The sequence below is a fragment of the Poecilia reticulata genome, chromosome 23 (genome assembly GCF_904066995.2).
Source record: "Poecilia reticulata chromosome 23, P_reticulata-male-v2, whole genome shotgun sequence".
NCBI classification, from domain to species: domain Eukaryota; kingdom Metazoa; phylum Chordata; class Actinopteri; order Cyprinodontiformes; family Poeciliidae; genus Poecilia; species Poecilia reticulata.
The window spans coordinates 8,200,040-8,432,961 of record NC_088852.1 but is presented as its reverse complement, the minus strand read 5'-3'; the positions used below and the strand labels follow the sequence as shown (position 1 = coordinate 8,432,961).

Below are 232,922 nucleotides of genomic sequence, written 5' to 3'. Positions count from 1 at the left end.
AGTTTTACCAAACCTGTGATAACTCTTTTCATTTATTGGGTGCTTAAATTATTGTATGTAGAGTGTCTTAATATTGGGATCTAGCCTATTTAAAGGAAGTTGAGTACATATAAGTCCTCTGGTTCGAAGAAAAATGTGTTAATTGTGGATTTGGGGGCAAGCAAAAAAAATAAATAAAAAAAATCCAAGCAATGTACCTAACATTACTTTTGTGTACTTATTTGCTTACAAAAAGTAAACAAATACATGAAAAATATGTACAAAATATACTTTTATACACCTATTGTCACCACCACAGGATTGAAATCTTCTTCAGTTGATTAATCTGCAAAAGTTGCTTTGGTCTTTAACCAACCATTGATTTAAACATAGGTCAGGTCTATGTTTATTTATTACTGTCTGGTCTTTGTGTCCAATTCGGAGGGCATCTCCTGGTGTCATCTGAAGGACAAAACGTGTAGATGAACTGGCGAACCTATTGGGTTCATTAACTTACTCAATAAATGGCACAGAGCTAAGTCAACAGTCTGTGGTTGTCAATTATCAGATAAGTTTCAAAGCAAAGCAAATCAATGGCCCTGCAATCTACAGCGACAATAGTCATTTCATAAAAGGTCAGACATGTGGGACCTAAATCATCTTGCTCATGTTTAGATCAAACATCCTTGGATTAAATTAAAATAGGAATTAGTTTTCATTATGAGAACAGGATCATATCTGTGCTCTGCATGATCATAGATTAATCATATGGAAGGACAGGAGTCCTTTAAAAAAAAAAAACCTAAACAAGATTTTTTTTTAAACCTAATTCATTTACTCATTCATCAACCATTAAAACCCAATGCTATATATATATATATATATATATATATATATATATATATATATATATGGCTGTACTTCTTGGGTACTGATCTTTTCATTGCACCCCTTTGGAGCTCTGACAGTTGACTCACTTCCCTCCTTGTTATCTTGATCTTAGCCTCTAACCGTCTTTTCCATGGTGGGTATTGGGTCTCATGGTTGCTCTTATAACCAAGCATCTCAAGGATCACTGATGCTGAGTTGTATATCAGCTCATTGGTTTCTGTTATGGTGTTGGTAGGGATCGTTCTCAATGCCGAATTCACATCTTCAATGAGACTTTCTGATGGTACTTCACTCAGCCGTTGTAATTGGCGTCGGGGTCGTCTGGTGTTCATTCGGGCCATGATTCTCTCTCTCAGGTCAGTTGCTGCCTCGTTCAGCTCAGATGGTTGGTTCATTACTGGGGCTACATACCCAGTCTCTGGGCGGGGAGTTGTAGTTGACTCCCTTCTGACCTGGCATCCTGGCTCCTTCCCGTAGCACTTGTGTCGTACCTCGTCAATCTCCAGTTGTGACAGCAGTTGCCGTTTGCGGATGTTGGAACACTGAGCTACTAGTTGTTTGGCAGTTAGTGTTGACTGGGGATGTCGAGCTAACCATTCCTCCCACAGTCTTTGCATGTAGCCCCTCTGACTAGGATTACTTGAGTAGTAGCATTCCAACAGATCCATGTTTTCATCTCTCGCCCATTTCCGTCTTGTTCCAGTAGCCCACTTTTCATCAGGGTGCTCTGGTTCCCCAGCACCTGACGCAGACCTTGTTTGACCGGGCGACGTCTGAGCCGGCATGTCATGCTTATTTGTGTCTCTCATGGTATGAGGTAGGCTATATAGCTCCAAGGGTCTTGCCTAAGGACCCACACTGACAGCTCAATGTCACCGTTGTAACTTTTTTTTTGCCCCAGCCCCCAGCCTGGCCTCGAACCCGGGTGGAAGACTGGTGACTTACCTATTGAGCTATACAGTCAGCAAGCTCCAAGCGGCTGGCCAAGCTCCAAGCCTTGGCCAGCCGCCTAAAGAGATACACGAGAGAGAATGAAGCCAGGAGGATTAACCGGCTCTTCGCCACCCAACCAGCTAAAGTGTACTCTCAATGGCAGGGTAATAACAACAGAGCAGACCCACCCAGGCTGGAGACTGAACAATACTGGAAAGGCATATGGGAAAGGGAGGCGTCCCACAACAGCAATGCACAGTGGCTAACCTCTCTACGAGAGGACCACAGCAACCTCCCTGAACAAGCCCCGGTAACCATCACTGTGGCAGATGTCCAAGACAGAGTCTCGGGTATGAAAAACTGGACAGCACCAGGACCTGACATGATCCATGCCTACTGGCTTAAGAAACTCACTGCCCTCCATGAGCGACTGGCAGCTCAACTGAACCAGCTGCTACAAAATGGGACTCACCCTGAATGGTTAACTGAAGGGCGCACAATCCTGATACAGAAGGAACCCTCGAAGGGTTCAGTCCCATCCAACTATCGGCCAATAACCTGTCTCTCTACAACATGGAAGCTCATGTCAGGCATCATAGCGGCTAAGATAAGCGGACACATGGATACATACATGAGCAAGGCACAGAAGGGCATAGGCATAAATAGCAGAGGAGCCAAACACCAACTCCTTGTAGACCACACAGTCGCCCGAGACTGCAAAACCCGACACACCAACCTGTGTACCGCTTGGATTGATTACAAGAAAGCCTATGACTCAATGCCACACACTTGGATCATTGAATGCTTAGAGATGTACAACATCAATAGGACTCTAAGAGCCTTCATTGCAAACTCGATGGGGCTGTGGAAAACCACCCTTGAAGCCAACTGCAAACCACTTGCACAAGTGTCCATCAAATGTGGCATATACCAAGGAGATGCTCTGTCCCCACTGCTGTTCTGCATAGGCCTGAACCCTCTCAGCCAAATCATCAACAAGACTGGCTACGGATACCGACTCAAGAATGGGGCCACGATCAGTCACCTCCTCTACATGGATGACATCAAGCTGTACGCCAAGAGCGAGCGAGACATCGACTCACTGATCCACACCACCAGGATCTACAGCACTGACATTGGGATGTCATTCGGACTAGAGAAGTGTGGTCGGATGGTTACAAAGAGAGGGAAGGTCGCCCACACAGAAGGGGTCTCACTCCCAGAAGGAACAATAGCAGACATAGAGCACAGCTACAAGTACCTGGGAATACCACAAGCAAATGGCAACCTCGATGAGGTCACAAGGAAAGGAGCCACAGCCAAATACCTCCAACGAATAAGGCAAGTCCTGAGAAGCCAGCTCAATGGCAAGAACAAGATCCGTGCAATAAACAGCTATGCCTTACCAGTAATCAGATACCCTGCCGGAATAATTAGCTGGCCAATGGAAGAGATGAAGGCCACGGATGTTAAGACTAGGAAGCTACTAACCATGCATGGAGGGTTCCACCCCAAATCCAGCACCCTGAGACTGTACACGAGCCGTAAGGAAGGAGGCAGAGGACTAGTGAGTGTGAGAGCCACTGTCCAGGATGAAACATCCAAGATCCATAAATACATCAAGGACAAAGCCTCAACGGATGATGTGCTCAGCGAATGTCTCAGGCAATGGGGAACAGAAGACAAGGTGCTGGAAGTACCATCATGGGAGGACAAGCCCCTACATGGGATGTACCACCGACAAATAACTGAGGTGGCTGATGTCAGGAAAACCTACCAATGGCTGGAGAAAGCTGGACTCAAGGACAGCACAGAGGCTCTCATCCTGGCCGCCCAGGAACAGGCCCTAAACACCAGAGCAATAGAGGCTCAGATCTACCACACCAGAGAAGACCCAAGGTGTAGGTTGTGCAAGGAGGCCCCTGAGACAGTCCAGCACATAATAGCAGGGTGCAAGATGCTGGCAGGGAAAGCATACATGGAACGACATAACCAAGTGGCGGGCATAGTGTACAGGAACATCTGTGCAGAATATGGACTGGAAGCCCCGAGATCAAAGTGGGGAACACCCCCAAAAGTGGTGGAGAATGACCGAGCTAAGATCCTGTGGGACTTCCAGATCCAGACAGACAAGATGGTAATGGCGAACCAACCGGACATTGTGGTGGTGGATAAAGAACAGAGGAAAGCCGTTGTGGTGGATGTAGCAATACCAAGTGACTACAACATCAGGAAAAAGGAGCATGAGAAATTGGAGAAGTACCAGGGCCTCAGGGAGGAACTGGAAAAGACCTGGAAGGTGAAGACCACAGTGGTGCCTGTGGTCATCGGGGCCCTCGGGGCAGTCACCCCCAAACTGGAGCAGTGGCTCAAACAGATCCCAGGAACAACATCAGACATCTCAGTCCAGAAATGTGCAGTTCTAGGCACAGCCAAGATACTGCGCAGAACCCTCAAGCTCCCAGGCCTCTGGTAGAGGACCCGAGCTCAGAGGATGAAACAGACCACCCGCGGAGGGTGAGAAGGGAATTTTTATATGAATCCTAATCTTTCCTCCTCACGCTAGACAAAGGGAAACTAACCCAAAGGCTAAAGGTGAATGTTTTTTACCCTTCTAGGTGCTGCTTGGGTCACCCAGAGGAGAACTCCGCCCACAGGAGAACTTTCTTTAAGACCTACATCAGCTGTGGTACTTTTTGTAAAGTTTTCATGCTTATTTAACCTTTTTTTTCCTTTTTCTTTATAAATTAAAATTAAAAAATTGTTGCATGTGTCTGGTCAACCCACTTTACTTTGGTAAACGATTGATTGATTGATTGATTGGTTCAACAGCCTTATGAGCCACACAGACATTAAAAAAAAACAAAGATACATGATACACAACAACAAATAAAAAAATTATAAAAGACTTGCATAGCAGAGGCAACTGGTAGCGTAGTACACTGGCAGAACAATGTGACAACATTACATAATTACACGGTGTTTCCAGAAAAACAGCAACCCTAAAAATATGTATTGCACGGCACTGTATTATTGTCTCACTATTTATTTAATTGTTAAACAACGATTACGCATGCAAATAAAAGACGTTAACAGTTCTGTAGTGGCTTAGCGTTTTTGATCCAAGTTAACCGATCTCCCAAATCCTGCTTACGACTCTCCTCTCATGCAACCTCGTACTGGCTCTGTGTAGGGTCGGAAGCTGTGCCAGCTCGCCGTTTAAAGCAGGATGCTATCTCGGTGCTTTGCTATTGTAAAAATCCGCTGACCAATCTGACTTCCCTATTTGTCTTGCAAATGAGATGATGACTTATGAATGGCTCTGATGAAGCCTTTTTAATGCAGTCAAGTGGGCTGCAGGGAAGTGCGGGTGTCTGTCTCCTGATGCCAGCTGGCACAGTGTCACTTCAGTGGCTCTCCTTGTCTTCCTGAAACTGTGTTTGCGTGGATGCGTGTGTGTGTGTGCCCACACATAACCCAGCGTCGCGTCCCTGTGTTTAGAATTAACTCAGTGAACCCCTATAAACACAGCTGTACGTGGTTTATCTGCAGCCTGTGGGGATGCAGGGATCACCCCACAGTTGTGTACTGTTCCTGTGGGTCCTCCTTCTTGCACACATTGACTGTCGCACACAAAACAGGCATTCATCTCTTTCAGCGTATCCCTCCGTACATACACGTTGCCCCGTGCTGTAATTTACAAGTCGCTGCAATCCGAGGGATTATGATATTTATGAGCTGTCGGTGGTAATGCCACATTTACTGTGTCCATCTTCATAAGAGTGTCTTCCCCTCCTTGCTTTTCTTTTGTTGAAGCTTTCGCTCCCCTTGGTTAAAAAAAAAAAAAAATGAAACACTGAAAAACCAAAGGAGCTCGTTTTACACAAATCCACTTGATTTTGTAGAAAATCCATTAGTCTGTCTCTAAACTAATACAGTATGCACTGACTGGACACGATGACTGACAGCGATATCTCATTGGTTTAGACCGTAAATAGGTTTTTCAGCTCTCAATCTATGTTGCGAGTTGCTGGATAGTGAATTGTATTGAAGCTGACAATTCTAGATATCTAGGATTTGTGTCATGAGTCGGTGCATGACAACGGATGAACTGGCGTGTTGATTGTGTCACCCAGTCATATAATTAGTTAGTTTACATATTGATGGGTGCACTTGCGTGTTGCAGGCTTATTCCATAATGTCGCCTGGATGTTTATTCATCCATGTATCATCAGCCTCCCCATCAAGCTAGCAGCTGCCTGTCTGTCTGTCCATAAAGCTGTGTCCATATGTGAGTGTGCGTAGACTGTCCAGGCCATGGCCAGGTGATTCGGTGTTTTGCCAGCTATTTCTCCAGAGAGCCAATCTCACGTCCATGGAGATCCAGACAAAGCCACCCTGACCATGCCTCGGCTTCTCCCTGCAGAATTAACCTCCTCCATTGGGATAAATTCTGCAGATGGCTGGGGGAGGCAGAGCTGTGGGGGGGGGCAAAGAACAGCAGCAACCAAAAGGATAAAATGATAATAGAATGGTTAACAAGAGTCTCAAGCTTCTTCTACCAAGCATAAAAGTTGGGCGGCATAAAGAAACTTAGGGAAATGACGTAATAGGTGGTGGCTGAAGTTGTGGGTGCTTTCAACTGTTATAGTTTAGCTGATAGAATGAATAATAGTCATTAACAGTATAAAATGAACACTCAAAAGACATTAAAGCAATCCTAATATTCAATGTTTAAATGAATTCCGAATGCAACGGTAATTTATAAGATCTTCTGAACTGTCCTTTACTCTGTTGGGGTTTTATTTTGTTCTTTTTCTTCTGGGAGTTGTCTGCTGTCAGGGTCTATGGATTTTTATGTCATGGTTTATGGATTTCATATCTTTATTTTAGTGCGACAGTGTTCTATACTTTAAAAAAAAAAGTTTGTTTTTGTTAGGTTTCAGGATGTTTTGGTTGCTGTTTTACTTTCTGTCAAGAGATGAGGTTTTTTTTTCACATTTTCAACATGAAAACCACAAACTTAATGTACATTGTTTGGATTTTATGCGATAGGCCTATTCATACTTGTCCTCTTTTGTGAAGTAGAAGGTTTTCCATGACATGCCTCCAATTAGCCCTCAACTAATTACCTGCAGGAGTTTTCTAATTAGTTAATAAGAGTCCAGTTGGGATTCTTTTCTTTGGCAGAGCAGGGAAGTTGGTCAGAGTTGATGAGAAGATGGGGGGGGGCGCTACATAAGAGGAATTCCTGGAAGAATACCTGTTCAAGAGACATAGATTCACCTTCCAACAGGACAATGGTCCTGTCAAAGTCCAGACCTGAATCCAATTGAGAATCTGTGGCAAGATTTAAAATATCACGTGACAGACAAACTCATTAAACTCTTCCTGACTTTGAACTGCTTCACCAAAAAAAAGAAAAACATTTAAAAATTGGTAAAATGTTCCTATGTGTCTGCAAACCACATAAAAACACCTCTAAAGACTTGAAGCTGTAACTGCAGTGAGACGTCGCTCAACAACATAATGATTCCAGAAGAATGAAAAATAAATGCTCTCTGCACTTTTCAGATTGATTCGGATTCCCTTCAATTCCCAGCTACGTTTTTCTTTGTTCTAATTTTATACATACAATACATACATCAAAAAAGCTCTCTTTCAAAATACCGTGAGTTTTGTAAAAGCAAAACTATTGTAGAAGAGTTAAAGGGGAATTAATATTTCTGCCCAACTCTCCTCTGATGAAATTGGCTCGTGCCGTTTCTGCTTCACCACCATTTTGTCTTTATTTGTTCCTGTGAGGTTCGTTTCATCATGTTCCCCTTTCCACGCCACCGCTTTTAGTCTGCAGATGCCTGGACCAACTTCTATAGTTTGTGTTGTCCGCTGGTAAATCAACTATTGCATTTATTTCATCCATCTGCTTCCTGTCTTGGAGTCTGCACTTGGCTCTTTCAACCTTAGCAAATTTGCATGGCAAAACAAATCCTAAATGTGTGAAATCCAAGACAGCTGGGCCAAAACTAGCCGAGACAGTGGCAGCGAGGCAGCTTCAGAAACTAAAAGCGACAGATTACTCTTTGCTTGATTTGTCCAGCAAAACTCTTTCCTGTTGCCAACAAGATGAAAAGAACAGTTTCGTCTTGTTTTTTTTTTTAAGAAAGCACGGGAGACGGAGAAAGACCAGCTCGGAAAGTCAAGTGGAAGAATGTGCTTCTATTTTTTTTTCGTCTATCTTTTCTGTTTTCGCCACACAAGGAAACCACACACACAAAAGGCAGTCAGCACTTCTGGGAATCCACTATTGTGGTTAGTAGCTATACTCATCTATCAGCAGTATTTTACACCAGTTTGACCAGAAGCTTTCAGCATCGCATCGGCTGCATATTACACCTCACCGCAGCTCCTTTCTCTTTCCCTTCGGAGTGCACTCACTGGTGAATTATTTTTTGATTAATTGTCTTTATGTCCTTCGTTCATGGTCATTTTCTTTTTAGGTCCAGGTTTTGTCCACATCTTAAGGCTCACATTAAGTCACATTTTATCTGAAGAGTCTCCCAACGCACTTTTCAGAGACAAACACGAGAAATTATACAATTGGAACTGTGGTTTATTGTGAATAAATCTGTTTGATTTGGGAATTGGATCAGTTCAAAGTTGTTTTTATTGTTGCGCTTTTATTTGCTGTAAGCAGAACATCATTACTATTAAAAGAAACAAAAAGCTTGGAAAATCAGTCCGTTTGTAATTAATCTCTATAACGCGTTTCGCTAAGCGAATTAGACTACCGAAATAAATCACTTTTCGATGGTGTTCTAAGTTACTGAATGTGAACGCGAATAAGAAAGAGCAGATGAGAACAAATTTCCGGCTGTTAGCTCGTAAACTCTGTGAGTAACTTCACTGTGGGATTCACTCCTAACATTCCACTAGGGGGCTCTATAGTTGCTTTGTATTGGTACGTGAATTAATGTGTAGAAGAAGAAAACGAACGATGGACCAGTAGTGTGCTTCATAGGCATAAGGATAATATAAGGATAGACGCCTCATGGAGCGCTCTCGCCTATCGTAGCTGACGAGATTTAGGGCGGCCATCTTGGAGCGGTACACCACTCCACTCAGCTTATGTGTTTAGCAGGCACAATGACATAGCGCATTTAATCGATCATAACACGCTTTTTTGTTACTGAAAACCATATTCAAACATCTATCAAAGCTACATTTATAAACAATGGTATTATTTAAGTATGTTTTTAATACATAGTATTGACGTTTTGTTTGTCTTTTTTTTTTTTACTTTATTTTTTTACTTAATTTTACTTCATTTACAGTACAGCATGTCCGTGTAAAGCCACTCGGCAATACAATTAACAACTACAACAACAACGGCTACCTTATGTTCTTTGTAACATTCACGCTACAACCTTCAAAGCAAAAACAGCAAAGAGCGTCGTAGTATTGGGGGGGAGGGGAGGGTGAAAGACTGAAAGGTGTTACTAAACAGAAAAGCTAAACCTAGCCTTCAAGATAATCAACAAACTTTTATTCATCTGAGAAACTTGCAGAAAACAAAGCAACTCTAAAGCAAACTTGCAAGGCTATTTAAATATTTTAGGCAGGTAGTTTTTCCCATACACCGATGTTCTCCTCTATTAATAGCTTCTGTCTTTCCACATAATACCAGACTGACTTGCTAATGTTCCCATCAGGCTACGTGGGAGGGCACCTGTCACAAGTTTTAGTTCTTAAATCTTCTGTATGACACATACTGTATAGTTTGGGATTCATGCTGCAAAGTGAGCTTGGATGTGTTTCTGCAACCAGCCACGCGTCGAGCGTGCTTACACCGAACTGTCGAAAACGCATTTCATTACGGCTCTATACATCCTTGACATTAAGTCTTCATTCAGTCCTTAATAGATAATGCGCTGTGAGTGCCATTAACAAGAACAGACAAGAGAAATAGGGAGGCAAAAACAACGCGCCGCATCCGAATGTTGTTTTCAGCGTTAATTGATTGAACATGGAGGGAAGTGCATTTACATTTCAAATTGAACATTGTCTTCCAAATCAGTCAGAAGAGCATTAAATGGTGTAATTATGCATGTGCGAATCCGTGTCATAAACACTCAGGGCCATTCCACTCTGCAAGAAAGTGGGGTACGCGTTACCACAGCAGTGAGTGACAGACTGAAACATGCACATTTTTCATGGAGGTGTATAGAGCAGGGACTGCTGTACTTTAACACACATTGGGTCTGACGGCTCTGGCATGGGAACAAAACGCTACACTTGGTGCATTTGACTATTTATTTTCCACCAAAGCTACACAAGTATGGCAGAAATGTATATTTCTCGATCCCCTAAGCTCAAGATAAGACATCACACGTTCTTGATTTAAAAAAAAAAAAAAAAGACTACGTAGAAAATGCACCCAAAAAAAAAAAATAAAAAGTACACATACATGTCTTGCCTTTATTTAAAACATTTCTTGCACAAGGTTGTTGTTTACATTTGCGGTCACGGTTACTGAAGAAATCCTCTTTAATGCTTTTGTCCAGGCTCCTCCTTGCCTTTGATAATCCTTCACACTGTAGATAAAGTAATACTTTCTAATCCCAGTCTGAGATATTTGTCGAATAAGATATAAAGGCAGGAGGAAAAAGCATTTTTTTTCTATCTATTTTAAAGTCTGAGTCGTTTCAGTCGATCCAAAGTGACAGACAGCAGTTGTTGAACAGAAATCTACCGTAAAACCAATTACTTTTAGCAATTAGCTTGCAGTAAGAGATGAGCAACTGTAGGAAATGGCGGAATAACTTCTTAATTTAGAACTGTGTCACAGACACACAAGAAAAGGTGAGAAAACAGCTCCATTAGCAATAATTCACCGCAGAGGGAATTATGTAAACTTTATGGAGAAACCCATAACTATGAAAAGCGACACCAGCAGGTCGGTTGGGAACATCTGATTACACTGCTGCTGCATTCTGCAGACAACATGCACGTATGAACACCTACACACATTCATTCGAGCAGATGCACGAGCGTAGAAATTGTTGAGTGTTTATTGTTACGATTGGGGATCAATTCCACATAAAGTACTGCAACAGAAAGCCCTAAAGGAGAGCAGGGGACAAAAGATGGCCACAAATAAAGCTATAAAATATCGAAACATAGACTTTATGGAAACCATCACGTCTGTTTACGAACTCAAACTTTGTCGCCTCAGTGTCTGTTGCAAATTCGAGGAGTATTCACTCTATCCCGCACCATAAGGTGCCGTCGAACGGCAGACGTCAGCTCACTTCCTACCACGTCATCCGCCCACCTGTGCTTGTAACATCTGGCGCAGCCTGTTGGTGCCGGAGAGCTTTCTGAAATGATGAGCAGTGTTTAGTTTTGTTTTTTCCATGCAAGGATGACAAGCAAAAAAAAAAAGAAGCTCCAACTCTGAATTGAACTCAAATGAGTCAGCACTAAGTTGATTTTTTTTTTCAACGTGCAGTGAAGGAAACCAAGCCATGCAGTAAACTAAGAAATATTTGTTTAATCGACTTCTGTGTTTAAACCCCTCCCAAAAAAAAAAAAAAACTTTTTCATGTGTTTTGTTGTAAATTAAACCTTAGAATCGTTGATCAAGCAATCAATAGTTTGATCAAGCGTACCAGGTTGGGTCACAAACTCAAAATTGGTTTAAAGTGATTTATCGTCCAACGGTGTGAGACTTCCTCTTAAGCCACATTTTGCGATTTAAAAGTAAAATGATTGGTTGTAGCCTGACTGAAAATAAAGACTCAAACCTGAATAATGATTTTACTCATCTTTTAATCTGGACAGCAAAATTCATCTGTGCAGTTAAAGCGGTGCAGAGAAATTAGCTGGTGATCGAAAAAGACCAACTTCAGCCGTATCTGCTTAATGCAGACGTCATACGTCATTTGTGATTCGTATCCAATATGGAATCTGAGACAATAGTTTATCACACCTAAACATTAGAGCATCAAGATTCAGCTCGGCTGTTGGGGAAACGACTGTTGAGGAAGACTGTTGTTCTTTCTCAATAGTCCATCTCTACACAAAGCACACATTATGCCATATCTTGCGGACCGCATTCAGATTTGCCTCCTGCATAAACGCCACGTTCACCCGCAAACGGGCCGGAGACGAGGCGGATGAAGGGGGAGGCTTCAGCGAGCTGACAGGCAGAAGATTAATCCATCTTTCCCAGCCAGTCACTCCCATTCCCCTGCCCTCCTCCCGTTTCTTCTTCCAGCCTCATTGTTTTCAATAAAGTGTCAAGACTGGCCATTTTATAATCACATTTGCGACTTGGGATCTGGGATTCAGATGCAATCAATGTCTATTAGAATCACTGCGTTATTGATTGAAAGTGGAGAAATGGTGTGAGCGATCGCTCCCATATTCATCCTCACGCCGTCTTCCTCATTTATGTGGGACACGTATTTACCGGGGCGCAAAGCTGGGCACATTCCTTTAAAGCTACGACAGAAGTATAAATGAGAGGGTAAAGGCAGAAATGTGGTTCATTTTACAGTATATACTGTGAAACAATGAAGAAGCACACAGGAAGTAAAAGGAATGCCTCTCACACGTGTGATAACAGTTTCATTTGCAAATGCCACACGTCAATAAACGTGATTTTTGTAAGACAAAAAAGTCGCCCAATGCCCAACATCTTCACCGATGCCCTCTTTGAAGATCACGTCCACTTTCAGTTGAAAGTACACCGTTTTTATTGGAACAAAAGCAGCCTCTCACACTGCACATTTCCACGAAAATCTTGGTACTTTTCCGACGATACGGTGATGTTGGAGCCAGTCAGATCAAAGGAAGCGTCTCCAAAAGGTGGCGACTGCAGATCCACTTCACATCTCCCACATATTGGTTCTTTGTCTTTCACCTGTTCTCTGTTTGCTGGTATAATCTCCCAACATTTTAAGGTGTTTGTGGATTACTATGAGGAATGAAGAGAGAGGGGAAAAAAAAGAAAGCACAAAACACAGAGCTTTGTCATCATCACTCACCTTCAGGCACCTTTCAGGAATAGACTTCAATTTTCCGGAGAGCCAGTTTTTGGGGACACAGTGAAAAAGAAAACAAGGCTCAGGGTCTGCAGCCATCTGCCCCGGACCGGTCGGGGTGAGAAGAGACGGGAAGCAGCAGATGTTCGATCCGTTTGGTTTCACTTTGAGGGAAGTGTGTGCTTCAGCAGATGTGGTCGTTAGAAAGAAAGAAAGAAAGTCGCCACTTAACAATCGCAAGCACTTACCTAAAAGGCTTAGAGGATTGTTTGAAAGGAGTAAAATGAGCAATAAAAAGTTTCCTTTGTTTCAACTTTTAAAAGTCAATAAGAAGGAACATGTCTTAAATTTATGAGGACGTTTCTTCTTGCAAATAGCATCGATTAAGAGGCCGCACTGAGGATTGTGCTCTATTAAAATAACAAATTTAATGAAGACATTCCAAAACAAATAAAAATGTGGCTCTTTGGGTTTGTACTTTATGTATTTGAACTGCTATTTTATTTTCCTTTTAAGTGATTTTACATAAAAATAAAGAATTAGCTGATTATAGAGCAATTACAGTCTTTATGATAGGCATCAGCAAGCTACTGGAATAATGCTGGCTAAATATTGACTACTCTTCTCGTTAGAATTGGTAGAGTTCTGCCACATTGCTTGGTTTTCCGACACAGAACCAGTTTTAAGTGTAGTTTGTAAAATAGGATTGAGTTTTGGGCCGTTCCAGCGTTTGAATGTCAACCTGCTGCCGTCTTAATATTGATGCATGTTTGGGATCCTTCTTCTGCTGGTGCACTCATCTCAGCCTCATTTAACACCTAGAAAATCACACTCATCAGTCAAAGTAAACTTCTGACTGCACCGTACTGAAAAACTGAAACACTGCAGCAACTATATATAATTATATTACAATGCAGACTGTAGGTATTAAGTGTCCAGACATCCACAGTTTCGTTTCTTAAAGTTTCCGCCGTAAATCTGTTAGAGGACACAGCGACTCAGACGGTGCTCTTGGATGTAGAGGCAGAAAAATGCATGCGTTTTCCTTTTTCTCTGTGTGTAAGTGTTCAGAAGTCCCAGGACAACTCATTAACTTTGCAGTCTTCCAATAGGAGAACCCGGAGAGCTGGGCAGTGCACTGCAGTCTGCACTCAGCATGCCAGTCACACACACAGGGGTGTGTGTCTGAATGAGTAGGGAAAATGTGCAAAAACAAAATACTCACAAAAAAAAAAAAAAAGAGTTTTTTTTGGTTGTTTTGTTTTGCCTTTTGTTGATGTCCTCACATCCTCCAAACTCCACAAACGCACAAGTTGTAGTGACCATCACAAAAGGACCCCACACACAAAACCTACAACGGCCGACACGGATTTATGTTCTCCACATTCAGAAGATGACAAAACCCGAGGGAAAAGAAAGACGCAAATTCAGCCAAAGAAAACAAACAGGCCACTGTTCAGAGACAAACATGCACACACTCCTCCTCCCTACACAGGAAACGGCTTATTGACTGCGGACCTGTACGCGGTTTAGGTTTTTTTTGCACTCTCTGGTGCGTCGTCTGCTAAATAAAATAATTGAGTCCCGATCTCTACCGAAGCATGTCAAGAACCGGCACTCACGGTAACAGGTGCTGATGGACAGAGAAAAAATAAAAAATAAAAAAATCTGTGGAATAGATTTGTTGTGATCACTCATAAGATTTGTGTTGTGCGAATGGAAATGAAGCATAAGATTACGTTTGATTTCTGTCTTGGGGTGAAATGTGTTTCCGTGAAATGAATTTGTGGAAATGATTTGTGAAAAGACTGGGGAAGGTGAGGTTTTAATGAGCGCTTGTTTGATTTGGGAATAGGAAACTGCTGGATCGCTGCCGCACGCCGATTCGTTCTACATCAATAAAGTGCACGCCTGCAAATGTGTGTGTGCGTGTGTGTTTTCTCCTTCTCTCCACTCTTCCTTAGTCATTTCATCCTTGCTCCTGTCTCGTGTTGCTTTGTTTGCTCCTACGTTCTTTCTTAATTAATCCTGGCTAAACATGAGGGAGAAAATGAAATCTAAACAAACTTGTGACACTGGCAAAGGGCAAATGAAGGGGAGATGGTGTGAAGCCTTTGTGTAGCCTTCCTTCGCCAACCGCCTCCTTCCAGGTCGATGAGCCGGAGAGGAGGGTGGGGAAGAAAAACACTAAAAAGGAAAGTAGGTTTTGTTCCTCCATCTTTCCCAACTTCGCAATGATCGATAATCAATCCCTAATCTCTTTCATCTGTCTCACCTTTTCACTCTCCCCTTTGATTTTATCCTCTTTTCTTTCCAGTCCTTTGTGTCAAGCAGCAAAGATACTGCATCTGCAGAAAGGCGAGCGCACGGTTAAATGAAAATAGATTTTATGTAGACATAGCTTATAACACTTTAAAAGCCACATAAACACAACTTATAAATATTCTATGTTTTTGTTATTTTTAAATACACTTTACGAGCCATCCTGGATAAGTAAGCTTTTAATCTCCCTCTTGCTGAAGCACACATCTTTTCCCAAACATTTTACACGCAGGAGAGTGGGATGACTTCTTTGCGATAATTTGTCTGGGAACTTGTAAACATATTTAGAATAAAATTAATTTGAAGTCAACACTGAAAATAAGCATCGAGACAACTTTATTCTGCAACAAGAGCTATGCAAAAAGCAATTCGTTCTTTTTATTATTATTATTATGGAAGCATCTTTTATCTGCAACAAATCTCTACTCAACAGATTAGCCAACACCCTGTTGCTCACATTTCAGACTTCTTGGATCAGAAAACCTAAAATAATACATTTCTGGTATTTCCATGTGGACTGAACAGAAACCTCCCCATCACATGCATGTCAAGTTTTTGGTTTAATGCAGGCCCGGTGGCATGGGTGGGCATTGGGGGGCATGGCCCACCCACGGAGTCACCCATGGCCCCCCACCCCCCTGGACTGGAAGCTGTTTGTTGTTTTTACCTCAGAGTGGCCAACTCTCTGTTATTCCTATATCAATTTGATCACTTGAAAAACCACAATACTTGACAGTAGCTTTAGATTTAAGCAGGACGACACTGCCATCAGTTAGCATCAGCGTGGAAATACCTTCAGCAGAGAGCAGCAGTTTTTTGTTTTGTTTTTCTTAAACCTACCCAAATCTGCTGCCTTTAAAATAGATTTGAATATAGAAAAGTGTGACACACGCTGTCAAAATGTACTTTTCTCGTGGTCTGAAATGTCAGCGTAATGCTGGATCTTGCGAGAGTTTGTAAGTGAAGCAGAAGACGCTTTCTTCAGTGCCTCCCTCTCTCCGTTGGAAACTGCAGCCACATATAAACCTTTTATGGGAGCTTCAAGGTCTGCCACTCAAATCTAGACGCAATAAATCTACTTTTTCTTTTACCTTCATGTACTTTCACAAGTGGCTGCTTTAGGAAATGTTAATTTTTCCCTTGCTGACATGATAAAAGACAGAAGAAAATGTTAGGGATCAGCGGTTTAAAAAAAAAAAAAAACTGGTAAAGAATATAACAAGATGAGAGAAAAGAGAATTGAAAGTGAGGATAGCAGAGATCAAATGATGTTTATTCTGCCTGCTTTTTGGAGTCACGAGGACCAAAGCTCGCCTGTGATCAGCTCACCTTCGTGTTATAGGTTTTATTGCCTCGTTTTAGTGTGAAAAAAAATAGTGTTTACGCCACATGATGAAATTCTTACTTTTCATTCTCTGCATAGGATTAGAGGTGAAAAAAAAACCCCCATCAAAATTGTAAAAGACATAGGAATAATATTAAACTTCAGCAAATCTATGCACACAGATGTTTTAGTTTTCTCCGAGTTCATGCAGTTACAAACACTGGGAAGAAAAGAGGAATTACTCAAAAAAATTTTTTTTAGCTTTTATTATTATTATCATCATCATCATTGGAAATTAACAACAGTCAGTGTGCTGATTAAATAAGGAGATACCACTGTGTGAGTGTACGGTAATTTGATGAAGCACGGTAACAGGTGATACCATCTTCCCTGTTAGCAAAATGATTAAACACATCTGTCTTAATTGGCCACCCGCGTTTCTGCTAGCTGGTTGGTTGGTGGTAAAGTGGGAGGGTGGGCTCAGCGGGTAAAAAAAAAGTAATTATCTCCTTACAGATTCCTTCTGTTTTTTGCATCTTTGCCTCACCTAAACGTTTCAGAAGGAAACTGCTGACTATATTTGCTTTTATGTACAGTGTAGAAGATCCATAACAGTTTTTTTTTTGTTGTCGTTACTGGTTTAAAACGGATGGAGCAATAGTCTGGTCTGATCACAGTCTTCATGCGATTAGGACGTGATGGATGGACGAAATGTCGATTTTAGTTGAGGAAACCACTCCTCGCACACCTCTGAAGAAGAAAGAGCAGCTTTTTTTTTTTTTATTCTTCTGAAGCGATGAATAAAACCTCAAAATGGAAAGTTGAGAGCGACAATATGTTTGCACCTGCTCCTCTCGGTCTCACTCCCGAAGATAGACACACATCAATAAACTGAGCAGGTTTTCATTCCACCTCCACAAGTGATATAAAGTGAGATGAAAGGCAAAGAGACCCAGCTTTTTTTTTTTTTTTTTTTTCCCTCTCCCCACTTTTGGCTTTGTTCTGCAGGCTAACATCATTACTTTTAAAAAGAAAAATAAATAAAAAAATTCCAAATCTATACACTTGAAATTCAAATCTTTTATTCATCGGCCTGATTGAGACGCGTAGGAGGTTTGAAGTGGCTATGGTCACTTCTTCCCAAACAGAATTTGATTATTTCCAAGCTGCGAGGCCGCTTTGAGTCTGAAAGCATGGCTAATCGATATATTCCTCCTCTTAAGAAATACCCTAACAAGGATACATTTTCTGTTTATTCAGAGGGATGACTTTATTCGCTCTCATCTGAAATATTTCCCCCCTTACTTCCTCTGTTGTAAACAAATTCAGCAGATGCCGATAGAAATATGCTCTTTGTGGCATGAAATTGCTTTAAAAGGATGCATTTGGTGCTTCAGAGGGGTTGTTACTACCAGTACTTAATTCAAACAGCGCATTCACAGGCATTGGGATTATGGAATCCATCCTTTTTTCTTTTTCTTGTTATGTGCCACACGTTAAGGTATAAACATTGTGCAAAAATGTACAGCAATGACAGAGGGACGTGTTGTCATGGTGATTACGTAAAGAAACTCTTCAGGTTTTCTCCGTTCTCGCGTATTACAGACGTCTTTAAAGGATCCTTATGAATCCTGGGTCAAAACCTGGCTGGGAAAATGAAACTTTTGGAGTTTTCATGGAGCCACTCGTATGTTTTCTTGTTGTGCTTTAGCCACTCTCCATATTTAGACAACATCTTCAAAAGCCTTTCACCAAATTTCACTTCTTTTTTTTTTAAAGGATTTCCACAGCTCTTTGTTTAGCAGTTGCCAGACAGGAAAGTAGGATATGAGAGAAGGGGGAAAGTCGTCGGGCCAGGACTTGAACCCACGACAGTCGGGTCAAGGACTAAGTCCTCCATAGATGGGTCGCCACTGCGCCACTCCGCCAAATTCAATTTCTAACCCTTACCCCTTAACCCTGCCCTTTTATTCCTAGGCTTTATGGTAGGTGACAGTAGCATCCCAATGTTTCTTGTAAATCCTGGATATGGTACGGAGTGGGGTGTAGAGAGGCACAGTGTGGGTGAAAGTTTGGATTGGGAAAAAAATTAGGAGCAATTTAAATGGAATACTGAAAGTTTGTGTAAGCCTCAGTCAGTTGAAAGAACAACAATGAATGATTAATGGATTTCATTAAAACGCCAGAGCACAATCATTTCCCCGGGAGTCGAAGATGTCTGGTGCCCCAAAGCACATGCCATTAGTGAAACTTTGTGGTATCTCACATGGCTTCTTTTCATCTGAAGTTGCCAGAAAAAAGTAAAAAAGTAAAAAAAATAAAAATAAAAAAAAAAGAGCTCAGAGTGTGCTGGAACTGATGCTGCTGGTATTGTTACGCCTTTGGATAGAAGTACAAGCAGTTATCCTCTAGATCCTCTACAATTATCCCCAAAAATACTGCCTGGTCTTGTATGTATCTAAGAATAATACGAGAACCGTTTTGCCCCCAGTGTGATGGTTGGCTCCTTTTTCCGATCAGAAATAATTTTATTTAAGTCGCGACATTCAATCTGAGCCGACACAAACTGAGAAAAAAAAAACAAACCTTTATTGGTCTGATTCCATTACCGCCACTTCAACGCAGCCGGCTCTTCTCATTGATAGAACATTTCCCATCATGCCCCTGGGCTTCTCCAATACATGGAGGCCCACTTCTGGGGTCAAACCCAGCCTGATAATCCAATGTCATTCAAACAGCGCATTAACGCAGAACAATATCTGCTCAATCAAAATCAATATCAGCCTCGGGGGGGGGGGGTGGTCGGGGGCGAGGCGGCGCGGCCACGTTCAGGCAGAAATGCAGCGACATCAGCGTTGAGCGTTGACGGTAGCCACGGCGATGAGCTTCACGGAAAAGGTCAAGGCTAAACTAAAGAATTCCTCCCAATAAATATTTAAGAGTGATTAACATTAGCAGCTCTAATGAAGCCATCGGTCTCTGTCTATGAAGGGGATTTGATTAGTCGACACTCAGGATGCATCACTCCAGTAAAGAGGAACCCAGATTGGAAAAACGATGAGGAAGTCGTATTGGGTGGCTGAAAAAATTAAAAATAAAATAAAATAAATGCTTATTTTGAAGCCTTGGAGCCTTTAACGGGACATGGGTAAAAATAAAAAACGTGTTTTCTCACACACAAGAGATCCTTTCTTGTGTTCTTCCCTACATTCACCTGGTAGCCAACCAGGAAATGGCTGTAAACTACTCAGATTACTGTAAAGAAAGGCTGCAGAAGGATATATATATCTAGCAAAATATATCTGCTGTAATCCAACAAACTAAAGAAAAAGTTAATTATATCTTTTCTAATTTCAATAAGGTTTGATGTGAGAAAAAAAAAACATTTTTGTGTCAGTATTTCTACCTTTCTCTTTAAAAACTGCACAGCTCAAAGGGGATATCTTCTTTATTGATTCTTTTCACATTTTTGGAAAAAGACTTGGAAAAACTATCCATCTTACATCAGTTTTTTTGTTTGTTTTCTTTTTACCGTCTCCTCTTCTTCCTTTCCAGACTAATCTTGCTTAAAATGTATATAAAAAAAGAATAGCTTATTCCCAGCCTTTTGCCTTTTTGTGTCCCCTGGGTTGTACAGACGGGTGTGTTTGTTTGGGATGACGCCACCATCCCGATTTAACCCAGTCGCAGACACCAAAATGGAGTTTAATCATATCAGACTGTGTCTGTGTTTTTTAGAGCCTCCAGCCACGTTACATAAATAGGACAATGAGGTGTAAAGCACAACGCTTGCTTTAGCTCGTGTGTCTGTGTTTTAATGTGGGGCGTTCGCATTTGCCCCCCAGGCCACCGTTTACAACGCGAGAGCTCACATTTTTTGCAGCGGCTTCAGCCATATTGTAAATAATAAATCATTTTTGCGGGTCTCTACGGTGAGCTCGCGCCGGCAGGTGCGCACGTTTAACCTCCGCTGACTTGAGAGATTTCCATCGTTACAGAAAAAAAACAAACAAACAAACAAAAAAAATAATAACAAGCAAGTACAGTGAGCATTAATGGAACCCAGTCACCCAAAGTGAACCGAGCTTGTGGACAAATTAAACGGTCCAGGCACCTGCTTCCACACCACATCGCAGGCGAGTTGGTTGCGAGCGTAAAGTAATTTAAATCCCCTTCAGACTGTTAAGAAAACAATTTTTATACAGTTGTGGGGATTAGTCTAAACTGGCTTCTCGCGGTTCACGGGTGGATGGGCTTATGCAGGCCCGTGTAACAGGTTTAGTAACCACTTGCTAATGTCGCTCGCTGACACGAAGGGAGCATCTAAACCTCTACATACAAATGTTGCTTCTGGAAGGCCTCGCATAATGTACAGATTTAATTAATTTAAACAGGTACGACGAGAAACGGCCAAATTATAAAGAGAAAATGACTTTTAAATGTATAGAAATAAATGATCTATCCAGTGCTTTGGATTCTTTACTATGGTTTCTTTTGAATGCCAACGCCTGCGAGAGTAGCCGCTGACCACGTCCATCCTCTACGACCCCACTGTGCTCATATTCTCCTCTCTTCTTCCAGTGGGATAATGCACCATGTTCCAAAGCTAAAATCATCTCAAACTGTGTTTTTTTTTTCCCCCCCCAAGATGACAATGGGTTTCCTGCACTCCAGTCGCCTTCACAGTCCCCAGATCTCGATCCAGCTGAGCGCTTTTATTGGGGCGACTTGGATCTTAAGGTAAGCAGCAGAAGAACATGCAGAAAGTGTGTGATGTTTTCAAAGAAAGGCTTCCCTCACTTTGTTGATTCTGTGCCTTGAATAATTAGAGAAAGTCAACATGATGCTGTCAAAGTGAACTCAATAAAGTATCTAGTGACAACGTATTAACATTTTTATGTACTCTTGTGTCACATGAAGACTAAATTAAGCAGCTTTACTGACACCACACGTGGTTAACCCCTTCTCTGAATAACATATTAACCGTTAGGCACATAAAAATATGGATCTCTTGTCAAGAGTCTGGGTTTTTCTGTCTCGGAACCAAACTGCAGCCTTCGCACCAGACAAGTTTGTTTTTGTTTTTTCATGTACAGCCTGGAAAAGTGCAAGTAAAGAAAGCTGTTCCAGTATGGTGGAGCATTGTTACTTTGACACACTTTAAGCATTCAATCTGTTGCCTCCATCTCAGTACAACAAGTAGCACAGATCTGTTTTGTTCATTTCCGTTTTGTTTCATTTCTCCTCAATTCAGACCAGCGATCTGAAGGCAGAATAGAGCCTTTAAAAAGGAAATGGTACGAAACCTTAAGCTTTCCGACGTGAACATCTATAATAGCAAGTTGCTTGATTGCCGCAAGTCTGAGAGTGTGCATGAGCAGCTGTTGATACGGACGTCAAGGTCATTCCCATCCCCTGGCGGTGCCGCCGTCTCTTCAACGCAGCAGCTCAGGGTCTCATTACCGTTTCCTTTATCTCCGGAGGGAAACTGAGAGTCGACGCTCTCGCTCGCCGCGGCTCACCCTCGCTTTTCTCTCTCCTCATAAACACAGACGGAAGCCGCGCAATGCTGCCGCACCGCCGCCGCCGCCATCACTTATTCAACAGATAGTTCTTTATCTTCTCCTCACCACGACACCAAGCTTGTGATTTATGCCCGATTAAAGTTTCTTTTGTGAAGTTGTAGTTTTTTAGTTTTTTTTTTTTTTTTTTTTAAATCAGTTAAACTTTAAACTCTGTCCTCAGCATCAGATCCTGAATTAATATATATATATATATTTTTTTTAATAGTGCATGATTTATAGGTCAGAGCAATCTCAATCTGCTTCAACCAATCTTCATCTCATATTAGGTCCCCCAGCAGTCATTACTTGTATTCTTGGTTTTCATTAAATCTGTCAGTTTTCCCCTTTAATTGGTGGCGCTCTAAAGATACCAGACAGGAAATACATTTTCACATCAGACATGAGCTTTTGCAAACATGCTCTTAGTGCACAACTGCGGCAGAGAGAGGTGCCAAAACTATATGTCCAGTGCTATTTGAACAATCCTGTGACAGAGTGCATCCTTATGCCGTAATTTGTAGAGAAACCGCCTTCATAACGGTCATTTCCTGGCCATTTTCTCCCCAAAACTAAACAAAAGATTGCACATTTAAAATCTAAATGAGTTTGAAAGAAGTTAAATTTGAAAGAAGTTAAATATTTTAGTAAACGTTCCACACCCAGATAGATGTTTTCAATGCAATAAAGTAATATAAAGATCTTTGCCTGCTTCCAGATACCATGTGCGTGACCCGAACCTTAATCAATGCAGGAATCAAGCAGCACTTTCTGAAAACGGTGCCCAACAATTCCCTCCTACCCCCCAAAAGCCCCCGAGCAGCAACAGTTGTGGCTGCAGCCAAACAACCTCTTATGGTGTCGGCCCCACAAACACCAGGGCGCTCTCGGGGGGAAAGCAGAGGAGGTGCAGGCTGAAACAAAAGGAAGAAATAAATAAGAGGGGAAAAAAGGAAAAAGCAGAAGGAAGTGAAAGAGAAAAGGAGCCCATAAATTGTGAGCCCAGTGCAGGGCTGCAGGGAGGACGCAGCAGCCTGATGAATAGAGCCATCAGCTTAAGCAGAGGCTACAGAGCAGCCTGCCATCTGCCTGCCCATTACAAGAATGAAGTGTATGACAATCTGCTCTCATCTGCGGGGCCCACCGGCATCTCCGACAACCGGGAACTTTTCCCGTTTGTGTGCATCTGTGGGCTCGCGCTCCTCCCACGCCCGAACTTAAAAACACATCGCCGATCTGAGTTTCTCCACGATGGGTTTTTAATTGGTGTAGATAAAAGTTCAGTCACATTTAAAGCGCACTGCGTAAAAGCTAAGTGCGCGGATGAAACGCAAGGCAAGGGGGCTGCCCTCGGAGAAGAGCTAAAGCGGCGTGACAGACGCTTCACACCTCATTGGCGAGCGAGGAGAGCCAATCAGCTCCGGCAGATCCGCCCCCCCTCAGGCTGCCCGCTCGATTCTTCGGTATCGGCGGCGAGATACAGGGTGAAGGATGGAAAGACTTGGAAAAAGTTTGAGAACAAAGAAGGGGATGCAATAAAAAATTGAAATAAGGGGAGCGAATGCTTAAAAAAAAAAAAAAAAAAAGTAGAGGACCGTGTGGGGAGACAAGAGCCGAGGAGCGAGCGCTGGGGAGACTTTAAAGCAAAAAGCAATTCCTTCCTCGGAGAAGGTCATTACATCGAATGTGGTTAGTCATCATGGTGGAGGATGTTGTCTTTTGTGCTGCAGAGTTAAGTGCTTTATGATATATATATATATATATATATATATATATAATTTTTTTTCATTTCAGCTTCTTTAAAGAGTCGATGCAGTGTGGGACGGAAATATCATAAAAGCGCCGAAATGAAATTCTAGCTTTATCTTTATGACGAGAGCAGCCCAGTACGGGAACTGGTGTTGGTGGGAGTTACAAAAGGCAGGAAACGGTGAAGGCTGCGGGGATATATAAGCTCGTGAAAGCAGAAGATAAAATGATCAGGGTGATGCCAGGAGAAATGAAAAATAAGTATTTCACAGATTTCACAGATCGTAAAAAAAAAAAAAGAAAAAAAGAATGATGGAGAGAGTCAGAAAAAAAATTATTCTCATAAAACCCCTTTATATATATATATATATATATATATATATATATATATAATGGAATCTGAATAAACAGGGCCTTGGAGCTTGTTTCCAATGCCGTGCCACATATTACAATGTATAATATAAGGATTTTATCTGACTGCATGTCAGGAGTCACAAATGTTTTCTTTACAGATTAACCCCAAAGCATGATGCTGCCATCACCGAGTGACATGATGTCATGAAATGTTGGGTTTCTGTCGCTCAAAGTGGAAATGGAACGTGGCGTTTGTAAAATAATGCCCTCCTTGCCTGGTGCGGCAAGGTCAAAGGGTAAAGATATGTTTTCGAGGTACTGTCTGACTGAAAGACTGTGTATTTTTTCACTAAATATCTGTGAGAAATTTTTTTTTTTTTTTTTTTTTTAATCCCCAGCGATGTGATCAACTCCACAAATACTGCGACAGTGTGGTTGACCTCTGTGGGTCTTTTTGTCTCTTTAAAAGAAGAATTATCAAAAATTAAAGCTGCCTGAAGGACAACAGTCGTGACTCAAGAGAGGTAGAAAAACATGAAGTTTTTTCAGGGAGAGAAGTCCACATGTCACACAAATGAAGAAAAAATCTATTTGAATCATGAAGCATTTAACACACTGGCACTATAGAGCATATATCAAAAACTAAAGGAATATGGGTTTTGTCTCTTTAACGTCATTATGTTCATATTTTGACATATCCGACATGTAATCTAATTACGGCCTGAATGAAGTCTTAAATGGATTATTATTGGTGCATTGTTAGATGGTAAAGAAATGCATTTGGTGATGACTAAAAAAAAAACAAATGCCCGGTTTGTTCCTTGGAGAAACACCTGCCACGAACCTCAAAATCTATAATCCCAAACCTTTAGAAAACTCCTCACACACACGCATACACACACGCATACACACACGCAGCAAAAGAAGCAAAGCCGTAACCCCTCTGAGACTCCGAAAGTCAAAAAGCAGAAGGACAGCTGACTGACATTCAGAGGCGGATTAGTCACAACAAATCACACGCTTGCGTGGAGGCACACACACACACACACACACACACACACACACACACACACACACACACACACACACACACACACAGTCCCTGTCCATCACAGAGCTGCTCCTTCTGATGCCGAATTAAGATAAGTTCTCCTCTGTGATGACCTGCGATCACATCAGACTCGGGCCGTGTCACTTTTAACAACGCGTCCGCACCATTAGCGCAGCTCTAGAGAGAGGAAAAAAAAAAGAGTCGATGATTTACCGCTGCTTAAACCCACACTGGAAAAACTCAAGCGACACGCAGCGTTTGTTGGTTTAGTTCAATCCAAGCGGGAGTTTGGCAGAATGCAAAACTAGTAGAAAGAAAATGCTGACAGACGAGAATAGAGCTGTAGTGTGGTGGGAGGAGCAGGCATAGAGAGAGGGAACACAACTAAGAAAATGGAAAAAAAAATTAAAAATTCAAACTTTTTTTTCTAGAAACATGATTAAAAAAGGGTTCCAAGCAGAACTACATGGAGAACTTTAGTCTCTGAAATCTGAAGTCTCACCCACAGTTTAATGGTGCAATTTCTGATCTTATTGCATAATTATCAGGTAAACTATGCCCAGCTTTTCTATTTCATTTTTTTTTTTTTTTTAAAAGAATAAATTTTTTGCAGACATGCAGTATTTCACTGCATGTTTGTTTAATTTTTTAATTCAATAAGTAAAACGTTTTGGCAGTTTCTTTAAATTCATCCAATGTCTTCTGCTCAAAGTCCACAATTTATTTAGATTTTTTTATGATGGACAAAAAAAAACAAAAAAACAACCACAGGCATTCTGGAATATATCTCAGATATTTTAATTGCCCTTAAAAAAAATCTTTGTATTTTGGCCATTTAGCTAACACATAATTTTAGTATTTTTAATGGACCTAAAATAAGAAGTACTCATCAATTCGTCATCTATACCCACCTATCCTTGCAGGGTCGTCTTCTGCAGGAATTGGGTGTTTGTGAAAGCTCAACACAGATACTAACACGAATATCACCACAAAGGTCAAACAAACAAATGCAGAGTAGCAGCAGACGCTTGCATGTTTATTTGTGTACATTATTGTGCATGAGGAGCAGGAAAAACAATAAATTACGGAGAACAAAGTAGGACTGACGTTTACTAGCATGATTACTCGCTTTTCTAACTGTCCAGGTGAGACCGTGATCGGGATTGGCTGGCTTTCTGGAGGTGGCGAACGGTTTACGGTAAAAAACAGACGGGCCCGGCTCGTGTCGCATTGCGCCGTGTTGTTCTCCCGCCCGCGCTGCGTTTCCCAAACATCCACACAGCATCACCGCCGTACTCACAGGAGAGATCGACAAAGGGAAAAAAGAGGAAAGGGAAGGAGGTAGAAACTACTGTCTGGATCTCTCTTCCTCTCTCGGGGTGTTGTGTTCGGTGACTCTAGTTTGGTTCGGTGCCCCGCTGGGTTCTGAAGGTGCGCGTGTCTTGGTGCTGACTCATACCTCTTCTTCTCCACTCTAGTTTGTCAGTCCATCCGTTTATAATCCCCCTCCAATATACTCAGAATTGCTCCTCCTTCATCCTTATCCCCCAGTCCTCAACTTGTTCTGTAGACAAATCAGAGAGGAGAGAGTGCATCAGAGAAACGCACGCACGAAAAAAAGAGAGAGACGTAAATCACAACAGACAAACAGAGGAGGAAGATATTATTTCACACACGAGAGAAGACACAAAGAGAGAGAAAGCCTGAGAGTACAATAAAAGAGAAGAGGATGAAGTGAGTTCAGGAAGCAGAGAAGGGACCCAAGGGCACTGGATTCCATATTAGTGATAAGTGCGAGCACAAATCCCCAGCTCTCCCTGTCAATAACCATTTGAACCAGCCTTCTGCAGCAGATGTGACAAGAAAACACACCTAAGAGAAGAAAAGGGAGAGGGAAGAAAAAGGGAAGCAGGAGATATAAACAATGGGTATAACGTAGATAAAAAGGAAGAAGCAAAACTACCCAGTTCCTCGGTGACCGCCTTAATAACAGCACTGTAAGATCTCTCTGAAGGAATCCGAGTTTATTTCCCACACTATTGAACCAGCCTTAAAATAAATATTGGATAAAACACAGTTGCTGCTGGAATACCAACTTGAGAGAAACACCGGCAGGACAGTTTCAGTTACAATTTATAGAAAAGATCTTGAGAATAAGATACCTTCTGTAAAAAAAATTTTTTAAATCCATTACAACTCTAAAACGAGGATGGAGAGTCTTCTTTTTAACCTTTTTTCCACCAAATTACGCTTAGATACCCAGCACTTGCAAAATTTCCTGGAAATATGTTTATTTCTAAATTGCAGGGACCTAAATTCACAGAGAAAATTGGAAATGTAGTTTGCATACATTTATTTATTATTTTTTCTGTCAGTGTTGCAGTCCAGCTTTTGCGCTGCTGTTACTCTGACTCAGTTGGAAACTGAGCTTTTTGTCAAGGACGGAATCATAAACATTTCCAAGCATCAGCCAGACCCAAAACCTGAAGGTGTCCACCCACTGCATAAATGTGCTCATATTAAAAGCTGCATTTTTCTTCATGTTTCAACAGACTTAACAAAAGACTACTTTATTTTTGAGTTTTAAACATTTTTGTAAAAAGTTAAGTTTCTTAAACAAATAATTGGCTCAGCAAATGCGATTAAAAAAAAACAAAAAAACCCTCCAACACCGGTTTAAAAAACACCAAGAAAACAAAAAACATGAAGTAGGAGAAGTTGTAAGGTTTGAAATTCTGTCTGGCGAAATATAAACCAGAAGCTACAATAAATTAAAAACACAAACACTCTTGAGATTTAGCAAACTGTGAAACGCAACAATGCAATAGTTAAAGACAAGATATGGATTTTAATGACTGCGCTTTGGGCCAGTTTCTCATTCCAGTGTCTGCAAACACAACACGGCCCGACAACACAGACGGGCATCTTGCTCAGGCTTTTGAGACTGACAGAGGAGGCAGACGGGTCAGCCTAAAAAATAAAGTGGCGAAGGAAGAGATGGGGAGCAAAAAGGCAGTCATGCAGCAAGAATATGGAATGAGGCGGTAAGCAGTGGATGGAGAGATCAGCCTCTGCGATAAACTCCTATTCATTTACAGAGAGAGAGAAAGAGAGAGAGGAAGAAGATACTTTATCTGTACCTCCACCACCTCTTTCTCACTGCTTGCTATCAAGCCTGCTAAGAGCTGAATGCATTAGAAGTATGACTTGGGATGAAGGGATTGGGGGATGAAGGGAAGAAAGGAATGAAGAGGTGGCGAGGGTTGAAGGGCACAAAAGGAGAGCAAAAGTGGGTCTAAATGTTATCACTGACTGCTGCGATAAAAAGGCTAATTATCAGTAACAAAGGCCAAGCGGCTGATGGCGCTACGGTCTCCGGTCGACGGGCCAGCATTGTCGAAGTCGGATTTTTGGGGGATTGGGCCGCCGTCCTTGGCGATATGCAGATTGGACATCGCTGTCGGTGCCTGTGGCGCCGGCTGAGTGTTCTGGTCAACTTCTGAATTTGAAGGGGGAACCGATTTTGTCACGAGAAAAAGACTCTCTGGGCCGCGCTACCAGGCGTTACCGACTTATGAGAAGCAACTGTTTAGAGGTCACTTTAGGATCTACTGACCTGCAGAACTAAGAAAAAAAAAAAAAAGGGAGCATCCCTTTGTTCTTGCGGCAGCTTCCTGCTAGGCTCTGATAAAGCTGCATAAACATCCTAATCAGGAGGCTACATCAGCTCATATCAAACCGTACTTCATTCCTTCCCATTTTACTCTGTCGGCTGTGTAATTCTGCATATTATTCCTTTAAAGCCTTATCACGGAACCGTCTCCTTTACACCTAATGACTTTAAAAGCAAGTCTTAAGACAGATAAGCCCAGATGAACAGGAGTGCGCCGTGATTGCTGCCGGGTGATAAACACAAGCGGATTACCGTGCCGTCTCCGGCTTGCTTCCAAACAATTTACAAGATTATAACACGGCAGCCAGAATGCGAGCGTACCCCTTGCCGCATTCTGACGAGCGTTACAGGTAGCAGCGTCGGGGCGTGCGTGCCAACGCACGCACGCGCGCGCGCACGGCACGAGATGAATAAAACATCGGGGCAATTTACATGATGTATAGCTTAAAAATGTGCCTGCATCTGACTTTTAGATCTAATACTAATACCCACGAGTGACCGAGAGAGAGGCAAAACTCGGTTTTCCTCATTTCCGGGAAAACAATGCAATTGCAGGAGAAAAAAAAAAAAGAGGAAGAAAAAATCTAATAGAAAAGCTCTATGAATGCAAATTGAGTCTTTTTGGGGGCAACGCGAGACAGAAGGGGAATCAGGTTAATATCAGCCTGAGTGACATCACTATAGATCCATCCTGGTTTGGCTGTGGGAGGTAGATGGTGGGGGGAACAAAAAAACAAAACATTTGCACTTGTATTGAGCGGAGAGCGGTGGTTGTCCGAGTGGCGTCTGCTGCTCACTTGGACTTACCACATTAAATATAAACAGAGAAGGCGAAGGGAACGCCCGTGTCAGCAGGTATTACAGAAACACAACGCAAGGTTCAAACAGGCTATTTAGCGATATCTGCTCAGACGCCGGTAACCTCATGGAAGCTGTGCTCTCCTGTTTAAAAGGGTTCAGTCGGCTTGTGCTCAGGAAGCAAGTTTTGATAGAGGGTGAAAACTAAAATTACAGCGCCTGGGAAAAGTATTAGAGTTGAGTACCGTTCCCTAAACGTCTCCGCATTTTGGTCACGACGCATCCACAAAGTTCAATGCTTCTTCTGGGATTTACGGCGAAAGACCAACACCGAGCGGCTCATGACGCTGAAGTGGAACTAGAGTATTTTTCTCGGGGTTTAAAACATCTGAAACGCTGGAATTGTTTTCATCGGCTTTACTCTTACAGCCACTTTACCAGTCTGACCTCTCTAGAACGGTGGTAACCTGAAAGTTTCTGGTGAAAGAAAAGTCAAAAGAAATCACATTTGCTATTTGCTACCAGTAATAGAGGGGGGGGAGGGGATATGCTGCAAAACTGTGAAAGAAGGCATTCTGGACAAAAATTCCCCTTTGGACTAAATGCAAAACAAATAACATATCCAAATTGTAAAACATGTCAGTGGCAGCATTATGGTGTGGTGATCATTTTATTGAGCAGGGACAAAAAAAAAGCTGACTTAATTCATGGGGAATTGAATTATATAAAGTGGAGGTTCAACCTAAACATACAGCCAGAGATGCAATTAAACAACATCAGTGCGTTAGAATGATATTGACTCAGAGAGGCTGGAAACTATTTAAAATCTACAAAATATTTCACTTCTGAATTATTCACTACTTTTTGTCTGTCACATAAAATTCCAATAAAACATTTTGAAATATGTGGTTGCAATGTGGAAAAAAATGTAACGACATTGTAGAGATATGGATGGTTTTAAGACACTGTATGCAAATTAATTTCGATTTTTTTTTTTTAAGACAAGGAATACTGTGCTGTACCTAAATAAGGCCCAACATACAATGCGGCTAACAGACATTTGGCACTACTTTGTAATTCACACAGACTCCACCAAACAGAAATCTGCTCTATCGGAATGAAAGATGCCAAAAACTTACATGTTACTGTTCCGTGAAGACGCAACGTTTGTCACTCTTTTGAAAGGGGAAAGATGGTTGTTATAAAGAGACTAATGAAGTCAAACTGACTGCGTTAGTCTCACGTTAAATTCCGTAGCTGGATTTTCAAACAGCTACGGAACAAGCTAATTTATAGTACGCTACACATTAACTGACAACATCAACATGCACAAAAAAAACTTGATTTATATCAACTGTTATGTAGTAATGTAGGATTGGTTAATAAGAGGATATAAGACAGAACAGCATAAAAGAGAGAGTATACTCATAAAAATACACTTATTGCTCAAAGTTTTTGTGATACATGAAGGCATCAAGTGTGTAAAACACAGTTGCATGCCCTAACTGACAAAAATAACCGTATTTTAGGCATAACTAGGGTTATGGAACTGAATAAATGAAGTTCAGATGAGACAAAAGAAACGTTCTAAAAGAAACGGCTTACTTCAGGAGACACACACCTGTTTGGCATCGTTAACACACTGCAGGTAAAGAGCTGCTATGTTGGAGCAATTCAGAGTTTTTCCCGCGTTGTCTTTGTAGCAGCTCAGAATCTGGCCCTGGAGGTCTCCACACACTGGATGCACTTCGTACCTCCTGCAGGGATGAAAAGAGGAAACAAAAGAAAGTGAGAGAGGGAAAGCATTTTAACAGGTTGGTTGTATGAGGATAAAATGGGGAGGAGGGGGAAGATCTGATGAATGAATCCAAGAACGGGCTAAATAATATAAAATGCAAATGGACTTTAAAGGGAAAAAAAAATCAAAACAAACGGTATGTAAAGGGGGGTCAGTTAAAGATGGCTCGTAAATACGGAAGACGTGGACATTAAATCTTTGATTTTACCACAAGAGCTCAGTGAGCTACATTGCAGATTACAGTGTGTGTGTGTGTGTGTGTGTGTGTGTGTGTGTGTGTGTGTGTGTGTGTGTGTGTGTGTGTGTGTGTGTGTGTGTGTGCGTGCGTGCGTGCGCACCCTCCCCTGCCTTTTTTTTATTACTATCATTTCAGCTTGAAAGACCTGAGGCAAGAACTTGCAACACTATTTGCAGCAAGTAAGGTCAAAGGTCCACAGACTGCTGTTTGCACCACTACATATTGCCAGAGAGACCAAGGGGGTTCTAAAAAAAAAAAAAAAAAAAAAAAACTGCTTCATCCCACAAAAATTGAAATACACCAGAGCACAGAGTAGGAGTTCTGACACTAAATATGTAATTCAGAGCAGATATTTTGAATACTGCAAAGTAAGGATGGTGATAATGAGGCTAATTATTACCCAAAAAGCACACCCTTCTGGTAAAGTAGTCTCTCCTCCTGCCCATAATATGCTTAAAAATTCTCATGACAAATAACCGATCGCTCGTTTGAACAAATCCAACAATTCTGAACATCTATCTGAAGCCACGCAGCTTGACTGTTTTACATACAAATCGCCCATCTCTCGGTATTCATATAAAAGCTGTTTTATGGTAATATGCCTGTTGATACTGCAGGCAACACATCACTTCATGTTAGCATGTGTGAGTCTTTCCTCAAGGTATCATCTGCTGCTAATTAAGATGATGGAATATAATGAATGGCATTATTATTATTGATACGGCGCCTTGCAAAAATGATTCGTATCTCCACGTTTCGTCAAGTTGCAAAACACAAACTTTGGTGAATTTTGTTTGGTTTTCGAGGTGTGCAATTATTTACAGCCGATTTAATCAACACTTATGAAAGACAACCTTCTGTTGCTATTGAAGTTTCAAATTTTGGGGGTATGTCTCTACTAGGTTTGCAACTTTAGCAGAATTTTCCAACTTGCCGGATTCAGGTGGATTTCGGTCTGCGTTTTTACTGCCTCATGTTCAGATGATGACGTAAACCTCTCTCTTACGTCATCATCTGATATGTCTGCTGTGTTCCATCGTCTTTAATGGTGTTTATTAACTATAGTTCCCTAACAAACCTCTGAGGCCTTCACAGCTGGATTTACTAGTTAAATGACTTCTGAATGTTGTTGCTTGTGCTTTATCTTGTTTTGGCTTTTCAGACCGAAGGGGACGAAACAGGAGAACATTCTTTTGCAACTTTGAATTACTTGACAATAAGTCATATTTGTCGTAGTCGTAAATGTATTTAAATGTGACTTTTGGCTTACATGTGTCTCGGAGTGGGATGTTTTAACCTATTCCAGCAGCTGGATATTCCACTGACACTGGTGTCTTGTGCGGCGTAACTGCTTTTGTCTCTCTGTTCACACACCCCATAAAAATCCATAATGACTACGCATGCAGATGCCTCTTGGCCTATTATGCTAATAGCGGTGTCATCGTTTTGCTCACATGAGTGCTCAGGACACAGCATCTGCCTCACTAGGCGCGCCTCGCATGGGTGTGAAAGGCAAAGGGATTTTGCCTGCCAGCAACTCCGGACATCTCAAAGGAATATTGGGCGATGAAGCCAAGCCCCCGTAGTCAGAATCAGATGTTTGATTTGCATCCTGGAGAGAGGAATTACCCCCCTGGTGGATACAAAGTGTGGGATTGGTTGCATGGGTCATTACCCAGGGTGCAATGCAGCAGGAAGCTGTTGCAATGAAGATGTGTACATATGCGCCATCGCCACATGGTCTTAATTGCTTGGAGTGTTCAAAAAAGGGGAAAAAAAATCTATATGCGGTCTTTTTCCTAGAGTCTTGTACTGGGGCTCGTCTCCAAATCTTTAACAATTAGATGCATCAGCAATTTGCTATTTTTAGTTTTTGGCCTTTACAGTCAATTTAAGATGGCTTTCTTGTTTCTTTCTTTGTAGAGCAGCTTTAAACGCAGTCTGAGTGATTGCAGCCATTCAAATTTGAGCTTTTTCACTTTTCCACTCTTATTGCTAAGGCAGACAAATGTGCTCCTAGCTACTTTCCTTTACTGTTAGCTAATAGATGTAAGTGTGGTCTCTACTTCTTCAACTTTCTGCAGAAAAGAAAAAGGAATTAAGTATTCATTCCAAAGCATTGAACTCTTTCTTTGAGTTCAGTCCCGGAGCACCTCTATGACTTAAATAACACCCAACATTTGCCTCTCGCGGTGCAGCCTGGAACATTACGCTGCTGGGAGTGGAAAAGGTTTTTTGCATTTGCGGATCTATCAAAGCGAGATTCAGTCGTTTGCCAGAACGCATGACAAGACCATCGCTCTGCGTCGGTGGGGGGTGGGGGGGAGAGAGCTGAACGATGACAACGGCGCTGGCAGAAATCGCTGCCATCCTATTCCTATGGATCCCAGCGCTCATTTATTACACCGCCTATGGGCATCTACAGGGAGGAGAGGAGCCACATAAGCACACTAATTACTTTCTTAAGCATTCCCGTTAATGCCAGGTGCATCCTGCTGATACAAACCGCCATGTTTATCACCAGTAATGGCCCCAGAGAGGGAGAGAGAGAAATGGAGAGAGGGGTAGGCAGCGAGAGGAAAAGAGGGTGGACTGAAATGAAGAGCATTTCTTGATGAAAAACTAAACAGGTACTTCTATTTATGCTTAATCTCTGGTTCTCTCTCAGGGGAAAGGGCTGCGAATGTGGCTGAGTTAATCACAGAGACAATAACACTGTCACACACACTGCAGCGCGATGTTGCATCCTCCATCATCTGTCATTAAGATTAACATTAAGTTCCTGCCGCCAACCGCACACAGCCGGTGCAAAGTGACTACAACCTTCCCTCCCCTCCTTCGGTTTTTACATTAAATGCTCTCGTGTCATTTTCTATGTGACTGCTGTGGAGCAGAATGAGCCAAGCACGGAAACAGACATGCTAAATTCTGCAAATTATGATGAAACATGCCCCTTACTTTTCAACATTTCTTGAAATATTCCAAATATTACAAAAGCTACTTTTAATTATTTAAAAATATATGATAAAACTAATAACTATCCTTGGATGTTGCTTTAATTTGTAAGGTTATCGTATGCTTAAACTCGAGGTTTTTGTAGCAACAGTAGCACAGCTGAATGCTGATGCATGGCAGTTTCTGCCACTGTAGGAATTTTAAAGTTTCCTTACAAATATGACAAAACAATTATGAATCAACCAGTTCCCATGCAACCAAAGCTGCCCAGCATTCTTAAACAAGGACACCATATCAGGTAAAAAATAAATAAATAAAAAATCTCGATGTAATTATGTTTACATAGTTTAACAGAAATAAAAGGAAGAGTGAGCGCCAGAGGCATGATCGACATTTTCCTCCTCTGGTTCGTCCTCGCTCTATAATTTTAGATTTTGTTGCGGGTTAATTAATGTGTTCATCTAGCAAATGGGCGAACATATTTAAGACCACTGAGCTTAAGTATCTCCTGAATTTTAAAAGCACTAATCTAGACTTCAACAAATTGTAATGGTCACATAAAATCCAGGTTTTCTGCCAAAATTACACTTTATGCTTATTGAAATAGGTCTGTTGAGTGAAAGCCAAGTTCTCTATAGGTGAGAGGAAGACTACAGTGACAGAACCTTGAAGCAGAAGCTGTGGATTGGTTCTGAGAAAAAGCCCATTGGACCCAAGTCAGGCACTTATCTCAAGTCTGTCTGCAGCTGCTTTGGTCCTGAATGCTCAATCTGATTCCAAACCTTGTTTTACTTAACATCTCTTCATGTAAAATAAGTAATTTAAAAAAATCTAAGTTTTATTTTGATTGAGGAAGTATACATGAATCATGTCTATGTGAATATTAATGAAGAGGAGAGAAAAATGTGTCCTTCAGATGGATTTTTCATATATTCAGAGTGATTTATGGATCTACAGCAGTACGCTAATGTTTCTCAACAGTCCCAATGAGTCATTATAGCGGGCTGATTGATTTTCTAATTTGACCGAGATAACATTTCTACGCAAAAAGACAAAAGGAAACGGGAAATTCACTAAAAAACATTCACAAATGTATTTCAACGGCAAATCAATTAATTTGCTTGTAATTTATTCATGCATTATTCACGCTATCTCCTTTATTGTTTTACTTTCAAATTAATTAGCTGAATTTTTAATCCAACATCATGTTCCCAGTCATTGAAAGAAATCACCGGCACATCAATATTGCAACGTCGAGGCCAACGTACAGTACCCAGTTTCAATCACCTGATTCAGTCTCATCACTATTTACAAGTTCTTTACTCCTCGTCTCAAACCAAAGAGAGATTCATGGCTTGCTTAATAAAACCGCACGTGGCGCTAAAATAAATATAGTCATCCTGTCATATACAGTGTATTATTTGCACTGTGCGAGTTTAAGAGTGTGCTCTACCTCCCTCCGTCCCCCCGAGACAGTAAATCTAAACAGTCATATAGGGGTTTCGACTTATTGCCATCAGTAGCAGTAAAGGTATCCATAACAACTCCTCTCCTCATATGACCCAACCCCCAATACACACACGCAAAGACACAAAATTCCCGTATCCCTGATTTATTGATAGAAGGACAAATAAAAGGTCAGCTCAGGTGTCTGTATTAGTGTTTTTATGCTGCACGTCAAAAACCACAAAGAAAATAGGAAGAAAAAAAAGAGTTAACTGTGACAGTGGGTCGTGAAAAACTAAAAGAAAATCTTGACAAGAAAATGGACAATGTGTTTGCTCATTTAGAAATAAGAATATTACTGAAATATAGGAGACGAAATGTCATTTCTATATCCAAGTGCTTTTTATAAGGTTTCTTGAGCAGAGAACAGAAAAAAAATCAGGAACCATCCAAAAGCCTGAAGGGGTTTTTGTACGGTTTTATGCAATAAAGAATAATAGATCACCTGCTCATTCTTCCTTAACACATTCCTCTATCCTAAAGGTGTCCCTGTATCACTTTTAGAGCCTCCTGCTGTACAAGTCAGCATATTTCCTCAGAGGAAGCATATTCTAGTAGGATTTTGTCTAAGTCTACAGTCTTTAGAGAACATATCAAGCACATGCCATGGCACGCCCTAAGATTCATGTCTGGATTTCCTTTTCGATCTGGACACCAACAGACTCTACGAGGAACAGCGCGTTCCATTTTTCAAACCAACATATATATCGACCATGACTCCCATCTGCTCTGACATCGGATTCTAAAATGACATTCATAGATCTCTGTTAATGATAGAGCAGACTTCCATAGTGCTCGGCCATTTGTCATAATCTCTGGTACATCACAGCTCTAAACATAAAGTGAGCCAAAGGGCTGCAACTCTTGAGACAGGGACAAAAAAAAAGAAAAGATGTCATCCACTCCAGCAGTGGATGGCATTAAAGGGTCTCCTGGAAGAAAAGTAATAAGAGGGGTGAAATAATGAACGATTGAACGATTTCTGACAAAAGACCAGGCACCAATGGAGAAGTCTGAATGGTGCATCTGTAGGTTATTTTGTCACTCTGATTGCTTGAGGTTTAAAGGGCAGACAAATGGAGGACATGTTTTTCTCGTCATTAAATGTTTCTGTTGTGAACGATAAATATCCATTTAACAACATAGTGGAAAAGCCTTTTGACATTCAAACATTCTTTCTCTCCAATACGTCAACTCTCACTCCATCCTCTCCTCCACTACAGTCCTATCTAAGCTAACAGAGTATTTAAATCCTGATTGACATAAATAATCTTTCGTGATCAATATTAGGCTGAACCCCACCGACATTGTCCTCTAGTGTGGATCATCGCATCCATCTATGGATAATTCTATGTAGGCAACGTCAAGGAAACTTCACCTGCCAATTAAGTAACATTCTTGTGTGAATGCACTTTTAGTCTAAGTTGGTACATAAAGTGGAGGATGGACCCACGTTCTTTTGAATCCTGGACTAAGCGATCTTTTTTTTAATCGAAAAGAAACAATCCATTGGGAGTGGCTGGAGATAAAATGATTTATTAATCTGGGTCATAGTGGATGCCGCCTTGTCAAGTTGTCTTCCAGCATCTGCCCAGAAAGTATTAAACTGAGATTGAACAAATTAGACGAACACCGACAATTGTAAGATCTTGGAAAACTGTGCAGGCAACCTATTTTTATCCCGCTTGAGGGAGCGTTTGTTGATGAAGGTCTGAGGTGACATGTTCCAAGAGAGCTTGTTTGTCAATGAAAAAGGTTATGTGTGGAAAATATTCAATGGCTTTGAAGACAAAACAGAAAAAAAACTCTTTTTTTTAGGTTTTTCAGCCTAATTTTCTCTAAAGTATTACCTGCCATGTCTTTGATAAGAGCAAAAAAATTCTTATGAAATGGTATTTGGGCTGATTTTAATGAGCTTAGAGTAGTTTAGAAATAAAGTTCAAGCGACTTTTTGAAAGATTTCTATGTTTATGGGTTTTCCTATTGCGTCAGAAGTTTATTGTTCAGTACAACAAATGGTGAAAAATAAGGGTATGAGAAAACAACGTTATGGTTCAATCTGCTCGCATCTCACATAATAACTCACGTGTAACTCCTTCCATCACTCATACGCCAATCAGAGAAATGCGGCTCCATTGATAGTATGGATCATGCTCAGCCTGCACTGATTGCGTTGCCAGTCACCACGTTGTCTATTTATCATCATTTAGGGCCTTTCTGGGGTTAACAGGGTTAAGGGGAGGGTGCCGGTTCCCCCTTAAAAGGCATTTTTGTTCTCTCTAGTTAAGGCAGGCGTCAATAACAAGACAAGTAAATAAATACAAATGATCCAGTTAAGGAGAAAAATGAAGCAAGTTTAATCCATGCTGCTTTTAAAAAGCAGACCTAAGTGACCCCCTGCAGAGAAATACATCAGCATGGATAAGAGATTGAGGAAAAGAAAAAGGACATGAAGAGAGAGAAGAAAAGAGAGAGAAAAAAAGCATGAGGGCTGACTGGCAAAGACTGAAGAGGGAGGGTGAGGATGGGCGGCAAGAGTGGACAATAATGAACAAGAAGAGAGTGAAAGAGACTTGAATTAAGACAGAAAACACCGTTTTTATACTGAGTGAACTCTAAGGGAGACCAAGAAGGATGAGTGGAATATACGAAGGAGTTCGGTGTGTTTGCGTTTACCTTCCTTATGCATACACTGACAAGGACACTGGCCTCTCGCCTCAGGCAAAAAAAGACAGTTTGAGATTTTGCCCAACATGAAATAAAATTCAGCTTATTAAAGCCTCCAAGGTAACGGAAATGGAGATTGCTGAGGATGTTTATGGTATATTTTGGGTTTGTTTGGAAAGAATCCAAACTCAAAAGTAGTTCACGCTTTTCTGTCAGCAGCGTAAGAACTCTGTTTACTACGCTGCCATCAAAGTCTTCTTTTAATTAACTATATTGTGTAAGTGCTAGCTGTATGTTTCCATCTCAAGGTCCATCGTTGAACAAGCCCAGATCTGCCTCACTTTGGCACTGCTCTGGTTTCCAAGGACTTTCTTTGCTGTGGTGACAAAGAGTGACTTTAAAATTGATCGTAGAATATGAATAATTTAGAAAATCACATTTTTCACTAAACCTAGAAAAAAAATGTAAAATTCCACAGGCGCAGACTCACAATAAATCCATTCTGTTTACTTTAAACTATGTCTGTAAATTCAGTTAGTAAGGGGTGAGGACCAGTTGGGATAACAAGGTATACTGGGTTTTCAAAAGTTATGGTTTCCAAAACACTAAATCTTGCGTTTTGGAAACACAAGATTTTCCAAAACACCTAAAAAAAACGGGAAAAAAACGAGCTGGAGAAACTCTGAGTTTTCTCTGGCTGTTTATAACATACTTTAACATAGTACTCCCCTTCCCCCACCCGTTGCTGGATGCAGCTTGAATTATGTGCCTTTCCCAGTCGGAAAGACGAAGCTCTTAAGACCAAAAGAGGAGCTTTTAAAGCAGTTATTGACTTCTGTCTCTTCAGCTGACCACCATCCTGTCCTTGTGACCAGGTTGCCTAGCGACAGAATTGTGGCTACTCTCAACTGACAGAAAGGTCAAAATGCTACTCAGTCTTTCCTGCCTTCCTATTGCTTACTAAACTAAAGAAACACGCTTCTATTACTACAACAAGCAAAACATCTGTAAAATAACTGCATCTAATAAATCACTAAATGTTAGTTATGTCAACATGTTTATACCCTTAAATATTTATATGTAAAGTTGTTTAATTTTTATAGCTTACTTGTAAGTGCGTAACAGCTACTGTAGACAAAGAAATTAGGGATGAATGTCCATATGAAGAATTAAGAGTATTTATGATACTTTAAAATCATTTTTGAAGAAAAAAAAAGTGCAGTTCTGTATCCAAAGATATTTAGACACTTTCAAGTATTAATCACTTTATTTACCCGTCATTTTGTGCAACATTTGATCTCTAGAAAATAAGGGGTTGGTATATAAGTCATTACACAAATGAATGGTAAGAGGGATCTGATGCAACATAAAAAAGAAAGACAGGTTTGGTGTCTAGAAAAGACAGTGCAGAAAAACAACGAGCCATTAACATTCAACAAGTTTTGCTCCACTCCTCCTCGTTCCACCTTTGCTTGTGTGTGTGCTGAGAGGCAAAGCGGGGACCGAGACGGCTGTTATTGTCAACTGGATTAAATTTAAAAAACAGATTTATTCAAAAGAGCTAAAAAAAACAAACAACAGACAGAGGGAGTGAGCATGTTGCCGTAGGGGAAAGAGGAGTGACAGTGGAGTGACTGAATAAAATGAGATTTTATCCTTCCTGGCAGCACGTACACGGGAAACTGAAAATCTGCAGTCTTGGTCATAAACAAAGTGTGAAACGCATTACATTTTAAGATCTTAAATCAAATTTTGAGAATTCAAAGGGGGGATAGAGATGTTCAAATTAGGAGTTCACATCCTTCGCATTGCACAGCCTTGTCAGTTTCACCTACTACATGATGGTCATGTCCCAGGTTAATTCAAAAAGAACCCTGGACACCTTCAACAAAGATGTCAAAGGTTCCCACTGACAGGAAGCTGAGGATGACCCAGGCTTTACTTCATTCCACCTTTTCTCATAATCACATAATAAAAATGTGCCTCCACGCTTGTCAGCCTATCTTTTAAACAATACACCTGTCGAGCTACAATTCTACTTAATATCACCAATAGTGCTGTCATAGGTGTCATAGGTGTCTGTTCATCCCTGCGCAGCTCACACATATCTTACATACATGTAGAAGAGCAAAAGGTCAAGCATTCATGGCTGGACACTGTCACATCTGTGGCTGTTACTTTGATAAATAACCACAAGTGAATGAGGCAGCTTATAAATCAGAAGAGAACGAAGGAGATAGTCGCATTTTTACAGGCAACTGGGAACTCTTATCTGCAGTCAGTGTCATGGGGAAAATAAAAGTGTTGCAACTCTCCATGTATGTTTCTAGAAAACCTTATCTGGTACGTTTTGAGTGTATTTAAGGGAATGTATGGTTGAATGTAAGCCATCAGACTTTTATGTGTGTTTCTTTTAAAGAATGAAAATATGAGTTGATTCTGACTCAGCTCAGTTTTTGGAACATTCTAGTGTTAACAATGCCAAAAAATCATAGTTAGGAAAGAATCTGAGCAATGGTAGATCTGCATCATTCCATACATATACGTGTACATTGTGTGAGTGTGTCGTATGAGAATGCGTTTAATAAGGTCAGGTAATGTAATATTGTGAATTTTAGAATATAAAGACGCTCTGTTTTTAGCTAATCTCTTGATCACCAGTTGCATTTAAATCAAACAAATCGTTTTTAATGCTGAAGAGCATCAACCCAAAGAACCTGCATAAGAACAGGTGCTGCACAGAGCTTAGGTGGTAATATACCTCTGAGCTCCCACCTACTCCTGATATCTTGTCTGAAAAAGTAATAAACCATGACAGACATCCACATCTGGCCCTACACAGCTTCTCCACTATAATAAACTGTAGCTTAATATCAGCGCTTATAGACCCTTCAGTAGCACAGAGATGAGCTAAAGTGAAATAAAGATATTCCCCAAACTATGGCTCACATGTTACATCCACATATTACCATACCAAATGTTAATTCGATCAAACATGGATAAGGTGTCAAGTCGTTTTATTATGATTTCAACAGGACATTTTTATTACTGTGAAAATCAAAAGTCGCTGAGAGACAAAAGAAATATTTATTAATGTGCTACAGAGGCCAAAGATTGCATCTTATCTCTGTAAGGTCTGTCACAGGAGCTTGGAGCAAAGACGCAAAAGCCGCTCATTACGAGAGCAAACAAACACGCCATTATGCATGAACTTCTTCACATAAACAATAATGGGTCAAACAGAACTCGTTAAATCCAATTAACCCCTTTCGTCTGATCCCCTCAATGCATCTCTGCTCCCGTCTTGTAACACCAGACCTTCCTGCTATTTCATTAGCTCGGATACACAATAAAATCCTCCCCCTTTTCCACCATTCGAGCCCAGTCACAGCCCTGCTAATGCACCTCCTATAATCAAATCCTCCAATCACAGTATTCCGTGCAAAGACCCGTGTCACATGACTAACTGCACATTAGGTCGACGCTTGGTTGGAGTTAGAGCTGTCATTTTGCGCTAATGTGATTCCAGTGCATCTTTTTTTTTCTTTAATTTGATTTGGGAAGTCTAAGCTCTGGCTTCTACGAGTCTAGCGCTAAAGCCCTGGTGGGCTAGGCTAATCAGTTTCCAACATTTCTGAGGGAGACAATGATCCCAGTGTTAGCGCTGGCTAATGACAAGCTAACACAATCAACACAGCCTCCCCAGAGCTGCACTCCGAGTCAAGGCCCAAACTTGCCCCGCCTCCTGCAGGCTCCTCATCCACTTTGCCTACATTACTATGGAGTCTAATGGCCTCTTATTAAGAAGACAGATGGTTGAGGGAAGGGGAGGGTTCCTGTGTCTTCTTCAGTTACATTTACGAGTTGGATCTCAACTACCTCAGTGACAGCTTAAATGTTTAAAATTGCCGTCCGACTGAGTTTTTCTTTTATCATTGCAAGGTGTGGCACAAGTTTGCATCTATTGGTAACTTCACACACAAAATATTAAGTCATTCAATAAAGTATCTAGTTTGTTTATTCTATTTTCCATATCTATTCTTGAAGAGTTAACTCATTTTTTCCAAGTTGAAATTTCATTCTTTTCAGCTTTCGAGTCAGGATTATTTGTATTGCAGATTTCAGCAACAAGAAGTGTTTAATATGTTTAAAAACATAACGCAATAAACTCACAAAAAACATTACTCTGCAGTGGGAAGATAAAGACAAGTACTCAAAAGTTTCAATTTAGATTCCAGTTATTATTCAAAGGTATTATAAGTGTTTCATCAGTTTTGCATTTTTGTTAACCAGAAAGATACACAATAAATGATACCCCTTTGTCAGTGAAAAAAAAAAAACAAGCATGAGTTTCAGTATTATCATTGGTCTACGTCTCTTCAGAATCATCAGTGAACCACATCATTAACATCAGCATACAGACGACACTAACGTGGTTCGGGGTCCAATGTGCTGCGGTTGGAATGAGGCTGGCATGAATTAATTCAATCTATTCATCTGCCCATAAAGACAGACGACAGTCAGTGAACGCATCGTTTTGGAGAACAGACATGTGATCGCAACATGAATGCAACGCCTGCAAGACGGAAAAGAGATTTTTCAGTTGAAAGATCTTGAATGCAGAAGTTTGAAATCTAATCAGGAAGACGAAGAAGACATTTCAACGATTTAAAAATTAAAATACTCATATTGATCAGTGTCCCTCTTACTTTGGAGTAATACCTAAAGAAGTTGCAGGAGCTCAATTTGAATGGCATGTGAGGTGAGTAATAGTGCTAATATTTCCAAATCGACTCGGAGAGAAAAATAAGAAAAAGTTTTCTTCATCATTAGGATCTTGTTTTGACTTCTTTGACACTTGTTAATTACTTTTCAGTGAGCGGAAATCAGAAGCGGGGAGCCTGATATCGTTTTTAAAGCTTTCTACTGCTTTGTAGTTATCAGTGTCATTTTCAGGTCTTCACACAGCTTAGAGAAAAGCTGTGTTGAAAAGTTAATACAAAAAAAGCTTTAGATAGAAGGGTGGTCACATTTTTTTTTTTTTTTAATTCGTGTTATTTTTCGTGACAGCGTTTACGTCATTCGTTTTGGAAGCATTAACAATGAGTACACTTACTTGAATTTGGCGTTTACTTGGTCGACAGCTTTGTCATAGTTCTCGGTGGTGACCTTGTAGAACTGCGCGCTCTGTAGACAGAGAAGGAAGAAACTCATGAATGCTTGATAATAGCAGCGTGACTACATAACGCCAAAACCGGCAACAATCCTTCACATGAAACATGTGCTTCATGTATGACACAGTGCTCTGCTTCTGCTTAGCTCTGAAACCTCATTCAAATGTAACGTTTGCAAAGTTTTCACAACAGACGTCTCGTAGGTATGAAGCTCGCAAAGGCAAAATCCTTCAGACCTCTTCTACTGCGATGAGAAAGTGTGAAACACAGGCACTTGTGCTTATCTTCTCACAAAAGACTGCTGTAATAACAGAGAGCAGTCCTGCAAGGCCAAAAGGTCGCTAGTCAACAAGGTACAGACGAGTGGTCAGAATCCCCTGGTGACCCGTAGAAAATGAGCCCACTCAACCTAAATTACCTCCGCAAACACAGCCATAGACCCTCTCTTCTGGAGCATTTATATAACCCCAGGAAGATTCTTTTTGTCACTCTCCAGAGGCTGTTATGCACATTTATAATCACGTCGTGAGAGGTTGTAAAGGTATGACAGATAGCTTGATTTAGAGTGGTTTGACTTTTCAAAGGTGTCGGGGAATGCCTAGCATTACAAATATTCCTTTGTTGGAAAAGGGCACGATACATTCATGAAATGGCGAGACCTCAAAAGTAAAGCATTTGCTTCTTTCGTTTAGTTTGCTGTTGGTGAGTAGGTTAATATCCAGTCTACCATGGAACATTTTGAACAAGACTATTGACTGTAAAAACAAATGACTTGTCTAATCCATTACTCATTGATAAGTGAGAAAAATGTACACAGGAATCCCAGCAAGTCACAATAAATAGATAAGTGTCAAAATCTCATGTTAATGCCGGTATTTAAATATTATTTAAAAGCATTGAAATCCTCCACAACAAAGCATAAACGATCACTGCTAAAGAAGCCAGCTGTCCACTGAGTGACACATCAAGCACACTAATAGAAAGTTCAGTGAAAGGAAAATGTTTCAAAGAAGAAAAGAAGAGCAACAATAAGACTACAGTCTTTAAAGCACTGTGACACAAAGCCTGATTACAAGTTTATGATTTATATAACATAACATCTCTGTATCTTTTTTTGTTTTTTGGTCTTTGTACCGTCCTAATTTTCTGTGAAACTCGGCTTGGAGTTTTTAATTATCTGCAAACTAATGGCATTTATCACACTATTTAATTTGTTTCACTGTTTGGATTGAATAACTGAAATAAATGAACTTTTTGTTGATATATGAAATCATTATGAAGTATCTGCAATAATGAAAACGACTGCCGCAAAAAGATTGATTGAGAAAGCTTCATCTGTAATTTAACAGTGCTTGATAGGTGAAATATTTATGGATTTCAAAGTACTTGTTATGAAACGGTTACAAATTATACAGGAATGTGTAAGAATGCAGTTAGTAAAAAAAAGGAAGCGTAAAAAACAATAACTATTTTTTCAAGATGCAATTATTAGCACTAATCAGAAATGTCAGCAATCTTCTGACATGTTTACTTCACATCTTAAAGAGTATCCAACATCGAAACGCTTCTGCATACTTTGCAAACTTGCAATGTGTCGCATTTTCACATTCAGGCTTCTTGGTTTCATCTGCGTTAACTTCACCTTCAAGCAGGAGAGACATTCATCATAGTTCAGTGAGGATCAATAAGAATGAAGTGCACTGCTGAAAAGATCAATAGTCATGTGCTGTAGAGGTAAAAGAGGATGGGACATGACACTGACAAAAGGTCTGATACCAATTGGAGTCCTCTTTTTTTGAATGGACGCCATTATAAATGAACCGCAGTTTACTGAATGTACTTTACCGGGGCATGACGTGCGGAGTTTCAAAACTACTTTAGAGGTCAGTTTTGACCTCTAAAGTGTACGATAGAACAAATTTGAACATGCATACAAAGTGTAATCATCATAAATATGAATATTTCAGAGGAAATATGCTACAAAACAATGACAATGTGTTTTTGAGGCACACACAAAAAAACATGCTAATATTTAAATGGTGTGCTGCTGAGGAAATTGCCAGAAAATATGCTGTTCACAAAAACTATGCAATACTTCCAGAAACATTTTTTTTAAACAAGATTGCTTAAAAAGGAAGAGACTAAACAGGGATTTTTTTTTTTTTTAGGGATGCTAAAGAGGCCAGAATAAGTCCTCTCCTGTGTGCTGAGATTAAACCACTGGAAGGAAAAGGAGAGAAAGCCTGAGCTGAGTTTGGGTCTGTGTCTGGAATACCAAGTATAACGTAATAACACCTGCCTAAATGGCAGAGCTGGCACTAATCAGCGCACTAATCCACCTGAGAGGACAAAAGGTTGTGTGTGACTGTGATTGCAAGGCTTTTTTTTATGCAGTTGCAAACACACACACAAACATGCACTTGTTTTCTTGAACAAAACATAAAAATAATAAAAAAAATAAAGACAAAACAGAAACAGGTGTAGACACAAACTAAAAGGTGTACCTGCACCCTGGTGGCTAGATATAAACAGTAACTCACTCAACAGTAGAGAAGAGTATAATTTGTCTGATTACTGAGTGGCCTAAAATTGTGACATCCTGCTGTTATTCCCAACTGATTTCAAGAAAAACCCCTGACCTTTTATTAGTTCAGACAAGACACACACTGAAGCGTCTGGTTAAAAACGTGCAGACCTTTCTTAATCGGGGTTTTCGCAGCTGCTAACACAAACTCACTAAACGTGTTCTGGTCGGTGCTGTCCAGCTACGCCGTGCCATTGGATTAACAATTTTAAATAGCAATAGGAATGAGTTTATTGCATGATGTAAAAGGTTTCCATCCATTTTCACTTCTCTGTTTGCTTTCTGGAAGTTTTTTTTTTAGCTCATTCCAAAGCAAAGCAGAATACTAGTGAGACAGGTGTCAAACACACATTAAGTCATTACTGCTAATGCACTGCAATGATATGGAAAAGATACAAGCAGCACTTAAACACAGACTCAGTTTAAAGAAAATCATTTCCGACCTTTAACGAATAAAGCGCATAATTGCATGAGCTGATTGGTTCTCCCTCTTAACTGCTGCTAAGTAGGACGGCCTTGCATAGGATGAAGCCCCACAATGATCAACATTAAGTTTAAAAAAAAAAAAAAAACAGCAGCAGCTTCTGCTGTGTAAATTACTGCATCTTGCTTAAATAGAAAACAAAAAGGTTGGTCTACATATTTTAACCCTTTTCATTGCACACTTTCTTTTACGAAACACTTCAAATGACGCCCCAGATTAAACTCACATCATTCAGTCTAGGGCAAGATTTGATCAGCAATGTCTCTGAAGTCACATTAAGTTTTTATAGTCGCTCTTCGTGAACTGAAGATCAACCATGTGTCATCAGTTTAATTAGTGAAACAGTTCTTTTCGTTGAACTCCAGACATCTGGAGTTCAGACTCCAGATGTCTGAACTACATCTGGAGTCGGGTTCTACAGAAAGCTACCAATAAATAAATAAATCTCGAAAAGATCAGAAAAAAAGGTCTCGAAGACTGATGTTTGAGACCCCTGGCACTGACTATGCAGATGTTATGAAGCCTAGCATTTATTTCCTACAAGCCAAATAGTGAATAGTGACCCATTTGCATTTGTTTTCCCGAGATTTTTCAAAAAGTCACTTCAAGTTAGATTGTCCCAGAGCTCTTAAGAATGAAAACCATAGACTGTAGCAGTTGAAGGACGATAACTGCCTCTGCAGTCAAGTCCACGTAAATACCAATATACAACTAAACCAGCAAACAGCAGGAAAAAAATAACTGAATACCATTAAAAAAAAAAAGTCACTTCAAATATCTCTGGCTCTAGTTTTGAGGCTGAGGCGTATTATTTACATGGGGTAGTTTCATAGTGAGCGAAAAAAATTGCTTTGAAATCAAAGCATCCCTGTCTCAAATATGCCTATTGGAGAAAAAGCAGATATTTTAAGTAAATGTTTTAGGAAAAACAAACAGAGCAAAAGAGAAGTGAAAAAAAGGGAAAGGAATGAGGACAGGCAGAGTAAGAGATGGCTATACCATGAGAGATAGAGACAGATGCCATCACTGCTTTTTAATGCACTCTCTCCAGTATTTCTTACTTTCATAGAGCTGTGGAGCTTTGCTATGAGACGGCAATTGCTGCTGTGATTGTCCTCCATAGGACAGGAGCAAAAAAAAAAAAATCCAATTTCATCGATATACAAGGAAAAAAGAAAGACAGGAGGAGAAGAAAATTATTTTCTGAAAGAAAGAAAAAAGATAAAATTGAGGCATTCAGGAGGAAAAAAAAACCCAAACACTAAAGCACAAAAAGAAAAAAAGCTAAAAGAAAAGGGTGTGATAGAGAGATGGATATGGAGGGAGGGCTTTAAACAATCTGGTTGGGGAAAGGGAAGAAAAAAAAAACATTGGCAAGTTGATTGTTAAATATGAGATTGTTTTACAGCGAGGCAGGTATTGAGTGAAAATTTAATAAATATATAGATATTGTTTTCAGGGGCTATTTGGTAGCCGTGGCCCCAATGAACAGTCGCGGTGGCGGCAGCGGGCTGAGCTGTCTGGGAGCCTGGTGATGGCCTGTCACTGGAAGCCCCTCTGATGAATGGCCATGTTGGATTGGAAGAGACATGTAATATATATCAGACTTACATTCTATCTCGCTCCTTCTTGCTCTCTTTTGGTCACTTTGGCTCTTTTGCACGATGCTGGGGGGGGAATCCTGAGGTATTTGGGAGCAGCCGAGAACAGACGGAGGGCACAAACAGTGATGGGAGATGATATTCGGCCAGCAGTGCACTGTGAGGAAAATTAAATTTGTCCAATCTAAGTGGAAAAGGGACAGCTTTGGAAGTGAGAAGTATTATGTTTTGATAACTACAGGGCCGTTGATTGGCTAGGAAAACTACAGCTGTGTTTGCAGTTCACCAGCTTCAACTTGGCAGTTTTTTTTTCTCCTTTTTGTTTTTATAAATCTTTCCTTATTAGACTTGAATAAACATCCCAATCTATTACTGGAATTATATTTTGGTAAATGTCACGCAATGCAATGCTAGATTTTATATTACTATCCTAAAAATGATAAAATATAAACAAGAACAATTTTGACATTTTGTGACAATTTATGATGCGTTTGAAATGAAACATATGTCTTCGTGAGCATAAATACAAACACATTGGGTCTGAGAAGATGAAATGGATTTTGAGGCAATTTTTTTTTTAATTTTATCTTGGTACAAATGGAACAAAAAAAACATTTTTAAACTATATTTAAAGTTTATTTCACTTGTCTGGAGTGTCCAATTTATTGATTAAGGGATCAATCAACACTCAAACCTCGTTCATATAATCTACCAGGAAACTCACATTTAAAAAACTAAACAAAAACAAATAACTAGCCACCTGAAATAATCCAAAGATCAGGATTTTCATTTTGATTGTTTGAATCCTCCAAAATAAAACAATCACCTTCTCTCTCTCTCTCGTCAGGATTCTACTAATCAAATCAAGATGCTATACAAGTGATTCTCTCTGCAAGTAGTTTATTTATTTATCTATTTGGAGCCGATATTCCCACAATAAGCACATCCCTTTATTCCTCTAAATGTCCAGTCATTTATGAGCAGAAACTAAAAGGTGTGCGAGTGAGCCGTCAGCTGATTCAGTGTGCCGCTACTTTATGGCTCTCTGTGTGAACATGTGGAGAAATTGTGAAATCCCACCATCATTTATTTTCATTTCGTCTCTTAAATCGCCTCTGCTGAGGCACAAATTTAGAAGCCGAAAATAGTTATTTTAGGCTTAGTCAAGTTTTAACGCAGCTGCATTGAAACGTGACTCAGAAGAATTTCAGATGCGCCTTGATAAGTACAAACTTAGATCAGCTGAATGTGTCTGTGATGTTAAAGGAAGGTCAGCTGACCTGTTGGTGTATTGTTGACTGACAGCCCACTCTTACACTTTTGCATGTAAAGCAGGTTACTGATCTGATTACTCTAAACGGATTGTAATGTCTGGTTAAACGGTCATTGTTTGGCCGCATGTTTGGGTTAGGGCTGGTTAGGCAATCTGTCTCCACTAGCCTGCATCAAAACTATTGATCAGCCATCGGCATCAAAGGATCTTAGCTATAAGCATGATAGCATGTCCAGTTTGATTCAGAAATGTTGCATTTGAGATGGTTAAAAAAAATAAACTACAACAGCACTTGTTGCTACACTGTGTAGCACAATAAATTATGTAATAACTGTCATGGGGTGTGGTTGGTGGTGGTGAGAATGAATGCTGAGACCCAGGTTGATGATGAAGATGATGATGAATTTAATGAAGACAGCTCAACAGTCCAGAACAGGCAGCACGGCAGAGAGTTAGCACACAGCTAATACCGGTAGCAACTGATAACTGAAGACTGAAACAAGAGCTATGCAAACCAGGACTTCACAGTACAACTGGAGAGCTTCAACGTTAGACGATAGAAGTGTGACGAGGATCTGACAAGAGACAGAGACAACAGGTGGACTTAAATACACACGGGGGTAGTCAAGGGGACGAGACACACCTGGGAACAATCAAGGGCTGACAGGACAACACTGACTCAGGGAAACAGGACTAAACACAGAAAATCCCAAGATGACTATACAGAAAACACAGATCGTAACAAATTATATCCAGCATAATCCAGACTTCACATGTCACATTTCTAGAAATCTCTTGCATTCTCTGTAAGAGCGCTCTCTGCAAACTAACCATCATTTACGCTTTATGCAAAACGATTACATGCTACATATGAACTGTGAAGGAGTCAGTGATTTTATTGCTGTGATGAATCAGTGCACATTACAAACAAACAGTCTGACCTGGATAAGTACGCCGTACACTCTGCTTCGCGCTGCAGCTACTTCAATCCCTGCATGCCGGTTCAGAAATAATATGCACGAGATTGTGTCTTTTCTGAGTTGATGCCCATCTTTACAGATGTTCTCTCACATGTTCATGCATATCATCACTTAGAGGGATTACAGATTTCTGGAATTATACAGGGGATGATCTAATCCTAACCTGATGACTAGGGTTCACCTTATGAACTGACAACTATATCTTATTGTTTTCAGTGCAGGTTTGTATGGCTAACTTGGGTTTTTGAAATAAATGAATGCCTTTTTTTCCCATCATAAATAAATTAATGACATGAGATTTCTCGCAGGTCCTTTATGTGCTTCCCTCTTCTCGTTTCAGATCTAACCTTATTTTCAACACAGCAACAGAAGGCAGTTCAACCTTTTCTCTGAGCTGTCTTGTTCTCTATTATTTGTGACATTTAATCTTTTCAAAGCTCCTCCGTCTTTTTTTTCATCCCATAGTTTCTCACAAAATGCCACTTTATCATAATGTTTAGGTGTGCGTTTTCAGGAAGAATGTTTTCGGCTCCAGTTACTTTTTCCGTCACGTCATTGCCTGAGTTAAAACCCACCGTTTCTCTGTTTTCCTTGAAGCCTGCCCATTTTGTCTATCCATTCCTCTCTGTCTGCTTCTCTCTCGCCACCTCTCTCTCTCTTTCAATCTCGTGTTTCTCTTTGAGGTGTGAAGGTGTTTTGTTGACACTTTGATCTAAGGGATATTGACCAGAGCCCAACATGGCTGATGGATGGCCGGCGCTTAAAAGTCGATAATGTCCACGCTCGTTGGGGCTCATCACTTTTACTATCCGCACCAAATGAGCTCCTGTATGCGAAACACTACGCCAAGTGATGTAATAACCCAATAAGTGTTGGGGAAAAGAGTCAAGCTAGGATTTATGGATGAACCACTGACAAGTCAAAATGAAACTGGCTTGAATCAAATTTTCGTCAGACTTTTGAACTGAGTGATAACCTGACGTAATCTAAAGAGATGAAAAGAGAATTTATATGATCACAGATAGCAGAATACCCTGCAAGTAGTGAGAAGCAACCCATCCCTACTATAAGAAATTAAGCTTAATTGATGCATTCGATTGCATAGGAAAAAGCCTTATTATCTTTAGAGTCTTACTTTAACATGTCTGCACTAAAATTCATAATATATTCCTATAATAGAGTGTGAATGATTCTCCTCCACAATGACTTTGCAACAGCATATAATTTCCATCTGGCTCCCACTATAGGGAGCGTTTGACTTTTTGCACCCTCCAAAGGGGAGAAAACCCGTTCCCAGCAGGAGTGTATAATTTTAAGCACATTAACAAGGGCATTATAGTCTTACTTAGACACTTGTGATTTGAGAGCTGCATGAAGGCATCCTTTCTAACCACTCTTCAATAGGGCATTTGACCCTGGTCCCCTGCCTTGCAGGCATCTCTCACAGGGACCAGTATGGTGCTGTCATTTGAAGTGTGGAAAGCATTGCAGCTGACCCTTGTTCTAGTCCATGGGACACCAGTATGTCAGAGAAACTCAGGGTAGGATCCATTTCAGAGACAGGAAGATACAGACAGAGATTAAGGCGCAACCTCGTCCTTCAAGCAAAAAAAAAAAAAAAACAGCAGTGAAAAAGTTGATGCAAAGAACAGAAATACACAACACACTGGGAAAAACATGCAGATGCTGAGCGGAAGGATGATATTAAACCAGGAGGACATCAAGGTGAATAAATAATTTGTCATTGAATGCACAAGGTTGTTAGTAATCAACTTTAACACCCCATTGAAAAGATGACCTAATTTACAAACTTAAATAGAGTGTTGCACAAACTATTTAAAGGACATTAATCAGTAGGAAGGAAGTTTTTTTTCCCCCCTTACCCTTTCTCCTAGTCGGGCCACCTGCTCTCTGTAAAAAGCATCCTGCTTCTTCAGATCTGCTTCCTTGGCCTCCAGCTGCTTGGCCTAAAAAACACAGACAGGAGAAAACATTTTTTCTATGGAAATTATGGGAATAATAGAAACATTTTATATATGTACATATAAATAAAAACACTTCCCAAATCAAACCCTTTTGTATCATAACATACTTGACTGTCCAAGAATATCTCAATGACTTGGAACACCACTAAAAAGTTTATATATTGCAATAGATAAATTCAAAAAGAAACCCAAAGTGTTATGGTCACACAACACAATCATAGGGAAGACCCAACTTTACAGTTTAGTCAGTCATGTACAATCTCCATCAGTCACAAAAGGTCACTTGAAAAAACAAGCTGACAGCTCAGATGATGCAGGATCCAAGCATATTTATGAGAATGTGAGTGGGGGGAAAAAAGCGCAGAGGCAACAAGAGTAATTTTTGTCTTGAGAGGTTTGTGAAGCAAAGACTATTCAAGAGTTCGGGGAAGATTCACAAGCCACGGACCCTGGATGGGTTCAGAACTTCAATAACCAACATAACGCATGCATAACCAGGACGCAGGCTCCAGCTCTCACATTCTTGTAGTCTTTTGATGAATTTTGCATTGAATTTGGAAATCAAGATGTCAGGGTCTGATGGAAGAGTGGAGAGGCACTTCATTCATTCTGCTTAAGGTCCAGAGTCAAACTTAGACTCTCGGTATCAGTGGTGATTTGGGGAGGCATCTGAAATGCTGGTGGAGGTCCACTGTGGTTTGAAGAGTTCAAAGTTTTATGTACTAGGCGTCATCTACCTGCAGAACTTTGAACTTCACCCTTCGATTTACTAACAAGAAATTTAAAAAATGATTCTTAAAAGAGCCTTGCCTATGTGCATAGCGTAAAACTGCAGCAAAAGGACAGTCATATTCAGTAAATTAGAACATTATTTCAGGAATTCAGTTGTCTAAGAGAAACATGCATAGATAAATTACACACAGAGTTATTTTCTTAATGTTATATTTCTGTTAAATATGAGCATTTTCCATTTAAAGTTAATGGAAATATGACATTTAAGATAAGAAGAAAAAACATCTACTTTCTAATCCAGAAATGTATTTTTAAAAAAAAGATGAAATGCACAAATTGAACTCAGAAATGAATTGTTAAAATAAATTAACTCTTCTATAATATTAAAATGTTTTAAGACGTAGCGGTACCTGCACCTAGGGACATGTAGGTAGACATAAATGCATACACAAGCATCAAAGCGCGAGAGCCTGCCTGTGCCTTGGCAGGCTCTTGTGCTTGCTCTTCAGGTAAAATATCAGGACAAGATAGCATCACTTTTTGTAGCGACCATGTATTGTGCTCTGCCATATACATTTACCGAGGCTACCCATCTTTGCTGTCCTCCCCTCTACTGTGACCTTCACTAAATGTACGACTGACTTTCTCTGTGACATACAGCACTGATAAGACCTGATAGATCACCTCTCGCAGGAAAAATAAACAACATCAGCCTGTGACGAGGGCCAAAGACTAATCAAAACGTATTTACCAGTCCACACAAGATAAAAAAAAAAAAAAAAAGATCATTACCTCACCAGCCTAGCTAAACCGAGCTGTAGGGACAAATTTGCAAACAGACTAAAAATGAAATCTGTGCGAAAAACAAAAAAACCCAAACAAAACAAGTCAAACAAACTGAAAAGAAATCTAGAAGAAGGAAAAAAAAACTCACCTTCTGCTCAAATTCCTGAATAAGGCAAGCATTGGATGAGAAGAGTAAGGAGACACTGATTTATTCTTTTCCTCAAAGTGACATTTGGAAAAGGTTTAGTATTCAAATGCCAGGAGTGACTGGCTGCCACGCTGTTCTGCTTCAGTAATCATACTTCATCCTTCAAGTTTACACTATTGCTGGCAAATACACAAACCTGTGCATGCACTCTTAATGCATGTGTGGCTTACAACCACAAAATGTGCGTTTAGTCCTCAAGTGCATGACTATTTACAGTTATACACAAGATTACTAAAGAGTACTTTTACATTAGGAAAGCGGTCACACAGGTGTAGCCTTGAAGTTCTGAGTTTGAACACTAAAGGAAGCTTGGGAATACAGCAGCATAAAAAAATACAATATATATAAAAATGCCTTAGCCCATCCAATCTTCACTACGCTGATAACCATCTGAGTGTAGCTACTCAACACACTGCAGGCAAAACTGTATGCGGCATGCATCGTGATGAGGAGTCCCAGAGAGGAGCTGTCCTCACACGAGATGAGTGGGGGAAGTTTCAAAGTCAAGGGGATACTCCAAGCTCGCTCTGGAAGGAAGACCGAGACAGAAAACACTGTCGCAAAGGCAAACACCTTCATTATAGTGCCAGACAGTGAATAAAACTAACTCCAGGGCAACACTTTATCACACTCAAGACAACACTCGGCAAAAAAAACAAACAAAAAAAAAAAAACACACAACACCAGGACCGGGGTGCTGGTGTCTCCGAAGTGTCCTCAAAACGACCCCACATAACCTAGCTTTATTGCTCTGGTCAAACATTTCTCTCTATTGTGTCCCCTTACAGCTAGTGCTATTGTTTATTTTGTGCACAATGAAATCAAGACACAGTCATACCACAACCATAGTGTTGGGTAAATGTGCCCTGAAGTATACCTTAAAAATTATGGAGTTACCGCACTAGAAAGAACCTGTTATTGATTCGGAGCCTGCAATCACTGCCTCTGGGAGACGATGGAAAAGTTTTCAAGTGTCTGGATTACCCTGCAAAGGTGCCAGAAAACTGTCTCCCCCAAACAGCTCAATTTAGCCTGAAGGGATAGAGGAGGGGGGGGCAGGGGGGCGATGGGGAAAGTGGGCAGTATTGGCAAAGGGTTGCTATATTGTCGGGAGTGTGTCCAAGCTTGACGTTACGGTGGTAAGTGATGACTAAAGGTGTTGATTTTACCACTAAAGAAAACATGCACGCAGATGCTGAGACGCAAACAGAAAGCTCAGACACTAATCTGCAGTACACAAATCATCACGTGCACACACAGCAGCCTGAGCAGCTGTGCTCACAGAGAGCAGGCCGAGAGATAAATGTGTGCTGAAGGGGCGACTAAAGGGCTCATTAAAACAGGAGAGGTTGTGACAGAAATGTGTACCAAGGGATTTCTTTTTTCCGAATTCCCTTTTGTCTGAGTCTATGGGAGTGTCTATATGTACACGGACCGGTGCATGTGTTCAGTTTCCACGCGGGCTGGCTGACCCTCCTTTTTGACGACGCACAGGCCCAGACCCACACGCATTGTGTTGGGATTTTTTTTTTTCTCACTGATTAATCCTATTCAGCAGGGTTAGAAGATAATCTAATCACACTAAGGGGCAAACAATGAGGGCAGACTTCAGCGCTGACCATACACTTTTTGTTCTCCTAAAAAAAATAAAAAATAAAAAATGGTCGCTAGTGGAGGAGAGCTCTAGTAGGGTTGGGGGGAAAGAAAGAGGCAGCTTGATAAGATGATACTCAAAGCTTAGTAGACCATATGCGGAACTATTCAGCCTATCTGAAAATGGAAAACATATGTCAAAACTAAAAAAATTAATAAAAAGGCAATTCAAAGTGCTTGGCAGGACAAGAGAGAAAAGTAAGTAGAATCCAAGAGGCTAACTATCCAGAAGGTAACGCAGTGTAGAGATCAACAGCACAAGTAGGGGAATGTGTTAGAGAAGCACTGGAAAAATGTTGCATTTAGGAAAAAAGGGCATAAAAATAATTTGTTGACAGCCACAATGACGTCTGCTTAAAGCTCAGCCAAAGTCATTAGCCTGCGGTACAAAATGCTGATTGTCAACACATCGAGAAACTGACATACTTCATGAATGACAGTTATTGAAAAGAAGGGCATCTACATTGGTCAGATTTTTTTTTTATATGTCAGAAATATCTACCGGAAAGTTTTGAGTTTTTGTTTATAATAATCCAACAGAAAAAATTGGCATTTTTTTAGTTGCATGGTAATAGCTGCTCTTGAACTCTGCGCAAAAATTCTCCAAAGTAAGCCAAATTCTTACTTTTGGCCTTCTTACACGTTCACGTTTGAAGTTTTAGTAACCTTTTAAGTGCATTTGAGGTAAGACAAATAAAAACACCTGAAGTTTCCTGAGCTCTGTGGCAAACACTCTTCACTCAGCTTTACTCTGCCTAATTTTCCAGTACAGCAACCCTGGACACCGAAAGGAAAAATATCCCATTGAATGCATAAAATTTTACAAGAGTACTTCCATTTCTTTTTATAGCCCAGGAATAAACAATATTGTTAATAAGCAATAAACATTTTTATCCTATCCCATCTCTGATTAGGGTACGGTAGCACAAATGGCCGAGGGTGACATGCGGCTGAAAGTGAGACCGCGGTGGTCAGATTAAACGAATCGTTTAGGCTCGGTGATCGCCTCTGTGAATATCAATTAGCAAGCCGCTGAATAATTAAGGACAACTGTGTTTTTAATTAGCTGACTGCCGCAGTTTGAGCAGGGTGCAGGGCTGGGAACGAGGAGGAGGAGGAGAAGCAGGGAGGAGCTGAAGAGGGGAGGGCTTGGGAGAGCGATGAGAACAGGTGGATTTTGCTGCGTCAGCCCACCTCCCCTTGCCTCCCGCCCACCCGCCGGCTGTTCTCTCACTGAATTGCTCCCTTATAGTCCATTTTCTTTCACACCTGCTTTGTTGTTTCAAGTACTCTGACATTTGCTTTTCTTTTTTTTTTTCCTTTCCAAGTCTGCGGAAGGACTGAAATAAAAATAATCTTTACCTGTCAGCAGTACCAAAGTCTGAATATGCAGTATACGTTTAGCTTGTATGGCAATGAATGGGTGTCTTTGGGAAAACAAACATTAAAAGTAGAGGCTTTATTACCCCTGTTGCAACACGTTTGCTTACTTTCAGTTAACACTACATGTGTCAGAACCATACAAAGGTAACATTTCTTGACCAACTTGGACATATACAGTGTATCACAAGGCATTCATAACCCTTGAACATTTTATTTGTTTTTTTAGGTGACAGACCAACACAAAGCAACTTCAATTTTAAAAGCTCAATGCAGATTGTCAATTGGATTTGACTAAGGCATTTTAACAGAGCATTGCATTGTAGGTTGTGTTGAATGTTCATGTTATTATCCTGACAGAAGGTGAATCCCTGACCCACTCCGAAGAATTATGCAGCTTCCCCATCCCTGAATCGCTGCAGTATGATGGTGTCACCACCGTGTCGGTGGCAATGACATGGTTGGTGAAATGTTGTTTTGCTTGTCTTTTGCACGTAGGCCGAAAGAGTACATAGTTTCATTTGACCGGAGCAAACCTTCTTCCCAGAACACTTTCTTCCATGTTTGCCATCACCTTGAAAGTTAGTGGCAAACTGCAAGGCTGACTTTCAATAATGGGTTTCTTCTTGCCACTCTTCCACGAAGGCCACATCTCCAAAGTACACATCTAATAAATGTCCTGTCAAAAATTTCCCTCACTTGAGCTGCAGCTCTCTGCAGCTGCTTCGGCATTAACGTGGGACTCCTGGATTCTTCTATGATTAAATTGTTCCTCGCCTGCCCCGTCAGTTTAGGTCACTGACCATGTCTTGGTAGGTTTGTGGTTTACTCTAGTTTCAGATGATGGATGATAGAGTGCTCCATTAGTTTATCAAAGCTCAGGAACTGCTGGTGTAAACTTCTTCAAACCCTTATCTCTGACCTTTCTGCTGGTCTCCATGATGCAGTTTATTCACAACCTCTTCTTCAAACAGCTGTGTTTACACTGAGCTCAAATTGCTTATGGTGGTGTATTTACTTAATATGCAACTTCCGAAAGAAATTGGTTGCACGAGAGTTTATTTAGGAATGTCAAAATAAAATGGGATAAAAGCTAATATACTTTTCGGCATTTTATTTGCAAACTCATTTTAAAATGTTACTTTGCATCTATCTTACAAAATCACAGAAAAATGTTTTCTAGCTTGTGGTTGTAAAGTCAAAAACGTAATAAAAAAGTTAAAGTTGCATTGTTTTAATCTACAAGAAATTTAATTTCCAACAAACAAAAGGAACATTGCTCTACTTCACTTTGGGAAAGTTAATGGCTAAAAGCAACATTGCACATGCTACATTTTTCATTTCACAGTTCAATGACAGAAATTCTCCGACGTAATAAAATGGAGGAGTTCGGTTTCAACGTGTGCCTGCTAGATGCTTATAAATCATGATAGGTGAAAATAATTTTGAGAGATGTCGTGATCAATAGAGCACAAATCAAATCTCATCACATTAACAGACTGCACATCATCCATAACCTTGTTTTCTTTTATGCCCCTCTCTGCCACTGTCGTCCCTGCCTTGATTCACCCCTGTCACGAGTAGCATCATAATCAATGCTCCCTCACACTGCCCGAGTGCGCAATGCAGCACGGTGGGTCAGAGCTGCACACCGGGGCCCATCTATCACGTTCACGTGCGACAGGAGCCCATGACAAACTAATACTGAAGCCGTGAGCAGCAAGTCCTGCACGATCCCACTGGCAGCGGGGAGGTCACGGGGGCAGAACAATACGACCGTGCTCTGGTGTTAATTAGCGCAGCGGAGGTGTAGGTGGCGTGCGGAAGGTTAGAGATGGATGGAGGGAGAAAAGTGAGGGTTCACAGGGTAGACGGGATGAAACGGTGTTTGGTGGATGGAGAGAGGATTCAGGGTGAATGTGGAATATAGATGACAACAGAGCTGGAAGAAGAGACGGTTTCTTCTGACAGCTGTTGGGGAACATTTCACACTTCAAGACATCAGAAGGGAGGTTTGATGAAAGGCAGTTTTTTTTTTTTACTTTTCAGTGGTATAAGAATACATCAAACTTTTCAGACATATCTTCGTAATAACCCTTGGCTTTTTGCTACAAAAAAAAACGGTGGTAACATTATCTTTAAAATGCATGAGCAGCAAATAAATTTTCAGTGATAGCATAAAATATTATCTGACCTTACCGGCCAATAATAATCTAATCTTTAACATCACCAGTAAAACATGGGAGTTCACAGCTGAGGCTATAAAAATCCATTGGAGATAATTCGCTTTTGCTGCTTAATAAGCATCATGGGAATTTACTGAGCACCAGTCACACTCAAGTTCATGGCCAGCCATTAGGAGATTTCAGGAGTATGGGCAATAAAATCATGTCCGTTATGGTGCGGTCAGTTAATGAGCTTAACACTGATGACATCAAAGGATGCACACTTACTCCCACCCAGAGTTCAAATGCTGTTTCACAATTCTACAAGATCATTTTTAAGGTATGTTGCCCCCTTTGGTGAAGCAAAGCATCAGATATCAAGTCGTTTTGGAACTGATGCTTAATTAGTCCGTTTTAATAGTATTTTACCATCATACTTTCAATATGGTAACTGCAAACAAGCCAAACAGAAGTTCACATTTTTTTAGTCATAAATATTCACTAAGACACAATGCCAGACTGTAGATTCATTAAACGTAGTTACAACACATACAACATTTTTTCCCATCCATTTCTGTACTGGTTCACTGAACTGGTGGAAACTGTGACTGAACACAATGATTTCTAGGACTGACAAGATCACACCTTAAGTGTTATTCAGCCTTGTTCAGTCACAGCATTTTCACTGGCAAATAGACTATTGCAGGGATCAGCAACCTTTACAACCCTGAGAGCCATTTTTGCTTTTGGTCCGGCTAAAACAAATTTGTTAACAGCAGCAAAAGCAACATAACAAAAAGAATTGTATAAAACAATATTCGGGAGCAATGGGTGGCTAGGTTGGTAGAGCACATAGGCAGAGGTCATAGTCTTTGATGTGGTTTCGTGCCTGGTCTCTTTCCTTAGGCAAAGTACAAAAAATGGCACAATGACCTACTAGGTCAAATGGCAGACCTGCCTAGGACCGGGACATAAGGTAGTAGGCGGCAAATGTGGGCGTCTTAATTTTTTACACATTTATCATAACTGCTGACCATTTATCGTAAATTAAGATGAAGTGTCAATTGTGTAGGATGTTAGCAATGGACGGCTGACAGTCTTGTTTGTTTCAGCTGGCTGTAAGAAGGCTGAGTCAGACGTCGCAATCAAGTCAAACATTTACATCTCATTTGCTGTCAGTGAAAGTATGAAGCCGTTTCCGAAGTGTACCGTTTTAGTGTAATTGGATAGATGAAACATTTATGAAAGAGTTTTGAAAAAATATAATAGGAAAATGAACAAAACTTAAAATGCTGACAGATGTAAGAAATCTCTTTACACTGCGATACATTTCGAGCCTCAGCTTGTGTTGGAGACATTACCAATCCTCTGTGGATGGACGGCAGCAACATCTGCTTGCTCAGAGATTGATTAACTGGCTGATCGGGCGCCTCTGGTGTAAACTGATTGATTGATCATTCTGTGGTGGGTGTTGCCTTAGTCCACCTCCGTGGGGAGTGAACCTCTGGAGGTCTTAAGTCATCTGTCACATCCAACACAGAAGAGATACAAAAGGGATGGGGAGCTGGAGGTTCATTACCAAGCAACTGGGAGGGTATGCACTAATGAAAATGAAGCAATCTGGGAACATGGGATATGCCTGGGTATTTCTACTTTGCAAAAATGCTCTCATGTGTTACAAAATAATGAGGAGATATACGTTCGATCTAAAGCTCTTTGCACCAAAGCAATGTGAAAATGGTTGACAATAATTTCAGAAAGTCTGAAAACCAAATTGATCTTAGTAAAATCTAATCTAATCTAATAATGTAGCAGCAGTGACAAGCAAATTCTTGAAAATTTTTGGGATGGTTTAGTTTTGGTCCACAGCCAAAACAAATTCAGAAATTAAAAAAATACTAAGATATTTTACATTTAGAATGTAAAATATCTACTTATTAAAATTTTTTACCTCATCTTCAGTTAAAGTAGGAATGGAAAGGTAAATGTTACTCAAAACAGAAAGGAGTCAGATGAAAACATGGAGCAAAATGAGGAGCTAGTCGGACAGAATCCTAAACTGAAGGCAGAAAATACCTTTGTCCGATAGTAGAGAACAGACAAAATGACGTGGGAGTGCTATGAGCCGCATTACCTTTGGACAACACATGTCCCTTGGTGCTAAGTTAATGAGAATGAGTGCTGGTGAGAGAAAGGCATGAGGAGAAACAACCGACGGCAAAAAAAAAGGTGAGAGGGAAGACGTGGGTATGAAAGGACACAGCCTCGAGATGTGTTGCTGACACTAGACCTCATGGACAACCCACATGGCATGTGGCTGGTTTGTCTGTTTCCATGTGCCTGCGGCTTATGAATTTTTTTACCTGTATAAAATCCTGATAGTGCATGTATGGGCAGCTGAAGGCTTGAATGATTATGACTAGAGATACTCTACATTATGTATGCCGACAGTGTGTTAATACATATTCATTGTCCCCAGCAGGTGGTTTTCACAGGCCTGATAAAAAAGTAGGAGTTCACAGTCAGAAGTGTGGCCTGTCCAACCCTTGTCAGCAGAAACACATCCCCCTTTAATTGCCAAACCAACCTCTTTGTCCAACTACACCCTGGTTAATTAAAAATAATAATAAAAAACCGTGCAAGCCAATCCTCTTTGCATGCAGAGATTAACCAGTTACAAATATTAACATGTAACAGTGTTTTACAAAGATGGTTTCAAAACTGCAAAAATATCTTTCAGTCCCTTTTACTTTTTCTTTTAGTTTACCTTTATACACTTTACTCTAACAAGTATCTTCATTTTCCTGTTTTCTGGTGAAATAAAACAAAACAACAACAACAAAACAACACATTTGTGAAAATTGAAGGAGAATCAACAATCACTTTAAGTAAGGAAACAGTTTAAAACTACCAAAATCACAGAGGCTTGTTTGTTCAATAAAAGAAAGTGAGGCAACTATAGGGTTCTTGTTGCAACATCCAAGTAGCACTCTTGAAAATTCTCTAGCAGCAGTACACATATGCACCACATCTTACCATATACAATGCCATTTTTATTGGGTTTTGTTAAATGTTCCTACTTGCATATTGCTTTAAATGCTGTTTTGGAGTTTCACATTATAAGTGACTTTATTGAAAAGTTAATTTGTGAAGTAAAATTAGCTTTTTACATATTGGTTCTTTCCTTTGCAGAGGACTCAATTTCTCCCTCAAACACCATTAGCTAAGCTGACTGTTCCCTTCCTTAAAACCACATTAATACTGCTCTCAAAAAAACACAGAAAAACAACTAATATGAAAAAGACCAGATAAAAAGATCGAGTTACCTGTGTGTTTAGATATTAATGTTGAAATGACATTATATGCACTTGGCTATTTTACAAAACTTTTAACTTAAAACCTACCTCCCAGAGACAGAAGCAAAGCAAAACTATATTAAATATGACAATTTTGAAACCAGGGTACATATATGGATATAAACAATGAAGCACATATTATGATTTAAAGAAAGCATTGGAAAACATAATCAAAAATCAGACTTAAAACACTTTTTTTTTAAAAATTTTTCTGGCCTTGCTGACAACATTTTCTATATTTGCTGAGCAAATATAGAAAATTTGCAACACAAGAGTTGCTGAGTAAGGTAGCTGTTGTTTGCCGTACACACATTGAATTATTTCTTTACACACACAAATCTGACATGATTTAGCATCACTTCCCAGAATGTTTAGTACAAATGAGGATGAATATATGCATAATAAATGGACCCACCACCCTGTGAAGCTGGAGCAGTAAATTGACTGTACAAGTTCTCTTGTCAGAAATAGGCTGTCCGGACTCCAGTATCCATCCATCAGTCGAAGCAAATTTATACCCAGGCCCTGCTGCTGGAAGCCTGTAGTGCCAATTATGTGAGCGGGTGAGTGCCAGGTGCAGATTGCCAGCAACAGGCCCTGCCAATTAAAGCCTAACCTCATGTCTACCCCTAATACTGGGATGGTATCTGGGTAGCTCAAGCCAGGCAAATGGGTGCAGGACTCCTGACGTTGTGTGAAAAATTGTGGAATGAACATGCTTCAAGACAAAGCAATGAAAAAGATGAAACTTCACACACGAAGTAAGGTAAGTGATAGCTCCTTACCAAACATTATCCAGAAGAAACTAATATAGTGCAAATTTACTTTTGCAAAGTAACTTTTTTTTCTGTACTTAACGTACTTTGTGGAATATAAGTCGCGCTTTTTCATATAAAGTTCAGCTTCCACTGTAGTCAGATACAACATAGTTTTTCTGTAGTCAAAAGTTTTTCTTAGTTTATTAAAAAAAAGTACATGGGAGTTTGAGTATCTGTAGAGAATCCCACTGAAACACAAGTTGACACTAAAAAGCAGTTTGTTGCACATTCTTAATGTTAATTGAGTTATGCTAAATTTAAATTAATTCCAAAACAATTTGCCACCAGGGCCATTGGAGTAAATCTGCACCCTGAAAGCTTTGTTATCATGACATTAGGTGCCAAGAAAAGTAGGACAAAGTAAATGTACAATTTAACTGTTTGGAACCAGTTACCGGAAGTAGACAAAATCACCTTACACCACCCAAACCAATGTTTGGAGTGAGGAAAGATTGATGACTTTGGGTTTGATTGAAAAGTCCGCCTGAGGGTTAGAGCCCTGTTTCTGGGTGAGATGCTATGACCAGTGATTGATTAAACAATGGACCAGTGTGGCTCCGTGGGGAAAGGAATTGTTGAAAATAAAAAGAGAATGGCAGAGGTCTATTATTTCATTAAAATAAAGATGTGTGGACTGACAGGTGTATGTAGGATGAATCTGGGACTTGCATGGCTCTTGTGAGTCGATACGTATTATAGTAAATGTCAACATATTATTTACTAGATCATCTGTTTATATTCATGTTATTTGCTTTGTATTCAAGGGAAATCAGTGTTGCCTTTATAATCAACTTTAAATCTGCTGTGTACAACCAAAAAAAAAAGCTGGCTTAATAGAGTTATGGGTATTTTCTCTCCTAGTCTAGCATCTTAAAAATGGGGAAAGATGACAACCGCATTAGAAAGCCAACCAACTATAAGAGACAAAACAACGCAACGAAATGTTGTGAATATTTGTAATTTAGTATCCATTTGTAAAACTAGACGTAATACAGCCACTGTCGACTAACACCTTTTCTCCCCTGACAACACTCCCTTCCATTCCCGATTACAGTATTTCTCAGACTTTGCACTTTTGTAGATGGAGCCAAAAAAACTGGAACCATAAACATTTTTATCAAAATATTTTTAAAAGAACCATCATTTTTAAAGCAGACATTTTTTTTTTCCCCCTCAAATTTCTTTTATAAACGCATTTTGTTCTTTCTTACATGGTAGACTTCTAACAAACCCCATGTTTGTTGTATTCCTTTGTTCCAATTTTCTTTGCTGTGGCCCTCCCCGAGTGGCATTACATGTGTGACCACTGATGTCGAACGTTTTCCCTGCAGACAACAGAACCCCAGAAACCCAACATTACCAACGACGACAACAAACAGCCCTGCCTACAATGGTGTGAAGTTTCAATTACCGGTAGACTTGTTGGCTGGTGGCTGCCAGTCAACCTGACAAGGAAGGGAATGACAGAGAAAAGAATTCCTACTGGGGTGGCACAAATCATCTAGCACCCCGACTACGAATGGGACTTAATCATGAAACATGTATACAATCTATATATAATTAGTGTTACTAAGATTATGATCAATGTTCCTTGTGGAAACCCCCCAGCAGAGCTCAAGCAACTGACAGATAAAGTTGTACATGAAAAAAGAAAAAAGGCCAATTTGCTAATCTTTTTCAAATAAAATTAACCTCCTTTAATGGAAGGTTTTGGTTTGCAAGGAATATATAAATATTCAAGTTACCAAATATGAGTTTTCTTAGCATTTTAAAAATCTCTTTAAAAGTTGTGCTTCAATTTCATAACCTAAATTGGAGCAGTAATTTATGGTGAAATCCTGACTGACAAATTTCGCAGGATGTATGTGGCTCTGGAAGATCATATCCAGAGCCACATAAAGAAAACTAAAATGTTTTTTATAATAATGGTTTTTTTTCCAAGTTGTTTTATTATAAATTTTACATTTCATTTATGTTGCCTCGATACCATTTACTTGAGATATAAAGTTTGAAAGTCAAGGGGCCTAAACTCACTAGTGCAGAATTGATCAATGTATCCTTCCATATTGCCCAAGACCTCCATCACAACACAAACCCAAAATAAAACATATTCTTTTAAGATTTTACATTTCTGGAGAAAATTACAAAATGTGACCAAAAGCTAAAAATGAAGTTTTCTAAGGAAATGAAACCACAGGTTTGTTTGTTCTCTCAAGAATTCTCCCTAAATCAAGAGGGACCTTATTTTAACTCAGCATCTAAAAAAAACCCAACAGTTTGATGGCCGGATTTGTAACGTTTTAATTCTACTGTAAAAAAAAAAAAAAAAAAAGTTCAACAAATCAATAAAACAAATGCTAACCAATCTTTGTGTGCGCCAAAGTCTCGAGTCAAATCTCTAGGATGGATGTCGCTGTAATTGGTGTGGCTGTGCAAGCCGAGGCTAAGGCCATTATAGGTGAGCATGGGGAGGCATAACTGCTCATAGCCTCGCTCTCATTGTGAGAGAAGAAGTAGGGAACGTATGGGGTCCTACCACTCACCGTGACCTGTACCTTAATGAGCGGGACAAATCGATACATGCTGAAAGAGGAACACAACAGCGCTGCAATAAGACAGCTCTGTCTGTGTACACAGATTTGTTTTTCCAGTGATAATGTTCAATTCTGGTGGAGTTTACATACCCTATCCAGCCTGAATGTCATTACTTATTTTTTTGTTTGAATTAACGGGGGGGTTTTTTTGGCATGGAACGATCATACAAGTAAATATCTTCATAAGTAATACTTCAAACTAATTGAAGTAACATGTATAACAGCTACTAATAAAGTATTTTTAAGTTTCACATCTCACCTCAACTCTTCCAAACAAACTTCTTATGCCATTTTTTTTTTTAGGGTTACTGAGTGAAACCTTCAAGATGATAGCTGGTCCTAGAGCTCGTTTACATTGTAAAACAAAACAAAACAAAACAAAAAAAACTATGGAAAATCTTCCTTTACATCTCCATCAGCAAATAAATATTGTGTTTAGTAAAACAAATCATAAACATTCTTAGATGTTTATGTATTTTTAATTTATTGACTTTGTAAAGTAGACCTAGTTCTCATTTTTAGGCAGGTACAGATGCTTACGTGCGGCACAATGATGTGCATTTCATTTTTACGCATTACCTGTATGAAAGTGGTTTTCTTACAGGTAAAAAAACCTGTATGAAACCACACTTGATAAGAGGTGTGGTTAAAAATCAACTCCTGTAAAACTGAAAGAAAAAGAAGTCAAAATTCAAGTTTAAGTTTAAAGTTGAGTATCGTAGAAGCTAGTCTTTCTGCTCCTTTTTAGTAAGAAGGAATAAGCTGAAAAATTAAGTCGCACACTAAAACACAAAAGAGGCAGGAATAATGTAATGTAGCACACAGACACACACAGACACACAAAAGACAAACATGTTTTATGTTTCATCAAAAATGAGTTCGCTCTGGTTAGCAGGCAATCCTGGAGTTTGACGAACACAGAGAGACATGACAAAGGGAGGGAGACGTCTTGGGTGAGAGGCTGTCTTTAAAGAACGCAAAAAAAAAAGTCAATTTCCAGTTGAAAAGAACATTGGCTGTGTGGAAGCGTCTGGCTTGACAATTACACGAGTGCTGCAAACCGCACTGCACCTCCACTGATAACCCGTCGGATTCTATTAAAACTTCAGCACTCCAAAGGACACTCATATGGAAGAAATTATCACACAGACTCACAGTGCGTGTGGCGCGTTTTAAAACAGCAAAAAAAAAAAAAAACTGTCTGACAATAATTCTTCATCTACATTATTCCTACTGTGAGGAGGCAGAGAAAAAAACTGGAAGGGAAATTCCATCCATCCATCCATTTTCTTACACCCTTGTCCCTCAGTGGGGTCGGGAGGGTTGCTGGTGCCCATCTCCAGCTAGCGTACCGGGCGAGAGGCGGGGTCACCCTGGACAGGTCGCCAGTCTGTCGCAGGGCAACACAGAGACACACAAGACACACAACCATGCACACACACACTCACACCTTGGGGCAATTTGGAGAGGCCAATTAACCTGACGCAGAAACTCACAAAATAATTAAAGATTTATATAAGTAAACTGATTGAAGGCAAAGTTTATTCTGTAAAGCTGTGTGTAGTTTGAAAGTCTGCTAATGACCTAAAAGTAGTCTCTTTGAGGAACATCAAATACCATCACAGTGTACACAGGGGTAGCCATATATATTTGCACTTGGATAAACACAAACAATCGTGGTACCCTACATTGAATTGCCACTTTAATGCGGTGGAGTGTTTGTGTACCCCTATGATCTTGAGGGCTTTGTTATCTGGAATTTTAGCATTTGATGATTTCAAATCTAAACCCAACTCCTCCAATTGGGATGAACTCTCTCCCACTCTGTAGTTGCCCCAAAAGAGGCATCAGGCATGGGTGGAGACTGGAGTGAAGATTCAGGTTTGTCTTCTCAAACCCCAAGTTGGCCGTGGCAGTTGGCCTCTTGTACTGAGACACGTTCTGTTTGAGGTTTCTTCCCGTTAGAGGGTAGTTTTTCCTCTCCACTGTCGCTACATGCATACTCGGTGTAAGGGACGGCTGTATAGTCAACGACAAGCGATTGTCACTACGTGCTCATCCAGAAAGAGTGAAGTGCTGCAAGTCAGTGACTCGATGCCATCTGCTGGGTTTCCTTAGATACAGATTTTTTTTTATCTACTCTGAATAATTAATTGAGCATACTGTACTGTTTGATAAATAAAGTAGATTGCCTTATAGAGGGAATCTACTTTAGGTGTTTCATAAAAAACATATTTCAATTTTGAGATTAAGAACTCTAGAAAGCTGCAGGCACTGCTTTGTAAATTAACTAACTGCAGCTTTATATTTAACACGTGGAAAGCAAATATTATTTTCTTACCCTTCCTTATTACGGTCTCCATCTTCAGTGCAATTAAATTACACAAACCAAATTCCTTAAGAAAGTTTCTTTGTAGACACTTACAGGAAAAGAACATCAAACCATGGTTTCACCTCCCTCAACATTCCTCTCTCGTCGCCTTTGTTTTCAGTTTGAGTTCGGTTCCATATGAGGGATTCATCACATACTTGTCCAATGGTGGGAATCAAGTCCATGCTTCACTCTTACTCCGTCACAACAAAATGATTCATTTTTCTATTACTGCGATAAGCGTGTGAAATGAGCTATATAATCAATAGCATAGGCCTGTAAACAGTGGCCACACTCCAGGGAAAATGTGTTTTCTTTAGTAAACAATACAATGCCTGCATGTGGTAAGAATGCTCATCTGAAATTGTTTGCGAAGGCAATTTAGAGAGGAAAAAAAAGAAAGACACAAAATGAAAACATTCTTTATAACAATCGAGGGATGAACAGAGTAAGATTTGCCCGAGACAATATGAAGCTACATCAAATAGTTTCGCTTACTGTATGATGTTTACAATAAACTGTGCAGGTCCTTTGACTTTGTTGTACACAGATGAAGCTTTGAGGACTACTGCGTGTGTATTTGTGGTAGTGAGATGAGACAGTCTAAGTATTTAATTGAATTAGTCCTTAAAGATATCCGCTGCACCACAACAAACTCAAGATTTGCCACAGTGCCGGTCGTGTAGCGCTGCCAACACCAAACACTTCAAAGCTTAAAACACTGCATAAGCTTGCCCTGATGAGAGATAAACCTTGTTCCCAGTTTGAGGTCAAGAGCGCTCTGGAGCAGGTTTTCATCCAGGACGCTTATTTACTTATACAGATGCATTATTTTTTACGTCTACCCTGAGTCACAGCACTTCCTGCTGCTGACACAGCATGATGCTGCCACTCCATAGGCTATACGGTTGTAAGAAACTTGTGAAAGAACGCCCGATTATTGAAAGAATAATCACAAGCAATTTTTAAGGAGGTGTACTATGTGTTTTCCAGCTATATAGTGACATTTTATAACATAAAGCTCTGAAGAGTCAACTTTGCATGACATCCTCTTTAAAATCATTCCAATCACTCCTCTTAACCACAATAAGAATACACTTACAAAGCAGAAAGTGGTAGAAATAATGTCAATAAAAATCTCTTCACAAAGCATATGTAGGGAACGGAAATCGAAATTGAGCAAACTCACATCTCTACTACTCAAAAACAATCTATACACTTAGGTAAAAAAAACAAAACAATGCAGCATCTTGAAAGTGACATTCACTTTAGCTGCTGTGCAATATATTAGAAAGAACACTTACGAGTAGCTGAGCACGAAGCTTCTCATCCTCACTGCTGATCCTCTCCCTAATGATCGCTTGCTGGAGGCTGTCTTGGGTGAGGGCTCGCTCCACAGACAGGATCCTGGATATTTCTTCCTGGACTTTGGCCTGAGTGTCAGCTTGAGCCTGCGCTGATGCCCGGGCCTTCTCTGCATCGTACCTGGGTAGGATCAATAAATAGAATATAAATACTGTTAGAATAAAACTTAGATAGAATGATAATATATGATGCTTGCGCATTCCCCAACATTTCCTGCTCTAGCTTTAAATAATGCAGGAAGAGGATTTAGTGCACAGGATAACCAAGGATGGTGATCGTTTGGTACCAAGAATTTGTGCTCTTAACATGTGCTACTGGTAATTTTTGACAATAATGGCTTTTTTTAAACAGTCAGCGATGCTTAATGAAAGCACCAACTGACTCCAGAGCATTAGTGAAGGTGGTGCTCACTTGTTCCTCCCATCACAACATTAGAGCAACATGGTGGCAACAGCCCAAATAAGACAAAATTTCCCAAAATGGACTGGTGCAAAGCTTGGCATCGATGTCAAACACAATACTAAGATCAACTACACAGAGTTGATCACTCCAGGCAACGCATCTGCATTGTTTTAGAGTCCCGTCGCTGCGTGACATGCAGGCCTCCACCATGGCGGCGACCTGAAATTCACCGATCTCCGAAGAGTGACCCATTTTTCAGCAAATGTTTGTAAAAGCAGTCTGCATCGCTACCAGTCAATCTGTCGTCATGCAGGTGATTGGAGCCACCTACAGTTTTGCTTTTCTTTCTTTACATGTCCTTGTCATTTTTAAAAAGTTGCAATGAAGGACAGCACTGAGGAGTAACAGATGAGCACTGAAAAAGTTCAAAAGGCAAACCTAAAATCGTGAGAACGTCTGTGAGAGGGTTTATAACAAATTTAAGTGATTACAAAGAAGATCTATTTGATTATCGATGGCAGTGATCAATTCTGAGAGGCGGTGTTCTCAACAGACGCAGCAAAATCTCTGCAGACGAGAGGACCAGTATTTGAACCCGGCCACTGGGTTGTCCTAGTTGCCTAGCAACACAGTTCCAACTAGGTGACAGTGTGCTTGATTGAATAAGGAAGAACATCCCTGAAACCCCTAAAAGTGATCTTGTGTCTGATATCAAACAGTCAAGCCGAGGCAGAATAAACACAGAGCTGACGGAGCGAGCAATGGAGTGAATTATGGCAAATTCAATGAAGGCGAGGGAGATCTTCATAAACATCAGCCTGAGAAGGATGAGGAGAGATGCACAACAGATACATCTGATGACCACGGCAGAGGCCAGCTGAAAATATTGACTGTATGGCACAGTTCCAAAACAGGGGCCCAATTAAAAACAAATTTCCTCCAGATAAGATTGGGAAATTGTAGAACAATGACACTACTTTTAAAATAGTTATCCTTTTAAACCCCCGTAGGGATTTGAACACATAAGTTATAATTCATTTAGAGCCTTCTCAGGTTTTTCGACTCCTCATTATGGGAATTTACATATCCACTAATGCATGGTTCCAGGCGTGAATGTTATATAAGTTTTCTACCTCTTAGCTCTGCTATTCTTCCCGTTACAAGCACACACTAATCTGTCAAAGTGATAGGTTTTCATCTTTTATTAGAAAAAATCTCATTTACTTCCTCAGTCAGGTGTGAGTGTAGACAACATGCAGACAGTGATGAATGGTGATGGACAGACTGCTAAAAGCAGATCACCTACATACCTGTAGCTTTGAAAAGATGACAGGTAGGAGTAATTCGCGTATACGCCTGAAGTCTTAAAACGGCCCCGCATCGCAACTAAATGTCGGAGGATTTAAAGAGAGGGCGGGAGGGGCGGGGGACGGAAAGAAAACGGGTGAAATTAAAGAGAAAGTGTGAGCAGTGGCAACATGACATGTTTGGCCCTGAGGAAGTGAAGCAACAGAGGAGGGAGATAGAGAGTGGGAGAGAGGGGGAGAGACGGAGGGAGACAGAGAGAGACCAGCCATGTCCAGTCTCACAGTCCACTGGGCTGCACACGTCAGCACACTCCATCCATCATCAGGCTCTGACTCACACACACACAGACACATGGGGAGCCTCCTAATGGCCTTTTACATTCACCATTTCCCCCACAATCCACGCCTCCCCGCCTGTGTGCCGCTAATGCATCTAAGCTACCTCTACTCAAGACGCTTAGACTGCTGCTACAACTTGGACTGAAAGAGAACAGTAAACAAGATTCTTCTTGGAAAAGTAGTTTTGATGGTACTTGTGTGGGCCAGCAAATGTAGCCGGTTCAACCTTTTGACATGCCTTTTTTTTTTTTTTTACCAATATGCTTTTAGCTGAACATATAGGAAGAAAAAACATCAGATAAAAAAAAATGTTTCATCACAATTGAGTTTCCATAATGTACCGGATGCGTTGCAGCTAAAATAAATGTTTAAATCGCTTGATATGCAAGTGTTTGAAGAAAGCATTTATTAGGAAAAGGCCACACTGTGATACGGCGCTAACCTGCAACGTGGTTCTATTAATTTTTTGTTTTAATTGCATTGAATTCACAACAGGAAACCACGAAAATATATTTTTGTTTCTGCAAAACTGGATTTGATTGTGTTTATGTTTTGTTTTAGGGTTTTTTAGAAGAGGAACAACAACGTCTGAACAAAGTCTGCACTGGCTAAAAAATTAATAAAACAAACAAAAAAAAAAAATCACCTAAATTCATTCTTTTATTTGTTTTGTGAAGTCCCGCAGAACATCAACAACCAAAAAAATTACTTTTTGCCAAAAGCATAACCAAGAAACATTGAGGATTCCATATTTTCATGTCTGCGATTTTTTTTTTTCAATTCAACACACAATTTGTTTAAATGAATTTATTTGCTAGGCCCAAAGGGAAACAAAATTAACATCAACTTGACAAAATGTATTTATTCATTTGTTTATTTGAGGCCCGACAGATCAACCGAAAAGTCACATGTGACCCAAAACTATAATCTGATCTGGAAAGAGAAGATTTCCAGGAGAAAAGGAAAGTATGGGTGGAAAAAAAAAAAAGAGTCTATTGACTCGCTCACAAGTGCTAACCCAAGCAAAGACTGCTATCACTAGCGAGATGCTATCTGTCTGCTTCACCTCTATTGCTTTCCAGTCATTATTGCACTGTCTCTGGGATATTGGGCACATTTTTCATCTGACTGTAGAAGATTGGCACTGGGAGAGAAAGGGGGGCGTTGACGTAGACAATGGTTGACTCAGACGGAGAGAGCAAACACTGTAGCTAAGAGGCAGAATGAAAAAGTATCATATCTTTAGAGAATAAGTGGATGATTTTCTTTTTTTTTTCTGTTTTAGCCTGGCACTGAGAAGACTTAAGAGGATAATCTTGGCTAATTAACTGTTGTTTTGATTGTTAACTGGACCGAGTCATCCAACAGCCAGTTGGAAAACAGAATCGGTGAGATTTCATTCATTTGAAGAAGAGAAAATTGGGGTGTAGTGTGTTTGATATACCAGAGTAGCTGCATGCTACTTTCTGGAGGTGTCCTCAAAAAGGAAAGGAAACATACTGTAATAAATATAAGGATTAAGTCCATTAGAACAAATGCAGCAATGCAGGGTAAGCACAAACTAAAAGCATCTAGAAATGATACAACACTGCTTCTTTCTTTGGGGACTTTTGATGTCAAAATGTCTCCTTTAATGTGCAGAATTGAGGAGTGTTGAATATCTGCAGAACCAGCCAGCCACTCAATATCTTCCCTAGGGAAGCTTGTTTCCATACTACTATACTATAAGAACTCAATTTTAACAAGGATTGCATGACTATAACAATGATATTTTAAAGATAGAGGCCCACAGCATCACATCTTCTCCACCATGCTTAACAGAGAGCACGGTGATTGCTGAACCTCACAGATCCATCTCTCTGTACTTCTAAATGTGGCTGAAATGAAAATCCATAAGCTTTGACACCAGATCAAAAGAGAAAAGCTTCCTCGAAAAAAAATATTTGAGTACATTACTAAACATCTGAGTTAATAAGTCACAACATGTATGACAAACAAGAAATTAACATCTGTCCCCCATTTCTCCTTGCTGTTCTCCACCTTTTACTGAAAAGTAATGCACAGTGCATTCAGCCAGACCAGCATACCAGTCCAGGCTCAACCCAGGTCCCTGGAAACAAAGCATTTAAGCACCCACTGCAATATTGATGGTACGAATAATGTCGTAGAATGCTGTCTATGAATATTTAATGACTCATCCGTTCTCCCCGACACACACATGAACACATGCATACACTGCATCTGATTATACAGCAGTGCAATAAAGTTATACTCTGGATGATAGAATAAGAACAACAAAAGTCAACTGCTTTCTGCTGAACAATAAATCTCATTGTTTTGCTTCCAAGTTTTTAATGTACACTGCACTTAGAATCCCATAATTGAAGTAAATTATTATTTCTTCGATTAAAAGAAGGCAACATCCTCCGGTTGAAGCAATCAGTGAAGCAGGTCTAAAATGCAAAAGGTATGTAAACCTAACATTTAACATTTAACTGATGCAGCGTCACTGATGTAAAGACATCCAGAGTTTTTCTGACAGGGTAATAGCCAATCAGATTAAACAACTTTGCTTCTTCATGACCTAATGGAGGATTTCTGAGTAGGAGCATAGTGAACTGATGTTAAGACAAAAAGAAGAAATTTGAAGTTGAAGCTCGCTCAGGCTAATCTAGAACTAACAAAGAATTTAAAAGGGCGGCTGTTTAAATGTGAAATGAGTCAAAAACTCTCAGAGAAGGTCAGTGTTCTCACTCTTAAATCAGACATGCAATTATATCACACAAGCTGCTTGAATAAATGTTGAAGAAATGGACTGAATTTTGACAAATACAACTAACCTTTTAGTGTTTGAGCTGGACACTCAAACTCAACCCATATTCACAGAGGGAGTGAGTTTAATTAAAAAAAAGGCTGGAATATTACCAACATGAAGGAAATTAGAGAAATGGAGCAACACTGAATAACAGCAAAAATGGAAGAACAGAAGGAAAAGACAAGAGCTAAGAGGTCGAAAGTGTCTGAGAAAGTCAAAAGACGAAGAACTGGTACAAACAGCGATAAAGGATGCACCGAGTTGAGGAAGAAGAGACGGGTGAGTATGAGTTTTTTTTTTTTTTTACTCTCATCCCACCTTCCCTATCATCCTTTTCTGTGGCGTTCTGCTCGGATGCCTCACAGAGAAGCGGCAGAAGCAAATCTGCTCTCTGCACCCGCTCCTTTCTACAAATTAGTTTAGGCTGCACCTAAATAAACCCGGAGCTCAGAGTTCCTACTTCCTCTCTACCAGAGCAAAATATGCAAAGCCAGATCTCTGGAGTTCATTTATGGTCTTACAGCCAAACAGATGGAATGGTGCCTAATCTAAACACCACAAATCCTCAAATTCGCAAGAACTTTTTTTTTTTTTTTTTGACACTGCACTACTGCGGAAGACTGAGTGAAGGAATTCAAAACTGCCACATTACGATATAAAAAGTAGCACATAATTGTGTGACATAAAAAAGGTAAGATAATTTAAAAATTTGAAAATGTTTTAAACTTGTAGAAGTTTAAATGCACATTGCATTTTTTGTAAAGAATTTGCTAAAGCATGTACACTTGTCCTTCTACTCCATCATCTAATTTTTGTTTATCCCATATTTCAATACATTAAAATATCAACATGAGAATACTGAAGACTCTGGGAGTTTCAGTAGCCTAATTGGAAACGCTCAAGTGGTACGAAGAATTTCCAAAGCCACTGTATATCCACTAAGATCTCCATCTAATATTTCATTTTTCAGTGCTTACACTGTGCAGTCGTCTCACAGTTTCACTGCTCTGGCACCTAGTGGTTCTGTTAAATGAGCTGTATTGCACTATAACTCACAGAAGGAAAGCGTTTTACCCCTTACTCCAATCTAGCTGAAAAAATATCTCATCTCAGTGTCTTCTCTGCTATCTCTACAGGGACCATTATACTACAGTTAAATTATAGGCTCAGGGCTCCAATGAGGAAAACATTTTTTTGTTTTTTTTACCTCCATTTGTACAAAAAAAATTTAATCTCCAAGGATAAAGTTAAGTAACTATTGAAAATAGAACAGCAATTTATTTAGAGTTTTGATTAATAGGCTTGTATCATCACTGAAAGAGGAAACCTGTTTGTCTTCCTGGTACATCCTTCCAGTATCTCTAATGGCCCTATGTTAGGATATTAAGGACAAATTCTACATCTTCAATGCGGTTATGAATTAAAGGAAAATGTCCTGGAGTAGATGTCTCTCTCTCTAGTGCCCCAAAAAAATCAAAACAACAAAAATATCAAATGCCGAAATGGTGGCATGGTTGTCATATGTTGCTGTTAAATCAGTGCAGTTCAAAACCCACGAAATATGTCCAATTTACAGCAGATTACATGGAACATTCTTACAGACTTGTAAGGGAAAATGTGCAAAGAAATACAATGGATAAAAAAAGTAGATGCAAGGATAGGTCAGTCGGATGGATGGATGGATGGATGGATGGATGGATGGATAGATAAATAATGATTTAGGTAAACTGTAAGAAAAAAATGCAGTCATGTCTGTGAATATGTTACATATAAAATTATAATACCCTTCCCCTTCCCCATAACTTCAGTAGTTGCATGTACTACTTTGCGTCCCTGTTTATCATAAAGACATATTAAAAGACACAGAGCAATACAGTGATATGATAATATGGGATGCACAGGCCAAAAGATATAAACACATAAGCAAAAGGCAGAGGATTATTCACTGAAGGCAAAAAGAAAAGAATGGACATGAAGAGGTTTCTTTATCAGGCTGTGCTAATGGATCACCCCCTCTACACCCAGGAAATTATCTCAGCATTGTGCTCCCCTTACCAAGACATGATTAATTGATTGCAAAGGAACAAGAGTAAAGAAGAACAGAAGATAGGAAAGGAGGGAAAAGTGCTGATGTACTTCGGAAGAGACGTAAATTGGAAACAGTGGGGATCGGAAAGTCTGGTGCTGACCTTTTGGAATATTAATGAAACTGGAAAATGGTCAAGTTTTAAAAAGAAGAAACAATTTCTTGATTCTGAAGCACAGAACTGGCATGGAAGCAGAAAAAAAAAAGAGCAAATAGTTAAGTGGTTAGACGCATGCCTTGTGATTTAGTATCACTTATAATAAAACCAGATAGTTATCCCACAATAACAGACTAGTCAAACACAAATCTTATAATTTCCTGTAGAGATGTGCCGATCAGGTTTTTTCCTGCCGATACCGATTCCGATCACCCATGAGGGCCGATCACCAATACTGATCGCATAATTATTATTTTTTTAATCATAAGCACTACCGGTTACATTACATGGAAAAAGGAACGATGAATTCACCTTAATTTAGACAAAAACGTGTTTTTAATAAATTTTTCCAAGAAAAAAACAAAACAGGCATTGTGCAAATTGTACTGCTATCGGTAATACTATCTTTAACAGACTGATAACATATGAAGGCTCTGAAGAGGCTAAATAATACAAAGAGTCAAAATAAAATCTCTCAACATTGCCAAAAAATTCAAGTATAAAACTTAACATTCAAAGGCAAATACAGGTTCCATTACAATAAACAATCCAGAGTTACTGAATGAAAACTTTCTGATAGCATGGCGGCTAGCTGATTACTGCTAGTTCGGAGTGGCTGTTTCTGACTGAGCGGAGTAATTATGCAGAGCAGGGAGGAGATTGATTATTTTTTTCAGAGATTATCTGTCTCATGTTAGGACAGCGAAAGTTTTAATACGTATGTAAAATTATTTTTTTAAGTTAGATGCTGCAGCTTTAAGCAGAGGTTCGGTGTGAGAGTCACTACCAGGTGGAGCAGAAGCGGCGCTCCGTTTGTGAAATATTACTACCTGTAGCGCGTAGCAGCGGTTCAGCAGCGAGAGCAGAACCAGCGTCTTACATCGCAGCTCGAAGACTTAAATAATTTTATTTGTTTATTTTATTCGGGTTATTCGTTTAGCTTTCTGACCATCATGCTAATCCAGGTGAGTGTTTGTAGCTGTGCGCTGTTTACCTGCTATCTGATCCTCCATATATCTTTTTTACTGCAGTGAGCATCAATGTAGCCAAACTCCGTCAAGTATGGCATTGTTTTTATGCCATATTAGATTCGTCGTGTTGATGCATTTTGACCTGCTTCAATTTTCCGCCGCAACACGCAAACTTCCCCGTTCACTCAGTGCGTTATAGTTACACATCGCTTAGGATTTGTTGCTGGGCGTTTGCACAGAGTGAAGGAAAGAGGAGACCAGCTGCACAAGCAGGCTGCAAAATGAGATGCAGGTGATCGGTTTGTGTGATCGGCAACAAGAGACCGTGATCAGCGATCACCGATCATACACTTTTTCACGAAAATCGGCCGATTATGATCGGTGGCCGATCGATCGGCACACCTCTAATTTCCTGTCATATGATAAAACAAGGCTTTGATTTAAAAAAAATAAATAAATAAAATTAATCTAGAAAAGAAGAAAAAAAACATCTCTAATTTGAAAGGAAAACTTGTGTGTAAATGTGCGGGACACCAACCATGCTTGCATATCTTGCTCTGCTTTGGCCCGCTTTTGCGCCAAGTCTTTATACAGCTCATCAGTGATCTTCTTCCTCAGGGCCTCTTCATTCACTGGAGACAAAGGAAAAGAAGGAAAAGAGTGAAAATGAGAAAATAAAAAAAAATCTTAAACACAACCATGTTTTATATTGAGGCAACAATTAGGGGAAAAATGATAGATTTTTCCACAAAGCTAGGGAAAAATAACAATCTACCAAACAACTAACAAAATAAAACATCCAAGCCATTAAATTTGTAACTGCTCTCTGGCGAGAGTAAAAATCTTGCTCAACATATTGAATGCATAGTTTCAAAGAATAAAAATAGAATAGAATAGAATACTAATACATTTAGGACTGTTTAACAGTGCTACTTTGCAGCCAATGCAGAATTAAGATCTGTATAAATCTATCTAGGAACAAAGTTAAACCCCGTCACTGTCATGAGGTCACTGGAAAAACAATAGATAATTTAAAGACTCTACATCCTCCAGTTAGTGACCAACATCAGTCAAGTCAGAGAAAGAAAGCTAGCCCAGTTAAGCCTCTTATCCAGGTCAAAATCAGCATGTTTTAGGTTTATAATTTTACATTAAACTGCAAACGCTCTAATAGGACGTCTTTTGCACAAAAGAGATCAAAGAGCAAATAAAGAATAATGGCCTTAATAAGTTCCTTTTGGCAAAAAACAAACATATCAGCACAAACAACTCATATCATCTGTCAAGCGCAGCGATAAAGGCTGATTCTTCATACGTTTGTGGGAACAGGAACTTGGCAGCTGCCTCCAATCGATAGCAAATCTGAACTCAGCTGCCTCATGCAAAAGGTTTATGATTTAAAGCACATCAGCAGATCTACAACAGAATTCAAAGCATGCGTAATGGACTAGACCACCATGCAAAGCTATTCTGTTCTCGTCCACCAACAAGGGACAGATGTTAATCTTTGGAAAAACAAATCTAAATACTGTCAATATTAAAAAGATAGAACTTAGAAAATGACCCAAGCATGAGGTGCAAACAGGATATTCATTTTCCCCGTTGCAGATTTAGTACAACAGATTAATCACAAACATTACAGTCCTAAACACCAACAGTTATTATACTCATCACACATCCTTCATAAATCATATCCCTTAAATATATATATTAATCTCCTATGATGGATTTCTGCACCTATTATCTACTTGGGAGTGTCGTAGAGTCACTATAGATTTTTAAATTACTCTTAATGTCTTAGAGTTAAAAACAACTTCCTATATTTTCTAAACACATATTCGTCCTCTATAACAAATCTTCATTGTTAAGGAATTTTCCCCTCGTACTTAGATTAATCCTCCAACAAGTGAAAAAAAATACAACAAAACAAAAACAACGGTAATATTGAGGTGAAAACTGCTGCTCAACCTGTCACTGAATTTCCAATATTTCTTTATAGAGTAACCAAAAAAAAAGGCACATAGACATCTTTTTCCTAAAAACAAAAAAACAAAAAAAAAACATAGTTCAATACCACCCTGTCAACACATATTCGTGTCATTGACGACAGACGTATATGACTCCATGTCCTCACCAGTCTATCTTGGCAGGTAATTAAGCATGAAAGTAAAGATGCCGGCCGGCGACTGGGCCAAAACGTGCTCTGAAGGCAGAAGTGGCATACGGTGTGCTGCAACGCTGCGGTGATGAAGGGGGAAGTGTCTGAGCCTGTCAAGATTAGTCTCCCACTGCATTAGTTAGATGGGATAATCCCTATTGTCAGAGTCTATTATTACCTGGTAACAGCAGCCGAGAAAAACATCATTATTACTAGAATAAGATTAACACAAAGCAAAAACAATAAGGTTACAGATACGCAAAACAAATTTCTTTGAGACAACAGCCAGATTCCACAGCATGGATCTAAATAGTAAATCAGTAAATTGAAGAAGGTACTGATGAATACAGTTCATCAAATTACTGATCATGACCTTTCCATATCTGGAAAAACTACAGGAATGACAATATAAAACAACCGATTCTTATATTCTCTTGAAATGTTAATATCAGTATTGATATTATAATTTTTTTAATACAACTTCCTTTACTGAAAAATTACCGATTCTCTTAAATTTGACCAGCGTGCCTTCTGTGTAACATGCACTTTCCAAAGGACGGAGCAATAAAAATGGCACATTTTAACAATTACGATGCATAATGCTCTAAATCATCTTTTAGGTATGCCAGAAACACATAATCCCGAATGCCCATACAAATTCAAATACAGACAAAAAATAAAAGGTTTTTCACTTGAAGCACAACAACAAAGAGTGGAGGCGGGAAGCTGATTCTCACCGCAGAGAGTATCCACAACGACAGCAGACTGTCCAGAGCACCCGAAAATAATATCCATCATGTCTGGCTGCAATTCCAAGTACTATTCATCTCACAGCACAGGAGTCTGAAATTGTTCCCGAGGAGCTGCCATGATCACTGGTAATACAGTCATTTTAGGTGAATATGAAATCACTATGGAATCGGTTACAATTAAACAAATAATAATTATGCACTGTTAGATCTTTGGAAATGGACATATTACTGTTAATGACAGATAATGAAAGAAATTATGTTACACACCTTACATTATGTTAAATTATCACCCTTAGTATTTTGATAGTTTTTTATTTTTACATAAAAAATATATATAATTTTATTTCTTTTGATCACTTCTTTGTGTAATTTTTATCATGCTTTTCGTTCACTAATGTTCATTAACAAACCATTGAGGCATTGGTGGTTTCAAATTTGGGGGACAGATCAGAAACCGCCGTTATGTAATGCTTTACTAAATTTGAGGTGGGAGCAGTAGTGGGGGCTTATTTGCCCAAACAGGCTATAACCGTTTCTGCATTGAGGACATTGTAAATTATGTTTATTTATAAAAATGTAACAAAATATACACCGGTGAATAGCCACTGTAATATGTCATCATGCAGTAGACATTTGTGTTATTGCCAAAATTTGATTATATATGAAAAATTTGTACTTTTTTTTTTATTATTATCAACAATTAAAAATACATTCACAGAGCACTACCTCAAGTATATTTCCATGGTGTTAAAAATTCAGGAAAGCTTAGACAATTCTACATTTCCTCTCCGGCTTTCCAAAGAGAGGCTTCAGATTGCTGGCGAGTCCACAGGGTCAGCCACAGAACAGGTTCTAATATGATAAACACTGTCTGGGGTCCTTGAGGGAGGCCGTTTGGGTCAGAGACAATTCCAGATTGACAGAGACCTTGTCAATCTTGAGTAGGACATGTAAATGTTAAAAAGATTAAAAGCTCATCATCTTTTTAAATGCGTCTCCCTCTTTTTCCTTCCCACCAATCGCTGGGCCCCCTGGAAGAACCCACAGAGGAGGTGGCGAAGCAGCGGAGCTCAGGCTATTGGCAGTAGAGATAATAGACAAAGGCAAATTGCATTTCTCATCAGAAGTTTCATTAACCCCGGGACCCACACGGAGGGCATAATCTGTAACATTACCACTTCCTCACGTTTCTACCTTGTGCTTTGGTCGAGTCACTACACACCTTCCACAATGCCCAAGAAAGAATAAAAAGGACAGGAAAAAGTGCCAAGAGCAGGTTTCCAACTTATGATAGTACAACTGCAATCATATCGTTTTCTTTCTAATCAGACTTCTTTGGTAATCTCAAATTACAGATTGCAAAAAAACCCCAAAAAAGCTTTTAGTTATTTTCTTACAATAATAAGGATGCTACAAAGATGTAGTTCATCAGTGTCCACTTTATGCATTTGCGCTTCCACCGCAATTTTTCTTTGCCTTTCACATCTTTCCATTCTCTTTTCTAACCCCAGGAGACATTTTTAAACAGACTATTAGTCCAGGACTGTGTGTGGGCCCTGGCATATGAATATTTATAGCATATTGGAGAAGGTGTAGGAGGTTCAACCTTGACTATGGTGTAATCAGCACACATACTTACTCAGGGCATGATTTAGAGACAGCCGACCTGCTGAGAGCCTCACTCGATACCCAACTCTCGTGGACACACATAATCAATGTCTGCCTCATTAAGGTCGCACCCTTTGAGAATTGGGCTGAACTTTGTAACATTTTTAACGAGATTCACATTCACATTCATCACACCTTCCTTTTTTTACTCCTTAAAAAGAGTGTGTCCAAGCATGATCAATCGAATAAGTTGACTTTTTTCCCACCACTTTTACAATAGTTGGAACGTTTCCAACTCTTTGAGGTGACCTCCCAGGGCTAATACTGTGAATGTCAACACACAATATATGTGGACAGTGAATGAGTCATATGCCAAGTTAAAGGACAGTTGTAGCAACGGTGCTACGAAAAAAGTCGCCCCAAGTCGACACATTTTCTTTTTCTTTTTTGCTCTAGTTTCTTGTGAAATCTTCAACACTGATTTTTGCAGTGGTTTAGGTAGAGTTTTGGGTTCTTTCACCAATACAGGAGTCAACGGTTTCTTTCATTAAACCACCTCAAGACAGGATTCAGGCATTTTTTGGCTGTCTTTATGCATTTTGATTTGCAGCGAGGGAGGTTGAACTCGGCATGGAAATGTTAAGCCCCAACTTACCAAGCCGCAGGTAGCCGCAGGTCAGCATTGTTTACGTTCTATAGCAGTGAGAGAGGGCTTTGTGGGTTGAGGCACTGCTAAAGTGATGATGCATTGCTGATGCAACCAGCCAGCCGAAAAATTTATATGCATAAACAAGGCTCAAAAGTCTTTTCTGATGAGAGGACTAAGGTAAGATACATTATTTAAATTTTAAATATTTGCTCAGTTCTTTGAGTGTAAAGAAGACAAGCAAACACATGAGCCATGTATTTCAAAAGAGTGGCCTAAATAATTAACGAAAAATAAAATGTTTGGTACATCCTAATCTTTCATGAACTGAAGATACTTTCCAGTGATAATGAACTCTGTGATGTTATATAATTCAATGAGATAATGCCATATGTACCTGACGCAATATATAGCATTAAATTGTGAATGTGTGGAAGTCCTGCATTTCAATGTGGTAGCTGCAGCATAACAGACGTGGTCTGCAGAGGATGGTCAACTGAGCTGGAAAGGTCACTGGAGTGTCCTAACCCTCTGTCCAGAATATACTTCAGCCACTGCAGAAACAGAGATTTGAACCTTTCTGTGTAAACTATTTGAACTGGTGCCATCACATCAATGGGACTGGACCATTAAAAACTAAGCAGGATCCTTCCACAACCTGCTAACATACTGAAAAAACATTGTGATTTTTACAGCAAGACAAATCTTTTTTTTTTAACATAAATTTGTTGAAAGATCCATAAGAAACTTATCTTACTCCCTATAACTTGTAAATAAATTAAATTTTTCTTTGTGGGCCAAAATAACTTTTTTCTCATAGTATTGATATGACATTATTTTATAAGGTTATTGTACATTATGAGGCTATATGATCAAGTGAAAATAAAACACATTAAATCCAACACTTTCATGCTTCCACACAGTAGTATATGTTTAAAACCTTTCTTCAGATTTAGTAAATGTCTTGCAAATTGAAAGATTGTCTTAACTTAAGGATCTGTATTGAGCATTTGTCAGCTTGGTTTTACACAAATGGTCTGACATTCTTCAGCCAGATTTCCGTTTCCTACTGCAGGCATGACACAGTCCACTCTTAAGAACCTAAAACATACTTTTAAAGAAAAAGTGCATTTCATTAGGCTTTTAAGTTTGTTGTATTAAACTGCGGAGGTGTCGTTTTAATCACTGGAGTTAGTGTGGCGTGGCATAAGTTGGCCTTTTTTAATTACCTCACTGACTGAGCACAGTCAAGGATGGAGTAGCATCATGGATGCTACCCTAAAAGGAATCTACTCCCACTGATACTTCTGTGTAGCGTAATGAGCAGGTAACATTCAAATGTCCTCTGTCAGATAAAAATGCAACAATTCTTTTGTTTTTTCTCTCTTTGTATTAAATAAGTAAACACCAGCTAATCCCTGTCTTTCTCCACTCCTTAATTATAAACTGCACTAAATAGAGTTTGGAGGAGACTTTTTTTTTATAATACCAGGAAACCATTTTCTAAATCCACATTTAATATTTTTTTTCTCTCAATTCTGAATAGCAATCAAATTACATTCAAATAGTCAAGTTCAGATGTAGAAATGTCAACATTATGAAGAAGAACAAGTGTAGCAAGTAAATTTGTGTTGAACTTCGGGGAAAGGTTTTCTTAAGGCAGCAACAAGCTTAGCAGTGAGATCTTTTGGAGGCAAGTTACTCAACTACAGTTATCATGAACAAAATAATATGAGCATGTAACATCCCGTAATCCAGAACGCCACTGACAAATAATCATGCGTAGCCTCACACTATGTACCTAATATACAAATTTCCTTCCACTCTTCATTACATGAGATACAAACTATTAAGACTCGAGTCTTAGACCAGGATTTGAGATCAAGTCTAAAGTCTTTAGGCCACACAATTAAGCGAGTCTAAAGTGTTGCGACTTAAGTGCAGCGGATGTTGGAGTCTGAAGTACGAGTTGCCTTCTATGTCAGATCAATGCCCAAGATGTTCGTGTATGGAAACTTATTAACAGATGTTTTTTATTTTGTCATGCTGCTTGAAATGGAAAGCAGTTTGTTTTCCCAGCTACAGCAGCTGTCAGAGAAGACAAATCCTCACAAGCAAACTCCATAAAACTAAGAGAAAAACATAAATAAGTAGATAAAGAGTCCTAAAGATGCTGTTGGTCTCCAATCATTATGTTGCACTTTCAGTAACCTTTTTCATTAAAAAAAAGAATTAATCATGCCATTAACAGTCGGTGGATGGCAATAAATCACTATATGACAGTAGCTACTGCAAGGCCATTTTTTTAAATTAAGACTAATTATAATTGCCGTGAAAAGTTGGAGGCAAACAGCTTAAGGTGGCTTATAGTTAACACCCACACAATAGGCACAATCAAAATGAAATGCAAAACAAATCTATGGCATGTTCAGTACTACATAACCCTTGCCTTCTAATTAAACATGTTACAGAAACCATGTCCAAGACATTTCAAGACAAAACCATAACCAACAGAAAAAAACATTATTTAAACATAATAGGCAAGTTTTTACTCAATGTAGGACTAAATAAAACGAAGCTGCTTCTGAAGTATATGTTTTGGATAAAGCTAGTAAAATAAGCTAGAACATTTCTGAAGAAATTTAAAGGGTTAGGGTTAGGGTAGGGTTAGGCCCCAACTACAGTTCACTGATGTGTCAAAAGTCAGAAGAAACCACTCCCACATTTTCCCTAATAAGTTTCATCACACCCTTAGTCTCAGTCAGCTTCATATTACTAGAACACATTTCTAAAGATTTATACTTCTGTAACATATTCTTTTTGCTACAAGAAATGAAACTCACCTGCTGGTGGCACAGCAGGTGGCGAAACTGGACTTGACTGAGGCACTGCCACTGGCTCAGGGACTGAAGCAGGTGATAATGGTTCCGCTGTGGGCTGGGGAGGAGGTGCAACTGGTTCACAAGAAGCAGTAAACTCAGGCAGGGGAGCTGTAGGTAAAGATTCAGCAGACTGCAGAGGCAAAGAGTCCCCTGAAGGGAGCAAAGATGCTGGCAGTATGGTGATAGGTTTGAAAACAGGAGGGGAGGAGAGGGATTCCGACTTATGGACGTGTGAAGGAAGAGGCTCAACAGCATGAGAAGGAGCAATTGGTTTGATTACTGAGGGAGGAGAGGCGATGGATTGAGTTAAGGGAGGAGGTGCAAGAGGAGTTACAGTTTCCACCAAATCTGAAGCGTGGCAGGAAGCAGGAGTGAACTGTTCAGTGTGAGCAGGAGTGGGTGCAGGAAGGGTGGTTAAAGGCTCAAGAACAGAAGCAGCAACAGCGTTAGCAGAAACTGAGGGAGATGAATGAGAAAGCACCAAGTCAGCTTTGGCGTTCTCTGCTACCTGTTGTGTGGGAGGTTTAGGAGGAGGCGTGGCCACAGACTCTGTAGCAGATGGAGCTGGAGGTGCTGCAGGTTCTACAAAAGGAGGGGAGGGAGGCGAGGAGGTGGCGAGGTCAGCGAGAGGAGGAACAGGTCGGAGTAGAGGAGATGGGATGAGGGTCGGTGCCTTTGAAGTTGCTGAAGTGGGAGTACTCTGCAACCGTTTTGGAGGAGTGGTGGGTTCTTTCATGCGCTTGATCACGTTTTCAGAAAGCTGTAAATGAGAAAGAAATCTCATATGAGAATATAACCAAACATATGACACGATTTCCCACAAAACCAAATTTTGGTATTGCATAGAACAATCACAGCTCATTCAATAACTTGCTTAAATATTCATTCTGACTGAACGTTCATGTATTTGATTGGAACTGATTGCGACGGACTTGAGTCGATACTTTGTAGAATCATCTTGCACAGGTATCACATTTATAGAAAAATAAGCAAGTGCCCAAACTTCTCAGTGAGATTGGATGAAGAGCATCTGTATCCTGCTACAGACTGACAATTGGATTAAAGCTTGCATCTTAGGCCACTCTAACTAAGGAATATAGAGTAACCTGGTCATACGTCTAATGTTTTCTGCCTTGGTTCTCCTGTTTTTACCTCCATTTATCCTTAATATCAACCCTGACCAGCTTACTTTCCTCCCTGCTGAAAAAAAAGAACATTCATCCACATGTGTCCTCCCTATAGCATACGGGAAACATCCAGCAAGAGCTTGTGCCTCACCCTTGTCATTATCAGATTATGGATTGAACAGTGAACAGAAGTAAGATGTTCAAAGCTTGGAATGTTGCTTCATAATCCATAGCCCTGCATTTTGATTGCATTTTATGTAATGCAAGATATGAAAAGTAAATCAGCAAACCAGTTGCAAGTGATTCAAACTATTTTTGATTCCAATAATACAGTCCTGAGAGATTGTTTAATGTGCTTGGGAAACACGAACACTTTGAAAATGCAAGGCAGCAGCTGCAAGGCAAAGTGTCTTTTAGAATCTAAGATGCAGGGCATTAATACTGAAATACACGGTTCAAATAATGTTTTTCTTGCTGCTTTGCCATTTACCAACAATTTTGTTTGAGCAAAAGTAAAGCACTAAGAAGTGAGTGGAAAACAACATAGACGTGAGTACAAAAAGAGCATGTTTCAGGATATTTTCACTGTAAACATGCACCGTCAATGTCAGTGTTCAGAAAAAAAAGAAAGAAAAAAGCTGCAATCACAAACTGTCTTATCTGGTGGTCATCTAAACATTGTACAAGCGAAGCCTGCAGGAATTCAAAGTGAATACTGCACTGTTTCTGTCTGCCAGCCCTTTGGGTCATCTCTTGAACATTTTTAAGAGAAGTATACATTTAAAAAGCACATCATGTCTCCTTTCAAGAAAAGTGAATGGTAACTGATGAGAGGAACTACTGCTGCTAGTCTGAAAGCTAAATCACTTCCAATTCTTTGTGAAACAGCATTTTGGCGATAGAAAAAAAAAGTGTTCTGAAGTTGCAGCCACGATTATCTTGACAAGATTAGATCACTTCTTAAAGTAGCGCCACAAGAAAGTAGGGAAATCACAAGCATTCTTAGCTGATTTTAGCCCCAAACAGATCATTATATTCTCTGAAGGGGAAAATGCTTCTTATGCTACACATGATGAAGTGCCAAAATTCTGGAATATAGGAGAATATTATTATTGAGAAGATTTAACCATTCTCAACTCCTAGTAAAAAAAAATGCTTCTTTCCTCAATTTTTAAGCCAGCGTCCTGTTAAACGAATCATGGAACAAAGTGATTTTCATAATTTGTCAGGCCTGAAAAACACCTACCAAATCAAATTTTTCCACTTTTTATAATAAATATGGGCTCAAACATCAAAAACACGCAGTACACATGGCCTGAGTGAATGGCAACCTTCATTCAAAACCCGTGATCTAATTGGCAGGGGAAATGCAAATCCATTCAAATTACAGTAGACAAATGTTATGGGGTTACAACAAACAGGACTAAACAAAAGCTTTCCATGTTGCCCTAACAACTGAGTAATAATAGAGTCAAGCTCACTGAAGTGTTATGTGATCAGCGAAAGCCTCTCAGGCTATATTTAACATCAACTGAGAGTGGCACAGGTGAATTTGTAATGGCAGCCTAATAGCAGAGGCTGCTAATAAAACACATTATGCATATTGTCCTCTGGACAATAAGACAATTAAAGGAATAACAAAGCAAGAAGGAGAATGGGGTCAATCTTTCTTTATCGAGATTTCTTTTTAAACTCCACAATTCTTGGACACATTTGAAAGTTGCAGTGCTTTAAAGTTCACACTGTTTGAAAATAAAATCTCTTTACCCCCTACTTTCAGCAGAACTTCTAGCATTGGAAGAGTTGAGTGCAAATGCTTTCACTCTAGTTTAGCTTGTTTTATATTTATTAACACCGTGTGCATACAGCCTAATTTCTGACAGCATATCTGCCTGTGAATTAAAGAAGTAACACCGGTTTCTTTCAACAGGTCTACCCTGTAACTTACCCGTATGCCCTTCACCACTGTTATATTCTCGTTCTCGTCTGACTCGAATGAAACACGGCGGGTACTGTTGTTTGCTCCCATTGTCAGACCGCAGGGTGTCAGAAAAGTCGCTAATCTGGGCTACATATAACACACAATATAACCACACACTTCTGTTTTTGTCCCGGTTGCGTACAGTCAAGTACAAATGTGGCCCAAACTACACGGCTTCAGAAAAGTGCGCACTTCCTTAGCATGACGGGTTTTTTAACAACGTGCAAGATTATTGGTTGAGTAAGTAACCCGTCTGTGTATCAAGAATGCTCATTGGTTGTTGCTTTGAAGTGGGCAGGGCGGTAATGTGACAGACAGCAGTACTGTTCTTGACTTTTTCGGCATCACGTGAAGATATTCAATTAGTTTTTTTTTTGTTTACATACATACTGAGCTCTGGATGGCTGGTGCTGTTTGTGATGTCGTTCAATCATTTTTAAAAAATAGTCAAAGCATTCACGTTTACTTATATTTTTAATTTTAATGTGTAAGAAATATTTTTACACAATGCTAGAATTAGTGTCTTGCAAGAAATAATGTAGGTATACGTGATACATACTCACGTAAAGCCTAACAACACAAAGTGTGACAGTACTGTAAAGTTGAAGTAAGAGTATACTTGGTTTTCAGGAGCACTGTGTTTCTCACCTCTAATAAACATTTTGTAACTAAATTAACAAAATCTAATGAATTCCCTCCCTTTGATGGAATACACCTGTGTAATAAGTGCAACCATGATTTTTCTTTTTTTTTCGAGGCCATGGTCTTGAGCTGGAAAAGGGTAGAGTGTCTTCTCCGGGTCAGGGGGGTCGTCCTGCCTCAAGTGGAGGAGTTTTAGTATCAGGGGATCTTGTTCACGAGTGAGGGAAGAAGGGAGCGGGAGATCGACAGGCGGATTGGGGCAGCATCTGCCGTGAAGCGGGCACTGTACCGGTCCGTCGTGGTGAAGAGAGAGCTGAGTCAAAAAGCGAAGCTCTCGATTTACCAGTCGATCTACGTTCCCACCCTCATCTATGGTCATGAGCTTTGGGTCATGACCGAAAGAACGAGATCACGGATACAAGCGGCCGAAATGGGTTTCCTCCGCAGGGTGGCTGGGCTCTCCCTTAGAGATAGGGTGAGAAGCTCGGTCATCCGGGAGGGACTCAGAGTAGAGCCGCTGCTCCTCCATGTCGAGAGGAGCCAGTTGAGGTGGCTCGGGCATCTGGTAAGGATGCCTCCTGGACGCCTCCCTGGTGAGATTTTTTGGGCACGTCCCACAGGGAGGAGGCCTCGGGGAAGACCCAGGACACACTGGACTATGTCTCTTGGCTAGCCTGGGAACGCCTTGGGGTTCCCCTGGAGGAGCTGGAAGAAGTGGCTGAGGAGAGGGAAGTCTGGGCCTCCCTTCTGAAGCTGCTGCCCCCGCGACCCGACCCCGGATAAGCGGCAGAAAATGGATGGATGGATGGCATGAGGTTACAAATGAGCCCTAAAACACAACTTCGATTCCATTTTATGGCAAATAAAAGAAATATTCCTATATAACAATTATACATACACATTTATGTAAGTTGTAAAAGCTAACTGGCATTTTACCTACATTCATTAGGAACTAAAAGTGTTATTAGGCAGTGTTTCTACATCATCCAACAAGTTGTGCACTAAAAATATACAGAAGAGTTATTCTCATCAAGTTTTTAAGAAACTCTGACATATTGAGGCCAGCATTTTGAAATGGTCAATTCCAGTTTCAAACCAGTTCAGTAATGTTGTTTTATTATTATTATTATTATTATTATTATTATTATTATTATTATTATTATTATTATTATTATTATTATTATTATTATTATTATTATTATTATTATTATTATACCACTACTGAAAATTAATTATTTATACTGTAACATCAGAGGAGGAATGAAATTTCTAATTCAACATCTCATGAAATTTACAACTGAAGTCAGACACTTCACTAACAAAAGAAAACTTTTGTTAGTTATTTTACAAAAAAATACAAATTAAAAGCTGTATATGGTTTTTGGTGCCAAAATTTTTATCTAGTCTTATTTGAAGATGAAGTGAACTTTGATTTTTGTCTTTTTGAGCTGAACCAAGGAAACATTAAAACATGCAGGTCACTGATCCCTCATAACGGACATTTGAAAACAATATTTTAGTTGTTTTCTTGATGCCACACACCTGCTTCACACCCCTGTGACTATTTCCCCCTTTTCAATTTATTCTGCTTTTGTATTGTTGTCAACCGCAAACATTTTAGAGCAACAAACAAAAAAGTAACGAACTTATAAGCAGGGGAAAAAAACTTAAAATAAGACTAGTTTTTATTGAGTTTAATGGATTTTGAACATTTAAGTATTCATTTAGAGACACCAGTAATAAGTCATTTTTTTAAAAAAGTATGCACGGAAATACTTCACAGGTCATAAAACAACTAAAAGTAATCAAAATGAATCAATCATCCACACTGAAAAAGCATTATTCATTATTTACATGAGAGTCTTTTGATTTGTTCAGCTTTTTAATATGTTTGTGTAAAACTACACTGACAGACTCTCATGCAGTCTCACAGAGCAGAAAACTGCAGGTGGAGGTTTGATGCGTCTCTAGGAGGTTAGAGCGTGACAGCTCGTACAAATAAACCTGATATATTACACACATATCCCAGTGCATGTTTAATGAAACTCTTTTATACCTATCCTTGCATTTTTGCGGAGGCTTTTTGAACCACGAGTGTGTGTAGATCATGCTAAACAATATGAAAAAGTGGAAACGCGTTTAAAAATTTAATACACACGTGTATTGTGCGGTCAGTGACCTAATAAATCTTGTAAGACAATAAACACTGACCACAGGCATTTGTTTATAATGCAAAGCCATTCATCATGGGGTTCGTTGTTTAGACATATAAGCAACTTTGAATGATATTGGTTTTGTAGTAAAGGAAGTTCAAACGGCTTTTACACTGTGATGTCATTCCCCAAAGAAGACCCACTGCACTACTATGCTCTTGCTAATGCGGTGCCCTGAGGCTTGCTTTGAAACGCTTCAGGTTTTTCCTTCTTTTTTTTTTTTTTTTACACAGCAATGAGACTGAATGTTGGAGTGTGAAAAAGACTCTTTTCTCTACATCAGGCTTATCAGAGCAAGAAGGATTTATCTTACCGTCATGCTTGTCGATAATGTTACTTTATTTTATTCATTTCCATCTCTTCAGTGGAGTCAGTTGTAATGTTCAACAGAAAGAAGCAGTTTTTTTTCCTGTAGGCTATCCATGTCTAAGATTTGCTTTAAATTTTACCTAGAGGTTGATTTAATTGGTATCATTATCCATCTTGTTTTTGATCATTGTAATGCTCCTTCCTGCAATTGATCTAATTATGAGATTTTAGTGTTGTTTCTCTCCAACAGGCAAAAAAAAAAAAAGTTTTTTGAAATCTGCCTTGAAGACACCATAAGCTTATCTTAATTATTCTGCACATCTTAGCTATCTCAAATATGCAACACACAAAACTGAAAATTTTAGAACATGAATTAGAAGAGGAAAAAAATCCTGCTTAATTTTCACTGAATAAAAACTTAGCATCATGAATTCAAAGGCCTTTAAACAAGTTTTTACGACCTTGTTCATCTTTTAACAGAAGTTGCTGTTTTACAGCAACTGACCTTGGAGGAAGTAGCCCAGTGGAATATGATTTGTCAGTATAAGGTGAGGTGATAGGAGCTTTGAAACATAACTTGGACTTGGTAATGGGAGGTGTTTTTTTTTAAAGGCAAACAATAGGTCCTGCATGACACAGCAATTGCTTTTTGGGGAGGTGGTTGAGAAACAAAGATCACCCGCAATGTTATCTCATCATTCCACCGGCACATCAATCAGGACTCAGGCTGCGGGAGATCGACCTCCTTTGCTCCAGAATCAATGCTCTCTTCCATTCTCGTTGGTACAGCAGATATGGTGAGAGATACAGGGCACAGGAGGCCTGAAAAACCCAGTTCTATATGTTCTAAATGGTGTTGGCTATTAACTCACTGACCTTCACTGCCTGTCTCCTTTCTCCTTTGCACTTCCTTGTCAGTCTCAGGAGGACCAGAGTGAAAATCTAACAATAAAGGATTTATTCTCTGTTTTTAGATACTAGAATATATCTATGATAGCACTAAAGGATAGTAAATTGCATAAAATGTTGTACAATTTATTGTGTTTTTTTGTTTCCTGTTTAATTTGAGAAAATAAGCAAGAAAGAACTATTTCTTACATTTTCATTTCATTCATTCTTGCAGGTGTAAGAAGTCTAATATTTGGGATATTTAGCACTGCTGGATGCCATAGGTGACTTCAGACCTGGACACTCAGGGCCGATGTTTTAAATAGCATCATATCTTATGATAAATATTTAAAAAAATAAATAAAGTACAAAAATTACACAAAAAAATGCTAAAACAGAAACACTCTCCACGGACTTATCTGTACACCACTGTCAAACATTCAGTTTTTTTCCAACTTAAAAACAATGGGTTCTATTCTGTTCTCACATGTGCTATATAGTCTCAACAACAATGTACAGCATTGAGAAAATAGCAGAAGTTAAGTTGAAAGATCAGAAACACATTTAAGAGCACATATTTGTAAAAATATTTCTGGGTGAATCAAAAATAAAATAAAACAAAATCAAAATTTTGTTTTATTTTTCCTAAGAAAGTCTACTTACTGTATGTGTATTCTATTTATGGGCGAAAATTGGAGGGACAAAATTCTTACATTTAAAACGCAACAGAAGTTAAACCAAATTATGGGAAAACAATTCAATTGTTAATGAACTTAAGAAAAAAGCAGCAGCAGCAACAACAACACACAACATGTCTGCATTTTTGTGATCACTTTTGCTCATCCGCCTCCCCCCCAAGTCAAACTCTATTAAAATAAAAAACAGTCGTAGAACAACTCGGTCTGTATGCACATTTAGCCTACAGCAAGTAATTCATTTTATAACTTCCTTAAAAATTATATTGCTATGTATAAAAAGGTAACTACATGTGAGCAGGGGTGAAAATAGTTTTAAATTCTTGGGGGTACTATGACAAAAGTATAAAGCACACAAAGAAGCAATTAGATAGATATATATATATATAATTGCTTATATAATTGCAATAAAAGCTGTGTAGCTCTTGAATTGCTACAAAGTGGAGCTGTATTTCCCTCTGCCCACTGGCTGCAATGTTGACACGTTGAGATGCCGTGAGACCTAAATTCTGAACATAGCCTTCCACATCGGGTTGATGGGGTAACAGGTCCAGAAGGGAACCACAGACGTCTCTCCCAGGCCAGACTAGACACATAGACCATCTTCATCAGTTCATTTTAAATCCTGCATCATATTCAAAAACAATGTAATTATTATTAATAATAATGTCACCAAAAGCTGCTACTGCTGCTCATCTGATGGAGACATAAGAGAGAAACTACAATTTTTTAAAAAACAGATAAACATTTGTTTAATCAATCAAATTTTATTTGTATAGCACATTTCAACAACAAGGCATTTCAAAGTGCTTTACATAATTAAAATAAAAACAGCATGTGACAGTGAAAAAACAGTTAGAAAGACAAAGAGAATAAAAAAAGAGGTTAAAAAAGATAAAAATATTAAAACCTGCACCCCTGTAGGACTTCAGTTAAACATCTCACACCTCAGAGTTTTAGTTAAGATGTCATTTAACAAGGATGCTCACACCCCTAGATATCGATTCGTTTAACTGGGACATTTTCCGGGGGTGGGGGCTTTACATAGACAGGGTGAAAGAGAAATAAAAAGAAGTTAATAACTAGATGAAAAGTAAAGATAAAAATATTAAAAACATCAAAGACATCAAAACCCGCACTCTAAACCTAATTTAGCCATAAGCAACTCTAAATAGGTGGGTTTTAAGTTGAGATTTAAAGGCACCCAGTGTTTCAGCTGTTTTACAGTTTTCTGGAAGTTTGTTCCAAATTTGTGGTGCATAGACAAATTTCTGGTTTACCAGTTGGTTTAATAAATAGAATACAAGAGAAGTGAAAAACCAACAGACTCATAACTAGTTTACAGGAAAGCATAGAAATGGACTCATTTATCTCCTTCCCAGCTCTCAGCAGTGTAGGCTGCTGACGCTGTGCTGCTGTTGGTGTTGAGTTCTCAGTTACACAGAAAAAGCTGGAAGACATTACGTTCTGTCTATTGTTTTACGTTTCCACACCTTACAGAACAAATGTGTTCGAGTGGGTCCTTTAAAACCCATCAAATATGAAGGGGCAGCGTCATTTCTTTGGGATCATCCTATATTCTATTTCTATGCTAACATGTAAAATTATTAAACCAAAATTATTTCTTTGCTCTTCTCCAAGCAGGCAAAATTTCTTGTCACAATTTACAACAGCAGCTGCAGCAAATGTCTGTAAGTTACATTTAATTTTACTTTTAAGGTATTTTTAAGTCAAGTATGATTCAAAATTTTAAACCTGATATAATAATGAAAAATCCAACTTAAATTAATGGTTTCAATATACCATTGTCAATCTAAACTTAATATTTCACCATTAAGATCCCTGTTTTAATCCATAGCCTCCTAAAATATACCCTTCTGAAGGGTTAACAGTTTGAGTCATGTATAGCTGATTTGACCGTTTCCATAGCAACGATCAGAAGCAAGACATTCCCCCACAACTACAGTGAGCTCATTGTAGCTATGACCTCTTCTATGACATACGTAGGTCAAAGAACATCTGAGGTTATGAATGCTTGGATTTCAGGCTTGATATTTATTCCCGACCCCACTAAGGGTCAAGGGTGTAAAGAAAATGGATGGATGGATGGATATTTATTTTACTATCATTAATAAGTGCTCCCCTGAACACAACGTTGGTTGATTAGTTAATTTTAAACTCCTGCTCTGCTAGTTATTATGATAATGGAACCGAAACGCACAGAATTGCGCAACACTTTGTTGAAACAATAATTAGGCTACTAAGATTATTATTGTTGTTGGATCATTAATTTGAGCACGATCAATTTTGTTGATTTTTTTTGTTGTTCTTTAATAAAGTTACGAACGTTTTGATAAGGAGTCAGAGGAGGACGTGCTGCTCTCAGCGTCCTGGCGGCGTTCAGTTTGTACTAATGTCTTCCGCGATCGACGTGTTGCGCCCCTGCTCTAGCAAAGCACGAACAGTTCAGAAACAAACAATATGAAATAGGGGGAAAAAAAGTTATTTATTAACTGATTAAGTCTGTTTTAGATTGTTCTTGAAAAACGAATCAGTCACGGCTAATTAGTGGGCGCACACGTGGCTGCACAGTGAACCCACTGTTTTTTACATCAGACAGCCGCTCCCCTCTCTTGCAGGTACTGCGTGCCCCCTCTAAATCTTTTAGGGGTACGCAGTACCCTGCCGTACTCCCTTACTTTCACCCCTGAATGTGAGCTGGTTACACCATCAGTTCCACAGGTTCCTTTGATTAATTCCGCTTCAGCCATACGAGTTACAACGGCTAGTTTCCACTTTAAAAATACAACTCCCAGAACACCTTGCGTGACCACACGCTCCCTTCTTCCTGTTTGAGTTCTGCAGCTGGAAAAAAAATGGCAGCTGAAACAGGCAAATACAGGAGTGCTGTGAGCAAAAACAAAGACCCTTCTGGTCTTCTTATCTCTGTTATAAGGTAAGGTTAATTAACATTTTATTTGCGAGGCTAACAATGCAGTAAGGACGTGAGAAGAGCTTTTCGCTGTTTATATTTGTAGTCAGATACGAGATGACAGCTAGCTTTGGGAAGCTACATGGGAGGTAGCTGCATCCTTCCTGTGTTATAAAATATCAGATAGAAACAAACGCTCGTTTACTCTGGCTTTTTATACATCACTTCATTTACAGAAACATTTTTCTATATATTTTATTGAGCTTATACATAATAAAACCAACACAATACTGCACAGGTGTTATACACGGTTTTGAAAAGTGTTGACAGACTGAGAAGTGTGGCGTGCATTTGTTTTAAACCCTTCCTGAATCAATAGAAGGGTTTTAACCACAATCTTCTGCACTACACAGAGCTACAAGTCTTTTGGGATAAGTCTACCAAGTTTGTACATGTAGAAACTAATACATGTTTTTGATCTGATTTGTAAAATTTTTCAGCTTGAGCAACTATTGCTGTATTTTGCCTGCAGCTCTCAATAAATGCTGTTGTTGCCCAAATAGAATGTGAAGTAATACACAAACAACAACCAAAAACACCCCTACATCATGATTCTGCCACCACTGTGCTTCACCATTATTGTGGTTTGTTCAGACCAGGGTGATGTGCAGTGTTATTTTCCTGCCAGTTGTAGTGTTTTTTCATCTTGGCCAAAAAGTTCAGTTTTGGTCTGGCCTGACCACCTTAGTCAGATCAGACTTTTACTTGGCCTTTGGCATTCTTTAACAATGGAATAACATGTGTTCAATGGTCTCATAAAAGTATTTATGTTTAGGTTTTTGTTTTAACGCATTAATTTTCCCATACAGGTTGGAAGTTACTAATTCAATAACATTGGAAGATATTTGGTTGAATTGCATTTTTTTGTAGCTACCAGAATAAAGGGGGACACTTCACAATCACGCACCACTTTGTGTTGTCAAGGAGATGGAATGTCCAGAAAATAAACTGACGTTTGTGGCTGTAATTTGAGAGAGTATGAAAAGGTTTAGTGGTTTGAATAGTTTTGCAAGGTATTGTATGTATTATGTACTCAGTCGTGACATGGAGCATGTTTCCTGTGCCAAAACATTCAAATCTGTCTTATGAATTATTCAGTCAAGGTGCAAGTTATGTCATATTGCTTTGCATCTTATTCAGGACTCTGTCCAGCAGCGATGATGTGCAGGACAGAGAGACAGAGAAGGGTCGTCTGGAAGAGGCCTTTGAAACCTGCGATAGAGATTTGGATAAACTGATTGTTCAGCATTACGCTGAACTCACCACTGCCATCCGGACCTACCAGAGCATCACAGAGCGCATCACCAGCTCCCGCAATAAGATAAAACAGGTACGAAGAAGAGAAACCCTGTTCACACCTGTCAGTAATGCCTGTCCTGGGTGATCTGGTCACATCCAGACACCCTTAACCACAGGTGTTAATGTGGATTTTATAAAGTTTTTCCTGCATTAGTTTAACTGTCTTCATTGTGTCTTTTCTCTTCAATGCGATGTTTCCTTTCACTGTGCTTCTAGGTGATCTGGTGGTGTAAAAAATCCCTTCTTAATCTTAAAAGAATCTGAACTCTACGGCTGAGTGTTTCATTTTGTTTTTTAACCAGTGAATGAGTGTAATAAAGATCTGTAGAGCAGCTGTCAGTGAACCGTCGAGTGTTTTGCTGAAGTGTGAGTTTGTGTGAGTTGAAATCTTCCGTGCATTTGTGTTTACAGTAACTTTAGATTGTCAGATTTCCTTGTTTCAGCTACACTTCTGGCACACTGAGAAGCACACCATGGGCTTAGAGAAGCCAAATAACTCTACAAATATACAGCTGATGCAAATTTCAACATCTATTTGTGCTTTTGCTACAGTAGTTCTAATGTGTTTGTGTTCAGATGAGATCTGAGCATTCAGGTGTGAAGCTGTTGGGCTGTTCTGCTTTTATATGATTCAGCCCAAACGCCTGCTACCACCAGCTGTGAACAGCTCCAGATGTCCAAAAACAAGCCCGAGTCAATCAGAGAATATATAACAAATCCTTTACTAACTTCCTGTTAATTCAGGCATTTCACTATCTCCAAGGCAACAACTAAGGAATCTGTGATGAAAATTCAGAACCGTTTATTTTCATTTCATTTTGCTGCCTTTGAGCCATTCTTATGTTGAAGTGCTGTTTCCAAGCAGAACTTGGTTTTAATTGAACTCCGATGCGCATTCTAAACTTTTATCTGATGAGATTAATCTATCTTTCTTCTGTAGTTATTTAAATCTTACAGCTGAAATGAGTCTGAAATTCTAATTACAGTTTTTGTCGTTCAAAACGAGGGCCTTCCCTGTTTAAATAAAAACCAAATGTGGCTGTGGATGCTGTAATTCTTTTTCAAGTTATTTAACGTTTGCATGAAAGCACAAAATCCCCTGAAAATAGCTTTAAAACTTGACATACAGTAGAACATTCTTGCCTAATGCTTTTTCTTCTGTTGTGCAGGTGAAGGAGAACCTACTGTCTTGCAAAATGCTTCTCCACTGTAAGAGAGATGAACTGAGGAAGCTGTGGATAGAAGGCATTGAACACAAGCACGTTCTCCAGCTGCTGGATGAAATTGAAAGCATCAAACAGGTTCCTCAGCGCCTCGAGACCTATATGGCGAGCAAGCACTACCTTCACGCCACTGACATGTTGGTGAGTAAAGTGTGGAGAAAGTGGAACTTTTTCTCGTTTTCAGTGTGCTTTAGTTTTGCCTATTGACACGTGGGGCAGTGCTGATGGGGGTTGCCTTTCAGCATCCTCCAACGTGCACATAAACACAAGTGTTTACAAACTGCTGCTACCAGAGATTGATTCCCTTGCTCCTTTCGCCGCTTTAAAGAAACCGTTTTCTAGCCTTGAATGGTCCAGCGGGTGCAACCCGCGTCATCTAAGTGCTGTGAGGCCACCGCGGACACGCGCGTACGTGTGCGCCGTAGCACATTTGATGTGTTTCGCAGTATCCTCAGCAGGGTGGGTGAAGGTTGGCATTGACAACTAAACGACCGGGCTCTGTGATCTGTCTGTCGCCTTCCTCTTTCCTCTCTCCCGTCCAATGTCACTCCCACACATCTTTCTCCTCCGGAACCGGCTAATAATTAGTTTGCTAGAATGGGAGTTATCTGAGGAGGAGGAGGAGGAGGAGGGGGATAAAAAAGAGAAACGGTGGCGCAACCACAAGACCGTGAAAAATCCTCTTTTGTGTGGGTGGAAGGAAATGGAACACCATTCAACCTGCGCTCAGTCAGTACAGTGCGTTTTAGGAGGTTGTAAAAAGTTCAAAGTCAGTTGGATGCATTACCTTTGTCATGCGAACTTTAAATGTGCTTTACTTTAGAAGCAGGCCGCCATTTTACTGCCATCGAGAAAGTGCTCTTAAGCACTTTAAACAAAACTTTGTTCGTTTTTATATTTTAATAGCTTCTTAGTGGCAGTGCTGCTGCTTTTCCTCCTCTGTTGGCATTTTTATTTGGTTATATTTGGTCCAGATTAAATCAGTTCAATTCAGTCAAGCCCATTTATGGGTAAAAAGTCATGAACACAATCCAGTCTAAGATAAATTATAGCACCATACAATATGATTAAAAAAATTTGAATCTGTCTTGGAGAAATAGCTAATCAGAAACTCACTGAGCCAGGGTTAATTTCAACAGGGAATACATAGAGTAGATAAAGATAACGACAGGAATTTCTCTGTCAATGATCAGAAAAGAGATGCAGCTTTGAACAAAAACACTGAGTCAGAGGTAGTTTCTAAAAGGGTTGTAAAGATGATCAATGTTTTGATAAGTTAAAAAAACAAAAACTTATTGGCTTCAAAATTAATCAACTGACTTTTTTTTTTTGCCCAAATTTTCACGCTTCTTTGGAAATCTTACATAATTTCTTTCTTTTTTTCCAAACTGATTAGTTTTAACAAATTCAGTCCTACTTTTTCAAGTTATTGTTAATTTTACATGCACTTACTCTTCTTTTTGTACTGTAGCAGGCGTTTAATGGCCAGGTACAAACATCCCAGCCTTCTCTTTGGCTCAGTCTCAATAACATTGTGTGGATGCATTTTTATTTTTTTTCAAATTTTTTTTTCAAACCAGGCTTATCTCTTCAATTAAAATTCAAACTGAGCACTCTTTGTACTCTGCAATGGCAGCATTACTTCCCAGGGGTTTGGTTTATAAAAACCGACCTTCTCTTTTCGTGCCCTTGTTCCTGTTGTATCGCTAAATCCAGGTGTGCTCAGGTGAAACCCCGCTTGGAGTGGAGAAGCCAGTGATAAACCTTCTCTTTCTCCTTTGCAAATTCACAAGAGGGTTCAGATTTCTCATTATGCTGACAGGCCTCTTCCCTAATGATGTTAACCAGTCTTCCACACACACACACACACACACACACACACACACACACACACACACACACACACACACATTTACTGGCACACAATCACACACATATAATTAGACGGAGACACATCTGAGAAGTGTGTACCGTACACGCACACAGAGATCACATGTAAAGTCTTTCTGGCGTAGGGAGTTATTATATTTTGCTAAAGGAGGCTGATCATGAAGCACATTAACACATCCACTTGCTAGTCTGAGTCTCATTTGCATCAGCACAAACTTGACCTATGCCCCCTGCCCACCATATTCTCCCACCCCCCTTCCCTACATCTCTCTCTGCTAACAGTTCCCTCCTGGCCTGTCCTGACCTTGCAGATATACTTTTTGTTGCTGTATCATCTTTTTTTTTTTGATGCGCACAGCTCCTCATTAACACACAGTTAGAAAAAGATTCATTGCCATGAAAATTGAGAAATGTCATAATTGCATTTTTGTGGCGTGAAAGAGAAATCGACTTGGATGTTTTTAATAAGAAACTGAACAGACTCAGAGCAAAGTTTAACGTGAGGTAATTCTATTCGTTGCAAAGAGTTTATGGCAGACAGCAAAAAACAACACCCTCTTGACTTGCTTGCAGGTGACGGCCGTGGAGTCCCTGGAAGGCCCCTTGTTTCAGGTTGAGGGGCTCGGAGATCTTCGGCTGGAGCTCAAAAACAAGAAGCTCAACATCCACTTGGTGCTCATCGACGAGCTGCACCGTCACCTCTACATCAAGTCCACCAGTCGCCTCGGACACAAGAACAAGGACAAAAACGCCTCTCGCCTTCCGGGGTAAAAGGGGATTTCAGTCGCTCTTAACAAATAATTTCTTAATTTGAAATGATTTGCAGTTTAACACTATGGAGGATTTTCATTCTGTCATATTACCTCTCCATAATACCAGAATATATTGGCATTAAAAACACTGAACTTATTCGACTGTGAAGCTTTCCAGAGTAATATAAAAAATAGATTAGAATTAATATGGGGGGGAGTTTTGCCATTCAGTGTGTCATGGCAACTGACTAAAAGTTTCCAATTACTTTCTGACTGAACCAAAAACATTACTGTCATAAACAGTTAAACCTTTTATACATGTCGGTACTGTGCTGCAACAGCAACAAAGGAGTCAGATGACAAGCATAAGGTTTGTTTGATCCTGGGAGCAAACACCAGTTTTTTTCTACTTAAATATAATTATAAAACATGTAATTTCTGGCAGAGTTGGTGTTGATCTTTGTTTATTTAAGAAACATACCATGCACATGTTATTTTCACATGTTTTCCTTGATACCGACAGCAAGAGAAGTCATCGTCCTGGTGTCTCTGACAGTAATCGTCTAAATGACTGCCACTATGAGGTTAACTGTGACCTGACGGCCAGTTTCTAACTTTCGTTATGCCGCCGTCTAACCTATTAGCAATAATGTGCCCCCGCAGGCTTTGAACACACATTTGTTGCTTTCGTTTTCCATGGAAAGCATTCATTTAAAGTGCTGTTTGCACTTTTACATGTGTGTATCCGTGGGGGTGCTGTAATTACAGTGGCTGTGGGTTGGTGAAGCACAATGATTTATTAATAAGGGTCAGCTAGTGACAGGTTCTGGCCCTTCTGTATTGGGTTGCCTCTAACAACACACCAGCCTCCATGCAGCCCACTCACTTAACAGGCACACGGTGTTTATGCCGCCTAACTTAACGGACCTGGATTTGCTTCCCACCTCGGGGTTGATAAATGGCTCATTGGAAAGCAGCACCATCCTTACCAAACAGAGATGCAAGGTGTTTTCTTCAAACTGGAGATTGTTTTTATTTACACAAGTTCAGGTTCCGTTGAGTTTTTCTTTTTTTTTTTTTTTTTTTTTTTACAACAAATGTCATGTAAAGACTATGTAAAGGACAACAGATCCAGTCAGTATTCAAATTAAATTAAAGTCAGTCCTAAATCAGACGATACAGTTGGTGATATAATGCCAGTTAGTACAAGGTTATCAGTCTAAAGAGGTCAGTGTTATTATATCTAGCTGTTCACATTGCAGCAATTCCTCATTCATAGAAGGCATGTTGTGACTGAAAAGGAAGCCGTCATGTTTAGCAGGAAGAAAATGCCAGCAGAAGCGAGCCTGATATGAACGGTCATCTGCTGTGTCTGGTTGGGGGGGTCAAGAGAGCGAATCAGCGACACTGTAAAGAAAAGAAAACGGCACCAGCACTTGACCTGGTTTAGTTTTTACAGGAAAGACAAACAGAGAATACCAAACGTTATTGGCAGTGTTAATGGAGTGAATGACTCCATTGGACAGAGATATTACTAAACACAGGCTGAGTCAGGAGTACATTTTAGGGAATGAAAAACAGACAAAAGCTACTGGCAGAAATTATTGCAAAAATACATAAATGGAGAATAGTTTGAGAAAACTGAGTTGGTTAAAGACGTCAGTGTGATCTCAACTGACTTTGAACTTTTTACAAGTCTTTTATGTAGTTGCATTCACAGATTAAAATGCGTAACGAAGAGCAAAATATTTAATAAATGATTCACTTTTCTGTTTTTGTCTCCTCTCAGGTCCTTGACTAAAGATATATCTCCGATGCCTGTTTTGGAAGTGAGCGGCTTGTCAACTCCACGCAAGCTTCTGGACTCTTCACAGTTCAGCACACCTGGATCCAGCAGTGGTATATATACATATACATATACATATATACACATTTTAGAGTGTGCTAGACTGATATAATAAATGAGAAGGATAAAAATGTTAACAGAGTATTTGAGGTGAAGCTACAAATCAAACATGTCTATGTTTAATCCATTCACATCAGGGAAAAAAACTATGAAGACATAACAACATAATTCGAAAACCAGTCCTGAGCTTGGAGATGGATTTTCATTGTTTTTTTTGTTCCACTTAAAAGGATACTAACATCTCCCTAGCTATGATTCATTTGCATGTCATTAACAAGGTTGTGAAAAACGAATAGGACAAAAACCTTCTTGGATGTCAGGAAATAGGCGCACAAAGTTTGCACACAGGCAAACACCCACATTCCCCTTGCAGCACATGTCATAACATCTTCAGCTATCATCATAATATACATCTCTTTTCTAACAATATAATCATCACCCGTCTGCATCTCCCCCCCCACCCCACGTGTACCATTAGTCACCCAGTGTCTCTGCGTTCACAGCAGGGAAGCGCCATCTATTAAGCTCAAACTGGTAGAAGCTGAGAATACAGAACCCTCACTGTGTTCAGAAATGTATGAGGTCTCTCTCAGTGGTAGGGGCGTAGAGTCAGCACCACATTTCTTCCAGGCAGAGCAAGGAAGAACACAAACAAGAAGATAATGAAAAAAGTTAATCCAGCAATAACTTGGCATTCCCTGGGTGTTTCTGAGGTTTTTTTTTTTATATTAAGGCTTGTACTTTTTTTTTTCTTCTTCTTCTTTTTTCCCACCACCCACTCTTGGCATTCGAAGTTAACGACTCATCGGTTTTAGCTCAGTGGATACCGAGCAGGTTTCTGTGCAGGATTAAGCATTCCCATGCATTTATATTGTTTTACATATAAATATATATGTATAAATTCGTGCGGTTTTCTCTTTCTGTGTTTCTCTTAAAGCTTCTTGCTTTTCCGTCTTTCATTCCACCTCCCATGCTGTCCTCTCCTCTCATTTGTATGCACTCCCATGTCATGCCCTCAAATGAGCACAAATGTATGAATTGCTTCTAATGCTTGATAAATATCTGCTCACTTCTCTCACACCGTTGGCTAAAAAGTAAAAGCTCAACCACAATTTTTCCCCTCATATTACACCAGCTGAACTCTTGACAATTAGCCGCCACCAGGTGGTAAGTGCCTATATACCGCCATGTTAACAACCGCGGTCACGACATAGCAACTGGCTTCCATCAGAGGCCTGGCTTTCCATTTTGTCTAATAGCATTAGAGCACCTCATTTGTAGATAGTAATTGTCATAATTATTACACAAGCTGCAGTTGGAATGGGTGAAAAGAGGAAATACACCCAAAGTCCATTAACTTGCTATAAACATTAACTCTCCTAACAGGCTTTGATGGGGAATTGGGAGGCCCCATCTAATGGAAATTAGAGCATCACTCGATACTGCCATTCTCAATTTAGCTGCTAATGTGGCTAACTCGGCTGTTGAGAGAGTGGGGGTGGTGTTTGGGGGACAGGTTCAGGTGTGTGTGTGTGTGCTTAAAAGGTGGAGCTGGAGGATTTAAAGACAGAAAATAATATGTTTGTGTTTGATCTGTTACAAAACAAGAAGAATATACTGGTGGAAATGCATCAACGGTAATTGTAATTGTGCCCATTTTTTAATTTTAGTGCGCGAGCTGCAGCAGGACATTCGTGATCTGAGTCAAGCGGACCTTTCTGAAGTGGATCCAGAGGAAAACAGCGCTGAGTTCATGGGAATACTCATCAAGGTATATGGACATTTAAAAAAAATACATAAAATCGGGATTCAATTAAGATATATCCTAAGTCTGCAGTAAAAATTGCAAAATACAAGTACAAACATATTTATAGTTCTTCATTTAATAATAGTGCAACCTCAAATTTGAATCTAATTTAGTGGGAATCTAGTTAGCACTTAGAGTGCTTTACTTTGATACTCCTGAATGAAGTGCAGTGGAAGCAAATGCCATTAGATGTCCCCTATATAGAAAGTCAACCGGTGTGTAGATTGTTTTTCTCTAGATTTTGTGACAGCAGTGGTCTTTATTTACAGTGAGTAGAAGACAATTTCAAGGATAAAGCTAGTCACATTTGCCATTTCCCAGCTCTAACACATTTTCTATTTTTTGAGTAGGTAGCTTGCAATGGGAAGTTGCTTAGGGGCATATGAATAAAAGGAACAGAATACAAGTTTACGTCATAACTTTTTATGTTTTTGTGAAACATTTTGGAAACCATGCATAATTTCAACATACTTTGATAGTACTTAGTTCTGACTCAATTTTGCTTTAACGGAAGTCTTGGTCATCTTCTGCAGGCCCTTGCAAAACTGAAGAAACTTCCTGATACCACTAAAGCCATAATGGAGCGACTGGAGCCCGAGCTGAAACAGATCGTCAAGAGATCCACCACTCAGATAGCGGATCACGCTTACCAGAGAGGAGAAAACCTGGCGCAGGAGAGCCAGCCGAGGTACGGTAAAAGTCAAAGGGCGCCATGCTTAAAAATAAGAAGGTTCAGTTGATAAATGAAAGGTTAAAAAAAAAAGAAGATACAAGCAGATTTGTTAAAACAGTATCAATATTTTCTTCATGAGAATACAAATTTGGATTTGAAAAATCCATTATTAAACAGCGTTGGTATTATCCCTGAAAAAATATCTTAATAAAGCTGCCACTTGTATCCCCAGCAGGATTGTGTCTGTATAAGACTTTTATTAAGCTGCCTGTTTGCTTATTCTTCTGAAACCATAGTATTCCCATTAGGATCCCTTACCCAGTGTTATTAAATAAAAAGACGGCGACTCCGTCCATTGATTGGAGGAGTCGAGGGTTGTCTTTCTCCCTGCAGGTTCTTAGTTAAACACTGGAGTTGATTATCGCATCAATATCAATATTCTGACTGCCATGGGTCTTTTAGATATATTTACAGCAGGCTGCAAAGGCAGACGCAAACATTTTTTTGCATTCAGTCCCACAGCTCTCATAGTCAGACAGTCAACCAGGTGTGAAACAGAGCGAAACCAAATGCTGGAGACACAGCCGGCCTCGGACCATGAAAACAAACACCGCGCTGCTTTAAACAAAGACATGTCATGGTTAAACACACCCATACACACAAACCAGCAGTTGTACACCTGCCTTATAGGACCGCCGCATTTTAAAAGCGGTCACGTTAGCCGCTGCAGCCATATGTACACGGCATGCAGTAATAAGAAGCACAGGTCTCAGCCCACTGATCCCAAACCATTTAAGAGGAACGTCTTGTTTTCTGTCAGGGATGTTCTCTCCAGCCCCGTTTGCTTTGTTTCTCCTGCTGCCGGTCGAATCTCAACTGACCTCGCTGTAATAGACCGCCGTGTAGCTCGTTTTAGGTCCGACGCCCCACAGATTGTTCCTGAATTTGCTTTCATGTGTACATCTGTGAGCACTTAGCACTTTGGAGTTTGCTGTGTGTTTGTATTTGGATGCATATACTGCCAGTTTTCTCTATGTTCACTTCAATTTAAAGTCGATGCTTGTTGCTATGGAAACTCCACCTGATGTAGCACTTGTCGGGAACAATGGTCTTGAATATTGCACACTATATTTTATAGCACTGCAGATCAGCAGGCAACACTTAAACTCCTCCTAGCTTAAACAGCAGTGTGTAACTTCCTTTTGGTTCTTCTCATTCAACGTCTCAGGAAGCAAACACCTGTCTTTATATCACAAATATTATAGGAAGTGTCTTGTCACAAAGACGGTAATTTCCCAGGATGCAACACTAGAATGCAATGCCTTACAAGAGTATTCATAGTTTAATATTACTGCCTCGAATGTATGTATTTTAAAATATAAAACAATGCAATGTAGATTATGATAGTAATGAAAATTGGTTTCATGAGAAGTTTATCTTTGAATTTCTGTGCAATGTATTTTGCCGACGTTTCACTGCAATCACGGTTTTTGGAGTATGTGGTTTTTGCACATCCGCCGACTGAAACGTCAGTTTTGAACCTTCTCTCCAATCTCAACGGGGCAGCGATTAGTGAACAAGAAACAGGTAGTTGATTCTCAACAGGCTGCAGCTTTGGAGGAAGACTGGTGAAACAGAGGAGATTAGGCTGGGAAATGACACCAACTGAGTTCACAGGAGCCGGGGAAACAAAATGGTGCACAAAAGATCAACTCAGAAATAAAGACTGAACACCAAGCAAAGAAGTGACTAGAAAAGGAACCCCAAAAGTGACAAAAAAAGAAATAAAACCCATAGTTTTTAGATTTATGTTGCAAAAAAAAGGCCTCCCATTCACTGTTTTGTTTTGAAGCCTGAAAGTTTCTTCTTGTAATGTGACACAACGCATCAAAAAGGTTTGAAGGGTGTGGGTATTTTTGTATTTTGAAGTCTTCATTGTGATAGTGTTTGCTTTATTTTTTCTTTTGGGGAAACATTTCAGACGAAACCCTTTACAGGGCGAGTTGTATAAAGAAATGGCTGATGCAGGAAAGAAGATGGAGACCCATTTTGTCTGACTGGAACGTACCTGAATATTTCCATTATATGAGGGTCCAATGAATGATCACAAAATGAAAGTCAGAGCAATTTTAAATCTGGACAAGCACATTGCACAGGAGATGGTTTAGTTGTCATTTTCCTTCTTCTCCACCTGTTCAGCAGAGAAGTCTGGAAATCTTTCTGTGAATAATATCCGTGTTTGCTCGACGGCGTCATGACCCGGCACACTTAATATTTCACAAGCATTCACTCAGCACGTCGGAACCCTATTTACAGTAATTTAATGATCTTTGACTGACGCTCAGTCTAATGATAATCTAATTTTTATGCCGCTGTTGTTCTTCCAAAATGAGTCACGCACTTTCCTGCTGCTGGCCAGTTAGTCAGAGACTCTGTGCTGTTTCTCTCGGCTGTTCATGAGCGACTGGTGTCAGCTTCGATCCTGAGAGGAAATGAGACGAGAGGTCTCAAGGAACAGACGATATGGATTAGGATGGCCTCCACTGGGAGATAATGAGGAAGACTCGGTTGTCTACACTTCGCTCTCTGTCTATAGATGAGTGAGTGAGTGAGTGAGTGAGTGAGTGAGCCGAATGTGGAAGGCATGGTAACGTATCAGAAAAAGGTTTCAAGGTCAAAATCATAAGTTATGCATTTACTGTATATCTTTACTTCTCATGTGCGTAGTCAGAAAATATTTCACTTTTTAAAAGTTGATCTATGCTTTTTTGCAAATACTTCCTATTAATTGTGTCTTGGAAAAATACTCATCGTCCTTGATGCTTTGAAAGTTTTGCAATGTTTTAAAAGTTTATCGTCACCAGCTTTTATTAATTTCCTCTTAAGTAGAAAATAAAACCATGTATATTACTTCTTCCACTAAACTAATATGTAATGACTAGTAAACGTGACGACCATTAGTTGTGCATTTCACAGCTTAGTCTAGCCTTTTTACAATTGAAAAATGTAGTGTCAAGAAGAAAATCATTGTCGAAAGCCTAAAAATGCAGCTGTCACATGTGAAAGAATGCTTTTTGTTATTTTTTTTCCCTGTCAGGTTGAATCAAAACTTTTTTGGCCAATGTGCCAAACGGTATGTGTTGTGGAAAACTAATACCGAAAGTCACCAGGAATACAAAATCCTCAGGGGAAAACATGGTGGTTTCAGCATCTCACTGTGTTGATTATTTTCTTCAGCATGGAAGCGGCTGGAGTTGAAGCAAATACGTAAGCATGGAGCTGTTTACTGGGTAGTCCTGGAAGGAAACCTGTGAGAGGAGGCAAAACATTGAGACTGGGGTGAAGGTTCAACTTTTAGCACAACAACAACAACCCTAAGCATTGATACTGGTGTGGCTTCATATAAGGTCAGACCTAAATCAAAGTAAGAATCTTTTAACAAAACTTTACATATATATTACATACTTTTGCAAGGCTCTATGTAAAGGCATGTATGGCATAGAAATAAGTTGGTTTCCACTATGTTTTGTAAGGCTTTGGGCATAAATTTACCATCTCAGGGATCAGTTTACACTGTTATCTCCTAAGCCCCAGCACCTTCTTTTTTCTCCTCGGCTGTACTTCTGAATAATGATGCCGGTCTTTGTTTTTGCATTATTGATGCATTTTAGTATCCTCCTCCTCCTCCTCAGAAAAAGGTGGCCCGAAGGAAGGCAACAAAGTTCTTGTAATGCGGAGAACTACTTCAGAAGGCGGCATCCGAGGTTTAATTTATGAGAAAATGTCCGTGAGACGGTCCAGCAGATAGCAGCACGATGTAAGACTTAAGCGGGGACAAAGCACGCTCTGAGCTATAGCCAAATGGCAAGGAAAGTGTAAAGAAATAACTTTGCTAGCTGTAGTTTACAAGACCTGCACATCCCAATGGATTACTTTGCTGAAAGGTGCCAGGATACAAGAGCTAAAATCCCATGAGACATTCCAGCAGCTACTTTGTAACTAACTAAAAAGGGAGCAATAAAGGGCTGTTGTGGGAGACCTAGCGTTATATAATTGCATTAAATTCTCATTGAAGACACACTCGATTTATTCCGTTTTTATTGTTGTAATTAATACGCTGACAGAAATTTAGTACCAAACATTTGATATCCATTCTGCCAGGTAGAGAAAAAATTAATTAAAATGATAAAAAAATTGCAACAAAAAATGTGGCATAGACTGTGTCATTATTTCGTTATCAACTATAATCCCCCAGCCCCTTTACAATAAAGTAGATACTCGTCATCATCCGTCTCATCTAATATAACCTCTGTTCCCTCTTTACTTCAAAAGCTCCGTCCTTGTGCCAGAAGGAGGTGCAGCAGAGTCTGTATGAAAGCATTAGGGCAGATGAAGCAACTGTGAGCTTTCAGTGCTAAGTAGGGCACTCAGATGTAGTAGAAGGTCAGTTTGGTTTTGGATGTGCTCTCTCTACTTCAAGCAGAGCCATTTAGAGCTAATGAGAGTGGCTTTTCATTTGGATCCTTCTAGGGGCATCCAGGTGCTGCGTTATTAACGCGGGGGAAAAATGCTGAAGTCTCTGCTCAAGACAGTTGGTAATTAAAACTAAACCGTGAAACACTTCATCTCGGTTTATGTAACCTGTGTTTTAATTTCTAAACTCGTAAGAGAAAAACAGTTTGTGGAGCATGTCTATGTACTGTTGTTTACTATAATGTCATTTTGTCTCCATCCCTATCATAAAGTGCTCTCCATCCCTTGTTGCCTGCTTCTCTTCACGTTGCCCCGCTCATCCTTTTGTTCTTCTCTCTCTCTGGCTCCCTCTGCAGGCTGCTGTTGGAACTGCTGGAGCTTCTGTTTGACAAGTTCAAGGCAGTTGCCCAGGCTCACAGTGTGGTGCTGGCCCACATGCAGCAGATTGCTGCACACGCTCCAGGTGTGACCCATGAGGAGAAGATCAAGCTCTACGAGCAGGCTGATGTGTCTGCCAAGATCCAGGCAGTGCTGCAGGTTAGTTTTCTGCCACAGTCAAAGAAAAAACACGGAACAAATATAGTTATATGTGCCGGTTCAAATTAAAGTGTTCAAAGGTTGGATATAGTTTACAGTGATTTGTACTGGCATTAATATTATATTAAATATGGAACTATTTCATCACAGTAGTTGCCTATAGGATTGAAGTTATACCCGTTACCTCCAGTTGCCATGGCATTCTCCTTGTCTAAAAGCGACATAAAATGAAATTTAATTAAAATCTATTTGATGCTACAGCATAAATTAAATATTACATTTTAGTCATTGTCTGTCATGAACTTGAAAATTAGGTAAATATAAAGTGATAGTAGCACCACCATTCAGTGCATTACATATTTATGCAGTGTTGGTATAATTTTATAAAGGCTAAAAGGCCACTTACAAAGTAGCCCCTATTGAATGTAGAGAAATTTTGGGCTTTTATATTTGCGCAAAGATATATTTTGTCACATTGCCACAGCATGGTGCTGCCACCACCATGCTTCACCATTACAATGGTGCATTCATGTTGATGTTTTTTTTACTCAGCATTTTACATGTAGGCCAAAAATTGTCATTCCTTTTCTTTTTTCCAGTCCTGCCTGCAAAGCTACCGGCAACCTGTAAATGTAAATTCTTATGGGTTTTCATTCAATCTCCAGTTTGATGTCTTTTGTCTAAAGGATGTGGGAGATGCTGCAGCACCCTTGCCATTTTATTATTTTATTTTTTAAAGTTTTTATGAGTAATACTCAGCATGACTTGCCAAAAATAAGTTTCGTCTTTTTAATAGTTTTTCCTACTTGGTTTGTAGAACGATAAACCCCAGTAAGTTTAAATCGCCTCCTTAACCCTTCACAGTTTTGTATAAAGCTGCTCACCAGATATTATTGCTAATGTCTTGCTCTACATTGACGCACCACACACCTGAATGATCCCAACCAACAGCTTTCCAACATAGTCGATACATAATTTTTAAATATGAGCCCACACCTGCTAATGATTAGTTAATCGAGTGAATTAGATTGGCAACACCTGGCTTCTGCTTAGCCCCCTATTTTCTATGGCTGCTGTGGAGGTGTAATTACTTTTTCACCCACTGCTTCTGCTTTTTGGCTTAGTTCTTGGACTAATAGTCATATCATGTTTTTCTTTCTTTACCTTTGCACGAAATAGGTAAGAATTGGTTAATTTAAAAAAATGAGTTCTCTCATAAAACCTTGAAACCTAAAGAGGAACTGCTTATTTTTCACGTGGTTGGGAAAATAAAGAAGTTCTTGATTGCTTGGATTAATTTTAGGCTCTTTAATTGGCATGTATTTATGCTTGGTTGTTGATCCCCCTGCTCCTGTTTGATTGGTTGAGGGAGACGAACAGCTGTTGAAATGACCCTGTGGTGACTCTCAGTGGGAAAATCGGCGACAGTTGTTGCTCTCAGACTGATTGGTGTGTGTGTGTATGCGTGTGTTTGTTCCTTTTGTGTGTTAATATCTCAAAATATGGCGCTTCATGTGGAGCTTCTTCACGGACAGTCTTTAAATTGTCATTTGCAGCAATTATCTGGCAGTTTTCAACAAATGTACTAGAAAAAATGTAGTTAAGTACTATTTTATGTATTCATTCACATATGCATCATATCGGCACAGAGCGTAGAAAATGCCTCGGGTTTTATGTACGTTCGGTGAGTGAGATTCAGGCGAAAATGAGCTTTTCTATTGTGGAGGACTTGGACTTGTTGGCTGCTGCCATGGTAATTGATAGCCCAGTGTTTCTTTCTATCGATCACGTAAAAGCAAAAATAAATAAAACGATGGAATGCTTTCTGCCGAGTGAAATTGAAAGCCCTTTCATGTCTAACTCCCACAATGAGACTGTGCCTCCAATAGGTTGAGCTTTTTCCAGCTGGCATGCATAAACACACAAAATGAAGAGTGTTTCGGGGTATTTGTGTGTGTATTTTGAGGGTTGTAGCGTTGCATAGGCATGCAGTGTAATTGCTCTGCTGTATGAGTACAGTTTTAGATGGCAGGAAGCCATTCCTCAGTATTTGACCACAGCCAGCACACAATTGCCGGTGGCTCCAATCTCTCTTGGCTCTCTCATGTGAGATAATAGAATCTCTTGATTAGAATACTCATTATGTGAAATGAGGTTTTCTTACTCAGTCACTTGTGTTATTATTTTCTGACTGATAATATCAATAAGAAGGACCCACATCTCCATTTGTTTTTCTTTCTTTTCTCTCACTCTGCATTCCCTTTGCTCTTTGCTTCCTCAGCATAATTCCTGCTGCCTCTGTATCGCAATCTCTATTTCCCAATACCTTCTGCATTTCCCTCTTGGTCCTTGTAATTTCCTCCTTAATCTTATTATCTGCCTTTTTTTTCCCCTTCTTTCTCCCTCCGCCCCCTTCATTTAGCTCTTTGTTTTACAGTGTCACATGTCAGCAATGAGAGAAATTAAATTCCTGCAGCTCCCACACCGCCTCTGGTAGGTTTTATTGGTTACTGATCCAGCTGATATCTCAGACCTTAAGACCAGCACAGGCCTGACTTTCCTTGCGATATTTAGAGTTTCCTCATATTGGTTCTCTCTGGAGGTAGTGTTTCTGTTGTGTTGGATATTTTTTGGAAAAAGTAGGTTTTAAGTTTTCTTCCATTCAGCCTTCCGCTTTTTCTCTTTATGTATTTGTGTCCATTTACTGTTGCTTCTCTCTGCCATTCATCTGTTTATCTGCTTGTCCATCTGCCCGTTCATTTGTCCTTCCATCCATCTATTTCTATATTAAATCTAGAAAAATAGGGAATTTTGACATCTTTAAATGTAGATTTTTTTTTGCTTTAAATACAAAGATTTGAACAAAAGTGCAATAACACAATAAGAGGTCAGAAGAGATGAAAAATAGTTATCAAAATTCAATTTAGTCACAGAATGACATATTCAAAGGTGTCAAGTATAAATAGTGCTGTGCTCTTTTTTTAATTCTCACAGAAAACACACTCTGGATCTATTTACTCACTGACTACCCCTACCAAGCCCCCATTTACGAAAAAAAATGATTTATATCCCCGCATGACTCTTGCTTCTCATTGCATTTCTTGTATTTGACATCCACAGAAACCTTTGACAGGTTTTATTTTCTCTCCCCCCCCCTTCACATGGAGAGGTGCAGAAACCAGGTTGACCTTTACACATGACATACTAGCAGACGATTGCAGGAGCTGACAGAAACATAGGGTGCACACAGCTACAAGGCCTTGGCAGAGAAGCGACTTTCATCAGTGTGCGACTGTGGCCCGGTAGGTTTAGAGAGTGAAGTCGGGTAAACAAGCTTTTGAAAGTCAGGATTCATGTAGCAGTTCTAATCCTTGCTCAGAAAGGCCCAAGATACTCCTGCGGGTTGTGTCGTTTAAGTGTGGAAGTATTGATCCGAAGCATAAAAAACTGCGGGGTAATCAGTGGTATTGATGTAGGAAGGTGTACTTTAAAGCCACTGCGCAATTTTTCAAATCGCTCTCTGTTGAATTTGTGAGTATGCCTATTGATTATCTGCAGGATCAGTGAATTTACATCTCTAAGCATGCAGCACCACACTACCTGCAAAAGCCTGCTCGCACACCCTTCTTTTTCTTCTTTTCAGGCGTATTGTTTACTTGCTAAGCTGGCGTTGCACTTCTAATAAGATGATATTCAAGTGAAATTATTTGCAAAGAAACATCTGCATTTCTTCAGTTACATTAGAAGTTGCAAGCTATCAGATAATTGGCCATTGGCTTATATAAAGATCACAGTTCACAAACCTCAACATGGATTCATAATTAAGATGGCCCAATCTTTATCTAGAGTAAGGTGTCTGTGGCTGCTCCTGTCCATCACCCTTTCACCTTGTCTACAGTTTGGTCTGATGCCTGGAAGTTTGTTAATTAGGTTGCCATTTGCGGACGCTGCAAGGATTTGTGGCTATTTGCCTGCATGCCACGTCCATTGTCTGCTCCTGGGATGTGACCAGAGTGCAAATCTCACTTTTAATGAGGTGCTTCTTATGCACGCAGAGGGACTTTTGAAACTGCATCCAAAAATACGGACGGATCACGAGGATCTGGCTTCTGAAAGAGGCGATTCTTGTAATTTCGAGTTCAGATTAGACCTTGAAATGTTTATTAACATTTACTGACACAAGTGCTAAAATGGATGCCTTTTTGATGGTTTCTGTGAATATTGTTTTATTGCAATTGCCTTTCTAAATTTCCAGTAGATGCTCAGTTGTGTTTTCTCTCGTATGTCTGGTAATGCTCCTCTGATTACGCGCCGTGTGGAAGAGAGGAGAGCCTTTGGTTTAATCTAAATCCGCTTCATAAATTAATCCCTTTGTCGACACAGATTACTCAACACAAAAGGCTGTGTCATGTTTGTGTCAACATATGCAAGAGGCTTTGAGATTTTTTTTTCTTACTTTTTGCCTCCTCAACAGACAAGAAAATAAAGCAAATTGAAGTGGCAGAGAGAATCAAGAAGACAATAAGCCTCTATTAATTGGATATGAAGTACAGACATTGCTACCATGTTCTGGGCCGACATTTTAATCAAAATGTCATGTTCATCCTGTCCTCCAGAGCATTATCATGTTTATATGTTGTTGGAGTGCAGTGAAGTATACCATGGTGCTGTTCTAAGGATTCTTTCTTCTCAGCAACCATTTCAAAACCAGTGTTGGTCCAAACATCTAGAGATGATCTTACAATTTTTATAATTTGGTGCAATGCGTCATTACCGCCGAAAGTGAAATACTGCTAAGGTTGAGTCTATGAAGCTGCCTCGCTGTCGACAGTAACACCAGTGGTTCCAGCAGTTTTCAGTTCTTCCTGCCTTTATGGTTACTGGTTGTTATCCTAACCAATTTTCTATTTCTTGAACTTCAGTGGCCCCTACCTCCCCATGAGTATTATTATTTATTTTATCCCTGGTTAAGAGCCAGTTCAAAATGTAAGGAATAGTCAACAATTTTTTTTTTGAAATTTAACAAATACTGAGAAGAGTGTTCAAATATCCATCCAGAAGGTTGTTGGTGATTAAAACAAGCTTTGTTCGGGACGTATGTGGACATCTGTACCTCTACGTAAAACTTTGACAGTAGTGCAGAGATATTGTTTGAAGAAAACTCTGCCACTAATAATCTTAGTAACATAACACTTAGTGCAACAAAAATCAATTTGTCTACTTTGTTTTAAACAATAATCACGTGTGGCCACAGAACTTGTCGGGGTTGTACCAAGGACAGAAGTTTTCGGCTTCCACATCTTCCTCTCCGTTCCCTCCGGTCAACAAGGTAGCCTTCAGAAGATCGACTGCCTGCAGCCGACTCCAGGTGGGAGCCCCTGCTGCTTTAGCAGGAGTCCGGTGCTGAGAGAGCGTTTGCTGCTGGAGCTCCGTCACAACTCGTGAAGGTTATTGAAGTTTCTGGAGCACAATCAATACAGGATGTAGACAGAGCCTCTCTTTGACGGCCAAGGACACTTGCAGCTTTAAACTTCAAGCTAGCAGCCGGGGATATCAGTCAATATGTTTAGTGACAAGACGCTTGCCAAGGGACTTAGCGAGAAAACAGACCATTTCTGTTAAGCCTTGAGAAAGGAACAAAGTGGAAATTGTTCTCGGCTACTTTTAAGACTTCTTGAGCACAGAGATGGATGGGAGCAGGAAATATGTGAAAACAAAATGATATATCCGCCTTCAATTTCAGCCAACCGACTGCTGGGTTTACCCTCTGTCAAGTGCTCACCTGCAAAGCTTTGAGCAATGTTCTCCTAATTGCTCTAATTCTTTGGCTGTTGGGGCCTAATAAAAGGTGAGTACGCGCTTGCTTCGTGAATGAAAGCATCGGGGCATTTTAGCGGTGAACGGATAGATGGGGGTGGTGGGGGGGTGCTGCTAATGATTTACAGCGGCAGACTTCCATTAAGCTTCTCTCCATTTTAATTTAACTTTGCACTCAGGCAGCGGACTGATTTGAGCTTGGGACGCGACCCAAGCAATTCGTTTGCACAACGAGTTTGATTGAATAGTTTTGGTGGAAATGATTGTGAAGGAAGCCCTGCAGAGAGATGTGTTATTTTTATTTGTGGCCCGTCTCACACAAACACACGCATACACGCACGCACTCAAACATGCACTTTTGAGCCCTTGCTCTTAGCCGTCTAATTTGCCGGGATAAATTTGCACATGTTCTACATGATTACATGCTTGTTTTTGTTTTTTGTTTTTTTTCTTATTTGTTGCTTCGTGACTTTTAATTTTTAGTGAATTTAGCTGGTTTGTTTCTTCCTCTGCTGTTTTATTAATCAACTCTCTCTGACCTTTTAATGAAAGTCATCAGATCTAATTAATAGAAGCGAGGATACTTATCAGGATGCGGCTAAATTAGAAGCATTGCAGATGTGATGCAATATGCTTTTTGTTTTCACCGATTCTCACCGTTGGCTGTTTTAACAGGACAGAAATGTAGAAAGCGTGTTAAATTCGGGGTGTAAAGAGAAGAAGAGAGTTCAAAGACAACAGTTGTGTAATGTTTGTGAATCCTCATTTCAAGGTCTTCGGTGTTTGTGCTGCTTGCGTAAGACCTTATCAAAGCTCCAGGGGTTTAACTAAATTAGAACAGGCACCCATTTGGAACTGGGCTCTGGGACCAATTACTAATTATCAATGTGGACAATTGAATTTGTTTACTTGTGTGTGTGTATGTGTGTGTAGCTGTGTCTTTGTATTATGTTCTTGCAGTCACTGAAGCAACTCTTTGTTTTGGTAACCACAATCATGTTGCTAATCTTGTCTTTATCTTTTGTTTGCACTGTTTCTGAATTTCTTATCTTTTTTTTATGCATTCTCATTCAACCCTCAGCTTTAGATTATAATAGCATTTCTATCCAGGTTCACCATTGTGTTCAATCAGTTTAAGTTCTGTACCTCCTAATTTTTACTTTTTTTCTTTTATAATATTAGCTTTGGAATCTTTAAAATGTGAATGTTAGAATTAGTGACAGAAACTGTATCCACGTTTATTGTTTCTGTTTAGTGTGCAAGGCATCAGTCAGGAGAAGGGTGGAAGAATATTTCTGCAATTGTGTATTTTACCATTGTACACAGATAATAGTGTCATCAACAAATGTGGAAAAATATGGGACAAAACTGACATTGAAAAAATTTTGTTTCCCATAAATTGATGAGAAAGCAAAATGAAGACGAGGCGGACCCAAACAGATACTGATTGTCTTCAGTATGTGACAACAATCAAGCTCAAACACAAATAACATCAAGACAGCATGTTTTTAATTCCTCACACAGCATATAAAATGTGTTAAGCCTATATTTTTCTTTTAGGCTTAGACCAGGGGTGTCAAACTCCAGTCCTGAAGGGCCGCTGTCCTGCAGTTTTTAGATGTGCCACAGGTACAAAACACCTGAATCAAATGGCTTAATTACCTCCTCAGTTCTCCAGAGCCTTGCTAATGACCTAATTATTCTATTCAGGTGTGGTGCAGCAGAGGCACTTCTAAAAGTTGCAGGACACCGGCCCTCGAGGACTGGAGTTTGACACTCCCGGCTTAGACGCATCATGTAGCTGGAACTTTGTAACCAGATCAATTCGTAATTGAAGAGTTTATTTTGGTCCTAAAGAATATAACTGTGGCAGGATTTGATTATTAAAGAGAAATTACAAAGAGTCTCAAAGGAGTTGGTTCATTTTTACGCACGTGATCTCTAGAGTGAGTTTTGGTTAAAACAATTTTTCCATAAAACAATTATTTTCCCATCATTATCTCTCTGTCTCTAATTCCCTCCATCATTTTTATCATCTGCCTCCCATCACTCCCTGTGTCCTAACGGTCCAGTTAATTGCCTGCAAAGTTCACTCTGACTCTGGGCTAATGCAATTTAAGAGGGGTCGGAGCCCCTTCATCAGCCCAGCAATGGCATTTCATTAAGTCTGCTTGGGTGTTAGCTTGCAAGCAAGTAAGGGAGGGGGGGGGGTTTCACTCCGTCAGCTCATCATTAGTAATTAATACACTGATGGGATTAGCTGCAGCACAGGGCCAGTGGCAAGTGGTCACCACGCTGCTGCAAGTTTTGGGTCGGCAAGCGTGATATGGCGACAAGCTCAGCTGTTGTGATTGGGGAACTGTGTTGGGGAGTGATTAATTGGTAAAAGATTGTGGATTAACACGCGTTATTAAATTTGTAAACACTTGCAAAGAGTCCGGACTGATTTAACTTGATACGAGATCCCTTAAAAGTTTTTAGAGTTGACTTGATAGTTTTAACCCTCCCTTAAAAGACCTTTTTTTTTATTTATTTATTTTTTTTATCAGCTTATTGGAAGCTCTGAAAGAAAACTGCTTGCATTACATAGTTCACTTTTTATGGTTGCTACTTTGTGTTGGATCAGATATCAACCCTAGCATGGAAGGCTTCCCCATGCATGACAGGGAATGCTCTGCACAGCGTTAATTACATCATTATGGCCGGGATGGATCTCCATCTGCTCAGCCATTACTCCTGTCCCATTCTGGGCTGACCCACACTGCGCTTTCAGAATTAGACACACACAGGCTAAATGGCCCTGATAAATTATGAAGCTATTAGATATGGGAGGCTATTTTGGAACATATGCATTCGCAGAGAGAGGAATGAGGGGTGGGCGAGAGAGAGGCAGATACGAACCACGGGAAGACGGAGCAAGAAACTTGGAGGGGAAAAAATAGAAATGTGAGAAATGATAGTTGAAGCTTAAAGAGACTTTGAAAAATGAGAGCAAATGAAAGAAACGGAGGGAATTTGCAGATAGAATGATAGAGGAAGTGGACTTTTTTGGGGGGTCTGGACAGAGTTTCGATGTGCTTATTTCAGACTATTGTTAGAAGTTGATAAGATTTTTATGAAGCATAATCAGACACTGATGGATTTTAGCATTGATCACGCAGACAGATCAGGGAACTGAAATGGGAAAAAAATGACTGTTCCTGTCATGTCTGCAGATTCTTTCTATCTTGGGGTTGAGATCTTTTTTTAGGGTATGTAATAGGATTGAGACATGATATGTCAGTGGATTACTATTTTTCTTAAGGTTTTTTTTTTGCCATGAAATATGATTTTCCATTAAACCAACAGCATCAGTTAGGTTGCATCTCTGCATCACCCCCCCTGCAAGAATACAGAAATATATGCCAAAGGCTAAAAGTTGTTGAAATACTTGACATACTTAAAAGGCTGAAAAACTGATTTGTTGAGCTTATCCAAAAATTTGTCAAAAGTTTTGTGGCCATCCAAATTACTTTCTTTCTTTCTTTAATTTTTGTCAGAAGCACAAGAGTTTATGTCACACTGCAGAAGGACAAGTTCCTGTTTCCCTCAAACGTAACACAAGCGAAACAGGAAATGTTTTCCTGCCTTTATTTTACCTTTAACAGAACACACTCTGTGCATTTAAGGTTCTGCTGATGGAGTATCTGGATGTGAAGAACAGCCGTAGTTCCACCGAGCAGTCGGCTCAGCTCTCCTATGCCAGCACCGGCAGTGAGTTTGCCGCCTTCTTCGCCAAGAAAAGACCCCAGCGTGCCAAACAGTCACTGTTCAAGTAAGAATCCCTTTCTTGGCTTGAAAGATCATACAGGGTCTCGTATGCAACATTGTGGTCAAAGATTTAAGGTCAGATGTTTTGAGCCTAAATCAAGAAATCTTTAAGGTCATGTCGTCATGACCTTTTGTAGACAACGGAGTGCGACCGTTTTAGGTTGTAGGTTAGCTGGGAATAAGCCTGATTAGGTTAACACTTTCAAATTGACCTTTTGCCTACCGTTATTTTAGAAAGCTGTTGTTATTACAAAACAAAAGTATCTGTGCAAATAACATATCGATGTTAAGTTTTAGTTTTGACCTTTAATAAATCAAGAGGTCCTTTGAGATTACTCTTGCTTTTTTAAAGCAAGAAGGTGGTTAAGAAGGCACATTGTTACAACATGATACTTAGCATCAAAATGCATAAGAAAAACAAAACACTGCCAAGTAGCTAAAATATCTTTGATATCAAATAAATATTATTTCCAGTTTCATTTTATAATGTGGCATAGCTATTTATCTTTTAAATGAGTAGAATTGTGTCAACAAATTGATGAATATCAGCCCTGAAATTCTTTGCAATTCCTCACAACCTTAAGTTATGCTCCTAATTATTTCCAAATCCTTTGTTTTATTTGCAGGTTTGAGTCATCGTCCCACGCAATCAGCATGAGTGCCTACCTGAGGGAACAAAGACGAGAACTCTACAGCAAAAGCGGAGAGTTACAAGGTGAGGAAGGGGGACTGATAGATGAACTGAGGAGTGCACGGTGAAGTGGCAGAGTTTAAAACTTGATGCCAAGATAAAGATGTGGGGAAGCAATCTAAGTGGAATAAGTTGACTCTGGAAATATTGGTGAAAAGAGAGACGATAAAAGGACAGCAGAGGTGAATCTCAGATTGTAAAACGGTAAGATGTCTGTGTATAGTGCACTGGAAGAACCGAGTAGTTAAAAGTGGTGGGGTTTGGTCACGGTTTGTAAAGGTGGAGGGATTCACTCAGATGCTGATTGAGGTGAAGAGTTGGAATTGGAAGTATGAAAGAGGAGGGAGTAATGGTGCTCAGAGAAAGAAAGGGCATGTCACAGTTCGAGGAGTTGCACTTAGGAACAAAAAAAAAAAAGGAAAAAAAAAAGGCAGACAACAGGAGTGTGGAGCGCCAAGCAGCGATAGAGAAAGAGATTGACGAGATGCAGAGAACAGGGTGACTTTGCAGAATCCGCCTACAGGGAGAAGCCCTTAAAAAGCTCTCGCTCACACATTCACACGCACAAAATAGCTCAGTAAGTGAGCTACACAGCTGGACCCTGGAGAGCCCGAATGGTGCTGCTGCCCGTACCTCTTCTGTTTTTTCCTCTCCTCTGCCTCTCTGTGCGTCTGCCTGTGACCTTGAGGTTTCAATCAGCGATGCCTGATGGCGATGTTTGCTGTCTGCTGCCTTACTTTTTTTTTTCTTATCCAATTCCTTGTTGATTTGTTGATGGGTTAAAAAAATAAAAAATAAGATCTGCACAAATACAGAGCCGTAAAAAAATTTATTTAGCCCACTACAGATTTTCTCGCATGGCAGAGTTTTCAAGCATGAACAGCTTATTTAAGATGAACTAAATTAGATTTAAGGCTATGCTTTGACTACACCACTCCGAAACCTTCATCATATTGACTTTTAAGTGTGCGATTCAGAGGTGGACTTGGTGGTTTGCTTCAGTGTTCATCCGTTTTACCATCACAAATGTATTTTCAGAGATTCTTGCTTTTTTGTGAGCATCAAAATTTATGGTTTTGTCAAATATGGTAAGTTGTCCAGGTCCCGAAGTAGCAAAGCAACCCCAGACCATCATACCACCACCACTTTTGTTTGATGATTGATATACTATTTTAGTTTTAGGCCAGATTTTTGTGGACTGACCACTTTGAAAATGTTCTACTTTTGTCTCACTGGTTCATAATTTTTTCCCTAAACTATATAAAATATAGACTCTGGTTGGTATGAATAGTTTCTTTTTTTCACTTTAATGAATTAAATTATTGAAAACTTCTGTACTGTGTTCTGTCAGGTTATCTATGTCCACCATTATGCTTTGTTTGATGTTCTAAAGTGTGGCAACAAAGGAAACCAGAACAAAGATCTAAAGGAGCAAATACATTTTCACCAAAGCGTAAGCTGCATTATTAGCTAATCACACGTCCGGTCACGGCAGACATTGCAATGCATTCTTTACCTCCTTCCGTAACAGGAAAAGTGGCGAGGATGTAAATATAAACTAGAAGAGCAGCATTGATGAGCTGTGGATAAAAGAAAACTCTAAATAGTTTCCACATAAAGCCTCATTTTTTTTCTCCTTCCATCTGTCAGCGCCTGAGAAAGAAGGTAGAAAACTACATTTTTTTTTTGACTGACTGAATGCCTCGGAGCGCTTATAAGAAGATGAGATTCCTCTTGGCTTTCATTTCACCTGTCACAATGTGTAGCACCGTCTGTGAGCCCGAGCCTCGGCCTGAACGGCTGAAAAGAGATTGAAAGAGTAAGAAATCATTTAGAAAGTGAAATAAGTCGACTGTGATGGAGGGAGCGGAGAGACGGATGGTGGGAGGGAAGGAGCAGGAGGAAGGTTAAAAGTCATTGTTTTCATCAGGGTCCAGTGAAGAAGCCATTAAGAGACTTCAGAGGGAAGAAATTAAAAAAATATGTATTGAGACTTTGTGGAAAGGGACTTTTTCCCTCCTTTTAAATTAAACTTGGTGGGCAGGGAGGGAGAGGAAAGAGTTAGAAAATAGAGATTGAGTTGATGAATACTTTCGGCTTTGGGATTACTCTACACTTAAAGATTAGTCATGTGTGTCTCCTGCCTGGTGTTTCCTTAAAGTCGTTTCTTTTTTTTTCCTCCAGTGGTCTACTTCAACTCACTGCAGTTATTAACTCCAACACCAAGAAACTTAGCCTTGAAGGCTTTTTGCCTCTGCTCCTGTACTTTTTCTCCACTTGCATCCACTTATGCCCTAATATTAAATGCATAAAAACAGTGACTAACATAGTAGACTGCAAAATTATTTAGATTGAGCACCAGCTACTTTTATGTTGGGCAAAAATGCGAATTTCTTCAATAGAACCAGCAGATTTATTCACTCACTTTAAACTTGTTTGCATTTAGGTTAAAGATCCAAACTTTAATATATTTTGGGGGGTTTATGCTGCAGACACAAGTGAATAATCGTAAAGTGAAATGTACATTTCAAAGATGTGATGTGTGTGTGTGTGTGTGTGTGTGTGTGTGTGTGTGTGTGTGTGTGTGTGTGTGTGTGTGTGTGTGTGTGTGTGTGTGTGTGTGTGTGTGTGTGTGGCTCAAACCCAGATTTGTGAGTTAAAAGCACTCGCTCAAATACAGGGTTTATATAAACTCAGCTCAACTGAAACATAAGCTTAACAAGACAGACTTTCTGATGAGAGCTGTTAAAGCCACAAGATCTTGTCATGCTGTTTCTAGACTGTAAAAGTAGTGACAAGGGTTTGAAATTGACCTTATTTCCATAGACCAAATTTCAAGCTGAAATAAAAAAAGTCAAGCTTTTTAGTTGAGGCTTAAAGGTTCAAAACTACGTGGGAAACCCTCTGCAAAGGCCAGCTTTATAATACTAAAGTAGTAAACGACGCCTGTAGCTATTCTCTATAGGCGTGATCTCCTTTTACCACATAATTACTTCTATACATGGATGGCTTTATCTCGGTGTGGATTATAATACTAAATTGTAATCTTCTTTGCAATACCAGGGGTTCGTGATGTCAAGAGTTTGCTATACTGCAATTGCAAAAGACTGCTAGAAGGCAAAATTTAGTTGGATATTATATTTCAAGCATCAGTCTTACAAATTGTGCATGCCGAATTATGTTTTGCCTGTAGGAGAGATTTTTACTGCCTTCGATGGCCACACTGGGATATATATATATTTTCAGTGGTGACATTCTGAAGTCGACAAAGACGAAGGTAAAGAAAGAAAACAGCTCGGGAAATGAGGGTTCATTGTAATCTATATTGTTATTGAAATATTCAACAATAGTAAAGCAATTAACTTGTTTTTTTTCTGAGATAATCTTATTTCATATAGAAAAACAAATTGCTTTGCATGTCAAACAATTTCAATGACTGCACGATGTCAAAAAATGACGCAGAAAAGATGCGTTGCTGCTAAAATTGTTCACTGACGATTGCCTTTCCCCTTGCAGAAGTTGCCATGGTTTCTGTAACTGAGAAACAAAGCAGTTGTATTAATATAGTCATGTTATGTTTTTGCATTCTCAAAACTCTAATGGCTTTGAAATTAATCTGTAATGTATGTAATTCATTTCTCCTGAGTGTCATAGGGGCCTCCCATCTATCATTTTCACACACACACATAAAGCTGCACAGACCCTCATTCACATGCTCCAAATACACATGCAAACACACAGGGAGACTTAATTGCACTCCTCATTGTGTATGCTTCAATTAGTCCAGTGCTTCATCTGAAGACTTCATTACAGCTCCATATGTGGCCACATCTGGAATTTGTGATCTGAATGTATGTATTGAAGCTGCAAGGCGGAGAGTTTGCATGCATGTACGTGTGTGTGTGTGTGTGTGTGTGTGTGTGTGTGTGTGTGTGTGTGTGTGTGTGTGTGTGTGTGTGTGTGTGTGTGTGTGTGTGTGTGTGTGTGTGTGTGTGTGTTGGCGTTGCATACACCCGCTCCCATGGCTGTCTGTGTGTAAATGAATGCGTATATACTGTGTTGGATGTGCATGCGTGTCCTTTGCAGAGTACAGATCCAGATTCAATCACAATCTCCATGAATAAATGATGAAAATAACACGTTTTCCCATCTATAGACGTGTTACCATTCCCCTATCTTCCTCTGCGTGTCCCTGCTGCCTCCATACTTTTAGATGTTTGGCCTCTCCTTTTTTATTGCCTTTCTGCTGTGTGTAGGCCTCAGCGGTCATCTGGGAGGTGAAGTGTGAATATATCCTAATAACTGCTGCAGTCTTACAGTGCCCTGTAATGCATTTATTGCCTTTTTTTATATATTTTATTCCTCTTTGTGTCCTGAACCTTCATTGTGTTTTGTACAATATTGCCTTGCCCCAGGGCACGTTTGAAGTGACAACCCCTTCCCTTTTGATAGCAGCCCGCAGTCCGCCTGTCATTGCACGTTTGCACATAAACAAACATGCACATATTGGACTTACAAATTTTTCCTGGGAGCGCGTGCACAAAAGTCCTATTCCCAATGCTCCCAGCTATCATTGCCTCTTCACTTGCAAGACGTATTCATAATCAGTTTGGTCCAAAATCTATTTCACACATTCCCTGTTTTCCCTTTTGATATTCAAATTGACTTGTTCCCAGCGAGTCTGGCAAAGAGAACAGTCTGGCTGGGTCTCCCTGAGCAAGCAATCTAGCTACAAACAGCTCTCTTTCTAGTCATCCTTTAATACCTAATAGTAGGTCTAGTTGCAGAAAAAAAAAAAAAAGCCTGTCCTGTATTAGGGACTGCTTGTTTATGTATAATAGCCCCATATCCCCATGACAGAACACTGAACATGGAGAAGGGGAGGGGGAGAAGAGAAAGGAGACCAGAAGTGGCGTTCGTTGTCAAGTTGATTTGTACAGCCCAATTGAGGACAGTGGGAGAAGAGGTGCAAATGGAAAAGTGTCTAGTGGGAGATGCAGGGGTGGAGGCGATAGTGAGCAGGCTATTACAGGTGAGGCCGGCAGATGTTAAAATGGCATGTGCCTCGCATAAGTGTGCATGTTCGCGTTCGGAAGGTGTCGTACCAGACACGATGTTTCTTCCAGGTGATGTGTGATGCCACACCGCTGGGCGCCGGGATCGCTCGGCGGGGAAAGTAATGCGAGCTCAGACCTTACGTTGTCTACCCGTGTCACTCATTCTGAAGTGAACAAACATGACACCTTTATAGACTACGCTGTTATTTTATGGATGCGCTTCAATTACCTTTTATTAATTCTTGCTCTGGATTCAATAGGCTGTCTTGTCAGCTTTGTCTTTTCCTGTAACTTTTTTTTATACTTCTAAGCAGATTTCAAGGATAATCATTGATCCCTCATCTTTTGGGGGGATCGATACACGACTTCCATTGACCTTGCGATTATAATTCATTATATTCATAAATGCATTAGATAGAATTGAAAATTGTCGGCAGGAAAAGTCGATGGTTATTATAAGATTATGATGCTAGAACGTCAAGGAAGTCTGCTTTGCTACTATTGATGCTCCCCTTGGCTCTCATAATTTTTTTTCTCTTGTATAATTTCCGCTGTGTATAATAAATATAAGTAGGGATGGATGTTTGACTGCTGACTTAGAAAAGATGAGATTACGACATTATTGTAGGATACCAGGAGGAACAAACACTTTTCTATCTCTTTCATTTTTCCTCGTTTTAAAAATGTATTATAATACATTTTTAATATGGTTTGAAATTTTGCTAACCTCAGGTAGGTGGTAAGTAAAATCTAGACACACAGTTGTGTGTCATCCTCTTAAAATCCTTTACCCTTTGCAAGAAACTTAAATCCTAGCGCCCTAAGCTTGCGGAAAACATTCATTGTTGTGCGTTAATGATTTAATAGGCAGAATTTATTAAGCTTTTATATTTTAAACTAAAACTGGCGTTTTATGCTCTTTTTTTCAAAACATTACCACTACATGCAAGAAATAAACAGTTAAGCATATTTTTGTGGTTGTAATTGACCTCCTCAAAAGGGAAATCATTTTTTCTGTCTTGGCAGAATCATATCAAATTATCAGTATGAGATTTTATTTTTTTTTCCATTTGAAAGTACCATTCATTTCTTGCGGATCATTAGCAATTACGATATCACATCAGTAGATGTCGTGGGGTTTCTGATCAAAGGTTTTTCCACATGCATGCATGAAATGAGTCAAAATGCTACAAGAACATCTGAAGAAACATGTCTATTTAGTCTTCTGTGCCTTTTTGTTTTGTATTCTCTGACTTCAACTGGAGCATAACTAGGTGAATATGTAAGATGCAAAGTGCATATTTTTTTCCTGGCACACCATTACTCACAATAGTAACTGCAGATCTTTGTGTTGCGAAAAAAGACACGCACACACAATACAGCATGTCTTATCTAGCAGCAGTTATTCTGTTTGTTCTGGCTCATCATGTTCAATTTGGCTGTAAATAGATGTAATAAGATGATGCTTAAAACAATATCAGAGATGCGTGCACATAGACGCACACGTTGTTAAATCATTGTGTGCTGTGGGCTCCGTTATTCAATTATAGTTGTTTTGTTTGCTGAAATTCGAGCGGCGCTTGGGAAAAGTATGGAAAATTAACTTTTAACAACAGTGTTGGTTTCTGACTGTAGAGTAACTCATCAAACATGCTGTATTTTTAGTGAGATAAAGCAAGAGGATGGAAATTATTTTAGAGATTTAAATAACCAGCCCCCAGATATTTACAGAAGTGGAGGCATTGATTAAACTGATGGAATTGTTTGGTCTGTAACCTAAAAATTAGGGGGGGTTTTGTTTTCCAGCAACTCAAAATCTTCCAAATTAAATCTGTTCTTCGGATTGTGCTTTGGAAGCCACCGCTTCATAAACCTGAGGGGTTTGGTATTGGTATCAGTGTCATTAAGATGGCTATTACAGCAGTTTTGTTTCCGTATTTTTAAAGGTTTTATAGCACTAGTGGCCTTTATTCAACAGAGGCTGAACAAGAGAAGGACAGAGACGGAAGAGGAAGATATGCAGCAAATGGCCTGGGGCTGGGAATCAAGGGCTTCAGCCTCTCCCCGACGAGCCATGTGGCACCCCTTTTCTTGTTTGATAGTTTTTGCAAATGTTTTATTGATATTTTTTGAGACACGCAAAACCATAAGGTGTCTTAGGTCACGATTCTTTCACTTTACGTCTAACAGCTGTGACATCTACTAGAGTAAGATCCTAAGGAATGTTTGAACATTCACACCATTCACATGGTTATCCTTTAAAAAAAAAAAAAAAGATCCTAAATATGGGTAAAGTGTTGTAATTCTGAACAAAAGGGATCTTGAATAACTTAATAGTTAACAACCAGTATGAAATGTTTTGGCTTAAACACAAGAAATAGTTGTGATATTGAAATAGTTCAGTAATTCATAATTATACAAAACTCTGGATTGTTGTTTGCATTTGGTCCATTGATGGTCAAGTATCTCAAAGCTGATACTGTAACGACAGACGGTTCTGACTTTAGATAAGGTCAAAAACTTTCTAAATCGCAGATAAATATCAGAGTAGCAAGAATTACCAATGAAGGTTTAAAATGTGCCAGTAGTGGTAACTTAAAGTTCAGCACCTACTGGAGAGGGATCTTGTTAGTAGAGTCAGAGGCACCATGCACACACACATACACACACGCACACAATCACTCATCTCAAGTATAGGCAGACTGTCCAGATGGAGCAGCAGCAGATGTGGAGCTTTGTATTGAAGACTTGTCAAAGATTTCTTATTCAGCTGAAGTGTCTGCAGTTCGCGTCTCAACTTTGGTTGAAATTGCACTGAAATAATCGTTCATTCATCTGCTTCCTTATATGGTGAAAGCTAACTAACAAGCAAAGTAGAAAAGTGCCAGTTTGGCACAGCATGAGGTAGGGACACACACGGATACCAAAATCATTACATGAATCAATATAGTATTCATTTCATCTGAGTATGTCAGTAGATGAATCAGAAACTCATCGCTGTGGGGTTTGTAGAAACTAAAAAACATGCAGAAGTGTGCTAATTATAGAAAGTTTGGACTATTTGACTGATCAAGTATATTAAAACGTCTTAGATTAGATTTGTATGGTGTTGAAATCATCCAGGACTCGCTGGAGAAACTCGCATTGCTACATGTCGATAGGATAAAGTGGTATTACCTTAATTTTTGTTGCAAACAAACTTCAACCATCTATCGAAGAATATGCGTCACATTTTCTATCTTATGTTTTATGGTCCTCGGGGGAGGGGGTTGGCAGGGAGTCCAAATGTGTCAAAATCTGAAACGGAGGGTTGGATCTCAATAATAATTACAAAAAAATCTTATGAATATGATCATTTTTGTTCTTTTTAGAAATAATTAATCTGAGCTCCATTACAAGTACAGACTTAACCACACTTCAAACCCCCTTTGGGTGAAATCACTGACAAGGGCAAAATCTGTGATTTGTTCAGTTACACACAGTGGGAAATGTAATCTCAATCCAAAACAGACAAAGAGATGCAAAGGACAACACGGGGAGAAGAGGAGTGGGTTATAATAGTTTACTCGGTGCAGACATTTAATCAGTAAGAAGAAACCTGGTTTATTTTCAAAGCCTGGTGCTAATTTTAATCAGCATTGGACCTGTCATAATTGCTGGCTTTGCCTGCCACCCCTGTGTTTACTTTTAATCTCACACTGGCTGATTGGAGAAGAACAAATGAAAAATGGATGGAGGGAGGGGAAGACTGCTGGAATAAGGGCGTTTGGAACTTGGGGCTGTGCAGACTTTGACATCCACGCTGTAACAGCCAAGCTGTTAAATACACAGTCACACCTCTGGCTTACCCAGCATGCAACAGGTCCTTCCAGTAATGTAGAGGAGTGCACTGAAGCCGCCTGATTCCCTGCTGGGCCTAATCAAAGATGTGATGGCACTTAGTTTTCCGGGTGGTTGTTTCACCCGTATCTTCAAACGCGTTCACCTACACCTTGACTTTCTGCTTACTTCACTGTTATTTCAAGAACAAAAGAGTGTTGAATCGTGTCTGGATTTCCATGGCAAGTTGGCGATCGTGGGCTCCATAGGAGGAACTAAATTTACTCGCCAAAAGCAATTTAGATAAAAGCACCACATATACTGTAAGCATGACGTTTATTACCCCTTTTATGTTCAGACATGTGGTGACCACTTTTAACGCATCTAATAGAATGTGTTTATTCGTTTTCTTTTTATTTTAGCCGTTCTGTCTTTCCTGTAATGTTAATACTAACTTTTGCTAACAAAGGTTGCCTATGAGTCATCCTGATATTTATTCCTGGATTAATTTAAACAAATCTGTAAACAGCCATGATGCACACAAGTCACATAATGAACAGAACATACAAATACATACATAAATTTCAAAGTTTTGAACCACAATTATTTGTTGTTGAAGATTATCTCTGCTGAAAGCTGTAATTTCAAGAAATTGCTGTTGCTTTCGAGACACGGGCTACGATGAAATATTTATAACCTTCACCACTCTGCACAGTTTTTATTTCAAACATAAAAGCATCACTTAACGATCTTAAAGCCATATGTGAGGGTCATTTCAAAGACTCAAAGCATTGTTTTTGATCCCTCTTTCCCTTTGTCTGCCCTGCAGAGCGTAGACGATGTCTTCAAACACCCAACCTGAATGTAGATGGTTCTTCATTTTTGCTGCAGTTCTTGATCTTAATTAATAGATGTCCTCTATTTCTTCTTAATGATCCTTGAACAAGTGACATTGAACTTTGTTGTGTGATTCCATATGTTAACCTGTGTCTTACCGAATGTGTTTTTGCGCCTGATACGACTGTCTGTAAACCAAATTGACTTTTGCATTCAAGTTGTTCCTTGTTCTAATCAACCTTATCCCTGCTGCTGCAAAAATGTTGTAACTTCTTTAAAATAAAAACTGAACATAGAAAAGTGGAAATCAATTATTTCTACAAGCACCCAAATGTATAAGGTAACATGATCAGCTGGTTTCTGCAGAATTGGTACTTTTATAGTTTGTTCATCAAATTTTAGTGTTTGCAGAAGCAAAGACGAGGCAGTTCTTAGGATAATTCAATTTTCACCCTCAACAGTCTCATTTATCTTTAGCTTTTATGCTATGAAAATGAGTTTTGGAGTGATCAATTCAGGCCACATTCTCTTCGTACAAATCAGCTGCATTTAAATGTGCATGCTCACTTTCAGGTGGCTGCTTATTCACAGAACTGGGACCTGCTCAATTAATAAGATAGGTTCCTGTGTCAATAATTCATGAATCTCTGGTCAATTTCAGGCATCCTCTTCCACTCAAACCTTCTCCATGTCTGATTGGGTCATAATGAGAGTTTTCTATTATTAAAATTAATTTGATGGAATGGTATTTGCTCCGCCAACCTCGAGATCAAATCCACCCCACAGCTGAGAATACAATGCATAAATAAGTTATAGTATAAATAAATTCAGGTGTAAATTGAGTGATATTAATTATTGAAAGTGTCACTGTTGCACACAACACATCTCTGGGGTTCTGATTTTTAACAATTCACATCTGTCAGTGCTGGTATGACAGCAGCAGGAAGAATAAATATTAATAATTTCATGTATTGTATCTTGTTCAAAGTGAAACAGTGTTGGTGGGATTAGAATATGCCTACTGGAGGGAGTATTTGCTGAACATTTCTGAGGCTACAGTGAGGTCATGTAAAACATTTCATACTCAAAACTGTTGTAGCCGTTTAATAAAAATGCATTATGCCGCGAAAAACTATTCATACTGCCTGAGCGGTTTTGCATTTTGTCACATCACGACTGTGTTGCAAAACAATGTTTTTCCACAGGTATACTACACTGCACATCATCCTGAATATATTTTTCATCCACGGCGGTGGCTGCATCATGTTGTGTAAGGCCAGTCCTAGTCAAAGTCCAGGTATAAATACAACTAAATCTGTCGCAGGACCTTAACATTTTTGGTTACAGAGCCTCTCGATCCAATCTGAGCATTTGAGGTTTCATGTAAGGTCAAACGGGGGAAGGTTTCAGTCTCTAGATGTACAAAGCTGGTAGATAAACACCCATAAAGTTTTCAAACTGGAATTACACCAAAGACACTTTTTAGATTATTTGTGCAAAAATTGGAAAACCATGCAATTTTTCTACCCTGAGATTAACTTTGCTTTCCAATCAAAACAAAAATGTATTGAAGTTTTTGGATGTAAAACTATATGTAAATAGTTAGTGTAGCTCCCTTTGCAAGGCATGATTTTACTAGACGTACTAACAAAGATGAACTCACATTCTATACTTAGCCGACAGGTTTTTTCCACCTAATTTTGCATTAAAAGCACTTGCAGCATGAGGATCACAACCTATCCTCTGCCTGGCATTGTGGCTTTACTCATCTCGCCCCTTTTGCAGACTTTTTTTAATGTACACAGACACGCTTGTGGACTCAGGGGACGTGGAAGTCTGTTAAAGGAGGAATGACGAGTTCATCCGTTCCTCGTCTAAAACTGGGGAGGGCTGAAATTCATCAGAGGATCAGACTGTTTCTCATCAAACCCAGGAAAGTGTAGCTAATGCAATTTCACTAAGTCACTGCCTGACTTGATTAGCTGTGGGCTGGGGAGTGCATGGTTAGACACCGCAGGAGTCTCGATGGGTGTCGCTGTGTGTGGGAGTGGGTTTTAGCTTGTGTTGGCGTTGCTTTTTTTTTTTTTTTTTGACCGAATGTCACATTCCTTATGAGTGGATTTCTGCCATACATGTTTATTTAAAGTCACTGACCATGTGTACCGTTCTTTTTGTTGCGCCTCTGTAACGCAGAGGTGTCATAATGGATTGCTGTGTGACACGTCTACTTGGGTGTATGGACAGGTGTTGCAGAAAGAGCTGTGGCCCTCGTGGGGGATTTCAGGCAGATTTGGCTACATTAGAATTTGTCACCTCTTCCTGCCCACATCTCACTTGCCTTCTCACTGAGCGCCATGCCACCTCCACACGCTCCCCTCGCTAATCCTCAATCAGACTACATCTCGGGAGACACACATGGGCACAAACACACAACCCAAGTACACAGATTTAGTCACACCGGCTCCCTCGCACACAAAAATCAAACTTTTTAGTGCGCTGTGTCGAGACAGGACTGGCTGGAGTTTGGTGGCATCCTGACCTGAAAACCGGAGCCACCCTGTCACGTCTTGGCAGCTCTGAAAAATGCCATGCATATTAAAACGCCTCTAATTAATATTCATCAGCGCCATGCCCTGTTGGCAGCTGGTCCCAGACCCGTCGGATCAATGAGGTCTCTGCCTCGCTCCTTTGTCTGACACGGATGCAGATGTTTAGAGCATGAAATTAAATTGGTCGCCGTCATTTGGGAATGCATAAACACTAGACTGTTCGCAGTGTGTGTTTGTGTGTCTTTTCCAGTTTCCAGTTGGATGTGGCTCTTGGAGCAAACAAGTAACGCTATCTTCCCCCAGAGTGTGTGACATGTTGATTTTTATTCATGGCAACTTGAATGTCTGCAAGTTAGAGACGTACAAAACAAAAAGTTTCGACACCAAGTGATCGATGCGTGGGAAAGAGAAAAGCAGAGGGTATGATGAAGCAAGGAGAAACGAGCGCGTTGGTGGCAGCTTTGTTTAGGAGTCTGTAATTGAGTCTTAATTGAATTGGCACTGAAGGTAGGATGAATGGATAGTGTGATGGAGGAAGGCAAAGTTTGAGTGAATTGGACCACATCTTTGTCTGCACTTAGCAACAAGAAAATGGGCTCACCGCGCGGGGAAATTTCACGGCAACAGATCAGAATCAGAAACCCTTGACTGAAGAGCAAGGGACAGGAATGAAAGCTTCTCTTGTCATTTTAATGAAAGTACGGAGCGTGTTGTCTGCCACACTTGTCAAATAAAACTTGTTCCATTAGAAATGTATTAAGGAGCCCAGCACAAGGAACAAGGCACTGATATGCATTTGAATACAAGGCCAGGCAGGTAATACTGAACACATCTCTACTGTTGGTGTCTTTGTATTAAAGCACATGAGCTTCACAAGGCCCATATTCATGATGGAAACATGGCAATGAAACAAATGGAAACAGCAGAATGAGAAACACATGCACACAGACAAAAGAAATGTATACAATTTAGCTTTACTTTTTCTGCAGTGGAAAAGGGAAAAGTAATTGCCCCCCTTACAGATTTATTGAGTTTTTTGTTGTTGCTAATTTGCAACATAAACAATTGAAGACATCAAACAAATTGACAGAAATAACTTGAGTAAATACAAAATGAAGTTCTCAAATTACCTTATTTACCAAATGCAAAAAAAAAATTACATTCCAAACCAACCTGGTCTTGCATTAAAAAGCTCCTTAACCCAACTGACTGCGTCTCCTCTACAACAGCTACTATAAAGCAGAACTCATGGTTCTATCATTTGTCACACATCTGTGTCACAATTGATGTTATTTTCCTCATGATGCCAAGAAGTTCCATTTTGTCTGGTTAGTCCTCAAAATATATTTCAAAAAGTGGGGAAAGATCTGGGTGTTCTTTTTAGCAAACATTAGACAGGCCTTTGTGTTCTTTTTAGCCAGCACTGGTGTCGATTCACAGCTCTCACTGGTGTCTTTTCTACTAAATTGGTGTTTGGCGTTACTTAGCACGAGTTCTTTGTGTTTCTATGGCAGCGGGCTGCCATTTTTTCTGTGTTTTTCAGATCATGATGTCTTGTTTGTCTCAATAAGTGAATTAATTTTCTGAAAAACTGCTTTTTTATTTGCTCAAACTATCTTGGTTTGATATTTACATTACTTCTGAAAATCGTCAAAACCAGAAGAAAAAAAATATTGAAAACCCATCGGTGCGTCAGTTTTTGCCCCTTTGTTCCAGTTTCTTGAATCCAATCTTACTACGCAACGCGAACGTAATTGTCAACAATAGCAAATGGAGTATTGCTGCTCACCTTTTAGCTTTTGTACTCCCGTTCGATGAACTTATATATAAACACGTGTGCCTGTGCTCAAGCGTGATATTCTCTGAAAACATTAGTACGAGCCCACATACACACAGACGGTCCTTTTCGCTCTGTGTTCGGCCATATCGACAACAAGTGGCAATTTCTTTCTCTGTCAAATCTATTGATTACTTCTGGATGAGTGAAGGTAATGAGCTTTGGTGTCCTTTGTCTCCCCTGTGATCTCACCTTTTCCCCTGTCTGCAGTAGGCTCACCCACCCCCAGGATGTTACTTGGCAATGATTTTCTGATTAACCCTGTTGGCTGTAGGGTTCACCCACACACTGACGCAGGGGCGTGAAGGGGACTGAGCATGTAAGATGCAATTAGATCTGTGATGGAGAGCCATGTTGATTAAGTGATGTGTCTGCTTTGGGTGTACTGTACCGCCTGCAACGATTAAATCTTTTGAATCATTGTTTTTTAAACTAATGTAGGTTTGATTAAAAGTATCGATTATTGCCAGTGGTCTGAGGCTAAAACCCGCTGCCTATCACAGTTATCTTTGTCCACAGCAGAGGAAGACTATTCTCCATTAGGGTAAGCATTGTGTTTAATGTGTCTAAGGTGGTTCTATCACATTTTACTGTAAAATGAAACCCACTAAACATCGCTTGCGTTTTAGTTACTCTCAACTAACATTTATTGAAGGACTAGTCACCTAACAACAGGTATAGACCTAAGTGAACCTGTAGAAGGACCCAGATTAGATCATTTGTTTCATCCATAGATGAACAGAAGTCTGTTTTATTTAATTTTAGCTACTTTTTAGTTGAAGTTACTGAATGTCTTCAAAAAACTTACACTATAGTGCTGCACTCTGCCTTATAAAACAAAATGAGTGGATAAAGTCTTGATGTGTTTAGATATATATAACAAAGCTAAGTATTCAGAATTGTGTTGGGATTTTTTCCAAACATGTGAAACAAATAGAACAGGGGAAACAATTTGTATTTCTAAAAGCCAGAGTTTTATAATGGTTATTAAGAGTCCTATCGAGACCAAACTAATTTTCACTGCAACTTTATCGATGGTTTCACTGCAGTGCTGGCACTTCCAGTTGCCTGTTTGGATATTCTTAAGTAACTCCTCTGTTCCCTGTGCTTCAGGTGGTGCTGATGACAACCTGATCGAAGGTGGAGAAATGAAGTTTGTGTGTAAGCCGGGAGCGAGGAACATCACCGTGATCTTCCAGCCTCTTTTAAGGTAAATCAAAGAGCAGTTCCCTATATTTCCCACCAAAAAAGCAAACAAAAAAAAGAGAATCTGAATATGTTTGTGATTTTGTTGTTGTTTTTTTAACACAGAACCAGCAAAAAATAATAAATAACTGAAAAAGTTTAGGAGAGAAAATAGAGAATGTAACAGTAAAGTCTAAACGATAAAACTGTGTTCTTAACTGAAGATATTTTTAGACTGTACTCATTATTCGTACAAGTTGCCTCCTTGTGTGAAGTGTCTCTTTTGTCATGCTGGTCTGACAGAGAAGGATGGTCAAGCTACTTAAGACCTACGATGCTTGGGACATGACTCAGTACCACTAAAATGTAAAACTAATGATATTACGCGGCCTCTCAGTGACCAGCTATTGATTTTGGCTGTTTTACGTTAAACAGAGTATCATACATCAAAGATTTCAAACGACGTGTGTCACGTCTGTTCTTCCGTACAAATCTAAAATTGGGATTGACTGCCAGTCCTGCTTTATTTTCCTTGTAGATTGTTTTCATCTGAAGGTCTGGTTTTGTGTTAATATTCTGTATATCTGGTAGTTTTTTGGACAGTGCGATAGTCCCAGTAGAGCAGAGTAAATCTAATACCGAAACCCTTTGATTGAATTGGCGTTCAGGCAGTGACGCATTACCTTTTAGGATCCATTATAATGGGAAGTTGCTTTCCTCCACAGACAGCCAAACATGCATATGATTTTTTTTTATAGCATGCTGTATTTTTATAATGCTTAAAGATGGATTTTGCTACTCTAAATTTGCTGTAGTTTGTCAGGTTAACAAAGGTTTTATTGTACCAGATGGTGAATAAACATACTATTTAAAAGTACAAAAAAATATATATAATAGTTGTATTTCTCTACTGCTAAATCGTGAAACGGGCTTTTAAATGAATTGAATCAAATTAGGCCAGCAAACAGATTGCATTTCAGTAACTATAACCATCTCACATCTCCTTCTGCTTGAGTTATATTGACAGCAGCCATACAGCTTTGGTCTAATTGATTAATAGTCATTGAACACACGTTATCTGTTTAGATTAAGAAGAAGATTAAGTACCCAGTTTTTTTATGTAGAGTTAGGAAAACACTTAAGTCGTCCACTGGTGAATTTCTATTTTGAGACACTTAAAATATGTATTTTTTTTATTATTTTTGATAGTTTGAAAAGAGAGAAAATATAAACCAAAAATCCAGAAAAAAAAAAAAGATTTCATACCTAATTGAGAAATCTGCTTTTTCTAAAGAAGCTTTGTGTCTGCTGCTTAGGACTCAAAACTTGAACCATTTTTTTTCTGTAGGCTTTATGTTTGAACATTTGTTGCTATGACCACTTACTCCAATACCTTTGTGTGCCTCTAATCTTGACTCAAGCTTGAAAATGACCAAGTTCCATCTTTAGTGTTCTGGTTGAGGGACGAAAGGTTTTCTTTAAAGAGTTTATGACACGTGAGTGACCAGTGGCTTTCCAGTGTGTTAAAGCCGTCTTTTACTATTAGCAGAAAAGAAAAAAAGCCAAAAGCGTAATGCTTCCACCTCCATGCTTATGTGCCTGCATCTTTTTTTGTTCTAAATTCAGCACTTCAATTTCTTCAGACCTAGCTGAGACACATTGTGGTCTCTTTTGACAACAGCACCTTCTCTAAATGATCAACGTTCTGCGGCAAAATCAGCGGGAGTCAGTTGCTTTTACAGAAGGGGCCTTCTTACCAGTGCTGTGCTGGACTCTGGTCCCATGTGCCTTCAGTTCATTAACAAGCTCCTGCTGTCTAGTTGTAGGATGATCCATCACCATGCTCGTGATGATCCTCGGCCCATGAGGCAGGATTTACCTTGAAGCTCCAGACTGGGAGAAATTATGGTTGTTTTATACTTTAAAAAATCCCAATAGTTTCTCAGCAATGTTTTTTTTTTTATCACAAGGCTGCAAAAAAATGACTGCAGAAATGTTTATTTTCTTCCCCAACAAATTTAGAAGTGAGTTCACAGAAGCTACCGTTTCGTGTTTGTGCCTCCCCTTCTATATGGAGTGTTGGTAATGTCATGTTAATAAAGCATTGAAAACTGCCTCCACGCCCCAACGCTTCGCACTTTTGTTTTTTCCCCCCTGACATTCAGACCATATTAACATCACTATCTCCGAGCTTTCGTCTGAATAAATGACCAAAAATAAAACGGTGCCTAGCTTCCTTCCTGCTTCTCCTGTGTTGTCTGTAATGGTTCATATCAATCAAAGCAAACTGAGCTTGAACACGAGGCGCTCTCCTTTCTTCCTCTTTCTCTCTCTTCCACCTGGTTTCTCCGGGCCTTTAGTGCCAATGGAGCGCTGTTGTTTGCAGATGATTTTCTAATGGCGAAGCTCTGGCACTCCGCTGATGGATCACCGTGTCTCCTGCAGCCAGTCATGCCACTCATGGCAGCATTAATGGCAAAAGCCGCTGGGGGTCGAAAGATTAGTGTCAGTGCGTGGGAGATAAAACATTCTAGTCTTAATGTTTGATTGCAAATGTTTTTAGGGGCTGTGTTAAGTTCTCGATCCTAAAATTGAGCGATGCCACGCTTTTTATTTTTATATGTTCACAAATCTTATTTTGCCTTCCTAATATAGAAGATGCTCGTAGGTTTATATATCCCGCCTGACTTTGAACGGTCTCAGGCTCCCTTGGAAACACCTTGAGGTGGCGAGGGGACATCTGGGTTGCTTTGATCTGCCCGCTGCCATCATCTCCTCCCTTTGGCTGAATGCTGGAACATGGATTCATTTTAGAGAAAGGAGCTGGAGTGGACTTATAAGATTGATCAGTGTTTGAAGCTGCTTTTTTTTTCTGCAATTACTGTTACTGTGATTCTATATGGTTGTCTGAAATAACTATACTTTGAATACATTGTGTAATCAACCAGACATCAGAACTGGGCATTTTTCAGCAGATCAAATTCCAGAAATTCTGATTATTCTCACCCAATCCACAACATGCATCAAAAGTAAGAAATTACACCATTTTTGATGGATCACAAGTATCCACCAACAGCACAATTCACTCTTGTTTCAAACTGTACTACATTATTTACTTTAAATAGAAAAAAAAATGTTATAATGGGAATCAGCAGGTAAGAAAACCATACAAACATATCGGCCAGGAAAAGCCTGACCGGTGCCTCTCCAGTTCACTGCTCTGTCTTTAAAGTGGCGTGCACACAAATATGGTGCATGAGGAAGTGTTTGTGCTTCTAGCAGCCAATTTAGTTTGACTTGTGGGGTCTTCTGCTGACATTTGGGTGGTATTTGCATCTCCGGACGAAGCTGGCATTTTGAAAAGTTTCAGCGGGCTTCCAATCTTCCCCTGTTAACAATCCGAAGAGTGACGAGGAACGAATATGCATGCTCACTGCCAGCAAAGAGATTTCTCAGCCAGTGACCTTCATAATTTTTTAAAGTGGTAATACAATATGTAGTTAAATACGACTGCAAGCAGTTGTGTGTGTGTGTTTTTTAAAATATGCCCGTTTGTGTTTCTGACTTTGTAAACTAAAATGGCTAAGAAAGTTTTCAGCTACAGTTCTACGAGAAGAGTCTTCTGTTTTTGTCACACTTAAATGTTTCAGATTTTGCTAATTCTGATTTAATTCAGTAAAGCTGCTATCCAAACCAAACCGGCTTTGTACTCCGTAAATAAAGTAAATAAAAGACTAAGTAAATAAAATGATAACTTCAAAACCTTTTTTTTTTTCATTGACTCAGGTTTTCTTTATCCATTATTAAAATCAGTTTTATCCGAAACATTTAAGTCTGACAAAAAAGGGAAAATTTGTAGTGGGGTGAACACTTTTGAGCAGCACCATTTATAATTTTAGTTTGATCATTACAGTGAGAGTCAACAAATCACTTTCACAGTTCTGTTATTTTGCTGAGGACTGCACGCCTCAGGCAGGAAGAAAAAAAAAAATGACATCATGCCGATTCTCCTCTTGACGCACTTTAAAACACACATCTAAGGCTGTGCGGCTGCTGAGCTGAAAAGAGGGATGCGTTTTAATGCCCAGCGCACACAGGTGAAGTAAGCAGACACACCAACAGAGAGCTGACTGCAGCTGTGCAGCAGCGGGTGGCCTTTTTTTTCCTTTAGAGCAGCATAGCCTTCAGTACTGTTCGAAACAAAGCAGTGATTTTCCATTTTTTGTTTTTGTTTTGCCTTCATCTTTTGCAACAGCAACTTTGTACAGTGGCTGGAGCAATAGCAACTGGGTGCAACTCTAAACACATTCTTCCTTAAAGAACCTGACAGCTCATCTCCTTTTCTATTTTTGATGCATTTTTTTTTTTTTTGGTTAAGAGTGTTCAAGTTAAAACTATTATTTTGATTTGTTTTACTTGTAAAACTTCTACCCAAAGTTAGGGCCCAGTTTTTTCTACTTTTGATATTGATTGCGGTTTTGTTGTCAGGAATTTTTCTCAGCTTGGAAGACGTGCACAGTTGTTCTGTTCTTCATAGTCAGGTATAAAATATTGAACCGTCAACGTAAACAGCATAGATTTCTCAAAGTACGCACTCAGCACTCCTTTATTGCACCCAAATTAAAATTTTCATTTAATTTATTTCAATAAATTAAATGAAATCGTATTATCTCCAATGATTCAATGATTTCCAAAAAATAATTTATAGTGATGTTAATTAGATTAAAGGAAAGCGATCAGATTTCTGTTTAGGCATATTTAAATAACTCTGAATACATAGTGCACTACATAATCTAGGTTCTCCTTTTCTTTAATGTTTCTATTCAACATATTGCCAAAACATGACAACTGGTCTTGTATAAAATACATTTAAAAAAAACTTTAATTTTCCTGCTGCAAAGCCTTCATTTTTGTTCTCCTATTTGGTTTCACATTTGAAATTAAACTGAAACGTGAAGTTACACCTGATGCAAGCGTCCATGCATGCATGGATTTAAAAGTGTGAGTGTGTAGGGAAAGAGTCAGAGGTTGGGAGATTGACAAGGTGCCTGTGGGGGGTGCAAAGAGAAGCACAATGGGACAAGCGATGGGAGTGGATGGAGCAGAGATTTGAGAAAAGGGACAGAAAGGCTCTGCCTCCCACTGGTGCAACCTGCGGTGAAAATGACACTCACGGTGAATCTGCACTAATTTCACATAATTATCAACTCCCCTTCTTCTGTAGTGCACATATGCCAAGAAAGGACTAAGAGCAAGAGCAGATGTAAAATACATGTAATAAACTAAACAAGGTTTTTCTCTCAAGGTGTTTTGTTACGCTGTCCACTTGGAAAGTTATTTTTTAAAATTATTTTTCACTTTTTTTTTTTGTTGACATAGCCTTCACGTGAAAAGGCTCAATGATGACTTTATTTTGAACTGAATAGAGGGTAGCGATGTGTAGGCTTATTGAGAATCCTATTGTTCCAAAATGAATTGCATATACGTTTCTGTTATTATTGATTTATTTTGTTACCTAGACTCACTACATTCATTCCACTGATTTCACAGTGTGTCAGAAACATTCCTTAGAGATTCTAGTCTGTTTTGACATAACGCCAAGTATGCGCAACTGCATGGTGTTTCATCATGCTGCTGTTGCTGCGGATTGGTCCGGCACATCTATGATGCAAATCTCCTGTTCTTTCACATTCCAAAGGCATTTATTGGTTTGAGATTTGACGACTGCGAGGGCCGTTGGAGTACAGTGAATTCCTGAAGATTAAAAGAGTTTTGAGATTGAGTTTTGTCACATGATGATGAATTGTTCAGCTGGGTTTAACAGTCAGATGATGGATAAAATATTGCTGTTGAAGAGATGGACACGGACAGAGTCGTGTTTAAACAATGACCCTGCTAACTGAATGTTGCGGCTGAAACCAAGACTTGCCAGACATGGCATATTTTCTAGTCTATTACTGTCCAATTTGGGTGAGCCTGTGCAATTTGTAGCCTCGGTTCCCTGTTTGTAGCTGACAGGAATGCCGATCGCTATGTTCTGCTGCTTCAAGGTGAGATTATATTCGGCGCAGGTTGTAAACAACAACTACTGTGTCACACACACACGCATACACGCACGCACACACGCACACACACACACACACACACACACACACACACACACACACACACACACACACACACCCCTACCTAAGGAGAGATGTAAAGTATTCTAATAGTTATGCTTTTTGGACTGTATGACGAAGCCAGAGTACCCAGAGAGAACCCACACATGCACAGAGAGAACATGCCAAACTCCTTGCTACAGAAAGTCCTCTTCATCACAAATCAGTTTCAACGGAAATCTGTAAATGTATTCCATAAAACAATATATTAGTAGATTAGAACACCTTTTTGAAATAAATTAGCGATTTAACAGTTTATCTGCAACTCCCTCCGCATCACTTGCCTCAAACATAAAAGTGTGCTCTCTGCAGTGAAGCTGCAATGCCCAAGTTGTTTGTTGTTGGGCCTCTGTTTTCATTTCAGACCAGTGCCTTTTAATTACTAACGCAGGACACATTTTCCCTCAACATCTGTCATCAAGCTCTGAGAGATGTCTGTATGGTAGGCTATTAAAATGCAGCCTGGATGGCCTAGCCTTAAGTCCTGCTCACACATACGTGCACATAAAGCTTTGCTCCGCCAGCCCTTGCTCTCTTTTCTAATCTTTTCTCACTCGCTCTGAGGATTTTCCTCAGTAAACAGTACTTCTATTTCTCTCTTTTTTTTCTTTTTTCTTTTTTTTTTACCAGCAACTCTTAAAAACGTAGTGCAGATTCAAGAAAGGGTGGGTTTTACCCTGGAAAGGTTGAAGAGGGATACACAGAAATAAAGCAGCGAAGATGATGGAGAGAAAAGCAGAATGAAGGGATAAAAACAGCAAGGCTTCAGAAAGTCTGCAGTTTAACAACAAACATTGACTTTTTTTTTTTTCGTCCAACCTTGGTTCACCCGTAAAAGGCTAACAATATAATCATCGTCTTTCGTTGATATCTTGGGAGGCTCCTCACTATTGCAACATTTAATTTGATCAGTTTACAGCTTTATGTTTAATTTAACGTATGAAAGACCCATCAATAAATACCCAAATCTTGAGAAACTGTGGTGTTTTACTCAAGGATATCATAGTGTTCAGAACTTAATATTTACTTACAAAGCCCATCTCATGCTAAATTATATGTTGAAATACTGAGAACTGTCATTGTAATTTATAGAACCTTGTGAAAAACTGTTAAATCCAACAAATAACCTAATTTGTGGGTGTTTCATGGAGTTAAATAAGAATGGAACAATGGACCATCTACACACACACACCTACACACACACACACTAGATATTGTGCAAGAGATTGGATCCATCATTGTGGGGGTCTTTTCTCCGGGTATTGAAGGTGGATAAACTCATTGATTGTGTTTATCTATCCCATAATGGAATCAGACTGGGTTCCCTAGGCAACAGGTCCAACAGACACCTTAAGCAGACAGTCGTCAGTCGTAGCTTAAGGGGGTCTAGTCTCAGCAGTGGACTTCTTATGAAGTCGGCTTATAGGTTCCGGGAGGGTTGAAGGTTTACGTGGGGTAAAATAGTAGATGCTGGGAATAGTTGACTGGTCAGATTAGAGGTGGGAATTGTGCTTGGACAAATGGTAACCTAACATAATGCTGTTCGCTTCAGTGTCATTTCCCATAGTGCCTTATTGGCTCCTGGTGGCTGCTTTTAAAGGGGATTAAGTTTTTTTTTTTTGGGGGGGAGATTTTAGTAATCTGTATAACAGGATAGTTTGTTACCAAAAGGAAATTGCATGAAATGGAAGATCCTCATTTCTTCTATTCTACATTAATCAAGCCTAACTCTCTTCCTCCGACCTGAAACTATGAAAGGACAGAAGAGGGAGGACAGAATGCCCTTAATGCTCTTCGAATGAATGCCGGCGGGAGCCGCAGCCAAGAGAATTACTGAGCCACAGAGAGAAAGCACAGGAAAATGTTTTTTGTCAAACCTCTGTCTACTTTTCTGGTGTGTGACCTAACCCTCACAAAGATGAGAAGCATGACAGCACTCTACCTCTCATTAAAAACACCAAAATCTAGAGAAATGATACACGGCAACTCTGCAGCACACCTTTTACTGCAAGAGATGAGGTGATTTACAGAAATTCTTTTGTTATTGTCTCCTGCACGTCCTTGTGTTCTTTCCCTTTGAATTCAGCCTCCGCTGCCCGTCTTTTCCCTTTCCCATCTTTCTTTCCTTTGACAACATGACCTGCCACTCTGCGTTACTGTCACATGAGCGAGTGCCAGCCCCCACATCACAGCAGCCTTTGATTGGCCAGGCCTTTCCAGGTCGGTGAGCTGCTGCCTGATAATAACCTTGTTTGATTGCTGGAGCAGAGATGTAATTGATTGATCTGCTCACCCTGTCTGGGGCCTGGGCTTCTGAAGTAGCCCAGTGTGTGCGTGGGTGTGTGTTGAAGTGGGGAGGGGGGTATTGGTTGATTGCTGAACGGAGCTCCAGATAAGCATACATGCACACATGCCTCGACCCACTGCGCAGCTCTCACACACATACACACACATTTGCCTGCTCTGGTATTGTAAGACATAATATTCTCCAAGTATTATAGGCGTATGGATGATGGAAGAATAATATGAAGGCATTTTGTGTTTAAGCTCTCTCCAGCCCATCTGCTCTGTGTACCTCTCTAAACAAAACCCACCAACCAATCAACAAGTCATTAAACCTCATTAAAATTCTCCCAACTCCCTCTGAAAGGATTATTTACTTCCTAATTGGTGGTTATATAAGTAAATCTATCTTTGTGGACGGTTAATTATTTTCAAAGATAGATGGTATCAGCTAACTGCAGCATTCAGTGTATTTGTGGCTAAATAGACAAACTCTAAATAGCATTCACACTTACTAATTTAGAATCAACATTTATCCCCCCTCCTCTCCAACACACACACATTCGTTATACAAGTGAATAAGATAACAAACAAGATGTTGTGTTTTGAGGGTTTTTTTTTTTTACTGTAATTTGTTTGTTTAATTGTATTGTACTCATGAGAAAAATATACAGTTTTCTGTTCAGCTTATTTATGCGCCAATTCTCAATGAAAGCCAAAACAAGGAGCTTTAAAAGTCAAAACGGTGCGATTCATATCTAAATATTGTGTGAATATAAAACATTGTACATTCGTCTTAAGCTTTATAGCAGAATGACGACAATTTTCTGGCAATGTTTACTGGCATTCTTAACACTTTATAATTCCCTTACCTTTGGCTTAAGGAATTATAAGCCGGAGAAACAAAATCCAGATTTTTGTACATGTATAAGAAAAAGTTTTTCTTGTTTTCAGTGTTTTAACATGACACATTTTCCTATATGCTTTTGAAATGTGTTTTTGTTCTGGGTTGGGATTTTTTTTTTTTTTTGTACTCCTCCTTTTTTGGAGGAGACATCTTAAAAATAAACAATGTTTTGCAACATTTTTCTTTGTGTGTGTGTGGGGGGGGGGGGGGGGGGGAATGCCACCCTGTGCCCGGATTGATTGAATTGCTTTAACATTGTTGCTTAATAAAGAAATAGTTTCACCAGTGGAGGAAGCAGCTCTGTACCAGGCATGTGACGGGAGGCGAGGGGGTCTCATCACAAAAAAAAGAAATGAAACAAAACAGTTTTTTCTTGATTTATTACATCCACACAAAGCAGAACAAGCATCTACAGCAGTAATGACTTTAGTGGGATTTCTACCAGAACAAACTATAAAAGCGAATGAACAACAGAAGAGAGGTGAGGGGAAAAAGAAAAAATACCCCAGCAAAAATCCATTTTGTTTGATGTTAGTGTCTCAGCCTTGCAGAAGATTCTACAGGAAAAACCCTGAGAAATAACATTAGGGGCATCTTGTAATGTGATTTCTGCTATGTGTGAATATGAGATTTCTAATGGATCCGAGCACATTAGAGGAGTCTTTATCTGTAGTATTTATTCCCCCTTGGTTTCAAATGCAATTTGCTAAGTACGACATTTCACTCAGCTCCAGTTTACCAGCTTTCTGGCTTGAAGGGATATGGGGGAGAATAATAATATAATAAGGGATATGTGGGGGAGGAGGGGGCAAGGGGGACGCACGTGTACAGTATAGCATTTGCGACAAATTGGTACTTTATAAGAAGCATATTCTGTCCCTGTTATTTGGAGAATATGCAAAGATAATAGCTGTAGGAGAGAGATTCTGCTGTGTTTTTGAACATTTTCATCTACGTGTGATTGCAGTGAGGGGAGATTTAGGAGGGGATTGTATTTGCAGATGCGTTGGACCTTTCCAACACTTCAATATTCAAAATATGTTTGTATTCCCAAAAGGTTTCACAGTAGTATGGGGATTTGGAAGGACAAACATGGGCGTTCTGGTCAGAACAACCCAATATTTCTCTATAACATAGGTGTAAAGTAAAACCTAAAAATGCTTTTTTGTTTTTTTTCTTTCCCCCAAAGTTAAGTATTCTTTTCCAAGCAAAAATCTTATCACAAGTTTTAAAATTGTATCGTTAATAACACCTGTGTGGTTTTGAAGGTTTACTATTTTATCTCATGGCTCTTATGCTAAATATGAAGTGTTTAACATGCTATAGCTACGTTACAGCTTAAATTTAAAAAAAGTTATGCATGTACATCACTGGAGATTCTGTTCTGTTAGCTTGGTGTGTGGGTGATGAAATTGGTTATCCATTTGTCACGAGTCTTCCTTTACAGCAGCCATAGCTGTAAATATGCTGCGCAAAAATCTTAATATAGTTGTTTGAAAAAATGTGTTTGTCATTCTCTGAAATAAAATCTAGAAAGTTAGATAACTTTCTGTTTTGAACAGAAGGTTATGTTTTTGCCTGCTTGCTTTCGGTGCCTTTGGCATGTTGAGTCTTATTTTTTAAATCTATCATAACACCTTTTGGTTCTAATCTGAAAGCAGACTTTAATCAATGGCAATTTATAATTTTCCAGTGAAGAGAGAAACAGAAATAAAATGAAGTTCATACTTAAATTTAAAAAAAAAACAAACAAACAAAAAACACCTTTCTGGTATTTCTCAAGATTTAATCCAAATGTTGTTTTCAGAGCACTGAGCTATTTGGGGCAATGTGACATTTCAAGAGCAGCCAACCAGTGTCCCAATTCTTACATCGTGAGAAGGACAAAGATTCATATCCACCCTCAGTTTTCCTGGCGCTCTGATGTCTGCTTTTGAGTTATGAGGGTCACGGCATCCCTGATTAACATTCTCATTTACATGTTTCTGTCAGCATTTCCGCAAATCGTCCCAAATCAACCAATACGGCGCACTCCGAGCTCTCCAGGGGCTTAATGAGCTAAATTAAGAAGGAAGTCATTTAACCCCTGCCTGCAACGCAATCACGCGCCCATATGCACAGCCTCGGCGTTGCTCGGCATACCTGCTCATCACAACCAAACAAGCAGGAGCGCGCCAGCACATACGCACCGTTGTATTTGCCTCACCTCCACCCCAGATTTCAGTAGATGGGAGATAGAGCAAGGCCATTATGCAAATGTCAGGTGTCAAGTGTAAATGAGGTTGGAGGGATGGGTAACAGAAGTATTGAATATCACACCGGCTCCCTTGGCAACAGCGCCGAGGTACAGTAATGAGAGCATTCCAGGATGTGGGCTGGCAAAAGCTTCGTTACACTGAAAGATAGAAATGTGAGAGATATGAATTTAGTCCGCTGGGTCTCGCTGGTTTAAAAAAGCATAGATGGCACCATCTGCTTTGTGTGCGGTACAAAGGAGATTTGAACAGGCGGGTTCTATTCTTACAAATCTGCGAGAGTTAAAGCCGCATCAACTTTTTATAGGAAGATTGAGAAAGTCGTTTTATCGCAGAATAATATTTATTTAAGCGACATGATGTGAACAAAATACCGGATTTCTGTTTGGAGACATGTTTTATATATGCTTCCCCAAAGCTTGATAACGTGTCCTAATGCCTAATTAATTGCCTCACTTCAGTTTCTCATCATCTCATCCTATTGCTCAGACCGTCTTCTTTGTTCATCTGGCTCTCTTCTTTCACCGACTCATCTCCTGCTCTCCCATGGGTCCTCATGCAAAGATGAAACATTCCCGTCATTAAAAAGACCCGAGTCGACAACCGTTAATTTAATTATTGATAAAAATCTGAACAAATAATTGTCTAAAGGTCATCTAAATGTTAAACTTGAAGTCTCCGTAATCACATTTTTATCAGAGAAAACCAACCCATAGAAAAACAGTCTGCCAATGAAAGCTTAATGTTTTTTTTTTTCCAGAAAAGATGAATTTCACATACCTGATTACCTTCCCAAACCATAATCACTGTTAAATAGATTATGAGATGATTTCATTAGGGATTTTTTTCTACTACAGTGTTAAACTAAGGCTGGTTTGGTTTTCCAAGCTGAGCTCCACACTGTTATGTCACTAGAAACATCTCATTCAGCGAGTGTTTGTTCCTTTCTCTCCTTTATTCTGAATTTTGGCCACGTAAGGAAACCCGTTGAATGACACAAATCACATCATTTATTTTAGTAGCCCCAAAAACATATCCTCATTTCACCATTCCCAGTGACTCTGTGATTCCTAATATGATTGTTCACAGCATTTATGACTTTTTTTAACTTGATCAGGTATCAACAGAGCAGAAAGTGTTTTGAAAGCACTTCAGAAATGTTGATTGAACTGAAATAAAAAGAATTGGATTCGTAGCCAAGCCTTGTTCGGAGCATTAATAAGCGTAAACTATGTGATGAATAATAGCAAATGAACAGCAGGAAAATAAGAGGCAGGGAGATAATTATTCCTGTGCTAGTACCACTTCTTTCATTTATGTTGTTGCTGAATGGCTTTTACTTTTTTGTCTTAAGTGCTTTTCTTTGAACCAGCTAAGAGTTGGTGCAGAGGTGGCACCGGTCTCTCAGATTTATTTGTTTATTTTCCTTTTTTTTTTTTTTTTTTTACAGTGACACTGGCACAGTTGAGTAAACGACTAAATGTAAAGGCCAGAAAAAAATTCTGCATTCAATATGTCCAGCACAATAAGTTTTAAAAACGTAATTTTGTAGAATAAGTTTACCATCAACTTTAAGCAAAAATGTGTTCAAAAAACACTCCTTTGTAAAAATGAATTCATATTAAACTCGCTTTGTTTTATTATGATATTTTCACCCAAAAGGAACTTTTATGGTTTTGTTACTCTTAGCACGAATACCTCTGCAGGAGCTTTTTTGGTGAAATGTTGTCTGACTATGTGGTAGGATACCAAAAATATATATCAGCATGACTGTGGTGGTTGTTCCAAACTGCTAATTGGATGCTGACTATGTAATAAGAGCTCCAGCAACCTGCTTCAGCACAATAGCTACAGAAAACAGAATAAACTGGTCAATGAGTAGAAGACTATAGCTAAGTAGAACAGAATAATAACAATTAAAATTATTTTATTTCAGAAACAGGAAAATCAAAAGATCAAAAGTACATGCCAAAAGCAATGTACATTAACAGTTAAAAAGCACATAGCAGAAAAGCCTTTTAACGATGTTATTACGACCCTTAACAGTATTTTAAGATATTTTTCTATAACAAATGTACAGACAGTAAAACGGGTGTATTGAAATCCTTTCCATTGCATTTTCATCCTCAGTTCCCCACATGTTGCAGCACAGACAGTAACTTCCACTCTCTCCCAGGAGACAAAGCTGTCAGCTTTAGCAACATAAAGGGATAGCAGTGACTGCATCCTGCAGCTTGTTGTTGAACCAGAATCTCTCATAATCAAAACTTGCTTAGATAATTAGGTTAGTTTGTCATTTCTCGGCCCACAAGACGGACGCGGCGTGGGAGAGAGAGTGGGCCGCCAGCTGTCATGCAGACAGGTAAAATGGATCAGTTGTGTCTCATTTTATCAGTGAGTTGTTACTGTCAGTTTCAGAGCCTAGGTGCGAGGTGCTGATGTTAGTAAATAGGTTTTTGACAAAGGAAAAAAAAAAACACAGTTGTTGCTTCCCCCTCATTAAAAGTTGGCATATGAAAGTATTTTTCTTTTCACTCAACAACTCTGTTCATATATGCAACAGAAAAAAGTGGATGCTTTTGTTTGCATCTTCAATCCATGACCTTCAGCGTGTTCAGTAGCATCTAAATGGGAGGTTATGGTTCTCAGTTGGGGAAAAAATGCAAACTTCCTTCCATGTCAGAAATTTAAATTTAAGTCCCGAAAGTGATGAAAAATGCACACAGATTAAATTTAAAAAAAAGCTAAATAGTTGTGCTTTTTTGATGCTACGAAGCTCCACAACAACAGATCAGTCTTCTGGCATTCAGTGACAGGATAAATGCTGTTAAAGAGCGTTCAATGTAAAAATGGGGCGTCTGATTTGGAAACCGATGTCAAATGTTGGATGATTTGTGAGTTATTTGACGGTTGTGGTCCTTCAAGTGTGCTTAAGGCACTTTTACCCTGTATTTTTCATCTCTTTCATCTTTGCGCCATCTTTCATGCTATAGTTTAAGGCAGATTGAAACACTGCAACATATTCCCCAAATTGACTCTTTATTATCAGGGTTACGTTGCAGGGCCCTTAAGACCCATGGTAACTCACCGAAGTCAGAACTTTTATCCTTTCTGGGTTCACAGTGGTGGACTGAGTTTCCCACTGAATGCAAGAGCAGATTCTCTGGCAATCCTAGCTGCAGGCTAAAACCCAACCTTTCAAATAGTATTTTACCAGCCTGAGACTTTTTTTTGTAGTTTTTTTTTTTTTTTAGACTCGCCATTGGAGAGCTGATGTCAAGTAGGGTTTACTCAACCTTCATGCTTCTCTTTTCACAAGACCGACCACCTTGTATCTCACAGAACTCCATTCACACCTCTTTTTATGATTGCATTTGTGAAAATGTTTCAGCCGCTGTTGAGGCTTGAGCAAGTGACCATTTTTGAAAAGTTAAGCTATAATATGTAGATAACGTGCAGTACATGTGAAAGTATTTACACTTTTATCCAACTCACGTTTTTCATGTTGTGGCACGAGATTTACTTATTTATATATTTTTAATAATACAATTGAAAGCAGCCTCTTGGAGCACACCGCACAGGTCAAGGATAAAGCAGGGTTGGGATCTAATACAAGTTTTCACACAGAGCACAGTTCAATCCATCATTCAAAAAAAATGGAAACGGCATAGCACATCTGCAAATCGACCAAAATATGATTGTCCACATAAAGTGATGACTGGCTGGCAAACAGAGCCTCTCTAAGGGAAACGGTGTCGGTGCCTTTAGTGGCTTTAAAGAGGTTTCAAAGATCCTCTGCTCAGGTGGCAGAACTATTAGTTTTGCTGTCCACTAGTCTTTCCTTTATGAAAGAGGTTTCAACAAGAAAATCTTTTTTTGAAAGAACGTACGAAGAAGTTGAGTTTGCAGTTTGCAGCAGGACATATAGAGGACGTGGCTAATAACTAAGGAGATCTTCTGGCCAGATTGGGTTAAACATTTTTTGCCTTACATCCAAAATTCTTTTGAAAAAGAAGTGTGCAGCAACAATGACTAGATATAAAAAGTTGGTTGAAACATTTTCAAATAGACTTGCAGCCATAATTGTTGCTACAAAACTGTCAATCCAGATTTATATATATATATATATATATATATATATATATATATATTTTTTTTTTTTTTAAAAAGGTTGACAAGTATGCATATTTGCGCAATTAGAATACTTTTGCATCTGCTATGTGTCTGTAGATGTAGGGCGTTTTTGTGAAATTGAAATTAAAATGTCACATTTAAACTTTTTCTGCAGCCAACATTTTTATATTTTATTGAGACACATCTTCACCTCAGCCTCTGCTGTTTACTTTACATATTTTTTTGTAGACATCAACTCAAAATAAGACGGATTAGCAAGCTGCTACTTCCATCATCTTATGTTACAGCCCAACACTCGTGCTTATTAAATTAAACATGGACAGGGCATTTCTGCAGATTTAAATCCAGCCTGCATTTCACCCCTTTTACTGTTTGATTGTATAATTATCAGGCCCTTTAACGGATTGTATTAAATAATTTACATCATTTATAGTTAATTATCTTGCTAATTAATTTAAAACCCAATGGTCTGCTTTGAAACGTACCCAGCAGGGACTCTTCCTGTCCACTCTCCTCGTTCCCCTTGCCGTCATCTTCCTCTCCCATTCTCCTCAGTGCCCTTTGGTAATCTTGATACTTGAAATATTTCATAGACAGGCTCTCTGTTTACCCATATGGCCAAGTGCATAAAAGCTCGCCACTCACACGTTGCCCCCCACACCTGTCACTTTCTTAAAGTGAAACACTCAAAGTTAAAGGTCAGTGCTAGCTCAAGGTTGCCTCTCTCTATCTCATTCTCTCTCTCTCCCTCCCTTTTCCCCTAGAGAGCCCTCTCTGGTGGACACCGGCTCACACTCAGACGAAGACATGGCATTACAAAAAGCCGGCCTCGGAGAGGCTATGAAGGGATCAATGAATAATTTAACCCCTAACATCATCTTTCCCCCCTTGCCAGTAATGTATCCACAAACATCGTTGGGTGTGTGGGGAAGTATTGCCACTTTCATTCAGCTGACGCCCCCTGCTTGTCGAGGGGCGGCTATTTCGGCGGCGTAATGTGATGTGTGGGTGCGTTATCGGAGCTGTAGGTATGACAGACACACAGCCCTAGAGCTGACTTCCTGGAATTGCATTTTGTTGGCCGCCTCCAATATGAGACCTGTCACCTCGTTCCCTCCAGGCCATGCAAACCGTGATTGAGGCATTTCTGTGAGGTGTCACTATCAAGGGTACACACTTGAGGTTTTTTTTGTGTTTGTCTCTGCTTGTGTGCAATGGGTAATAGGCTGCAGAAGAGTTTTATACGTTTTCAATTATATGTCCTCTCCTTCTTTTCGGTTTTTCTCTCTGCATCGTTCATTTTCTTGCAGTCTCTCCCTTCTACCCTTGATTTGCCCTTACTTCTTCCTTTACTTTCTTCTTCACCTCCTGTGCCCTCTCCTCCTCTAGTCCTCTGTCAACACTGTCATAGTTTGGGAAGCCCTTCAGTGTATTACAGACCTCTCACCAGCGGTTCTCTTTATGGCACTTTCTCTTTTTAAATTCAATCAGGCTTCAATGGAGCGCCCAGAACCATTTCAATTTACTACCTGGATGCCACAGGATGGAAAGTCCTACACCAACAGAAGGGCCTAAATGGAACTGAGGGCTGAGAGAGAAGAGACGAGAGGTGGAGGAAAGGTCTGGAAAGGAGGGAGGGAGTTGTACTGAAGTGGTGCCACATAGAGATAACACAGAAGGAGAAGTAAAAATAGAAGGAGGAATGGGAATTAGAGGGGAGCAGGGTAAGGGAGAAAGATGAGGTTAAAGGGGACAGGCTGAAATGTTACAGAGAATAAGAGGCTATGGAGAGTGGAGAGATGGACAACAGCTGAGGCAGATATTAAACAGGGATCCCAAACAGTCTGGAGAACTATGGCTATGATTAAAGTATTACCAGGGTTTTATCCATCCATCCATCCATCCATCCATCCATCCATCCATCCATCCATCCATCCATCCATCCATCCATCCATCCATCCATCCATCCATCCATCCATCCATCCATCCATCCATCCATCCATCCATCCATCCATCAAATTTTATTTGTATAGCACATTTCTGCAACAAGGCATTTCAAAGTGCTTCACATACAGTAATTAAAATAAAAATAAAAACAGCATGTGACATAGAATAAACACTGAGGAAGAGAAAGAGATTTTAAGAAAGCATTAAAAAGGAAACGGTAAGAAAGAGAAATAAAAATAAATTAAAAAGAAAGGATAAAAACATTAAAAATAAGCAACTCTAAACAGGTGGGTTTTAAGTTGAGATTTAAAGGCACCCAGTGTTTCAGCTGTTTTACAGTTTTCTGGAAGTTTGTTCCAAGTTTGTGGTGCGTAGAAGCTGAATGCTACTTCTCCTCATTTGGTTCTGGTTCTGGGGATGCAGAGCAGACCAGAACCAGAAGATCTGAGGGGTCTAGACGGTTGGTACAGCAATAACAGATCTTTAATGTATTGTTGTGCTAAACCATTCAGTGGCTTATAAACTAACAATAGTATTTTAAAATCTATTCTTTGAGCTACAGGGAGCCAGTGTAGGGACTTTAAAACTGGTGTTATGTGCTCTATCTTCCTGGTTTTTGTCAGAACGCGAGCGGCAGCATCTGGATCAGCTGCAGCTGTTTTTGATTGATTTGTTAGTCAGACCTGTGAAGACGCTGTTTCAATAATCAATGCGGCTAAAGATAAACGCATGGATGAGTTTCTCTAGATCTCGCTTAGACATAAGTCCTCTAATCCTAGAGATGTTCTTCAGGTGATAGAAGGCCGACTTTGTGACTGTCTTAATGTAGCTCTGAAGGTTTAGGTCAGAGTCCATCACTACTCCCAGGTTTCGGGCCTCATCCATCCATCCATCCATACATCCATAAACAGACTGAGCTAATTTAACTCTAGAAATGTATAGACTTACGTCATTAAAATTGTTCAGGAAACCTCAATAGCATGAATAAGTATTCTTAGGTATATGTCACCCAGTTGTGTGTTGGTGGATTTGACGTACCCTTATCGTATAAAAGATTAATGTATTATAATGGTATATATTACCTGGGAGCTAGAGAGTTGATGTGTTATATCGAGGCTCACAGAACTTGCAGTATAAGATGAAGATGTTTTTCTAACATTACAAAAAAAAAACAAAAAAAAAAACTGCCCTCTACTCTGCTGCTCTCTTCAGGGCAACTTTCTATTCACTTGCCCCCCTTTGGGCCAAAATAGACTCATGTCAATCATGGCTTGCAACCTTTTGTGTGTTGGTCTGCAGGTTAAGTGTTTTTCTCAGTACTTTTCAGGCGAATTGAAAAGTGCCTTAACACTTGGCTCTCTCAGGAATAGTTGCCATTTCAGGCTTGCTGAGTCATTCACTGAACCATGAGTGTCCTTCCCCGGCCCAGTAGTTTATACCATCTCCCATTAACTCTGCCTAGAATAGATTGCGATGCGTATTAGTGTATGCATATATTGCTGGTGTCTACAACGGTAACAGCTCATTCGCTCATTTTCTTGCCTTTGCTTCATCTGTGTCTATGTATCTGTAAGACTTATGGCTTCTTTTTATGAAAGAAAATCATTTCCATCTCTATTTTCAGATGTTTGGCAGTGGCACAGATTCTTTTCCTCTCTGCCTTCTCGCTGCCTCTGTGGCATTTTAGTTTGAGTAGTACGTTTAATTAGGCCAGAAGACAGGGCTATTCCTTTACGCTTTGATTTCTACTGTTATAACTTTTTCTTTCTGAGAAGCAACTCTCCAAATACTTGAGGGAAAGCTGCAGTCTCTCAGCAGGGGTCACCTTGAAGTAGCTCTTGATTAATTCCTGACATTTTCCCTTGGTTTTGCAGCGTGAGGTCAGTTGTTTTTTTCTTCCCGTGGATTCTGTTTTGTAACAGGACAGATTAATTTGTCTAATGTCAGCATTTGCACTGGGAATATTTGATATTCGGCTTTTTATTTCCTAGTTTACTTTATTAAAGGAGTCCCATCCCTCTGTGGGAGGCCACTTAGAGTGATGCTTGTTAATCAGGCTTGTTTTGTAAGCAGGAGACAAACACTTAAAATATTGAAGTCATGAGGAGAATACAATAAGACCTGAAGCAGTTTTTGTTTGCACCTGGCCCTCTGACGATAGAATTGTGTCTTAGGGAAGAAATTGGTGGCCGTTATCTAGAAAATAAGCAATTAAAGGGGCCTTTCACCCACATACCCCTGTCACAAACAGGGCCATCACCTGCCGCTCTGCCTGTATTGACTTATATTGTACAGTGAGCACAAAAGCAGTAATTTAGTCCCAGCAAACTCCCATTGTGACACCCAGGCATCTTTGCCTCTCTGTGGTCTTAATGGCCACAATGCTGCTTGTGAGAAAGCTGATTCTCTCCTCTTGTCCCACAGCCATCCTCTATTCACAAGGCGGCAAATGAGGAAAGCGGTAAAAATACATCTGTTAACTGCCATTAAAATAAATGGGAGAGGGTCTCTATTTTTCTCAGGAGGGGGGGTTGCATTTCTTGCACAGGTTTCAGAGCATTGGTACATTTTTCAAATGCACATCAACACAGTATAAAGATTGTTCACACTGGCTCAAGTGTATACAAACAGGCACACTTTATCAACAAAGCCAAGAATTACTCATACCCCCTCATATGTTGTAATTTTTAAGTCATCTTTATTTAGTAGCATGTTTCTTCATGTTAAGCATATTCAGACATCTGATTGGGAGCTGATAGAGAATCAGTGGTTGGTGGAAAGAAGACATTCCAGCCCCATTACTTAAGACAAAAATATCAGAGGAAATACAAGAAGTTGATCAGCAAGTATAAAAAGGTTTTGATTTCTGGAAAGTCAATAAATTATTTTCCATCTATTATTGATGACTGCATATATTTAAATTGATGGAAGCATTTCTTTTCCCGTGTTACATTGCATTTTGCAAGATGCCCAGCTCATTACCTGCCAGAAGCAAAGGTCTTCCACTTTAAATCTATATCTGCCAGGTGTATAAATAGTATATGCAGTATACTTTTGCATCCTTTATAGCTCATTTTAAAACTTTGTGAACCAAAGAAAATCTACACTAAAGTAAAACTGTAAAGTTGCATAGTTATTTTAGTAACAGTATGTTATCCTCAACTGCTCAAATATGTCTTCAAAAGAAATAAATTACTATGATATTCATGCCCACGATCACCATTTGTACAATTTTCCAGACACTGAGGGACACCTGAGCTCCTAAAGTAACTTTTTAACCTTCTAAGTAGTTCAGTCTTGAGGAAATTCGCTGGAAGTTGCAGATAAAAAGTGATGAACTGGTTAAATGACATGTTGTTGCATCTAGACCAGCTGAGCATGCAGTTTCAAGTTATTTCTCCTTTCTTCTGTATGCAATTGTGAGAGACTTTTAGCATCTTCTGACAATAAAGAGCAACCAGCATCAAACCTTTCTTTTATCCCTGAGCAGACGTGCAGTTCAGGGTGGCTTTAGTTGGCATTTAAGAATCAAAGGATAGAAGTACTGAGCTAGCATCACCGTGTACACCTGAGAGCACCTTGACCACATTACCGCTCTGCAGAAAAGACTAACGAGAGACACACTCTTTGATACAATTAGAGGGAGATAAAGAGATGGAGGGTGGGGAGCATGCTGTAGCAAGATGGAGGACTAGGCCAATAGCGGCTGTAAGGTGGTGATTTGTCTTTGAGGCTCTGTGGTGTTGGTGTTGGCAGCGTCAGCTAAACAAGGCCATCTCATTTCCTGTTGTCTGCAGGAAGCGGCTGTCTGCTTCTGCTGCTGCTGCTTCTCAGAGCCCCCGGTCATCAATCTCCTCTTTTTAATTGGTCTGCACCACACTGCGACATGCCACACACACACACACCCACACGCACACACACACACCCCGAGACTCACACAAAACATTCACACACGAGCATGCACATGTATTGACAGAAATATGTGCAGAGATATAAATGCCAAAGCAGGCGATTACATGTGAGGGCACAGTCCCATGGGGTTTGCAGACTTGAAGTTGTCAGACCTTTTCAAGTTTACCTCATTTTGTTTTCATTCTCACGTTAATGTGGAATTAATTTAGTCTGTTCCTCATTACATTCCACACAACAATGCCTTTAATGACACAGCAAAAAAATAAAAGGTGTTGAAACATTTCTGCTTTTTCTTCTGACAAGCACTGTTGAATAATTAGTCATTTGGTCCCCAAGATTAAGCTTAAAAGGATGGTGTTCACATAGTGCTTATGTAGAGAACTTGTAGTACTCAAACCGTGTTTTCTTAGTTCAGCTGAAGGAGAATGCAGTTCAGGGATGTGACTTTAGAAGTCAGGAAGGAATCTTTTTGCTAGGAATTCAGTCACCCCAAACTCCAGTTCCTCCGCTTTTAATGCTGGAACTTCAACTATAAGGATCAGAAAAGTGGTGATGTTCTGCTGCAATTTTATTTTATTTTTTTCATTTTTGCACTTTTGGAAAGAAGTTCAGTCACAGTCATATCAGTAAGACTCATTAGCTTGATTATTACCAAGACAACTACACAGGTTAACAAACTAGGAAAATAATATATGGTATCCAATTTATAGAAAGATTTTCAACTTTAGTTGTTTTAATATTGTTAAATTCAGCTAAAACTGAACACCATTACCGCTGCTAAGGATTTATTGTTCTTTTTCCGCAAACACACATATCATATCTGTCTACTAAAGATGAGGGAATGAATGATGACCTCAAAGATCCTCCTTTCAAGAAATATATTTTAAGTAAATATTTTTATTTATTTATTTTTTTTTTTTTTATAATTTACTACTAAAGACTTGAAAACACTAGAATCTATTTGGTAATCCCCCCCAAAAAGTTTTTTTTTTAAATTTTTTATTTAAGAGGTACACAACAGAAATACAGAAAATGCACTCCCACCCAAAAGCTAAGCTATAAAGCCTAAGGCGATGGAGGGAAAACAAATAGTGTGTTTCTGCAAGATCATGGAGCAGGAATAGATAGAATGCTGCCCTTTATCCGTTGTCTCTCATTTTACAGATTATCAACACATTCTGGCCCTTAATCAATTTATTGCCAAAACAAAGTAAAGAAAAAAGTGTCTCTTTTATGGAAGATGTAAATTTTATGATATATTATGCAAAAGCGTGTCTGCACTGATGAAGACCCACCTCAGCATACCTAATGCTTGAAGAACTCAGTGGGGCAGCCTGACCTGTTTTCTGATTATTTCAACTAGAAATAGATAATCATGTGGTAATTAACTGAAATGAAGCTGTAGTTTGACAGCAAAAATAACTTGCATTGGGTTTCTTGGTGATATTGGGATACATTTTTACACACATTTTTAAGTATAATTTCATAAGTTAATATTTAAATACACAATTTTTTTATTCCAAAGTTATTTTTGTAACTCAAATAAATTATTTAAAGCCTAAAAGTCACAAAGTCTTAAATAGTTTACTTCTGTAACAAAGGCTACGTGTGATTTTAGATTGTTTGAAACCATTCTCCGTGAAATACATTTTCAAAATGTGGTAAGGTCAAGCACAAAACTACAAGAAACAAACAACACTAATAGACTATTATAATGACAGCTATTTTTCTCTGGCAGGCATTATAGTCCATATGGAGGCTGTATGCAGTAAGGTCACCTGAGCATAGACTCCACTATTAAACTGTTGTAATCTCACAGTTTAAAGTAAAGGTTCTGATTATGAAGTCCATTTATACCTTCAGCTGCGAGCATATAGACATTCTCACTCGCCTAATTTCCATACAGATTTGCATATTGCTGTCTTCCTCTTTGTTTTTTTTTTCCTTTTCTTTTTTTTTTTTCTTCTCTCACAAAGACACATGCCGATGGCACCACACACGTACAGACTGTAAGCACATACACCTTAAGCACACGAAAAGCCTTCGGTGTGTGTGATGCAGCATCAGGGGCCAAGAGCAGAGCATGAAACAGTGGGAAGTCTGGCGGAGGCGTGGGCGGTGTGTGGGAAGACCATATGCATTTCATCAGGGAATGATGAAAACACATGAACACACTCTTAATCGCAGGCAATACTGTCACGCATTCAAAAAACCACATACACACCCTTTGAGCAAATTCTGTACAGGCTGCAGTTGGTAAACACCAACTGGAATCTTAATTCTTTCTTGAAACCTGTTTGTGATAAAGGAAAACGGGTTCTCCGTCAACTGGTCATGCAGCGGAAGCTGACTGAAGAAGCTGACACACTGCCATCTTGTGGTGGTTGTGGTAATTGCTTGAGTGACCAAAAAGCATAGTAAGGACCCAAAGCAAGTACGTGGCAGCACTTATGAATGAATTATTTTATTATTATAAAAAATAACTAAAAATAATGATTTAGTGATACGATGCAAGAAAACTGCTTTTTGTACTTGAGAGGTTGTATACTCGGGTGTTACCTCGTCAATGTAGTATCCCTGTAGAAATAATTAGGTTTTGTTTACTGAAGTGTGTAAAATTACCACTGAATCATTACTGAATGTGCAATCCGATAACACAGAAAGCTGCATTTCTAGCACTTATTGACTAATCATCAGGCAGGAAAGCTAATGTTTATCGTACCATAAAACCCATAAAATGTCCCCAGCTATTAAAATCCATTTATGAGTTTTGAATACCGGAGTGATTGCGCTCTGCACCATGAAAGAATAAGAGAGATAAGTATTCCTGGCTGTTTTTGAATGTGCTGCTTTGATGTGTTGGTAAAACCAGGTAGATTTGACATCCATCACAGACGCAGGTATGCAGCAGCACACTCCTGCACTCTCTCCACCCTTCCATCCCTCTCTCTGTTGGCAGAGCCGCAGTTTGCACTGTCCTTGGTGTGTGACAGAACAAGCCTTCCTCTCTGAGCGGCAAAATCAGAATTCACCATAGCTGATAGGTCCGTGCCTGAGGGGAATTCTGGGAGATTTAAAGACGCTGAGTCCCTAATCGATCTCAGCACACTCTTATTCTGCTGTCTTTCTCGAACCTTTGTCTTTATCCCATTTCTCTTTCAACGAGTAATACGCCACGGTAGCAGATAGAGATAGATGATGGGATCCCAACCCTTTCAATTTAAAGAAGCATTTGTTACCTTGGGTTTAGTTTCTGCTGGGAAATGAATCCAAAATTGTTGTTGGATACATTATTCTCTGTCTGTTCTCATCTGTATGAAAAGGTAATCAAAGAGAGGGTTTATTGTTATTTTTAAAAAGGCAGTTTCTTTTGTTTGTTTGTTTTTTTTTCTTATTAGCCTTGTCCTTGTTAATATGGATGTTTTATGCTGTTAGGAATTGTTCCTTTTTTTAAATGTACATAGACATAGGGCATTGCATCTACAATTATCTTGCTCTAGACCAAGGCGCTGACATCTGTTTCCTAATGACTGATAATTGCACGCTGTCAAGGACAATCATCAGGAGTGCTGCTAAGAAACTGACTTTGGAGTGCAACTGGTTCAGCAGTGGGGGGTTTAGAGGAAACCATGACTCCTTTCCTACGCCAGTGGTGTATTGCGAACACTTTCTTGAGTAATTATTGATTTTATAGCACAATTAATAATATTAAACACATATGTATTGCTATTTTTCAATCTTATGTGTAAAGGTGAAAGGTATAGCAAAGTTTCCAGCTCAAAATTGAGGGTGATTTATCCAGTGAGGAGGAGAAAGTTGCGAGTACTAGCTTGGAGAACAAACAAACCAGCACCCAACAGTGCCTATTATTTACCACACTGGCAAACGACTGAACTGTAATAAAAATAAAAAAGTCAGCTTTACCATTGAAATTTGAGGGTTTTTTTCCAATTCTGACCTGATTCATTCATTTTTTTTTTTTACACTTATGTGCACAGGCAGGTGTCAGCACATTCCTCTCAGCAAAACATCTTCACAAGGGTCATTGTGCTTGTCTCACTTTTCTCCACATGCCATAATCAATTTGTGTTCAACTCATCAGGATTTAACTGTAGCACACACACACAAAAACTGAGGCCCAGCATTAAACTAATTGGCAGGAGAACCAAGTTTTTTGGAAGGATCAGATATTGGTTTATTGCAATATAATGTAAAAAAATCTGCACATAACAAAGTGTTTTCTCATAAATCTTATGCCTACAAGCAGTAGCAGCACTGTTGTGGCCTTTATTTACTCCATGGTGCGTCCGTCTTCACACATCACAACTTGCACTATTTCCTTGTCTCTTAGTTTTTCTTTCCCTAAAATCACCTTAAATAGTTTCATAACCCTGAGGCAAGACTGTCTTGAAGAGAAAGACAACTGAACAGAAAGACAAACAAAATGAAGAAAAGAGCAGTTAAACTTGGATCTGCTTTCAAAAACGAGACACAGCAAAACTGTGGCTTATTTATGTCTTTTATCTTTAATATTCATAGGTTTTCTCTCTAAACTGTGTGGGCTTTGATGTCAGAGTGATGGATTTTCCATTGATGTCGTTTAATTTATTGAAAACTGCTAAATGATGATCAGAGTTAATACCCTCTTATTTCATTGTTTTTAAATAATAATAAAAAGCAAAGCATGTTATTTCAAAAGTATTGCATTTCATGATACACCCACTGTTCAGTCTGTCGCAGCAGCACGATGCCATGTTGCTTTGACAGATTTTGTCCTTTTGCTGCAGGGTCTAGACTGCAGCACCATGTTGTCGAGCATCTGTTCTCTTTTATTTTAATTGGACGATTTGAGTTTTTGAACGTTTCGAACACAGTGCTTTGTCTGTCGCCGTTGATCAGCAGCAATATTTATCATGATCAGTAAATCACTTTGGCAACGGCGAAACTTCACCATTTTGCCGCATCTGATCATCTTCTACCGCTGGTGATATCAAAGCGCTCTGTTTGGGCCATGTGTTTAATACATGCCACGCATGTTAGTCGGACGTTGGGCTTTTAGGCATGCATGGATCAATGTGAGGGAAGATGAGCTGTTTACTTACATTTATTAAGATTTCACACACAGGGACGAGTTCACACTGTGCTTGTGCTGCTGTGTCTCTACGCTGCCTCCACGGCTTCTCCTTAGCAACTTAGCCAACACCTCTGCTGCACACAGCTGCCATGTGGATGACTGTTTGGACGTGTGTTTTGTTGTCACTTCACAATGAAGCTGACATGGCAAACATCACACTTCAAGTCTAATTAAAAGAGGATCAAAAGCAGTTCTTGAATATATGGGAAGCGAGCAAAAATGATCACAGGTTTCAGTTAAAGGTCGATGTTCTTTATATTTTAGTGCCTGAAAACACACAATTCTGAAATACAGATATATGGTTACTATATTAGCACACATAAAGAGAACGCAATATTCATGTTCTAGATTAAACATGCACATACAGTAAGTGGTGTGAAAACGTGTTTACCCCTTCCTGATTTCCTTTTTTTTTTTTTTTTTTTTTTTTTGGTGCATGTTTGGCACATTTTAACCAATTCAAATATTCGTCAAACACACACAAGTAAACAACAACAACAAAATGCAGGTTTTAAATTAAGGTGTTTATTGTGAAGGGAGACAAAATTATACACAAAATCTAAGCCTAAATGGTCCTGTGTGGAAAATTTTTACTTAACATCCAAGCTGTGTATAATTTAGTCTGCTTTTAATGGTGCTGCTGAACGTCAGTCCAAGGCGACACCAGGAGGTCAAAACTGTTTCAAATCCTCCAGCGCTAATGCTACTCTGGATGATTTGTTCTTGCAAAAATCACTTGCATTTGTTTTTGCTTTGATCATCTCATTTCTTCCAGTGTCGTTCTGTTAAATTTGCCCTGTTAAGATCTTTTTTCCCTTTCCCTTCAAAAATTCTTTTTTTTTTTATAGACATTTCACGGCAAAAAAGCGACCCCACTTTAATAAGAACCGTCCTTTTTTCTTTCTTTTTTTTTTTTCACGCAAAAAAGTTGTTGGAAGACTGACTGAAAACTGAGACGCTCAACGCATTGCGGCGACGCAGTTGTTTGAAGAAGTGGGATTGCTGTGGCACCCCAGCGTACGTCAGAGTAAATCCTTGTCAGATGTGCGGCAGAAAAAAAGTCCATTATGAAGACTGGCTTAATTTTATACTTATTCAGCAACAATTTTTGTCATAATTGCTCAGCAACAAACTGGATTCTCCACAAAATTTGGGCTTGTGCTGGTTTATCTTGTGTCCAAGCTGCTGCCTGTCAGACGTTTCCTCTTGAGTTCCTCTGTTTCATCAGACGAATTTATGAACTCACGATCAAACTGGACAATTTGCCGTCGTTACTTTCTTCTTGGGTGCCTTATCGTCTTCGAAGGCTTCGCCGGAAAGTTTAGATGTATTGTTGCAATGAAATATTCTCAAGATATTGCGTATGTAAGTAACATTAACCAACCCTGCAGGTTCCCATCTCAAAAATGTGCTTCTTAGAGTAAGCTTTACTCAATGATAATTTAAAGGAGAGTCAGAAAACAGAAGTCAAATGAACTTACATGAAGTTTGTCAGTAGCGGATGTAAATTTGAGCTCAGCCATACGCTGGCGGCTGTCATTTGCGTGTCTTTCTGTAGGAGGTTTGACTCAGCCTTTGACTCACTAAACGACTCCCTGTAATGAGTTCAGACGCTTCTGCTTTGAGTTTTGAAACTGTTTGATGGTTTTTAAATGAGTGTTTGTGCACGCCAAGTTGTTTTGTGTCATTTGATATCATCATCTAGCGTTTGTGTACTCTGTAACATACAATGCCATCAGCAAGACGTCTTCAGGACGTGCAATGATAATGAGTTTGGACATTTTTTTTCTTTCTGGATCATTTGTAAAACACGTTCATACCAAACTTTTTTTTTTTTCCCCTCCAGTTTTTGCTCTCTGTGTTGAGATGCTGTCTGTGTTTTTTAGGTCACTTACTGTGGCTAAGCTTCCTTGCGTCACCCATTGCCTCAGCATACAGTAGAGGGGGGCTTGTGGCCGTTTTCCCTGCCCAGTCCCTGTTGCTCATTACTCAAACATTATCACCTCTCCCGAAATCCATCATCTTGACACCAGTATTGAAACAATGACAATAATGACAGCGCGCGATGGATTGTAGAACAACACGCGTTTAAACTGGCAACTTTTTTTTTTTTCTTCCTCCTAAGATCAATTTCTGAGAATGAAGCTGTCAGCATCCCCCCCCCTAAGGAGAAAAGCTTTTGAATTGTGTTCTCTACATATTTATACCGTTAAGCTCTATAGCTGGCTTCCTATTGTTTTGGAAGTTTGACGGTTTTAATGAGGCCACAGAAGAGTTTCTCATACTTAACTTTCTGTTGTGGTCGAGTTTCAATGGGAATCAATGAAGGGTTTAGAATGGACTTAGATTCCTTGCTCTCTCTCTGACACACAAGGGTACAATCCCCCAACCACACACACTCAAACATTCTTCCCCTGCCCTTGCTGACTAATTGGGTGGAAATCCTGAGTAGTAGTTTAGGGTTTTTTTTGTTGTTTTTTGTTCTAGTGCATTAACATTTTAATTTATGGGCATCTAGGGTTCAGTTTATATAGTCAGTAATTCACCTGCTCTCATCTATACTTATGCGTAGATTGTGCAAGCGTCTTTGTCTGCAGTGCAGCATCCTCTGCACATTACTAAAGTCCTGAAACGGGGGTTCTCTTGGCTTTTAAAAATGGCTGTATCCTCCATCATTCCTGTCCTAAGTTCATCTTCTGCTAGTTTTTTTTTTTTCCTGTTTCTTTTTTTTTTCTTCTAGACTTTGTCACCCACAACATTTTTCTTGTCTTTGTTTAGGTCATACATTAAATGTCTCCCCGGTCAAAGAATTTATTTGTGAGGAGTTTGATTTATTTGTGCATTTATATGGACTGAGCGCTTGAGAAAGCACTTACTCTTGCATGGTTTGCCCTGTGGTGTGTGTGAGACAAGGCCAGTGACCAGTGATTCACTGATAAATGATGTTCGTATGCGCCTCTACAAACCCATACATTACTGTCTGACCCCCATCTGATACGACCGGACTTCAGCTGTGCCGAAAAAGTCCAGAGAGCAGCTTCTTTCTTGCTCAGATTGCTTTATATTATTAGCACTGTTCATCTCTTTGGTTGTTATAGTTTCATGCTGTAATGAGCCTTAACAGCTCCACTAGAGAACTTAAGCTGACCTACCTTCAGCAAAGACACATTTAGATGCATTTATATCTTCCCAACATTAGCTCCTATTCTGGATTTTTACCCACCAAATGATGCTGGATTCACTTTGCTTGTTCTGTGTTGCCTGCCTCTAGCCCATTTGCTTTTGCTACCATTAGTTCAAACATTTTTAGGTGTGAACTGGCCTCTCTATTTCAGTGTTTTTGTTTTAATGTTGGCTTGTGTTAACTTCTCTTCCCAGATTCATCCAGGAGATAGAGATGAACATGGGACCCAGCCAAGCCAAGCAGTGCCAGCTCAGAACTTTCCTCACCTACTACATTAACGACCTTTTCCTTAACCAGGTTAGTGAACATTACGAGGGTCTGCTTTTAAGGCCATCTGACTCATATCAGCTCCCACAACAATGGCTTATTGAATTATCGTAGTTTTCTAGGATAATGGGACTGTTTACAGAAGAAAACCTAAGTATGAGTCATTGTTGCTCTAAATAACACGCTGACTCACTGCAATCAAAACACATTAAGAGTCTGTTCTTGAAAGTTTGTTCTTGTAACTTAACAACCTGAACCATTAGTGGTCGGGTTACATTCATACACTGAATTGAGGAACTTTAAAATTCTAAAAAAAAAAAAAAACTGATTAGAAAACGAAATTGAATGGTGCTCAGGAGCAATTTACTGCTTTAATTAAGTAGGTGGATTGGTTTTTATTTTGGTGACTTATTTATGGATAATTTTTAAATAGAATTTAAAGAAGTTGTAATGTGTTTGGAAGGTTCAAACAACACAGAAGTCAGTCATTCTTTAGACAGAATCATTTAACAAATTTTGCATCATATCCAGCTAAGATATTATCTTTTTGAGCGTCAGCCAAATTTTAAAATGATCAGAATGCTTGTCAGTCAACATTGACAAGCATTCTGAGTCTCTATGCTGCAACTTCTGATCTTTGAACAGGAGTTGAGCTTTGATCGTTATTCCGTTCACATTATGATCTAACAGCACATAAAGTCTTAAAACCAGATCTTTTGTCTAAATATTAGAGGTGTGCCGATCGATCGGCCACCGATCATAATCGGCCGATTTCCGTGAAAAAGTGTATGATCGGTGATCGCTGATCACGGTCTCTTGTTGCCGATCACACAAACGGATCAGCTGCATCTCATTTCGCTGCCTGCCTGTGCAGCTGGTCTCCTCTTTCCTTCACACTGCGCAAACGCGCAGCAACAAATCTTAAGCGATGTGGAACTATAACGCACTGAGTGAACGGGGAAGTTTGCATGTTGCGGCGGAAAATTGAAGCACGTCAAAATGCATCAACACAACGAATCTAATATGGCATAAAAACAATGCCATACTTGACGGAGTTTGGTTACATCGAGGCTCACTGCAGTAAAAAAAAAGACGATCAGATAGCAGGTAAAGCAGCGCACAGCTACAAACACTCACCCGGATTAGCATGACGGTCAGAAAGCTAAACGAATAACCCGCAAAATTATTTAAGTCTTCGAGCATGCTATCATGTTTTTTTGGTTTTTTTTTTTGGTTGATCCTGCAAATTCTGACTCTTTTTTTTTTTTTCGTTGCTTATAGAAATTCTGATAGAGAACTTGAATGATTGTTTATCAATCACATGTCTGAAATATTACACCATCTTAATACACTTTTTAATTGAATTGATTTTTTCATGGAATGCATAATTTGGGCATTTTTGGGAATTTTTAAATTCCATTTCAACATTTTAAACTTACTATCGTTTATCACATAATTGTGAAGGTTTTCTTATATCCTAAAAGTAAAAGAAGTGATGATTTTTTTCAGACATTTTTTTTAAATAAATGTTTTATTTAGACTTTCTTGCCTGCAGCCTTGCTACTAGAATTGATATTTACACTTTTGTCCCTGATCCATCAGGTGCGGACCGAGATCAACAAGGAAATCGAAGCGGTCAGTAAGGCTGCTGACCCCTTGAAAATTCTTGCTAGCGCTGATACGATGAAGCTCCTCAGCGTCCAGAGACCTCTGCTTCAGGTGAGAACCACCAGGAAAAACTAACATAAGTTATAGTTGGTTTTTATACCCAAAATTGTTTCCCACAGTCAGCTATTATGTGCACCAGCTTTCCTCTCTTTACTATCATTTCTTCTCCATGTTTCACCAAGAGATCCAAATCTCAGCCTTGCTCTGCTCAGATTTTTTGTTTTGTGTCTTAATTTTACCTCCATGTTTGCACAGAGATCCTTGTGTTGCACATATTCTCATGTGAGCTTTTATGGAGAAGCTTTAAAAACACACTCCCGGTTTTGTTTGGCACCGTTTCACTCCTGCAGCCTTGCTCAATTGAGGACAGGCCTCTTGTGTACACTCACCTTGCGGCCCTCTGCTATCTCTGTTCAGAGGAACACACACTCACTTTCCTTATGGCCTCACCATGTCTTTGTATCCAGGGACGTGTATTAGTAACTCCATCTGAAATTGTAATTGATCATTTTTCAGTTTGTAGTTGTTGATGAGTGAATGCAAACAAGCAACTGTATATGTTTATTTAAAATGTCAAATTAATTGTGTGATGAACAGTTTTGGTTAAAGGAGTTTAAATTCATTCATCATAAGCAGGAATCATAAATATATTTGGCGCTTTTAATGATGTATTTAAGCCATTATTTTTTGGCTAGTCTGATATAACCATCCAGAGTGTTTTTAAGCAGTGTTTTTTAGTTTTATTGACATTTGTTACATTTCACAGAGTATTGCATTCAAATTTGTGTAACGTTATCAATAAAGCATTTCACCAATAAGTATTGAGCTTGTCCCTGTGGTACACGACAAGTTTTAGACAAGTTTGAAGATGTCTGTTTTGGAACAAGTGCTTCAAGACTCTCGCACTATGTTGTTGAACTCATTTTACTAAAGGATAAAACTGATGTTCCTGTGGTTCACATAAAAATTATATTATAATTCCATTACTGCAATTTGTATGTTGTGTCATCAATCCAGTCTTTGCAGACCTATGCAGTTCAACAAAAGAAAGGTCTATTTGAATTGATATTGACTGCATCACATTTACTCCCGGGCTCTTTTCTTTCCCAAAGCAGGCAGGTTGAAGATTAAAACGATGCCAAAATCGGGATCCAGACAGTTGGCCAGATTTTTGTCTCAGCTGCCACACTTTCTCTTCTCCGAATTTTGTGAAACTTGACTTTCTGCGCTTATTGTATTTTTAAAATCTATTTAACCGTACATAAATATTATAGGTAGTAATTAGTGGTGTGTGTGTGTGCGTGCGTGCGTGCGTGCGTGTGTGTGTGTGTGCGCGCGTGCGTGTGTGTGTGTGCGTTCATGCCAAAATTGTTCTCAAGAGGCGTCCCAGAGAGGAGGCTTGTTGGTTCTGTGGGTGTCTTTTGTGCAGCAACTCTTGGAAGTTAATGTTTGGCTGTTTGTTTCTGTCAGAGCCTTCCTGTCTGTTTTCTCACAAGGAGCGAACAGCGGTGGCAGTTCATTACAGAGGGAAAAGGGACTGTGGGTGTTTGGAGTTCAGCTGGGTTTGTTTACGGCTCAGGCCCCTCCTTAACGAGGAGTTCAGCATCTTGCTAATTATGCTGCTGTGGCTAATGAGCCTTTTCGCTGATAGTGGGGAGTGAAATAAAACACTCCTTTTGTTTGGGCTTTTCGCCTGTTTTAATTGGTCTAAATAAAAAAAAAAAATCCTTCCATGTTTGCTCGGCTACAGTTCATATTCAAGTGTCAGGATGGTATTTCTCTGAGCTTGTCGTTTGTGTATGTGCTGTTGTGCTGGTATGTTTGCCACCTGTGTGTCTGTGAATGTGCTTTTGGTCTATTGTTTGAGAGGCGCCCCGCTGTTTTCTTTGATGGTCTTCATCCACAGTGGCATTGTTACAGTAGACTACTTTTCAACCTCGGTGTAGTTTTTTTTCTTTTTATTCACTTTGTTGTCAAAGAAGCTTATAAAAAATTGGTTTGACATCTTTTTTTTATACCGAATGTAAAAAAGCTTTAACTGTCGTTAGACTGACCTGTTTACAGCTTTTATAATCGTTGCGTTCTTCGATGCAAACCAGAAAGAGATTACCTTATTACAATCTTTCTCTTTTTTTAGTTCTTAGAAAATACATCTGTAAATAGTTTTTTAACTTTCTCTTAAAATATCCTTCATTTCAGCCACATGTATTCAAACAGGTAGTGAATCTCCTCAACTCTGTTGCTACAAAGACACATAATTATTACATAATATTCAGTTCTGCTCATGTGAAGATATAATTGTAAACTGTTCGCAAAGCTCAATTGTGTAAAAAAAAGAAACAACAAAAGTTAAGCCCTTTCAAAATTTCCAATTCAATTTCCAATTGCAATTTGCTTTAGACATATTATAGTTCTATTTATTAAAAGACTGAAGGAAAAATATATAGGGCGTTGTGTGTGGGATATTTTGCGGGCCCTTATGTACCGTATGTACCCCATTAAGCAACGTGGTGCACTCTGCGCCAGGTGTTATCAGAAACAGACACCACATCACAGTAGAAGACCCAGCTTGTTTGATACGCAGGAAAGAACCTAATATTGCTACACAACATTAAACTCTTTCATACAGCCTGGCTACGGCCGTATATAGAAAACCATAGGGGATCACAATTTTTATAGAGGCATCTGCTCTCAACAGCCACTGAAGCACAAATTCATGTGAAATTTTATAAATTGGGGGAAGTTATTAGCATTGGTGGTTTTATGATTTTTTTTTTTCTTTTTTCTGAAATGAGAAACTCAAATTAAATGTACTGTGGCACTGCAGGCAGGTTTAAATGGGTGCTTATTATTACCAATTTTATTTCCTCTCCATTTGACTAGGCGGTATGCACAGTTTTAGCTTCAACCTACCTATTTTATGTTGCCTAGAGAGAGACAAAATCTTTGTTTTGTTTTTTTTCATTAACATTTTCTGGGCCTTCCAGAAATTTTTTTACTATAGTTATTTGGAATGAGTTGTTCAGTTTATTTCAGAGTAAGCTATAACTTATTACAGTAGAAAGATGTGCACACTGACATAGGTTTGGTTTTGTCCACCTTTCTCTCTCCACTATAACTCCATGAGAAACCTTAATGTTCGCTAATAGCAGAGTTTATTTAATCTTGGAAAGTATTCATGGCAAGGAAAAGCATGATTCATCTTCACTTTTGCCATCTTTTGTCTATTTTTGTTTAAAATACTCAATGATCATAGAATACTATTGGACACATATACAGTGTAGGTTAATTTTAGTAAAAAGATGACTTGATTAATTAAAAAACAAAATCTGACGTGACGTTGACATTTTTAATATAGAGGAAAATCCTGATTAGCTGTAAAATAGACACTTTTAGAAAGGACTACAACATGGATTGAAAACAGAACAATAATTACCGTCCATATCTACAAAAAAAAAACTTTAGAATGCTAAAAATTACATCTGAGATTTCTTTGTGTTTGATTCTTGATCCCCCACTCCTCCGCCATATTTTCTGGGACCAGCTCTCGTCGACCTCTGCTTCTGGGTGCAGCACAGACCAAATATTTATGAAAATATTTCCATAACATTAACTCTTGGGGCGAGTCTGTATTATTGCATACATTTTTTAATATTATCTGGTCATTTGTCAATGATATCTCCTGCTGCAGAAATGGGTAAAGGCACTTTGTGGAAACTCTGCACAAAAGTCAAGGTGAATAACATATCTTAGGTTTGCTTTAGCAGCTTTAATATGAACTACACATGCAGTGTATTCCTGCAGATTAAAATGTAATAATGATATAGGCAGGAATTTCCCTATCACTAGGTCCCAGTGGTGTCAACCACTGCTTTTGTATTTTATGTATACATTACATTGTATTGATATGAAAATGAGCCTGACATAAGCTGCATATATTGTCCACTAGGAGCATGAGATAGGGCTTGGCAGGGGCAGTATATAGTTCAATGGGAGAGGTTAATGTCCATTTGTGTGAGTGTGATAGCACAGCTTGGGCAGATAAGTTCCCAAAGGAGAAGTCGCATTAGAGACTGGGAAATGTAGCCAAGCAACAAACGCTTGTCCGTTAATCCTTCTCGCCATCTCCCTCGCCTGCTCCGTTTCTTGATCCGTTTCTTTTTTGTTCTGTGTCATCTGCTGCGGCCATAGTTGTTTTTGTTTTTCTTTCATTTTTGCTGCATGCTATCACACAAACACGTACATACACACACACACACATGCACCAATGCTATCTGTCCAGCTTTGTGTTGCCACTGATTGATTCATTTAATTAGAGATAGATCGAGGGGAAAAGAGGCGAGTGGTAAAAGAAAGAAGGGGAGTAGAATAGACGAATAAAACAGGATAGGGAGGGTATGGTCACTCTGCTGGATAGGTTGGAGATTGGCTCCATTAATCTTGGTGGACCCCCGCCCCCTCTCCACCACCACCCACACACCCTGCAGTGTCCCTTTTATACTCTCATTTTGTGACTCGCTAACAAACAAGCACGCTCCCAGTGTTCACACGCAGACCCCACCCGTTTTGCAACGAGACAATCTCACCAAAACAGCGGCCAGGTGAGCACCTTTCTGTTGCCCTGAAGTAAGCGTAGGTGAGCCATCTGCCTGCCCGGTCATGTGCTGCTTCTGTTCCTCTAAGAGTCAGTGAGTGCAGATGAGTTGTTTGTAAGCTGCTTGTTTACTTCATTAGCCAAGACCACATCAGAGCCATAATTACTGAACACATTGGCCCTCTCTTTCCAGCTGAGCATCATTCAGCTCTCTCCCCAGTGTCTCCACACAATAGCCCCTAACCAGCTCTTGTGCATCTGCATGTTAGCCCTGTAATTGCACATTTGTTATTTGCACGTGCATGTGTTTGCCTGTTTTTTGGGGGGTTTTTTGTTTTTTTTTTTTGTCTGCAAACAGTACTTGTTCCACGGCCAGATGAGGACAGATTGCATTCACTCACTGTCAGCTGCCTGAGAGTTTGCTAGAAGAACGCTGATATGTTCGGCCGCCGATGGCCCTGCTAATGATGTTGACCTTTTAAAATTCATATTCGCATGTAGTTGTGTGAGACGGGAGGGAAGAAACTGGCATGCACGGGCTAATTGTGCATGCACATAGACTTCCACCTCCAATGACTGTAATGACACTGACCTTTTGATTTGTGATGATCTGTGTCGGCGCTGCTTATTTGTGTGGGGTGTGGGGGTGTAGGAGGGCGGTAGGGGTGGGTCGTTTCTTGTTGATTGGCTTCCTGCTGCACCTTCCCCGCCACACAAACACACGCATGTTGTGAAGATGGTTGCGGTGGAGCATTCTTTATTAAGGACACTCTCTGCTTCCAGTTCCCATCAGCAGACACGGCAATCATAAACACAATACCTGTTAGCTGCATCAGCTGTGCCCTTTGATTAGGAGAGAATTTGGGGTTGAGAGGCAGGAAGATTCACAAACGGGCACTGGAGATGCAACCGTCCTCACACTCAGTCCACCACTTTATTAGTCAGAAACAGACAATTATTTTCATTCAGTAATTTACGCCTAATCTCACTCAAAGAGTAATCCAAGTGTTTACATATTTCCTAGATATTGACTCCTCGCTGTCTGTATGAACTGGAGTGTTCAAAGATTTACTTGATAGTTTTACCACTTGCAGAAGTTATAAAGGAATGAGGCGTTCTGTTATGAAATGCTACTTTCACATTCTCTGAAACGGCATGCTGATACTCCAAAACATATGCTTGTTTCACTGCATTTTGTCACATTACAGCTACAAACTTAATCAAACCAGTATCAAGCAGGAGAAGTTTGGTGTTTTAGCCAATCAGCACGTGTGTCCTCACGTTGCTCCTCAGAGCCATCCATCCTGCTCTCTGTCTGAAAAAACATTTAAAAAAACAGCTTCTGGAAGTTTTATGAGTAAACAGACACACCCATAATACTTGGATCAATCACGCAATAGTTTCACATGCAGAGAAGAGGCGAAGATTTCACTGGTGGCGTTGTGACAAGAATTTGCGGATGACATGAGGCTGAGAAGGAAATTGAGATTTTTCTCTTGTTATTGCAAAATTAACTAGTTTTGGCATTTTGACTTTAGAAATCCTTTGCCGACTTCATGACTTCAAATCCTTTGAAGTCATGCTTGCTACATTCTACAATCTGGAGAAAGGAGGCTAAAATAGAGAAGAAACTGAGTTGTAGGTTCACCTTCTGACAGGACAAAGACCATAAACATGCAGCTGAAATTACACTGGAGTTCATCCATCCATCCATCCATTTTCTTCCGCTTATCCGGGGTCGGGTCGCGGGGGCAGCAGCTTCAGAAGGGAGGCCCAGACTTCCCTCTCCCCAGCCACTTCTTCCAGCTCCTCCGGGGGAATCCCAAGGCGTTCCCAGGCCAGCCGAGAGACGTAATCCCTCCAGCGTGTCCTGGGTCTTCCCCGAGGCCTCCTCCCGGTGGGACGTGCCCGGAACACCTCACCAGGGAGGCGTCCAGGAGGCATCCTTACCAGATGCCCGAGCCACCTCAACTGGCTCCTCTCGACGTGGAGGAGCAGCGGCTCTACTCTGAGTCCCTCCCGGATGACCGAGCTTCTCACCCTATCTCTAAGGGAGAGCCCAGCCACCCTGCGGAGGAAACTCATTTCGGCCGCTTGTACCCGTGATCTCGTTCTTTCGGTCATGACCCAAAGCTCATGACCATAGATGAGGGTGGGAACGTAGATCGACCGGTAAATCGAGAGCTTCGCTTTTTGGGTATAATTCCAAATGCATAAAGCCCTTTTCAGGGTTTTCATTTCGAAATAAATTTTCTCTCACTTCCTAATTATGCACTTAAAATACAAAAATAAGTTGGTATATGACATATATCTGTGGATACAAAGTGATAAAATGTCCAACAGTTACATGGGTATGGATATTTTAGTAAGGCACTGTTTTTAATCTATTTTCCCCCAAATTTGATTAAATGCATCAGAACCTACTTTTCACTCTTTTACCAAATGGCCTCAAATCCCGATAAGTTCTCTTTTTATTTATGTCACTCATGTGTGCCTCCATCCTCGCTGCTTTAGGTGGAACTTTCCCTCACCACCCACCTTTTCTCGGTTATCTCATACCAAACACATGTTCTCCTGAGGCTCAAACCCGGCTGCCCTAGGCCTCCAGCCTGCTTCAGCCAAGGAGATGTTCCATTTTCTCTTAAAATGGGACATAGCTGGGCTTTGTTTGTGCATTTGATGTATTCACACCACTATGTTGTTGTATATAATGACTATAAATACGCAGAAATGTACGTCACCTCGGCTGGCAGTGAAGAGAGAAACAGCCTGAGCAGCTACTGCCAAAGGTACTACAGGTTCACATCATGCAGTTCTACCACCGACAGAGTCTCTATGTGTAACACAACATAATCTGCCTTTTGACTGAGTTGGTTAGAGGGGGAAAAAAGTTTAAATGTCAGCTCTATGACAAACATACCCTTTGGTCTGCAAGAAGGAAGGAAGGTTTTGGCTTTGGGTGCCTGATAAAACTAACAGCTTGAGTTTTTAAAGCAAGTTGGTGCTCTGAGTTTGAAAATGACATTCTTTTATGTTTGTTCGAGCATACTTGTGTGTGTGTGTGTGTGTGTGTGTGTGCGTGTGCGTGTGCGTGTGTGTGTGTGTGTGTGTGTGCGCGTGCGTGTGTGTGTGTACACACGAGTTAATGTACGAGCTACCAGTGGAGCTAATGGAGCACAGAAAAGAACATGCAGCCCTCGCAAAATGAATTAACAAAGTATAATTTGTCTTTCAGTCTCATGTCAAGTCTCTGGAAGTTTTTATTCACTCACACTAAGCACAGATGGCTTAATTCTGTTCTTGTTGTGCATAATTTATAATAATTGACAAGAAATGGTAAGCATGCTCATCTTTCTTCCACTAGAAAGCAATTACACCATGCCAGGTGTAGGGAGGAAAAACAAGGAGATTATATGATGATTATTAAGGAGGAACTGGGGTCACTACTGGGATTTAAATGGCAAATCTTAACCCTAGGGTGATTCCCAGGATCAGCATATGCAGAAGTGCCATATTTTCACCCTGCATTTGTTTTTGTGTGTGGGTGAAGAAGATGGGATGCGTGTGTGTGTGTGTGTGCGTGTGTGTGTGTGTGTGTGTGTGATATAAAAGCCCATCTGTAATCACTCAAGTGTGATATTGCTCCTCATCTCTCAATTAGAACACTTGCAATGCTAAAAGCGGTGTTTGGAGTTAAAGAAATCGTGAGCTTTTAAAAAGTCAGTTTAGTCCTGCCAGAGACTGGGAGTTTAACACAGCTTTAACCCCTCAAGCCTGAAACGGATCATTTGATGATGTACTAGCAGAATAAAATATAGTTTTAGCTGTTGCATCCAAAGACGGATAACGGGAACATAAAAGACATAAAACAATTGGCAATAGATTGGTTGCCAGCTGTTTTGTGCGTTTCAACCTAAAATGCAATTGAGAATCTTGAACTGGCATACTGATTCAGAAGTTTGAATTTTCAAGGTTTAATTATTTTGTTTCCAAATATGAGTTGTGTACCAGGAGGGAGTTGTGAGAACAGCAATATCAGTCAGAACGGTTTTCTACTTTGAGTGTAAAGCTAAACTGTTTTGATTTGGGCCCTTTTTTTTTCACTGGAAATCTAATACTATAGAATCCTCCAGTTTGTTGGACTGAGGCATTTATTCACAAAGTACCCAACTAAAAACATGCAAGATATCTCATATGCAAAACATGTTTTTTTTTTTTGTTTTTGTGCAAAACATGAGAAAGTTGGTTGGGATGAAAAAAAAATCAACAGCAGCAATTTAGCTGAATGGTAGTATTAAAAAACGGTGCCTGATAACTTCATAATGGTCACACCCTTTTGTTTTAGTTTGAACCCTTTGAACTCCACGTAAAATATGTAGAACAAGTCAATTTCACACATACCTTTCAATAGGACACACTTTTCTAATAAATCAGGAACATTGAAGTCATCAAACTTCATTAATTTGCTTTACTTTATGGCTCTGGATTGACATTTTGTTTTGGTAGACCATATAATTAGCATAAAACCAAAAAATTCACGCTGGAGAAAACGACGTAATCAGGTGACATTTTAACAAAGACGATGTATATTATTACCCTTGAAGCCAAAGGAGGACGTTTGATTGGAAAGTTTACAGTATCTTGCCAGACGTCTGCACAGCACTTTTATACACTTTTGTCACAGTACAACCTCAAACTGCAAAGCAAATTAGCAGGATTTTTATGTGATTGACCAACACATAGTGCATAATTGTGGTGTGGAATAAAATTATAATCTAAATGGAAACGGCCTCAAATCAGACCTCAGAGGCTAGTTGGAGAACAGTAATGAGCAAACAGGCCCATGAAGAACAAGAGTTACACCAGATAGGTGGTTAGACATAGAGTGTGTGCTTCTGTTAGAATAAGTCCAATCAATTATCTCATTAATTGAAATTATCCTTAGCAGACAGTTAACATTTTACAATGAAGAATCGGGTGGAAAAAACTTCCCCAAAATCCTTTTTTTCTGTGTCCTTCTCATCAGATAAAATCAAAAACATATATATAATCTGCAGAAGCATTTTGTGTACTATTTCATTGTTGCGTACATCCTCAACAACATATCCTTCAACGTTTATTTCATTAAGGTGGTTTACGTTATCAGACAGACATCGAGGCCACGTTTTTCTGCTTTGCTTGGTAAATAAGGACCTTAATAAACCTTAACTTTAGCTCACTTACATGCATGCACGTTCAAACGGGGCCGTGTGTTGCAGTTGAGTTAGCACAAGCATGAATGCCATCCGGTGTGTGTCAGGGGAGTCTTTGGAGAACGGCTCCACACCGACATTGATGAATGATCTGTCAAGATCGTGTCCCACTCATGCCCACCTCCTCTTTACTCAGGAGTGGGACAATCTTTGTGGGGGTGGGGGCAAGAGGGCAGGGGACAGAGGTTATCTCTGCATGCGCTCCTGATGTGTGGGTGTTTGTTTGCATTGCTGAGTGTGTATTATTTTGGCAACCCTTGGCCAACCATGTGAGTGGCATTGCAGAGGCATTACACGTGTCAGTGGTTTGAGGTCGGTGTGGGGTGAAGTGGCAGGCAGTGCAGGGTTAAACACTCTGACCTCAGCGAAACCTTGAGGGGCACCCAGCTGTTTTAATGGGAAAAATCCATGATCCGTTTCCGATTCAGACCAGTAAACGCATTACAGGAGCAACACAAAGCTGTCGTTGCCGTGCTGTTTGTGATCAGGTGGTTTAACTTTGCTTGAATAGGTAAAACAATGATTGTTTTAAAACCCTCTTATTTAGAGGACGGTAGATTTAACCAGCTGAATTCGGCAGCAGTAATGACACCCCCGTCCGTTCATTGCAATAACGACGTTTTCCGTCGTTGTGCCTTTTATTCATTCCACCAAAGAAAATCACTACTCTTGGGACCAACTCGGGGTGGTTCCTGTGGCGACGGCCATGCATTAGCAGATTTTTCCACTTGGATGCCGTTCGGGATGCCGCCGTGTTGCTGTCATTAAACCGCGTTTGCGCGGCCTTCGTTTCTCAACAGGAGTTTGCCGCTGCAAACTCCAAGATCCATTTGCAGTCTCTAATTTTCTGTGATTCCCTGTGTGTTTATGTTGTAATCGTGAAAGAGTAGATGCAAACTGCAACCAAGCACAGTTGCAGAGTAATATGAAATACCGGAAAGTGGAATTAAATAAGATCTCTGTTTAGTGGGGGTGTTTTGTTTGTTGTTTTTTTTTCACATGAATCAGCTGCATGTTGACCTTTAAGCTTGAGACATTAGAACGGAGGAGGAGGAGGAGAGATGAAGAAGCCTCCCCAAAACCTTCTATATAACAGTCAAATAAGACAGAGGAGATGTGAGAGAGGTTGCTTTCTCCAGCACTCTTTCGTTCTCCTTCTAAGCCCTCCCTTTCTCAATCTGTTCCTTGATTACTTTTTAATGATTGCTGCAGCCTAAGACGAATGGCTGTGTTAAATGAGCAAATTAGACAAGGGAGCTGAGTGCAGGAGCATTTGTTAGAGCAGGAGTAATGGATCGGGTAGCCATTGTTTACTCCTCTCCGTTCACCAACCGGGTCCGCTATTGTGTTCCGCAGGCCCAACGCAGTGACATGAGTACTGCCGGACAGTGTTGTAAATTATGTTGCACGTAAACTTTTTTTGAGCACCCCATTATGGAATTGCATTTTCCTTTTACTTTTGCACGTTTTTATTGATTTTTGCATTTTTCATTATGACTGAAAATTTAGAAGCATATCTCGGAAAAGTTGTGACGCATTTAATTAATTCGTTATGATTTAAGACATCAGAATTTGCCTGGTCTGACACAAACAGTACTTCCTGTTTGTGTCAGACCAGGCTGCTGATCTTCTGGTTTTTACTGTAGTACAAAAGGTTGTTTATGTGAATTAATTTAAGGATTTCAATGTAATTTCAAATTTTGTTTTGTCTTTTATATAGTGTAAAATCCAAGGTGGGATATTTTATATGATTTTTTTTCAATAATGTGAAACAAGTGTGACAAACAAGTAATCTTTTTTATGGTCCTCTTAAGTCATCATGAGTATGACTATGTTATAATCAATGTTATATTGATTTTGGGCCTTTAATGATGGCATCTTGGTTTACTGTTAAAAGAATAAACCAAAAGTGTTGTTTATATATACCTTAAACCTAAGATTATGATATAACACCATGCTTTCCACTGTTGATTAAAAAAAAATGTTGGTTGTACTTGGTCTGACGTTTAAGTCTCTTACCTATCGCCAGAAATATTTAAGCAAAAAGTAGTCAAATTCCAGTTGCCAGCCAGTTGCTGAGTGTATTTCTCCTTATGCACTAATGCATGTTTGTACCATTTCGGCTTTTGATCAGTGCACAGGAAACAGGTGTTCCCTCTTCTCGTGGAGCTGTTGGTTGCACTCCATCTCTTCATTAGTTACATTTATGCATATTTTGCTCTTTACAGGGCCGACTTTTGAATTCTATTCATATTTCTTTTTGGACGTTAGTTATCACATTTCTGCAACAGAATGTGATTACTGCCTCCCAACTTTTGTGTGGGGAGCAGGAGGGGGTGGGCTGTGTTGTTGCTGCCACATTAACTACCCTAACAGCGAGCTCCCCTGCAGGGTCTGTGTAATTCTTCCCACCCTGGCAGGCTGACAGGGAGTCAGGCATGGACAGTAAAGGCTGCTCCCCTGGCAGAGACGAGGCCATGGTTAGTACTCCGTGGATATGGGCACTGCTATGGATCATTACATTCCTCAGTGGAGCAGCTGCTGTTTGTGTGTACGTGCAGACTTCTCTACTTGTGACAAAATGAATGAAGGAGAAACTGAAGGCAAGAAAGGCCATTAATATTAATATTATTTTGTCCCATCAGGGTTCGGTTTTTTGGATTTTAGGACGGTTAGTTCAGTTTAAGATGCGCCCACAGTTTTATGAGCCAATTAATCTGTGTAAATCCTAATAATACAGCAATTAGAGGTGATCGATCTGTTGACCAGCGATTGGAACTGGACAATTTTGCATTGAGCGTCTCTGATTGATCAAACAATAAAAAATCTTGTTTGTTTTCCAATTATTAAATACAGCAAAACGATTAACTTCTGCGATTGTCTGTCTCTAACACAACACCTAGTAACATTTTAGTTTGGATTAGAGTTTTATACCTTTTATGAAGGGTGTTTTTAACTTTTTTCATGTGTTCTGGTCTTTATACAAGTAAAATTATCGACAGGTCTGACATCAGAAATAACCTTGAAATTGGACCTGTTGACCTCCAAAATTTTTGAAAATGATTTATATTTTAATGTTAATATGTATGTATATATATATTTTTTATTTTTTTTGCGTTCCTTGCATTTCACATTTGGAAATAAATGTTGACTGGTTTACGTCACGTTTGTATTTACAGCTGGATTTCATTTATGCACGTTTTAGCTGACATCACTAAAAGTCAGACTTTTTACTGTCTTTGTGCTGAAGGCCATTTCCATTTAATTAACCTTTGACAAAACAATAAAGGTTTTCATTTTCTAAACAAACAGTGGAAGTCCACATTAAATTCTTGCAGCCTGAGTAGTGAGCTGAATAAAAATTGTGCTTATCTGTAGAGAGAGAGGGAAACAGAGAGAGAGATGGCCGCTCTGCTATTACAACAACTGCCATTTGCAGAGTGGGCTACTGCTGATGTCCACAATTATAGTGAGTAATTATTATTATTAGAGATGTAAGATAGATTGGTTAAGTGGCAAACTGGAAGATTCTGACTTATCTTATTTGCCAGCGTTTGAGTTGCTCAGAGGTGTGTGATTCGAAAAGTTTGCCCTCTCTCTGTGTTTACATGAGTGTGTCTGGGGATATGAAGCTGCTTTCCTGTTCCTGGGCCAGCTATTAGTCACGCAGGAGCGGCTAATCTGTAATGGCTGCTGTCACGGCTCTGCTGTGGCTCCTGGTGATGGGCGCGTCGTGACAAAACGCGCACACGCGCACACACCGCGACGAGCCTCCAAAAAACACACGGCACAAAAGTTCAAAACGAACAGATATGTGCGCACACACACCGATTCGCTTACCCACGAAGAATCATCCGTTCGTCTGGTAGCATTAGGACTTCTGACAGATTCTCCAGCGCGAGTCATCGTTCTGGCCGCCGGTGACGCGTTTAGAAGTTGAAGACCTGTTGTTACATTGCACAGCAGACTTGATCTGACCCGACACTACCAGAAAATATAGTCCCGTCTTTTCTCTCTGTATGTAGTAGTTTGCTGATCTGTCTTTAAAAGTTGTTCTGACATGGTCCTGAGAGGTCTGGAGAAGTGAGAAATGTGTTTTTCAGGCGCGGAACAGAATGCAGAAAGAAAACGGGGAAGAGGGAAATACTTGACATCCTTGTTTTGTGAACCATTGTGTGCAGGATAAATATCTCTACCATCCAGACCACGTGGCGGATAAAGTCGAGGAATAAATCGAACGCATCACGATTCTGTGCTTCAACGTTGGGTGATAATTATAAAATCTCTGAAATAAGCTTACGGGAAAGTTCACGAAAATCCTCCATTGCTAGGTATGCCATGATTTTCAAAGAACCTGATGGAGTTCAACAGATCAGTGTTAGCCCCACCCATAACCCCACCCCAGATTAAATCATTTCATGATGACACTGCCAGGAAAAGGAATTCTGAAATAATTAAATACACATTTAAATACTTACCTGCATTGGCTAGTAAACATTTTCATTTTAATGATTTGAAAACATATTAAATAAATGTAAGAACATAATTAAACACCTGTTTATTTCATGGTACATTAATTTATTGATTTATGTATTTTGGCCCTTTTGGCCATCCACAATTTGTAACCTAGCCCTTATTAGCTTTTTGACATGTTTTATTCCCAGCAGATGTCTTTGCTCACTTGAACAGTATACGATGCTCTTGTCCGCATTAGTCTGTAACTATGTTATTTTGTAAATATTGTGAGCTTGGTGTTCCTCTGAAATCCAGATTCTGACAAAAACCCTCGACAGTGTTTATTACAGGAAACATCTGTGCCGTTACTTCAGCTACGTACCTATACGATGAGCTTCTCTGCTCATCTTTTCTGTGTCTCCCAGCCATAAAAATAAAGAAGCAAAAACAAAAAAACTGGCCTCCGTAAATATTTGCTAGATTGCCATGTTATTTTCTCCCAACATTGTAAAGAACCGCCAGATTTTTTAAACAGGAATCCTATAATATGACTCTGCAAAAGTACGGCATTTTGAATTGACAAATGCTTTGCTTCCGTGTCTAAAGGAAAAGCAGCAAAATGACAACCTGCAAGCTAATGCTCCTTTGCCTCTCTCTCTCTCTCTCTCTCTCTCTCTCTCTCTCTCTCTCTCTCTCTCTCTCTCTCTCTCTCTCTCTCTCTTTACCTAGAGCACTGTAGTTGTGGAAAAGTCCATCCAGGACCTCATGAGCCTGATGCAGGATCTGAGCGCGTACTCCAACCAGTTCCTGGAGATGGTCTGTGACAAGCTCAAAGAATACAAGGAGATCTGCAACACAGCCTATAGGTACGAAAAGGAAGAAAAATATGTAGCTGTAAAGTGCTTTACTTATGTTCTCCTTTGGGACCAACAAACAACTTTACAAGTAAAGAAAAGCCAGGAGGTATGATGGGGAAAAAAGGAGTGAGAAACTGCTGAGGACAAGAAAGAACTCTCTGGGAACTCATCTGGTCTGGGTCACAGGTCATTCTCTTCGGGGCCCCTAAGTGATAAAGCCAAAACCTGCAGAGTGTGTCTAAGTAGTATTTTCTATGGCCAGTGCTTGAGGTGGAGTGCGAGTTTTATTGCAAAACTATTTAAACCCTTGAACCTTTTCACACATATTTCATAGGATTTTTTTTTTATGATAGACAAGTGTTTTAACATAAAACAAAAAAATGTTTGGGAAAAAACAGTTTGAGAGGTGCCACACAATTAAATTGAGTGGAACCGCTTTTACAATTAAAGCTGAAACTTGTTCTGGGGAATGTCTTTCTTAGATTTAGGAATGTTTACGATATGAAGATTTAGAGAAGTTTAAGGTCTAAATTCCTTTACTCTACTGTTTTAACTTTGAGTTTTTCTGGATTCACGTGTTTGTCTTCAGGGGTATAGTCCAGTGCGAGGAAAAACTAACCATCAGCTCTTCCTGGGCTAAAGATGAGGACATCAGTCGCCTCCTCCAGTCCCTTCCAAACTGGACAAATATGGCGCAACCCAGACAGACGAGACAGAAGAGGGAAGACGAAGAGGATTTTACACGGTATGCACTGAACACAATCAGGCGTAAGGAAGTTATTAGGACTCATCTACCGATACAACCAGACTTTTAGGAATGTTATTTAAACATTATTAAACCTCTGTTTTGCTTCTAATCAAAAATAATACCCATAAAAGAAGTCATGATTGCTCTTTCAAGCACCTTGGATCTGAAGGGAGTGAAGAAGAATAAGAAAATATAAAAAAATAAAATAAAAAATATGAGTCTGAGGAACCGAAAAGGAGTTTGAGTCTAATCAAAATAGCCTTTGAATGTGCACCTCTGCAGGGAACAGTGAGGCTCGTTGAAGTGGAATGGTAAAGTAAATAAATAAATTGGTTATGTGGCAGAGAAAGTCAATCTGTTGAGTGCTTTCTGCTTCCGTCTCTTGCGCTTGCTTTTTTTAGACCCAAACATACAGAGCAGCTCAGAGATGGAAGAAGGAAAGAGGGACCATCAGGGCGTTTGATTTGAAATGCTTTCATTGCTGTGAAATGGTGGATTAACCCCTGCACCGCTGTCAGCCCGGTGCTTTACTAAAGCTCAGTTAATAAGCTAAATACGCCTCAGTGTTAGTCAATATTCTGTCTTTTTTTTTCTTTTGTTTTTTAAATTTGTCGTTTGAAGGATCTTAAATTTGTGGGCATCCCGGTGGCCCTGGAGGCCAGTCCATATGTCTGAGTTTGTGGTACCATGGTTCTCTAATATTCCCAGTTCTTTCCATCTGTCTTTTCTGTTTTTAATCATCCTTCAACCACAAGTGATTTTAAATAAAGTCCATCTTTGTTTTCATCACTTCATATGTCTTTTTTGCACTCTTTTCTAAATGCTCTCTGGATTTTTTTTCCCCTCCCAACAATTCATGATCTCAAAATACCTTTTTTAATATTAATATATTGCCTTTCTAAACTCAGGCTTCCAGCTACTTATTCATGCACAACCGTGTTTTGCTTATTCTTGTGAATTACTTTAAAGGTCAAGGCAATAATTCACTCCTACATTCCTAATCAAACCGACTTCATATTATCAGAAATCTTAATGTTACACGTATATGTATGTTTGCTTTTATTCAGTAACTCCTCATGTTTATCTTTTAAGAAATCAGCTTCTTTTAAAACATTTTTACTAGAATTGAATAAATCTTTATCTAGAGAATCCAACGTTGAAACCAGCTTTGACCATATTGCCACATATCTGCTTTTAAAGCTAATATTTTTTGGGAGAATAACACGGAATGGCTTTCCATGCACCTCATGCGCATCAAGCCTTTTTGCAATCACATTGCAAAATGTTTATGGATTTTCTGAGAATGTTATGGTAGAGCAACACAAAGTGGGGCTTAACTGGGAAAACAATACGTTATTTTGAAAATGTTACAAATAAACGCCATAAACCCACACATAATGCTTGCCTGCATTACATTACTGTGGTCACACACTTAATATATTTATGAATAATTGTGTGAGGAACCATTTCTTTCTTCTTCAGCGCTGCTTTTGCTAAGGAGTCGGAGGTGCTGACGGGGAATCTGGGAGACAAATTGATCCCCCAAAACGAGATCCTGCGAGACGTCAGCGACCTCAAGGCTCTGGCCAACCTTCATGAGAGCATGGAGTGGCTCGCTGGTCGCCTGAGGTCGTTCTTCACCAACCTGCCTCAGATGTCCAGTGAGTACACCTATAAACTGTTAAACCGGAATCTGCTGATAAACTTAAATAATGCACCGAGTTCTATCATTTACAAAACCAACACAAACATATGCAATTCGTTCCCTGCTTATGTCTGGCACAATGACGCCAACGCAGACATCTGTTGTTTATTCCTTCTGCAGCAAACTCGGTATTGTTTTGAGTTTGACTTATTAAATGCAAACAATCTCTTACTTTTGCAGTTATTTACCTTCCCCTTTGACTCCTTATGTGCTTTGTACAGTAAATGGCAGCAGTTACGTTAACTATAGCAGTTAGGTAATGACACAGACATGCAGGTTTAGCATTAGATTTATACATTACTTTATAGTTTTCAGAATGATATTGTCAGATTACAGGACCTGGGTGTGAATAAAGTTTTTTTTTCTCATCTGTACTTGCACTAACTATGTTGCAACACCTCTCACCCGTTCCTCATTATGTTCCCGTTGGTATGTATGAAAAACACTCATTACCTTTTCTACTGGAGTTGTCAAAGAGCCCTCTAAACACACGTATCTATGCACGCAAACTCCTATTATGCTTGGTTCTTCTTGTCTTCGATTGTATCGCCTAATCAGGACTCATACATTCGCCCAGAGCTGAGTCATCACCTAACATATCATTAATGTTGCTCTATTTCTCCTTCTGAATTCCTCAACTTGCAACTTTTACGTACCTCTTGTTCATCACCTGCACTTAGTTTTTGTTGACATTATTAATATAGGAGTATTTTCCATCTTAAATTTTGTTGAAGATTTTAAAAATCTACTCTGTTGGGTAAATAACAAACTGTGCTCAGAGTTTGCAACCTTTAGAACTGCTCAACCCTATTCAGACACATGATTCATAACAGTTTTGACTGTTGTGAATCCATTCTCTCTTTCCTATGAGATGAATGGAAACAACAAAGTGTGCCACATTTTTCCACAAGTAAAATAAACGATTATTATTTTACTTTGAGGATTTGATTGCACATTTGGTATGGCAAATGTGGAAACCTTCATTTTATTCTGTAATGACATAATACATTTACTATATAAGGACTTTGGGAATTAAATGTTGCCAATATGGCAAACTGTCCAGGGTGGTTGGTGGAACAACAAGGGGGAGGAAATAAAAATTGATTGCACCTTTACTGTATTTCTTTTTTTAATTACATGTTCAATCAGTGGAATTGGACATCTAGAAATGAAGAAAAACAATTCTGTACAGCACATAAACCTGGCATGTGATCGGTAGGTAATGATTTAGTGCTAAATTAAGGTTTATTTTCTGTGTCCTTAGTCAATCTGTTCTGCTTTTGACCATCTCTAGTTCAAAGTTGTGCTTATTTAGGTCAGAACTCAGCATATCTCTTTTCTTGGATTTTTTTAAAACACAGTTTGAGATTTCTGAAACCTTTATTCCTATTTGGAAAACACACAAAAAAAGAGCATTTCAAATGCATTCTTGGCTTTGTCCAAGTTTAGATTGATTTTTCCACTTGACTCACACTGCTTTTATGTTATGTTTCTAATGAGTTACATTGGGAAAAGCTGAATTAGCTTTGTTGGGGAAGTGGCTGAATGCTTGGCTGAGTGTAGGGCAGCAGAAAGAGGGTCTCGCCAAGGGCACTGTTTATTTAAAGACAGCAAATGTGTGCTTGTAATTCTTAATTATTATTATTTTTCTGTGAAAGGGCCGTAAAAAGCTTAGGTTGGTTTGTTTTTCTACTTAGCAGGTAGAAACCACCTGCATAAAAATAAGCCTAACCCTAACCCTCATTGAAGAAGGTAGCCTAAAAAGTCTAATCAGGTCTTCCCAACTTGTTATGGCAAATCAGTGCCCCTTCTGTATCCCTTTGATCCCTAATTTGAATTGGTGCTCAAACCAAATTAGGTCTTAGATCCAGCCCTAATCCCACCGTTCTCCCAAAAAATGTGACAATGTTTTGGTTAGAGATTTCTCTCCTTTGACTCAAATTACTCTGCAGTTGTCCAAGCTGTAAATCAGCATTTTTGAATTGATGAGAGTTGATCTAAAAGAGAGAAATGTCGATAACCACTTAAAAATCACAATGAGTAATACCTGGAGGAGGATGGGCTGCTGACCTATCTGTGATCTGCTCCTGTAGCTAAGATAAGAACATGTCTGCAAGGGGCACTGACTAGATTGCAAGAAAATTGTGTGTAGAAAAAAACCCGAAAAAAAAACAAACATCCTCATCTGATAAGACTGCAGATGGTTGTCAGAATTTGGCTTCAACAGTAAAAATCCTTAGTATCAACCTGCCTTGTGCCAACAGACCAGGCTGTCCGAAGCGACATGAGGGTGAAGCGTCTTGGCACTCTCTTAATGCTTTTTAACACTAATTTATGTTTCCCCTCATCATCCAAAAGCTAGTATTTTTCATATACCGACTCAGAATGGGTTTTGCCCAAATCATCACCCTGTTTTATTATAAAAATTGTTTTTTGGGTTTTTTTTTTTTTAGAGGGCTCAACTTTGTTGTGAATCTGTTACACTATATGTAAAAACCTTTTGGGGGTTCACTGCCATATCTAGGTGTGCAGTCAGGGAGAGTGGTAAGTTATGCACCTTTTCTGAGAGGAATAAAGAGACCTTCAACCTTTATCAGCCTTTGTCACAACTCTCTGCCTTCAGACTTCTGATTGCTCATTGAACTCCCGCTAGTTTGCCGCTCCATATCGCAACTTTTCTTCCAAAAATGAAATAATTAAATATGAAATATTCTTATTTGGGTTTGACTTTGTCACCGCCGTATCTCTCTCTCTCTCTCTCTCTCTCTCTCTCTCTCTCTCTCTCTCTCTGTGTGTGCACTTCCTCTTCCTCTTGCCCTGACGCCGGTTTTCTTCGTCTTCTCGCAGATAAGAATTCAATAAAAGTGCGGGAAAGGGACGTGACATAATTATCATTAATTCCTGCGGGTGGCACTAATGGGAAGGATAGGGCAGTAACTTATCATGCTGGGACAGCCTCCTTATTGTTCATTATTTAGTGTTTGGTGAGCTGATGGCGGACTACATGTGCGTGGGTTTGCTTGGATGATGTGTGCTTGTGTGTGTACACAGCCGTGCGCTGTGCGAGATGGGACAAGGCTACGGCAAGGGGGGAAAAAAGTGCCCACCTTATCTCATCCTCCAACCCGCCACCCCCGCCTAGCTCACGTCTATTTCTCTCCAAATTGGATTTTATATTACAAAAGCAGTCAGGTATGAACAAGTCATTTTCCTCTTCTCTCCTTGTTTTGCCGTTTTCTTTCTTTTTTCTTTCTTTCCAAATCTCCACTTCTTTTGCCTCATTCTTTTCTCTTTCCTTTTGGTTTCTTTTCCTCCCTCCGTTTGCCACATTCTCCAGTAGGAGACATTTCTTGTTTTTACTCAAAAAAAATTTTTTTTGTCTTGAATTTGGACGCAGCTGCATGATCTGTGAGATTAACATCAGAATATCAAAAGAATTTTTTATAGCTTCAACTTTCTCACTGATGAATCAGTTTTTGCATGTGCACATGCAAATTGAAACATCTTTTGAATTTTCTCTCTGAGATTGCTACAGATGTCTTGAAAGCAAAGAGCCTGCATGTGTGTGATAGGTAATGATGTGCGCATGAATGTTGGTGATTATCTGGTGGACAGCAGGAAAGGATCTGATCATCTGTCTGGTTATAGTACTGATTAATCTGCTCTCACAATATTTATTCAAGAATACAAAAGCTTGGAAGGCAGCATCATCCTGGCAGCCATCTCTGTTGCAGTATTATTATCCAGATTATGTGAAATTACAACAGCAAGCTTCAAATGATGCATAGTTATTAAACACTTTTTACAGTTAACGATTCAGTAAGTGTGGCCTCCTTTATTACCCGATACCCCTAAATATGTTCAGCGGTTCTCTTAAGGCTTCAGATACTACAGTGATTAATTATGCAATCCACATTTGATTTTTATGAAAAGAACTACAAGAAGAAAGCCATTGTTCAGACAAAGCATTGAGAAGTTATGTTCTCTGTTTGCCGGAAGCCAAATAGGAGTTCGATGAACAAACCCATGAAAAAGAAGGTGCTCTGGTCAGATGAGAGCACTATTTGAATCAGTGTTTTGGCCCATAATGCATTGGTAAAATCCCAACACTCCATATGAACCTGAAAACCCATACAGATTGTGAAACTGGATGAAGAGAGTGCCATGTTGCGGTTAGTATTTTATTGATCAGATGCGAGGACAGGGAATCTGATCAGAGTTGACAAGAAGATGGATGGAGCTACTTTGAAGGCTATCATGGAAGAAAACGTCTTAAAGGCTGTAAAAGACTGTGGTGCAGCTTCACCTTCCAATAGAACAAGGATGCTAAACATACAGTGAGATCTGCTGTGAAATGTTTTATAACAAAGGGTCAACATGTGTTAGAATTGTCCAGTTACTTCCAAACCTCAGGAGACATCCTGTTTGAGACTCGGCTGCTTTGCAAAGAAGAATGGCTTAACAATTCACATTGTAAATGTGTAAAGCTGGTAGAAACAACAGGTTGTTCTACAAAGCCTTATCTTAGGTTGGGCAGGATAGAAATACACGTTATAATTCTCAGATTTTTATTAGTATTTTATTTAAGCAATACATCCATTTTCTTCTTTGTCACAATTTTGCGCTAGTTCCTAATAAAATACATAGACACAATTTAGTTTGTATCATGAAAAATGCGGTATGAAGACTTTATCAAGGCTTTTTTTGTTCTATATGTTTGAATTGAAGACCTTTTGCCCAACAACAATTTCTAAACACGTGGGCAGAGAAACAAACCTTCAGCCTCGTCTTCTTGGGTTTCAACCACGTGGCATTGTGGTTTCCTCACAGCAAGATGCTCTCTTAGGAATAACTCATCTTACCCACAGCAAGTCCATTGCTTTCTCCTTTAGCTGTGTTCTTCCTCTTGACTTTTCTTGACAGGGAAGTTAATTAAGATGGTGTTCTGTTAAGTTCGGAGGCCGGCCAGGAAGACTGGTTGAAGTTGGAGATGATGGTCTTGTATTTATGTTGTCAATTCTTTTTCTCTGTTCACTCAGTAGCTTTCAATTCATTCCTGTTTTTCGGAATCATCCAGTATTATAACTCATCTAGACTAATTGCAGATTTCTATTCGTCTGCTGTTTTGTTTCCCTGGATAGAAAGTTTAGTTTAGTTGCAGATGTTCTTCACCCACCAGAGGCAGCAAAATAAATAATGTCTTCCATTATTTCCAAGCCAGTCGTTCACAAATCATTCATCACTAAACCCCTGCAAGACGTTGTCTTCTGTTTTTTTCCCCCCCAAGTGTATGTGTGCGTGCGTGTGTGTGTGTGTGTGTGTGTGTGTTTCGTGATTCTTGTTGAGTGTGTCCTGTACTTTTCCATTTTTGAACATCTCCAATCTTCTTGCCTGGTTGTTTTTGTTATTCTCAAGATGAGTCGTTCCGTAACACCTTTCTGAAATGCAGGACAGAGAGGGTAAAATTAGGCGTGTAGCATTACATGTCCCTTTCTGTTTGCATGCTGTGTGAAGATTCTGTGGCTGATCTCCTTCTTTAATGTCTCCCACCCTCATCTACTGCAGATGGCGAGCAACGGACGTTTGCCTTAGAAGAAATTCAAAAATAATTGGATAAACGCAGAGCACAAACACACTGGCGCATATGCGCGCCACTTGGACGCGTGAAAAGACACAGGATATGCACATACATATTCTCATGTTCAGCCATGCAGATAAAAACAAGTCATAACTAAGATCGTTTGCAATTTGGTTATAGGGAACTCAATAAACAGAGAAAAAAAGAGCAGAAAAGTTGTCAGTCAGGACCAATGAGTCGTCTCCTTTTGCCCGTCTGTCCCTGACTCTAATGGTGCCCCCCATGCTGTGACACCTCCCTCGCATCATCAAAGCAGCATAGGCCCGCAGCAGTAGGAAACGGAGTGTTTTTTTTTATGTGTGTGTGTTTGTGCTGGTGCGTTTCATGGACACCCCCTGGAGAGACCTCCAGCTGCGTGTGCCACAGTAATCCCTTTTTTTTCCTGTGTCAGAGTGACTGATTGTAATGCACACGAGAGGAAACGGGCCTTCAAGTCACTTTCATGCATATACCCATGTGCATATACATTGACACTTAGTAGGGGGGAAAAACAGCCCCAGGACCAGAGCTTGTTACACATGTCCTTTCCAGCAGATACAACCACAAGCCAAGAGAGGAAATAAGATACACTGAACCCTGAAGAGTTCACAGTCTTGTTTCCTTTACACGTTTATGTAACATGTTATTTAATCCCAAAATGAAAAATGCAACCTTTTTATGTAGCCATCCTAGTGGTAACCTGAGCAAACATATGGCAAATAACCACTGCATCCTTTATTTGCCTCTAACGGATGCAGTGGTGGTAAAAAGCTTATTTATTCTCTCTCCCTTGGTGTGATGGTGGAGCTTTATGGATGCACTCGAGCTGTTCTTTTTGCAGGATTCAGTTATGATACAGAAAACATCCAGATGGACTTTTAAAAACAACAAAGAATCAAGACTACATGCACTCAATTATTTAATATGTTCAAAATAAATCTGTGCAAAATATACCTCACCAACTTTTAGATAATAATTTGGTTGGATTTTTAACCAGTCTCCTTGATAAAAGTGTTGGAATTTATTTATGCAGATTGTCGTACTACCTAATCAATTCCATAACCAGGTTTGATGTGTGTTTGGGATTGTTGTCTTGATGGAAAAACCCAGGTGTGTCCCAAGTTCAGCCATCCAGCTGTTGCGTTGAGGCGAAGCTGTAGAATTTGGAGGCAGTCTCCCCTTATTATTCTTTCAACATTGTACTTCCTGTAGCATCACACCCCCACAGGATGTTTGAAAGGCTCACCTTGACTACTCCAAACATACTTCCTCTCACTGTGCCACATAGCTCATGGGGTCGGGACACAGAGATGCTAACAAATAATTTTTTTTTCCAAGTCTTTGAGGGGGAAGTCCAAGTCAACTCTTTAGGGCACAAGCCTAAGTCAGGTCTAAAATCTTTTATTTTTGCCACTTGAGTCAGTATCCAGCCGGCGGTGCTATTGCTGGGGTGAGTATATATTTGAGCTTGTATCTGTAATATTCACCATAAACGGATAAAAGTAAATCTGTAGTAGATCAAGACTTCTACACCCAAAATTGAATCATTTCAATCCTGCTTTGAATCTGTACTTGGTGTTATTGTTGCACCCTGAAAACTGTTCAAATTCATCCTTAAAAGCCCAGAATGTTGAGGTGCATGCTGGTGTTGAGCTCATGTAAACATATTAGAACCACTGTAACGTTACCTGTCAGTAGACGAGAACGATCTAATGTACGAACAATATATACATCCACTGGAATAACATGTCTAAATTAGGCTCCGTGCAGAAACAAAACAGATAAGTATCAGAGGACAGCAGAGGGCTGGACTGTAGTAGTTCATTTGCAGTCTTATAAATGTGCTTACAAGTAACTTTCATCCTTAAAATTTATTTTTCTCTCCATCGTCGGCTGGATTTTATATGTTTAAAGAAACCAGAAGCTTGTCTACATTCAGTTAGACACAAAGTGTTTCACTGCCTCTACCTGCAGCAAGTAGTGAAATGAGACCGACACTGCACCATTGTGTCCTCCCACACACTGCACATACGCATTATCAGGTTTACTCAAGGAGACTGTTAATTAGCATGTCAGCTTACACATACAGCGCATACATTCGTCGAATACGTCTGTGCACACCGGCCGACACATAACAAACATGCAAGGTTTTAATGAGAAACAGTATTCCCTGCTTTTTTTTTATCGCTCTTTGTCAGATGCACAAACTGTAAGAGCATCTGTCCCCAGTTTGTCACTCACAATGCTGGCTGTGTTTGCTTTGTTGATTGGAAAGGCAGAGCATACACCTCGCTGCTGTTTTCTCAAGGCCATCGGTTTCTTATCTTGCAAAGATTCATTTAAAGTAAGTGCAGTAGGGGCAGTAGAACGCAAATTATGATTTAACATTCTTGGGGTTGCACTCACCATCCCCAAGCAGTGGAATAGCGGACATAATCTTTGAAAAGGGAAATCCTGTCATGCAAAAGGACAGGAGTAGTTTTTTTTGGTTTATCTTAAGCTTAATGCTATTTTAAAAGTCTTCATCTCTTTGTTCAATATTATACAGGCATTATATGTAACGGTAGTGCATAGGACGTCTCGATATCCAAGAGCAGTACCATTCCAGCATTGCCTTACGTCACTTTTGATACTGTAATGTACGCACCATATAACGTAGGCTTTTGAATTAATTCATTTTATTATATTGAAAAATCCCACAGCTTGAGTTCTATGACTATCATTCACCATATGAGAGCCATTACTACAGAAGCAATGCAACTGTGACTCAAATGTAGATTAAAAAAAATGCTAGGTTATCTCCACTGATGATGATTCACTCACCTCGGCATGCTGGATGCTTGAAGCTCAAAGTAAAGCTCCCAGCTTGCCCTACTGTATGGGATAATTTAGGGAATATTTGCTTTACCACTTGAAAGCACTAATTAAGCATAACAATTTTATTCTAGCCTCCCAGTTTTTTTTGTTTTTTGTTTTTTTTTAATTGGCCTTATAAAATGTTCTAATTTAAATGAATTTGTATCTGTCACAGTTGGTACAGAACGGCACATCACTGCAGGCTTATAGTAGTTTACCACTACTCCGGCCTTAGTCATACATTCGTACCTGTGTTTGTATGCGTGTGTGTGTGTGCGTGTGTGTGTGTGTGTGTGTTGATTTGTACCCGCTTGCATTCATGTGTGACCTTCGGAAGGGCAGAAAGAATAAGTAGGGAGGTGGCTTTGACTGCGGCACATCGATCCTGGACCCCTGCATTCTCCTGCTCAACAGTCACTTTCTGTTCACACACACACACACACACACACACACACGCGCACACACACATTGCTTACACATCCACGCATGCCTCATTGGCCAAATAGACTTACATATGAGTGACGGGGCCAATTTCTCTCCTTTTCCTCCTCTTGTTAATTTATGGCCATTGATCTACACTGAGCTGAATTTATGCTCATCGTGCTCTCAGACTCTTTCTCACGTTCACACAAGCACAATCGGCTCTTTTGTGTCGCTTACAATGCTGTACAGTGACACATGCTCCTGCTGCCTCAGCACAAGTTGTGTGAAGAAAGTATGGGGAACATGATGAAGGACTCGGCAATTGTGTGAAGTTGAACTAAAGGTGCTGCTACAGATGTGGAAATGAGCTGGAGTCATTTACGTTTATGCTATAATATCCCTGTGAAGTGCATGTTAGACTAAAGGTTTTCACAGTAAAAATAAAAAACGTTTTTCTTTGACAAAAGCTTAAGCTAAATGTTCAGGAAGTCTGATTTCCTGTATCGTGTTTGCTTGTACTCAGGTGCCTGTCCATCCACTGCAGACAGCCAGGTGCTTGGTGAGAGCGAACGTAGCAGGGAGCAGATTCTCCAGACTCTGAGCGATTTGTCTCGGGGCTTCCAGGATATCGCCGATCGTTGTCTGCTGGTGTTACACCTGGAGGTCAGGTAAGAAAACAAAACTGAGGAATTTGAAACCGTTTTACATTGTTATTGTCTTGTCTATTTCAGTCAAAAGTTCATATGTATTTGTGTCGTATTAACTTTGGGTTTTTTAACGATGCTTAAGGCTTTGCTTAATGCATTTGGGAATTTCACCTAATCCACTAAAACTGCAGCACAACTTACATATAGTTCTGATCAAAAAAAAATTGATACCCCATTAAACGTTGAGTTTTTTGTCATCTCTGGAAAATAGCATTATTTAATTAAAAGTAAAAGACAAAAATAAACTATATTTTAATTGCTAAACATCAGCTAAATTCATTCAAATTTTACTTGAAGTTGATTGTATGGTAAAAGTTGTTTTTTCCCCCCTCATGACTACATTGACTGTGTCTACTGCATATTTGTATTTGCATGAATAACATTACTGCATTGACATAGTTATGTTTTGTCAACCTTTTTTTAACACAGCAGCACAGAAAACGTGTTGTCAAATCCAGTGTGCAAAAATGATTTGTCCTCATAAATGAATTCTCCAGTTCAGAACTGCATTATCTTCAGTATGTGTTTTGAATGTCAATGTCTAAGTTAATTTACCACACCATATACTTTTTCACTCCCGTAGAACCACTAATAGTCCTCCATCATCCTCTTTTATTTCCATCCCTCCCTGTAGTCCATTATGTAGCTTATGCAATATTGTTGATGATTTCAGTTGAAAACCCTCCCTGAGGCTGATGTCTAGCTATATGCTACACTCCATTGACTCTCCCCATCTAGCGAATTTCCCCTGATAGTGGTACCAGCTAAATGAAGCCATGAGGAAGAGAGAAGGAGGCAAGGAAGGGAGAGAAGAGGGAGGAGGAGAGATGAGTGAGGCTAAAGTGGTGTTGGGGGTTAACGAAAGGATCTACAGTAGCTTAGTGGGGGAAACGATTGAATTGAGAGGGAGGGATGGGGAGATGGAGGAATTCAATATGCAGTGTGCTTTTTGGCTTTTGCCGAAGGGGAAAAGACATTTACCCATATAATTTTTATGTTCTTCCACCCTAGACACTGTGACTAAGGAATTTAAAATGTATTGACTTTGTTAGTCAAGATAGCTCTTTATGGAGCTAAAGAACCGCTCACAAAAATGTTAGAGAACATAGAACAAGAGGAGTGAGGAAGTAATTTCTACATTTGGTATTTTGGGGGTTTGGCCTTATTTAGGAATCTTAATATTGTATTTGTTGTTTTTGGTAATAACTATTCGGTGTTTAGCTGCTAGGAGGAAAGTCAGTTGCTGCAAGTTTGAGGTCTTGGTTCTCAACCAGAAAAAGACAGTCTGCTTTTTCCAGAGTCGGGGTCAGATTCTGCCACAAGGGGGTTCAAGTAAGTGATAGAGCAGGTGATCTATAGATGGATTGAGCCTTTATCTGCTGCAATATAGTGAAGAAAGAGCTTATCCAAAGAGCAAAAGCTCTGGATTTACTGGGCTATCTTTGTCCCAACTTTCATCTATTGTCAGGAGATTCGGATCATGATTAAAAGTATGAGATCCTGGAACCAACGTGCTGATGTCAGCTTGTTTCACACCTTTGCTAGACTTGGCCTAAGAGATTGGGTGATTAGCTTTAAGTAGAACTGCTTCTCCTCCACATCAAAAGGAGTCGGTTTAGGTGGTTCAGTCATACGATTTCTATCTCTCATGAACACCTCCCAGGTTCTCTAGTCTTGTCCCACTCAGATCATTTTACGGGACAGACAGACCCAGAGCTCAGAGGAACTACATCCCTTCTGACCTGGGAATGTCTTTGAGTCCTCTAGAATGAACCAGAGGGTGTCATTGGAGAATGTCAGGGTTTTTCTTCTGGGCCTTTTAGTCCTGTTACTCAATCTCTGATAAGTGGGCGGCAATAATCTCTAATGATTGATATTATTTTTCAGTTTCTCTTCTTCAGGGAAACAACAATATACTTTGCTCAACTATAGCTTGTTATCTTAATGCCCTTTTATTTTGCTGAGCCACAGGCAAAGTTTTTTTTCCTCGTGATGTGCCCGATTTTTCTCCAATGTAGGGGTGAACCAAAGGTCAGGTAATCGCATATCCTTCAGGACTTTTCTTTGCAGGGAACGTCACTTGCAAATGTCCAATTAGAAATCTATTTGAGGCAACTGTCCAATTATTTTGAGCCCCCTGACAATATATCTTAAAGAGCTGCAATTTTTATATCTGCATTCTTTTCTTTTTAAAGTGCATCGTCCTAAAAGCTCTGAAAACAATGTTGTTTTTTAGGTGCAAAACATACATATTCTAGTATAAAAGAAACTATGGTTACATAACAGCATTGAGAGTGTGCTCTTTATTTACATGATGTTTTTGCTTTTCTTTTAACGCCCTTAAGGAAAATGTGTCATATTCAGTGCGGTGCTCTCCAGCACTCTTTGTAGCTTAACGATATCCAGCAGTGATGTAGTCATAGTTGAATAAGTGGATTTATGCTGAATACTTATGAAACTGAAGAATTTCTGTATGAATTATAGAGTTTAAAAGCAGGTAGACAGCTCACATTATAACTACTTAATTCTGATTTAGAAGACTATTATAATAGCAGCAGGTGACTGGGACGTTCTTGAGGGATATAATTGTAAATGATAGTTTGAGGAATGATGTGCATTTAATGACTGATTAAGTGCAAAGTTTTACAATTGACTATGCTTCAAGATTTCTCTCTGTTCTTCCGTTTCCACTCTGCTCCCCTGCTTTACTCCAGGGTACACTGTTTCCATTACCTGATCCCCCTCACCAAGCAGGGGAACTATGCTATTGTGGCCAACGTGGAAAGCATGGACTACGACCCCCTGGTGGTCAAACTGAATAAGGACATCTCAGCCATTGAAGAAGCCATGGGAGCCGCCTTGCAGCAGCACAAGTTTCAGTATATATTTGAAGGTAAGCTGGACCCTGGTAGAAATTTCAAACGGTGTCATTTATTCCCTTACTTCGGGATTCCGTTGTAGTCTGGAAAAGTGTGGAGTTTATTTTTAATGTTTTCCGCATCTGGACAAAGAAATTGGCATTTTGACAAATATATCTTAACCTGTTCTCTAAAATCAGTCGTCCATAATTTTCACCATTTGTTATTTAAATGACCTTTTCAAGCATTGAGAACTCCTGAAAAGAATTAAACAAATCAGTTGGGACCCTGAGTTTTGCTCTCTATTTTTGAGAACATTTGAAATGTTTTGTTCTTCTTTAGTAAATGTTCTGCTGTTTTCATCCAAATAAACCTGTGTTATGTTTGTGGGTTTTTTCAGGTCTTGGTCATCTCATTTCCTGCATTCTAATCAATGGGGCCCAATACTTTAAGAGAATCAGTGAGTCTGGCATCAAAAAGATGTGCAGAAACATCTTTGTCCTTCAACAGAACCTCACCAACATCACCATGTCCAGAGAGGCTGACCTCGACTTTGCCAGGTAGCTCCTTCTCATATTTTTGTATTATCACGAAGTGTTTTACAAGGACTGACACAGCAAATGTGCAGTTGCAGTTACACGCTATAAACACTCCAAGGCATATAAGAGGCATTTGGAGATCTTCAATATGGGTATTACTCAGTTTCTGTATTCAGAGCTTTTGGAGATACTAACATTTTTAAACTCCCATAACTTCCTGTTACTTCAGTAGGTGGAGTTTTGGGTCAGAATTTCTTTTGACATCTCATGATGTAAATGTGTCATTTCTCCATTGTCAATGCCCGACAGAGGGTCAAGCAGCCTGTCAGCAACACTGTGTTTTGTGTCCGAGACGTTGTTTGTGAATCTGTCATCTATGTGAGTGAAGGGGTCGTGCAAAACACGACGAACTGAGAGAGTCCTCAGGTTCGGGAAGATTCTCATCAATTCTTAAGTGTTTTGCAAGGGAAGTAGAAGAGATTGCAGGGACAGAAGTTGGTAGAAATGAGCACGTACACAACATGCAGCGGCGTCAGGAGAAAAGGGGCATTTATTTAAAGATAAAAGTTGAGGAAGGAGCGTTAAATATTAATTTTAAAATTAACAGCCCGAAAATACACCGTGACATGTTGTGGGGTTAATTAGCTTCTTTCAACATCCCTTAAAACTTGTCATATTTTTTCAGCGCTTTGGTGTTTGTGTGCCAGCAGAGTTTGGGCATTATTATTTATCTAATTTGGTATAAATGCATTCCAAATTTTTTTTTTTTTAAACCAAAGAGGTAAAGTGTAATGACCTGAACTGTTGTGGACTGTACCGGATGTGGAGGTGATTAGCATGTTATTTCTTCCTCCTGTCAGCTTTGATTACGGTGGAATGGGGGTGATGGCTTTTTGTGTCTTTTCTCTCTTTCTCCCACTCTCCCTGATTACGAGGCGTGGGCGGTGTGGAAGTGTTGATTGGGAATTGCAAAGCTCATTGTTTACACATTCATGGCTTTTTGGATTGGCCGGCCTCCGGCTCCTGGATACAGACTCTCACAAACGCACACAAAACCCCCACGTACACACACCTGTAGTGTAGCCCTAACTCCCACACATTCAAATGGTAATAACAACCACACAGCAGCACATATATATGTATATGTTATTTTAAGGAGACCATCTGACTTTTTATTCAAAATCCAATGGTTCTTTAGAGGTCACAATACATTGCACATAATACGTTTGGAAGAGAAACAGGCCAACATAATCCAGGATTGATCTCTGTTCTTTTTTTTCTCACAAATTCACCCTGTCTTTCAAACTAGACCTACGTAGTGTTATCAGATGCATTTCCAATTTAAATGTGAGCAAAACTTTGTTGATATTCCATGAATGTAAAAAACAACAAAAACAAACAAAAAAAACACAATTCACAATTTCATTCTTTCCATTTAATAAAAAATGCAATTTCTTGTGTGTTTCTTATTAAACATACAAACACGAATATGTTTGTTCACACAATAATTCATTACAAAAGAAAACTAATTTACTGTAGGACTCTCTATGTAACAGATTTGCAACTGAGTGTGTAATCTGGTGTTGTAAAGCACCACAGTTTTGAAATAAAGACGTTGAGAAAGTTGGCTTCGGTTTACCGGAATCAGCAGTGACAAAACAGTCTGGTTGGACTACAAGAAGAGTATTTGTTATTACCTCCCCTGGAAAGAATTGATGGCAAATAATCAAAGGAAGAAATCACAGCAGGATGTCTGCTTTGCAGACTGGCTGCAGATGTTTCCCAGTTTAGCCATGCTCCTGTTTCTGTTCCAGTGTGTGTGCTTGATCATTTGTTCTTTGTGTTTGGCTGCAGCCGTGTGGACAAGTTCTGCACAAGAGCACCATAACAGCCAATGATCTGAGTTAAAACTACAGTAGGGCCTGGTTGTCAGCACTGCAGAACAAATAGGCATGCACACACACACACACACACACACACACACACACACACTACTTTTTGCCTTTCCCATAGAGTGAAAAATGATAAGGAAACAGTGTCACCTCGTGGTGGCATCCTAGCTTGCATACTGTGGGGAAAAAAAAAAAAAGTTGAAAACTTACAGTACATCCAGTTGTAAATGTTGCACCTGCTGGTATCACCTGAATGTGTTTTTGTGTGTGCGTGTGCGTGAGCAGGTGTATTAGTATCGTCCCAAAGCAGTCTCATGTTGCTCAGTCAGAAGTTTGGCAGCAGCATAAGCTTGTATGTCAAGGTCAAACACACATGCACACATGATCAGAGAAACACACACACACAGTCTCCAACCATCTGCTCAGAGACGAGACTCATTTTGCAAACCTGCGTGTCACAGCAAAGTCATCTCCGAGTGTGTGTTTTTGTTTATTGACGGCGCACTCAACCTTATCACTGCGCTGATCTCCTCTGGTTGTCCGCTGTATCCGCCCCTCCCTCTTTCTTCCTACATCTTCCTCTCTGCCTGTTTATGCTGATGGGTTGTTTTGACAAGAGCTGAGATAAGTTCAACTTGGGAAGTTTGTGGTGAGCCCTTCATCTCGAAAAGCGTGAGAAAACTCAGTAGTTGCACATGACAACATTTTTAAGTCGACAAATGCACATTTGTCGACTTAAGTCCCTGTGTCCTCACATTCGTTTGTAGATGTATTTAAAGTTTTCGCTTCATGATGAGAATATACAGCAAGAGTGTATTATAACAGCAAAATGTTAAAAAAGGGTTAATTACTTGCTTTTAATCTGAGTCGAGTTACAAAGAGGCCAAATTCACAAGTTAAAATGAAGGTTTGCCTCATCTTCTATTTAGTACATCAGTAATTCACAATGCATTGTGAATTGGATTGTATTTCGTAAAGAACCTAGTTTCTGTTCTTCACTTCAGAACTGTATTGAGATAATACACACACAAATCTAAAAAAAAGGATAAAATGTGATTCATATATTAAACAGGTCTACATTATCTGCTCCAGGTAATTCCTTAACATTGATGGAAAAAGTACTACTTATAAAAGTACTACTTTTAAGGTAGAATTATTATTTATAAGATGGGGAAAATGTCTTGTTCCACTGGTAGAATATTTTCCTTATAACTATTACGTTTTCGTCAATATTAAGAAATTATTGCCTTAAAAGGGCTCCATTGTTCTGAAATGTTACTTGTAAGTTACTTTTGTCTTATTCCAATTTTACTAAATGTAATCTTAGTGCACTTACTGTCAGATCAGATCAGATAATTGCACTAGAAACTAGACTAAAAACACTTGGTAAGACTTTGTGTTTTTGAAGTGAATAGTATAGAAAAATCTTTCTATTTCCAAGCTTTATTTTCTGTCCAATTGTTTAAAACATCCATCTCTGTTTTTGTCTATTTGTCCATCTACCGTTTGTTCAGCACTCACCTTTTGTCGCTTTTAAGGGAGGTGTTTTGTTGTGAGAGCAGCCCCAAAGCGTGCCACCTACAAGCCTAAAATGGCATGTTGTCATGAAGACCTGAAAGGTCCATTAGTTTGAGAAAATCGAAGTATGTTCCCAGACGCGGACCGAAGCACCATTACAAATTCACAAAAAGCAAAGCTCTGAGCCGACCGGCGACCCGTGCATGCAGGTCGGAGAGTTGTCATAACACAAACAACAAATCCGCCGCAGCTTAGCCAACCAGCTAGCATAGACACCAGTCTGACAGTCTCATTGTCAAGGCACCCCAGGGTTCATCCCATCTCACCCACCTGTCTCCTACTGGAATGGCTCCAGCGTTCCAATCTACATGTCTGTAATGCGCAATAAGGTGTTGCGCTCTGTAGTTTCCTAAAGTGTTACCCCCCTGGTGGCTGTGCGTCTCCGAGAGTCAGTGTGTTGGCAAGTAAACTGTCTTTGGCTTGGAGCTTATGTGTGTCAAGGTGACAGCCTGGTGTGTCCTCAGAGATTGTAGTTATAAGTACAGTTGACGGCCATGTCAGGAGGTAGTGGGTGTCAACAGATAAAAGCGTTTGTATTTAGGCCGGGTTGCAGTACACTGTCACTTCTGTCTCCATCCTTGTCACCTTGTGTTTCTTGCCTTATCTCTCTCGTTCCTCTGTTTGTTTTTTTTTTCCCCCACCCTCCCTCCCTGTCTTTTTCTTGTTTTTGCCATAGTCCAATCAACTTCTCCGCCTCGGCTCAATTGAAATTCTCCTCCTCTCCGTCTACCTGCGCCCTCTCTCCTCTGTCGCTCGTTTTCTGCGTGCATGCGCAAGACGCCGTGTGATAAGGCTGCTCTTTGTTGATGGAGCCTGTCTCCGTGCGTTTCGGTCTCTGTATCCACACCTCCCAGCATGATGGCACTCGCCTTTGCTGATGAAGCCAGTCAGGGGGTTGGTGCGCATTCGTGCCCGTGTTTGTGCCGATGCAGCATGATGAGACTGGTCTTTGCTGATGAAGCTTCACCCCAAGTCTCTGCAGACCTCTGCTCATTACCAGAGGAGAGACAAATGCACTGTTCTGGAGGGAGATGGAGACAGAAGGAGGGGAAGGGAGGGGAGCCTATCATCCTTCGGTTCAAAAAGCCAAGCGAACGTTAAGACTGAGATTACACGTTCACAAAGCCACCTTTTTGAAATTTGCTGTTTATATTTAGTGAAAATGCAACATTATCATCATCGACTTGTATTTTTAAAGATTATTCTCAGTTCTTGTTGACAATCTATTTGAATCAAATGTACAAGCAGACATAAATGAGTAAACCCCTTAAACACAGCATTACGTTTGATAAAAACACAGTTGGGCTGCGTCTTAGTTTGAGCATGACTGAGTTCGGTCTCCAGTTGTCATAGTAACACGTGTTTTCCAGCATGCGAGTCTTTCAGACTCACTACAGTCAGATACTACTGTTATCAGAACAGAGGGGAAGATTTATTAGAGGAAAACATATCAGAAGCAACACTGAACTGGCTTATTGACTAAAAGCTTTTTCAAGACAGGGAAAATATGCCGCCAACATTCTGAACAATTAACTTTATATTTGTTTTACCCCTCAAGGGAAGCTATATTTTACATCTAAAAACCTAAAAATCTTAAAAGTATAAAAGAAAAAAAACAATTGATTGACAATTCCATTTTTTTTTCCAATGTATAGATAATTTAAAAAGTCACTTTTCTGACAAAACACAATCTTTAGAAACACAAATTTCTAGAGCATGTGATGTCTGAAACTGGTTTGCATAAATTTCTATCCCTGCAAACGGAGAACAGTTTATTAGAGACGGAAGTATGTTGCGCGAATAAACTGTCACTTGTTGGCAACACGAAGAAGGATAGAGTTCTTGGTTTCCTAAAAGATGATGGCAGCTGGATAGGATATTGTGTTACACAGTGAGGGATAAGCTTCATAACGTCCTGCAACTTTCAGTTATGATCTGCATTGCGTTCATTTTGTGACACCCTTATTTTAATTTTCCTTGAATAGTTTCTGATTTTGAACATCAAACTTAATACATTAGCTGTGTGTGTGCTGCACTGTGAAGACATGAGCTAAAGCCTTGCTGAAGGTGCCAGGAGGTATTTGTTACAGCACCAACAAGCCTTGGTTCCCCCTGATGGTCAAGTTGATCCACATGCTTGCACATCTTTTTTTGTTATTATTTTGTTCCTCCCTCTTTCTCATCGTTCTCCTACTAACTAATGTGTTTTCCCAAACATGCTGACAGAAGCAGCCCGTAATGGCTTTAATATTGTATACGCTACAAATGAGGGGGAAATGAAATGTGCTGAATCTCATCTTTCTTCCACTTTTCTATTCTCGCCGCCGCTTCCCTCTCGTTCCATTGTCATGTGTCCGTCGCGCGCGCGGCGCCGTCGCGTCGTGAATTTATTTAATATTCTTTGCGTACGAGGGGAGAGGTAGGGAAGCAGCTAATTAAAATTTAATGGAACGCAGTCCGCGGAGGCACGTCTGCACACATATACAAAGAAGCTGATTAATAAATCAGAACTCTTATAGATTGGACTTGTGGAGGAAGCAGGTGGAAATTGGCCAAAAATTACTGTGTGCGGTTTTCATGTGTGGGTGAAGGAGGAGTGTGCACAGAGGGAGGCTGAGGGCTGTAAAGACTCTAAAGAGGAGGGCAATCAAAACAATTCACCGTGGTGCTGTTTGAAAAATAAGACTTGTTTCATTAACCAGTTGCTACTCCACCAAAGGGAAATGTGCGTGTGTGTGTGTGTGCGTGCGTGTTATAGTGCGTAAGCCACAAGGGCTTCTTTCTTGATGGTGGGTGCAGAGAGATTTTAATCTTATTAACAGCCTTTCCCTGTTCGGCAAATAGCTTTCCAACTGCTTGGGTAATGAACTGTTTGAAAGTGTTTTCAGCACACACTAACATACATCACTCAGACACATTGATAGATCGACCAACATGCACACACAAACACGCGCTTTTTTTCTTCCTTTTTTTTCTTTACAGACCAGCCTCCCCCTCCTCTAACCGCTGAACAAAGCTCAGATTGCAAGCAGTCCTCATGGTTCCGACACCCAAACAAACACACAGGCTCTTAACAGACAGCTGACAGTTTGCCACGCCTTCTTCCTGCAGATGCTGATGTCTTCACATGAGATCCTACAGCAAGAACTGTGATGTGCACAAGTGTTTTAGTAGCCCCTTATCAGCTGTAGATAAGCATAATTACACCCTTTTCTCAGCTACCTAATAAATTAATGCCACAATTACACTAAAAAAAGTCAACTTTTCAGCTGGGGCTTTTATTCATTAAATCCCACTTGGTGTTGCAGAATCACAGCAAGTCATCCAGGGCTTAAACAGCAAAGTAGCCCCCAGTTTGTCACGCTAGTTCTTTGTTATTTTGGGGGGTTTTTTTTACAAGAAAATGGGGTTTTAAAGTTTTTGAAAGACTACCAGTGATACATACATGACAGTGAAGTGATAACTCCCTTACTGTCAGATGATTTGTGTATTTAGCCTGGTAAACTTTTGGAAAATGGCTCGGAAACACATGGAAAAATCTCCGGCTCTTAGACAAATGGAAAACAAAAACATCCCAAAGCTAATTTATGCATGTTTAAGTGATTTATTAAGTAAAAAACATAGGGTAAATACATTGACTGTTTATACCCACAGCTTTTATTTGTTTTTCATAGACTTTTCCCAACTTTGAGTAAATGTCCAAAATGTCATCTGAAAAATGTCTTTGAACAGCAAACCAATCATCTTAAATTTCTGTTGTTGCAATCAAGGTTGGCCAAGCACACACAAATTAAATGTGTGATTCGTTTCATTGTGAGATGAGCCCCCTTATTGTTGCCGTCTCATCTCAACCTCAGTTAAGTAGTGAGTCCGCAATACTCAATCATTTTAACGGCTTTTTTTATTAAATGAATTCAAGGATGAGAAAAATGAACAAAGCCTTCAAGAGGAACGAAGAGCAGGATGGAGGGTGAGACGGAATGCAAATGCTTTGGTGATCAAGGGCGTCTCTCGTCAAGGGAAGGCCAAAAAGCAGATATTATGCACCTCTGCTTCTCATTTATCTCCAACGTGATCTGGCGTTTATTTTATAGCTCTAATTTATCTCATCTCCCCCTTCATAACTCTTTTCGTGTTTTTTTTTTTTTTTTCCTCCAGTTTTAAAGTGTTAAAGTAGAAAAAAACGGTATCGCATAAAAAACAGACGCGGGAGAGAAGTTCCATAAGTGGCCGTTAACGCCTTGTTAGCATTGAAAATGATCTCTCCAAAATGTGCTAAAGCTAGTTCTTCTCCTTTTACTGTCATATTGAATTTCATATGGAACACCAGAGAGCTTAGCTTCTTTCCCTTTTAAGATGCATTCACATGAACAGTTCAGAGTCTGTTTTCGACTGTCAGACAAAATACAAAAAAATGGAAGTGCAAATCTAACTGTTTTAAAAAAAACATAAGGTCTTCATTTAGCATAACAGTTTTACTACTACCCTTCTTGAGCATCTTTCTGCCTTGCAAAGCTGCATTAGTTTCTGTTGCGCGACCAACAGCTGTCCTTGGCCAAGGTTGGTAGTTTATTCTAATAAAGGAAGCCCTTCCTTCCTCTTAGGAGAAAAGAAGCCCTGTAGCAGTTTCAGCTGCAGCCTTCTCTGTAATTATTTACACAAATCCAATACTTCAAATCACCCTATTGATTTGCAAATACAAATTCAGATACTGGCTAAGTCAAATAGTCTAATCAACCTGTTTCCACTAGATATATTCATACAAAGTTGTCATGGAATCATTTTTAATGTTGCAACCACAATCTGTAATGTGTTTTATTGGGATACTGTGTGTCAGACCAACACATATTAGTACTATTGTCTCCAAAGTGAGCACAAGCTATTTTTGCAAAAAAAAAAATGGACGGGCAAAATATTCCAGTCTCTGCAGGTGCATATGTGGTTGAGAAATACTCCAAAGGATATGCAGCTGTCATTTCAGCAAAAGCTGATTCTATAAAATATTCACTGTGGAGTTTTTTTTTTAAATTATTATTATTTTAAAGAATCCCATGTATTTTGTTTTTTTTTACAATTTTGTACCACTTAGTGTTAGCCTATCACATAAAAAAAGCATTCAGGTTTATTGTTATTATGTGACAGAATGTGAGTACGAGTGGTGTAAAAGCTTTTGCAAGGCACTGTAAAAGGTGAGCTGACTGTAAATCCTTCCTGCACTGTAAACCACTGCTGCTGTCCTCTTGCCTCAAGTTTGCTTCCGCAGCTACCTTGTGGAAGCTTAACATTTAGGCCTTAAGGGCACTACAAGCTGAAATCTATTTTAGTGTTTGCCTGCATGAGCTTTCCTCTTTTTATGCACTCCAGAGCAGGGCTAGACAGGAACACGCATTTACTCTCGAAGGTGTTTGACCTATTTTGCCCGGGACCAAAAAATATATATATCTCTGAGATCTCCTGCTGCACTACCTTACCGTGAATCTTATCCCTTTGCTTAGGAATGTGCATTTCTTCTGCCGTGCATTGACCAGTAAATGCATCAATAATAGTTTGATTCCGCTGAGTCGTAAAACGTTCAAAACTCCACCTTGAAGGACCCTGTGAAAAGCCGCATGCGGTTAGTGTAGAAAACAAATCCTGTTTGACATATTTGATCCAATTTGTGCAGAAGTGTGTTGTTTAACGGTGCCTGCTGTCCATTTGTGCTACCGCTTTATCAGTAGGCCTATGTACTTCATGCACTCTTTCAAATGGCCCGTTGAGGCATTTGGTCTTGATTAAAGAGCTGTTTATTCTACACACAGTCCCTTTCCTCTTCTGTGTGCCTGCAATATTTCAGAAGAACAGTCTTGGCTGTTGGGAGCCTGTATATGTTTTCCCCTTTACCTGCATCTCACAGCAGCAGCTTCACCGGGTCCCTTGATGTCCGCTTTTAAAAAAAAAAGAAAGAAAGAATGAAAGAAATTTGAGCATGACAGCAACAGTGGTTAGTCTGGCTTTTGTGCGCTCTCTTTGTTTTCCTCGTCTCTTTGATTCAGCCCTGGAAGAGGAGAAATGGACGTACATTAAGTGTCTGTTTTTCCTCTATCTCCTCCCTGCATTCTTCGCCAGCTTCACTCGCTGCGGTCCTTCTGTTGTGTCATTCATCCATAACCCGTTGCCTCTTTCTCTTCCTCCTTCCAGGCAGTACTATGAGATGCTGTACAACACTCCAGATGAGTTGCTGAACCTGGTCGTGGACCAGGGCGTTCGCTACACAGAGCTCGAGTACATCAACGCCCTGTCTCTGCTCCACCGCAGTCAGACGGGCGTAGGGGACATGAGCACCCAGAACGTCCGTCTGCAGAGGCTGAAGGAGATCATCTGCGAGCAGGCTGCCATCAAGCAGGCCTCCAAGGACAAAAAGATCACCACAGTGTAGCAAGAAAACAGAGGGGATTACGTTGCCTAGCATTTTTGTGTTTTGTTACTGTTTCATGGGATCTCTTAGAGAGTAAAGATTGCTTCAGACATGAGATTGTATGAATTTATTTTGCGGTGCGTCCTTTGTGTTTTCTTGCCTGATGGTGACGATAAGGGTCGTAAGTCGAGAGCCGACACAGACGTACACGATTCCCACCTCTTGAAATGGAGATCACCGATAAGCTTACGCTGCACTGAATCGCTCTAATTGGAAAGTTAGATGACAGCCGCCACCACCGCAAACTTTGCAAGTCTACTTTCTAAATCAGGCGTCTTGCATTGTCAGTTTCCGCTTTTTAAAAGACATCATAAATCCTCGCTGCACGCCGAACCTCCTAACAAACCCCCGGCTCTCCAAAAACAACAGCTCCGGTTTAAACGACACCATCTTGGACAGTCACCTGAACTCGGGGCCCTATCTCATCTCATTTTCCTATTAGAACCCAAGCTGCTGCTCTCCATTACACCTCCATCTCTCCTCACCCGCCAGCCCCTATGGACTCACTGATTCTGTTTGCAATAACAGATGCCAGATTAGACTGTCTGAATGAGGCCACATCCTCCGCCTGCTGCCAATTTAGTTTGGTCCCCAAAGAGTTCCCTAGCTTCCCTAGAATTGTATCATATCTGCAGTTGTCAAAAAATCTAAGTCCTGGTCTGCTTTTTTTATTTTTTTAAAGTTTCTGAAGTTGCCTTGTGCAAACTGTAGGAGAGTAAATCACAACTTTTTTTTTTTTCTAATTCTATTTTTCAAGTCTAATATGCTGCATTCCTTTTTCACATTTTGTAATGTTACAACCACATATTTCGTTTATTTTACTGGGGATTTTTGCTCCTACTTTCTTGAAAAACACCTCAAGCTCAGTCGAATTCTGTGGTTAAATTGGGTGACCGTACATTTTAAGAATGTTCAGGGTTGTTGTGCCGCTGGAAGGTGAACCCTCACCCCAGTCTCAAGTCTTCATCCATCTTCCCATCGATGCTGACTGAATTCCTCCCTCTGCTGTGGAAAACGGCTCCACCAGAATTACATGAAATCATAATAAAATGCAATAAAGCATCTAGTTGAAACTGTGAGAATCATAGAAATGGGCATGAGTACTTTTTAAAATACTTCAGCAGTCATTTCGGTAACTAAAATGATACCGTCCCGTTAAATCTCTAAAAGTAAACCAAACACCATGAAAACAAGAGAAGATCCCAAGTCGCTTCCCTCCCTGTTTTCCGCTCCTTAACTTTGCAGAGAAGTATTTAACGAGTGGAGGAGAGAGAAATGGGAGCCTTGTCAATACGGCGGTCCCACCACAGGTCTCCTTGAAGCCCACAGAGCAATCCATCACAGTGACACGCAGCCTGGAATCGATGGGGAAGCAACGATGGAGCTGCTGAGTAGCTCGCCTACTCCTCTGTAATGCACGCTTGGTGCAAAATCCTAGATGTGCTCATTCATTTGCTCACTTCAGAAATGGTTCCGGAAGGTTACACATGTGGAAACTTTAGTACAATATTCTACAACTGTGTCGTGCCTCTCGCGTGTGCTGTTAGACGTCCATCGCACTGCAAGGCTGATCTTTTTGTCACGCATAGTTTGTTTTTTTTACACTAGGTTGTGCATCACATTTTTCTTTTCAATGGACACTATTTTTGCACATGTGCTGAATCTCCACTGTATCAGGCTTGTCTTGAGCTTGTTTCAATCTTTTGTTTTTGTTCCTTATGTATAAAATCTCAAATCTGTCTGCTTAAAATTAGCCTCATCCGATTTGTCAGTGCATAAGATAATAAAGATCTTTAAAAAAAAATCTCTTGAGTTCTTCCATTCTTTTTTTGTATTTCAAACATTTTCCTTGCATTGTATTTTCTGCATAAGAACCATCTTTCACATGTGACAGTCTATCCACTCGAAGCAGTGGAGATGTTTTTGTTCTCAATCTGGAGCTTGTCTGATCCTAAACCAACACCAGAGGATGCACTAAACCCGACAGGTGTGCTATGTGACACGACTTTAAGGCACGAAGTGCTCAACAGTGGCATATTGGGGAAAAATAAACACAGACGGCGTACAACCTGAGGCCTCAGTTGTTATTGGCATTATTCCACGTAGTAAAATGTTCTTGGCATAGTATGGTATTTATAAACCCTGAATGTCCCTGGAGCTCTGGTGATTAATGTCATCGAGTTCAGGTGCAAAATCAAAATGTAAGGAGGTAATTCAACAACTATATTTGAATCGTTAATTTTACCCAAGATTTTAAGATCTCTGGCTTTTCTTTCACATTGTAAATACATTTAATATTTATATATTTAAATACCACAAATTCCAAAGTTCATTAATGTGGAAATTTGACTCTGAATATGCTTTGATCAGAACTATTTACCTTGTAGCTTTGTGGTTGGTGAATGCAGGAAGGTGAGCCTCAATCCAATATCATGTTTTTTTGCAGCCTGCATAAAGATATGTTCCATAGCTTTACTGTATTTAGCCTGCGTGAACGACCACTTGCAATTTCCAGAAGATGATGCATCATAATTTTTCCCCATATTGCAGTTTTGCCTTGTTTTGGTCTATCTCTGTAAAAACTTGAATGAAGTCTATTAAAATGTGGACTTCAATTCTCCTATTCAACGGAAATATGCTAAATAGGTGTAAATACTTTTGCAAAGCACAGCCATTTTCTCTCCTGGTATTACTTTTAAGGCAATTGTTATTTATACCTTGTTCTTCGTTTTACTTCACTCTCTAAAACGAGGCTGTCAAAAGAACTACAATCCCCAAAATGCACTTCATCTGGTGCTCGGTTGCCATGGTAGTCAACTGACACAACTTTGCATGACTTGGGATAAGCTAACCTTGGAAAGCAAAAAGTAGCTGTTTATTGGACGCGTACATTGCCCATTTAACTTCCCTCTAAACGCTAACTTCCAAAGATACGTCAGATACGTTTATTTGTGTCATTACACAATGGAGGACGAATTACAGGAGCAGCAACTAATGCCGATTCCAGAGGAAAGCACGAACCCACTGGACCAACCAGAGACGTTAAAAATCGAGGAGCAAGAGGAAATCATCAAAGTCGAGGTAAAAATGTAAACGCTTTATGTTGGCTTGAATAAATCTAAAGGGAACGTATTCTTGAAACTCCTGCACCCAGTTTTCTTTTACGGCAAAATCCTCAACTAAAAAATAGCCACAATGGTGTAATTTTTATGTATTCATTTTATATTCACCTCGTTACGGCATTGAAAAAAGGAGATAACCTTGAGTTGAAGACGACTAAACTGAATAGCAACGTCTAAAGGTTGAATATTTTCAAATGATCAGAAGTGCATTAACGGCTCGAGTTTCTTTTTAAACAGAAATGTAATTATTAAGTAGATGAATATATTCTCATTTTGATATAAGTGTTGACCTCACAGAAGTCAGCGGTCTTAAAATATTTGTTCCCAAATATTTTAATAGAAAACTGTGAATTTTGTACGCAATATACAGTTAGCAGATTCAGGTGCAACGTCATTTTCATTCAAGCAAGATGTGTGGTTCTAGTTGATAAAGAAACAGACTTCTCCTAAAGTATAGGATGGGTATTATTTCTGGTAGAAAACAATACAGTTTTCAAAAAAGGTTATAATTATTTTCACTTTGTTTATCTTAAACAATTGCTAGAAATCTAAATCTGCCAGGGTGTCTCATGGACTAGTAGTCCTCTAAGAAAATGTTTTTTTGATGTTACAATAGGAGGGGGTTTTAACTGAAGAAATGGTGTCCGAAGGTTTATCCCATATTGGACTTGATCTGACCGGGCAGCATCACGTTCTTTGCCACCTATCCCTACCTGTGAGATGTGTACCTACAACCTAGACATTGATTGATTGATTGATTGATTGATTGATTGATTGATTGATTGATTGATTGATTGATTGATTGAAGCTTGATTAACTTTATTCATAAGTGTGATCTTTTCTGCTCCAGAATCTCAGTCTTATCAACATACATTTGTTATGCAAGTACGTCCATCTTGTAAAGCTGGAACTGCAACACAACAACATAGAAGGTAATCCATTTTTCATTTACTGTCACACATGATTTTGTGCAATACGGCAAACGTGCAAATCGTAAGCCAGCCTTTCCTGCGGAATGATGCATTGACAAATGATGACTAAATGATCTATACTAATTTGAATACATTTTATCACAACTTCTAGATATATCCTGCCTGAACCACATACCCCACCTTATCTACTTGGATGTGTCTCACAATGAAATCTCCAACTTCTTTCAATTCCAGCCACTCCGGTACCTACAGGTGCAGGACCTTGAACTGACAGGATAAGACAACATTTGATTGGTGGCTTGGGCCTCGTTTTCTAGCACTATTCCCTTAAGATAGGCCTGGATTACCATAGCCCATCTGTAGACGCTCTGAATTTGCTTACAAGGCATTACCTGCCCTTCAATGACAGTGAACTTTTGCAAAGAATCTTATTCAAACAGAGATTGTACATTGCAAGTTGTTGTAGTTGTTTGTTAAAAGTTTACTGCTTCTTTCTGATTTCCAGGTGGCCGATTTCTCCCACAACCGAATACCAGACATAAAGGATCTGGCAGGCTTTTTCTGCTTGCGTAAGCTGAATCTGGACCGTATCCTTGCAGTCGTTCACTTTAATGCATGTGGATGTCATCGTGTCGCCTCCTGATGCTTTAACAAGCTCCTACGGTCTGAAGTTTCCATTCGCTAAAATCCTCATTAAGCTATAAATTCTGTTTTATTTCTCTATTTTGATGCTTTTAATGTACTGAATAGTACAAAATGTAACTTCAGCGACTTGTAAAAGCAATAATTTGATGTGGACCTTGTCTGGATTGAAGAAGGAACATCTCTAAATTTGATCTATGCATAACGAGTTCTTGTTTACGTAAAAGGATTTTTTTTCTTAATCATTTGCTCAGACAACTGTCTCTCTGAAGTCAGCAATCTTGTAGATTGTTCTATGCTCACCCATCTCAGCCTGGCTTACAACAAAATCACAAAAATCAGCAACCTGGGCAATCTGCCTCTCTTAGATCTCTGCCTGGTAAGTTTTTATTATTTTTGCGGCATTCAAGAATTTCGATTTTTACATGTAAATCTATATTTGTAAAGAATTATTTTAAGTGAAATCTCTATTTTTTTTTACCTATTGTTGAATATGTTTCTGATCTTTACTTTTCTTTGAAACAAGCTCAGTTTCATATTTTTCTGTCCCCCTTTGCTGTTGTTTAATCTGTGCTCTTAGGTTTTTGCCACATTTTAACATTTAACAAACATCACCATATGGCCCGACAGAATGTCTTTTTCCCCCTGTTCATCGTTCTTTTTCCCCCTGTTCATCGTTCTGAGTGTGTGTGTGTGTGTGTGTGTGTGTATGTGTGCGTGCATTTTTTAGGCCCCTCCGTGTTTTTCTCATTGTCAGCATCTATTGGTCTGGCTGCATCTGCCCCTCTCTGGAGCTCCCTTTGGAGACCAGCTGCTGGTCTATGACCGAACCTGGACCGAATTCAGCCTGCACACATTCCCCTATCCATCCAGCATCCATCTCATCCTGCTCCTGACCTCTCTCCTTCCCCAATGTGCCCTCCTAAAGCAGCATGGCATTGTCAGCCAGTCTGTTTCCCGGCACATCACAGTGCCGACCCAGAGCTTCCAGGGACCGGCACGGTCAGCCTCCCCTGCTGACAGCAACCCTCTGTCTGGCAGGATGCTTGGCAAGAGCAGGCCAAGGTGTGGCCAGGCAGTTGGATAACAACTTTTGTCAGTAGAATAGATAGAGAATCAGGCTGACAAGACTGTTGTGCCCAGGTCTTGTTCTTTGGTTCGTCAGCGTGCTGTGCTAGCCCCTCAACAGCTGTTTAGCTGTCAGTCCAGGCCTGTCAGCATTTAGCAGAGAGCCAGGCCTGCCACTCAGCTCAGTAACGAGGGTAACAAAGCTCAGGCGCTGTGCAAATCATTCCTAATAGAATTATTAAGAATGAAAGTATAAAAATGGACTTTGCTGCGCACACGTTATCATTAATGTTTCCCTGTTTACTGTTTGTTTTAGAGGGGAAACCAGCTTCACTGTGCTGAAGGGTTGGAGAAGTTACAGAAAATACAGGTTCTTGATTTGTCAAGGAACTGCATCACCTCTATTTCAGGAATTCAGAATCTCCACTTTCTATACTTAATCAACTTGGAGAAAAACCAGGTACCTTCGGCAACAAGACAGAACGATCTCCATCATCTTTTGTAGATGTATATATAGTGTACCTGCCTTCTTACTTGCAACTCTAGGTTCAAAATCAATAATTGTGTGATTATATTATGAAACAAGGTAGAGCTCAATAAACAGAACATTAAAAAAAACACACAAAATTATAGAGTTAAAAAGTAAGAAACTTTTCATTTCCTAAATTTTGCTGTATTGTATCCAGTACATACAGTACAATATAGTAATGTAGTTCACAACAGGCTTGAAAATTAGCTAAATCCAACCTTAGACAAAATAATAGTCACCGTTTTACATGGGACCATTGTTTATTAAAACATTAACGATAAAAAGAGCCAAAATGTAGAAGGAGTGCATGAAAAACTGATCACGCCCTGTGATTCAGTTCTGTGAAGAAATATTTGAGGAAGGTCTTGAGAAGATAATTATCTTTAACGCAATTGTAGGTCAAAGGTACATTTTTTTTTGTTTTGTTTTGTTCTCTTCACATTACAATTGTTCATCAGTTTGATGTGTAAAGCTTGCATCAAAAGTAATTATAGGTAACATTTATTTTTAAAGTTTTAAGAACCAAGGCAAATGACAAAAAATGTTTTTTTTTCTTTCAGATTATGGAAATTGAAGATCTAAAATATGTCATTGATCTACAGATGCTGACAAACCTCAATCTGCTGGATAACCCCGTGCAGGTACCTGACATATTCATATACAAGAGTCTTCACCCATGAGAATGTAGAATACAGTTGACGTCAAAATGATTAGCTCCTGATGCTAATATTCAATTGCCTACCCATTTAACTGGATAATTAGGTCTTTGACCCATCTCTTTCAAGCTTGAGAAAGCTTTAGAAAGCTTCTTCAAGCGTCTCCATTTTGGAAATACTGTGATAACTTTGAATATCTTTCTCCTGCCTTGTGCGCATCAATTCTTTTTCTCAAGCGTAAACTGAATTTGTTTGTTTTTGGCATGACGTTTTCTCAAGTGGGAGCTCAAACCCTTGGTGAGGATTTTATGCTGCGCATAAAATGTAGGGTAACCTTTTACCTTGATTGATTGATTTCAGCTGTGGGCATTACAAAGTGAAACTGCATGATTTCATAACAGTAGTTTGTGCTTTGGCTAAATAAAAAAAGGTCAGCCCTCAAGGGAGGCTAATAATTTTGGAAGTGGTAGGTTTTTTTTTTTTTTCTGTGCGTAAGGTAAATTAATGTAAGCTGTATTGAAAAATCAACGTGCTGTTTCCCAAAAGCACTCGGGAAATTTTTTGAAAAACACTTACATTTTCAAACAGGAAGCTAATAATTTTGACCTCAAGTGTATATAAGCAATATTGATCAAGCAAGCTTTTGTAGGAACTTTAACATTTATTTATTTTGTTTTCAAGTTTTAATAAGTATTTTAGAACAGATTTAAGAAACAAGACAAAAAAAATCAATCAATTTTTAGAATTAAAAAATATGGATCCCGGGTTAAGTTGATTTGGATTCCTGCTCATATTGGAATAGTAGGAAATGAGTTGGCGGATAAATTTGCTAAGAGTGCAGCAAATGAGGTTAAAAGTATAAGTAAAATACAGAAATGGCAGGAACTATGGGATAGAGAAGAAAAGGCAAGATTTTATTATAGCATTCAAAAAAAGTAGGGGAATGTAGGGAAGGTAATAGGAATAAAAAAGAAGAGGATGTTGTATCCAGATTAAGGTTTGGGGACAGGGGGCTAAGTAGTACTATGAAAATAATTAATAAACATAGTACAGGTTTGTGTAGTTACTGTGGAGAGTCCGAAACAGTGGAGCATATTTTTCTAGAATATAATAAGTATAGTCGGGAAAGAGAGGTTTTAATCAGAGAGTTAAATAGAAATAAAAATAAATTAAATATTAAACATTTGCTGCAAAAAGTCATCTGAGGATATAGTATTTAAAAGCATTTTTAGTTTTCTTAGGAAGTCAGGTATTATGGGAAGATTATAGAGGTAGAACATCAAATCTATACTCCAGTCTGGAAGGTGGTAGTAATGCACCTATAAGTTGTTTGCCAACCGCCATAAAACAAGTAGAAGAAGAAGAAGAAGAACAAGAAGAACAAGAAGAAGAAGAAGAAGGTGTGGGATCCAGCACATATTGGAATAGAAGGAAACAAGAGGGCAGATAAAATGGCAAAGAGGGCAATTAAAAATCCTATTTGATTTACAGTTAAAATAAGTAAATCTGAAGGAAAGAGTATTGTTAAAGAGAAACTGATGAAAGTATGGCAAAAAAAAGTGGGATGAAGATAAAACAGGAAGATGGTTTTATAAAATTCTGAGGATTGTAGGAGAAAGGAGAAATGGAAGAAGAAATAGAAAGGAGGAAAGAGTGATAACAAGGTTAAGATTTGGACATACATGACTTGATTATACACTTTTTAAAATTCAAAAACATAAAACTGGCAAATGTGATTACTGTGATAAATATGAAACCATGGAGCATGTTATATGAGAATGCCATAAATATGAAAAAGAGAGAAGATATATGAAGAGAGAGTTTGAAAGTATTAAGGAAAAGGTTAATGTATTAGATATTAGGAAGAGTTTAGGGAGTAAACTTATGCAAATAATTATTTGATTTCTAAAGAAAACTAAATTATTTCATATAATTTAATTATACTAAGTGTGTTTGTGAGTGAAGGCATGATATACAAAGTTGTGCACAAGTATGTGTTTTTACGTGTGAATGTGTGAATGTTTTTTTGGTTGGGTAAGAAAATCCTGCCTAAGATCAATAGTTGTTAAAAATCAATAGCTGTTAAAAATCAGTAGCTGTTAAAAATCAGTAGCTGTTAAAAATCGGTATCTCCTAAAGATCAGTAGCACTGCTGGCGGACGTTTAGTGAATCATGGAGCAGAAAACTGACGTCTCTCCACATCCGTTGGGTGGCACAAGAACCAGTGTCAGCTAAGCGAACCGATTCCCCAGAACCAGGATCAGCTAAGTGACCTGATTCTCTGGAACCAGGATCAGCTAAGCGACCCGATTCCCTAGAACCAGGATCAGCTTAGTGACCCGATTCCCTAGAACCAGGATCAGCTAAGTGACCTGATTCTCTGGAATCAGTATCAGCTAAGCGACCCGATTCCCTAGAACCAGGATCAGCTTAGTGACCCGATTCCCTAGAACCAGGATCAGCTAAGTGACCTGATTCTCTGGAACCAGTATCAGCTAAGCGACCCGATTCCCTAGAACCAGGATCAGCTTAGTGACCTGATTCCCTAGAACCAGGATCAGCTTAGTGACCTGATTCCCTAGAACCAGCATCAGCTAAGCGACCCGATTCCCTAGAACCAGGATCAGCTTAGCGACCTGATTCTCTGGAACCAGCATCAGCTAAGCGACCCGATTCCCTAGAACCAGGATCAGCTTAGCGACCTGATTCTCTGGAACCAGCATCAGCTAAGCGACCCGATTCCCTAGAACCAGGATCAGCTTAGCGACCTGATTCTCTGGAACCAGCATCAGCTAAGCGACCCGATTCCCTAGAACCAGGATCAGCTTAGCGACCTGATTCTCTGGAACCAGCATCAGCTAAGCGACCCGATTCCCTAGAACCAGGATCAGCTTAGTGGCCCGATTCCCTAGAACCAGAATCAGCTAAGTGACCTGATTCTCTGGAATCAGTATCAGCTAAGTGACCCGATTCCCTAGAACCAGGATCAGCTTAGCGACCCGTTTCTCTGGAATCAGCATCAGCAAAGTGACCTGTTTCTCTGGAACCAGTTTCAGCAAGGTAGCCAGTTTTACCAGAACAACCCGAGGGATACCAGCATGGATTTAGTGCATCCATTCTGGTATCCAGTACCTCAGAGTACCTGTTTGGTACATGGTTCTGAAAACTGTACCTACCTTTTTGCAGACCTTTCCGAGAGCTGAATCTGGTCCCTGGATCTCCTGGTGCTCCTCAGACGGCTGTCGAGTCAATCTTTCCCTCAGCCCAACACTTTCAGACATTAAAGTCTTGTTTTGCTGTCTAAGGTTGTCAATTTCCTCACAGTCTCTGATATACTGGCTTCGGATATCGCCCAACTCCTCTGAAAGACTCTGCAGGTCTTCGGATCGCCTTTGAGTGCACAGATATGCCCTTTTCAAATTCTTCCGAAGCCTCATGAGTCTGTTTTTCAGAGCCAGTCGAGCTTCTTCCAGGCAACGCACTTCAGCTCTCATGTCCTCATGTCTGAGCTGTGTTCTTTCCAGCTCTACACGAAAACACATGATTTGAGCTCTTAGTGCATCGTTCTCACTTGCTAACATGTCACAGTTAGCTCGTAAGACCGATTGCCTGGATCTCCTACCAGGTTTGGAGCACTCGATGGTCCGTCGGAGATCCTCCACCAACTGCCGGAGTTCGTTGTTTTCCATCTCCAATTCATAGGGGGTCGTGGGCTCAGAACTTCGGTCTGTCGACAGGCTAGACTGATCTTCATCCCTACATTGATAACAGCCACTGTATGCCATGTTTTAAATGAATTTGTGTTTATAAAAACAGAATAAAACAGCAGGACTTCCAACTTTGTTCGCTTGTAGAACAAATGAGTTGCTCTGGAATTTTGGAATAAAGGGAGTGATGTCAGTGATGTCACAGACAATGAGTGACATCACTGTCAAGAGAATGAGTGACATCACTGGTTCAGGTCAAAGCTAGTAGAAGCCTGTTTTGTGTGGGTGTGTATCCTGTATTTGATGCATTGTGGGGACTATTTTTCTGGAACATATTACATTGTGGGACTCACTGCTCCCAAAGAAGAAACGCTGTTTTTGGGTTTGGGGTAAGGTTTAGGTCCAAGGTGTGAATTAAGTTTTGGTCAGAGTTAGGGTGAATGGAAGTCAATGGAAAGTCCCTGCAAAGATAGCGAGACAAAAGTGTGTGTGTGTGTGTGTGTGTGTGTGTGTGTGTGTGTGTGTGTGTGTGTGTGTGTGTGTGTGTGTGTGTGTGTGCATGTGTGTGTAAGTGTGAGTGAATCCCTGCATTGAGCAGCCAGAAGTAGACTGTAAGGAAATCAATGTTCCTCTACCAGAGCTGTCTCCTCGACAGTAGAGGGACTGTCCTGTTTCCTGCACCCCAGAGGGAGTGGGTGTGTGCGTGGGCGTGTGTGTGTGTGGGCGCGTGTGTGTGTGTGTGGGTGTGTGTGTGTGGGCGCGTGTGTGTGTGTGTGGGTGTGTGTGTGTGTGTGTACTTTGGCTGCTTTCTCACTTTTAGTCCAGCAGTTGAACATTTTTAGTGGTGTGACGCACTAAAAAAATGGTCAGGTATGGGGAAAATAAAAAAATTGAAGGATTGATGTCTGCTGTGTCAATCATTTCCGTGATCATAGGTATATAACGGCAAGTAGTTTACTTTTGCAAACGATTGTGAAAGACAGGGTTGCTCTCGGGAGCTCACTGAAATCCAGAGTAGCACCGACATGATAAATCCGGCTAATCGTATCTTACACAAACCCCTTCACACCTAGGAACCTACCACTTAGTGACTGCAGTCATTAAGTGGTAGGTCATTAAGTGGAACCTGGTAGGTTCATTAAAAGTGGAACCTTCTTCTTTCTTGGCTATTAAATATCCCACCAGCATCAACTGTGACATTATAACAAGGTGGAAACAAATGGGAATGACAGCAACCCGGTCAGATGCTCAGGTCCATGATGCACAAAGGTTGCCACTTTATTCAATGTTACCGCAGACATCCAAACTCCATGATCTTAGCTCAAGACGTCATGACAGCAGCATGATTCACTCCATCACCAGATGCAATACAGGCGCCATGCAGAGCTATATAGCATTGTGCCAAGTGCTAACTAGCTTTGTCAAATAAAGCTAGTTAGCTTTAGTTAAAATGTCAAATAAAATGTGGACATTTTTTATACACATTTAAGTTACTTTTAAACAACACATTTATTGCACTCAATGGCTTCATCTTGTCTCCCAGTTGCAATTTGTTTGTTTGTGACTAAATAAAAAAAATTAGCGATTGAGCTCTAAGGTTTCAAACAAATGAGATATTTGAAAGGACTTGCTGTAATAAAAATAATATGGGCCATGTAAGCATGTTGTGAGATAGGAAAGAGACCAGAGCTTATTCAAGGTTTGTGGTTTGTTCATTGTTGTCATAGCCACACCATAGCAACTGCCTTGACAGTTAGTTATGGATACCTACCAAGATGGCTGTCAGATACAAAGTTCCCATAAGTGTGATTTGATAGAAGTTTTGCTTTTTTACTTGTTTGACCAAAGGTAGTCAACTTATCGTTTGTCAGTTTCTTTAATTAATTTCACATTGGCTGTTACACTCATGATTGCACTGAATGAACAAATCATTGTGTTTTCACATGTTTGACAAAGCTTGTGAAGCTATTGGGTGTATTTAAGTGTGCTGTACTGGGTTAAGAGTATGACCATAACGTTGCAGAAAAAAAAAGAAGTTTTTTATTCATTGAATCAGTTTGTTGGATCTTTTGTAATGTGCAAAGTATTTGTAATTATTAGAAGCACCATAACTACAGACTGACGGTCATCTTTCTCCACCGAAGCTTATCGGTGCTAGACAATAAGAAAGTCACCGTTGAAGAAAAGGTGAGAATCTACGTAATTAATGGTGCTTTTTATGTAAATTGTGTATCTAGGATATTTAATGTGTATGACTACAAACCCCAAATTCTAGGTGTCTTCAATCAACATGTTTGACCCTCCTATGGACATAGTAGGAGCAAAAGATCACATCACAAACATGGTTCTCCAGATGGCACAGCCGCAGGTTCTCTATCAAAGGTTTGAATGAGTATTTCAATTTTTTTTTTTTGTTAGATTTTGCCTGTTATTTCAACTGTTAATTTTATGTTTGCCAGATGAACTAGCTTCATGATTCAGTTTCTAAAAGTACAAATACGTTGCATAATTTGCTATTCCTTGCGCACCGTTTACCCCGAACATCTTGTCGTCACATCTAAAATAACTTGCACAGATGGTTTTCAGACACACAGCACCCATTTCTCTAGATGTCTCATCCACTTTTCTTGTGTCAGCATTTATGTTGTGGTATTTTACCTATGTTCCCTGGAAAGGGAAGCACGTGTTAAATTATGCATATAAGATGAAAGTAAATGAAGAAAGTGTGTGTTTTTGTCTGATTGCTTGCAGTACAATGCCCACTCCAAACACCCCGTACCCAATGCTGGTGCTGACGGGCCCTGAAGGCTGTAGGAAAGGAGACTTGGTTCGCAGACTGTGTCAGGAGTTCAGTGGACACTTTGGTGTTGGGTCAGTCTGACAGAGCTGTTAATAATATGTATATTCTTCTTGTCTATCGTGTCTGGCGTTGGGTCTTTTTAACCGAGACAACTAATTGTGTTGATCTGAAACTCAGCATGTGGCCCTTAATTAAAACTTGAGTTCTCAAAACAATAATCGGAAAACCTTATTCCAATGTAACTGGGAATGCATTTTAGCTTGTGGGTCGCAATATCCTTTTTCTAAAAGAATGTACTCATCTGGGTTTTCCTAGTCTGCTTTTAAAGCGTGTACGGAATCTGAAGCATAGATGGATTGTGTCTGAAATGTAAACATGACGGATGCATGTGAATTTACTTCAGGGTACTAACTAACTGTTCATATTTCACAGCATCTGTCACACTACGCGGCCGCCCTACACTGGAGAGAAGAACGGGGTTGATTATCATTTTGTCAGTGAAGAGGAGTTTCAGAACTTGGTTCTCATGGTGAGAATCCTGATTAAACCTTGTGCGTGCGAGGACTGAGGCTGACGTAGAGGACTATGGCAAATGATACAAGTTTTACGTGTGTGGGGTCGGTTGGACCACATTTCTACATAGGTTGTTGTTTTAGCAGTAGTTTACATTTGTAGTCTCACAAATAATTAGAATAAATGAATACTTTCCCAGATTTTGTCAAAATACACACCCAGGATTCTTGATAAATGATGTTTTAAGTGAGCTCGATTCTCACGTCTCCCTCAGCAAGTTTCACATTGATTTCACAGGCTGGTTTTAATGTGTTGTGGAGATAATTAGTTTTTCTGTGGTGAATTGATTTTTCTATTAACTTGGTGGCTCGTTTTCCATCAGTACCTTTTACCATAATTATATTTTTCTGAGATTTCATTTAATTTTATTTAATTCGGTGTTTAGGACGAGGTATCAAATCCAATTGAATTATTTGAGACAAGAGGTAACGGTGTGCTGACTGCTGCTCAGGATTTCCCATAACTTAGGGATATTCATAAGCATCCGAAGTCAGAATTTACGACTGGTGGAGGAAGCCAAATGTGTCCTTGGGTCCTGAACACATTTGTTTTCCATCTTCACTCTCTTGTCAAGTCAGCTGTTATGTAAGGTTGGTGGGAGATAATTTATAGAGGACTGTGTGTCTGTGATTTACACAGGAATGGCTTTGAAGCAGCTATTGATGCCTTTTGTCTTCTTCAGAACCAGATAACTTTACAATCTCTCCCTGCCCCCGTTTGATCCTTCCCGTGTTTTTAATCCTCCACTTTTCTGTTGCCAGCTTTTTGGTTCGGTGCCGCCCTGCATTTTTAAATTTCTCAGTCTTCAAGCTCTGCCTTTTAATCCCAAAGATGGGCTTTTCCACACACCGTCTTGAAACAATTCTTGGGTTTTGGAAGGACCGCAAACAAGATAAAATAAAGCCGATATAATCTGAAACTATATAGTTTTGACACAACAAACATGTGGACCAGGGTATTCTGATGAGATTAGTACTGAAGTTTCACTCACGTCCCCACATTGTGACACATGGTGGTGGTAATGTCATGGTGGAAGACTTTTTTTTTTTTTGTCATCTCTAATCACAGATTAGAGTTTAACCAGAAAGAGTACACATTTTTAAAAAAATGAAGTGTTCTAATTTTTTCACAACTGCATATCTTCTATTTTGACATTAAAGCCATTAAATCAATTGTGACATAGCCATATTCGGTTTACATTTCTGACTACTCAACCAAGCTGACAACTTATGGGTTTAACAATTTGCTAAATTGACCTGCATGCTCACAGTTGTTTGATGCATCAGGTTTACCTGCGAGACAAAACAAAGAGGATTTCAGCCTGACTACCAGGTCAAAAGTTAATTTCCCAGGTGGCCATATAGCTTCAGGTTGTTAAGCTTGACAGAACATGCTGGGAATGTGTGTGTTTGTGTTTGCCATTGCTTTCCATGTAAACTAAAGCTTTTTTTCTTCTTTATTTTTTTTAATGTAAGGGTAAATTTATCCTGACCATGCAGTACGGCAGCCATCTGTTTGGCCTCACCAGAGGTGCTATAGAGGAAGTAGCAAATCACGGAGTGGTTTGTTGTTTACATATGGAGCTGGAGGTACTTGTGTGAAAACTAATCATCTGGAAAAGATTTTGTTCTGTGTATTCTCGGACTGCCTTAAGAATAAAAGTGTAACACCAATAATAATTTGTCAAACAAATACAATTGTGCTTTTTTTTTTTTTTTGCAGGGTATTTTCAGTCTAAAAAAGAGCTGCTTTAAGCCTCGCTACATCCTGCTTAGACCCTCGGCTATAGAGAAGTTCATAATCTACATGAAAAACACTAACCGTTACACCAAGTCCCAGATTGATCTCGCGGTGCAGCGTGTGCCCCTTTATTCAAAAACCAACGAAGAACATCCAGGATTCTTCGACAACGTCATTCCAAGTGGTAAAATGCAAAGGGAAATGTATTTGTGCGGTGTTTGCTTTTTAAATTCCAAATAAGTACAATTAAACTTTTTATACATAACATCCTTTAAGTGCATTCTAAGCGTAATGGCAGGTGGAATAACTTGCTGCAGTAAAAATCCACATTTAGCTGCAGGATCACTGTGTTTATCTTGCCTCGATAGCACTCAGCCTGTTAGCTGTTTTCTTAATGAGATGAACAAATAGTGAGTGTAAGACATCCATCACTTTTACGCGGTGCTAGCGAGCCCCTCATTACACCAAGGTCAACATCTACATATCTTTGATTCATTGCTCTTTGATGTTGGACGCGCTTCGCTCTGTTCAGGACCCAACTTCCTCGTGTGTTTGTTTATGTCTGCGCTTATTTAGATAACTATGATGAAGCTTACCAGACCTTGCTGGAAATAGTGAAGGTCTACATGTACGTTGAGGAGCAGATGGAGGAGGCGCCGCAGGAGGAGGCGAAGGAAAAGGTGGAGGAGAAGGTGCGAGAGGAGGAGGAGAAACCCAACGAAGAGGAAGTGGAAGAAGAAAAGAGCATTGTATCCGACAGCAGTTTGAGAGGTGTTTCTCTTTTTAGTTTTCCAGGTTGTCAGTAGATTTATGCATCCTGTTTTGTGAAAGGATGCATGAGTATCAATTGTTAGGCTTTAAGTTACCAGATATTATGTTAGTCAATTGTACATTAAGGCCAACTATTCAGCTTTATATTGCATCCTTAAGTTTGTTCCCAAATGTTGCTATTTGCATAAAGGCAATAAATGCAAATGGCAGATCAGTGTATTTCTCTTGGTAGTTGGGTATTTTGGATAAATTTCTAAGCTAGACTTTCATAACATTTTTCAAATCCCATTCATAATTTACTTAAATTGAAAGTGAAGTGACGGCACCCTTCAACCTAATGCCATCAGAACAACTGTGGTTTCAACTCAGGATATCTAGGGTGGATTTTATTTGTTTGCAAACAATCACTTACTGTTAGCCGAACATTTCCACGCACTGAGAAAGACATTAGGTATTATTGGATAGTTGGCTTATCTTATCATGTTTAAAGCAAAGTGGAAACTGTTATGTTACCAGGTTCCCACGGAAACATATTCATGCACAGCAACTTGAATTAAAAAAAGCTGTCGCCAAACTCTTGCATTAAAAGTTAAAAATCCCATCTCTCCTCTTCATAAAGAAGCAAAAGTTTCAAGCACCTTAGACTATAGTTGCTATTTATGGTTGTTTTGTTGCTTAAGTACTAACAACAACAATGTGAATGCCACGCTCTCTGAATAATGTTTCAGACTTTGAGTCAGTCGAGGAACCAGCAACAGCACCTGTAGAATCGGATTCACTCCCTGGCTCCACCGTCGAAGCCAGCTCGGCAAAAGACCAGGCCGATTTCAGCTGTCAAAAAACATTGATTGTGAGTTTGTCTCTAAAAGCGCAGCATGGCAGCAAAGCCTTGCAAGTGGAATTAGAACATACGTCTGAAATCAGATGTATGAAGAAGTCATTTTTGGCTGGCTGCCGTCGAGGTGTTCCCGTTTCTTCTCTTTCTGCAGGAGCTCGCCTCCTTGAGGAAGCGAGAGGAGCTGGCGAGGGAAGCTATCTTTGGAAAGAAACCAGGGTTGCACAGCCACCTCTTCAAACAGCACACGTAAGTGGCAGCCACTCCACCTCACTCCAGGGCCTAATTTAAAGTAGGCATTCAATGTTGGGCCAATTTAGTGTAATCGCAACACTTGTCCTACAATAACTGCATTTTAATGGCTCAGTATGAGTTTGACATTGAGGGTGAAGTACCAGGTGTCTAAATTATTTAAGCCCAACTGTTTGTTAATGCGATGGGAGCTTTTTGCCGGTGTTCATTTTGGTAACCTGTCCATTAAAAAAAAAAAAAAAAAAGTCACCTGAGGTACTTGCAGTTCATCAGAGGAATATTTCGAAAAGTGCTAAGCGTGCTAGTTTGTCTGAAATATGTCGTTCTAAATTTTAATTAGCCTCGTTTTGCTTGTTTTAGCCAAAACGTGGCATCAGCGGAACGTGATCAAGATCCTGGTACCCATACTCGGATTAGGAGGTTAGTCAACACAAAACTGTAAAAAAAAAAAAAAAACTAAATTATGTTCATAAATAATTCCAGATTCTCTTATCCAAGCCAGTGGAGGAAAGTCATTAACCATAAACCAGTGTTGTCCCAACATTTTGTCGTGTCGGGGAAAATTGTTAGCAAAAGAGGATTTGTGTTGTACCTAACATTTCCAGTTGTACAAAGGTTTTAATCTGTCAAGAATAATTTTACACTAATTAAAAATAAAAAAAATTCCATATGGGCCGCACTTTATTAGGCACTGCTGGCTTAAGTCAACCAGAGTAAATCTCAGAGAAAAACAAATGGATTAATAGTTCAACACTGGAGACATCCTCTAAACTGTAAAACCAGTCCTGTTCATTTTACAGAGAGGTAATGTTTTCAGAGGAGACTTGTTGCTTCTCACCATGAAGCATTATTAGCATCCTTGAAGCGTTTTTTTTTTTTTGCCCCCCATTTTATAGATCTCGTTTTCTTCGTATGAGCCACGTGGGGACAAATGTCTTCACGTTTTCTCTACATGCTCAGTTGGACACTTTTACACACCAGCACACCCACTCATAAATTCAGATTTTATTGCTTCTGCAGGTCATGACATTCCTGTGTGCACACTTGCACTCAAGGTGGATTTCCTTTTTATAATATATAACTGTATGTTGTTACTTTAGAATGAAATATGAGATGCACAGGGACTTTTTCACGGTTTTTTTTTTTTTTTGACTTTACAAACGCAAACTTCAATGTGTTTTATCCTTCCATACGATTTCTATCGCTGCTGATGCTTACAGGATTGTAGGCTGGTGCTTATACGAGTATAAGGCAGGATGCGTTCGGGTGCAGGTCGCTAGTTGGAAGGAGAATGTGGTACATGATTTTGAACGTTGCTTGCAACGTTGACTCTGCTAAAGGGGTGGCAGCATTTACGCTCCTCGGCTCTGGAACAGCCTGCGTGAAAGCTTGGAATGTGCAGAAGCCGCTGGTCATGTAAATGAGGACTGACATCATTACCGTTTTCTCCAGCTTATCCATAAAGGTCAAAAGACTGATTTATCGTGTCTGACATTTCTTCGCTTTTTAGTTTTCTTAAATTTGTCATTTTAATATTTTTAATCTGATTATGCATCATGTTTGAGGAAAACACTTTGAATTCATATGCAACACATATAAATTTGCCTTGTACATACACATAGATTGTGTTTTACACTACAGCGCTGTTTTCTTTAACCTTCTTCTCCTGGTAAACCACAGACAGACCTTCTTATGCACTTCTGTTAACAAAAGCTTTCTTTTTGCAACTCTTCCACAAAGGTCAGACTTATTGGAAACTAATAGTTACTTTTGTAATAGAGTTCTTCATCAGACCTGTGTGCCTCTATTCAGAGTTGATTCATAGTCTGTTTGTCTGGCCGGTCAGTTAGGTGGGCGGTCAAGTTTTTCACTTAATTTGACCTTTCACCTCTACTTCATCTTATTTTACATGCAGCTCAGAAGTGTCTCATGCCACCTCACCTCTCGATGTTGGCACGTCACTCGGTGGCCCTGTTGAACCTCTAGATGGAACCCTATTGGCACAGACGACAGAAATGCTCAAAGGTCAGTGTTCGTTTTAAGTTGGGACATTTGCATGTGTGTATGAAATTTTAAAAAAAAAATCCATAAAAAATTGGCTATGAGATGATATTGAGTATAATTCTAGTTTTTATGACAACACTGCCTACAGCCATAGGAGAACAACAGCAATGCTGCTTTCTCTACATGTAGCCAATGAAACAAATCAGATTTTTCCAGGCAGCAGTGCAAACATTTGACATTCCACATGCAGAAATTGAGCAATCTGCTGTTCCTGGCTCCAACTTTTCAGATTGCGATATGGGACCGCGTCCAGAGTCGGATGGACATAAGAACCGTGAAGTCACCAAGTCCACGTCATCCGACACACCTTGAATCTACCCATAACCACCCGTCAAAAAGAACGAAGGAGCAAATGTGGAGGGATGTTTTCATAGATTTAGTTGTTTTTCTTTTTTTTTTAAACAAAGCAGAAAATATTTTGAAAGTTTCTATTTCAAAAATGAAAATGTTATTAGTTAACATTACTTTGGGATTTATTCTGTTCTGATTTTTTGTACTTTCCCGTGTGTGTTTTGTTTAGAAATTCATTATAAACAGATATGTCTGCGATTCGAGTGCAAGAGCAAGAAAATAGTACTATGATGCTACTCTTGTTGAGCTTTCACTGTCTGTCATTCTGGATTTTGAAATATTGATAAGCTTTTATAAATCTCAGAGTTAAGGTAGTTTTATGTTTAGTAGGAAATACAAACAAAACCGCTGCTTCTACTTACTAATAAAAGAGGCTTAAGACAGTTTAAATTGTGAACTTTGTGTTTTCTCTGAAAATATTAGTGACACTCTCTTTTAAACCAATAGCACAGAAGTGGCAATATTGCAATAAAGAATTAGTAATTTTTATGTGTTCTTACATTATTACGTTTTAACAAAGAGTTTAAAAAACAAAATAAACTAAATTGTCATTGGTTCCTCCTCAGGTTCGTCCCGCCTTAAACAGTTTTTAAACAAAAATACCACAGGAAAAAAATGTCTCTATTTTATTGTCAAGCGCACAGTGATTCAATACATCATGGATGTTTAATTTTAAAATGTTAAAACGATGCCTCCGGTGGCAAGAGTTACTGGAAGTTCACCTACATCTTAGGTTGGTCGAGAAACCAACCTAAGTTGTAGTTGCTCTAATGTCCCGATGCAGCAAATGCACACTGACTTGATTTAGCTGATGAGCTTCACCTGTGTGCGGCGCGAGCCGACGGAGAGAAATGAAAAGGGAAGATTCTGTTTGAACTACAAAATTATTACTGTAAGGAAAACGCACACCTTTAGTAAAAACTCAGCTGGAAGCCTTACACTGAGGTGGCGCAGAGGATGGAGTTGCGTGGACAACCGGATACGCTGCTACCAGGTGAGCTAGTCACACGGTTGTTTTTTCTTACTTGCTAAAAACCGTCCTCCCCATAGCTGTTCTTCAGGCACGTGCAGAGGAGGGGGCTAGGGGTGCTTGAACACCTGCCCTTTTTGCTCCTTGCCCCAAAGTGCCCTTTTGGTCAATTTAATTGTATTTATTTTTTTTGTATTATTTTCTAAGCCCTTTTCTGACATGACATGTACTAAAAAAATTTTTTATTATTTTTTGTACAACATAGTAAGCCCTCCAGTAACCAACCTCTGCGTCACGGGCACGTTGTGCGTCACGGGCATGACGCAGTTGCCTCTCGCGCAGTGAGATGAGGCGGCTAACTGGAGCTCAACGTAGCGACTGTTCCAGATTACTGAACAGTTTTTGGTGAATAAAAAAAAAACGTTTTTGGTGAATAAAGTGGAGTAGACTTGCTACTTGTCAGATGATGGAAAACGTTGAAGTATCGTTTCTGCTTCAGCTCGGAGTCGCGGTTTAAGCAGAGAGGTAATGAAATACAACAGACACTGACAGGCCTCTGCGTCTGCCTTTCTCTGAAGAACTACTGAGCGGGAGGAGACAGCCAGATGAGGAGAAACTGTTCTTATCTACCGATTCAGTATTTTTATCATACAGACATTAGGCTGTTGTTGTTATGCTATTAGCTAGCTGCTAGCTAACGACTTTGCTAGCAAAGCTAGATAACTAAAAAGCTTCTTCCCTGTACCGTTAATGATATCATCCATCCATCCATTTTCTTCCGCTTATCCGGGGTCGGGTCGCGGTGGCAGCAGCTTCAGAAGGGAGGCCCAGACTTTCCTCTCCCCAGCCACTTCTTCCAGCTCCTCCGGGGGAATCCCAAGGCGTTCCCAGGCCAGCCAAGAGACGTAATCCCTCCAGCGTGTCCTGGGTCTTCCCCGAGGCCTCCTCCCGGTGGGATGTGCCCGGAACACCTCACCAGGGAGGCGTCCAGGAGGCATCCTTACCAGATGCCCAAGCCACCTCAACTGGCTCCTCTCGACGTGGAGGAGCAGCGGCTCTACTCTGAGTCCCTCCCGGATGACCGAGCTTCTCACCCTATCTCTAAGGGAGAGCCCAGCCACCCTGCGGAGGAAACCCGAGCCTGACTTACTGCCGGCAATGCGGACCAGACTCTGACACCGGTCATACAGGGACCTGACAGCCCGTATCAAATGGCCCGGTACCCCATACTCTCGGAGTACCCCCCACAGGGCCTCCCGAGGGACACGGTCGAACGCCTTCTCCAAGTCCACAAAACACATGTAGACTGGTTGGGCAAACTCCCATGCACCCTCCAGGACCCTGCTGAAGGTGTAGAGCTGGTCCAGTGTTCCACGACCAGGACGAAAACCACACTGCTCTTCCTGAATCCGAGGTTCGACTATCCGATGGACCCTCCTCTCCAGGACCCCTGAATAGACCTTACCAGGGAGGCTTAAGAGTGTGACCCCCCTGTAATTGGAGCACACCCTCCGGTCCCCCTTTTTAAACAGGGGGACCACCACCCCAGTCTGCCAATCCAGGGGAACTGCCCCCGATGTCCATGCGATATTGCAGAGTCGCGTAAGCCAACACAACCCTGCAACATCCAGAGCCTTAAGGAACTCCGGGCGGATCTCATCCACCCCCGGGGCTCTGCCACCGAGGAGCTTTTTGACCACCTCGGCGACCTCGTCCCCAGAGATTGGAGAGCCCAACCCAGAGTCCCCATGCTCAGCTTCCTCAACAGAAGGCATGTTGGTGGGATTGAGGAGGTCTTCGAAGTATTCCGCCCACCGGCCCACAACGTCCCGAGTTAAACTCCGAAAGCTGAGTGGCTTTGTTAATATTCTGTCCTAAAATGCAGTTAGATGTGCCCCTTTAGTGGTCTCTGCACAGGCCTATACCCGGAAATTGATCAAACATCAGTTCTCTCTATTTTAAGTTGTATTTAATACAACTTAAATCTGTTAACAAATGATGGCGCTACAAATATTTTTGTGACAGATT

General features: G+C 39.7%; 3 protein-coding genes across 7 annotated transcripts; 2 read left to right on the top strand and 1 right to left on the bottom strand.

The window, feature by feature from the left end:
* Positions 1 to 26,220: 26,220 nt before the first annotated feature.
* On the bottom strand, positions 26,221 to 89,810 carry chchd3a (coiled-coil-helix-coiled-coil-helix domain containing 3a). 3 transcript variants are annotated; one of them, XM_008400673.2, is made up of 10 exons: positions 89,555 to 89,807; positions 86,988 to 87,239; positions 86,441 to 86,534; positions 78,972 to 79,065; positions 70,296 to 70,476; positions 52,827 to 52,910; positions 43,964 to 44,034; positions 31,305 to 31,440; positions 30,823 to 30,858; positions 26,221 to 26,776 (listed from the first exon to the last, which is right to left on the bottom strand). In XM_008400673.2, the coding sequence occupies exons 1-9, from the start codon at positions 89,633 to 89,635 to the stop codon at positions 30,826 to 30,828; spliced, it is 1,026 nt and encodes a 341-aa protein (XP_008398895.1). In that variant the 5' UTR covers positions 89,636 to 89,807; the 3' UTR covers positions 26,221 to 26,776; positions 30,823 to 30,825. The 3 variants fall into 3 exon arrangements, with proteins under 3 accessions (XP_008398895.1, XP_008398893.1, XP_008398894.1); XM_008400671.2 differs by having other exon boundaries at positions 86,441 to 87,239; positions 89,555 to 89,810; XM_008400672.3 differs by lacking the exon at positions 30,823 to 30,858 and having other exon boundaries at positions 86,441 to 87,239; positions 89,555 to 89,809.
* A 7,340-nt stretch (positions 89,811 to 97,150) lies between these two features.
* Positions 97,151 to 209,936, top strand: exoc4 (exocyst complex component 4). Of its 2 annotated transcripts, none has more exons than XM_008400669.3 (20): positions 97,151 to 97,290; positions 98,467 to 98,656; positions 99,795 to 99,989; positions 102,312 to 102,505; positions 104,280 to 104,389; positions 106,067 to 106,167; positions 106,737 to 106,891; positions 111,706 to 111,886; positions 121,372 to 121,517; positions 122,140 to 122,228; positions 137,417 to 137,513; positions 167,603 to 167,705; positions 169,278 to 169,394; positions 184,374 to 184,510; positions 185,091 to 185,246; positions 186,732 to 186,910; positions 196,374 to 196,518; positions 199,272 to 199,450; positions 199,816 to 199,975; positions 209,605 to 209,936. In XM_008400669.3, the coding sequence occupies exons 1-20, from the start codon at positions 97,211 to 97,213 to the stop codon at positions 209,840 to 209,842; spliced, it is 2,952 nt and encodes a 983-aa protein (XP_008398891.1). In that variant the 5' UTR covers positions 97,151 to 97,210; the 3' UTR covers positions 209,843 to 209,936. The 2 variants fall into 2 exon arrangements, with proteins under 2 accessions (XP_008398891.1, XP_008398892.1); XM_008400670.3 differs by lacking the exon at positions 97,151 to 97,290 and adding an exon at positions 98,248 to 98,339.
* Positions 209,937 to 212,667: 2,731 nt separating this feature from the next.
* lrguk (leucine-rich repeats and guanylate kinase domain containing) lies at positions 212,668 to 230,314 on the top strand. Of its 2 annotated transcripts, XM_008400667.3 has the most exons (20): positions 212,668 to 212,962; positions 213,620 to 213,718; positions 213,854 to 213,935; positions 214,087 to 214,187; positions 214,441 to 214,522; positions 214,832 to 214,956; positions 215,962 to 216,105; positions 216,735 to 216,815; positions 222,639 to 222,725; positions 222,814 to 222,920; positions 223,290 to 223,409; positions 223,771 to 223,867; positions 225,387 to 225,500; positions 225,634 to 225,835; positions 226,228 to 226,422; positions 227,151 to 227,272; positions 227,412 to 227,506; positions 227,870 to 227,929; positions 229,425 to 229,534; positions 229,803 to 230,314. In XM_008400667.3, exons 1-20 carry the CDS (start codon positions 212,846 to 212,848, stop codon positions 229,883 to 229,885), a joined length of 2,223 nt encoding a protein of 740 aa, XP_008398889.2. In that variant the 5' UTR covers positions 212,668 to 212,845; the 3' UTR covers positions 229,886 to 230,314. The 2 variants fall into 2 exon arrangements, with proteins under 2 accessions (XP_008398889.2, XP_081459786.1); XM_081603660.1 differs by lacking the exon at positions 213,620 to 213,718.
* Positions 230,315 to 232,922: the final 2,608 nt, after the last annotated feature.

Coding starts and splice junctions, on each gene's coding strand:
- chchd3a (XM_008400671.2), bottom strand. CDS start 89,635: ATGGGAGCAAACAACAGTACCCGCCGTGTTTCATTCGAGTCAGACGAG. Junction 70,477..78,971: donor GAGCAAGATATGCAAGCATG/GTTGGTGTCCCG, acceptor GATCCTACCCAG/GTACGATGCAGAGAAGGCCC. Junction 31,441..43,963: donor CAAGTAAACGCCAAATTCAA/GTAAGTGTACTC, acceptor TCATCCCTGCAG/GAGGTACGAAGTGCATCCAG.
- exoc4 (XM_008400669.3), top strand. CDS start 97,211: ATGGCAGCTGAAACAGGCAAATACAGGAGTGCTGTGAGCAAAAACAAA. Junction 99,990..102,311: donor TTCACGCCACTGACATGTTG/GTGAGTAAAGTG, acceptor ACTTGCTTGCAG/GTGACGGCCGTGGAGTCCCT. Junction 106,892..111,705: donor GCGCAGGAGAGCCAGCCGAG/GTACGGTAAAAG, acceptor CTCCCTCTGCAG/GCTGCTGTTGGAACTGCTGG.
- lrguk (XM_008400667.3), top strand. CDS start 212,846: ATGGAGGACGAATTACAGGAGCAGCAACTAATGCCGATTCCAGAGGAA. Junction 213,719..213,853: donor TTTGCCACCTATCCCTACCT/GTGAGATGTGTA, acceptor TTTCTGCTCCAG/AATCTCAGTCTTATCAACAT. Junction 222,726..222,813: donor AAGTCACCGTTGAAGAAAAG/GTGAGAATCTAC, acceptor CCCAAATTCTAG/GTGTCTTCAATCAACATGTT.